Consider the following 288,358-nt stretch of genomic DNA (forward strand, 5'->3'; position numbering starts at 1 on the left):
TTTTTTAGTGTTTACTCTTTTTGGGCGCGGAAAAAGTATTGAATTCGCGACCGTCATCGCTTCGCCGAAATAAATTCTGTATGTATATGTTACACTCAAACTCCGAATTCGGGCAATGTCCGAAATTTTTACTCACTTCGCGATGTGGACAACGTGAATTATCCACGTCGCGGAGTGAGCATTTTATTCGGACATTGGCCGAAGCGAAATACCCAGAACGCGTTGTGGGTAAACAAAAGTACTCAATCACCGAAATAAACACGTTCACCGGAGATTGAGCAAAACCATAATAAAATAAGAAAATCTACGGTTTCGTTTTGATTTAAATCTGTCTCCCTCCATCCTCCGATAGTACTATTTTTAGGTCTACCTGTTGTCAAAGAGGCCCTGAGGAAGACAAATTTACATCAACATGACCGTAGTTTCTCGATATAAATTAAAACTATTTATATCGCAGTATGGTTAGAACGCTCTCTAACGGGGAATAAGTGAAATGAATTTCGACTCTATTCAAGTTCTCTGTTTAACCCAGGTATGACAATACCAAAAGGCACCGTTAAGAAAATATTCCAATTTACGGTTCAGAGAACCCGTATGAAACGAGTCTGTGTACTCTAATACAGAGTATGGCATTAGTAAAATAAGAAAATCTACGGTTTCGTTTTGATTTAAATCTAACGGTACCTTTTGGCAACTAGCGGTGCCTTTTGGTATTGTCATACCTGGGTTAAACAGAGAACTTGAATCGAGTCGAAATTCATTTGACTATATAAAAGAAGACAATTAAGTATAATGGATGTGAGAAGCTACGGAGGTGCATGCGGAGATTCAGACCATTTCCTGGTGGTAGCAAAGCTGAGACAAAAGATGAAAGTAATGAGAAGGAAGAAAGAGAGGAATAAGAGGTGGAATATCGAAAAATTGAAGGAAGCAAAAGAGATACAAAAGTATGGAGATGAAATAGGTAAAAGAATTGCCATACTGAATAAGGAAAGAGATGATATCGAAGAAATATGGGGGATTTTAAAAAAGAAATTAACCACACGGCGGAGACTACACTAGGGACGAAGCAAATCACAAAAAGAAGGACTGGTTCAATACAGAATGTAAAGAATCAGTTGAAGAAAAAGTAAAAGCCCTAAATCAGTGGATACGGACATAAAATTGAACATAGAGACATATACGAACAAAAACGAAAGGAAAGCAACAAAATAATAAGACAACATAAGAGAAAATTCATGGAACGTCAATTAGAGGAAATTGAGGCGGAAAGTATGACTCAGAACACCAAGAAATTCTACACAAAAATCAGAGAACAGAATAGAGGTTTCAAACCAAAAGTAAGTGGAGTTAAAAATAAACAAAGGCAAATAGTAACACAAGATCAACCATTTATGGAAGCCTGGATGGAACACTTCAAGGAGTTATTGACAGAAAATCAAACAGAAGAGATTACAGAAATGGAGGAAGAGTGGGAAAATAATGGAACGAATGAGCCAACACTCGAAGAAGTAATCGAAATAATTAAAAATAACAAAAACGGAAGAGCACCCGGGAAAGAACATAAACAGCGAACTCATAAAATTAGTAGGAGAACCGTTGCATAGGGAAATACACAAACTGATAGTAAACATCTGGAAAGAAGAAAAAATGCCAAAAGAATGGCAAACAGGGCAAATAATAACGATACATAAAAAGGGAAACCAACAAGAATGTCAAAATTACAGGGGAATAACATTACTGAGTACAGTACCCATATAGCACACAACGTCCGATGGACGTCCATATTACGTACATTTAGGGCCGGTTGTTCGAACGCTAATCAACAATGATCATTATCAAATAATTAATTACTGTCAGTGTCAATTGTTAAAACATAATTAATTACAATTCTGAGACTATAATCAATTAATATAACAATAATTATTAACATAATTAATAATAAATCTCATAATTGTAATTAATTATGTTTTCAGCAACCCAAACAAAGTTGACATTGACAGTTTTGGTGACAGTAATTAAATATTTAATAATGATCATTGTTGATTAGCGTTCGAACAACCGGCCCTTAATGTCCAAACGTCCATGGACCAAAACTGGACGTACTATGTACGTCCATTACGCGACGTCCATCGGACGTTTGATTTCAACGTACATTGGACATCCATTTGTGGTCCATGGAGATTTTACACAAAACGCGACTATTATTATGAGTAATTATACATAGCTTCTTGTTTTAATCAAAGCAATATTATTAGTAGAATACAAGAAGCTTCTAATAAATGTAGTCACATATTTTTTCATCATCGAATTAAAACACTGAACCACTAAAATTATTTTAATTAAACCTATATAATATTAGATGATGATAAAACGATGGTAAACTTTTTCAGAATAACGGAGCTAGATCGCGCATCGGTAATTATAGAACTTACAATAATTAGACACTACCAATTTAAATCTTAAATGTGCATTTTGTAACTGTTAAATTTCGCGCCAAACTAAATGAGAATCTTCTTGACAACGTTGTCGCTCTTCAGGCTATCGGTCGTAAAAGGTGTATTAGGCAGGTACTTTTAAGGGGATTATCGCTGTTAATTGTTGTGCAATACTGAAGGAGGATTTATTTATGATAATTCACAGAATGGCAAACTCGCTTGCAATATACAACCGTACCAATACTGACTGACTCTAAGTTCTAAGAAATAATAATGTTTGGAATTTGGAAAGAACAGAACAGAAATAAACCTCTTGAATGTGCATGCTTGATGGAGCGCCATTATCTGAATTTTGTCTTTATTAAGTTATTACATACAATATAATAATCCTGTGATATCTTTGTGTTTGCTGTTTATCGTAGGTATTTTTTGTAAAAAGGTATTTTGTGTAATATTTTAAAGTATACCTAAGTTTAGTATTATAGGAACTATTTCCTATACCTAAAGGAGTTTTATGTATGTATAGTGTTTATGTATGTAAGGAGTACTATGTATGTATTCAAAAAATTATGGACACTAGATTGCTTTCTGAAAAGTGCCCTACAAAAATGACTATAAGACGTACATTGAATGTACATCAGATGTACATTGAATGTACATAAGATGTACACTGAAAACTTCAACAACGTACGCTGTACGTTTGTAGCGGACGTTCTATGGACGTCCAATTTTGTGAACTTGGACGTTCGTTGGACGTCCATCGGATGTCCATTGTACCTTAGCGGGACGTCCATTGGACGTTCCAATGTACACAGATGTACGTCCATTGGATGTCCATAAAACGTACTTGTGCTATCTGGGTATATAAGGTGTTGTCAACCATAATACAAAGAAGATTACAGGAAGCAACAGACAATAAGATAGGGCAATATCAATGTGGATTCAGGAAAGGAAAATCCACAATAGATGCGATATACATACTAAAACAAATAATGGAGAAGGCGAACGAATCTAACATAAACTTAGAAATACTTTTCGTAGATTTTAGACAAGCTTTTGATTCCATCAAACGAAAGCAACTATTGGAAATACTAAAAACGCTACAGGTAGCTCTTAAATTAAGAAAACTTATAAAAATGACGATGAGTCATACCAGAGTGAGTGTGAAAACGCAAATAGGGGAAACAGAAGAGTTCGAAACAAACAAAGGAGTGAGGCAGGGTGATAGTTTGTCCACAACATTATTCAACATGGCAATAGAATATATTACCAGAAAAATGAACAAAGGAACACTCAGAAATAGAGGAGGTCAAATTGTAGCATATGCCGATGACGTCGTGATAATGGCAAAGAGAAGAGATATATTAACGCAAATGGTAGAGGAACTCATTCAAGAAGGAAAAACAGTGGGTTTGAGTATTAACGAAAACAAAACAAAAATGTTAAGATTAGGAAAAAAACCTACCAATAGTGAGGTCAAAGTGGGAAGATACAAATTTGAAGAATTAAGTAAATATAAGTATCTAGTAGTCATGCTGTCAAATGATGGAACAAAAGAAAACGAAATAAAAGAGAAATCATTGGCAATAAATAGAGCATTCCGAGCCAACAAAAAAATGATAAAAAGCAAGATATTAACAAAAACAACTAAATTAAGGCTCTATGAAACATTAATTAGACCGACATTAATGTATGCAGCAGAAGTGATGACAATGACCAAGACAGACGAAGAAAATTGGAGAAGAACTGAGAGAAAAATAATTCGGGCAATATAAGGACCAATAAAAACAGCAGAAGGTGAATACAGGAGTCGAAGAAATAACCAAATAAATTAGGAATTGAAGGGGCAAGATATAGTCAGGAGAATAAAGAGACAAAGATTGAGATGGCTTGGGCATGTATGGAGAGCAGGAGAAGAAGCGATAATAAACATAGTAACAAAGTGGTCTCCGGCCGGTAGGAGACGAAGAGGAAGATCGAGGTCCAAATGGCTGGAAGAGGTGAAGCGAGATCTAGAGGACATGGGAATTAGAAATGCAGAAGAAAGAGCAAGAGACAGAAGGAGCTGGAACCGGATATGTAATGCAGTCTAAGAAAAGAAGAATGGAGGACTGATCCACCTCGAAAACATGGATCTAGAGAGCCTGTAAAGGCGGCGCTACCCCCACGGGGGTGTTTCAGCCACTATATATTCCCCGTTAGAGGGCGTTCTAACCATACTGCGATATAAATAGTTTTAATTTATATCGAGAAACTACGGTCGTGTTGGTGTAAATTTGTCGTCCTCATAGCCTCCTTGACAACAGATAGATCTAGAAATAGTACTATCGGAGGCTGGAGGGAGCAGATTTAAATCAAAACGAAACCGTAGATATTCTTACTTTACTAATGCCATACTCTGTATTAGAGTACACAGACTCGTTTCATACGGGTTCTCTGAACCGTAAATTGGAATATTTTCCTAACGGTGCTTTTTGGTATTGTCATACCTGGGTTAAACAGAGAACTTGAGTCGAGTCGAAATTCATTTCACAAAACCATAATACCCATAACCCGACGTAGGTAATCTATTTTACCCACGTCGGTTGTGCGTAGGGGAACATGGGTAACAATGAGACACTTTTTTTTTTGGAGCTTAGTATTTTAAAAACTAAGCTAAATAATATTAATTTTTTGAGTGTTACACGATGGTATAAGTATTTCCAAATAATTTTGAATAGAATATTATGCAAAAAATGATAAATAATGTAAATACAGAAAATATGCTATCAAAATGTCATTTGTCTCATTGTTACCCATAGCGGAGGTACAATGAGACACTATTTGAAAAGTGTAATTTTTTATGCAAAACATTAGAAAATAATGAAACAATATATCAAATGTTTAATTATTTATTATAAAACACCAGCATGAGCTAAAACTAATAATAATATAAAAAAACGTACCTAGATAAACATTCATTTTACTGAATATTAGAACTGAACAAAACATGATCCAATAATAATAAAATAAGAAAAACAAAAACATTAATTTTTCTGCCTTTCAGAAATAAACAAACTAAACCTTATTGTAATATAAGAAAAACATAAGCATTAATCTTACTGAATATTTAAATTGAACTTAATTTCAAATGAATAAAAAGCGTTTTGTCGTTTTGTTATGCCATAGTTAATAGTGGCAAAATCATTTTTATGTATTTTTGGCAGCGTTGTAAGCCAAACTAAATGGCTTAAAGACTCCTAAATCCAGAGGTTGCAACTTGTTCGTTGAATGCGGAGGAAAAGTTATAATAGTAACTCAATTCTCTTGCCAATGTCTAAAACTTCCAATTTATTTTCCTTAGCTACTCTTCTGATGCTGGATCCGGCATCTACAGCTGTACACAATTGTTCCTCTGAAAAGGATTGTCCGATTTCCTAGGAGGATTTCGCGGCATTTTTTTCAAAAAAAAAAGACTAAAAAAATTAATTTAAAATTAAGACATAAAATAATCTACATTATGGGGTACAATGAGACATGTCTCATTGCTACTTAACAAGCAATGTCTCATTGTTACCCAAACGACCTTTACAACAAAAAAAATTAATTTCAACCTAACCTTTAATCGATTCAATGAAAAATATCTCGAATCATCAAATAATAAGGCCCTAAATATTATCCATTCGCCAAAAAATGAAAGAAAACAGATTTTTCGTCAAAAATTCAAAAATACGTACCTTTAACAAAAAAGAATTGGTCAAATATTAACACCCACTGCCGGTCGAAACGAAACTAAACACGTAGGATGCCTACAAACAGAAACCTCGTGGGCCTTACATAAAAGCTAAAGCGCGCATGCCAAAATTTTGACGAAAAAGTCGCATAGGTAGCCAGAAATACAGGTGTCTCATTGTTCCCCGTATCTCATTTTTACCCATGTTCCCCTACTTGTAATTTGCGCAAACGCCGAAAAGCCTCCAAACTCAACAATACCCTACACTAATTTCATAATGACAAGTAAAATAACAAATTTTCCTTGAAATTCCATTTATTTTAATTTAAAAAATAACTAAACAGTAAAATACAACAATTACCTATCTTATTATTGAAAATAGAAAAAATATTAAACGTTTTCATATAATATATGATTTTGTATTGTTTTTGATGAGCTATAAGACTATGTAAATTGAATTCCGTAAGATCCCTTAGTTTTGAATTGGGGTAGGTTTAAAGGGATCGAATAAGCTGGTGTTTGCTCGTAAATAGAGGATTTGAACAGCTATTTCTCATAACTGTTAACTGTGATGAAAATCTATGCATAAGAAAATTTTAGTTATTAAGGCTACAATTTAGTAACCTATCACTTTTTTCGTATCTCCAGTATTTTCGGAGATATTTTAAAGAAAAAGGTGAAAAATACAAAATTGCAAAAATCAATTTATCTTTAAACTCCAATTTTTTTAAATTAGGCCTTCTAAATAGGTTAGACTCCTTGGCTATATTGATAATACCGGGTGTCCACTTATATTTTCCCCCATTTTAACTGCCTATAACTTCTAAACGGCTCAAGATAGAAATATGCGGTTTTCGCTGAAATGTTTTATTTTAGTAAAAGTTTTGTCTGAATGGATTGAATTTTTTATATCGCTTTCAAATACGAAAAAAAATGGCGGATTTTTGAAAAAAACGTTGTTGACTTTTTTTAATGGAACACCCAGTATATTTTTTTGTAAATTGAAAGAAAGGTCATTCACCTATCCAGCGATATAAAGTTGTTCAAAATCGGTTGTCAAATCACTGAGTAATTAATTTTTAAAATGAGGGATGCAACGTGGATATCACATATCTAAATATAACATAACTGAGCAAAATGATATTATGTTATGTGATTTCCACATTACATCTCTCATTTTAAAAATTAATTGCTCAGTCATTTGGCAACCGATTTAAAAAAAAATATATCGCTGGATAGGTAAATGACCGTTTTTTCAAGATACAAAAAAATATACTGGGTGTTTTAATAAAAAAAGTCAACGTTTTTTTTTTCAAAAATCCGCCATTTTTTATTTAAAAGCGATATAAAAAATGGTCACTTACCCAAAAACTTGAAAAACCGGTCATTTATCTATCCAGTGATATAAATTTTTTTTAAATCGGTTGTCAAATGACTGAGCAATTAATTTTTAAAATGAGAGATGCAATGTGGAAATCACATAACTTAGTTATGTTATTTAGGTATGTGATGCACGTTGCACCTCTCATTTTAAAAATTAATTACTCAGCGATTTGACAACCGATTTTGAAAAACTTTATATCGTTAGATAGGTGAATGACCTTTCTTTCAATTTACAAAAGAATATACTGAGTGTTCCATTTAAAAAAACTCAACGTTTTTTTCAAAAATCCGCCATATTTTATTTCGTATTTGAAAGCGATATAAAAAATTCAATCCATTCAGACAAAACTTTTACTAAAATAAAACATTTCAGTGAAAACCGCATATTTTATCTTAAGCCGTTTAGAAGTTATAGGCAGTTAAAATGGGAGAAAATATAAGTGGACACCCGGTACATACAGGGTGCGCCAAACCTCTGGTTTTCTTTGATTACGGCTAAACTATGAGATATACAAAAAAATGTTTATAACAAAACTAAATGTATCAAAGACATCTACAATTTAAAATTATTTCCGATTATACAGGGTGAGTCAGAACGACGGTATGAACCAAAGTTGTGTTTATTTAAACGGAACACCCTATATATTAAATCATTTTTGAATATATTTTTTTAAAAATATGAAGATTTTGTATGAGGTCTTATAGGTCTGAAGTTAATAATTTCCGAAATATTTACACTTTTATTGAGAAAAATGGTAATATTTATAGAGCTGTGGATTATGTTCCCAAGGTAATGAAAATTTAAGTGACATGTCAAAGTTTTTGTAGTATAGTGTTATTTTTAAATAATTTAATATCTTTTGCAAGTGATCACTATTTGCAAGTACAAAATTTTCTCATTCTTTTTAAATGGAACACCCTGTATATTAGTATTTCATTTTGTAGTTACAACCTTAATAATTTTCGAAAAAAAGTACCAATGGTTTTACGATTGCTTTATTTAGTTTCTTAAAAAAAATCATTCAAAAAGTTATTTTGAGGCTATTTCTTGATCGTTTACGTTCGGGACCCAAGGCTGTGGATTAATGTACGTGATTGAAGTGGAAGAACACAAACCTGAAAAATAATATTACATTAGCAATATTCTTAATAACAACTTATTCTACAAATAACATTATTTTTAAAATGTTCATCATCATCATTATTCTCTTTTCCTTTATACCTACGCGGGAATGCGGGGTTGGTTTCCCTAATTACATTTCCTCTTAAGAAAACCTGCCTCTAAGCGACTCCCCAGACCTTCCTCTCCTACTCCTTCCAGGAATCCGTAGATCAGTAATTCTTCGTATTGGGTAATTAACGTCGACATTGAACATGATCAAACGATCTTAACCTATGCTCTCTCATTTTGGTATCAATTGGTGCCACCCACTTCCCCTAATATACTCCTTGTTAACTATATCATTTTTATCACTACACTCATCCATCTAAGCATTCTCATTTCCGCCACATTCGTTCGTTGATCCCATTTCTATTTAACTGCCCAACATTAAAAAAAAATTAGGCTAGTAGCAACCTAGCCTTATCGAACCGCAAGACTTATTAAATAACCTAGTAAGTTGAGTTTCTCTCTTTTGAAAGAACATCTTAACAATCGCCATATCTAATGCTGTTGCTAATTCAGGCATATCATCTTCAGCTTCCTTTCTAGTCCCAAAGCCTAGTTATCCATGTCTTCTTCTCCTTCTTCTTCAGCCTATGTTCGTCCACTGCTGGACATAGGCCTCTCCATTTGCTTCCATCGATTTCTACTCTTGGCAATTCTCATCCACTGTTTGCCCGCGACTTGTTTGATATCATCTGCCCACCTCTTCTGCGGTCTGCCTACTCCTCGCCTGTTCTCTCTTTGTCTCCAGTTTATCATTCAGTTTATCATCTCCAGTCTCTCATTGTGAGTCTCTGTGTCCATTTTTCGGGATTATCTCGGCAACATGTCCGACCCATTGCCACTTAAGCCTTGCTATACGTTCTGCGGCATCAGTCACCTTTGTTCTTTCACGAATGTATTGTTTCATAATCCTCTCTAGGAATGGCCCACATGTGCATTAAAATCACCTCCTATTATCAATTTTCTCATCTGATGAAATATCACTCAGTATGTCTCCTAATTGATCATCGAAAGCATTTCTCTCAAGTTAAACCAGTCCCGTTTGAGGATCATAAACGCAGAACATTTAACACTTCTTTATTAAGTACAAATTTTACTGACATTATTCTATCACTCGTTCTTATAACTTCTACAACGTTCTTTCACTTCACTCTCAGCCTATTCCTAGTGTTACTTTTCCCTACATACCCCAACTTGTATCCTTCAACTACACTCTGGATCAAAATTAACCGGCCACCTTAAAAATAGGTTATTTTTGATGTCTTATATCTCCTAATAGAGGCACTCGACTCAATAGAACCCTGGGCAGTGAAACAATCACTACACAATAGCAGAGTACATTACAGGTATACAGAACTATCTCTAATATATACAGTAAGGCCAAAACTACGATCCCCAACTTGAACAGAATACACACCCCATACCTATCAAAAGGGGCGTTAGACAGGGAGATACGATTTCGCCGAAGCTCTTCAACCAAGCTCTAGAAGACATTTTCAAGAGATTACAATGGGAAGAATATGGAATCATCATTAACGGCCAATACTTAAATCACCTAAGTTACGCTGACGATATCGTCATATTCGCTACAGACAAGGAACAACTACAAATAATGATACAACAACTAGACCACGAAGCCAGTAAAGTTAGATTAAATATGAATTACAGCAAAACAAAAGTGATAACAAATCAAGAGGATGAGTTAAGAATCGTAGTTAAACAAAACCAAATAGGGAAAATGAATGAATACATATACTTGGGACAAATAATAAAATTGAATAGAGACAACCAAACAGCAGAAATAAAGAGACGAACGAAGTTAGCGTGGGCCTCGTTTGGTAAGCTCAGCTTCATATTGAAGAATAAAAAATACCCTCAATATCTAAAAACGAAAATCTACGACCAATGTATTCTTCCGGTCCTTACATATGGATGTCAAACATGGACGTTCACAAAAGCGAATATGGACAGAATTGCGAAAACACAAAGAGCAATGGAAAGACAAATGATCAACGTAAGACTGTCAGATAGAAAAAGGAATTCCTGGATAAGAAATATCACAAAAGTTAAAGATGCTACTCGTCAAACAGCTAAACTAAAATGGAAACTCGCCGGTCATACGATTAGACAAAAAGACGAAAGATGGAATAAAATTATTACAGAGTGGAGACCATGGACATATAAACGAAAGAGAGGAAGACCACAGATGAGATGGGTAGATGACCTAAAACACCAAGCAGGCTCAAAATGGATGCACATGGCTCAGGATAGAGAAATATGGAGGAGCGAAGGGGAGGCCTATGTCCAATATTGGATGTCGCAAGGCTAATAGATAGATATCTCCTAAACCTGTTGTCCGATTTAAGTGATTTTTTTAATATGTTATAGCCTTATTCCTTGACAATATCGTTATATTAATATTGTTGCTAAACACGTGAATTTTCATTGTATACCGGGTGTACGAATCAAACTGTATTTTTTCTTAAAGTTTGCATCACCCTGTGGAATATTCTAGCATTTGTAGAATACTGAAATTAAAACCTAACTATAGCCTCATGCTTTCTCAACATTTTGTTGTTTGACTGATTCGCTTATGTTGGATAATAGAAAAGTTATGTGCTTTAACAATTAGACATGTTGTTTCTCAATACAGGGTGTTTTTAAAAAAATTTGGCAAAGTTTAAGGGGTAATTCTGCATGAAAAAATAATAACAGTTTGCTTTATAAACTTAGGTCCGCAAATGTTTAGTTTCCAAAATAGGGGGTGTTGAAATTTTTCTAACAAACTGACGATTTATTTATTAACTACGTATGAACTACGTATTAAAACTCACTAAATTTCATGTGCATGTCTCAACCGGTTTTAAAGTAATAAATAAATCATCAGTTTGTCAGAAAAATTTAAACACCCCCTATCTCGGAAACGAAGTAACTACGGACATAACTTTGTAAAGCAAACTGTCATTTTTTTTTCATGCAGAATTACCCCTTAAACTTTGCCAACATTTTTTCAACAAGCGAATCAATCGAACAACAAAATGTTGAGAAAGCATGAGGCTATAGTTAGTTTTTAATTTCAGTATTCTACAAATGCTAGAATATTCCACAGGGTGATGCAAACTTTAAGAAAAAAACACAGTTTGATTCGTACACCCGGTATACAATGAAAATTTACGTGCTTAGCAACAATATTAATATAACGATATTGTCAAGGAATAAGGCTATAACATATAAGGCTCTTGCTGGTAATGCGGAAATTCGAAAGGAGGTTTGCTTCCAAAACATATTACTTCAGGAGGTGCCATCATTTCAGTACCTATAATTTTTATTACATTGGAGAAGGTCTTTTCATTATTATGGTCTGAAAAGACTTTCTTGGATCGTTCTTATATTAATAGATTGTCCATCTTGAGTCTCTTTGGTGTCAATCCGTTTTAATAATCTGTTTTAGATAATATCAGAAGAGTTTTGTAATTTGAGAAAGAATACCTACACGAAAAAAAAATCAACCTAACTTTGACTAATTGCAAAATTTTTGTTTGAAGAACAATAATTTTCAGACTATTTTATCAACATGAAAGATCTTATGACTCTTACTTTGCAATCCTTTGTTTAGAGGAACCGGTTTTTGTCGATATTTCGAAATTTTCAACCAATCGTTGAACGCTCTATCATTTTCCTCCATACGCTTTTGTTTCTCTTCATATATTCTTAACTGGCACATCTTTTGTTGTATTTTTCTTTCTAGAATTAGTCAGAAATTTATGTACGATAAAAGTTTGGCATGAATAGTGTATGATTCTATTAAAATTCGGATTCTCAAGGAAAAATATAAGCTCTAATTTGATAATTTGAAATATTTAATGGCTATTAAAGACTTAAAAACTCACCCAACTCTTGTTGCTTCTTTTCCTTCAGCCACAACTGAAACTTCTTCTCATTCTCAGCTTGTTTTCTTTGCTTCTCCTCAGCCAACCGCACCCTTTCCTCCGCTATCCTTTCTCTTTCCTTTTTAATCCGCTCTTCCTCAAGTTTCTTTGCTCTTCTCCACCTTTTATAACTTTCTTGCTTTTGCTCGGCCTGTAACCGTTTCTGATGTTCCTCTTCTTGCCTCTTTTTTTCTTCCTCCTCCTTTCGACGTTTAAGTTCATATTCTTTCTTCTTCAGCCAGTTCTTGATCCTTTCTTCCTTCTCTTTGGCGTTTAGGTTGATAGTGCGGTCGGTGTTGATCGATCCTAAAGATAACCTCATTTCGTTGTCTATATCTAGCAATGAACTCTTGGAATTCTTGGATTTCACTGTAATTTGGCTATCCGTACTGGACGAAGATCGCGTAGAGTAAATCTCCCAACTTTCTGATTTGGACGACTGACATTGACAGTTAGCAGGATCGCTGATACACGTACATCTTTTAACAGATCTGTCTGTTAGTACCTGAGTCCTCGCAGTCCTGCTAGAAGATATGTATCCTTCGTCGCTGTCACTAATATTCACAGATAAAGGGCTGGTCTTCCTCAAGGGAGCCATTATGGGTTTTTCCACGTATATAGCCGGGTTTAAGAACTTTCTCACTAGAATTTTTTCAGGACTGGTCAGACTTTCCGACGACCAGGACTGAGTTGAAGGTATTTCTCTCTGAGAGTCTGGCATTTAATGGTTCCGGAGGTGCTTCTTCGGTTATACAATGCTTCGAGAAAAATATGTCAAACTTACGCGCGGTCAGTAAGGTGTCTTGATCTGTCAACAAAGTAAATACGATGTAGTACATATAGTTTTACTAGTTTCTATAACCTTATAACGATATTGAAGTTTTTGGGAATGTCATTTTTAAGCCTGCTTTTAATGCTTTTAATCCTATATGCGCGACGCATACAATTTGTAATAACTAAATAGTATAAACCATTACTATACCCCAACTAAAATCCAACATTTTGAAGTCGTAGGTGGAAAAAGCAATAAAAGCTCTAAAAAATCGAAAATTTTCTGACTTGCAGCAGATAACAGCAGAGGTTTTAAAAGCAATAGAAAAGGTTGGAATCAATGTTATGCACCAATGTAAAAAGATTTGGGAAACAGGAGAGTAGCCTGACGACTGGACATCGTTTGCTTTCATTGCTATCTTCAAAAGAGGAACTCTACTAGACTGCAGAAAGTATAGAATGGTATCCTCAATATCGCACGCAAGTAAGATTCTACTTCAAATAATACATAAAAGACTAGAAGCTTTTCTGTTGTCACAGATCTCAAAGGAACAAGCGGGATTTGTTTCAGGAAAAGGTACAAGAGAACATATTCTTAATGTCATCCAGTTAATTGAAAAAACTCGCGAATTTAATATGTACCTCTATATGTATGTGCTTTGTTGATTACATAAAGGCCTTCGATAAAGTAAATGTAAAATGGCAGTATCTGTGGTCAATACTAGTGGAGATGGGGATACTCCACCACTTAATTGGATTGTATCCTCGCTCCGACCCTTGCTCCCTGGTATTTATATTCGTGAATTCTTGCATTTAAAATAATGTTCTTATTTTAAATGCGAGAATTCACGAATATAAATACCAGTGAGCATGGGTCGGAGCGATTATACAATCCATTGCTCTCCGTAGTGAGCACAACTGTTACTGTACAGGAGGCTTACTATCGCAAGAAGAGCTATTATGAATATCGTCGCCTAGTATAATCGAGTGTAATTGTCGTGTTATTGTCTTTCCTTTCTTTATTTTATTTATTATTAGCTGACCCGGCAGACTTCGTACTGCCTCAATAGATAAAAACAAACTTTTGTATACCTACAATAAACTTAAAATAAACAAAAGGAATTAATAAACAAAAAATGCTCGATGTGAATGAGGTTTTATTATTATTTTTAATTAATTATACATGATGTTTGAAGTAATAAAGTTTAGTTAGAAGTAACAAAAAAAGTTTAGTGCAACAGTTACAATCTTAAATTTGTTTATCTTATAATGAATATAACAGCTTTATTTTATCTACATTCAAAACAACCCTGTATTTATGATTGGGTTCGGGGTGGTTCCAACTCTATAGGTGTTGATTAAATAAAATAAAATTAAATAACATTAAATAAAATTAAATAGAATTAAATAAAATTTCATAAAAGTAAATAAAAAAAAATATAAAAAAAAAATTTTAGGAAACGCTTTTCTTTAGTTACGAGTGACTAAAATTAAAAATATAAAAAAATCAACTAAAAAGCAAAAAATAAAAAAAATTCAAACACATTCGTTAAAGAAAAGCGTGGGGCGCATCTTCATCGAATAAACGGTTTTTGCCCCACGCTTTTCTTTAACGAATGTGTTTGAATTTTTTTTATTTTTTGCTTTTTAGTTGATTTTTTTATATTTTTAATTTTAGTCACTCGTAACTAAAGAAAAGCATTTCCTAAAATTTTTTTTTATATTTTTTTATTTTTTACTTTTTAGTCTTACAGTTTTCAAACATTAAAATATATCATGTTTATTAAAATATATGTATAAAACATAACATGATTAACAAACATGAAAATTAGTCGGAATCGACAAAAAAATTTAATCTCTATTGTTTATTTATGAAGCATAATGTAAACAATTAACGTAAAAAGTGAAATTATGTATAGTTCATATAACTAGCTACAATCTCTAAAACTTTCAAGTTTTTTCATTGTAAAAAACAAGGGAATTTAAGTATTTTCCATTAAAATCGTGTTTTTTTATTTAAACAATTAATAAACATAAAATTTTTTTTATTGACTATTCGTGTATTGTTCCTGCGAATGCATATGTCTGCAAATTTTCATCCATTTTGATTGAAGAGGAGGCAGTCAAATTAACGTCTAAATATTTGACACAAACGATTGAACTAAAGAGAAGTGTTTAATAATAAATTACATACATTTCTTTTTTGTCAAATAATTTAATTAAAAAATTATTTTTGGACACCCTGTACAAATAATTATATAAATTTTTATATTACTGAATAAAGAATTGAATGACCTTTCAAATGAGCTATAGCATGTCCCCTATTCTCTTTTAAAAAAATCATCGATTACGTCATCGCGCCCAGATGAATGACGTCACTAGTATGACATATATGCCAAAATATCGTAATTTAAAAATAAAAATCGACATCTTTCGGGATTTTTCCTTAAAGTCGCTTTTTTACGAAATAACGAATTTATTCCCTTCATTTGCATCGTACCTACTGTATAAACAAATATGTGAGTGTTCAAAATTTAAAACTTTATTGTTAATTTATGACACATAACGTAAACAATTAACGTAAAAAGTGAAATTATGTATAGGTAATATCCGTAAAAGTTTCAAGTTTCTACATTATAAAAAACAAGTGAATTTAGGCCTTTTTCCATTAAAATCGTTTTTTTTTATTTAAACAATTAATAAACATAAACAAAAATTTTTTGTTGTCTATTCGTGTATTGTTCCCGCGAATGCATATGTCTGCAAATTTTCATTCATTTGCATGGAAGAAAAGGTAGTCAAATTAACATCCAAAGATTTGACGCAATCTATTGAACTACATAAAAGCGTTTAATAAATAAAACTGACTAAAATTAAATAAAATTAATGAAATTAGATAAAAATAAATAAAATAAATACAAATAAATAAAATCATATCAATTTAAATACAATTAAATAAAGCTAAAAAAAATTAAATAAAAATAATAAATTAATTTAAAAAAAATAATAAAATTAAATAAAAGTAAATAGAATCTAATAAAAATAAATAAAATTTAATAAAACGAAATTAAATAAAAAAAAAATAAATGGAATTAAGAAATGAAATAAAATTAAATAAACGAAAATAAATAAAATACTTAAATTGAATAAAATTAAACAAAATTAATTAAAATTTAATAAAATTTTATAATTTGCTGCTTGTTCTTTTTGTGTACTCAGAATTTTTCTCCTGCTTATGGTTCGTCAGAAAAGTTCCGTTTAGAGATATTTTTTGAAAATTTCGCAAAATTAAAAAAATCATATTTTGTCCAATTTGAGTCCCAAAGTTAAACTGTTCCACTTCTCTTCTATGAAATTTGTCGTTCGTTCTTCTTCTGTCCTCAGAATATTTCTACGGCTTGAGATATTGTATTTCGGACACCGATTGCGCTAGAGAAAAAATTTTAGAACGGTTCTGCTCGGAATTCAGACAGGAGTCTACCTACTTAATTTTTGTATTTTTCACGTCATTATTATGAGAGTTATGGCGTCATCGTCAACCCCCCTTGTGACCAGTGGCGGCTTGTCCTATGAGGCAGTGCCTCACCAGTATATCAATCGACTATTTACGTTATTTCGTTATTTCATAATCAGTTTTTTAAATATAATTTAGCTTTTTGAAATTTCCTAAATAACTTTATTTTTATGAAAAAATTAAAATCGGTATGGCCCTGACTCTTTATCTTTGTATCCGTCTTCCACGTGCCAGTATTATATGCATCATGCATCTCATTCCAACTTTCTCAAATCATTACAGACGAGGCATGCTTCATAAACCTTGTCTAGCATACTACCATTTCTTAAAATGGGACAGTAAAAGCGGCAAAATTTGAAAAATGTGCCACCAATTCTGGGAACGAAATTCATCCATCCTTGAGGCATGCTTCAAACATGTGTTTTTTTAGTTATGAAGTTAGGTACTTGATCTTGCTTCCCTTATTTGCTATGGACGCTTGTATTGCAGTTTTGTAAAGTAGTTTTAGATATAGTTTTATATTAGTTTAGAAGTTTAGATTATGTTTATAAGATTTTATCAATGTCATAGGCATGGTACTATAAATAATGTGTGAACCTGTTGCGAGGCTTAGAGCTTTCGTTGCTATTCTTTTGCGAAAAAAATTGTTATTTAATATTTTAATATCGTTTGCAAGCATTAAATAAAATAAATACGGCGCCGTTCTGTAGACACCCTAGCGAGGGTTCGGCAAATAATCCCGGACAAAAAATACCCACAAAAATCCCCGGACAAAAAATCCCGGACAAATAATCTCCACAAATTTTTTTGGACAATGGCAATGTTTTGAACGTAGTTATTCAAATCAGAGTGTGCAAAAGATTTAGGCAAATAATATTGGAACATGATTCTCACAGCATTACCTCATTCCCCATATCTTCCACGATTTTTGAAAAAACTCTCTTTTGTTACGTAAAATTTGAAGTTTTTGATATGGAATTGGAATTCAAAATAACTATACACTGAGGCTGAAAGCATCTGATTCGATCGCATTAACGGGAAAACTTTTAAACAAATATTTCCTAAGGATTTTCTGTCCGGAATTTTTTGTGCGGATATTTTGTGTAAATAATTAGTGGAGATTATTTGCCCGGGATTTTTTTGTGGGGATTTTTTGTCCGGGGATTATTTGTCTGGGGATTTTTTGTCCAGGGATAATTTGTGGGGATTTTTTGTCCGGGATTATTTGTCCTAGCGTTATGACGTCACAAAATCGACCTTCCGGTCATTAAAGAAAAGCTAATCCTCATAATAAAATTCCTCAGGTATAGTGTGCCTCACCACCTTCTACTATCACTAGCCGCCCCTGCTTGTGACATACGGGTATGAAAAATAGATAACAACCTAGAATATAGGCGTAAAATTTCATAAAAATCGGTCAAACCGTTTCGTGTCAACAAACACTGTGAAAAGAGCATTTTACACATATAGGTAGATGTAAAAATTTTGGTGGCTACTAAAATGACTATATAAAACCGTATAAACCTTCCCTGAATTTCTACAAATAATTCAACATCAAAATTAGCCAAATCGGTCCAGCCATTCTCGAGTTTTAGCGAGACACACGAACAGCAATTGATTTTTATATATAAGATATTCTTTTCATCTCGTCCGTGAATATTGTCATTGGAGCTAAGTGAGTGGCCCTATGTTCAGCAGTGGAGGTTACAGACTGTGCGATGACGAGGTTAAATCAAAAACAATATTAACACACATAAAAATGATTTTATTTTTCATACAACTACCTTATTGCTTAATTATATAAACAATCATAATAAATAATAAATATCTTAATAATAATAAACTCTAATATACTTGGAAATACTTTATTGGAAAATGCTAAAGCACATAATGCTTAATAGAAGAAACCTACAGTATGTCCCAATGTTTTTCAAATCACTACGACCGTTTTTTGTTATAGAGTTTTTTTGGAAATTAAACACAAAATCAAATATTATTTGATGTTTTGACTTGAAATCTTAATTCAAAATACAAATTATTGAAAATGTATATAAATTATTTGTTTTTTTTTTCTAAGAAATAAAATCTATGCTAATCTGTCTTATTTTTCATCCTGTCTTGCTTTTTTTGTCTTCTTTTCACCTTCCATTATAATATTTTCTTTGTTGATTTTGTATCTTCTTCTTTCTGGACATGTGTCGTCATATTTTTTCACATGCCGTATACTTTTCTCAATATCTTTGTCTCGAATGTCTTGAGTTGCGCTTCTTTTTTGTCATTACCCAGGTTTCACCACCATACTATGAGTCTAATGTTCTGTAGATAGTCATTTTAATTCTTTTGTATAATAATTTCAATTTCAAATAAAAGGAACAAGAAAAATATGTTTATCGTTCAAGTAGACCGTTTGGAAAAACATTGGTGACTCTATCAGTACTTTTCCAAGAGTTCGATAAAATTTTAGTCGAAATGGTCGTAAATTAAATAAATAGAATTAGACCAGTAAGAATCTGTGAAAAAACGTCTATTTTTGGATGTGACAGGTGGCATTCGGATTTTTGCAGATAAAGTTAGGTGACACCTTCAGTAATAATAATTGACTTATGCTCCTTCTTAAATATGCCCGGAACATTAAAAAAAAATTAAAATATTTAAAAATTTCAAAAAACGTCGATTTGTTTCTGCTTTCTTTGCTTATAACTTTAAAACGATTCGTTTTGGAACAAAGTCGTATAGAAATAAAATAAATATAATTGAATTTTGTATGATGTACGACTGGTCAAAAATGTCTTAACGTATTACCTTTTCTGCAATATAGCAATAAATACAAAATAAGGGGGCAAAATACGCCTGTTTTTATTCAATGTTTTTAACCACTTTGGTGGCACTTAGAACCTTAGTAATTCGCTTAGGAAATTCTTTGTAACATACTTAAACCGTGTACCAAATTTCATTAAAATCGACCTAATAGATTTTGCATAATAAATTTGCAATCTAAATGTTTTTAAAAAAGCTCAAATTTTTTAAAATCTTTCTGAACAAAAAGTAGACCATTTAGAAGTTGGCTAAATTTTTAAATATAAAGAGATGCTCTACCTATCTAATACACTTTACAGAATTAAAATCGGATTATTAAAGGGGCCTCAGCAATCTTTTAAACTTATAAACAATTTTTTGGCTTATAAACAAATAGCTTTGTTTAATAATAAAAAAATAAATTTTTAGCAATGCAAATAATTAAAACCGGTATAATTTGACTTAAAACTTTCAAATGATGTCAGCAGAATTTTTCGCGTTCAAAAATTGCAATTTTTCGAATTTTTGAAAGTTCCACTGCGTTTATCTCGAAAACTATGCATCCTACGAAAAAACTTGTAATAACATTTTTTGCTTAGAATTACCCAAGAAATACAAAAAAATGTTTTATTTTGCGAAAAATTGATGTTATGTAATTTCTCAAGTTCTTTGTTTATAACAATCTTATCGACATCCGGATCAACTGTTACCCAAAGAAATCGTTTGCCACGGGTCAAAAAATACATAAAAATCTTGGGTAAGTCCATCTAAATAAAGGAGCCCGTAGCACCCCCCTCCTGGCCACAGGACTAATTTGTTTATAAGCCAAAAAATTGTTTATAACTTTAAAACATTGCTGAGGCTGCTTAGACAATCCGATTTCAATTCTGTAAAGTGCATTAGATAGGTGGAGTGCTTCTTTATATGTAAAAAATTGACAAATCTTTGTATGTTCTAGTTTTTGTTGTGCAAGATTTTAAAAAATTTTAATTTTTTAAAAAAAGTTTAGATTGCAAAATTATTATTCAAAATCTAGTTTAAGTCAATTTTAATGAAATTTGTTGTACGGTTTTAGCACATTACAAAAATTTTCTAAGCGAATTAGGAAGGTTCCAAGTGTAACCTAAGTGATGGAAAATCATTGAATAAGGACAGGCTTGCTTTGCCCTCTTATTTTATATTTATTGCTATTTTGCAGCAAGGGTGATAAATTAAGACATTTTTAACCAATCGCATCTGATAGAATATTTAATTATCTTTGTTTTATTCCTATACGACTTTGTTCCAAAATGAATCGTTTTAAAGTTATAAGCAAAAAAAGTAGAAAAAAAAACGAAATTTTTTGAAATTTTTAAATATTTTATTTTTTTTATTAAAGTTCCGGGCATATTTGAGAAGGAGCATAAATCAATTATTATTAACGAAGTTATCACCTAACTTTATCCGCAAAAATCTGAATGCCACCTCTCACATCCACAGATAAAAACAGATCCTTACTGGTCTAAATAGAAAATGAATTACTTAATTATTACCCGAAATAACCCGAAATTATTTTTAAAATTTCGGGTTAATTTTTTATCTTGCCTTTTTTATATGTCCCATGTTATGTCTCATGTATGTTATGTATAAGGGCTCCTGTGGTGATAAAGTGGGGACAATGATAGTCAAAAAGAGATTGGGACAGGTCCAAGAAAAGACGGGTTAATGATATTCGAATCAAAAATGCTTGAAATGCGGTAAACGTTACAATATTATTAGCAGTACATTAATATTATAGAAACCATTATAAGAGAAGAGAAGCTAGGTTTTACTGAGACCAATGTCTTCATTATAAAAGAAATGATCAAAAAATGAAGAGAAACCAGAAACATAGAAAAGCATATTTCAATTATAGATTTTTAAAAAGCCTTCGACAAGTGTAGAAGTATCGTAAAATATTACATATCAATCAATCAATTGGTTTACATATACTCAGATTGGAGTACGAAGGGAACCATTCTCGTTGGAACTTTACCGCGCTTAGCAGATGGGACGTGTATTGTAAATTGTAGAATTCCCTCATCTTCCTTAGTCTCAGCATCCGTATGGCTTGCAAATTGTAGAAGCCTCAGAGGTGTAACCAGAGAAGGTTCCCATTGTTTTCATTCTGGTGGGGTGTAGAATAGCATTATGTTGTTTTATATGCCATTAGAGTGAAAACTTAGTCTTTTTATTATTACATGTATTTAGCTTTTAGCTCTCTAAGTATTGTTCTATGAGATTTGTTTTGTGTTCTATGTACAACTTGTAATATGCCATATATTTATGTTGAAGCTTTGTGTCATGACTGTATCTATCATGTTAAAGATTTAATAAAAATATAAAACCTACGTTTATTTAAATGGCGCAGCCAGTGGGATTTGGTAGTCGCACCTTGGTCTTGTATTTTTAATTTTTATAGGTCTCTTTAAGGATATTCGATTTTAACTTTGCAACTTTTGTAACAAAACTAATCTGATTTTATCTTCCGTTTTGCTTAAAAGAACAAACTAAGATTAAATTGGGAATGTAAGACTTTGGAAAAGTGCTGAAATATAGCAAACAATTAAACTATGGTACAGTAAAACCTGTGTTAACGGCCACCTGTACTAGCCGGCCAGTTTCAAAGTTCCCAAAACCAAAATTTGTGGACTACAAAGCCTGGTATTAGCGGCCACCTTTTTATATCGGCCAATAGTTCTGTCATTTTTAGTGACCGTTATTGACAGGTTTCACTGTATTTAACTATTGTATATACAAATATAAAAGTTATTTTTGAAGTGATAACGTAGATATGAAAAACAAATTAACCGTTAAAAATTCATAAAGAACGCTATAATTTTTTATTTTCATTATTTATATATTATATTCTTATTTTTATTTTAAGTGGCTTTTTTCCAATTTAGTATTTTATTTCGTTCTTACTCTTTTATTATTTCATCCATGACCAGGCCCTCCGTACTTTAGTTGTTCGTTCAGTATTCTGTCCTTTCCTGATGACTTTTTATTTTTTCATTTTATTAATTATTGCTCTACCTCTCCGTCCTCAATGTTTATTCCTTCGTTTGTCGTCACTTCTGGTGTTGGTGGTACATTATCCTCACCTTTAACAAATAGAGATCGGAAGTAGTCTGCCCATGTTTCCTTCTAAACAAGTCTGGTTTTTATTAGTTCGTTCATTTTTTTTGTCCGGTTATCATTCTCAATATTTCTCTTTGTTATGTCTTTGTTAAGGCTTTCTTCTTTTCTTCACATTGTGTCTTCTCTTCCCGTTCACAGCCCTAACGTGAAATTCACACTGGGATTGCAATACGGTTAAGATATGAATGCGCATTCAGTGTTGCCACAGTTCCTGTTCGACGCTCTTGAGAGAGCAATCAACAACTGGTGAAGACCGACAACCCTGTGCGTTTATTCCCCATTAGAAATGCCCCATTGCCCTATCTTAGCCGTACTGCATTCTCGGTGTGAATTTCTCTAGAAGAAGGAATCACCTTCCATAGAGGCATCAATCCATCAAAGATAATTGCTTATATATGTAGAGGAAGAACAACACTTATTTTGTTTTAAAGTAGCAACTTGCAAAACAGCGTCATGCTATATGACTTTATGAAATAATTTGCTGGATGTGTAATAAGCTCAAACATTTTTGCAATACAAAAAATCAAAATATGGTTACTGTCTTAACAATATTGCTGTAGTGATTATCACTTTCAACCTTTATATTTCAAATACATTTAATAGAGGACAAATATACAACATTTAAAAAGTACTGCAAATTGTCGTATTAGAGATTTTTTTTTATCATTGATGTTGCTTAACTTTTTGTACTTTTTTTGGTTTTAATTTAGAATCTTTTACAGTCTATGAAACAGGAGAAACACCGGATGATTTACTGACTTCTTCTTTTATTACAATCACAAAGAAAAACAACGCTAAAGAATGTAAAGATCATAGAACAGCACAGATCATAGATCCTATAACAAGTTTAATGAGGCATACAGTAAAGTAATTATTTTTTAAAATTATACACAACCTTATTTACAAAAAATTAGATTCTAGCATATAGTCCAAGTAATGAAGCTTAAAATAGGACAAAACCTCGCAATTTTTACAGAATGGATCGATTTGCTTGAAAATTTGAGAATAAGTAGTGGATAGTCCAAGGATCAAAATCTATATGATGCTGAAAGGCGCTTTTACCATGGGGGTGGTTGCCACCCCATCTCGGGGGTGGAAAGTTTTTATTACATTTTGACAGCAAAAGTTGGTAAAACATTCATTCAAAGCAAAAAACGTTCTATACATTTTTTTGATAAAATTAATAGTTTTAGATTTATTCGCTATCGAAAGTGTTAGTTTTATATAAAAAAAATCAATGTTTTTAATCAGTTTTCTGCTAATAACTTAGAAAGTTTTACTTTTTGTCAAAACAAGTTTGCTTAACAAAAATGTATCTACCTTTTTAAAAAATAAACAAAACCGTTTTTTTAAATATTCTTTAAGATGAATAGTAATCGAGCTGAGTCGAGATGAATAGTAATCTTTATTATATGTTAGCTCGTCTTCGTCATATGCTAAATATTGTAGTTTCAAAGTCAAAAGATGGGAAAACTATGCATTTTACTATGATAACTTATTCAAACTAATTTAAAGTATGTAAAAATATCTATCTCCGGGAATAAAAAAAGTCTCTAGCTCAAAAAGTAAGTGACATAATAAAAATAATGTCAGCCCCTATTTTTTTCAGCGAAAAAGTGATCGGAAGCAACCTGCTAATCACCACCCTATTTAAAATTAGTCATTCATTGACTTTATCCGGTCTTCTTTATTTATGTATTATTAATAGATTCTATAAGTTTGACTGGTATAGAATGATTAGTTCTAAAAAATGGAGTTAAAAGCGAATAACGAATTTTTGTAGTTTGGAAAAAACTTGCCTTTTCTTCAGAATAGAAAGATTAGCATCAGAGATACTAAAAAATGTTTGAAATGTACGAAAAAATATGAAATTGTAGGCTATTTAATTCCCAAGAACCTGGTTTTCAAAAATGTTTTCGACGGCAAAAATTGAGTGAGCTATTGACAAATCTTGTAATAACATACGAAAACCACCTTTACCAACCTTTTCAAAGTCACCTCTTTTTGCGACTGAGGATTTTAAAAAGATTTAATATTAATAGGCTTATAGATCTTGTAAAAACCTACAAAATTATTTTTTAACAAACTTTTTAAGATAAAAAATAAAAAAGTTACGGTTAAAAAATCAATATATTTTTTTGAAGAAAAAAAAAAGGAGAAATCCAATTGGAAGCATTATAATGTAAGTTAGTGGTGTTTTTAGTCATTGGTCTTATTTATTCTTCTTTATTTATGTATTAATAAGAGATTCTAGAAGTTTGACTGGCTTAGAATGATTAGTTTTTAAAAAACTGGAGTTAAAAGCGATTAACGAATTTTTGTAGTTTGGTAAAAAATTCCATTTTCTTCAGAATAGAAAGATTAGCATCAGAGATACGAAAAAAATTCAATATGAAATTGTAGGATATTTAATTCCCAAGAAGTTGGTTTGAAAAAATTTTTTCTACGGCAAAAATTGAGTGAATCGTAAATGAGTATTATCGAAAAACATTGATTTTTTCGATATAAAACTAACACTTTCGATAGCGAATAAATCGAAAACTATAAATTTTATCAGAAAAATGTATAGAACATTTTTAGCTTAGCATGAATGTTTTTATCAACTTTTTCGGTCAAAATATAATAAAAAGTTTCCACCTCCGACATGGGGTGGCAACCACCCCCATGGTAAAAGCGCCTTTCGGCCTCATGTAGATTTTGATCCTTGGACTATCCACTACTTATTCTCAAATTTTCAAGCAAATCGATCCATTCTGTAAAAATTGCGAGGTGAAAAGCTTCAGTTCCTGGACTAAGTAATAACTAACATACAGTTCGGAATTCGCAATGATGTGGAAACTAGGGAGGCTTTATTCTGTTTAAAAGTATCAACGAAACACTGTTTGAACGTAAATAAAGATGTGATTGATGCTTTCTAGATTATGAAAAAGCGTTTAACAGTAACGCTCAACCAACTCATGACAATTTTGAAAATTAAAGGAAATAGACAAGAGAGATATAATAACAATAATACAAAACTTATCTTATAACCATACAGTGTGTACAGGACTTATATTATCATTCCAAAATAAAAGCAACTCATATTCATTTAATTTTTAAATATCTTAAAACAAACATTGCCTGTTGTTGTAAATAACTAGGTGACACAAATTTCCCAATATAATGCACTTGTTTCAAGATCACCTTAGTCAGCTATTTTGATATAATTATTTCATTAGGTCGAATCGTGTCAACAATCATAATAAACAATTGGGATTGATTATAGATACGTAACAAGTAAAGAAAGAGATCATTCATTATTCAGCATTCATTATTCAACCATCAAGGTAGTTATAATATAGACTTTCGTCCACCAACTTGTTACTAATAATAATCAGTAGTGTTCAATAAATAAAGTATGGACAAATAGTGTATTCCTAACAACCAACCCTCTTCTCAGAGTAACTACCCTATTACGACACGTATTCTATTATAAGTGCACATAAAAATGGATAACACACAATCGGAGAATATAAAAATTAAAAGAGGGGTACGGTACCTAAGGTTGAATTCTCTCTTCTTTTATTATTTAACTTGTAATGTAACCGAAGTTATCATGCAAGAGGCACTGGACAACGAAACACTGGCATTGTAGTAAAAGGAATAAATAGTTTCAAAAGTGTCTTGAGCCGGTTTTTAAATGGTTGCTAGTCGATTTCAAACTCATTGCTGGACGCATTCAACAGACATTGTTCCTCTGGATCAAGATTTTAATGTTTTGCACATTCTACATTTTATTATAATAACAAATTTTATAGCTCAAGCAGTTCTCTTTAAATGTTTATAATATACTTATACTACGAGTTTTAAATTACCTAAATACAAACTTTATATTAGACTACATCTTAAGAAACTACATACTATAAGTATTAAAATTTATCTTCCACCCTTAGTCCAACATATACTTTTATAAAATACTGAAAAATTAACAGAATATTTATTTTTTTATATCTATATAAAAATTGTTCTAGTCTTGTTTATTGACAAATATCACAAACCATTGCAACCTACTAACAGGAACATGCTTTTGATTACTCTAAGGACGACCAATTTTGAACAGAAAAGTCCAATGTCTTTTGGAGAGAACCTATTAAAAACTTCTTTATATATACGGCTCAACAGGCCTTAAACGACCATGGCTTGGAAGTCTCCCACTGTTTTCTTCCGTTTGCCTCTGTCCATGGCCGCAGTTCTCCGATTTGTTATCCCGATTGTCTTCCTTAAACGCTTCTAGCCACTTTTTCCGTGCTTGTCCTCTTCTCTTCTGTTATTCCCCTCTCACCTTTTCGGAAATAGGAAATATAAAATTTAAACTGTACTGCGCAGAGAACAACCGTTTATTAGCGTACGCCTTCAAACAAATTATGCGAAATGCGACACATTATGCGACACAAATTAGATTATACTACTCCTATCGATTTACTGCGTTCTCTGATGTGCGACGCCTTCCGACTCCAAACCACCATATTCGCTGTTTAACCATAGACGTGGAGGGATTTCTCTTTCCTCTAGTTCTTTTTTAATTCCCTCCCTTCAGCTTCTTCTAAGCCTTTTTCTTTCTCTAGTCGCGACTCCCATTATTTCCCGTATTCTCTCATTTGGTATCCGACATCTTATTGATTTGCCTGCTGCTCTTCTCCAGAAGTCCCACAGAATGCCGTTCATCATAGATATGGCTCTTCTACCCGGTATATTTCTTTCTTTTACAGCAGCATCAAGTGTTCCATCTTGAGCTATCTTCACGAACAGGTACTTGGATTCATCACAGTGTTTAATTTCTACCCCATCGTCTAATGTAATGTACTGCTTTGTCCCTCCAACACACATGGCTTCAGTTTTCTTAATGTTGATTTCGAGATTCCATTGGTTATATTCTTCTATTAGCTTCCGCATCATGTAACTCAAGTCGTCATGATCCTGAGCTATCAGAATTTGGTCATCAGTGAAACATTCCAATACCATTACATTTTCTTTTCCACAGCTTGAGTGCTTGGTCCAGATAAATTTTGAAAAGGGTAGGCGAAATACAGCAACCCTGCTTCAATACTTTCGTGGCCCTCAATCCCTCAGACAACCTTAATCCAGTTTTAATTTTTGAAGTCGTTCCATTATACAGACTTTGGACTGCTTTGATAAGATCATGTTTAATGTTGGTGTGCTGTAGGGTTGACCATACTTTGCTGAGGAGCGCACTGTCATATGCTTTTTGTAAGTCTACGTACACCAGGTGAACTTCTTTATTGACGCCTGTTTTTTTCCTCTACAGTCATTTTCTATTTTATTTTTAATAAGTCTCCCGTACATTCTACTTATTGTACTGTTTACCGCAATTCCTTTGTAATTTTCACACTGATCTTTGCTACCCTTTTTGCGGGTAGTTGATATGATAGATAATTTTCATTCTTTTCGTAATTCGGCACCATTTAAGCAGTCTTGAAAGAGTTTTCTTAGCTGTTCCTGGAGTTTGTCTGTACCGGCTTTCACTAATTCTGCAGAGATGTCACGAGAATCAGAATATTTTCCATTTTTCAAGGATTTTGTTATTTCTTCCATCTCTGATTTATTTATTTGTAATGGTGATGAATTTATATGTATACCTATCGTGTTGTCTTCCATGTTAGTAAATTTTGGTCTTTGTTCTGTTAGTAATTTTTTGAAATATTCTACCCATTTTTTCCGCTGTTATTAGTGATAACGTCTTTTTTCATAGTATTGTTTAGTTTAATGTATAAATCTAAATTTAATTATCTACTCTGTAATGTAAGATTTAAGCCATACGCTAAATAAAAAAATTAATTTTTGAATTACCAAAAGACATATTTTACATTTGAAATTGGTCGTCCTATATCTTTTAATAAACCCTTTTTCAACTTGTAAGTTCCAGAAATTCTAGAGATAAACTTATATAAAATATTTTCCCTCTACGACGTTCTTAAGTTTTGGTCCCCAAAGCTTAAGTGACTAAAAATTTCGTGACGAACATCTCGTAACGCGACAATTGGTAACCCCCAATAGGTAACGAACAATTCGTAACGCTTTCAGTTCGTAACGGCGACACTTCGTAACGACGACAGTTATACTTAACTATACCAATTCGTAACGGCATAATTCGTAGTCAAAATTGAAATATTCTGTTTATTTTTGTTAATGTTGAAACCAACTTTTATTGCAGTTGCAATTGAAATTACGTTTATCATTTTGGCGAACCAACATCTGGGTAAATTTTTTTAAAACATTTCATATTTCCAGTAGAAATATATTTAAAAAAAACACAGGACTCTTCCCACGTGGTTGCAGTGTAAGGAGGATTGAAACCTCACATATTGGAGTTGAAAGGCAACTTATACCTTTTACAAAGGATTTAGTATTTTTGTATTATCCGTACTTATTCTGATTTCATGACCGAAGGTACTTTTCTGACAATTCAACCACTTCATTTTGGATGGTTAGATGTTCGCTGTGAACTAAATTTGTCATTAATTTGATCTTACTGAGGTTCATTGTTAGTTTTACTACTTATATTTATAAATAATTAAAACAATTGAACAGCACAACTTAGTTATTTTAATAAAAATCTATAAAGAGCAAAAAAAAACTTATACGCTTTTTCTGCACAGCAGCTCAGAAAACCTCCGAGTATACTCTGTGTGTACCAACCCGTTTGCGTCAATGTAGTACCGAAAACTCTCGAAACTCCAGAAGATGACGTGCCTTAGTCGATAGGTATTCCGGTGTCCGTTCTAATGGCGTATTCGTGTTCAGCAACTCGCAAAAACCATGAGTAATCCATTCGTATCAATTTAATGCCGAAAACTCTCGAAACTCGAGAAGATGAATAACCTTAGGCACCAGGTGCTCCGTGGGTTAGATCTGATGGCGTATTAGCGTTCAACGACGCCAAAAGACCATGAGTAATCCGTTTTTATCAATTGAATGTCGAAAACCCTCAAAATTCCAGAAGTTTACGTGCCGTAGGCACAATGTGGTTCGTGGGTCGGATCTGATAATGTATGCATGTCCAGCAACCCCAAAAACCTAAGAGTAATCCATTTCACTCCTCCAGAAGATAACCTGTCTTAGGCACCAGGTGCTCTTGTGTCTGTGCTGAGCACGTATTCCTGTTCAGCAACCCCAAAAACTTATAACTAATCCGATTGCAATAATGTAGTACAGAAGAACCTTGAAACTCCAGGAGTCCTATCATTGATCTTGGAAACCAGGTACTCCGGGAGTCGGTTCTGGTGGCATATTCGTGTTTAGCGACCTCAAAAAACCCTCTAGTAATTCATTTGCATCAATTAAATGCCGAAAACCATCGACACTCTAGAAGATGACGTCGCTTGCAGTGACCCTAGTCACCACGTGCTCCGGAGGTCAATTCTGATGGCATACTCGTGTTTAGTGATCCCAAAAACCCATGAGTAATCTGTTTATATCAATTTAATGCTGAAACCCCTCGAAACTCTAGAAGATGACGTCCGTTGAAGGTCAAGGTCAAAGTAAAGGTCGTCATTGGATAGCCAGGAAAGAATCCTAGACTACTAGTACTTTTCCTTGATCTAAACTTCTACATGTTGCCATATAACCAGTAACTCAGGGAATTGGAATACCCAGTAAATCTTATAATTTTCCGAATTTGTGCCTCTATATCTTGAAAATCCTCCATACGATCGAGTTGTGCCCATGAGAACTTTTCATCACAATGATTTAAAGAGTATTTTCCCAAAGTATGAACTAAATAAACTGTGACCTAATTTTCATAAGGTTTGTTCGGGTAATTTGCTAAAAAAAAACCTAAATGTTGGCGTTACGAATTATGGCGTTACGAATTATACCGTTACGAATAGCTATTGTTATGTATTAACTTTCGATGTTACGATGTGTCGCCGTTACGAATTCATGATGTTACGGATAGTCCGTTATCATTTGTGAGGTTACGAACTGTCACGTTAGAGATGTCATGGATGCTAAAAATTTTGCACAATAATTTATTTTTTGCCGGGTTCGAAACTTTTCAAATATTGTCGATATTTATTTAACTTCTTCCTTGTTTTTTGATTCGATACAATTTGAAAAACAACGTCGACGAATCGGTTAGTGTTCATCAGACTTTCTTTCGCCATTCAAAACGTCTCTTCTTCTTCTTGTAGTCTCAGAATGTCTGATTTGTTGAGGAAATAGTAAGTCGGTTGTCTGCCCTTGAGATCCTTCACCACTCTGGTGGCTCCTGCTTTGATCAGGACTCTACTGATGGTTTCCATTTTTTCCACGCCCATGGCGTAATGTAGAGCTGTTCTTTCGAGCTAGAAACAAACAAAACATTTGGTTAGTTAAGAGTAACTAAGACAAAGAATGATTTAGTGCCAGTTGCGGCTCGTGGCCTTGGAGACAGGGTCGGCAAGGTTTTTTTGTCTCATATAGGCATACCATCAAACTAAAAGGCTTAAATCATCATAGGATATTTTGTTGTTTTTTGTTTTTTTTATTTGATGTACATTCTCTCTTGTTTCATGGTGTTTCGACCATACGTGTTGATTCTTTTGAGACAAGATAAATCCCGTTTATTTGAGGCAGAAATTGGTGGTAGTGGTGATAAGATAATTGATGAAAAGTTTGTTATAATGAATTGCAGTACATAGAATTATATATACATATTTTGTAACTTATCCCACTGTCTAAAAATATTTGGATCGGCATAATTTTTAAGTACCTAACTTGTTATAATAAATATCTTGGAAATTCTTTGGCGAAGGTAACTTTAAAATTTTGAATCGTCAAAGAGGTCAAAAATTTGCAAATCTTCAAAATTCGAAAAACGAGTATCTATTTGCATATATTAGTAGGTATCCAAAATTTCAAGATATACCTATTCGTTTTTCGAGATATGTATCATGTTGTTGTCTTTTTTGGAATGGTTCGGAAATATCAAGCGAGTCCAAAGTGTCACTGCGTATATATCGGAAACTACTATCATTACGAAGATCTCTGAGATTTTGCACCAGCTTTCGTATTCTATTTTCTGAATAAATAAAGTCAGTTGACTGATTTTGAACAATAATGAATATCTTGGGCAAACTCTGTCTTAAAAATATTTAAAAGAATTTAAATTTAAAAGAAAGTTCTCAAATCGACTGCTTCACGGATCGAGGTATCGCCAATTTCAAAATCGTCGCCTTCGATAATAAAATCAAAAACTTCCAAAAGCTGTTCACGAAAATCTGCTACAGATACTAAAACTACCAGAGATAATCTGCTTAGATAAAACTAACCGAGATTTAAAATTTCATTGCGTCTGACAAACTGTTCGCTTTTTTTCGAAACAAATTTGTTCTAAAGCAGTAATCCGTTTAGGTGAGCTAAACTGGCAAGAAAAGACGATATTCTTTATTTTTTTACACGTATCATGCAAAACTAAATTCATTATATGCGCATAATAGTGAGTAAATAAAGCTTGTGATGCAATATGTAGTTTTAACTTTTGCCTGGAGACCATGCAATTCACCACACATCACAGCAACGCCGTCATAAGATTGCCCCAGTTTGCCCTACCAATTTATTTTTGATTTCAAAAAATTTTAAAAAATTCTTTAAAACATCAAAAATATATTCTGCCTTATTGCTTTTACTCACGTTTCTAAAACCTAAAAACCTTTCATAAATATTACCACGTAACGACGTAACGCGTATCGAACAACAATAATTAATAATTGTGAATGACATGGTAATCAGAAGTTTCATCTACTTCCAGCGAAAAGCAAATGGTTTTCTAAATCTCAGATTCAATAACGTTTTTCAAAATGTAACTATTTGATTATATGTATTAGTTTATTCTGTATTACGAATACACTTCGAATCAGAAAGCAAATATTTCTAAAACAATTTTATTATTTTCTCTATAATTACTTTGATTTTTAACAAATGGTTCGATCCATCATGTCCACTAAATGATAATTCCCGATTACAATATCAATTACACGACGTAATTCGTGTTCAATTTACAATATCAATTAAACGACGTAAAACGGCGTGATTATTTTTGACAATTTCTGCCGATGCGATCTGGCGATGCATTGCCGACCGGCAGATTTAAATATGCCGTACCTGCCTACGGAGAGAATGTATGTTCGCTTGCTCATCGACTTGTTATTTCGTTGAGTTTTACGTGTAAATCGTCAGCTACAGATGCGTTGGATACGGCTAGCCGAAAAGTCAGATGAATGGCTCGGATCATTCATTTTTTGAGAAGACTGTTACGCGCAGGGATCACTTAACGCTCGGATTGATCAAATCCTTTTAAAAACCATGAATAAAATTTAGTCTGTATTATCTGACAGATTTTTTTTACTTCACAGATACAACTATTAAAAAAATCTATCTATATAAATGTGTGGGTCGGCACTGCCGACCCTGCCGACCCTGACCGGCCGCCACTGTTAAGTGCCATGTTTGGTCTGTACTTTTGTATGGTGCAGAAGTGTGGACACTAAAAGTATCGATCATTAACAGAATTGAAGCAATGGAAATGTGGATTCATAGACGGATGCTGAAGATACTTTGGACAGCAAGAAAAACTAATGAATAAGTACTAAGGAGGGTCAACAAAGATAGAGAACTGCTAAAACTGTTAACCACCGCAAAATGTCTTATCTGTGGCATGTAGTGAGGGGAAATCGACATAAAATATTACAACTGATCCTTAAATGCAAAATAAATGGCCGTAGAAGTGTAGGAAAAAAACAAGTTTCTTGGTTAAAAAACATCCATGAATGGACTCAGATATCAAATGCAGAACAATTATTCCATATGGCAGAAGATCGAGAAGCCTTCGCTTGATGATCGCCAACGTCGGATAATTATGATATGGCACGTAAAGAAGAAGAAGTTAAGAGTTGGAAAACTCCTACAGGAAACATATAAGACAGGACATATAAACATATAACATATAGGACATATAAACATATAATACAATGATAAAACCTTATAAGACAATGGACGCACCAACTCTGTTGTATGGATGAGAAAACCGGACAAAGGGATACCTCTAGATGAGATGAGAAATTAAAAAATTACAGAACAAAATGGAGACGATAAATGACCGTACCCAATTACAAAATGACCGTAAACAGATTAAGAGACAATTTAGTATTTGAACACTTTATCAGAATAGGCTACATAATATGCTCCAAATGAACAATAATGGACTACAACAGAAATGTTTCAACACCAAAAGGAACAAATAAACAAAGCGGCCAATGAAGTACTGGGTACTGAACAACGCAAGAATAAACATTTGGAGAAATAAATAGATGATTAAAAGGAAAAACAATACGAAAACCTGTACAAGAAAATATAATTATAAATATAATTAATACATTAACTACTTTTCGCAGATGACCAAGTCATTTTTTAACAAGACAGGGAAGACATGGAATATAGGATAAGGAAATTAAAGAAAGAATATGAGCTATGGGGACTCAAAATAAATATGAGTAAGACCGAATACTTATGTATTGAATCCGAGGATGGAGATTTGAACTTAAGTTTAGAAGAAGAGACTATTAAGAGTAATTTTGTAATTTATGGAAGACTATGTACTGGGCCTGATGATGAGGCAAATAATGTAAGCCTCGAAACCGGTTGCCCCACATTCTTTAACACCAATAAATGCAAACTCAAAGATTGCGACTATTGACTTAATTTATATCCAATAGAATATTAAGAGTTGAAAGACTTTTAAGTATTTAGGCTCAATGATAAGCCGAGATGGTACTTGTATGAAAAATATAGAAATGAAAATTGCACGGGGAGAACAGGTTATGAAAGCCCTTCATGGAGTGATATGAAAGAACATTCTAACCAAAAAAAAAACAAAAAAAGAATCTCTCTAAGCATAGCGATGAATATTGCCTTATATGGAGAGGAAGTGTGGTCCATGACAACATCAATAAGGTCTACAAATCAGCAGAGAAGATAGAATAAGAACAGAAGAAATATGGAACAGAATGGAAGTAGAATTCTCAATTACAAAAAAGTAGGAAACAGAGCCCTGCTACTGACACGTACAAAGAATGGAAATGTAAAGACTGAAATAGTTTTGTACGCACTTATGACAACAGGTAAAAGGGGGAGAAGTGTAATTTTGAAGTGTGTAAAATAAATAATTCCTAGCTGAGCGCTTTCGGCTTACAAAGCCATCTTCGGAGCTATGCTACAATAAAAAGGTCTCTAATGAATAATTGATCTTAGAATTCAAAGTTTAACTTACGTCAAAAAGGTCAAAATACCACTATGAGGAGAGATGGGTTCCACGTATGATATAAAATACTTCTGTTTCTTATGTAGTTTTTTATTGGTTCGAAAAAACCTTGTCTGTCTGTTTAAAAAATTGCTCAATTTGCTGTTGGTTATTTTTGTATCCAGAAAAGTTAAACACCAAGAACGAGCACAAAGGACTTTGACACGAAAAATTACATTACATATAAAACGAATATTTGATCAAGGTAAGGTACTATTCAAATGGTAGGGTTTTTTGACCTTACCATGATCAAATATTCGTTTTATATGTAATGTAATTTTTCGTGTGAAAGTCCTTTGTGCTCGTTCTTGATGTTTAACTTTTCTGGATAAAAAAATAACCAACAGCAAATTGAGCAATTTTTTAAACAGACAGACAAGGTTTTTTCCAACCAATAAAAAACTACATAAGAAACAGAAGTATTTTATATCATACATGGAACCCATCTCTCTTCATAGTGGTATTTTGACCTTTTTGACGTAAGTTAAACTTTGAATTCTAAGATCAATTATTCATTAGAGATCTTTTATTGTAGCATAGCTCCGAAGATGGCTTTATAAGCCGAAAGCGCTCAGCTAAGAATTATTTATTATTTACACACTTCAACACACTATTTACACACTATCATATATTTACACACTTCAAAATAATGGAAAAGCATAGATGGCGAAAAATAATATTGGACTGGTACCTGCTGGGTCTTCCTTCTTCACTGCTGGGAAGAAGACGGAGAGGTAGAACTGCTACAAGGTGGAAAACGTACATAGGAAATGCTATGATAGATAGAGATCTCAGAGAAGGTAACTGGTAGAATAGAGTCTTGTGGATGACAAGAAGGGCAAACTCATAATGGGAAAGAAGATATTGTATACAGATAAAAGACGAAGGTACTATTCCTAATTTTTTTCTTGACTTACATTATCTCCTAGTTTGAGTGTGTCCGGGAAAGTATTAGCCAGATAGTCAACGATTTCTTCCTGTTGACACAATACCGCAATATGCAGAGTACATCGTCCATAGCTGTTTTTGCCTATCGCCAGCAGTTTCCCACTTCCTGTATCGTTTTCATCAGCCAGAAGCACGGTCACGTCATTGATGGAACCTTGACGAATAGCATGATGAACCCTTTCCCTTTTTTCCTAAAAATAATTCATTAAAATATGAAAATGAAAGACAGTTAATATTTCTTTCTGTTTCAGAGGCTCTTACGTACGTTTCACCCTAGTGGGATCTTCAGAGAGGCCTGTGGTCTGCTCTAAATCAAAACGAAAACCAAATGGCTTAGTAAGCAAAATTATACAAAATAATTGAGTTTAGACGCTGTAGCGACATCTATTTAACACAATGAGAAGTACCGAAAGTACCCAAGTTCCGAAAATCTAAAACTTCTATGGTTAGAACCAACATTCTGGTGACAACCTAAATCCGTGCCTTCTAAAATTTGCGAGGCAAACGAAAGATTAATAAAGCAGACTAGGGGAATCCACGTCAAGAAGCGCTCCTAGAGCAAAACATTGGTATGAACATTAACGGAGAATTGCGGATGGCACGCTAATAGTAATAGATAACCTAGCAAATTTACAGTACAAAACCACTCATACCAAAAAGTATGGTCTAAAACTGAACATCAAAAAGACTAAATTTATAATTGTTTGTAACAAAGAAACTATACACCAATGTGAGTTACATCCTACAAATATTTAGGTGTTTGGTTCACTGATACTAATGACCAGACAAGAGAAATTAAGAGGCGAATAGAAATAGTGAGACAATCATTTATCAAAATGAAAAAGTTCCTATGCTGCCGAGACATAAAAACGAAATTGAGAACGAGAATGTTAAGGTGCTGTGTTTTCTCGGTTCTGATGTACAGCATGGAAGCTTGGACACTAAAAAAGATAAACATTAAAAACATTCGAGATGTGGTGCTACAGGAGAATGTGGAAAATTCCATGGACAGAGAGAGTAACAAATCAAGATGTTTTCCTGAAGATGGGGAAGGAATGCGAAGTCATAAAAACAATACAAACAAGAAAACTGGAATATCTAGGCCACATAATGAGACGCGAAAAGTACTCCCTGCTAAGGCTCATAATTCAAGGAAAAATCTCGGGAAAGAGAAATGTGGATGAAAAATGATGGAAAAAAGAAATGGAATGGAAGTTCAATACAATTGTTCAGAGATGCAGCCAACAACGTTAAAATTGCTGTGATGGTAACCAACCTCCGATAGGAGACGGTACTGCAAGAAAAAGAAGGGGAATCCAACATTGCATTCCACAACCCGACAATTTATCTAGGTAAAATTCCATTAAATGTTGGTTCCGGGAACTCATTCCTAGTCTACTTCATTTATCGTTAGTTTGCCTTTCAAATTTTAGGTTGTCACCAGATAGTTGGTTCCAACGGTACCTAGATGTTTTAGATTTTATATCGCGTCAGTAAAATATCTTAAAAATAAGGAAATAAGTGGATAAGTTTACCTCGAAGGCTAGTATTGATTGTAGAAATGAAACTGTATCAGGTTGGTTCGCGTTGGATACTGCTTCGACAATTGGTACGTCCTCGTTATCAACTATATCTGTTATGTGATCATAGCCATCTAGTAGTAGTTCCACTAGTTTATCTGTATCACCTGAAACAGAGGTGTTCTGAAAATGAGGAATGAAAACTATTAAAACTGAAATATCATTATTTTGTCTCAGTATTAAATACGTCGAAATCACCATAAATCCATTATTTTCCAAGTAAAGCTCACTTAGCACCAAAACAAACGTTGTGTTTGACTTGATTTTTAGAACTCCCCTTAACCAGAATTAGCAAAACGTGGGTAGCTTCCACGATAATTTGCCAATATTGTTCTCGATCTTGCGTAGCATGTAACAATTCATCTATTGATAAGGTCAGTCCATTGACGAAAATTTTGGAGCAATCAATATTTCTTCCTACCAATTTCTCTTTTGCCCTCGATCTTTCCGTTGCGTATTAACTACAGTATCCAGTATTCATCTTATTACATGCGCCCAGTATTCAAGTTTTTTCTTTTTTTATTATCTTCGTTAAGTCATCTTCGTCTTGATATATTCTGTTTAAGACTTCTATTTTTGCAATGCGTTAAAGCAATGATATTTTGAGCTTTCTCGAATATGGCCATATCTCGAAAGCTTCTAATTTGTTTATCATATTAACCTTCATGATCCAGGATTCACATACGTGCAGTAATACAGGATACACATAACATTTTAGGAACTTATTCTTCGTTGCAAGTTCAACTGAGAATTGCACGGTATATATCTAAATTTAATAAATGCTCCTCTTGCAATTCCTATACGAGTTTTAATTTCTTCATCAGGATTTAGTATCTCGTTTGTCTAAAATTCTAGGTATTTAAAATGGTTAACTGTTGTAATCGGCTCATTGTTGACAATTAATTTGCATAGGGCCAACGTCTTGTTTACCAATCACAAGTTGGTGGAGAGACCCTGAACTAACTCTTCAAATTACAAACTACAAATAAATATTTTACGAAATTTAATAAGAAACATCCTCCTTACCTTTGGTAGCAATATGTAACACATATCTATCTATTTCTTCGGTATTGTCAGGCAGATTTGCTTGGATGCTGATATCTCTAGCAGTTCTGTACAGCTCGTCGCGATATGCTACGTTGATTTCTGTTTCTTTTAAAAGTTGAAACAACGCATTACGACCATGAGATCTTGCAGCAGCAAAGTGGAGCATGCTTTGACCGTGCTCGTCCTACAACAGTTATATAGATTATTGTTTAATTAGTTTCTCTCTAGTATCGAAAAAATGTGAATGTGATGAATATTACTTACTCTACTAGTGGGACTAAAAGCTGATTCGTCTTCTTGGTCATTGTTGGGATCTACAGTGACAACATCTATGGTAGCAGGTATTGCATTATTGTTGTCCCCATCAGTAGGAGAGCCTGTTATAATATGTTGGGGTTCCTCCTATAATATAAAAATGTTGATTGATTTATTCAATGCCATAACAAGGTGTGACGATAATATACTCTTATCGTCTAGATTGTTCCTAGTTATCAACAGAACATGTTCTTATAGCGTCATTGGCAGTATAAACGACCGAGCATAAATTCATTAGTGGTCATTTTTGGTGTGTTGAACGGAGAATAACTACCTACCTATCGGAACAGGTGAACTGAACGTGTTCCGAAGTCTATTGATTTGGTGAATTGAACGAAATCTATAAACCTCTATTCTACGTGATGACTACATGTTTTGAATGTAGTTATTATTATGGTTCCAACAGAATTTTCAAATTTATTGTATAGATCTGTGACTTCTCATTTCTCTGTAATAGATGTCGCTACAGCGTCAGATACGGAGAATTAATTTTTATAATTCTGCTTAAATAGGCAGCTTGGTTTCGTTTCGATTCAGAGGTGATCGGGTAGCCCTACTGACGAGGTTTCTAGAGACCGAAACGTACGTATGGGGATGATACATCTATGAACCCGAAATGAAACATAAGCTGGTTTTCTTCTCTTCAGCCTGTTTGCATCCACTTCTGGACAAAAGCCTTCCCATGAGATTTTCACTCTTTTCTGTTTTGTGTTATTTGGTGACAGTTTCTTAACATTTTTGCTTTGATGTCGTCTAGCCATCGTTTTTGTGGTCTTCCTCTGACGACGGTGCTCGCGTAGTCTCCAATGTACAATGTTTTATGTTTCTCGTCCACCTTTCGATGTTTTGTCGTGCCACGTGTCCTACCCAGTTCCATTTCATTTGCGCAATTCTTCCAATTACATCTTCTACCTTCGTCCTTATTTGCACTTCCTCATTTTGTATGTTCCCTCAGAGATACTCCTAACATAGCTCGTTAGATAGCCCTCTGTGTCGTTCTCAATCTATTGGCTGATACCTCTGTGAGTGTCATGGCCTCCATTCCATAGGTCATAACTGGTAGAATAAAACTGTTTAATACCCTTTTCTTTTAGATTTATTGGCAGCTTTTTGTTTTTCAACACATCACTGAGTCTTCCTGCTTCAGCCAAAGGCATTCGAATTCTTTTAGTTATCTCTGTCATTTCATTCTGTTTGCCTAGTTTGATCGTGTGACCTAGGTATATATACTCTTCGACACTTTCGATCTCACTTCCATCTAAATCGATTGTGATATCTTGATTTATCATCACTTTTGTTTTATTTAAATTCATTTTTAAACCAACTTTCTCAGATTCTTGTTTAAGCTCCTTTAGCAAGTATAGTCCAGGGTAATAAGGTTTTTGCCATGACACTTGAACAGAAGCGTTTTTTTGACAGGTAATACCTATAATAGCAAATTGTAACTATTTCCTGCGTAGGATCTGGCGGCCATTTTTATTTATAAACAATTAAGTGTCAAAAAATTGCATTTTTCACTTTTTTTTCAAATCAATGGAAAACAGGGAAACTTATGGTTTTTTTACTACAAATATCTTCGAGATTATGGAAAAAGCTTTAAAATGACGTATTACAAAGTTTGATATACTCATTTATTGCTAATATAATTGTTGTAAAAACAGCTTTGAAATTTTTGTCAAGTAAGGGTTCTTTGGTGCTTAATATGTGAAAAAAATTTCAAAGCGATTCATTGAATTGTTTAAATTTTATTCAAATTGTTTATCCCAGAGAGCATTTTTTTTTGCAATAACATAAGTCAGAAGAAAATGACGTTAGAACCATTCCACAGATGCCAAATGAAAGAACATGAGCTATATTTTCAACTTGGTTTAAAAAAAGTGAATAAAAAATGCATTTATTAGTAATAAATAATTATGCAAAAGTATCGTAAATCTTTCCTTATAAACTTTTTATTTTGTTATATAAGAAATTATACATATTTATCACAATTTTTTATGAATTATGATATAGATAACATTACTTGGTAGTTGTGCACTTAAAACAGGGTAAAAAAGTTAATTTTTTTTGGAAAAAAGATATTCAAAAAGTTTATAAATAAAAATTGACGATACTTTTGCATAATTATTTGTTACTAATAAATGCATTTTTTATTCACTTTTTAAACCATGTTGAAAATGTAGCTCATGCTCTTTCATTTGACACCTGTGGAATGGTTCTGAGGTCATTTTTTTTTCTGACTTATGTTATTGCAAAAAAATGCTCTCTGGGATAAACAAGTTGAATAAAGTTTAAACAATTGAATGAATCGCTTTGAAATTTTTATCACATATTAACCCTCATTTGACAAAAATTTCAAAGCTGTACACTAATTTTTACAACAGTTATTGAGAATTTTTTTTTGCAATTCCGAGCTTTTTTCGCAATTATATTAACAATAAATGAGTATATCAAACTTTATAATACGTCATTTTAAAGCTTTTTACATAATCTCGAAAATATTTGTACTAAAAAAAAAACATAAGTTTCACTGTTTTCCGTTGATTTGAAAAAAAAGGGAAAATACCATTTTGACAGTTAATTGTTTATAAATAAAAATGGCCGCCAGATCCTACGCAGGAAATAGTTATAATTTGTTCCTATAGGTATTACCTGTCGAAAAAACGCTTCAGTACCCTGGCTGCTGAAGTGAAACGAACGGGCTATATTTCTGTCTTATTACACTGGCCTAGTAGATTAGATATTCTGTATTGTTGCTTATGAGTACTATGTCATCGGCAAATCTTAGATGACTTAAAAATCTGGAATCAATTTTAATTCCACGCGGTAGCGGGTAGGTACCCCTCTATGACCCCGGTAGAGGGTAGACTTACTTCAGGGAGGTAGCGTCCCTGCCCACGCGAGCTCCTGGTATTTCCTGCACTCTCTTCTCAGAGGAAACCAGGCCCAAACCCCAGTATTATCCTACTCAAACCCCAAATTTCTTCCCTATATCCCCCTCACTCTCGACAACCCGTCTCGACAGCGTGGCGAGTTATGGCAAACTCACCCCAAATGAGTTTTAAAAGCTGTTTTAATTGTTGATTTTACTCGTATTTTGAGTACATGGGATCAACTTTCTTTTGAATTTTTCCTAGACAAATAGACGGCATGTGACTGCATATTGTAGAGTTCCTTTCGTCTCATTTATTTGTCGTCTCCTTGTCTTACAAATAAAATTGTAAAAGGCAGAGATTAAGGATGTTACCAGAAAGTGGTTCCACGAGAAGTTTCAGATTTATTGTTTAGATCTGGGACTTCTCATTTCTCTGTAGTTCTTATTCTATTACGTGTGCATTTATTTCGCGTTGAGAAATATATTCACCAAATTGACGGGCTTCCCCAGGCAACCAAGTGACGTCAATAACGTCCAGGAAACGTCAGTTTTTGGTTGAATATATACACGTGTTTGAACATTACGTCAAATAGACGTATTTTTTTGGTGATCTTAAATACGTAAGATTAATGACGTTAAAATATATTTAAAAACACGTTTTCATTTCAGACAGCCCAAGTCTGACATCACAAAATTGGGAGGAGCTGAAAGACTTAATGCTTATTGCTTATTGCTTATATTGACTCCAAACTCCAAACAATTTCGTTTATTTTTTATAAGGTTAAATATTAAATGGTCATAAGAAATTTTTCATTTATTATTTACTTGCTCCGTGTGGTAAAATAAGACTTTTCATTTAGATATTTAGTTGAAGAAACGTGTTAATTAAGAGATTTTATTCATTTTTCTCAAAAGGGTTAGTTCAATGCAATAATTCTTCTTGAAAACTGTTTAAGGTTATGTTTGGTGTTTATTTTGTGTTATGAACCAATTATATGTGTTGTTCACGATTCTTTTTGATTTAATGGATAGCGTTAAATTAAGATATTACATATGTTGGATAATTTGTTAATAAATTTATTTATGAGTTAATATCTTGTTTCAGTTTTGACACAGTAAGTAGGCCTATATACAAAAGTGAAAATTCTATAATTTGTTGCATTGAGGGTATTGTAATTCTATACATTTTAGAAAGTCTTCCATTTGGTTTTACTTTTATACTACGGGTTAAATTTAAAACAGTTTAATGAAAAATTGCAATACCAACAATGTTTAAACGACGTTTATGTTGCAATACCAAACGACGTAAAAACTACGTTTTTGATATCACGTATTTAAAACGTGATAAAAATGACGTCAATTATGCTGGGACAAATTCACGTGAATTTAGACGTCGAAAAAACCTAATAAACTGACGTGGTTTGGTGATAATTATGACGTCTTTTCAACGTTTTGTAAACGTTATTGGGTTGCCTGGGTCGGAACGTTTTTAGTTCACCTGTTCTGACGGGTAGGTAGTTATTCTCCGTTCAACACACAGATAATGCCCGTAATGGATTTCTGCTTGGTCTTTTATGGTGTCAGTAATGGTATACGAACATGTTCTGTAGAACACATAGGCGTACTCTAGATGATCATAGTATATTATCTTCACAAAGGTTATTATATTTTGCAGTTACTCATTCATTGGCTGAGTTAAAACAGCTGACATGTATAAGTTAATATAAATGAAAAGAAAAAAATACCAATTACCTGTGTCTTACCCCTGGACTTAATACTGTTTCTGTTGTTCGCAAAGTTATACAAATACTGTGCAAGGTACGCAATAGGATCATCTGGACGTTTGTTGGCAACTTCAGTCAACCCCTTGATTAGCGGATCTCCCAAAGCTAAAAACAACGAGTTAGTGAAAGTTTTAAGGTCGATTAGCACACATCCGTGACCCTACCGTTAAGGTAAAAAACGGCCTATTTCGCACACGTCCGACACAGTGGTTCCACAGTGCTGTCCGTGTTGTCAACGTAACCGTACCCTATAGACAGATTTCTTGCCGACGATATTTATATTTTCACTGACGGATCAAGGCTGTATTCCTCAAAATGAACGACGAGATGTTAATTGAATTGGTGCGTAAAAATCCGGTTCTTTTTGATTTGTCAAATCCTAAGTATATCTTCTTCTTCTTGTGCCACTCCTGTCGGAGATTGAAAATCATCAAGGCTATCCTGACCTTGTTTACAGCCGCCCTAAAGAGTTCATTAGTGGTGCAGCCAAACCACTCTCTCAAATTCCGCAACCATGATATTCTTCTACGGCCTGGATTGCGTTTTCCTTCTATTTTTCCTTGCATTAAATTTTGAAGTAATGCGTATCTACGTTCTCTCATCAGATGACCCAAATATTCGAGTTTTCTTCGTTTTATCTTTAACAAAATTTCTGGGTCTTTCCCTATCCTTCGTAATACTTCAAGGTTTGTGACTCTTTCAACCCAACTTATCTTCAGCATTCGACGGTAGCACCACATCTCGAAACTTTCAATATTGTTTATGTTGTTCTGTTTGAGAGTCCAGGTCTCTACACTGTATAAGAGCGTGTAGCCTCTTAGCATTCTTAATCGTAGAGAGATGCTTATATCTCTGTTGCAGAAGAAGTAATGGACACGGAATAAAAACGAATATTACTTTATATATAGTAAGAAATTCCCCTTCAATTGCACTCTTCTTCCAAGCATGATGGACCCACAAGCGCTTATTTGTAGTGTTTGTTTCTTTTTCCTGTTGTTCTTCTTCAACTAAGATCACAGCAATCATCAACAGTTTGCTGTTAGAAAGTACAGGTAAACAGAGTTAGCAAAAACCCTCAAGGTCACTTGAACCGCATAAACGAACCTCTGTCATATGTTCTCCTCACGGTTGCAGACAACCATAATATATCAATGATATATGGACAACAATATCGTCATTCTTCACGTCACGGCATAGTGCTGTGTGAACACGAAGTGAAACAGTCGAAATCACGGTCCGGCGGAGCACTGATACGAAACTGTCCCGTTACGATCACGTCACGGATATGTGCGAATCGACCTTAAAATATAAACAACGCTCGAGATAATGAAGCAAACCCTTATTTCAACCCTTTGGTATAAGTTATGAGACTCACATGAGGCTAAGTATCGACCTTCCTCAGTAGCGAAAAAAGGCATATCGACCTGTCCGTTTTCGGCAGTCAGTTTATCTGAAACCAAAGAGACGCCAGTGTATAATTAATATTGGAGATCATGGAGTGAGGAACAAAGTGATCATAGATGGCTGTGTAACGCTTGGAAATTTTCACATAAGCTGGTATTTTGACATACTTGACGTTTATATTATTTTGATAGTTTCACAAGCTTTCTTATTTGTTATTCTCTGTTCGAAATTCTCACTAAATATTTATTATTCAAAGGTTAGTCCTTTCCGTATATATATTTTCACCTGGAAAATACCCAGTCGGCTAATTCAGGGAAGTACGCTGACCATTATATTGATATATTATAGTGTTACTCTATTATGAAAAGCTTACGTAGGGATAATATCTTAAATAGGCACGGACAGTATGATACAGCAATTCCAAGTCACGTAAAGTTATAACATAAAGACAGTCGCAAAAGATCTCTCGTGTTAAACAGAAAAATAATACTCGTAGGAGGCACAGGACTCGTGTGCCCCATCTCTCTCATAGAACTGTCATGGAAGAATAGTCGTGGCAAAAGACACAATATTCGAAGTGTATCACAAATACTTAATTGTATCGCGACGTAGAAAGTTAAGTTATTTCGTTCCCTTAGTACCAATAACTCGTTAAACTTAAGTTGTAAGTGGTTCATCGCAAATCAGTGAAAACTGTAATTGGAGTCATATTATTTTGCCGCATATCTAGGCAAAAAATACCCAAATAACCAGCAGATAAGGTAAGGGCATACGTCTTATGAGTTCATAACATATCTACCGGTAAAGGCCCAAGAGACTGTATTAGTGCGCGGAACATAATACAGATACGCTATCGTAGTTTTAGTTTTCAGTCATTTTCGTTAGTTTTAGTTTTAATAATATCATTTTGTTAGGGTTTAGTAGAGTTTCACGATATTCGATAAAAATGTCGATATTGTATTGATATCGTATCGAAAACCAATACGATACCGATACAATACATACCTTAGCAATATTAATGTCGATACGATACTCATTATCTGAAATCAATACAATACTCTTGTATTGTCGATAAGCTGGCCTCGATATTATTGAAAATATCGATATCGAGAAAAAAAAATAAAACGCCACAGTTGTTTGATTATATTTTGTGGAATAGGTATTTAGATCATAATTATTTATTACATAAAAGTATAAGTGATCTGCAACCCAAGCATCAGCTGTTATAATATTTTACACTTGAGTGCATGAACTTGAAATTCTTGAGAGTGAGTAAATGTCTGTTATGATTACACTGTTTATATCATGTGACATTTGTGGCAATATTATGGAATTAAGTGATGATTACTCAAAAATAATTTTTAACAAATACTGAATTGCGATTTATTCCGAATCTCCGGGGATTTCCCTATATTTTCAAAAGTAGTTTTTAAACAATACAGAATTAGTAAGTATTTGTCGACTTTCAAAGAAGCATTCAGCCATATTCAATCTTTATAAGAATATACGTATAAGTTATAAGCAATATTCGTAATATTTTTAGAGTAATGTCCATTTGCCAAGCATGCAAAAGTGGGCATAAAGGGCCTACACAGCTCAGACGTATAATCCTTTTTATGTCGATATTTTATCGAGTATTGTATCGATATCGTATCGAAATCAATATCAATAACGATATTTTTATAAGAAAGTATTGCCGATATCGATACTCGATACGATACTTCATTGGCATAACCAATACAATACTCAATACTTAAAAAGTATCGATATTGTATCGTATCGTGAAGCTCTGGGGTTTAGTTATAATAAATGTGTTAAAATGACGTATCTCTGTATATTTATTGGAATATTTAACCCCTTTAGGAAGCAGTCTCGCTGTTACCTTAAGTACATAGATAATTACCTTTCTCGGCAAACCAACACCTACAGAACCTAAGATTGTTTAATCATTTCATACATGTGGGGTCTATTTACCAGCCTCACAACATTCTCGAAAATTCTCCTATGTAGAATACTATAGTCCCCCATCGGGCGCCTACCCAGGTGGCGGCTAGGAGAATGTCTCCCAGATGTGGATGATACCGGACAAGTGAAGTACCCATGGTGGACCAAAACTAGAATACATGCAGCGACTGATCCACAGTGGATACCTGCAAAAGCGTCTGATCCAGAATCTTCTTCTTCTTCTTTTGTCATCATAATCCTGGATTGGTATTTGCCTGTGTGGCTATGTCCTATTCAGATCTCTCTTGTGCCCTTCTTCTCCTTTGTCTTATGTTCATGGTTTTCAGGTCGTCTTCCATGCCATCCAACCATCTCGTTCTGGACCTTCCTTTTTTCGCCTTCCTATCGGCTTCTTCTTCTTCTTCTTCTTCTTCCTTCTTGTATGTAGGCTTTAAAGCCTGTTTTTTCTTCAATATTAGCCTCCTAAATTGTTTCAAGTTATCGCACCATCCTTTTTTGGTCTGCCAATACTTCTTCGTCCATTTGGTGACTTATCTCGTGCTATTCGTACTATCCTATCCTCTGCCATTCTACTAATGTGTTCGTTCCACTCCTGTTTCCGTTTTGTCACCCATCCATTTATGTCTTCTACATTGCATGATCTTCTTATGTTTTCGCTTCTCTCCCTATCCAACAGACTTTTCCCTGATATTCGTCGGAGTATTTTCATCTCTGTTGTTTCTAGTAGTCGTCTCGTTTTAGATATGTCAGGTCTTGTCTCCGCCGTGTATGTCAATATAGGTCTAATTGCTGCTTTATAAATTCTTGCTTTTGTGTCTTGTGTTAGGTGTTTGTTCTTCTAGATTGTGTCATTAAGAGATCCCGCCGCTTTACTTGCTTTTAAGCTTTGTTGTCGTACTTTCTCTTCAACATCTCCTTACTGATTATATCTATTCCCAGATATCTAAACCTTGCTTCCTGCTTTATTATTTTCCCATCAATTTCGATTTCACATCGTAGTGGGTATTTAGATGTTGTCATACATTTGGTTTTTTCTGCTGATATTATCATATTGTATTTCTTGGCTGTTGTATTGAAGATGTGTGTTAATCTTTGGAGATCGTCTTCTGTCTCGGCGATTATAATCAGCTTCCATTTAATATTTTCTTTGTTGTTTTTGCATCTGATCCAGAGTGGGAGGCTGAAAACAAACTCATTAACAAGCAAGGCAGTCGTGGTGTTTTACTACCAGTGAATTTTAAAACATATCGATGCGTACCAGGTGGGTAGATCAGTATTTGATAAATCCCAAACCCCAAAAGAGGTCAACCTCAAGGTTTCTTGAGTGTTAAAGAGGCGTTAAAAAACTACACGATATAGACTACCTTTTTCCGGTTAAAAACAAAGTCTTTTGTGAAACTGCCAAAATAAACTACGTCAAGTATTTACAACAGACATAAAACAACATTTATAAAAAACACATGATAGTTGTGCTGTTCGAGTGCTCAAATACACACTGTACACACAGGTCTAATATTGCTCGAGAGGAAAAATGATCGTGATTTGAGTTCTTGTTACATATTACTGACCTATTTTTTAAATCCATCCTTAACAGTGTTGTACATCATAGAGAAAAAATCATGTGAAACTTTTTGGCACTATATACAAAATGGATATATACAAAAATCATTAACCCTACTTACAAAAGAACGATTTAGGCACTTTCGGCAAGTTTCTTTTTCTTGAAAATGTTTAAAAAGGTGGCTGCTATATGCATGGAGTTTGTCATAGCAAGGTCTTTTTCTAGCTGTAATATATTCGCTACAGCCATTGTGAAATCTTCAAAACCTTGCGTTTCTGTTACACCTAGGCATTGCTGGTTTCCAATGCGAACCACGTCAGTGGTACTCGTGTTTCTGTGGTACGTTAAACTTCTCACCGTACACAAATGTCTCAAGTTGTCAGGTTCTTTTATTAGATGAGGAAACCTCAGCGTTAAGTTGAACTGTAAGGTGTTTCCAATAGCAGAGGGTCTAGCAGACAAGAACCCCAGTTTCTCATCAAATACAAAGTTCAAATGTTGATGCAGTACTCCTACAAGTCTTGAAACTCTAGAAAATACCTGTCCTACATTTGCAGGATGCGAGTGGTCAGTACAAGTGATGATTCTAATGTGATCTAAAACATTAACCCATACTGCTAAATTGGCACCGTTGCTTACGAACACTCCTCTACCATAAGGCCAGTGCTTTCCGTGCAATCTGTCAGAATCTGGTATATTCCATAACGGTATGAGAAGACCGTTACTGGCAAGTACAACTTTAGCTTCTGAAGTATCTTCTAGTACCTCGTTCATGGTGTAGTAAGTCCCACAACCCTTCTCCTCAATTTCTCTTTCTGGTGTTAGAGGATACAAAGCTTTCGCTACTTCTTTGCTCATCAAAACTGTTGTTATGATCCGTTCCACTAGCTCTAGTTGGCCAGTATTTAACGATTTAGGTAATTCAAAGCCGTCTATGTTCCTAGAAGCCTCAAGTGTTCCTGATAAGATATACTTGGCTTGTGGATCCAAGTCCCTATCAAAGTCAGTGTTAGCGTTTTCATCTTTTTCGCAGAAGGTACTCTGTGGTTGATCTGGTAGGTCGTTGTAGATGTTTAAGTGATTATAGTCTTTTATAATCGGATCTAAGAATTCCTTAAATACGTGGTAGCAGTAGAAGTCTGGAGCGGAGATACCCATAGGGAAATCTTGCTCCAAAGCTACTCGAAAACTTGGTTCTATAGGAAGTTTTTTAACGCTAGGCCAAATTATGTCGTACAGATTGTTATCTTGTTTTGTAAGTCTCAGTTTAACTGTATCAAAAACGTGTCTTCTGACGTGTTTGCTCAGAAAGAATCCAGACTGGCTTGTCGAACTAATGGTGCTAGCTGATGCATTGGAAACAGTGGAACCTCTTCGACTTTGCAAGACGTTGTAACATCGTTCCAGAACTGCCAACATATCTTCATCGTCGAGGTTTTTTCTTGCTGAGTATACGTCATTGGGCACTACAGTGAAATAGATATTGTATTCGATGGTATTGGTAAATCATAAATGATATTAAATATTAGAAAATTACACACTAGAACATGCAGCAGCCTAACACAAAATTCGGGCGTTGGTTTCATTATTATTGCAGGGGATGGATGATTATTATTATTTGTTTTTCCCGTTGGTCCCTTGCATTAATAGCGAGTTAAAAGTTTTGGATTTAAGTAATTTTGTACTAAAAAAAATGTGCGTCAATGGCACGTTGATTAATATATCGCTTAAACTATTTTGGCGACCTGAAGCCAGGATAAAGGGGGAGGGATTCTTGTTAACGGCAGTAACATGCAAGGCAAGACGTATTGTTCATGGAACCAACAAACGTCTCACATAATAAGCTGATGAAACAAGAGAGAACAAGGAAAAGATTAGGAATAACAAAGAACAAAACGTAAAGAGGGACTTTGAACATCATTAAACAACAGAGACCAAAAGATAGTATTGCTAGAAATAAATGGAATGTGCAAAAGCTGAGAGATGCAACAGTTGCATAATGGTACCCGCAAAGCATCACAAATAGGCTTAGGAATCAAAATGTAAAAGAAGAAGACCAGAAAGGTATAGACTCCTACCTGACCAGAATAATGGAAGATTTATTTGTTTAGCGTATGGCTTAAGTACATCACAGAATACATTTAGATTTATGCATTATACAATGCATCACAAACAGATGTCCAATTTTTTTATATATTCGATTGACCCTTCGGTTGCCATTACAAAGTCTATAGGGTCGCCTGTGTATGCTCTGCGTGGGCAGTCCTGAACAATGTGACTGATCGTCTGTCTTGCAGCGCCGCAGTCACAAGAAGGCGAGAAGAGTTTACCCCATCTGTAGAGGGAGTCGGCGCATCTTCCACAGTTTGTTCGAATTCGATTAAGGGCTGCCCAAATCTTACGGTGATGTTCAAATTCGCCAGGTTTCCCTATGATGTCCGGTAGACTATGGTAATGCGGATCTGTCCTACTTTCCCAATCTTCTCTCCATCGGGTATTTAAGTCAAAGTTGGATTGCTGCAGCGCTTGAGCAGATTGTAGAGGGGGTAACCTGGATCGGAGACGGTTTCCAAGAATATCGGGGATGTCATTGTGGACTAGAAGCTGGCGACTGTCCATTATTTTGTTATATTCTTTAAACTATTAGAAAAGCTTCTCCTCAACAGAATTAGTCACAGGATACTAGAAAATGTCCCCATTGAACAAGCTGGCTTCCGCCCTCATCGAAGCTGTACGGACCAAGTGCTGTCATTAACAACTTTTATAGAAGCTAGTTTTCAAAAGAAACAAAAGACAGCAATAGTATTTATAGATCTAACAGCAGCATATGATACTGTTTGGGGACAGGGATTAATAATGGAAGATATCGAAGCAGCAGCAAGAGATTGAATAGGAACAGAAACTTGTACCCGTAAAAATCATTGCTTTGACAATGAATGTAAGAATTTAACAAGAGAAAAAAACGAAGCCAACAGTAAATTCTTACTCGACGAATTAGAACAACTGTAGAGAATTACCAGGCACAGAGAAGTGAAGAAAAAGGATACACAAAAGAAAGAAACAGAACTACTTAAATAAGGAACTTAAATATGTTTATAGAAAATATTAACAGAGAGAAAGAATAACAGATCATTGTGTATAAGGGGTCTAGGACGTTTCATCGCCGCCAGTTCATCGCCGGCCGATTCATTGCCAGTCAGTTAATCGCTATCTAATATATTTCCGAATTTTCGACAGTTACATTTATTATTTATTTTTAGTATTAATTAGGAATTCTAGGAAATGACCATTCCCGTTGCCATACTTAATCTTTTAATAGATTTTTAAACTTTTATAATATAAAATATATAGGGTGAGGCAGATATCTGGCCTATTAGAAATATCTCGAGAACTAAAGGCAACAGAATCATGTAAATTGGAATAAAATGGTTTTGAGGGATGATCTATTAAATGAAAATATTTTCATCTCTTTGTAACTTCCGTTTATACCGGAAGTTGCTTATAACTTGGTTTTTTTTAAATGGGACACCCTGTATATTTTTACATTTTTGGATTCTCCTTAATATTTTCTTTCTTAAAATATGAGATATTGTAATATTATACAGGGTATTTTAAAAGATATTTACGTTTTTTTATTAATTTCGTAGTAACATTCACACCCTGTAGAATTGTAATAGTTTGACATTAAAAACTCTGCTTACGTTTAAGTGATTTTTAATATAGTCTATTATTGTTAAGAATCATTAGTATAGCTAATTTTGAGATTTTAGTTTGGTCGAAACTCGGAATGAATATTTTCTGAGTTTTCTTAAATAGAACACCCTGTATTTTAGTATTGCAATGAAATGATATTTCATAGTAGTTTTTTATTTTATAAGTATTCCCTATACCTAACTGCTTTAATTTGTGAGTTATTGGTGATTAAAGCTAAACATTAATTTCAACAAAAAATACGTAAAATTTTATTAGGTTGGCCGTGAAAATATTCAATCACAAATAATTTTTCAGAAATAAATACATATTAATCCAGACTGATCCTTAAAATTACCAATAATGGTTTAGCTATAAAAATACAGTGGAACCTCGATAACTCGGATTAATCGGGACCGCGGCCGATCCGGGTTATCGAAAATCCGGGTTAGCCGGAGAATATAGTAAAAATTAATAAATAACCTCCATTATAATTACAAAAACATGAAATACATATGCACAGTACACATCTAAATTACGTATAGTTGTATAGAGTGTAGAGTTTTGTTCATTTCTTGGTAAAAAACTCAGTCATACTGTAGAGATGTACCGACACCATAATATGGTAGGTCTGGATCCAGCGTACGAAAAAAAAGTTGATAAATAGCAAGCTGAAAATTTGTTATTAGCTTAAGGGTGTCTAGTCGGACAAACATTAATATATGGGACACATAGGGGACACTGGAACAGGGGAAGTTTTAACTGTGGAACAGGTTAAAACTTTGGAACGGTCAGACCACGAAAACGGCACATGTATTTTGTCCGACAGAACAGACTTAAACTCTCCGAACAGAGATTAAACTGTCATGCAAAAATCAGACTGCTATTTATCACCAAATTGGCGTTTTAATGAGTGGAACATGTAGAATATGTCAAATGACAGGAATTATGACAGGTGATAAATAGCAGTCTGATTTTTGCATGAGAGTTTAATCTCTGTTCGGAGAGTTTATGTCTGTTCTGTCGGACAAAACAAATGTGCCATTTTCGTGTTCTGACCGTTCCAAATTTTTGACCTGTTCCACAATTAATACTGCCCCTGTTACAGTGTTCCCATATATCAAAGTTTATCCTACTAGACACCCTTAAGCTATTAACAAATTTTTAGCTTGCTATTAATCAACTTTTTTTTCATACGCGGGATCCAGACCTATGGTATCATAATATCATATTATGATGCTGCAATAAATTTATTTTAAAGATTCGCCTTTATCAATCCTACCTAATGTTTCTAGTTTCTTTTCCATTGTCACTACAACATTTTTACGTTTTGTTACCATTACGTAGAAAAAATCACACAAAAACAATCTGAAGCACGATTACAGAACGGAAGTGATTAATACGACTACTACACACAATACGGTTACAAGGAACAATGTTGTTATTTAAGAACAGACTAAGCCCATTGTTTTAAAAAGGAATTTTTAAATAGTCACGTCTATTTTAAACAATGCTAAGACAGTGTGGCATAAATAAAGGAAAAGGAATACAGACAGGTTATCTCTCAAATAATATTTGGCCTACATACATTTTTATTTGATAAAATTGTTAAATTGTTTATTTGTTAAATTTTTGTCTGATGAAAATCGGTCCGGGTTAGCCGGACTTCCGGGTTATCGGGGGCCGACTTATCGGGGTTCCACTGTACCTACGTAGTTAAGATTGTTGGTGCGACTACCAATTAAGCACAAATTAAAGCAGTTAGGTATAGGGAATGCTTAAGAAATAAAAAAGTACCATAAAATATCATTTCATTACAATACTAAAATACAGGGTGTTCCATTTAAGAAAACTCAGAAAATACTCATTCCGAGTTTCGACCAACCCTGTATACTAAAATTAATAATTTAGCTATATTAATTATTCTTAACAATAGTAGACTATATTAAAAATCATTTGAACGTAAGTAAAGTTTTAGTTGTCAAACTACATACTACAATTCTACAGGGTGTGAATATTGCTACGAAATTAATAAAAAAAACGTAATTATCTTTTAAAATACCCTGTATAACATTACAAATCCTCATATTTTAAGAAAGAAGACATCAAAGAGAATCCAAAAATGTAAAAATATACAGGGTGTCCCATTAAAAAAAAACGAAGTTATAAGCAACTTCCGGTATAACCGGAAGTTGCAAAGAGACGAAAATATTTTCATTTAATAGATCATCCTTCAAAACCCCTGTATTCCAATTTTCATGATTCTGTCGCCTTTAGTTCTCGAGATATTTCTAATAGGCCAGTTATCTGCCTCACCCTGTAGTATAATGATAATCTTTTAAATTTCACGGTCAACATTTCCAACCAAGAGAAACTGTTTCTTAAATTCGAAAAGAACCCGAAATTTCTGTACAAAAATTTAGGAGAAGTAGAACAGTAAATAATAATATTTTTTATCTTTTTAATTGTCAAAAGATTTGAACTGAATTTAACGTCGTGCCATGTCATCTCTCATAATACAAAATCAACTGACTAACTGGCGATGAAACGGACGGCATCGAAACGGCGGCAATGAACGTCCGATGAAACGTCCCATTCTGGTGTATAAGAAATTTAATATCAACTAAAAAGGATTCAAGGTAACTACAAACCACGACAGAACTTTGAATAGTGACCTATTAACAACGAGGATATAGTAAAATTGGCGAATGGATTTAGTGTCCGCAGTCATATAAACCCAAACAAACAAGAACAAGGATAGATATATAGAATCATTGGGTGGCAATGGTGCATGGACCGGGTACTTAATATAGAGGAGGAAGGAGAAAACATGAAAGATGAAAGATATGACTACCAACAATTCTTGAAGTTAAAATGGCAGTTAAAAAACTGTCCAAAAACAAACCCCTCGGAATAGTTAATCTCTTAGCTAAACTATATAAAGAAAGTGGTCATGATACCCATACTGAGGATACAGCAGCTCATAAAAGACATATGGATACATAAATCCCTCTCCAGTGATTGGAATATTGGAATACTTTGCACCATACTCAAAAAAGGAGATGTATTGGAATGATCTAACCATAGGGGAATTACGCTTCTAAATGCAGCGTATAAAATATTCTCCACTATACTCATTGAAATCACTGAATAAGAACAAGAAACAAGATATTTGTTACTTGAATGCTACATGTTTATTTAATATTTAAGAGAGGTGGCTCTTGAGATATGATGCTACAGATGAATATCATGGGTTGATAAGTAAAGAATTCTATTATTATTTTGTTTCTTGTGATGAATGATATTAAAGTACTTTTTATCAGCTGTATAACAGTTTATAAATTTTTCTGGAACTTCATCTTAAGAATTAAGCAAAACAGAAAAAAAATACCAAACATTACCTCTTTCAGGTATTGGTAGCTTTTCTAATGTTCAAAATTAACAACTTAATGTACAAAAATCCAAAATGTTTAACATTGTTTGTTTTATTAACATCCTGAAGCAACTAAATATTTATGGTAATAACACCTACCTTTATCAGCAAGTATTTCTTCCGCTTCATCTTCCTCAGCGCCAAAATCACGAAGTAAACTCCTGTGGTTAAAATCCTGCTGGTTTTTCCTGTAGTACTCGGGACTAAAGCCCAGCTGGAATAAACATGAAGTAAATTTTAGTTATTGGGAATTTAAAACTCAGGAATGAATTAACTGTATACTTGGCGCGGCACAATAAAACCTCTAGCAATAAAGACGTCATGTCACAAGAAGAAGAATTAAATATTAAATGAGAAACTGGTTGAAAGCTGGTGTCTACAATATCAACACTACCATAAATAATTCAAAAGTATGAAAATCACAATGTGCTAAATCTGGTCTATAGAGTGGATGATGCTAACAGGATGCCTTTTATTTTAAACATATTTGGCCTATGGTGTAGTACACTCTACAATACAAAATATCACATAATATTAATGTCTAATTGAAATACATTAAAAAATAGCCACAAGAAGATAATATTTGGAATATATTATGGAAATAGCATAAAAAAATATTAATAATTGATATACGATATAATAAACAGATACTACTCGCTTATCAATATTTTTAAATATATTTTGATTATTGGGAAGCCAAATATTGTGACGGAAACAAAGAGTTCTAAATTGGGTTACTGCATTGCCTGGATCTTAGACCAAAATCAAGGGCAACAAAAAAGTTCGACATAAACTTGAAGTAAAGTGACTCAAAAAAAGACCACGAAAAAGATGGTTAGATAATGTTGGGAAAAACTGTCCAGCAGTTTAGTGCTAATTGGTCTTCGGACTGAAGACTATCAAAATTGGAAGAAGATAATTCGTTAGTAGTAAAATAGTTGTAGCGCCAAAGAGATGGTAGCGCAAGGTTTTGATAGTTATTAATTATGCTCACGTTAAATATAAAATTTGAACATTTTGCACACCAATAATTTATAGTTTACTTACGTTATCATCTACCCTCATATCAGCTCCTAAATGAACCAGCAAATTGTAGTAGTGTCCATTATCATTTAATACTGCAGCATAATGTAAAGGAGTTCTACCATCATCATCTACCATTTGGAGAGTTTCAGGAAACCTCCCTGCTAGATATCTTACAATGCTAGTATTACCAAATACTACTGCTACGTGGAGTGGTGAAGCACCTACAAGTAAAATAAGTGTAATATCCATACTCTACATAAGAGTAGTTATGGCTGCGATACTAAACAGAATAGCAGCCTCAGAATAACAACCAGGCACAGATTTGTCAAATAATCCATTCTTTCACGGTTTTTGCTCTAAATTTTAAAGAACCGCTTGGATTGACATGAAATTTGGCATGCGTATAGCTTACATGTCAAAGAAAAAAAGTGATATTGTGCTGATGTGAGCTTTTTCCCTGGGGGTGACTTTCACCCAGTAGCGGCTCGTCAGAGGAGGCAACGGAGGCTTAGCCTCCCCATAATTTTTTTACACATTTTATGTCATATCTGGGACATAATATTTCTAGAATTATTGATAAAATGTCACTGTTTTGTTTATTTTGAATCACGAGAAACAGCAAGCGCTCGTACTAATAGAAAGTGTAAATTATTGCACACTTTTGTAACTAAACGCATCTGGAATGCATCAATATGCCCACCTGTATGCTGTGAGCAGCTCCTCATATCCCTACCAAGGGAGGTAGAAGCCAGACTTGACTCCGTTGTGTTCTAAGTTACGACAAACGTCTCGAAACCAGCGATATAGTTTCCTATGCGTACAATAATACTCGATAGAGAAAGGTAATATTATATCGCTTCACGTCAAACTACCCAGAAATATATGCCAAGGGAGGCAAAACCAGAATTAGGCTCACTTGTGGTTTTACTTATATTCTATAAGGAAGTTAATAGTCAGGGTATTTCTTGGTGTGATTTTATCATTTTATAGTTAGAGCCAAATCATAATTTACAATGTATTTACATTATTAATCCCAAATTATGATTTACAAAGTTTATATATTGTAAATTATGATTCGGGAGTGCTCCTTGTAACATTTAACGTGTCCTGGTTTGTTTATTTCTATTGCATGTTAATTGTGAATTTAGAGTAAAGTACACAATATTTGAAAACTTTATTATTTATATCGTACCTTTAGGTGATATGCTGTCTTTAGCGATAGCAAATTTACGCCTGTCTAAAGCTGCTTGTAGGTCCCGTAAACTTCCTGATCTGGATGCTTCGTGTATTCTATGTATCTTTGACTAAAATCATTAAATATATTTATTAAGGTGATACAGTAGCGATCAACAGGTAGCCAAAACACGTTCCAAGATTGCGGCTGTAATTTTGAATATTTTTTCGAGATATTTGGCACACGTATTCGTAATATAATAAAGAATAGCGGTACAGAGCCCAATTTGAAAAATATATTAATATGTGGAAATTACTCTGTAATTAAATACAATATTAAAAAAACGAGCCTGTACCGCCATTAAGAAGAACAAAAAAATACACTTTCTTCAAATAAACTTTTTTATCCGATGCCTAGATTTTGTGTCATTTTGGAACTACTAATGAAACAAAAAATTTTAGTAGTTCCAAAATGGCACAAAATCTAGGCATCGGATAAAAAAGTTTATTTGAAGAAAGTGTATTTTTTTGTTCTTCTTAATGGCGGTACAGTCTCGTTTTTTTAATATTGTATTTAATTACAGAGTAATTTCCACATATTAATATATTTTTCAAATTGGGCTCTGTACCGCCATTCTTTATTATATTACGAATACGTGTGCCAAATATCTCGAAAAAATATTCAAAATTACAGCCGCAATCTTGGAACGCGTTTTCGCTACCTGTTGATCGCTACTGTTTCCTCTTAAGCAGTTATTTAAACGTTCAATATAATTTTATTGTTTCCAACAACTAAATATTTATAATGTAAAATGCCTAGAGACAAAAGAAATAGTAAGAGAAAAAGAGTAAAAGAAAAAGAGTAAAAGAAGTATGAAGTGACAAAAGCGCAAAGATCGATGGAAAGAGAGATGCTGCATTATAGATTGCGAAAGAAACGTCTGGATCAGAGGAGTAACCAAAGTGAAAGATGTTAAGGAACAGGTGGCAAAACTCAAATGGAAATTTGCAGGTCACGCCATCCGAAAAGCAGATGAAATATGGAACAACCAAATAATCTACTGGTGACCATAGGAACTTAAGAGATTAAGAGGAGAGCCTCAGATGAGATGGAGCGACGACCTCAAAAAGCATGCCGGATCCAGATGGATGACTACAGCGCTGGAGATAGAAACCAGTGGAAAAGAGAAGGAGAGGCCTATGTTCAAAGATAGATAGATTAAGGCTCGAAGATAGAGAAAATGTCTGGAGGAATCTGAAATATGTTTGTATCGCAGGAAATTAAGAATAGGTATAGTGTAAGTAAGAAATATAATAGAAATCCTTTAAGACCGGAACATGAATACCTACCGGTTTGAATTCGGTCTGCAAAGTTCGAAACGTTTAGTTGGGGAGCATTTCTTTACTAGAGTGTAATTAAGTATGTCAGTATTTCAATTGTTGTGTTGTGCAATTAATATTTCAACCAATTACAAGTGTAATAATGTAACGGTCTCGAAGACACTGACCCTGTATGTATAAATTTATCGTTCCCGGTATTAAGCAAATGTGATGGCTTTTCGCTAAAAGCATGTTTGTGTCTCCAACAGAGAACTTTTTAATATTAAATATGATTTCAAGAACTCAACCCTCTTTAATCTCTGAGACTGTAGCTTACCGGGGCATTCCGTAAAGTTATGTAGCATAAAGGATGTCCTATATATAGGGTGAGGCAGATAACTGGCCTATTAGAAATATCTCGAGAACTAAAGGCAACAGAATCATGAAAATTGGAATAAAGGGGTTTTGAAGGATGATCTATTAAATGAAAATATTTTCATCTCTTTGCAACTTCCGGTTATACCGGAAGTTGCTTATAACTTCGTTTTTTTAAATGGGACACCCTGTATATTTTTAAATTTTTGGATTCTCTTCGATGTCTTCTTTCTTAAAATATGAGGTTTTGTAATATTATACAGGGTATTTTAAAAGATAATTACGTTTTTTTATTAATTTCGTAGCATTATTCACACCCTGTAGAATTGTAGTAGTTTGACATCTAAAACTCTACTTACGTTCAAATGATTTTTAATATACTCTACTATTGTAAGAATCATTAGTATAGCTAAATTTTTTTTAGTATACAGGGTTGGTCGAAACTCGGAATGAGTATTTTCTGAGTTTTCTTAAATAGAACACCCTGTATTTTTGTGTTGTAGTGAAATGATATTTTATAGTACTTTTTTATTTCTTAAGCATTCCCTATACCTAACTGCTTTAATTTGTGAGTTATTGGTGATTCAAGCTAAACATTAATTGCAACAAAAAATACGTGAAATTTTATTAGGTTGGCCGTGAAAATACTCAATCCCAAATAATTTTTCAGAAATAAATACATATTAATCCAGACTGGTCCTTAAAATTACCAATAATGGTTTAGCTATCAAAATCCCTACGTAGTTGTTGGTGCGATTAAAAATTAAGCACAAATTAAAACAGTTAGGTACATATAGGGAATGCTTAGGAAATAAAAAAGTACCATAAAATATAATTTCATTACAATACTAAAATACAGGGTGTTCCATGTAAGAAAACTCAGAAAATACTCATTCCGAGTTTCGACCAACCCTGTATACTAAAATTAATAATTTAGCTATACTAATGATTCTTAACAATAGTAGAGTATATTAAAAATCATTTAAACGTAAGTAGAGTTTTAGATGTGAAACTACTACAATTCTACAGGGTGTTAATTTTGCTACGAAATTAATAAAAAAACGTAATTTTCTTTTAAAATACCCTGTATAATATTACAAAACCTGATATTTTAAGAAAGAAGACATCAAAGAGAATCCAAAAATGTAAAAATATACAGGGTGTCCCATTTAAAAAAACGAAGTTATAAGCAACTTCCGGTATAACCGGAAGTTGCAAAGAGATGAAAATATTTTCATTTAATAGATCATCCTTCAAAACCCCTTTATTCTAATTTTCATGATTCTGTTGCCTTTAGTTCTCGAGATATATTTCTAATAGGCCCTTTATTTGCCTCACCCTGTATAGTGTATCACGCCTATGACCTAATAACATTGTTTAAGTAGATTGTTATGATTGTTTAATTTGTTGTGCTATAATAATAAAAAAGACTCTCGTTTAAAAAAAAGTTTTCGGTTTTGTATTTATAAAATAAATAAATAAAGAACGGGAATATGCATGCATTTCTTGCTGAATTTTAAAAGCTGTGAACTGTATACTAAGTTAATTTTAGATTTAACTATGTTTTTATAAAGTTTATTTAGTATCAATAATTCTAACAATAACAAGAGTAATTACGAAAGCTATTCTTCATCAGTTATCAATGCAAGCATGTGGTAAGAGGGAGGGTCCCTGTAAGGTTAATTGTAAGTATTCTTCTTTACGTGCCATCTCCGCGACCAAGGTTGGCAATCATCATTGCTATTCTTACTTTTGACACTACAGCCCGAAAGAGTTCAGTTGAGCTGCATCCAAACCATTCTCTGAGATTTCTCAGCCAGGACATTTTTCTCCTACCTATGCTGCGCCTTCCTTGAATCTTTCCTTGTATAATTAATTTTAGGAGTTCATATCTGTCACCACGTGTTATATGACCCAAGTATTGAAGTTTTCTTATTTTGATGGAATCCAGTATTTCCCTGCTGTTCTGTAGTCTTCTTACTACTTCCTCATTGGTTATTCTGTCTGTTCAGGAGATTCTCAGCATTCTTCGATACGTCCACATCTCAAATGCTTCCAATCTATTGAGGCATTGTTTATTGAGTGTCCATGTCTCCACACCATACAAAAGAACCGAAAATGCATAACATTTTAGTACTCGCTTTCTAAAATTTGGACTGAGGTCTCTACTACATAATATTTGTTTCATATTAGTGAATGCACTTCTAGCCTTTTCTATTCTAATTCGGATTTCTTTGGTATAATCGTTTGTTTCACCAATGTTTGTCCCTAAATAGTTATAATTCTGAACTCGTTATATCGTCTTATTATTTACGTGTAGATTGATGTTTCTAATATTTTTATTTGACATAACCATGAATTTCGTTTTCGTTATGTTTAGTGACAGACCAAATTCTTCACTCGTTGCAACAACCTTATCTAAAATTCTTTGTAGATCTGTAATAGCTTCTGCTATTAGTATTGTGTCATCATAATTGTAAATAAAAATGGTCAAAATCAATTCTAGCACATACAATATATCCCGCTTTAACGGTAAATACCTACGTAAAAAATAAATATTTTAAATTGCATACTTAATTACCAGAAAAACAAGCCGCCGGACTATACCTTAAAGCAGAACTAACAAAACCTACAAATCTGACCGTTCTACTATATTTATTACTTATACTATAAATATATTAGATTCAAGTAATCCCCACAGAAGAGCTATTAGAGGGATGGAAGAACAATGATTGATGGCACTAAAATAACTGAAATATATATTTAAACCATAACGAAAGGTGTAACACGCATGATCACATTGATCACTAAATAAAAGAGCTTGTTTATATGATGTATAACTGAAGAAGATTAAAATAATTTACTATCTTAATTGGGAATAAACCACAATTTAAGTTTGGAATTAAATTTATTTGATGTTTCATTTCTACTTCGGTTATCAAAATACAAAAATCAAAAGACTAAAATATTGGAGAGGGTCAAGGTAAATATTAAGAAGATATTTGAAGAAAAATTTAATTGTAGAAAATACGTAACAGAACAAATAGAAAAGACCAAATGAGAACAGGTGCATGACGAAAGAAAATCACAACATATACAGAAAATTTAAAATCTGCGAAAGAAAATTTTTACCGATAACCTAAGGAGGAATTCGGGAACGGGAATTTTGGCTAAAAGATTCTATTCTAAGATAGTCAAAACATTGAGAAAAGAATTATAGGAAACCTGGAGAAAATAGGAAACAAAAGAATTCTGAAACAGATGATGAAAACAAAGATGGAATCAACAATAAAATATAGATCAAGGAGGAAAAGAGTAAGAAGATCAGAATAAAAGAGTAGTAGCAATAAACCTAAATAAAAATTAAGAATTTAGATATGTCTCAACAATTCTACATCTACAACTCTTTTTACAACATTATTTTGCAATTAAGTATGACTGATTAATGAAGACTTTCGTAAAGTAAAAAGATTGACTTACCATGTATGTCGGAACATTCTCTAAAAAAGTCTGCAACTCTGGGTTATCACTGCTCATGCCAACTAATCTTTCCCCTTCGCCGTTAAGTACCAATGCAGCCAACTGCTCCATGTTACCGGTTTCCACTAAAACTTTAACGTCTTCATTATTGTCTGACGTTCTAGGTTCATTCATACCTTCGTTGTCCATTGGGTCGATTTCGTCTTCACCGTGCACCACTCCCTCTATGATCCCTTCTCCATCTTCCACAGGCGGTAGCTTTTCTGATGTTTTGCTGCTGGGTCTGGACTTATCTTCAATGCGACTGGAAGGTCGGGATTTAACGCTGTTTGGCCGAGTTGTTCCTTCTTTCGAGCTATTTGGACGGGTTGTATTACTTGCAGGTCTAGACTGAGACTGTTCTTCCTCTTTACCCTCTTCTTGTTCTGCTTCCTTTTCATCTCCAGCTTCAGCACCATTATTGTTTCTATCAGTAACTTCTTCTGCTTCTTTACCTTCTTCCCCTTCCACCTCTGGTTCATTCTTATCTTCAGTCTCTTCAGAATTGTTGTTGTCCGCTACAGGTTCCTCTTCTTTCGAATCTTCTGGTTCTGGTTCTTGTTCTGGTTCTGGTTCGTGTTCTGGTTCTGCAGGTGCTGGTGATGAAGGTGCCGGTTCTTCCTTAGCGTCTTCAGCCTCTGGTTCTTCTTTAGATTCTTCTGGTTCGGGTTCGTCTTCAGTTTTTTCAGGTGCTGGTTCTTCTTTGGGTTCTTCTGGATCAGTGGAAGCTTCAGGGGTTTCTTCTTTTTGTTCTTCGTGGGTTTCTTCAGGTTCGTGGTTGCCATTTTCAACTTGAAAAAAAAAATAGAAGTTATAGATAATAGAAGATCATTTAATATTTCGAAATTAAAATTAAAAAATGTACTATGAAGTTTTACTCCTACCAGGTTCATCTGCTGTTCCATTCTCCGTACCATCATGTCCATTGGTTGCGTGTTCAGATTCTTCATCGTTGCTTTTATGTAACAAAGTCTCAGCCTTCTTAACGCCGTTTTGGATCCAGTTCATAGATGGCGAAGATGTTAGCATGTTCCAGTCAAAGTTGGCAGCCAATGATTCTTTAGCTGATCTTGGACAATCAGGAATAACGTTGAGTAGTTTTGAATCGATTTCAGAATGGCGGGTTTTGTAGTATGCAGCGGTTTTTTGTTTCTGTGAAAAGTTAATATACACTAAGCATCAAAATTAACGCACCACCTTAAAAATGGGACATTTTTGATGGCTCGTATTTCCTAAACCTGTTATCCGATTTTAGTGATTTTAGTATATTATAGCTTTATTCTTCAAGAAAATCTATGTAATAATATTATTGCTAAAGAAATAAGTGTCATTGTATACCGGGTGTAAGAATGATAGTGTGTTTTTTCCTCAAAGTTTGGAACACCCTGTGGAATATTCTAGCGTATATAAAATATTGAAATTAAAACTCAACTATAGCCTTAGGCTTTCTTAACATTTTGCTTTTTGATTCATTTGCTTATGTGAGATAATAAAAAAGCTAAGTACTTTAACAACTAGCCATGTTATTCATCAATACAGGGTGTTTTTAAATAAGTGCGACAAACTTTATGGGGTAATTCTGCATGAAAAAATAATGACCGTTTGCTTTATAAACATATGTCCGCAAATGCTTTGTTTCCGAGATACGGGATGTTGAGCTTTTTCTTACAAACTGACGATTTATTTATTGCTCTAAAACTGGTTGAGATATGCACATGAAATTTGGTAGGTTTTAAGGGGTAGTTATTGAGCCTTTTTTGACATACAATTAAGAATTTTATATTCACCACTGGCGTGCATACGGGTATAAACATTTTAGATACATCCCATATGCACGCCAATGGTGAATATAAAACTCTTGATTGTATGTCAAAAAATGCGCAATAACTACCCCTTAAAACCTACCAAATGTTATTTGCTTATCTCAACCAGTTTTACAGCAACAAATAAATCGTCAGTTTGTAAGAAAAACTTCAACATCCCGTATCTCGGAAACACAGCATTTACGGACATATGATTATAAAGCAAACGGTCATTATTTGTTCATGGAGAATTACCCCTTAAAGTTTGTCGCATTTTTTTAGAAACATCCTGTATTGATGAATAACATGGCTAGTTGTTAAAGTACTTAACTTTTTTATTATCCACATAAGCAAATGAATAAAAAAGCAAAATGTTAAGAAAGCCTAAGGCTACAATTGATTTTTAATTTCAATATACAGGGTGAGTCATGAGGAACTGTACATACTCCTACCTCGTATAGAGGCCCCTATGGGGAATAACAAATGACCATTAAAAAGTGTCTGCTCCCATTGTTTAATAATATACAGGGCGAGCTTCGCATTTTTACAGAAATTTATATTCGTCATAATTTTTGAACGGTCAGATCGATGTGTCTCTTATTTTGGTTAATCGTTACACTATTACCACCTAATCAACTGATGTATTCAAACTAAAAAAAAAATCTGGTCCGGCTTTAAAAAATTAATTCGTTTGGGTCTTAGAAAAAATTTCACCCTGTATACGCTTTTTGAAAACTCTAATATTATTTTTACAAATTAGATAAATAGGCAATTAAAATGACATATTAATTTTTTTCCCCACACGATTACTTATTTTTTTATAAAAAAAATAAAATTTGACTATGAATTATAAATTTGGTAAAGTGAACCATAGATTTTAAAAAAATTAACTTTTATTACAAAAATTTATTTTTTTAAACAAATTATTGATTTATGTTACCAGCCAATCAACTGATTTATTCAAAATAGAAAAAAATCAGGTCCGGCTTTAAAAAATTAGTTCGTTTGGGTCTTAGAAATAATTTCACCCTGTATACGCTTTTTGAAAACTCTAATATGAATTTTACAAGTTAGATAAATAGTCAATTAAAATGGCATATTTATTTTTTCCCCACACGATTACTTAATTTTTTATTAAAAAATCAAATTTGTCAAAATCGCAATTTTATCATAAAAATAAAAAAAATTAAACACGTTTTTCTTAAAATTATAAGTTTTACCATTTTTTTTTCTATAACACGTCTAGATCTAAAACTCCCCATAATACTTCTCTTTGGACTCTATAGTTTAACATAGACGTGATCAAATAGATACATTTTAAATTTTTGCGATTTAACTTTGGAATTCACGAAGCTGCACCTTTTATTTTTTTTAAATTCATAACTTTACGAGAAGAAGACTGAAAGTCTACAACAATTGTCATAGTCTTCACAATGGTAAGAGATATGTGCTGTAAAAATTTCAGAAAAAAAAATTTTAAATGGAACGTTGTAGCGAGTTAAACCGTGATTTCATCTTTTTTTTTCATTTTTAGGTTAAAATTCCGATTTTGACAAATTTGATTTTTTAATAAAAAATTAAGAAATCGTGTGGGGAAAAAATAAATATGCCATTTTAATTGCCTATTTGTCTTATTTGTAAAATTCATATTAGAGTTATAAAAAAGGGTATACAGGGTGAAATTTTTTCTAAGACCAAAACGAAATAATTTTTTAAATCCGGGCCTGATTTTTTTCTAGTTTGAATAAATCAGTTGATTGGGTGGTAATAGTGTAACGATTGACAAAAATTAGAGACACATCGATCTGACCGTTCAAAAATTATGATGAATATAAATTTCTGTCAAAATGCGAAACTCGCCCTGTATATTATTAAACAAGGGGAGCAGACACTTTTTAATGGTCATTTGGTATTCCCCATAGGAGCCTCTATACGAGGTAGGAGTATGTACAGTTCCTCATGACTCACCCTGTATTATATACGTTAGAATATTCCACAGGATGTTCCAAACTTTGAGGAAAAAACACACTATCATTTTTACACCCGGTATACAATGACACTTACCTGGTTAGCAATAATATTATTACATCGATATTCTTGAAGAATAAAGCTATAATATACTAAAAAATTACTAAAATCAGATAACAGGTTTAGGAAATACGAGCCATCAAAAATGTCCCATTTTTAAGGGGGTGCGTTAATTTTGATGCTTAGTGTATTTGTAGATAATGTTTTTTTGTTTACTCTCTCGTTTCCTGAGAGAACTATAAAACTCTTAATTTAAAGACCCATATAAGTTTTATAGGTAATGGTACTTACATTATCCAAGGCAGATTCATCAGCTCCATGTTCTATGAGAAAGTGCATCATGTTGCCGTCATCTTTTAACAATGCTGCATAATGTAGAGGTGTTCTTCCTTCGTTATCAACAGAATTAACACTTTCAGGGTACTCCTGTACGATGAATTCAGCGATATCTTGTTTGTCTAAACCAGCAGCCTGATAATCAGTAAAAGAAATTCAGATAAAACATATATTCAAAACTATTTAATATACCGGGTGTCCACTTATATTTTCCCCCATTTTAACTGCCTATAACTTCTAAACGGCTCAAGATAGAAATATCCGGTTTTCGCTGAAATGTTTTATTTTAGTAAAAGTTTTGTCTGAATGGATTGAATTTTTTATATCGCTTTCAAATACGAAAACAAAAATGGCGGATTTTTGAAAAAAACGTCGTTGACTTTTTTTAAATAGTTATAAACACCCAGTATATTTTTTTGTAAATTGAAAGAAAGGTCATTCACCTATCCAGCGATATAAAGTTTTTCAAAATCGGTTGTCAAATCACTGAGTTATTAATTTTTAAAATGAGAGGTGCAACGTGGATATCACATATACAGGGTGTTTCATTAATAATTGTCCATATAGTAACTGGAGAAACCTCAGCACAAAATACGAAGATTTAACCTAAAACACTTAAATAAAATGTGGTTCCTTACTGAGTTACAGGGTGTTTTATCTAAAAATTTAAAAACTATTTTTGCTCAGCATTTTAAAACTATTTGACGCATCCTTTTCATACTTGGCAGAAAGTACAACTCCTAGACACCCTACTAAACTATGATAAACAAACGTTTCTAGCTACTGCCAGAGGCGTACGACAGGGGATGGTGAATGGTTGATCCTTCTCAAATTCTACGCCACTGGAGGAATTACTATTTTAGTGCCATTTTTAGATTTTCCAATACTTTCTACGTAAATAACATACTCTTCATTGGTAACGATAAAGTCATTAGTTTTTGAGATATTTGAAGTTAAATATGAAACGGCACAGTTATTTTGATTAATTTATGATATGATTCATATGATTAAAATTTAAAAATTATTTGTACCCAGTACTTTAAAACTATTTGGCGTATTGTTATGATACTTGACAGAAAGTGTAGGTACTGTACACCCTACTAAATTAAGATAAATAAACGTTTCTAGCTTCTACCAGAGGCGTACGACAGGGGATAGTGACTGGTTGACCCTTCCCAAATTCTACGCCACTGACGAAATTGGTATTTTAGTGTAATTTTTTGATTTTGCAATACTTTTTATGTAAATAATATACTCTTCATTCGTAACGATAAAATGATTAGTTTTCGAGATATTTGAAATTAAAAATGAAGCGACACAATACATTAATCAAAATAACCGTGTCGTTTCATTTTTAACTTCAAAGATCTCGAAAACTAATGACTTTATCGTTACGAATGAAGAGTATATTATTTTCACAGAAAGTATTGGAGAATCCAAAAATTGAACTAAAATAGCAATTTCGCCAGTGGCGTAGAATTTGGAAAGGGTCAACCATTCACTTTCCCCCGTCGTACGCCTCTGATAACAGCCAGAAACGTTTGTTTAACATAATTTAGTAGTTTGTACAGTACCTATACTTCCTGCCAAGTATGAAAAGGATACGTCGAATCGATTTAAAATGCTGAGCAAAAATAGTTTTTAAATTTTTAGATAAAACACCCTGTAACTCAGTAAGGAACAACATTTTGTTTAAGTGTTTTAGGTTAAACCTTCGTATTTTGTGCTAAGGTTTCTCCAGTTACTATATGGACAATTATTAATGAAACACCCTGTATACCTAAATAACATACTAAGCAAATTGATATTATGTTATGTGATTTCCACATTGCATCTCTCATTTTAAAAATTAATTGCTCACTTATTTGAAAACCGATTTTAAAAAATTTTATATCTCTGGATAGGTAAATGACCATTTTTTTCAAAAAAATATACTGGGTGTTTTAATAAAAAAAGTCAACAACGATTTTTTTTCAAAAATCCGGCATTTTTTATTTAAAAGCGATATAAAAAATGGTCATTTACCTAAAAACTTGAAAAAACGGTTATTTACCTATCCAGCGATATAAAATTTTTTTTCTACAATCGTGTTAAAAATGCAATTTTTAGCACTCCAAACGAGCGTTAAAAATGCTACTTTAAGGCACTAGTACTTTAAAATATTTTTAAGGCACTGCTTGCAGTTCTTATTGACCGCATAGACAATTTTGATGGAATGTCAAAAAAATATAAAAATGGAATGTCAGTCAAGTTCAAGTAAAAGCTTTTGTAGATTTTGTCCTGTAATTACGTTTGTAGAAAAAATATTGTATGATATGCGTGTTAAAAAGTACATCTTTAAGGCACTCATGTGAATTGCAGAACTCGCTATCGCTCATTCTGCAAACTTTCACATGCGTGCCTTAAACGTGTACTTTTAACACTTATATCATAAAATAACTATTAAAATCGGTTGTCAAATGACTGAGCAATTAATTTTTAAAATGAGAGATGCAATGTGGAAATCACATAACATAATATCAATTTGCTTAGTTATGAGTTATGATATTTAGGTATGTGATAATATCCATGTTGCACCTCTCATTTTAAAAATTAATTACTCAGTTATTTCACAACCGATTTTAAAAAACTTTATATCGCTGGATAGGTAAATGACCTTTCTTTCAATTTACAAAAAAATATACTGGGTGTTCCATTAAAAAAAAGTCAACAACGTTTTTTTTCAAAAATCCGCCATTTTTGTTTTTGTACTTGAAAGCGATATAAAAATGCAATCCATTCAGACAAAACTTTTACTAAAATAATACATTTAAGCGAAAACCGCATATTTCTATCTTGAGCCGTTTAGAAGTTAAAGGTAGTTAAAATGGGGGAAAATATAAGTGGACACCCGGTATTGTGGTTAAATGGTTGGGGTTTGGTTCTTAGGGATAAAGTTGCTGGGATCTTTGCTATACAACGGCCGGTTGTTCGAACGCTAATCAAAAATGATCATTATCAAATATTTAATTACTGTCACCAACTGTCAATGTCAACTTTGTTTGGGTTGCTGAAAACATAATTATGGATTACAATTATGAAATTAGTTAAGGCTATGGGTACATAATTCGCAAATATTTTACGTGTATCCCTACTTTTTCTGTCTTTACACGGCAAATTACGTGTAGTAAAATTCACACTGGTATGGATATGTAAACATTACTAGAATGTCATTCTACTTGAAAATGTCATCATTAATTTAAAGAGATGGCTTTTGAATGTTCTTGGATAACTGTTATTTTTATAATTGCAAATTATTAATTCAGTTAATAAATGTGATTTTTTCATTAACTATGTATTCAGTGATTGTAATAATTTATTTGTACAACAAAAACTAATACTCAATCGACAAAAGAGGAAAAGTGTTAAAGTGATTTTCTAATAATATATTGTTATTATGGAACGCTTACAATTTTGAACAACTTTAACGACAAAATACTTGGATCACAGAATATATTATCCTGATGTATTCTCTGCTTGGATATTACACAAATAATACACAATAAATAACTTTTTATTAAGTTCACGTCTTAAATCAATTATTTATCAAATACACTATATATCAATAATATTTAATCAATAACTCAAAATATTCCCGATGCAATGTCAAATATTTAAAATTGTCACTGATTGTCAGTGTCTGACTGACAATATATGCTGACAATATTATATTCGGCTGAGTACGTTGTAAGACAAAGACATATTTGGAAAATATTACCACGGTATTATGTTCATTTTTTTCGAATCCTGAAAAAACCAATAAATATTTTTGAAAAATTTAAACGCTGAATGAAAGACTAAATTATTACCGAGGGCCGAAAGTCCCTTAGAATAAATAAAAAGTTTATTTTGAATGAGATATTTGATATTAAAAATCACACTAAATTTTCTCTTAGTTTTTGACCCCTGTAACTTATTGAAATAAACATTATAGAAGTTCTCAGGGACTTTCGGCCCTCGCTAATAACGCAATCTTTCATTCTGCGTTTAAATTTTTCAAAAATACTTATTAGTTTTCTCAGGATTCGAAAAAAATGAATCCCCATTTGAATAGCATTGCAGCCGAAAATACGTACCGATCCTCTTAATCAATTATGTTAATAATTGTTATGTTAATTGATTAACTAATCTCATAATTATAATCAATTATGTTTTCAGCAACCCAATCAAAGTTAACATTGACAGTTGGTGACAGTAATTAAATATTTGATAGTGATCATTGTTGATTAGCGTTCGAACAACCGTTCACGGTCTTGACCTCTGGACAATGCGTGGCTAGTTTACGGAGCCACGGAGCCATAAAACTGGAATAAATCATTGAAGGTATAGTAACTCTAACAGAAGAATCCCTGGCCCACCAAGTTAAGGATTGGGACGTAGGACCAGCGCCCCTGTACACATAAAAAAGTTATACGCTAAAATTTCTCGTAAAGAGAAGATACCGGATGGACTTGGACATAAGACGACTTGCCAAACCAAAAAGGATTTTGAATTTTGGCACCTTTTCACTATGTACGTACTAAACAGAAGGAGATAATAGATGAGTTAACACTCTTTGAAATGATTGACATAACAATTCTTTTTGGACCGAAAAAGAAAGACGGACTTCCCGACTACATGTAGATGTCAGAGTTTACAGGGAGGTAGAATGTTGAACGTACCATTATCTTGTAAATGCACAAACTTTTTTCCCATTAGCGGTACATTCTGAGAATCTAGTAGACAGTAGACCCACATTATCAAGAAATCTGTGAGAAAAAGTACAATATAAATAGTTTAAAAGATGAGTCAACAGTTTTCTCTACAGAATGAGATTAAACCTAAAGCTAAATAATGAGGCGTATTTGTACGCTTTACATAAATACGTATCGAAATATAATAGAATCTATAAATGAAGCAGCTATAGAAGACTTGGGAGAATTAATACTAGATCAAAGGAATACAAAAGAATGGTGGAGTGAAGATATTAGAGTAAAAGTAGCAGAGAAAAAACGGGCCCTTAACATGTGGTTAATGACAAAAGACACAGAAGATCGGAAATACTAGACATGATGCTGTAAAGATGTCAAAAAGGAGTGCTGAAGGCAAAAAATAAAACATGGGACAATAAATTTAGATAAATAGACCAGAGCATAGGCTTTAGCAGAGCAAGCGAAGCATGAAGAAAAATAAAATCTGTAATAACAGATAGAAAGAAAAAAGTTCATATCTAACTAAATACTACTAAAAGATTGAAAACAGTAGTATCAAAATCTATTTTGGAACCAGTCTTTCCAGTAAGAGTCATCTTTTATAGAAGAAAACTCAATGAAGTACAACACCAACTGAAGTAAAGAAAGTCTTAATGGCAATAAAAAAAAACGACGATAAAAACGCATGTGTTATAACATGGGTATATGGTATATCTATAAATGACGATAAATTTTTCACTTTGCACTCTGCTGATGACCAGGTCATATTATTAGCTGAGGATCAAGAAGATGTAAGACATATGATCAGAAAATTGAATGAAGAATATAAGGCTTGGGGTTTGACGATAAATATGATGGAAAAGACCGAAATATCTAGTTCTTAGAAAAGCAGATCGAAATAATCTACTGCTAGATCACTGAGAAATCGTGGGCGTTCTGGGAAAATCCACTAACTCACAAAAGTAAAGTTTTGAGAAAAACGCATTTAAAGATTTCTATACCTCTTAAAAATCAGGAACAATGGTTGGCCAAGTTCTGGTACCTGGATATGATTTGAAAATATGTTATCCACACGTGGTGTGCACATTCATGTAAAAATGTTTTGAAAAACATTATTTTATTGATGAAAACTGTGAAAAAGATGGAGTTAGTTGATTTTCTTTGTCATTGAATGTACCTATTTAATATAACCGTTGAAACATTTAATTTTAAATGTATAAATTAATATTTATGGGGTAAAACCTTTTATAATAAAAGACAAAAAAGTCTTGAATATTTATATTATCAAAAAACAGATATACATAGAGATTAGTGCAGACACTAAGAATTGTGATCGCTCATGTCATCTTCGGTACCACTATCCTCAACACCGGGTTCAATTATGACATCTGTTACCAGTTTTGACGTGGGAAGAGACCTGTACCAACCCTGAAATTCATCTGGTATAATGTTGTTTTTGCACAATTTCATTAAATCCTTCTTTTTTTGCATACTGATAGGTAGCTGTTTTTTGTAAAGCTTGGGTAAATCTTTTGGTTGATTTGGTGGCTATCGTCGGTAGTTCTATATAGTCGGTATGTCTATACTTGTATTGAATTATGCCTGGTTCTTGCTTGGAATATTTTAAGCTTTTAATTAATAACCAGTTAACAACCTTCCCAGTTTCGTCTTTAGATCTATTTTTAATAAGACATTTTGAAAGGTGCTTCAAATCATAAAAATCTGTGTACTTTAGTTCTGTAATTTTGTACGGTTTGGAATTTTTTGATTTTCGCGTAGATCGGGCTATCCGGAAGATATTTAACCAATCGTTCATTGAATACACAGATACATGCTTTTTCGCTTTTTCTATCGCACTATGCATCGAATCAGCTTCCATGTAACTGTGCCCGCTTTCCATAAATTTATGTTCTATAACGTTAATACGTGAATTGTTCACTGCGTATAACAAAAGGGCTGCCACATGTTGATTTCTGTTTTGTCCTCCACATGTATCAGACCAAAATGCTACTTCAGTTACATGTGGAGGCAACTGGTTAATGTATTTAAAGAGGCACGTTCCTATCTCTGAACTCCCTCGTTTGCCATTTATTTCAGTCCAGCAATAACAACTTGCTTCTTCGGATGATTGGTATATAGTAAGGTTGTATACACATAATTTGCGAGAGTAGTACATTGGGCTAACATCTGAACTTGGTATCTGTAACACAGATTGTAGATCAAATGTTGCATATACAAAAGTATTATCTTGCAGAAATCTTTCTTTATCTGCTTGTTTTGCAGAGTAGCAGTCATCTCTCCTTTGTAAATGACACTGCAGTGTCTCATTTTCTAGGTTTTCCGCTGTAAATGGCTTATGCGTTTCACATATTAAGCACTGATCCTTTTTCGGCTTAAAAAAAGAATAATTATAATTTCGGCCAAATATTCGTTTGTACGTAACCAGTGACACTGTTGGTTTTCCTTTCTCCTCCAGTTCCCCCGTTTCGCATTTTTCTGTATACAACTGATACATTTTGGATATAGACAAATTGCTATCCAAATACTGCCTTTTAGTGTCTTGTCGGGAGTAATGAGATTCCATTGTGGGAAAACTTTCTATATGGCGTTTTATCTCAGCGATAACTTCAGGCTTAGTTTTATTGACAGGAGATGATATCCCCCTTTTGTCTTTACCAACAAAATTTCCAGATGGACCTCTATGTTTAAAAGCATTTAGAACAACGCAGTTACCAATGTTAAGTGTTTTTAAGAAGAAAAGCTGGCATATACGACGTTTGATTTTATTCTTCTGAAAATGGTATTGCTTAGAATTTTGACGAACAACTGAGTCATCATTTTTGCGTCGTCTTCTTTCTGGACTGTTTACGGTAACATTACTTAAAATAAAATCTTTCTGTCTGACAAAATCAAGATTCCAGTATGCTAAACACATCACTTTTCTGTCTTCTTCTGTGAAATCCTCGTGACATTTAAAGCGACAATTTTGACAATCAACTGGTTGGGGTGTCTTAGCTGGTCGTTTTTTTTTTTCTTAATTTGATAATCTAAACCCTGACTTCGCCTTTTCCTGGCAACATTACATTTCCAAGTTTTAGGATTGGTTTCTTTCCACCTATTTAATTTTTTGATTGGACTGTTTTCAGAGCTGCTCGGCTTAGACAGAGATAAATCACTATTATACGTTGGATCGTTGACGGAATCATCATTAAATGGATCTACAACAAACACTAAAATTAACGAATTGTACTTGAAAGCTATGTAAGTTTTATACCGGACAGTGGAGTTGTAGTTCTACATATTTGCATAGATTGTGGTTCCTCCTGAACAGCATAGATTGCGATTTCTTTAGAACAGGTACCAATTTGTTCCAGTTCTAAACAAAAACAACAGTACTGTTAATAATCCAATAATTTTAATAATAAAATAATTACACAAACAATAAATAAAGTGAATACTAACCTCGATCTGGATTTTGTGCCTACTCAGCATGCTCTACCATTTTACACAATAATTTTCTGCTAGCATTGCTTTCTTTCCGCCTATTTAATTTTTTAATTGGCTTCTTAGTGTTTTCCGAGCTGCTCGGTTCAGACAGAGATGAATCACTATTATAAGTTGGATCGTTGACGGAATCATCACTAAATGGATCTACAACAAACACTAAAATTAACGAATTGTACTTGAAAGCTATATCAGTTTTATACCGGACAGTGGAGTTGTAGTTCTACAGATTGACACAGATTGTGGTTCTTCCTGAACAGCATTGATTGCGATTTCTTTAGAGCAAGTACCAATTTGTTCCAGTTCTAAACAAAAACAACAGGATTGTTAATAATCGTAATATTTTAATAATAAAATAATTACACAAACAACAAATAAAGTGAATACTAACCTCGATCTGGATTTTGTGCCTTCTCAGCATCCTCTACCATTTTACACAATAACTTTCCTCTGCTATACATTCTAAAGAATTTTATAAACTAACCACGAATACACGTTGCATCCACGTCCAAACACAATTAAAATTAATAAAGTGTTTAGCAAACCTAACCGCACTATTTGGAGTTAGTTGATTCTCCTTGTCCCAGGTTCTACTATTGCAGCTTGTATAGGCAACTAAAATTACACTGTGTGCAGTTAGTTGATTTTTCCTGTCAAGCTTTGTAATTGTTTGTAAATAAGAATCAACTAAGTGCACTTAATTTATTTCTGCTGTATAAAAAATTCCGCTAAAGGAGTTAGACTAAATCATGGTTCAGATTTAAACCTGAAGGATGACGAATTTGAAGATACAGGGTTTTTCCTGTTAAAATATTGATGTTTCTGGATTTAATGGTAATAAAATGTCAAAATTGAAAAAAATGGAGTTAGTGGATTTTCCCAGAACGCCCACGAAATTAGAAAAAATACAAACGGCTTCTATAAACATAAAGACATACACAAATACACATGGACACAAAAAACAAGAAAATTGAGGTCTGTTATTGATTATGTTCTAGTAAACCAAGAAAGCTCGATAAAAATAAAGGATGTGAGAGTAAAACGTGGCGTAGAATGTGGCACAGTACAACTAGTAATCGATCGGAGATCGATTCAACAAAAACCGATCTTGGGAGATACTGACGAATCTACGGCTCCGGCAATACCTGTCAATGTGTGCTCAATAAAAGAAAAGAAATTCAAAATAGATCTATTAGAAGAAGACTCCATAAAAGACTTATATAAACGAAGATTGGACCAAAAGCTAGACGAGCTTAGGTGTGAATCATTAGAACAGACTTACGAACACTAAAAACCTGCATAAAGACAGCAGCCCTAAAAGCTCTTGGGGAAGAAGACCAAAAATGCACCCACCAAAATACAAAATTAAACGAAGACACACTGAAATGCATAAAAGAGAAGAAGGAACTCCATATAAAATAGCTGAACACAAAAAACTATGAGGAATTGGAACTCTACAGGGAAAAAATAATAGTAAAAAGAAAAGCAGCAAATGAAAAAAATGAAAGATTGGAATAAACATGCACAGAGATAGAACAACACATAGGAGGAACGAGAAATTCAGAGTCATGGTGTATCTTAAAGTCACTTCAAAGAAATAAGACAGAGAAAATCAAGATCGGTCAAATCAAAGAAAACGAGTGGCAAGAATATTATAAAAAATTGCTAACCGAAAATCTCCCCCAATTCAAAGAATCAGAAAGAGACGGAATAGAAATCTATACACATGACGACATCGAATTAAGCCTAGCTGAGGTAAAAAGAACGATCAGAACTCTAAAGAATAAAAAAGCAGAAGGCTCCGGCTGAATACCAAATGAATTGATAAAGAACGGATCGGAAAAGCCATTCCGCATGATACACAAAATATTTGAGAGAGCACTGAATGGAGAAGACTTACTGGCAGAATGGACTCAAGCATATATGACATCAATATAATATAAGAAAGGAAATAGAAAAAACTGCGAAAACTATCGAGGAATCAGCATAATATCATCTATAGGCAGACTGTATGGAAAGCCCATAAAGGAACAGGAATATACAAAGAATGGGATGGAAATAAACCTAAAGATAACTGAATACCTAACAACGGAGAATACAGAAATAAAACAACTGGAAATAGACAAAGGTAAACAAATCAGAGGAACAGATAAGTACAAGTATTTAGGTTTTATAATATCAAACAAAGGAACAACTGATGAAGATATAAAAATAGACTAGGACAAACAAGAAACTACATACGAAAATTGAACCCGATACTGTGGGATAAGAACATCAGCACAAAAACAAAAAGAAGAATATATAATACCATGACAAGAAGTATCCTCACTTATGGGTGTGAAAATTGGACAATAAATAAGAAAACCAAAAAAATAAGAGCAACGGAGATGGAATTCCTAAGGAGAAGCTGCAGAGTAACAAGGAGAGATAGAATAAATAACATAGAGATTGAGAGAAGAATGGGAGTAAACTCAGACATAATAGACTACATCGAATAGAAGAGATTAACCTGGTACGGACATGTCAGAAGAGCAGACCAAAATCGTTGGATGAACCGAATAACAGAGTGGAGCCCGATAGGAAAAAGGAAGAGAGACAGACCCCGAAGATCCTTCAGAGATGAAGTGGACGAAGTAATGGAGAGAAGAAATCTCAGGAAGGGGACTGGCAAGACAGAAAGAGCTGGAGAGAACGGTCGAGTGAAGGAATATAGTGAAAACTGTTGAAATCCTTAGTATGTATGGGTCATACAAGTACCTTGGAGATACAATTAATAAAGAGAACTCTAGTGAAACCGAAATTAAGAAGCGATTTTTTTCTACAGGACTTGAATATGTACTAAATTACAAACCGAAGAAAAGAAATTTAGGATGCGCTTTACAAAGATGGAAAAATGTTTGCCGCCAAAACGGGCAACAAATGCTCAAACCCTGTAACGGCGAAGAATGTTTGTGTATAGGTGATTGCTCGAGTTTTGTCAAAAAGATAGCGCAAACTTTAAATAGGATATACGTACAACTTAACAATTTATTATTACTCGTCAAGACTAGGAATTACTTTCGAAATTTTGCTCTTCTGCGCAGAGAGCGACGGAGAAAGAATTCGGAGAGAAAGAGATGGTTTAACACCGGGACTCGACTAAGTGATCATTAACTCGACTAAGTGATCACTCGACTAAGTGATTTTTAAAAGTAGTTTACAAGTCGGGTTTACTTCTTCTACTAAGATAATTTCCGGCAAATCTGCTGCGAATAAAGAGGGCGCGTCGATTTTCAAGATAATTTCTAATTTTGACAAATTGTAACATCTCAAAGTAATTTATATATTATCAGATTATGGTATTGTAAACAAATTGTTGTGGAAGTTTACATAAAAAAGTTATTACACGTAATAAAAAATATGGCATCACACTTCACCTTTGACATATTATGCCACTGCTCATGGTAATAACGCATACAGTTTGCATAAAATTGTTTTTTATAGTAATCAAGAGGTGAACTTGAAAAATAATTAAAATGTTAAAAATTGTTATGATTCGGGATCACGAAAGATGGCGATTTGCATCCCTCTATTACGTACTTTAATTATTCTGACTTAAAAGTTGATATGACGTGACCTAATTAGAGATCTCTAAACTGTTATCGATTTGTAAATTAAAGTATAATGATAACGGAACGCGCAAAGAGCTAATAATACGAACAGACTATTGTGTATTATTTTTTTATGAGCCATAAATATAAGGGTCAGATGAGAAGTTTCCAGAAGGTATTTTCTTTAGAGCTATAAGATGGTCTATGGATTTTACATGACAATCAAGTCTCATGGTGGTCTTGGAGGTGTAATCTTAATAACATTTCTTCTGAACAGCATTTTGATGTTAAAGTTATTTCTAGCAAAAATTCTAGCGGAGATCTATCCCCAGAAATACGTGAAGATACTAAAATTTAGTGGTTTAATAATACAAAAAATATCTGAAATTGAAGAGGGGATTATAAAGATATATCTAGGAGGTTCCAAGGATCATCTGATCAGGCAACTCAGACCCTTAGAAGGCATACGCTTTGCTAAAAGCCTTACTAAAAGTATCTATCAAATCTATCAAATAAAAAAATGACAATATATATATGCTATAATAAGAAACGCATTATAAAACAGTTTATTAACTACAAGAAAGGAGAAAAGGAACATGTGATCTTGATTCTGCTTTGTATCAAGAGAGAGCTTGACGTATACAATATTCCGTAAAACATTTAATAACCATCCACTCGAATAGGTGAGTGATTTTCATGATTTGGAGTGTTCATAAGTTTCGAGAAAGACACACATTAATCATAAAATTTACACGTTTCATATATAAAGAAGAATTCATAAAATATTGAAGTAAAGGACAAGAAAAAACTAGGTCTAGTTTCTTTGTTGTTTCTTAGAGGCCCTCAGCTGAAGCCACATTCTGCTGGGACATACCAATGATCAATTTGAACTTCAAATGAGATAAATTTCTTCTTAGCATCGCTCAAAAGCAGATAAAATTTAATAAACTAAGGATTTATTAAAATCTAAATTTGTTAACAAATTACTGGTTTAATAAATAAATTAACGTAAGCTTTTGCGTCTTTTCTGTCGGTACCTGTCCACTGTATAAACTACCAAATTTATTAGGTCTTTTTCATACCGTTTCAATATTGTCCAATTTGTACAAAATACAATTATTAAGCAACTTACCTTGTGTAAGGGTGATAGTCCATTGATATCCTTTCCAGAAAGGACGATGGGGGGAATAGGGGGAGTGACTCGTTCCTTCAATTTTTCAAGGTCGTCGTTCTGTACGTCGCAGTGAATTTCTTTAATCAATCCCTACAAATAAAAATAAAATTAGATGTAAACTTTCAGATTTTTAGATTAAGCGACATGTATTGCAATATTTTAAAAATCTTTTAAACCAAAAACACCTAACAACTGGTTCGATAATAAAACTAGTTGGACCTAATGTCACATGTGAAAAAAGAACCGAAATCAGTGCCGCTTCAGACATTCGTAGAACAGCATGTGTTTATCCGATACAATTAGCTTCTTCTTCTTCTTCTTCTTTCTAGCATGATTGGTCATGCTAGTAGGTTACTGCCTGTTCATTGCCATCAAGTCTTCCCCGGACGATAAGGTCCAGCATTCTCGCCATTGTTTTGGTGGTCTACCCTGTGCTCTTTTACCTACTGGGTTATTCGTTTTTGGGCTTTTAACGAGTCTGCTGTCCTCCAGAAAGTATTCTCTTAATATGTTTGTTCCAATATCTTCGTCTTTGTATGACCCAGCTTCCTATGTCCTGATATTCCTCAGTTTTGTCTGATGTCTTCACTTCTTATTCTGCAACGTAGAGTTTTGCCTTGTATACTTCTTAGTGTTCTCATTTCAACAGAACTGTTTTCATCATTTGTACAATCCGACAAACCAGAGGTGGCGCGTGACCTTGAGCGAAAATACACAGCGACAAATGCAGAATACGGGAAGGTCAGCCGCCAGTTCTCGCTTGTCGCATTGTAACATTCTATTTTACTCCAGGATAATAAGCTAGAAATAGACCATGTTCGGGACACTCAAAGATCCAGGTAGCGGACTACTTTTTTAGTTATTGTAGACCTATAGGAAGAAAACATACCTGTTTCCTGCCTACATTTCGCGTCCGTTTTTAATTATTAACAATTTAGTGCAAAAATCGCGATTTTTTCGATTTTTGGCACTCCATTCAAACGCTAAATAGTTGACATAAAATTACAAATATTAATTTTTTAGAACATTAATCAACCTTCAAAATGCCGATTTTTGAAAGTTAAAAGTTAATTTGTTGCTACGCAAACTGCAAAATAAGTAAAAATCGTTATTTGTTAATAACTTTTACTAAAACTACCATATAACTTTAGTGTTTCACCCAAAGTTGGGTATTGGGGTACGTAACAAACCCTCAAAATTTGAGACCGATCCATTAATTAGTTTAAGAGTTATTTTAATTGTTTATCTCAGAGACCTTTATTTTACAATACCATAAGACAGAAAATAATGAAGATAGGGCAATTCTGCGTATGCCAAAGGAAATTATAAAACTGATGCTACCAAAATATATTAAAAAAAGATAAAAAAAGAATGTGTGTGTACTTTGTACGCACGTAAGAATTTATACTTCTATTATATGATTTCTTAAAAATAAATATACTTTAAACAGTTTGTTTTATTTTTTTTAAACACCAAACTAATTTTGTGCTTACCGCTTTCAAAAAAAATAAAAAAAAAGTATAGGATTGCACTGGATTCAAACTCAAGACCTTTCGATCTCTTGTCGAATTAGTCGAGGCATTGAAGCACAAAAATGTCGATTTTTGGCGCAGTAAGACGGATTTTAATGCAGTTTGGTGCGTTGGATTCGTGAGAATGTCAGGAAATTTTGTGAACTAATGTAATGAATAAGAAATCTGAAATTGCATTTGTGCATAAGAAAAATGCATTTTAAAAGTGCATTTTGAAATAGGCAATTATTATAAATTTGCAACTCGGTAAATAGTCGGGCAACATCCCGATTAATTATTTTAATTATTTTTAATCATTTTTAAGTCCATATAATAGTCTAAGATGTCAATAACCATTAATAATAAACAAAAAATTTTTCCTTATGGGGAATCGAACCAAGTACTAACACGTCCGTAACTAGATACACATACCGCTAGCCTACGCAGACACGTGCTAGACACGGGCGATATTAGGTATAAACAAAAACAAATAGGTAAGTAAAAATTGTAAAGAAAATTACTACATACTTAAATGTATTATAAAATTAATATATTGCTAAATTTTAGAAGAAACATTTTGTAAATAGGTAGGTACATTTATACAAAACATTCGAAAAATCGACACTTCAATCCTTCAATGCCTCGACTAAATGCTATACCAAATACGCTACGAGGAGTGTGTCTGTATCGGTTCGGACGTACCTAATGACAATTCACGGTAAAAAACAGACAAGGTGAAGTATAATAAATATACAATAAAATGTTTTAATAATACTCATCTTACTCCTGAGGAAGGCAAATCCAAAGACACAAGAATTATAATAAATATATTTACTAAAAACACTAATAATATTAGAATATATTATATTCTTTTCACACCTTTTCTTGCACTGACATATTTATACATAACTTGAAAGATTCAGCAACTAAACGACATACTGTCTGTGTGCGCATGCGCGCAGAATTATGAAATTTTACTCTCAATCGCGCCTAAAGAAGTATAACTTCAAACATTATGTAATATAGTCAAAAATCCTAATGCCAAATTTGTGAAATTTTGTATTTTATAAACATAGAGTAACTTTAAAAGTATTGTCCGTAGAAAAAATCGTTTTTCATATTAGAAAAGCTGGTATTTACACGAATTTTTAAAAATGTAGTTCAATTGGTGACTTGTCGCGGTAAGTGAAGGGGGAGCTGGGAGCCGACGAATGCACGAGTTCAAAAACTAAAAAAGGCAACTTAAAACTACTATCATTTTCTATATCTCGGGATCTACTGAATATATTTTGATCGTTCTTTTTTTAATTCGTATGTAATTTTTCTGTACATTACAAATATACAATTTGTCTAGACATTTATTAATTAATAAACAGTCTAATTTGTTTAAACAATTTTTGAAAAAATATTTTTTTCCCAAAAATCCATGTGTACTTTAAAAAATGTGTAAACAGTGTACTTTAACTTTTTCTATGATCATTAATGATACTATGATTAAAAAATAGATTTTTGTAAAAGAAATATTTTTTTCAAGAATTGTTTAAACAAATTAGACTGTTTATTAATTAATAAATTTATAAACAAATTGCATATTTGTAATGTACATAGAAATTACATACAAATTAAAGAAAGAAAGATCAAAATCCATTGAGTTGATCCGGAGATATAGAAAATTATATTAGTTTGAAATTGCTTTTTCGGTATTTTAACTCGGTGGATTTAGAGGTTCCCCTATTAATCGTTTGAACTACATTTTTGAAAAATCGTAGAGGGTGCTGTGAAGATACAATGTTTGTGCATATTTTTTAAGAAAAAAAAACAAATCTCATTATTTAAAATGGCATTAATGAGATTCCTTAATTATTATAAACAAATTAGCTGTGAATTAAAAAAAACATATGGCTAACTTTGTCCCAAATGAACCCAGGCTAACTTTTTTTATTTGAAAATTCGTGTTGAAATACTGTCTTTTCGAATATATCAAAAGATTATTTCTACGGATAACATTTTTAAAGTTATTCTGAATGTTTATAAACTACAAAATTTAAAAAATTTGGCATTAGGATTTTTGACTATATTAATTATTTTTTTATCTTTTTTCAATACATTTTGATACTATCACTCTTCTACTTTCATTTGGCATCTCAGAATTGCCCTATCTTCATTATTTTCTGTCTTATCTTATTGCAAAATAAAGGTCTCTGGGATAAACAATTAAAATAACTCTTAAACTAATAATTAATGGATCCGTCTCAAATTTGGAAAGTTTGTTAAGTATGCCAATACCCAACTTTGGGTGAAACAGTAAAGTTATAAGGTAGTTTTAGTGAAAGTTATTAACAAATAACGATTTTCACTTATTTTGCAGTTTGCATAGCAACAAATTAACTTTTTAACTTTCAAAAATTCCCATTTTGAAGGTTTTTCAATGTTCTAAAAAACTGAATTTTGTAATTTTATGTCAACTATTTAGTTTTTGGAGTCCAAAAAATCGCGATTTTTGTCCTAAATTGTTAATAATTAAAAACGGACGTGAACTCTAGGCAGGAAACAGGTAGGTTTTCCTCCTATAGTTCTAAAATAACCAAAAAGTAGTCAGCTACCTTGATCTTTGAGTGTCCCGAGAAAATCCTTATTACTCTGGACTATTTGTGTCTGGTCTTGTTTCTGTCTCATATGTTATAGGTAGTAAATAGGTCTTATTGTAACAAAAACGAGGTTGTGTTGTGGCAGAATAGATATAGCTTTAAAGGGTAGTTACTTATTTATGGAAGTTTCCTCAAACTAGGCTAGCTGGAAATTGAAGATACTAAACAGTAGGGCTCAGGGGAGGATCAGGCCGTATTTGCACGCCCTAGTAAGACGGTACCTACTGAAATACTTGAATGACAAAGAAAATAAATTAATATAGGGAGTAATGAAAAGAAAAGAACTATTGACCAAGAAGATATTCAGAAGTAGTGTTGAGCGCCAGGGAAGAATAGAATATATTCCTCTCCACGTGACCTATATTGCTGTACCTAACTAATACTATTAAAAAGGTAGGATAATAAAACATATAAGTATGTACAACCAACAAATTTAATGAAAAAAAAATACCTATAACCCGTATATACAATTTTATACAAACTAGCTAACCACCTGACGTACTAGGCTAGTACGCTCCTGTCTATTACACAGATATTACTGTAGAGAAAAGCAAATATATTGAATTTATTATACCAAGACAGTTAATGGATCTAAATATGTGTGTACAAAAACTTATTATTAAGGAGGATTACAATATTGGTTGACAATCCCACATCTGATCGGAATGACACACCGGATAATACTGATATATTGTGATAATAACCGAGATAGTGTGCACAGTATCTTACCAGATAGGTTATGGTCTCCGGACTATTTTAAATAAAATAAAATACAAATACAATAATGAAAATTACATATAAAAGTTGTGGAAAAGAAAAATATTGATTATGATTACGTTAATTGATTTTAGAAAATGATTATTAAGATTATATATGTTATTAAAAATGTTAAAGTTGAAATATGTTATGAAAAAGAATTGAAAATGTAAATTTTAATAATAAAACCTGTCGTTTCTACAAACAGTAGGCCTGTGGCTTCTCCAAACTCCGGTTAAGTTGATGCGGGAGAACCAAGTAAGGTATATTCCAGGTTTCCTCTACCTTAGGGGGAGTACTTCTCACCAACCAGAAGGTACGACGATGTGGTGCGACAAGGAGGTACTTCCTAGCACCGGGAAAACTGTCTATCTCCAAAAAACAAAACAATAAAATCCATCCAATGCCAAAAGAACTCAAAATGATCCTCTATTTATTCCATATCCAAAAAAAGGATTGACTTAATCTTGATCTCCACCAGTGGCCATTACTCTTCAAAAGGTGTTGGAAAACAAAAAAAACCTCTTCTTTTCAAAACACTTAACCACCAAGAACAAAACAACTTCTTCCCACGTAAACTTATATTCTATTCAAACATTTCAACTAAAATTTTATATTCTTCGTAATGGCCACTGGTGTGATGGCTGATGGGTCTGCTTTCAACAACAGCCGAGATTGAAGTGGCGAATAGCCTCTTCTTCAATGACAATCACGTCAGCCGGAAGCCGTATCGACCCACAAACCAACTTCTAGGTTCCGAATTCCCCAAAAGTTACCAATTTTGTCGTCGATCAACAGCAACTTTCAATACAATTGTCTGTAAAGTTGGTTGCATGCCTAGTTCCTATTGGAATAAATATTTTAGTAACGATGGTAATAACTAATCGTTACATTATGTTGTTTTATATATTTTGACTTCCTTTCAGTATTTAGATATTTGTTCTTCCATACGATTTTTTTCAGGCATCCCGAGATTGTAGCTGCTTTCATTGTTTGTTATCTGACCTCTTTTGAGAGATTTCCATAGCTTATTATTTCCGCTCCAAAATATTTGAAGTAATTCACCTGTTCCACAGTTTTGGAGTCAGTTTCCAATTTGCATCTTATCGGTTCTTTGGAAATTACTAGGCGTCTTCTCCGTGTTGATGAGCATATCTAGTTCTCTAGCTTTAGTATTAAATGCATGAAGTAGCCTTTGGAGATTGTCTTCAACATCGGCGATAAGGACAGCATCGTCAGCGTAGCAAACGACTCTAACGAATGTGTTACTTATCTTAAATCCACCTGTTCTGGGAAGGTTTTCTATTATTTTGTCCATTATTAAATTAAATAATAATATGAAAGGGCTCAGTGAATCGGATTGACGGATTCCTGTGTTTATAACTATGTCTTCTGTTGTCAAATGTCCTACTCTTATTTTTATTAGCCTGTGGTTTAGAATTACCTTCAAAAAATAAAATACAATATCGTAAGTGATAGTATTGTAAATGTTTTGTATCTAATTGTTATTTAATATTGTAGTATGTTCTTGATAAAGTTTAAAAATAAACAGTCAACGAAATATCAAACTTCCGAAATAACTGTAGTTTCAGACCGCATTCCTGACATTTTAACACTATTATTATATTGTCTGGCTTCCAATTTTATTAATATATTTGATTAAATTGATCTGAATCATTAATTCCTAGACAATTTACATATTACATGTTTTCGGGAGAAACTATCATTCATATTCAGTTATCGATTACCACGTGGCTTTTATGTCCAAGACATTTTATTTTATAATTTTGTTTCGTCTAGTTTGGCCCAATTTTCAAGGTAATTCATGGCTCCGTTTAGGAATGCATGAATTAATTATTACATAGAACATGTCGACAGTATGTTGAGTTGTGGTAAAGGTAATTATTGTAAGGAATAGTAAATTTCGTGGAAAATGATCTCTTCCTAGACGAATAAAGAATTCGTCTACGATTGTAATTTGTATAATTTTGTGATCCTTCTTTAGTCGAGGAAATGAAGCATTTTGGGTCGCAATTTTTTCGTCCAGCATGGATTTACTTGAAATTTTCACAGAAGGTAGGAAATAGTCCAAGCATCATTTTCTATATCATGCCGCTGTACGCTTAAACCTTGGGGGTGGTTGCCACTTGGGGAATTTTTTATTACATTTTAACCGTGTAAATCGATGTAAAAAGTAATTCTAAGAAAAAAATGGTTTTTTACATTTGCTTCGTAAAACTAATATTTTTCAAGTTATTCGCGCTTGAAAGTAACAGTTTTTCAACGAAAAAATCGACTTTTTTAGAGGGTTTTTTGAGAATACCTCGAAAAATATGCATTTAATCAAAAAACCTGCGGATACCAATATTGTATCTTTTAGTAACACAAATCAAATTCTTTTTCTATAATATCTTTAAGACCAACACAAACCGAGATACGGTTAAAGGTTAGCTTTTTTCGTCAAATGCATAATATGAAATATTCAAAGCCAAATAACGGGAAAACTTTGCATTTTTCAAGGAACGCTTAACTAATCTATTTTTAAGTATATAATTAGACATTTCAAAAAATAATAATAAAAAGTTTCTAGCATGAAAATTGAGCGACTTATGATCAGAAAAAGGTCGGTAGCTGCTTTTCTTTACAAAAAAATCAGTGAAAACAACCCCCTAACTACCCTCTTAATTAAAAATTGGTCTTCACCTTTCTGTAATTCCTTTTATATTTGTATTTTTAAGTTTGACATATTTAAAAGGCCTAATTTTAGAAAAATTGGAATTTAAGGAGAAATTTATTTTTTGCAATTTCGTATTTTTCACCTTTTACTTCAAAATATCTCCGAAAATACTGCAGATACAAAAAAATAATAGACCACTGAATTGTAGATTTTTTAATGCTAAAATTCCCTGGTGCATAGATTTTCATTTCAGTAAGTTGTTAGCGAGCTATAGCTGTTTAAAACCTCTATTTACGAGCAACCACCCCTTTATTCGAACCCTTTAAACCCACCCCTTATTCGAACCCTTTAAACTCACCCTAATTAAAAATTAAGGCATCTTACGGAATTTATTACGGAATTTAATTTACACAGTCTTATAGCTCTTAAAAAATCCTGCAAAATCATTTTTGAAAAAACTTTTTATCGCAAAAAATAAAGGAGCTATGTTTATAAAACGATTTTTTTTTTCAAAAAATTTGAATAGTCTCCGCTTATGGAGCATTTTCAATGTATGTATAACACCACAGAACCAGTTCGTATACTGGAAGATAACTAAAAAACTATTTGTATTTTTATTTGTACATACTTGTACTCGTAAATTCGTATTTTTGGGTAAATAAATGTTTTTGTAATTCTTTAATTCTACTTTTTTTTCTGTATACATCCATTAAATATTCTACTTGTAAAAATTGTAATGTTATTAAGGGTGGTTTTTAAGGGTTGATATATTATGATATTATATCCTAAAGCATAAAACAATCATTATTTAACCAATCAAAACCAAATTTTACCCATATTAAAGTTTACAATGTTTTTATATAATTTTTGACAATAAGGGGTAGTGTACGTCCCTAAAAATAATCAACGCCCTTGATTATGATATAGAATATGAAGTACAGGGTGAGATGATCCTAATCCCAAATTTTTATGTAAATCGATGGAAGCCGAAATTATTCTTTTAGGATAAATAAATTTTTTATATATAGCTCCAACAAGGGTGGTTTTAAGGGTTGAAATATTATGATAGTATATCTTAAAGCATAAAACAATCATTATGTAGCTAATAAGAACCAAATGTTGACAATATTAAAGTTTAAAATGTTATTTTATATTTCTTTACAATTAGGGGTAGTTTTCACCCTTAAAAACCAAAAGCGTACAGCGGCTTAATATAGAAAATGAACTAGAGGGTGAAATCAGCCTAATCCCAAATTTTAGTACAAATCGATGCTGGACGTAAAAATTGCGAGGTTTTGCCATTTTTTCACTTTTATTTTCTCGACTGCTTAGTTTCAGCTCAGTTTCAACATGTACGTACTTTATTCATCTGATGTGCTATATTGCAGCACCCTAACTATAACGATTGGAGTTTCTTAAGCATAGCATGTGTATAGAGGATGAAGCCAGGAAAAAATTGTACAATAGGAAAATGGACGTAAATGCATACTAGCATTTACAGTGCATAAAATGCACCAAACAGTGCATAAACATGTCAAAATCAATATATTAAGGGACAGATTTTGTTACTCGGGGGTTTTTGGGACCGCTAAACACAAATACGCCATCAAAACGGATCCACGGAGCACCGGGTGTTCAGGATCACTGCTAAGGCACGTCATCTTCTGGAGTTTCGAGGATTTTCGGCACTAAATTGATATAAGCATAGTACTGGGGTTTTTTTTGCTATTTTTTATAGCTCCGAGTACTCTGCATCAATTTAGTGTCGAATAGCCTCGAAATTCCAGAAGATGACGTGCATAGCAGTAACTCTGGATACTATTTGCTCCGAAGGTCGGTTCTGATGTCATATTCGTGTTCAGCAACCTCAAAAACCTGGGAATAATCTGTTTGCATCAATTTAGTGCCGGAAACTCTCTAATCTCAAAAAAATGACGTACCTAAGCAGTGATCCTGGGCACCAGGTACTCCGGGGGGTTGGTCCTGATGACGTATTTGTTTTTAGCGATCCCACAAAACCCCGAATAACCTGTTTGTATGAATTTAGTGACGAAAAACCTTGAAACATCAGATGACGTGCTTTAGCAGTAAGCCTGGGCACCAGGTACTACGGGGATCGGTTCTGATGGCATATTCATATTAAGTAACCCCAAAAACCCCCGAGTAACAAAATCTGCCCTTAATACAATAATTTTGACATGTTTATGCACTTATGCACTATTTTTTTGTTGGCTTGGAATGCTCTATTTATTGCCAATGTTTTTTCTTTTATTTCGTTTTCTCTTGTTCCGTCACTTGACGGCATGACTCTTAGGTATTTATATTTACCTACTTACTTTTTCGAATTTGTATCTTCTCACCTTGACCTCTCTATTAATAGGTTTTTTTCCTAATCTTAACATTTTGGTTTTATTTTCATTAATACTCAAACCCATTGTTTTTCCTTCTTGTATGAGTTCCTCTACCATTTGCGTTAATATATCTCTTCTCTTTGCCATTATCACAACATCATCGGCATATGCTACAATTTGACCTCCTCTATTTCTGAGTGTTCCTTTGTTCATTTTTCTGGTAATATATTCTATTGCCATGTTGAATAATGTTGTGGATAAACTATCACCCTGCCTTACCCCTTTGTTTGTTTCGAACTCTTCTGTTTCCCCTATTTGCGTTTTCACTCTCACTCTGGTATGCTTCATCGTCATTTTTATAAGTTTTATTAATTTAAGCGGTACCTGTAGCGTTTTTAATATTTCCAATAGTTGGTTTCCATTGATGGAATCAAAAGCTTGTCTAAAATCTACGAAAAGTATTTCTAAGTTTATTTTAAATTCGTTCTCCTTCTCCATTATTTGCTTTAGTACGTATATCGCATCTATTGTGGATTTTCCTTTCCTGAATCCACATTGATGTTGGCCGATCTTATTGTCCGTTGCTTCCTGCAATCTTCTTTTTATTATGGTTGACAACACCTATATACTGTACTCAGTAATGTTACGCCCCTGTAATTTTGACATTCTTGTTGGTTTCCTTTTTTATGTATTGCTATGATTTGCCCTGCTTGCCATTCTTTGGCATTTTTTCTTCTGTCCAGATGCTTACTATCAGTTCTTTATGCAACGGTTTCCCTCCTAGTATTTTGAGTTCGCTGTTTATGTTATCTTTCCCGCGTACTCTTCCATTTTTGTTATTTTTAATTATTTCAATTACTTCTTCGAGTGTTGGCTCATTCGTTCCATTATTTTCCTTATCTCTTCTGTTTGATTTTCTGCCAGTAACTCCTTGACGTGTTCCATCCAGACTTTCATATATGGTTGATCTTGTGTAACTATTTGCCCTTGTTTATTTTTAACTCTGCTTACTTTTGGTTTGAGCCCTCTATTCTGTTCTCTAATTTTTGTGTAGAATTTCTTGGTTTTCTGAGTCTTACTTTCCGCCTCAACTTCGTCCAACTGACTTTCCATGAATTTTCTCTTATGTTGTATTATTATTTTGTTACTTTCCTTTCTTTTTTGCTCGTACATGTCTCTATGTTTTTCTTTAACTGCTTCTTTACGTTGTGTATTGGTATTCTACAGAGTGGGCCAAAGAAAAGAGTCCACCTCGATATTTGGCAGTATTTATTAGATTTTAAGGAAATGACGAAAGAGGTCGATTTTTTATCTAGGGTGGACACATTTTTACGGAACATACATCTGTCATTTGTCAACCCTCTCCCTTCCATTTCCCCCACTCCTACTTCTAAATAGGGAATAGGGGTCATACGCTACCTCATTTGAAAGGTTATTCAATTCTCAATTCTCCATTCAGTAATATTAACGTTGACATAATTATTTATACAGGGTGTCCAAGAAAAATTATTTTAATATAAATTAATTGACACAAAAAGAAGAATGTATGCAATTTATTTAAGTAAAATACATTGTACTACTGACAGAAAACAGAGAAAAATGTTTCTTTGATAAATAAATAATATTGTTTTTCGCTTAAATTCAATATTCAACCTACCAAGAGGCAGATGAGTGGCAGCTTAAACATTAAAATTAAGTGAAAAGCAATGTTTATTTATCAAAAAATATTTTTTTCTGTTTTGTGATAGCAGTAGAAGGTTTGAATTAAATAAATTACATACATTATTCTTTTTGTGTCAATTAATTTAAATTGTTATTGTATATTGGTCAAAATTCTGGTAACAACCTACAAACTCTAGCTTTCTACAATTTGCAAGCAAATGGACCGATAAATGAATAGACATGGGGGAATGCACATTGTAGATTTCTCCATGTCTATTCATTTATCGCTCTGTTTGCCTTGCAAATTGTAGAAGGCTCGGATTAAGGTTGTGACCATAATTTTGGTTTGTGGCGTAAGAGATCTATAGAGCTCCTTGTCTTTAGATTTCTCGTTGTCTAAATAGATTAATATTGACTAGATAACGTATTGATAAAATCCTAATGATGAGAAAAGATAGAAAATCTTCTGTGTATATAAAGATAAGAAACTTACCATAATATGGGGTACAGTCTCCAAAAACTTCTTTATCTTGGTGTTGTTGCTGTGTTCGACCAGCAACATACCTCCGTGTCCCTCCCAGACGACTTGTTGAAGGTTTGCCATGTTCCGTTGATGGATCCATATCCGTATGTTTGATTTCTTGAAATTAAGACCTGTAACAAATTTTCCTTTAGCATTAAGCTGTTATGCTTTCCCATTAGCTTTAAGATAGATATTTACTAAAGACTGTTAAACACCGGAAAAATCTGGGATAGATATTGAAGGAAATTAATATGGAATGTTACAGGGAGGTGTAGAAAACAGGTTTCTTGGCTATAACATTCGTGAATGAACTCAAATACCAAACGCGTTTCATTTGACAGAAGAGGAGCCAAGATCAAGAAGCCTTTGATAAATGTGCACTTTGAAGAGTACTTCTGCAGGAGACGGTTTATTGCGTTATATGAAACCTTGTAGCTATCACCTCTAAGCTTGAGGTGGGAAGATGAGCTGGCCAAACAAAGGTGTTGTAGGGAGAGTCATACCAAACAGATAGATGCGTCAACGTTTTATCTTTATAACATCATATTATCTATTGTCAATTTTATAAGGAACAATGGGCTCACACACCGTCTGTTCCAAAAGTTCCTGGAATCTGACTATGGCGAAGTGGTTTAATACCGTGAAGTGAGATGGTTCAGTCAAGACGATTGTCAAAAATGATTTTTTGAACTGAGAAAAGAGATTTGAGATTAAATAAAATCCTGTTGAAGATATAAACAACAACCAGTGGATTTTAGAACATGGTTTTCTGAATTATTTAACGGGCGAACTAAATCAAACAAAAACTGTGTATATTCAGTCATTGTAGAAAAACTGAAACTATATACACTATATACTGAAACTATATACACAAGCTTATTGATAAAAGAAAAATACCTTCCTACTGCAAGAAGTATAGTAGGAAGATCGAAAACATCAACATAAACTTCATGCATCTGGCTTTGGTGAACCCATTGTTAATTGGATTAAAAACTTTTTGATGGGTCGTACACAACAAGATCGAAAACATCAACATAAACTTCGTGCATCTGGCTTTGGTGAACCCATTGTTAATTGGATTAAAAACTTTTTGATGGGTCGTACACAACAAGTTCGTATCAACAATTATGTTTCTAAAGAATTCCATTGTTGTTCTGGTGTCCCACAAGGGTCTCATTGTGGTCCCTTGCTCTTTAACTTGTTCGTTAACGATATTGGTAAGGCTATCAAAAACTCACACTTTCTACTATTTGCTGATGATCTTAAGTTATTTCGTTACATACAGGATATATCAGATAAAGATCTCCTGCAAGATGATGTTAATAATATATGTTTATGGTCGAAACAAAATGGTTTAAGCCTAAACCCGACTAAATGTTCTTGTATTTCATTTGGTCGTATAAATAATCTAACAGCTAATAGATATGTTCTTAATGATGTACTCTTGAATTCAGTTACTGAGATTAAAGATTTGGGTGTATTATTGGATTGTGCATTGACATTTAGAAGCCATTATCTTAAAATTAAGGAAACAGGATTTCGCAATCTTGGGTTTATTTATCGCAACAGTCATGATCTCTCACCTACTGTATTCAAATTACTGTACTGCTCTCTAGTGCGCTCAGGACTTGAATACTGCTCTGTTGTTTGGTCTCCATTTCATCAAGTCTACATTGATGGATTGGAGAGCGTTCAGCGGAAGTTTCTAAGATCTTTGGCTTATAAAGCACATACTAATATAAGAAATACTGAAAATTTTGTCATAGATTATTCTGGAATAATGTCTCAATTTAACATTGCTACACTGAAGAACCGCAGGTTGAGAGCTGATATGTTGTTTTTATTTAAACTTCTAAACAATGATATTAATTGTCCCTCGTTGTTGGATAATGTGTACTTCAATACAATTCATAGAACTCGTCACACTGCACTCTTTCATATTCCTTTTCATAGAACTGAGTATTCTCGTCATTTTCCCTTGTCGAGAATGCTCAGTTTTTGCAATGACATGAAACTTGATCCATTCTGTCTAGGCATTAATGACTTCAAGAGACAACTAGAGAATTTAATGAGTTAAATATGTGATATTTTTCATTTTCTAACTGTGATTTGATATATGTACTGTGTTATTTTACAAATTTTATTGGTTAATTGTCTTATATTCATTGTTTTTTATACATGATCTTACTTATTCTATTTTTTTTGTTTTTGTATTTTGTAAATGGTTCTACCGTAGAAATAAATAAATAAATAAAAAAAACATATTGTGGAAAATATATTGTAATATTGTGTATAAATTTTAATAAGCTTTTTTAGTTGAGTAAAACAATTTTAAACAAAATAAAATTTTGAAATTAAAAAAAAAAACAATTTCATGAGCATTTCCACATTAAAAATAATATTACTGATATTTATGTACAAGTAAAATTTTTAAATTTCAAAAATAAAATAAATTGGGCGTTAATGGGTTAAGTTATGTGGCCAACTATAGTATAGAACTAGGAAAGAAAATACATACTAATTATTTGACTTTTAATTATTATTATGGAATTAAAATAGTAATATGTGTGTACCTACTCATTTTGAAAAAACAAATTTTGATGAGTTTAAGTTGCAATAGAATTGTACTTTTAGTTGTTAATTATTATATTAAATACACTACCATTAACAGGTAGTAATAAATATTTGTTGTTTTCTGAATGGATTGAAAAACATGCAATTTTTTATAAATACGACAAAAATTTATACAGAACAATTTCTAAAATATCTAAAATTATTTAACATTAATATTATGTTGTTATTAAAGCATTATTTAAATTAAAAATTATATTTTAAAAACGGAAAATTAAATTCAAAAATTAAATAATCGAAAGACATCTAAGTAGGGACAGATAAGAGGGGACAAAAGGGACCTGTGCGAATTATTTGAATGCACAAATGTTTCCACTTAGGCACTTAGGCTGAATCCAATTCTAACATAACAATTGGATAAATTAAAAAAAAAATTGAGCTCTTATACAGTGTGTCTGCGTAACTTGGAACCATATGTGAATTTTTTATTGTCATTAAGTATTTTCTATGGGAAATAAGCCACAATTTCACTAAAAAATGAATTTATTAACGTTTCTACCACAAGGAAATAGCTTCAGAACAACATTTTTATTGTCAATTTTACGAAAAAAAGTTATTCTTTATAAAAAGCTCTGCATGGTATAAAATCTAAGATGCAATAATAAAATATAGACTTTTATCAATTTTATATGAGGTACATAGGTATGTTGAAAAATATGAATTTCGCTCAAGAGTAAAGTAGGTACTTTTATAGTTCTCAATATTTCAAATAGAATGATATACCTAATTGAATATTAAAACATAGTTTTTAATTTAGAACAACATTTTATAACATTATAACAATTTTCGATATTATGAAATATAAAAATACTTTACTCTTGAGCAAAATTCATATTTTTTGATTTACCTCGTATAAAATTGATAAAATTTAAAATCTGATGTTGCATTGAGTTGCATGAGTACCGATCCCAAATATGTATTTTCATCCATTAATTTATAATAAACGAAAAATTCTCTACCCTGGTGAGATTCGAACTCACGACCATTCGGACCATTCGATCCAAAGGTAGGCGCTCTTACCACTGAGCCACAGAGGGGGTTAAAAAATATGTATATAACGTTTTTATGTAAATTTTTCTGAATTTTTCAGTGGTCAAGTCAGTTTTATATAAAAATTCATATTTTCATAGGTATTTAAAAAGACAACTAATTTCGCAGTTAATTTGTTTAATAAAAAATTAAGCACCCACTTTTGGAGTAGAACTTTTTGATATGTTTTTGAACAATTACCATTAATGTTAATTGTTTCGTTTTTCGAAAAAATAAAGTGTGACACATTTTTAAGGTAAAATTATGTAGATACTTATGTAGATTCAGATTTTTCCATTATTGACTGGGTTCGGGGTAGTTTTAACCATATAAGTGTTGATTCAATTTAATTAAAATTAAATAAATCTGAATAAAATTAACGAAAATTTACTAAAATTAAATAAAATAAAATAAAATTAAATAAAATAAAATTAAACAAAATGAAATAGAATCAAATAAAAATTAATTACTTAAATCAAATAAAAATGAATAAAATTAAATATCAAACAATAATAGTAGGTAAATACATGAATTAATCAGCTAGGCTACGAAATTTCAATCTATAAACGAAAATTTTTAAAAGTAAACGGTAAAACAGAAAATCCAGTATATTAAAAATTATTCTGTAATAAGTAGTCAGATAAAGGAATAACATTGGCAACATTGATTTTAATTACAGAATAATTTTAAATACAAAAAATAATTGAAAACCCACTTATCCTAGGGGTGGTAAGAATACCTTGCATTAGAGAAAAGTAATTAAATCACATGTTGAATGGGTTGCATATGTGAGTTCATTTTAAATGAAGTAAAGAAACACAGACTTACTCACAATCATTTAATTTACTTCGACAGTAAATTACGTCGAAGTAAATTAAATGATTGTGAGTAAGTCTGTGTTTCTTTACTTCATTTAATTAAATCACCCTGGAGATCCATGCCCTTCCCCCCAAAAATTCCTGGATCGGCCACTGGCGGATCTTTTTGTGACAAATCGGATCTTTTTCGAGCTTCTTTATCATCGGATAATCTAGAGAAATTCGGTTGGCAATACTGAGTCGAGACATATATTTCGAAATAAAAAAAAACCAAAAATCAAATTCAAAAATCAAAAAGCTAAATAATCAAAATTTTTCGTCATAACTTAATTGATTCCCAAAAAATATTTGAAAAGCCAGTTATCCCAAAGAAGCTATAAGATTTACAACAATACCTGTTACCGTATCAAAAAATAAAATTTTAAATAAAAAACAATTTCAAACACTGCGCAATTTTCCGAAAATCTGTCAAGATTTGTTCACTGTACTTTTTTTTCAAAAATATTTAAAAAAAACTAATGAATAACGTATGATTCAAACCTGCGATGGGAATATTCATGATGAAGCACACTTCAATTGTCTACTAATAACAAAACACTGTCTGCGGCATCTGGTAAAAATACCTTTCCATTCCATACAAACATTCAAATCATCACGTGACCAACCAAGTGTCTTTAATAATTTAGATTCGACTATCGATCATACGGTGGGGATTTTTTTCTAGCTTTTAATGTGACATACTTATCGACTTTTGTCGAAACATTTATCGGTCATTTTCACCAAACTGTCACACGTGTTTTTCCGGAAAATTCACTTACAGCGAAATAAACAGTTATATCCACGTATTGTTCTGAAACTACTTTCTTCTGGCATTTTAATACAATTTACTATTTTTATTGGGAATCTTCTTCTTCTTCTTTTTGTGTAGATATGACTCATTCTGTTTTTTTTTTCAATTTGCCTTCAGTAAGTTGTCCCATCGTTTTCGTAGTCTTCCCACTGATCATCTTCGTATTGGGGAACCGTCTCTGGCCAACCTTACTTGTCCCATTTGTTGTCATTCGGCTTATGTGGTTATTCCATTCTACTCTTCTGTTTCTTACCCAGTTAGTAATGTTCTCCACCTAGCATCTCCGTCGGATATCTGTAGGTACTTCTAGCTCTGTCATATACTGTCTTACTATCGATTTTTCGAAGGGTTTTCATCTCCACGGTTTCTAGCATTATTTTTGTGTCTCTGTGGGTCAGATCTGCTGACTGTTGTTTAAATTATGCCTTTCATTTCTTTTCCGATATTTTTATTTCATAATTTCCCCATATTATTTCATTCAGGCAACCTGCGTCTCTGTTTGCTGTATTCACTTTATCTTCCACTTCTGATTCGAGCTTTCCGCAGCTAGATCGTGTGTTGCCTTGATATTTAAACTCCATCACTTGTTCTATTATCTGATTCTTCAGCTCTAATTTACATATTAGTAGATTTGTATTGGGAATAAACCACAATTTTTCTTTAAAATGAGTTAATTTTGAGATTTCGCTCTCTATTTCGGAAATCGTTTTTAAACTACAAATTAAGCAAGGTATTTGCCTCATTAATATTGACAATTCAGAGATATATTATACATTTTAAAGTAGATAAAATAAGTAATAAAAATAAGTAGATAGACAAAAAAATAATATCAAAGAAGATTGCTGGGAATGAAATATTATAAAACGAAAACATCGAGGAAAGCTGGGAAAATACAAAAATGGCTTAATTAACGCAGCAACAGAAACACTTGGAGAGAGAAAACTAAAGAACACTAACGAATATCAAAACCCCATAATTTAGAGAGGAAGAGAAGATAAAATGTGAAGTTGAGAAGAAAGCCATTTTACAATACAGAACACAACAAACACAACAAATATACAACCACTTTAAACGAATCAGAAATGAAACACTGGTAAAACTTCAAAATAGATGGGACACTACTTCTATAAAACACAAAGAGATATATTGAGAATTATCAGAAGACACAGAAAAGCGATGGAACTATAAAAAGCAGACTACTTTCGATCGCTATATGATGGTTACGATAATTAACCACTAACAGCAGAAGAGTAACGAAAAATGAAGTAGTAAAGATTAAGAAGAGGCAATTGAAGCATTAAGGAGATTAAAAAAATAGAAGAAAAACGAAATCACAAGAGCCGACGATCTAAAGATTTCTTACATTGGAAAAAAAATTCTGGTCAAAACCTAAATCCGGGTTTTCTTCAATTTACAAAGCAAACGGACGATAAACGGATAGACGTGGGGAATCTATAATATGCATTCCACGACAGGCCAATTTATCTAGGTAAAAATCCAACGAATTTGATTCCTAGTACGCATTTTGTGAGTAAAAGAAGGTAAAGAAAAAACAAGTAAAAAAATAACAAAAAAATAGAAGAAAAAAAAGTAATTACCACAAATTAAAATATATAATAAAAAAATATAATATAATATGTTGTATCAAAAAAATAATATTGTAGTACTTACGTTATGAAATAAGAAATTTATGACTATGAATCTGCAATCAATCACAAACAAGTCTGGCCAATTGGCTCTGCCAAAGACATTTTTCAAGCAAAAAAAAGAAGGTAAAGAAAGGCAGTTTAAGATTAAATTATGTTTCAGAGATTTCTTTTTTGATTTTGTTTCGTTTATTTAGATCTCCTGCTCGTTGGATTTCGTTTTGCTTTTAATAGATGTCACTGTTGCGTCTTTTGCAAATTATTTTTAATAATTTGTTAACATGGCAGGGAGATCTGGTTTCGATTCAAAGTAGGATACATCAGGAGAGTACATAATCCGGAGAATCAGATCTGCCCAAACAATTAGTAAAACTAATCCACAAAATAAAACATACCAGTGGCGGCTCGTCAGAGGAGGCAAGGGAGGCTCAGCCTCCCCATAAATTTTTTACACACTCTATACTGTTTTGTTTATCATGAATCGCGAAAACAACAATTACTCTCACTATTATACAACGTGTAAATTCCATATTATCACTAATTATCCATACGTACGGAGCATTAGCATTAGAACGCATGATCGCGTCTCAGTTTTATTACATATTATTGTAGGCAGGACCCTGGGTTATCCCGAGTTGCTAATGCTCCGTGCAGCGCAGCAGGCGTTTAAGGAGACCCGGTCTCCTAACAGTGGCATCTACGGCGCCATCACACGTTGCCCGGAGATATACCAAGGGAGGCAGTGTAGCTTCTCAGCTCCGTTGGGTGGTTGGGTGCGTCTCAGGACAACGAATTTTAGGGTCCTGACTAAATATAATGAAAAATCTAAAAGTGCGAATTTTGTTATGAAATTTGGTATGTGGGGTTATAATAATATTTGGAACAACTTGCTCAAATAACTTTTTCCGATATCTCTAACTCAAAGCAAAATATCGGTAATTTATCGTGTTTTTGAATTCGCAGTAGGCCGCGTTTAGAATTAAAAAAATTCAGTTGAGTATCTTAAAAATTTGAAGCTTCATTATGTATGGACTGCAAGACTTCAAATCTGTATTTATTTTGATATGCATAGGTATCTATTTACAAATAGATGGAATTGTTAACAAATAAACGACACAAACTTTGGTATTAAACTTTTACTATTAGACTAACTATTTTTAAAATGATGATATCATGAAATTATGAATTAGGATGATATTATGAAATGTAAATAAAAAATGGTCAAAAGATGGGGCCTTAAATTACATTTTTTGGCGCATTTTTTTGCTAGTGCAAATTTGTCTAGATATTTTACAGTTAGGTATAGCCTCCCCTATTGTAAAAATCACGAGCCGCCACTGAAACATACAACATTCCTTATTAAAAGTTTTTGAGAGACGAAACTTATTAAAGATTATTGAGGATATGTTTTCTTAGGCTTTAGGTGTCTTAAATGTCAAAAAGTTTATATAGGTATTGTTTTCTTTGTTTTCATTTGTTTTAATGCCCATAAAATCTTGTTTTTAAAATGTGTATAATATTTGGTAACACAGATATCGAGATGATTTTTTTATGATAATACTGAGAAAAAGGTAAAACTATCTCGCAATATCTACATACATACTATTGTGTATCATTTTGTCAATCAAAGATAGAATAAAATTTTTATTTTTTTTAATATAACGCGGGCACATAAATTTGATACACCCTGTATATTGATTTGTAACTATTTATTATAAGTTGGTTTTGAAGCAGTGAGTTTATCCTTAATGAGTTTATCCCTGAAGAATTAAAGACATTAGTAAATAAAGTAATGTGAATAGACAATTTATTTCGGGATTATAATTTTAAAACGGTTGCTTTGTTACGGGAGAGGCCAAAAGCCACAGGTAATTATTATATTTAGAAAATTAATGTAGAGAAAGTTGGAATTTTAAGGCTCTTTGTTTAAGCCCCAAGTAAATTTGTAGAATTCCCGAAAAGTAATCATCCTGAGTAGAAGTATTTGTTTGGAAGGATGCATGGGTTTTTCGAAGGAAAAAAGAGGAATGGGGAGAGAAAAATGTTTCTGATTGGTTTAGCAATTTGGAATGGGGATTACAGAAAGTTGAATGTTCAGATAGTTTGAAAAAGGAGATTATTATGTGACCGGCATCGGAGAAGAGCAGTCAAAGTTTTCGTGAATAGTTCAGAAGCAAGTACCAGTGGTTGTTAGATAGTGAAGAGTGTAGCTGAAAAGTGGAACGAGAGACAGATTAAATTGAGAAGAAATACCTCTTTGAGTCTGTAAAGTCCAAGGGAGAGAATATTAGTGTGAGAAAGAGAGGAGAGAATTTTGGAGTTTTTGTCACGAGTACTGGTTAAAAGAGGCCTGGCTCGTGTTTTGGAGAATTAGTTGCTGATATGCTGCTGGATTGATGCTGAGAACGGAGAGGGCTTTGATGGGTAGCCTAACATAATCAACAATAAAGAGCTGTTTGGGTCAAGAGGAGACATCATTGTGTGTGAATCAAAAGGTCAGCCAATAATTTATGTGATAGATTTTCTTTATGTTCAGAAGTTAATTTTTTTGAGTAAAAGCATATGAACTAAGATTCCAATATTTCAAAAATTTAATAGGAAGCATAAGTAGTTTTGCGAATACCTAAATTTGTTTGTTTAGCTTGTTTTATCAATGTTATCAAGAACAAACCGATAAAACTTTGTTGAATTAAAATTAATTTATGTAGTAAAAGTTTCATTGGGACAGTTATGCCCACAGGATTTAATTGATAAATTTTCAGAGTATTGCTTTTGATAATAAAAGATATTTGTATATGCTTATTTATGGTATTTCTATTTATTTCCTTTTCCTATTTTATCCCGATAAGGATCAACTAAGAGATACTGAAACCAAGAAAAAGGATAAGTATAACCTAAGATAATTTAGTTATTTTTTTGTATGATAAAAAGGCACCCTGAGATTTTTCTGACAATGACAATTGAATAATTAATTAAATAAATACTAATTAATATAAAAGTAAGAGAAAGCAGATCATAACAATACATATAAGACATAGTATGAAAATTTAAGAATGGAAGCGTCTTCCTGTGTTTGATAATGCTACATCTGATAAATTGATAAATATCGGATAAGTCTGATCAATATATAAAATAATTATTAATAATGTATAATAATAACTTATTTCAATTATTTAAGATGTTACACATGTTTCGAAAAAATTGAGAAATTAAAAAAAAATTAATTATCTATTTAACGTTCATTTTTTTACAGTTATTTATGAGTGTATGTATAATAAATGTGCAGTCATTAACACCTTTTTGTTATAACAACTTTAGTCAGTATTTAAATATTTTTATCAGCATGTTTAAAAATTAGAAACTATTATTTAAAACGATAAACAAATTTGGATACAAACTGTTAGTCTATAATCAAACTAACGGTTCTTTTCAAATGGTGCTGGTATAGAAAAAATGTGCATATATGTAATATTTATGTATTTTATCTTTTCTTTCGGGCTTTTTCTTAGTCGTTGACCTGGTATCAGGATTTGATCTTTTCGATGGAGTTTCATCTTTTTTAGCATACTCTTAATAAGTTCTATGTTACAAGAACCATCCCAAGCAGTTATTCCGTGTTGTATATTGTTGTGAAACAATGAAAATAGTACATTTTTAGTATGTATTTATTAATAGATTCGCAGTAATTTACAGAATATATTTTTTAGGCCGACAAGCGGTGGCCTAAATTTTTTTATTATATTTTGACCACAAAAGTTGATAAAAACATTCATTCTAAGGAAAAAATGTTCTATACATTTTTTTGATAAAATTAATAGTTTTCTATTTATTTGCTATGGAAGTGTTAGTTTTATATCGAGAAAATCAATGTTTTTCGATATAATCATTTACGATTCACTCAATTTTTGCCGTAAAAAATTTTTTTTCAAACCAAGTTCTTGAGAATTAAATAACCTATAATTTCATATTTAAACATTTTTTCGTATCTCTGATGCTAATCTTTCTATTCTGAAGAAAATGGCACTTTTTACCAAACTACAAAAGTTCGTTATTAGCTTTTAACTCCAGTTTTTTTTTAAAACTAATCATTCTAAGCCAGTCAAACTTCTAGAATCTATTAATAATGCATAAATAAAGAAGAATGAATAATTCCAATGACTAAAAACACCGCTAACTTACATTATTATGCTTCCAATTAGATTTCTCCTTTTTTTTTCAAAAAAATATATTGATTTTTTAACCGCAACTTTTTTATTTTTTACCTTAGAAACTTGGTAAAAAAAGAGTTTTGTAGGTTTTTACAAAGTCTATAAGCCTATTAATATTAAATCTTTTTGAAATCCTCAGTCGCAAAAAATGACTTTGAAAGGTTTGGTAAAGGCGGTTTTTGCATGTTATTACAAGTTTTAATTGTCAATAGCTCATTCAGTTTTTGCCGTAGGAAAAATTTTTGCAAACCAGGTTCTTGGGAATGAAATAACCTACAATTTCGTATTCCGTAGACTTCCCCTAATATACTCATTTTTAATTTTATCCTTTTTTGTCACTCCACTTATCCATCTACCCTGCATAAAGCCAAATTGATTCTCGGATATTTCGGTCTCTTCACGTATCCGTCTATCAATTACTCTTTCCCATATTTTCATGGTGTGGCTAAGCAGTTTTATAGCCCTGTAGTTTGTACATTGTTGTATATCTCCCTTGTTTTTGTAGACAGCTTTGTATACTGCTTCTCCATTCGTCTGGCATTTGTCCAACTTACATAATTCTGTTAAGTAAACCTGCTAGCCACCTTGTTCCTGTCTCTCCCAATGCTCTCCATACTCCCCAGGAATATCGTCTGGTCCTACCGCTTTTCCTTTCTTTATTTTTTTGAAGCGCTTGAGCCACTTCCTCGTTTGTTATTTTGGTGACCATTGCTGCTACTGTCTCCGTTGACTCTAGAGGCTGTCTGTCAAATTCTTCATTTAATTAAATTCTTCATTTAATAAGCTGTCAAAGTATTTTCTATATCTCTTTTTGACATCCTTTTTGTGAACTAGTATTTTATTATTTTCATCTCGGATACATCCGACCACGCAAAACATGGAGTACATAACCTTCCTTAGATGTATTATTCTGCTAATGAATATCTTTTTTTAAAGAGAAAGAAGAGTATTGATATATTCGTAAGAAATTTATTTTAAGTTAATAGTATAGCTATAGTCTGTTTTCGTAGACATCAAAGTCACCACGTCCATTAAACCCCCAACAAATAAAACGAGAAAGGGGTCTTATCGCTGTAGTATCAATAAAAAAACATTTAAGAACATTTTTGAGAGTGACCCTTGTCCTCGATTCAAGTCAGTGTCGACGTGTTTAAATTATTAATGATCAGATATTTTGTCTCATCGTTAGTTGCCGTGTTGGTAGGAGGACGTCCTGCTCTTGATAAATATTAAAGTATCTTTGGGAAACTACACGGTTTGGTGTAGCGATTAATTTTTGTGAAAAGTCAAAGTGCTTTTTGTATTATTCAGAATTGTGTGTGAGGTTCGGCTGTGTATCAGCAACTCAGCGAAACAAAAAAGCTTTTCCTGCGCTGAATATCCTATTACAAGAATAATTGATGGATTCGACCGTTACTTGATGGAAGTTCATTTTATCTAACAATAAAACACTGAAAACGTTTGTTTTCTATACTTCCACAAAATTTATTACAACTAAGTGACTACAGCTGTTTCGGCAGAGTGCCTTTCTCAAGTGATATAGTTTACAATGTGTTTGCCAGGCGCGGATCCAAGGGGGGTCAATGGGGTCAATTGCCCCCTCCTTGAGACTTCGCCTGGTGCCTTTTTTAAGAAAGAGATCATTACGATTGAAAATAAATAGTGAGTTTGGTTCCTGTTCACAACTGAATAACGGAATGAAACGTAAAACAGAATTCCTTCTCCAAAGTACGTGTTCTCGGTCTTACTGTATGGTGTCGAGTCTTGGACTGTGAATAAAATCGATCTACTTACCTAAATCGCCTTGAGGCTTTCGAAATGTGGTTCTATAGAAGAATTTTAAAAGTATCTTGGGTAAAGAAGATTCGAAACTCCACAATACTAGAACGTCTCAGCAAGACTACTGAGATTATAGAAGGCATCAAGAAGAGAAAAGTGGAGTATTTTGGACATGTAATGAGAAGCTTCAATTATAGGTTGCTACAAAATATTATGTAAGTGAAAATAGAAGGCAAACACAGTCCAGGACGAAAAAGCACTTCGTGGTTGATTTAGGGTGGCAGTGAATAAAATTAAGATAGCTATGATAGTAACTAACGTTCTGAAAAGACATGGTACTGAAGAAAAATAAAGTAACAGCCCATACCGAAAAAGAATCCTGAGTACGCGAGTGATGAGAGAATTTTTATTTCATTGCCCCCTCCTTGTAAGGTTGCTGGATCCGCCGTTGGTGTTTGCCTTTTTAAGTCTTTATCTGAAGAGGTTGAGGAGTGGGGAGCTGTTTGTCTCGAGTTGGTCATTCAGAATTATATCTGTATTTTTCAATTTATTAATTTCCATAGATTCTAAAAAGCTATCTTTTTTAGAGTTAAAGACTTAAAAAGGCAAACACATTGTAAACTATATCACTTGAGAAAGGCACTCTGCCGAAACAGCTGTAGTCACTTAGTTGTAATAAATTTTGTGGAAGTATAGAAAACAAACGTTTTCAGTGTTTTATTGTTCGATATTACAAGAATGCCGTTTACAAAAAATAGTCCAGGGCGGATCTGTTTTGAGATGGACGTTGAGAGGTGACTCTAATTTTTTTGCAGAAATTACTTGAAAATTACTCATAACGAGCGATCCACAATTATTGGGATCTAAGCAATCCGTGCAAAAAATTACGTATGTCTTGTTTTATTCTGAAAGAGTGTGACGTCAGGGCCAACTGCGGCTATATTCAGTGTTGTTATGATCACTTTCATTTTCCAAATAAAGAATAAAGATTGAAAACACGTTGAAAAGATACCCATCTCAAGACCTTTTAATTCTTATAAAGTTAAAATTTTGCTTCCTCTGCTACTTTTTATATTCAACTATGGTGTTTTTTAAGTTGACGTACGTACACTGACAAGTATCTGTCAAAGTTGACGTAAACTGGAAAGTATATCTGAATTAATAATAGACATGCACTGTATAGCTATCTCTGTTGTTCAGAGTCACCTATGATGACAATAATTTTGGATCACACGTTATAATAATAATTGAGTTATCCTCCCAGTCAAAAAGGTCCGGAACATTGTTTAAATAATCAAAATGTCAAAAAATTAAGGAAAAATTCGATTTTTTTCTTCGTTTTTTGATTATAACTTTAAAAGTATTCACTTCCGAGAAAAGTAGCACTAAAATAAAAGTTGTGTAATTAAATTTCCTACAATATAAAATTGGTTAAAAATTTTTAAAATTGTTACCCTTGTTGCAAAATAGCAATAATTTCTGAAAAACAAAAAAAACAAGTATTTGCATTTTACGTTTTTCAACCATTTCTGCTAAACTTAGGACCTTCATATTTCACCCAGAAAAACTTTATGATATGATAAAACAATAATATAAATTTAGTTAAGATCGGTTCAATAGATTTTGCAAAATAAATTTTTCAATCCAGCTTAGGCAAAAAAAATCATTGTTTCAAAATGTTGCAGAACTGAAGATAAAGCAGATAGCAAGTTAAATTTTTTTTCACAAATAGAAGAGTAGGTACCTTGCATTTGCAATTTGCAAAATTAAAATCGGTTAACTACCACGGCGCGTCAGGAATTTTTTTAAATAAACATTATTTTTTGGTGCTACGCGCAGGACAGCAGTGTTCGATTCACACAAGTTGATTTCCACCAAAATTTCTTCCAATCTTTATCTCATATATTATTTTCTTACTCTATATTTTGTTGTATGTTCATATTTTAATTCCACAAAAATCAAACTAATTTGATTATTGTTATTTCAAAGTGTTATTTCAAAGGATAGAGTATGTGTTTTTATTTTGCAATAAACAAATTTATTTATTTCGAAATGTACTAAAAATTAAAATTTATCAATCATTATCAAAGGTCATTGGAATGCCCAATCAGAGCGAACGTATCCGCTGTCCTGCGCGTAGCACCAAAAATTAATGTTTATTTAAAAAAATCCTGACGCCGTGGTAGTTAACCGATTTTAATTTTGCGAACTGAAAATGAAAGGAACAGTATTCTTTTATATGCAAAAAAAATTCAACTTGCTGTCTGCTTTATTTTCAGTGCTGCAACATTTTGAAAAAATGATTTTTTTTTGCGAAAGCTGGATTGCAAAATTTATTTTGCAAAATCTATTAAACCGATCTTAATGAAATATACAGTATTGTTTTATCATATCATAATATTTTTCTTGGTGAAATATGAAGGTCCTATGTGTAGCATAAATGGTTGAAAAACGTAAAATGCGAATACTTGTATTTTATGTTTTTTTTTTTCGAAAATATTGCTATTTGGCAACAAGGGTGACAATTCTTAAAATTTTCAGTTAATCATATATTGTAGGAAATTTAATTACGCAACTTTTATGTCAATGCAACTTTTCTCGAAAATGAATACTTTTAAAGTTATAATCAAAAAACCAAGAAAAAATCGACTTTTTCCTTCATTTTTTGACATTTTGATTATTTAAACCAGCGGTTCTCAATCTGTGGTACATGTACCACTGGTGGTACATTTCATTATTTGAGGTGGTACACAAAACGCAAAACAGCTAAAATAAGCACCACTATTATAGTTAATTAGATCACCTAGCTAGATAGGTATTTCAGTTAGGTGGTACCAAAAATAATAAAAAGTATTTGGTGGTACATGACTCAAAAAGATTGAGAACCGCTGATTTAAACAATGTTCCGGACCTTTTTGAGAGGGAGGATAACTCAAATATTATTGTTTGTGTTATTTTCAAGCAATATCTGCAAAAAATATGAGTCACCTCTCAACATCCAAATGTACTAATATTTTTACAGATGCGCCCTGGTCTAAAAGGAAATATGTATTTTTATGCTTCGTGGATTTCTAAAAAGCATTCGATACAGTCCAAAATGTAAAATTAATGCAAATGCTAAAAAATATAGGAATAAATGACAAAGATCTTCGTGCTATTAAATTTCTGTACTGGGATCCAATTGCTATCGTAAAAATTGGAGATAACTACACCCAAAAAAATCTCCCTAAAACGAGGAGTCAGACAAGGTTTTGCATTTTTTCTCCAACATTATTTAATGATTACTCGGACCAGCTATTTACAAAGGCACTTGAGAAAAAGGCATATAGAATAAAGATCAATGGGAACTACTTAATGTAATTATATACGCGGACGATACAGGAACTCTATCACAAAATATTGAAGTTTTCCAAATTCTGCTTAATCGTATTCACGAAGTAGGAGAGGAAATGGGTATTACAATAAACTTAAACAAAACCAAATTTGTATTCTTTGAGTCCGAGTCGAAAAAGTTCACAAAATGACATATTTGGGAACTACTATAATAGACCAACTAGTTTCAGATATAGAAATAAAAGATTCAGACATTTCCTTGCAATAATCATCTCACTTTAGAAGTAAGACAAAGAATCGTTAAGTGCTATGTTTGGTCTGTACTTTTGTATGTTACAGAAGTGTAGACACTAAAAGTATCAAGCCTGCACAGAATTAAAGCATTGGAAATATGGATTCATAGACGGATGCTGAAGATAAATTGTACAGCAAAACAAAACTAATGAACAAGTACTAAGGAGGTCAACGAAGATAGAGAGCTGCCAAGGGCCAAGGACTGTTAAACACTGGAAAATTGTCTTATCTGATAGGTATGTTGTTGATCAAGAAGCCTTCACAACCAGGGCCTATTTTACCACTAGGCCCATGAGGCCCCTGCCTCGGGCCCGCATTTTAATGGGGCCCGAAAAGATCACTAAAAAAATATTTTTATTGAAAAAACAAAATATGTTTTTAAAATTACATATTTCATTTTACGAACAGGAAATGATAAATGATGAATCAGTATAAAAAAAATTAATAAATGGTGGTCATTGATATTATGAGGAACAGTGAAAGATATGGACTGCTGCAACTGGTCTTACAGGGAAAAGTAGAGGGAAAGCGCGGACCAGGAAGGCGAAGGATTTCGTGGCTGAAAAATCTACGTACGTGGTTCAACACAACCACTACAAATCTTTTCATAGCAGCAGTGTGCAAAGTACAGATTGCCATGATGGTCGCCAACATCCGAAACGGATAGCCACTACAAGAAGAAGAAGATATTATGTACAATATTTCAGTGTACTTAAGCATTTTAAACCTACTTGCAGAGTACTATCCTTTTTAACCTTTATGTTACTGACAATTTTTAAATAGGATTGTCGATTACCTAAAAGGTACACCAGTACTTATAGCTTTAAATGGTTTTGTTGTTATTTTTAAGATTACTTTATAGTGCACTGCATTGCAACCCCAACATCTGGCAATAAGCAAATAACCTTACCAACAGTGAAACCCGTTATATCTAAATTAAGACACCCACCCGAAAATGGCTGGGGTGTGAATCGGTCATATTTCAATATCTTCAGTTGTATTGAACTACTTTTTATAATTATTACTGTGGTGTTTAAAAAATTTTGTGTTTATTATGAGATATTGTTATTTAAATATTAAAATGCAAAAAAAAACATAAAATAAAAACATGTCATTAAAATGAAAAATCGACTTGTTTTAGACTTTCTTCAGAAGGCTTTTAGTTTAGGAGATATTCAATTTATTCCATACTTTACAGACACACTGTAGATTGAAAATACATATTTGTAGTCGGAGTTACTTATTCTCTCAAACAAAAGTATCAGTCGTAGCAGAAATAAATGAATTAGAAAAAGTATTAGAGTATTAGCTAAAATATTGACAGGCTCGTTAAGGAAAGCTCGGCTCGTTAAGAATTCAGCGCGGCTCGGCCCACAAAAAATTTGGCTCGGCTTGAACCTCGGGTCGTAAGAAACGAACCGGCTTGAGCTCGATCCGAGTTAAGCTCGAGCTTGTGACCATCCCTATTACAAACATTTAAGTGGCAGTGGAAAACGAAAAAAGCAAAAAAGAGAACAGGAACGGCAGGCCCAAAAAGATGCAATATTATCATATTTTACACCCCACAGCAGTGCGCAAAAAGGAAGTTTGTCCTCCCATCCTGTTCTTTTTCTTCTTCTACGGCACTACAGCCTAAATTGAGCTTTGACCTCCTTTATTTTTTGCCTCCACCCTTGTTTATCTGTCGCTGCTCTTCTTCATATATACGCACTCCTAAAAATACTTGTGCACCGCTGCTTACTGCGTGTCTTCCCAGCGCTTTCTTGGTTTTCCAACCGGTCTCTTTCCCTGCATCTTAGTGCTCATTGCTCTTTTTGGTAGCCTATCTTCTCCCATTCTTATCACGTGTCTAGCCCATTGCAATATTTTTATTATAATGAAATCTGACAGGGGCGTTTCCTTATAAAGTTGATAAAGCTCGTTGTATCGAATTCTGAAGATTCCGTTTTCCCTCAAAGTTCACAGGTCCTAGTATTCTCCTCAGTACTTTCCTTTCGAATGTGTCGAGTTTGTTTTTGGATGTTTCTTTCAGGACCCATCCTTCACATGATTCTCATCTTTGTATTTCGGTGGACACTTTTAGACCGAAATATTATATATATTATTATAACATATTATGGGAGAGTGCAAAATAAGTTCCGTGTTTCTCCATCTTCTGATCCGTCTACTTGTATTTCTACTCCCAGGTATGTAAACTTTTTAACAGTTTGTATAATGTTTTGTGGGACTATATTATTTATTCCCGTCTGTATCAAGATTTTACTTTTTTCTGTGTCCAGACCTAGCCTTTTCGTTGTCGTTTTTAACTCTGCGTATGTTTCCTGTGCTCCTGTTAATGTCTGAGTTTCATCTTCATCCATTGTGGCTTTAATGAGTCTAATTAGCTTGGGTGGTATTGCAAATTCAGCCAATATATAGTATAGTCATAGTCTCTTCCTTTTGACTGAGTTGTATGCCTGTTTGAATTCTACAAACACGTTGTGAATATCTATGTCGTGTTCCCATGATTTGCTCAAGACTTGCTTGACTGTAAATATTTGATCCATTGTCGATCTTCCCCGTCTGAAGTCTTCAATAATATATTTTGCTAGTGGTTGGAGCCGCTGATTTACAATATACTTTTACGTGAGGACTTTATATGCTGTACATAGTAGAGAAATTCCACGCTAGTTTTTGAAATTTAAAAAATTAAACAGTGTTTAATTATTTAAATATAATTTTTATTTATTGTTAGTAAAAGTTTAAATCTTTGGTGCAACTATATTTATATTAAATAATTAATACATTTAAAAAAGTTATTAGTATTATTATTATTACTATTAAATTTTTGTTAGGGGCCCGAAAATTATGTAGTGCCTTGGGCCTGATTTGAAGTAAAATAGGCTCTGTTCACAACGGTGATCGTCGGATAATTCTGATATGGCATATGAAGAAGAACAACAGCAAACTAAAAATATTGCCACAAACTTTAGTCTCAAACTGCAATTTGCCAATAGTAGAAGTATCTTAAAAGACATTTTGTAAGCCACTAATTGATCTCTAATGAGCATCTGGTCGATGCAATTGCTTAAATAAAAAAATGTTTATTAACTTTATTGTATTTGTATTTTTTACGTTTTCGACAAAAATGATAATTTACCGTCACAATCTAGAAATTAGAAACTATTATTCAAGAGTAATAATGGTCTTATGTGCAATCCATTAAAAGCATACATATGTCACAAATAGCTGTAACGGTAGCGATTATATGCATACACACTTATCTAAATATCAATAATAGTTCCAACTGCTGGTACATGAAAAACGGAGATAGGCATATCGATTTATGCCCACATCGCGAGGTTTTCTGTTTATCAACCATATTAAAAATGAAAATCGAGTCTATGTAGTCTCGCCGCTCTATCATTGAAAAATTGTGATAAATTGTTGTAATTGCTTAAATACCATCCGAGAACATGTTATAGGCTTTATTATCGGAAGTTTTGCTTGTAGATACATCGTGTATATACAAAATAATAATTAACGTAATTATTGTTATATAAATTAATATGTATAAGTTACTTATCCTCGAAAAATCAAGGGAATTCAATGTAAGCACATAAAGTATCATATATGTGTTTTATTGATTACGGTAATAGGTCAGGGCGCATCTGTAAAAATATCAGTACCTACATTTGGATGTTGAGAGGTGACTCATACATTTTGTAGAAATTGCTTGAAAATAACTCAGATAATAATATTTGAGTTATCCTCCCACTTAAATAGGTCCGGAACATTGTTTAAATAATCAAAATGTCAAAAAATGAAGGAAAAATTCGATCTTTTTCTTGGTTGTTTGATTATAACTTTAAAATTATTCATTTCCCAGAAAAGTTGTACTGACATAAAAGTTGCGTAATTAAATTTCCTACAATATAGGATTAGTTAAGAATTTTAAAATTGTCACTCTTGTTGCAAAATAGCAATAATTTCGAAAAAACCATAGAAAAACAAGTATTCGCATTTTAGGTTTTTCAACCATTTAGTCATTTCAACCACTTAGGACCTTAATATTTCACCCAGAAAAACTTTATGAAACAATAAAACAATACTGTAAATTTCATTAAGATCGGTTTAATAGATTTTGCAAAATAAATTTTGCAATCCAGCTTTCGCAAAAAAAATTCATTTTTTCAAAATGTAGCAAGACTGAAAATAAAGCAGACAGTAAGTTGAATTTTCTTTTAATATAAGAATGATGTACCTTTCATTTGCAATTTGCAAAATTAAAATCTTAAGAGTAAACAGTAGCGATCAACAGGTAGCAACAAAATATAACTTCGGGATATAGTATACAGTCGGTAAAATGAAAGAATACCCATGAACGAACATATAAAACACGCTGTATTTTTCTGTCACCGTGTCACAAAGAAAATTGTCCAGTGCAAGTACATGTCACAATAATTATTACATGTACTTGCGCTGGCCAATTTTTTGTGTGACACGGTGACAGGAAAATACAGCGTGTTTTATATGTTTGTTCATGGGTATTCTTTCATTTTTCCTACTGTAATAAACTTTGGCAACAGTGGTAATCTTTGACATTATCTAAGATTAATATTTTGACAATATCATAGTCGCGCTAAATGGAAGTAATAGAAAACGATTTTATTATTAATAAATAGATATTTATAAAAATAAACCAAAATGGGTGAAAATTTTATGTTAAGATAGGTATTTAGAAAGGTATTTGCATGAAATATCTAATAATAAAACAATAATAAATAATCATTTTTTTGTTGTGAAGAGAAGCAAATTTCGATTTTCGCATAATTTTGGCACTGTTTTTAATGGACTTTTTCTTGGAAGGTTTCACTTTATTTTTCGTTTGATTTACTTTTTCCATTTTGTTAAACTATTGATAATATTTTTAGAATAAAAAATCCTCCTAAAGCTTTATATACTCGCATTAGAATTCGAAATATTTTTACGTAAAATATACTTACATACCTACATATAACTAAAACTCACAATTGACAACAATCTATTCTTTCAAAGAGGCCAACAACTTATAACAAACAAACACAACAACAATAAATATATAATAAATTAACTATCAATAAACCCTACTTTCCTATGAAACAACAATAACGAATTCTTAAATTAACACACTACTGCACTGAACACATATCGATAAAGATGACAGAACCGATTAGAGAAAATCTGACGCAGGTTTGTCAAAATGACAGTGATAATTTCTCTATGTTGCCTAATTAGTTATTTAGTTATAATATGTTCGATTTCTTGTTAGAAATAAAAAATTTTAGTAGTTCCAAGATTACACAAAATCTAGGCATGGGATAAAAAAGTTTATTTGAAGAAAGTTTATTTTTTTTCTTCTTAATGGCGGTACAGGCTCCTTTTTTCAATATTTTATTTAGTTATAGAGTAATTTCCACGTACTAACATATTTCTGAAATTGGGCTCCGTACCGCCATTCTTTATTATATGACGAATATGTGTGCCAAATATCTCGACAAAATATTCAAAATTAGAGTCGCAATCTTGGAACGCGTTTGTTGCTACCTGTTGATTGCTACTGTAGCCCCTTAACTACCCCGACGCCAGGATTTTTTTTAAATAAACATTAATTTTAAATTAATTTTTTTTAAATAAACATTAATTAATTTTTATTGCTACGCGCAGGACAGAGGATACGTTTGCTCTGATTGGGCATTTCAATGACCTTTGACACTGATTGATAAATTTTAATTTTTTTTTAATTTGTTTATTGCAAAATAAAAACACACACTCTGTCCTTTGAAATAACACTTTTTTTAGCAAAACTTTGTTCATATATTTTAACTTAGAGAATTAAAGTTTATTATTTTTAAACTAATGCAATTGTTTAAACAATATTTCACAAACAATAATCAATTTAGTTTGATATTTGTGGAATTAAAATATTAGAATACAACAAAATATAGAGTAAGAAAATAATATATTAAATAAAGATTGGAAGAAATTTTGGTGGAAATCAACTTGTGTGAATCTAATACCTCTCCTGCGCGTAGCACCAAAAATTAATGTTTATTTAAAAAAATTCCTGCGCCGTGGTAGTTAACCGATTTTAATTTTGCAAACTGCAAATGAAAGGTACGGTATTCTTCTATATGTAAAAAAAAATTCAACTTGCTATCTGCTTTACTTTCAGTCCTGCAACATTTTGAAAAAAAATTGGCCTAGGCCATACTAGTTTATCCTAACGCGCTTAGGACAAACTAGTTTGTCCTGAAATCGGATTTGGCCGGTAACAGATATATGAACTAGGACAAAGGAGAATATTGGCTCTATATAGCTGACCGATATATATATATATATATATATATATATATATATATATATATATATATATATATATATATATATATATATATATATATATATATATAAAAATAAATAAGCAAAATCATTGGCTAATACTCGTAAAGTGAATGTGAATTTAGTTGGAAATATATAAAATGATGAAGTAATTATAATATAAATATAATATAATATAATATAATACTATTTTTATATTTGTACTCGATTATCCAACATCATTATATATATATATATATATATATATATATATATATATATATATATATATATATATATATATATATATATATATATATATATATATATATATAAAAAACATGAGATGTAGATCCTTGAAACACACTCAGTGATCAAAGGATCCAAGGTTAATGGTTTGACGACCACTCGTACTAATATATAATGTTTTTTGATTGGAATGTGTCTAAAGATATTCAGCCTCTCATCTTTATTGATAAGCCCAGAGAGGTTGAAGAGGGCGAAACACATTTCTAAGAACTGGTGTTTGGATCTTTGATTCTATTCGAAAAATTTTTCCCAACCCGAAATGGTGGATGTGTGAATTGTTCGTAAGGGGATTTTTCCACATCCTCTATTTCATCTGTTTGATTTTATATATATATATATATATATATATATATCAAGCAGTGATTCTTGAGGATGCAGTCTATTTTGGCCCACAAGACAAAGAAAACTCTTTGACTTACTGTCAAGCTTTCGAATTTATTTTAATTCTTTTTCAAGACATCTGTTGACAAAAATATACAAATATAAATTATGTAGGTACTTACAATTTTCTTAATTACTTACTAGTCATGAGATTACATTGAAAAAATTTGAAACTTTACCAAAAGGACAATTATGCACATAGGTATGAAAAATTATTTTTAAAAACTTCAGTTATGTTGTCATGTTTGAAATATGTCATGAAATATGTAAAGTGTATACACTTTATATAGGAGGAAAGTAAAACTAGTAACAACATATTTTTTATTTTTTATTAGATTTTATTAGATTGATCTATGAAAAAAAAAATTAATAACATCAAACCCAATTAGTCCAGTCATTTTTTAAAGCATGTATATAAATTTTAATGTTGGATTATATGATAGAAAATCAGATTATGATGTACTAATTTTTTTGTTGATATGCTAATATGTAACAATAAATGTTACTTAATTTGTCTATATCTGATTTTCTATTTATACATTTTTTATTTTTCTGTATATGTGTCATTTCTATAAATAACCTTTTCTGTTCATTTTTTACCCTCTGTAGGATTGACGCTTGTGAAAAATTAAATGTATGATTTAAATTAATCGAGTGGTCGGATTAATTTAAATCATACATTTAATTTTTCACAAGCGTCAATCCTACAGAGGGTAAAAAATGAACAGAAAAGGTTATTTATAGAAATGACACATATACAGAAAAATAAAAAATGTATAAATAGAAAATCAGATATAGACAAATTAAGTAACATTTATTGTTACATATTAGCATATCAACAAAAAAATTAGTACATCATAATCTGATTTTCTATCATATAATCCAACATTAAAATTTATATACATGCTTTAAAAAATGACTGGACTAATTGGGTTTGATGTTATTAATTTTTTTTTCATAGATCAATCTAATAAAATCTAATAAAAAATAAAAAATATGTTGTTACTAGTTTTACTTTCCTCCTATATAAAGTGTATACACTTTACATATTTCATGACATATTTCAAACATGACAACATAACTGAAGTTTTTAAAAATAATTTTTCATACCTATGTGCATAATTGTCCTTTTGGTAAAGTTTCAAATTTTTTCAATGTAATCTCATGACTAGTAAGTAATTAAGAAAATTGTAAGTACCTACATAATTTTTATATTTGTATATTTTTGTCAACAGATGTCTTGAAAAAGAATTAAAATAAATTCGAAAGCTTGACAGTAAGTCAAAGAGTTTTCTTTGTCTTGTGGGCCAAAATAGACTGCATCCTCAAGAATCACTGCTTGATATTTGAATATACAGTCAAGAATACCATAATCTTATATATATATATATATATATATATATATATATATATATATATATATATATATATATATATATATATATATATATATATATATATATATATATATATATTTAACATCTACTGCAAACATATAATGATAAATATAAACTGACATCGCATTCCCAAAATAATTATTCCTAGACACAAGTAGCTCACGAATAAGTCGTTCGGAAGGACAATTGTTCTAATTAAGTCTCTTTGGAACGTGCGTAGGACAGTTAAGAGATAACGATATTATAGAACGCCACATAATTAATGCTCCAGTTTACTGGCATACTTTTCAATACACTAGAGGGTAGTTTATTAGGGTTAATAGTAGTATCTCAGTACAGTACGTCATTCTCTGATATTTTTGTTGTTGAAAATGGATTAATTTTGTTACTATATTATTGTACCAAAAGCTCACTTGGAAAGCACACATCTTGGCAAAAAAATCCAAATCAACATGAAAATACGTCAAATGAATTGTACTCTGGGCTAATTAGCAAAATTCGTGGAAAAGTTATTTACCAGCAATTTTATTGCTGGAATCGAATTATAAGATCCTATATATTAATAATATAGGTATGCAAAGTCCGCAGATAGTGTGCTACTTTTTTTATAAACAAAATGGCGCCGACAAATCGTATTTTTTTCAATTATTGCTCCATAACTCCGAAGATTTTAACTTTACAACAAAAACACCCAAATAAAAATTCACCGCAATTAAATTCTGCATAGAGATATGTTTTTCACGATTTGCTCCGACGAAAATTTTCCTCGGAAAATGCGGGTTTTCCTAACAAAAACTATAATTTTCAAATAAAGTTTTAGGTAAGTAATTATTAATCAATAATTAAATAACTTAGTGACATCAAAGATTTCTTGGTATAAAATTGTAATTTCAGAAGCCGGTGAAAATTAAACGAATATTTTAGCAACAATTCAATTGTTAATTAACAATTTACGATCGCAATAATAACCAAAATAATCATGATACATTGATAAAATTTATAAAGATTATAAAGATGAGATGTTTGTTTAATATTTTATCGACAAAATATAAATTTTTCTTTTTTTTGCATAATCTTTAAATTTTGAAAAAAAATAGTTATAATACGTTGGTCTAATTAGTAAAGTACAAAGAAAGGTTATTTACCAGCAATTTTATTGCTTTAATCGAATTATAAGATCTTATATATTATTAATATAGGTATGCAAAGTCCACAGATAGTGTGCTACTTTTTTTATAAACAAAATGGCGCCGACAAATCGTATTTTTTTCAATTATTGCTCTATAACTCCGAAGATTTTAACTTTACACCAAAAATACTCAAATAAAAATTCACCCCAATTTAATTCTACATAGAGGCATGTTTTTCCCGATTTTTTCCGACGAAAATTTTCCTCGGAAAATGTGGGTTTTCCCAGCAAAATCTCGAATTTTCAAATAAATTTTTTGGGCCAGTAATTATTTATCAATAATTATATAGCTTGGTGAAATAAAAGCTTCCTTGGTATAGATTATAAATTCAGAAGCCGGTTAAAATGAAACGAATATTTTAGCAACAATTCGATTGTTAATTAACAATTTACAGTCGCAATAACAACCAAAATAATCATGAGACATTGATCAAACTTAGAAAGATTATAAAGGTGTGATACCTATTTAATATTTTGTCGACAAAATATAAATTTTTCATTTTTTTGCATAATCTTTAAATGTTTAAAAAAAATTGTTATAAACAAATTAACATTTCTTAGAAATTGTTTATTATATTCTAATTTTAGAAAATACTAAAAATGCGTATTTCATAGGTATTGAAAACGAATGCTTTAAAAAAATTTTCCAACCATTTGCAAAAAAGTTAGGAAACAGCAAAATAAATATACGATATCTCCATTGTTTATAATTTGTTTTAATTGTTTCAAAGCTTAAAAGTGAGTCTATGGTACAATCTAATTACTCACAAAGAATGTCAAAAATTAGTGCAATGGTTATATTTTAATCAAAGATTAAAAATACTTTTTTTTGTAATTTTTAGCGCGAAAGTAGGCTTGATACAGAGCCGGAGATAAATGTTCACTCGAAGCGACTGACACGCTTAAACTCGCGAGAGTTGTGTATGTGGGCGGGTAGCTACGGTACTGTATTATTCTACTTTCGCGCGTGTAAATTACAAAAAAATATATTTATAATCTTTAATTAAAATATAACCATTATGATGATAATCGATATTGTTTTAAAAATAATTAGCTTGTACTTTAAACTCACTTCTACGCTTTGAAAGAATTAAAAAAAATTATTAACACCGTAGTAATAGTATGTTTACTTTGCTATTTCATAACTTTTTTGCAAATGGTTGCAAAAAAGTTTTAAAGCATTCATTTTCAAGATATTTGAAATGCGCATTTTAGCTATTTTTTAAAATTATAATATAATAAAAACTTTCTGAGAAACGTTAATTTGTTTATAACTATTTTTTTTAAACATTTAAAGATTATGCAAAAAAATAAAAAATTTATATTTTGTCGACAAAATGTTAAATAGGCATCTCATCTTTATAAGATTTCAAACTTTGATCAGTGCATCATAATTATTTTGGTTATTATTGCGACCGTAAATTATTAATTAACAATTGAATTGTTGCTAAAATATTCGTTTAATTTTCACCAGCTTCTGGAACTATAATCTAAACCAAGAAGGCTTTTAAGTCACCAAATTATTTAATTATTGGTAAATAATTAATTATCTAAAACTTTATTTGAAAATTAAAGATTTTGTTGGGAAAACCCGCATTTTCCGAAGAAAATTTTCGTCGGAGCAGATCGGGAAAAACACGTCTCTATGCAGAATTTAATCACGGTGAATTTTTATTTGAGTATTTTTGTTGTAAAGTTAAACTCTTCGGAGTTCTAGAGCAATAATTTAAAAAAAAACACGATTTTCGGGCGCCATTTTGTTTATAAAAAAAGTAGCACACTATCTGAGGACTTTGCATTCCTATATTATTAATATATAGGATCTTATAATTCGATTCCAGCAATAAAATTGCTGTAAATAACTTTTCCCAAAAATGGCCTATTCCCCGATAATCAGCCCAGACTATTGGCTAATAGGCCGAAAATCGCAGTTATCTACAGATAATAAACTTCTCTTGTATAAGTGCATAAAAAAATCGATATGGACATATGGAGTGCAATTATGGGGCTGTGCCAAGCCTTCTAATACCAAAATCATTCAGAGAATCCAATCCAAAATACTCAGAATGATTTTCAACGCCCGTGGTACGTTAGTAACGAAACACTGCATGACGACTCTGGTATACCGTTCGTTGAAGACGAAATCAGCAGACTAACAAGAAATTATTTAGAACATCTGTCAGCCATAGAGAAATAAAAACAACCTTGTTGTTTATTTCTCTATGCTGCCAGCCCACCCCAACGCGGAAGCAAGACAACTACATCTCCAACCAGAAGTCAAACGAAGATTGAAAAGACATTGGCCAACAGATTTTATTCTTTAATGTTAATTTTCATGTCAATTTTACTTTCAAATTATAATCAAACTTGTTAGTGTTAGTATTGGGAGTGTTATCAGTGGATAACTTCTCCTCTCATGTATTTGCAATACTCACATTTACTAATAGCTTTTAATAGCAGATTGTAAATTTGCAAAATTTAATAATAAAAAAAAGGAATGTCAGTGTTGTATATTGTAAACAGTTTGATGGTTCTAGTACCTATTTATAATTTCTCCAACTACCAATCAGTAGCCAGGTAGATGAGGGGTTGCCTCCCAGAGTTTTCCAACCCAGCTAGTTTCTTGTAGGGATTTCCATCTCTTAGTCAATATGTTACAATTTCTAACGTGAATTAACGCAACAATAGTAAACTTGTTTTTGAATGACATTTTGATGCCCTTTTCTTGATAATTCCAGTTTTGTAGAAACTTGTTTTTTACATGCATTATCTAGTGACGTTTGTTTGTTAAATTTTTCCTGTAAAATTGATGATCATATTATTCATGTTTGTCAAATGTTTTAGTAAAACTTAAATCAATCAACTGGTATGCATTTTCAGGACATCAAACATGGAATTTTCGATAAAAATAATTGATTTGCTAGTAATAAAAGTTTAATGTCCCATTTATACGTATTAAATGATATATTAGGCTTCAAATCAATATTTTAACGAAGAAGTGTAACTAAAATGCTAGTTTCCGGTCAAACAACTTTAAGACAGGGGCGCATTGCAAAGAAAATTACGAAAGAGAGGAAGGAAAGGAAGGAAATTACGAAATAGAAAAACGGAAATTACTCTGGTATGGATATATGTGAAGGATGTAAGAGACAAGAATACCGCTAAGAACTTAAAAATTGAAACCAAACAGAAGGAGGAAAACAGAACGTCCTAGATTAGGTACAGTGGAAGGGATAAAGAAAAACAGCAATGGAGAACAGAGTCCTCACTGAAGGAGATATATCCAAAAAGAAGAAATGGTGATTGTGATGTGTTAAAGACAAAAAGAATATGCTTGTAATGCAACATATAAGTAAGTACAGAGAACTATAAGTTTCCTTTTAGAGTCCAAAGTTCTCCATTATAACAGAGTGATTTATAATGTAATGAAATCCTTAACACCTGTCCAAAAAAATACTTGGCATCCAACTCTTGTTAGCCAAAAAAACAGGAATAACCATATATAAAACCCTTATACAACCAGTGTTGATTGATATATGGATCGGAGGCATGGACCATCTCCAAGGCAGATGAAAAGCTTCTGCTTAAGGCGCATTTTAATCAAAGCGAACACGAACGAACGAACGAAGGAACGAATTCGTAGGTGTTCGCTTGGCTATTCGTTCGCTACAAAGTAGGGCCATTTACATTGAAGCGAACGTTCGCATTCGTTGATGATCGGGAGTGCATATTGCCCGCAGATGTTTTTAAGATGGGCCAGTGCCAGTCACACATTGTGTTTAAGTTTATTGTCGTGTTCTTGTTGGGTAAATTTTAATACAATAATAGCTTATTGTAAGCTTATAAAATGCAATGTGTGTTCTGTAAGGAAAAAAATATGTCATATTCATAAATATAAGTATAAATTTTGATACGATTTTGTCCTGTCTCTCTATTCTATAATTATTTAATTTAAAAAATTTGATTTTAATTATTAAAATGAAATAAAAATTATTTCCATACTCAAAAATAATTTATCCAGGTATTTTTTATTATTTTATTGAAAATTGTGATGAAATGTTTTATTTATTAATATTTTATTTAAATCTGGCATTATCAACTAAAGTTTGAGATAAATAAAACGTCAAAAAATGTCTAGTAATTATAAATTCATATTTCTGCTTCTTCTTAAGATGCCGTGCATTTCTGCGTAGGCGTCCACCATACATTGTCTTGTTTATAAAATATTATTGTCTTTAGCAGCATTGCAAAGCATTTTATAGCCGTGGATTCTTGTCCACTAGCGTTCCCCTCGTAATATGTGCCATAAGTATGCAGTCTTCTTACTTTTAACATAACTAAAAAGTTCCCTGTCCTGCAAACCCGCTCTTCTTAATACTTAATAATTTCTGACTCTGTCCGTCCATGATATTCTAAGCATTTGACGTAGGCACCACATTTCAAACACTTCTTTGTTAATGGAACTGGCCTTTAACGTCCATGCTTCCATTCTGCACAAGAGCACAGGTCAAACCTAACACTTTTTAGCATATAAATTACTGACAAAATATTTGTATTCATATTTCTAATAATGACAAAAGTAATGACAAAAAAATTATCTTCTTAAAATAATTTTGAATTCAATATATTTAGGTAGGCACCTGTAATGTACTTCAAACTAATGAAAGCAATCTGTATCAGCAGCCAGGTAGCAGGTATTATACGCTGTTTGAGAGAGCATAGAGAATAATATATTAAAGAACAAGCTTTCTTAAAATTCTTCCTCGAAAAAGTTGCTTGCTCTTGGTATTATGACTACATTATGTTCAAATAATAACTTGTAAAATTGGTGTATCAAAATAAATTTGCTTTTAATTAATTTTAGCAATTAATTTGATTTGCTTACCTCATTAGCCTTTCTGGGTTAAAATTTATCCAATAAAAACATTAGGCTTTTAAAAGCAAATCACTTCGAACCCTCTTTTTGTATTTCTCGTCTAAATGATACCAGATGCTAATTCTTTTTTTTTTTTTAGTTGGGAGACATCACAACCCATTCCTATAGAAATGTTAAAACAAGCATCAGTTTTTCTGTTTATTATTTTATATAGCTTCGATTTCGGGTTTCATAGGCATTCTTCATTTCTATATAACTCAATTAATTGAAGTATCTTTTCATTGGTCCATTCCATATTGCAAAATTATGTTTTCACGACTACACAATAAACAACCCTCTCAAACTAATGTTTGTAAATAAATTAAATCAGTACTTCTAAACGAATTCGTTCGCTACCGTCTATCCACTGTCCACATTGAACAACGATTTCCTTTGATGATTCGCTAACTTACCGACATCGGTTGGAACATGTGCGAATGCGAACGAATTCGTTCGGTCGTGCTCGATTCGCTGTACAAATACAAGAAAGTTAACGAACGAATTCGTTCGTTCATTCGTGTTCGCTTTGATTTAAATGCGCCTTTATATTTCAACGAAGTATCTTGAGAGGAATATTCGGTGGCATCTGTGAAAATGGTGTTTGGAGGAGGAAGTACAACTACGAGGTATACCACAGATATTATAAACTATATATTTGGTGGTAAAGACGTAGTATATCTTATAAAAATAGGAAGACTAAGATGGGCAGGACATCTAGCAAGATCACAGCAGAACAACCCTCCTAGATGAATCCCTATGTCATAAATTGTGGGAAGTAGAAATATGGGTAGGCCAAAACTCAGATGAAAGAATGGTGTAGATGAGGATAGTGGAAAAATAGGTGCAGCAAACTGGCAACAGTTGGCAAAGGATAGAACTGACTGGCGTAATAGACTTAGGAAGGGCGAGGCTCTTTTATAGGGCTGTAGCACCATTGATGATGATGATCTAAAAATGAAGTAAAAAAACTTCTTCTATCACCTCTACGCTAGTGGGTTTAAAAAAAATTAAACGTTATTGTGTGAAACGTAGCAAGTAATAAAAACAAACCAAAAAAACTAACAAAAACAAACCAAAGATTAAGAGAAGGTTGTAGCATATCACCAACGCTTTTTTAATATACTGCAAGCACTTCTTAACCCCTTAAGGATGTGGTGGATGGTTTGTTCTTGGGCTCCGCAGCTGCAGCTAGGGTTGGTTCTCATATTTCATACAAACAGGGAGGATTCGCAACGGCCGTACTCTGTTTTTGTTTATGCTGCCCATGTTTTCATTGGAAGGTGGAAACCAGCTGGATGGTGGAGGGGATTAAATAGGTTGTGCCATCTGAGATTGGCTTCTAGTTTTGGATTATAAGTTGTTGCGTGTTCTCCGCTGGGAGGTTTACGGAAAAGAGTCTTCTGAAATAAGTTAGGTCTTGGTGGATGGGTAATTCTGGGCTGTTGACGATATTTTTGAACTGTTTTATTATAAATATGGTACATCTTCGTACTTTCGGTAGCTCGAGGTTGCTCAGGACCCACAACCAGAAGTGAGAGGTCGTTTTGATAGTCACAGAGATTACCCTTATCGTTTGATTTAATACTCTGTCGACTTTGTCTATATGGGACTTGCTCATCAACATTGATGACTGATGAGCAGTACTCGACCGTTGAGTAAATCAGACTAAGTAAAGTAGTACGGAGAGTTTCTGCATCAGCTCCCTAGGTAGTTTCCGCTAGTTTGTAGAGGATGTTGTTTTACTTTTACAGACAATGTTGTCAGATGTTTCTAAAAGGAGAGAGTGCGATCCAGTGTCATCAATCAAGATAAATAAATAAAAATAATACCTTTTTGTGATGATGAAAAGGGAAAAGAGAAATGACTAGATACCATGCTACAATAAATATAGTAAGCTCCGCGAGCAAACAGAAAAATACCGATTTCTAGGGACTACGGGAGATATTAGAAAAAAAGAGCAAAACAAGAAAAATCTATATCTCCAGATCTCCAGTCCTTCTTCTTCTCGCAGCACTACAACCAAGGCTGGGTCTTGTCTTACTGCACAACACTCTTCCATCTCGAACGGTCGTCCATGATAGTTGGGTCAGTAGATAGTCCCATTATTCTTAAATCTGACCTTATTTTCTGTATCATATTCGTAGGAGTCCTAAGGGCCTTCTTCTTCTTGGTAGTTCCTCCCAGATTAACTTGGCAACGCGATTATTAGGGAGTCTATGGACATGACCAGCCCATTTTAGACGTTGGAATTTAATCTGTTGGACTACGTCGCTAGCTTTATATATCTGTTTGACCTCGGCATTTGTTTCCCAATTTTTTTTTGTGAAAAACAATTTTCATCGTATACCAAATATTCAAGTAGTCATAGGTGTATGTACCAGATCTGGCAATAATATTTACAACACAAAATAAGAAAAACTAACATAAAAAGGGGAATCCCTCTAATTGGCTATATACCATAGTAAAAATTACTTAAGAGGATGGGTACGTATTTTCGGCTGCAATGCTATTCAAATGGAGAATCCTTTTTTTTCGAATCCTGAGAAAACTAATAAGTATTTTTGAAAAATTTAAACGCAGAATGAAAGATTACGTTATTGGCGAGGGCCGAAAGTCCCTAGGAACTTATATAATGTTTATTTTAATAAGTTACAGGGGCGAAAAACTAAGAGAAAATTTAGTGTGATATTTAATTTAAAATATCTCATTCAAAATAAACTTTTTATTTATTCTAAGGGACTTTCGGCCCTTGGTAATAATTTGGTCTTTCATTCTGCGTTTAAATTTTTCAAAAATATTTATTGGTTTTTCAGGATTCGAAAAAAATTAACACAATGTCCGTGGTAATATTTCCAAATCTATCTTTGTCATACAACGCACTCAGTCGAACAGAATATTGTCAGCATACTGTCAGTCAGACAGTGACAATCAGTGATAATTTTAAATATTTGACATGGCATCGGGAATATTTTGAGTTGTTGATTTATTGATATATTGATAGTGTATTTGATAAATAATTGATTTAAGACGTGAACTTAATAAAAAGTTATTTAAAAATAAAAATGTATACCATTTTTATTCAGTTGAAATGCGAAGCCAAAACCGTATTAATTTTTACTTAGATTAGAGAGTGCAGCCAGCACTCTTATCGACGATTTCACCTCTTGTTAGAGGCTCTTCAGAGAATGCATAGGCTGCTTTTTCTAATCCTGGTAAAAATTTTTCGACATATTAGTCCCCCATTGCAACTGACGTGAAGGTAGTAGGTGCGTAGCGGCATCTGCTAAATGAAAGACTAAGTTTTTCAACCTAATAAAAATATTTGTAAAATAAAATATTTTTAAAAGATTTTTAATTGAAAAACTTATTAGTCCATTTCCCTGGTGACACCTCCAAGGCTTCTACAATATGCAAGCCAAATGGATGCTGCAATGAAGACAAAAGGGAAGGAATTCTTAAAATTCTCTTTTTAAAAAGTTATTTATTGTATTTGTGGAAGATCCAAGCAGAGAATACATCAGGATAATATATTCTGTTATCTAAGTATTTTGTTATTAAAGATGTTCAAAATTGTAAGTGTTCCATAGTAAGAGTATATTATTAAAAAATCACTTAAACACTTTTCCTCTTTTCTCCATTGAGTATTAGTTTTTGTTGTACATATAAATTATTACAATCACTGAATACATAGTTAGTGAAAAAATTATCACATTTATTAACTGAATTAATAATTTGCAATTATAAAAGTAACAGTTATCCAAGATCATTCAAAAGCCATCTCTTTAAATTAATGATGACATTTTCAAGTGGAATGACATTCTAGTAATGTTTACATATCCATAAAGACAGAAAAAGTAGGGATACCCGTAAAATATTTGCGAATTATGTACCGATGGCCTTAAGGAGAATAAAAACTTCTTTGTAGATGGTGTAATATAAATTTTTATTAAAATTTTTCTTAAAAAAAGGTCCACGTTGGACTGAATGTACATCTCAAACGTTTTCGGTCTTATCAGACCATCCTCAGGTCAAACTTCAGATCTTAGTGGTTGAAACTAGCCACAAAAATTGGTCACATGACGTTTGTATTACAAAATTTGAGCCATTTGGGCTTCATCAAAAGCGATACTAATTCGCTTCACACAACAAGCACGTGGACTATGAAGATTCGAGCAAAAATGAAGACATCATTGTAAATTTTTAATCGATAAACATCGACTTAGTGTCGCTGATGTACTTTTAGTCCAACTTGGATCTTTTTTAAGAAAAATTTTTTAAAAAATTTATATTATGCCATCTGCAAAGGAAGTCTTTTTTACTTCTTAAGTAATAAGAAAAATTACTTAAAACGGTCCTGTAGTGAATATCTAATCGGATCCTCATGAAGGATTCATCGGACGCGAACGAGCGGTAGAGAGCGACGACGCCGACGCAGGGCGTCCGTTGGATTTACGCGCGTCGAGGTGCTACCGGCTAAGTTTGTTTAAATGTCCAGGAAGTCGTTAATCGGAAATAGCATGCCATTCATTGCTTGTGTCAACATGTGCCTTTTTATCATTATTGTAATTTTCTATTGATTGTTGGTGTTTCTAACTGCTCGATAAATCTTTAAGGGCCACTTACCGTGACTTGTTAATGTGTATCTATACAAATAAAGAAGTATGTTAATAATGTTAATTCGTAAAAGTATTATGTATCAGAGGGATGACAACTGAATCGCCGTGAATAAGAAATATTCTAAATAAATGTTATAACAAATTTCATATTATTGGTCCTCAAAATAGTTTACTGAGCAGCTCATTCAATATTTATTTAGATTAAAATAAATAATTCCGAGTATTTTTTCTTTATTTCTCTCCATTCTTTTCTGTTCTTGTTCCACTCTTTTATTAGTCTATCGTTCGGTTCTGTATTTCTGTTACACCCTCTTCTCTGTCCATTTCTATCTATCTAACTCCCCCTTGTATCTGGTTTTCGTCATTTCTTCCCTTAATTGATGTATTTTAATTATTTCCTTGTGTATCATATTTTTGCCCTCTAGGCTTTTTATTTGTATTCTTTTGCTGTTAAATGTAGTTTCCCGTAGGAAGTAATCACTACCTATTTTATAGATTTATTGAGTATTTTATTCAGCTTTTGTCCCCTTACGTCTCTTATCCTGCTCATCTCTGTTTTTTTGCACTATAGTATAGTTAATAAATAATTGTTCGTTTCTTGATATGACTTCTCTTGTGATCTTATGTAGCTTTTTTGTTGAGAATGTGTATTCATGATCATCATGTTATTGTCTAAACTTCTAAACAGAATTCAATAAGGTACAGTACACTTTAGAAGACCAAAAATAATCATTTTTTTCAAAAAAAATTTTCTCAGAACCTTTATTAAAAATGGACATAAAACTTTTTACATATTAATATATAACTCTTAGAGAGCACAAAAAATATATATTTTTTCATTTATGCACGTACACTAATATTGTAGAGGGCGCAAAATTCGAGACCTCGAAAAATGATGGCGTACAGTTAATCTCAGGATTGGGATATCTGAAACAAAAAAATCGTACTGCATACTGCATTTGAAAAAGGAAGTTTTCTTACGTGACAATTTACCACAATTTGACCAAAAAATAAAAAATAAATATTTTTTAACCATGAAAAACTGAAAAAAAACGGGCGATTTTTTCACAAATTTTTTTAAAATTTCCGTAAAATCTTTTTTTGCGAAATTTTTACTAACGGTGGTAAATTGTCACGTAAGAAACCTTTCTTTTTCAAATACCGTACGATTTTATATTGTTTCAGAGATCCCAATCCTGAGATTAACGGTCTGCCATCGGAACTACTTTTTTCGAGGCCTCGAATTTGGCTCCCTCTACAATATTAGTGTACGTGCATAAATGAGAAAAGATATATTTTTTATATTCTCTAAGAGTAAAATATTAATATGTAAAAAGTTTTATGTTCATTTTTAATAAATGTTCTGAGAAAGAAAATCTTGAAAAAATGCTTATTTTTGGTCTTCTAAAGTGTACTAGCTCCTTTAGTTTTTCATTATTCATATAGCAATCATATCTGTGATTATTATTTTCGCTCTGCAATCATTTATTTTTCCTGCAGTTTGTCTCAGAACTCATTCTTTTCGTTTTTGTTTTGTCGCATCTTCATCAGGCTGATAACATATAATTCGGTTTGTAATCGGCTCCTCTGTGCTCCTCTCTATTTTTACTCGAAGTATAATATGCTCATTGAATTATAACTAATTCTCTTTTTTTTTTTCTCTACTCTACTAAAATATTAAAAAAGAATGTGTGTGTACTTTGTACGCACGTAAGAAGTTATACTTCTATTATATGATTATATGATTATAAACGAAATTAATATACTTTTTATTTATATTTTATTTAAATATTAAATTAATTTATACTTACTACTTCTCAAACATTTTTGTTAAAACAGTGCCAAAAAACACATTAAAAATGCCACAAATGATTTCTGAACATTAATTGTCGGAAAAATTTTTAACTAAATACGTATTTTCTGAAAATAAAATTATATAATAAATATACTTACAATCATAAAATGTATAAAAAAAATAAAAAAATAAAAGTTCCTATTGGGATTCGAACCAACTTACCACGCGGCTGGTATTTGCGTTGTATTGGGATTCACCCGCATTAAAACTTCGCCACAGAGACAGCTTGTCATTATGTGCGAAGATCGTCTAACTAAACAGATTAACCTTTTGACATTTTTAACTTATGTAAATCAAATTATTTTGATTTTGAATTGAAATGATTTAGAATTGAAAAAATACAACAAAACATAGAGTAAGAAGACAATATATTAGGTGAATATTGATAGAAATTTTGATGGTAATCAAATTATGTAAATAAAAGTATTACATACTACTTATGTATTTTGGTAGGTTCAAGGTAGGTATCGGAGCCCGTATAACGACTAATAAATTTCGCAATCACTTGCGTCGTGCAAAGTGGCTATGTTCAAATATCATAACAAAATTTGATCAACTATTTATAAAACACTTACCAGTGAAAGATTCTTTAGCTTTGAATAAGCGAGATCTGCGGCACTCATACTAGGCACAGTTTGATGAGCTTTCACATTGGCATGCAACAATCATCTCTTCTATGTAAATAAGTCCAAAAATATAATATGAAAACTATTTAAAAAGGCAGTATAACCATTAACTAACTTTTTGTTTGTTGTTTCTCTTCCTACAAATTTTAAAACGCAACAAGCATACATTATAACCAAACCATGCACAGTCCCACAGCTGTGCCACAGCTGCCATATTGGATAATTTTTGTCATGTCATTTGAACATCCAATCAGAACAAAGTTATAATGCGCATGCGCCCGGTCGCTAGGTTTTCCCATATAAAATTTCACCGTCATTACGCCCGTAAAGAAGTATAACTTCAATAAGTTTTCGTTTTCCAATATCGTGGTTCCTCTTCATTTTCTATTTATTTCTGTTATAGCTGCTACTTGAATTATTTTATTTTTGAAGTTATACTTCTTTAGGCGCGATTGGGGGTGATTATTTATTACTAATCTGCGCGCATGCGCACACCGACAGTATGGTATTAGTCGTTATACGGGCTCTGATTGGGTGTTGAAATGATCTGTCAATAATAATTGTTCAATATGGAGGTAAACAAATGTTGTATAATATATTAGTTTTATTGTTGTGAGGACAGAAACAAAAAAGTTTATAATTGTAGTGACTTTTTAAATAGTTTTTAAAAGCAACAGGTACGTAATAATACTTGTAAATGTTTCAGTATCGCAATAAAAAATTACATAACCTATTTGGAAAATGTAAAATAAACCTTCCTAGTATGTATGTAAAATAAACCTACCTAACCAACAAAATTTATACAAATATTCATCTAATAATCTAATATTGTTTTCTTGCTCTGTTTTGTTGTGTTGTAATATATTTGAATTCCGTAGACATCAAACTACTAATGTGGTTAAATTCGGAACTGTCAAGTTGTTCAGTTGCTCTATCTTCCAGTAAGATGCATATGTCCACCGTAGCCGATATCTAAGCCAAGCCGCACACCAAAGAAACATGAAATGAAAAACATGAAACATGAAACGAAAAACATGTTTCATGAAAAGAAAACACTGCTAAAAAAATCTCAAAGTCCGCCTACTAATGAAACGAGTGTGATTCATGCTCATGACACATTTTTATTTTCGGAGAGTCTCATAAATGGCCGAATATATATTTGTTTAGCAGTGGTTTATTTCCATGAAACGTAATTTACGTTTCATGTTTCTTTGATGTGCGGCCGGGCTAAAGGTGCTGGAATTTGAACACAATGTACGTGGGTTCAATCCCCAATACAAACTTTTATTTTTTTATTTTTTTTTTATACATTTTATGATTGTAAGTATATTATTATATAATTTTTTTAAAGAAAATACGTATTTAATTAAAATGTTTTCAACAATTATTTTTCAGAAATCATTTGTGGCATTTTTCAATGTGTTTGTTTTATTCTGTTATAAGTGTAACTTCTTACGTGCGTACAAAGTACACACACATTCTTTTTTTATTTCTTTTACTGTTTATGTATCTTACATTCCATGTTGACATTTTTAAAATGTCCTTCTACTTTTTGCCAACATGTTTCCTAAATGTGGATTTTTTCTGTCTGTATTATCATCTTGATATTCACTCATGTCCTTTTTCCGTGCTTTTTCCATTTATCGTTCCGTCCAAGTATTTTTTCACTAATTTTTTTAACTATCTGTCACTTAATTGTTTGTAACTTTTTCTACCATGTTTAATTTTTGATTGATCCATTACTTTCTTTCAAGAGAAAATGTCTTCCAAAGAAAACGAAAGTGTTTATAATTAATACAATTTCTATTATTAACTAAACTGCAGTTTTTTATCGACTCTAGTTTTAATTCATCTGTTATAACATTGTTTCTTATTCAATCTGTTCTAATCACTCCCTGTACATCTCGTCTCTACAAATCTCATCTCTGCCATCTGTATTTTACTTTGCTCTTGCTTACTCATGACTCAACCATAAGTAAGTATAGCTCTATATAATTGCCTTAAAAACATTTGTTTTAGTTTGTTTCAATATTTTTTCTTGTTGATTGATTGCTCTTCCTATTGCCTGGTATAATGTATTCACTTTATACAGGGTGATTGATTAGTAGGGTAAAGCTCAATAGCTCCTCTATAGTAATAGATAGCAATAAAAGTTAATAACAAAAGTTTTAGCCACCTTTGAGCTTCACATTAAAAAATTAGTTAGAATGTTACAGGGTGTTCGATAACACAGTGGCAGACCTAACTTATGTTTTTTTAAATGAAACACCCTATATTTTATTTTAAATTCTAAATCCTGTTAACTTCTCCATCACAAAAATATAAAGGTTTGTTATGTTATACAGGGTATTTACAAAGTTATAACCAATTTTATATGAAAATCGTAACAAGTTCAACTCCCTGTATAAATAAAAATAAGCAAAACAACAATGGTTTATTAATGCCATATTTTTTAACGTATTGTCAAAATTTTCAAGAATGGTCGATATTGCTAATTTTCTTTATATCAAATACAGGGTGAGTCAAAACGCAAGTACATTATTTCCTCAGTAATTTTAAATGTTGTATTTTATATCACTATTGAAAAGTACCATTACCGTACTTTAATTTTTAGATAACATTCCCTATGTCTAAATTTATTAGTTTTCGAGATATTTTCATTTTTCAATGAACCAGTAGCGTGGCCACCCAAATCGCCAGAATTTAATAAACTGGACTGATTTTTTTGGGGTTACGTTAATAATGAATTTTATAAAATACCTCCAACAACAAGGGATGAGATTAAAAATAGAATACAAAGTGTATTTCGATGTGTTAATTTACAAATGCTCAGTAGAGTAAGTAGCTCATTCAATGATCGTTTTTAGGCGTACATAAATGTATTAGGAGATAATTTCGAACACCTTATGTAATTAAATATTAAAAATATTTTATTAAAAGTAGCTTCTAATTTTTTCAAACATGTTTTTTGCAAAATGTATTACTGATAAATTATGTTTCGTTCTTTATTTGTTACATTGTTACATTTACATACAAAAGTAGTGTTTAATTGTCTTCACAAAATATTGTATTTTGTGTTTGTGTGTGTTTTTTTTTGTAAAATCTATTACTAATTTTCTTTGTTTATTTGTTGAATTTACATAAAAAGATAGTTTTTAATTGTTTCAAAAAGGTTGCATGTAGTGTTTGTGTTTTTGTTTGTAAAATGTATTACTAATAAATTATTTTTATTTCTTTATTTGCTACAGTGTTACATTGATTACCGGATTGATAATCGGTAATCTTCAATTGTCAATTCAGTCATGGCTTACTTAAAATTTAGATAAATTTAAACACCTAAAATAATTTGCTCTGAAAAATGAAAAAATCTCGAAAACTAATAAATTTGGGCATAGGGAATGTTATATAAAAATTAAAGTACGTTAATGTTACTTTTCAATAATGATATAAAATACAGGGTGTTCCATTTAACATTACTGGGAAAATAATATACTTGCGTTTTGACTCACCCTGTATTTGATATACAGAAAATTAGCAATATCAATAATTCTTAAAAATTTTGATAATAAATAAAAAAATATGGCATTAATAAACCATTGCTGTTGTGCTTATTTTTATTTATACAGGGAGTTGAACTTGTTACGATTTTCATAAAAAATTGGTTATAGCTTTGTAAATACCCTGTATAACATTATAAACCTTTATATTTTTGTGATGGAGAAGTTAACAGGATTTCGAATTTAAAATAAAATATAGAGTGTTCCATTTAAAAAAACATAAGTTAGGTCTGCCACTGTGTTATCGAACACCCTGTAACATTCTAACTAATTTTGTAATGTGAAGCTCAAAGGTGGCTAAAATTTTTGTTATTAACTTTTATTGCTATCTATTACTATAGCGGAGCCATTGAGCTTTACCCTACTAATCAATCACCCTGTATATCCTTGTACCGTGAAATGGGGTGAGATTGATCAATTTTAACTTTATTTGATTTATATTTTAAACGTTTTTGTGTATGTTCTATATTTAAACACCTCACGTGTTATATTAATATCTAAGGAGTAGTGATTCAACACTAGATTTGTTTTAATTATTAAGAAAATCTACCTATCTCATAAAAAAAGGGTGATCAATCTTAGACCCGTGACTGGGGTGAGATTGATCATGATGATTTTATAGTATGAAACAGTAGTGCTTTTAAATAGAATATGATCAATCTTAACCCTGACTAATTCGGTCAGATAGTTTTTAGAATTTTTACAAAGGGGTGAGATTGATCATGCGGGGTGAGAATGATCACACTATTTTTATTGTACTATTCTTTATTTATACAAAAAGAAACATATTTTAATAACTAAAAATGTAATTCAGAACAATTTATAGAAAAAGAAAATTTGATTTAACATTCTTTTACATTAATTTCTCCGCGAAAATAATATTTTTGTATCCTATCAGAAATCGTCTCAAGTGTCGGATCTGGTAGTAAAGCAACTACTTCCTTGAAGGGAACACTGGATATGTCATTTTCAATTTGAAAATCTTCCTCGATCCTGCTGATTTAAGGCCTTGAACTTTAGATTTCTTCTCCTTTTAAAACTCCTTTTACCTGACAGACATAGCGAAATTCCGTCTTTTTCCGAGAACCAGACAAAAATCTTGCTAACAGGAATTTTCCTTATGTGATGTTTTCTAATGAAGGACAGAAGTATTTAACCTCCTCTTCATCTTTGCTAATATCAACGTCACTGTTGCTGTCATCTAATTCCAGGTTTTTATTTGAATCATCGTCACTGGACTCCTCTGATGGTTTAGGTGCTGTAACACTTTGACCAGGTTCAGCTGCTAACAGTTTTCTTTTACGTCTAGTTTTTTCAGAGCCGGAATTGTACCTCAAGTCTTTCAAAAAGTTAGTAAGAGAGCATCTAAGATCGACTTGATTAATAGCGCCTTGTGGTAGCTTTTCCAAAACTCGATTGGGGTTGAATGGTGCAGTGGCACATGCTTCAAAACCAGAAAATAAGTTTCTTTTTATAGCACTTTTCTCTCCGTCTGGATTTTTAGGTGGTACTTAGTTCATGATTTCAAGTGTTTGCTTTAACAGCTCAGGAAATTCATTTTTCGGAATGCCAGAAGTTTTGAAATTTTGCATTTTCCTGATGTTAAAGTTTTCCTCCAGCTTTCTTTTAAGGGCCTGAAGAATGCGGCATCCAACGGCTGGCAAATATTAGTAGAGTTGGCTGGTAAGCATGCAAATATTATATTATTTTCTTCACATTGTCTCAGAACATCAGGATTAAAATGCGATGCTAGATTGTCCCCTATTAACACATTTTTTCCATCGAGTCGCCTAGCATGTGGTAAAAAGCAAGTCAGTGACAAACCAATCATTGAATATTGACATATCAATCCAACCATGGGAGGTTCGATTATATCGTGTCCCCAGTGAGCAACATGGCTGTTCGCAGCATGGACTGTCCTTGGGACCATTGTCCCATTAGGACAATCCCTTACATTGACGTAAGGTGGCAGAAGTATACCTGAGGCGGATCCACAAATTATTATCAATGTAGCAGATTTTGAATGGTTGCATATTTTTTCGGGATATTTAGTACCTCTTCGGTAGATGCACAATTTTCTTCGGGGTCATCTGAGACGTTGGACTCGTCGTAATTAAAAATATTTTCAACTGGAACATTTTCAATGGTTTGTTGTAAATTGTCAAAGTATTTTTTAATCAGGTCCGGAGATACTTCTGCTCGGCTTTTTTAATATTAGTTGCGAATCTTTTACCAGCAATACCTACATGTCTCTTCAACAAGCTATTTACCCAGTCAATTCCAGGAATATTCTCCTTAAATCTAGATACACTTCTACCAGTTTTGTCCAAAAAACTTTTGACGAACATTCTCAAATCCATTTTGCTTAGAGGATATCCCCAATCGGCACGTGTTAAAACGCTATTAATAATGGCTACTTCTTCTTCATATGTGAATACAGATTGTCCACCTGTTTTCTTAATCTTACATCCATGGTACTTGTTACGTAAAGTTCCGTAGGAGAGTTTGTATTTTTTGCGGCTTTTCTTAGCGATAATCCATTTTCCAATACATCGTGCAACGCCTGATTAACTTGTTCTTCATTAAAATTGCCATACATTCTACTGCCTAATTGTCTTTTGTACGTTCTTCCCATTTTGATTGATGTTCTTAAATTTGTAACAAAAATTAAAAATTAAGTTCTGCAACGTACGTACCGTGGGGTTAAATTGATCATTTGATCAATGTCACCCCATTCAATATAATCCGCCATCTTGAAAAAGCTGGCGTCAGTTAAAATGCTAGATACTTAAAATTATTATTACAGAACCATAAAAAATAATTTTATAACACTAGAAATAGTGAACTTACCTCCGTTCTTTCTCTACCATCAAAAGTACACAAACTATAAAAATAGGCCAAAAACTATGGTTAATTTCAAAGCCACAGAACTTCTTCCCAATGCCAATCGCAAACTAACAACGGCGTGAACTGATCATAGTCAAGATCCAAGAAATGAATACTGCCATGCCCCGAAACAATTTTACATTGTTGCCGGTTGTATCTACATATTATGTGATATAATGACAAATGATCAATGTCACCCCGGGAGATCAATCTCACCCCATTCTACGGTATTTCAATTTTCAGTTTCTCCAATTGTTACTCCTAATCCTTATTACTTCCTTTAATATTGACCTGTACATCGACTCTGTCTTTTGCTAAGACCATCAATTTTGATTTATATGCCCAATTTGGTTAAATTTGTTCCATATCTAAATATCTGGGACACGTAATGAGGGGACAATGGCATGAAATGCTAAGATTGATAATATAGGGAAAGATAATAGGAAAAGGGAGCATAGGAGGAAGAATAGTTTTATGCTTGAACAATTTAAGGCACTGGTTTTTAATGCAATTAAGTAGAACTCTTTAGAGAAGCGGCAGATAGAGTAAAGATAGTGATGATGATATCTAATAGCTGATTGAAAGACGGAAGCAGAAAAGGATGGCATGTTCTCATTTTTGAGGAAACTTTCGATAAACAAATGATTGTATACCACCCGCATTTACAGTTCTACAGTTTTAATAGTAGCCACATGTCCAGTTTTCGACTCAAAAAACGTCGTTTTGTAGGAAACAGGAGCATTTTTCCCAAAAATATTTTGCTTTTCATCACACATCCAAATTGTGTAACCTATAACTTAAACTATCCCACTTACTATCTTTATGAGCAGTATTCTTCCTGGAAATCGTAGTGGATTTCTGAGAACTGGGCAGTTCTAGTTCTTGTTTGTGGTCCATGTAATATTTGGCAGTTCGTTGACTGTTGTCTCCGATTGAAGGATCCGCTCCAGCAGCTATGAGAAACTTTTGAACTGAGTTGGGATCTTTGCACATAGGCGTGTAGTGGTAGGGGGTTCTGCCCTCCTAGAAAAATATGAAAAATGTTAAAGTTATTGAATTTTGATACATTTAGTTTTAATATAATTGTGTACAATTATTGCACAACGCCTCAAAAACTTGTATTGGGGACAGAAGGCGTCCGCCAAACAGAAGGCGTCTGCCAATATACCCCCTCCCTTACCTTCCCTGTCAGTAGATTGATAATAAGATTAAACAGTTAGGGACTTAGTGAAAAGTCTTGCTGCCAACCAACTGTCACTGGAAAATTTTCGGTCAATCTGACACAAGTCCTTATATGCCTGGATCCCGCGTAGCAAGAAAAGTTTATTAATATAGCATATATTATAGCAAGCTGAAAATTTGTTAATAGCTTAACGGTGTCGCGTCCACCCACTGGCAGCGACCACCGCATACTACGAGCCAAAATAGAAATAACCAAACTAGAGACGCAGAAACCTAGAAGAACACCAACAGCTATTGACCATAGCAGAATAAGACAAAACGCAGAAGAATATAGACAGACTTTAAGGGAAAACTATAAACAACAAGTAGCAAGGGAAGAGTCAGAAATTAATAAGATTAATGAAGAAATGAAAGAAAAACTCTTGAAAGCGGGAATGAAAACTGCCAAAAACCTAACAACAAAAGAAAATAGATTAAGTAGCGGGACAGTTAAATTAATGGAAAGTAGACGAAAACTAATAAGCGAAAACAAAAGAAACACAGTAGAATACGTAGAACTGAACAAACTTATTAGGGGAAAAACTAGAGAGGATCTAAGAAAACACACTGAAAATGAAATCGAGAAAGTAATTGAGAGAAATAAGGGCCTAAAATGCTTACGACCAAATTTAGGGAAACCACTACTCATTTCAATAAAGGATGAAACAGGACGGGAAGAGAGGAGAAAAGATAAGATATCAGAAGAAGTAGAAAGGTTTTATAAAGAACTATACACCTCAAAGAAAGACGCAAACTTCAACACTCAGGAATATATCAAGAAAACAATCACGAATGTAAACTCAGAAACATTACCAAAAATAGAAAATTATGAAATAGAAGCAGCACTATCACAATTAAAGAACAACAAAGCACCAGGACCAGATGGAATCCTTGCTGAAATGTTGAAAGAAGGGAAAGAAGAAATCTTGCAAACATTAAGAAATCTGTTTAATCAGTGTCTACATAAAGGAGAAATACCCGACGAATGGAACGAAAGTCTTACAATCCTGCTATTTAAGAAAGGCGACGGAAAGGGCATAAAAAATTACAGACCCATCTCACTGCTGTCGCAAACGTCATCTCACTGCTGTCGCAAACGTATAAACTATTCATGAGGATTATCAACAACGGGCTATCACACAAATTGAACTCGTATCAACCAGTAGAGCAGGCAGGATTCCGAAAGGGATATAGCACCACTGACCATCTTCTAACAATTAGGACACTAATAGAAAATGCTAACGAATACCATATAGATCTGCACTTAGCGTTCGTTGACTACGAAAAAGCATTTGACAGCGTGGAAATGTGGGCAATAGAAAAAGCTATAAACAACTGTCGAATAGATTCCAGATACAGAATGCTAATACATTATATATATAAGAAAGCAACAATGACAGTACAATTGGAAGAAACCACAAAACCCATACCAATTAACAGAGGAGTGCGACAGGGAGATGTTATTTCTCCTAAACTATTTACATTAGCACTGGAAGATGTTTTCAAAACAATGGAATGGACAAACATGGGAATAAACATAAATGGAAAGAAACTAAACCACCTAAGATATGCAGACGATGTAGTAGTCATAGCATCAAGTTTTGAAGAACTACAAACCATGCTAACCGAACTAGCAAATGAATCCGAACCAATAGGTCTAAAAATGAATTTTGCCAAAACAAAAACAATGACAAACACACAAGACAATAGAAACGTAATACTAAACGACACCACAATAGAAGCGGTTAATGATTATATATATTTGGGACAGATGATAAAAATAAATAAGGAAAACCAAATAGCGGAGGTAAAAAGAAGGGTCAGATTGGCCTGGGCAGGATTTGGAAAATTAAAATGGGTCCTAAAGAATAAAAAAATACAACAATACTTAGGAACAAGAGTGTTTGACCAGTGCATACTTCCAATTCTTACATACGCATGCCAAACATGGACCTTGACCAAGGCAAACATGGATAAAATAATGAAGACACAAAGAGGCATGGAGAGAGCAATGTTAGGAGTAAAATTGACAGACAAAAAGCAAAACAACTGGGTCAGAAATAGAACAAAAGTCAAAGACGCAGGCCAACATATAGCCAGGCTAAAATGGAGCTTCGCAGGTCATAACGCTAGACAAACGGACAATAGGTGGAATAGCACGATACAACAATAGAGACCATGGACAGGAAAGAGAGCAAGAGGACGACCCCAGATGAGATGGGGAGACGACATTAAAAAGATAGGAGGAACGCACTGGAAACAGAAAGCACTAAACAGAAGCGAATGGAGGAAACTGGGGGAAGCCTATGTTCAAAATTGGACGAATTAAAGGGCAAAAGAAGAAGAAGAAGTCGAGTCGGACAATCTTCGATGTACGGGAACACTGTAACAGGTAAAGTTTTAATTGTGGAACAGGCTAAAAATTTGGAACGTCAGATTACGAAAATATCACATGTATTTTGCCTGACAGAACTTCCAATTGATTTATAACCCTTTCAATAAACTCTCATGCAAAGATCAAACTGTATTTATCACCAACCTAATTCCTGTCATTTGACATGTTCTACGTGTTAGACTTATTAAAATGCCCAACATATTTTCATTTTTTCATATAATATTATACAGTGGGCTGGAATAAGTGTTACCCCCCTTATTAAATTATTTATTTTTAATACATAAGCAAAACGCTTGGACAGGTCGATTTTTAAAATAATCATAGTATATCCTAGCATCAACGTTTCGAACTTTACGCGATTCCTCTTCAGGTGTCAGTCATAACTTTGATTTTTTGAAATAGGAAAGCACGTCATGTGATACCTTATTTAAAAGCTTCTGTAATACTGATTACAAAAATGTATAATAATTTAATCCGTTCTGAGGGCGTAGGCGAAAAATTTCGGTTGATTTCTTCTTAAATGCATTCATTTTTTTCGAATCCTGACAAAACTAATAAGTGTTTTTGAAAAATTTAAACGCAGAAAGAATTACTACAGTATTCTCGAGGGTTGAATGTCCCTGAGCAGTTCTATAATGTTCTAGTCTGATTTTTAACTTCAAATATATATCATTCAAAAGGCACTTTTTGTTTATTCTAAGGGACTTCCAGCCCTCCGTAATCATGTAATCTTTCATTCCGCATTTAAATTTTGTAAAAATACTTACATATTAGTTTTGTCAGTATTCGAAAAAATTGAATGCGTTTAAAAAGAATTCGATTGAAATTTTACGCCTATGTTCTTAAAAAGGATTAAAGTGTTATACATTTTGTAATCAGTATTTCAAAATCTTTTAAATGAGGTGTCACATGATGTACTTTCCCATTTAAAAAATCAAAGTTATGCCTGTCACCTGAAGAGGAATTGCGTAAAGTTCGAAACATTGATGCTATAATATACTATGATTATTTTAAAAATCGACCTGTCCGAGCGTTTTGCTTATGTACTAAAAATAAATAAGTTAATAAGGGGGGGGGGGGTAACACTTATTCCAGCGCACTGTACAAAGTTTGCTATTGAATAGACTTAAAAACAACCTACTAGTTGTCACAATTATAAACATGACAGGATTACAAGTTTCACAATTAAAATCACATTCCACAATTAAAACTTTCCTTGATCCAGTGTTCCCATATATCAAAGTTTGTCCGACTAGACACCGTTAAGCCAGAGCAGGATTTAAGCCTGTGGGGGCCCCTGGGCAGAATTGGTGTGGGGGACCTACCTCCTACCATTAAAAAAATATTGATCTACTTTTATAAATATAATTTTAAATAATAAAAAGTACAAGAGCTGTAACTTGTTACAGTAAAATACTAAAAATAATAGTAAGATGTATGGTTAAAGTCCGGGAACTTTTCGAGATATTTTAATTAAAAATTTCTTGATTATGTGGGACATAAGTTGCATTTAGACATCGTGGCCAATGCTCATTGTAGAGAGATGCGTCTAATACTCTTGGTCCATCATAAACCGAAGTCGATTTTTAATTAACTTAAATTTTAAGAATGATCTCTAACCACTGCAGTTAGTTAGCATCAGACCTAAATATTAACAAAGTGTCAACATTTGGAAAAGCATCATTCATATTCTTTTTTTTTTAGCAGTTGGTACATTTGAAATTCTTTGCTTATATTTGATGAGCTGATTTCCTCTTTAAATGAATTAAAGAATCTTACAAACTGTACCAGATGGACACATAAGTTTTCATCTAAATCATTGCTATAAATGTTGGTAAGCTTTAGTGAGTGAGCTTCAATTTCATTCAGAGTTAAATTTTCCAATTTTCCAAAATGATGTAAAAATCCAAAATTGGAATGGATGGAATCCTATGCAGAAAGCCTCTGACTTAGACGTAATCTATAATACCGATAAAATTTTGAGTTCTAAACTTCCCCGATGTTCTCATATCTTTCGAAATTGTCACGTCTTGACTGTAAAATTTGTATAAGTGATCTAAGTGCTGCCACTCCTGAATTAAGGTCAATATTTGGATCTTGAAGAATACGACTTGTGCTGTTTGTCCTCCCTGATATCCTCTCTGTTTCCAGTAAACACATTCGATTATAGGTACAACAATCCATTTGCAATGAGTTTTAGATTGTTGCTCATAGTCTTCCGAAATTTTGGATATTGCTCCTTTAATCTGAATATAACCTTTAACTAGTTCTTTTGCGGCATTACCTCGATGACCATCTAGTAGTATTTGCTCTTTTAGGAACAATAATATTTTTGGCACGGTCTGTATTGTGGTCGCTTTAAGACGCAGCTTTAAAACATTCTGTTAAGTTGTATCTATATGTAGAGGAAGTGAAAAATATATATAAGCTAGTTCTTCTAAGAAATTAAAGAATGCGGTGCTATGCTAATGCATGATAACACTCAGTTGCAGCTTTTGAAACTAAATTTAGAGAGTGGGCGACACAAGGAATCCACAACTCCAAGATGTTAAGGTACGTATCCATACGTGGGTGCTCCGTGGTCGGTGTAGCAGCTCCACATAGTAGATACATTGGTGATCGCCAACCAGTGATTTAACCGGTTTGCTGTTTATATGAAGGGGAGCGCATGACGTATCCATTTAAGCAGCTACACCGAGCACGGAGCACCCACGTATGGATATGTACCTTTTTGTTCTATAATTTCAGCCTGAACACCATTGTATTTTCCATTGATATCTGACGCATTAACGTAGAACGGTCTCCTGCAGTTTTTCAGATCGATATCATGTTCTTGCAAAAATGTCATTAGATAATTAAATATATCTTCTGCTTTATGACGGCGATTTGGCAAAAATATGGTAAACCTTTCAACAGGAGTGAAACCTTCTGTCACGAAATGTCACAGTTAATTGATTTGTATGAACTGAATAATATTTTGACTTCTTAATCCTTGAAACTACTTCATTTAATACGTTTTGACCCATCAGATGTACAATTTCCTCACATATGGTTGATAAAAGATAGTTGACATGTCCGCTTCCAGGATTTGAATATTTATTAAAATATGGTGCTTCAAAAATTGATCATATTCAGCTAATAACTGGAGTATTTTCAAATAATTTTCATTTTGTGATGAACTCGACAACTCCTTTTCGCTGCGAAATGCTAAATCTCGTTCACAAATAAACTTTATTACTCTAAAATTAGTCTTTGAGTTACCATTTTCCAATAATTCTTTATTTCTTCGGTCTGTTTTGCTACTTCAGTATCAATACGCCCAATTCTTTCGTGTGCTTTAGATATTTCGTGATCCATAAGCCTACTATCTGCATCTACATGTTTCCTCTCACAAAATTCTCTTCTCATCGCTTCATAAGAATTTACAAACGAAGCAATACACCCACCCGGTGGAAGGTCAAAAACATAACCATGAACAATGCAATATTATCACTCCTTCGCTCCTTCATTTTATACTTGTCATACATTGTTCCTGTATCTCCTGCCAATATCTGTTTAAATGAATCTCTTATGTTTGGGACTTTGTGGGGGCCCCCGAAATGTGGGGGCCCCGGGCAGCTGCCCAGCCTGCCCTCCCTTAAATCCGGCCCTGCGTTAAGCTATTAACCGTTAAGACTTAACAAATTTTCAGCTTGCTATTAATAAACTTTTTTGGAACGCAGGATCCAGGCCTATTACTTTATGAGAGTAAAAAAAGTGATTAGATATCCTTAATAACGACCGTTAGAAGATGTAAAGAGTGATGATAAATACACAATAACAAGAGAAATATTAAAACAAGTACTGTAAGAGTGTAAGTGCTTAAAGCGGCTTTTTTCTTGGGGAAAAATTTGTAAAAATCAAGCCTCGTGACTAAAGAATATTAGAGATTTGACTGAGATACGGAGATTAGAACATTTGTTCAGGATAGCTCAAGACAAAATTGAGTATTGTCATATAAGGGTTGTTTTATGTTACGACGGGACGTGGACTCTCTTACGGCGCACGTTGAAGAATCACATGATATGAAAAGCATTGGCTAGTTTATCATACAACGGAACGGGGCGACACACATCCGGAGCGAAAAACATCCGAATACCACCGGAGGGAGAAAAAAAGCGTCGTCACTTCTTGCACAATATATTTCACGATTAACGCGGAATCAAATCTGGAAAACCACAGATAGTATAAATATATGTATACCTATATTTCTATTTTCTATATGCCTTGAATGATTTTTATATTAACTTGATTATTATAGATAAGAGGAAAGTCCCAGATACAAAAATCTCCACGCAGCTCCACTGAAGACGTCGCAAGACAGAAACAGCTGTCTCTAGATTATGTATCGCCTCTGAATGGAAAGGAAACATAAGCTGTCTTTCATTTTCACTTTTATCTTTACTCAGATTTTGAGTATTAGGAACTTTCTTTCGGATCTTTTTTCCTAGACGAATGAAAGCGGAATGTGACTGCATATTGTAGAGTCCTTTTTGCTTTCTTTATTCGTCGTCTCTTGTCTTATAAATTGTAAAAGCCAGAGATTAAGGATGTTACCAGAAAGAGGTTCAAATAAGAAAAGTTTCAGATTTAAATAATTACATATTTACTATTATTTTAGTGAATTTTGTATCTGGGACTTTTCTCTTTTCTTCCACTTAAATAGACAATTTGGTTTAATTTTGATTTAGAGGGGTGCACGCAGTTGCACTGAGGACGTCGTAAGCTAGAAACAGCTATTTGAAGATTGTGTATCGCCTCTGAATCGAAAGAAAACATAAACTGTCTTTCATTTTCACTTTATTATTATACTTTTTTTACTTAAAGCATTTCCATACATCTCTTCTTATTATGAATTTACTCATTTAATTGTATCACTTGTTCCACTAACAATTTTCCCATTCGAAATTCGGTAATTAATTTTTACATATCCATTGAAGAGCTCCATTGTCATGAGTGAACGAATGTATAGCTCCTAAAATTAGCATAACATAAGCATGATCGTAAGCGTAAGGGGAATTTGCAATATGGTGCATATTAACACCTTGACCCCGGAACACATTGACTTTCTGATACAAAGCCAAGAAGAGGCGTTTATTGCTAATTTGAATTTCACCACTTGATAAAATAGTTATATACAGTTGTTGGTCCTTGAGTTTATGTAATTTGATAACTAGGGAAGTTTATGGTGTTGTAAAAGTCTACAAAAAAAATTTAAGAACGATAATTTGAAAAATATAAGACTTATAAAAGAAATAAAAGAAGAAACCATTAGTAAAGGAACGAAACCACAAAGAGCTCCTTAGTCAAAAATCCTAACATCTTCGGATGCTATCGTGTTAGTAGAGGCGAGCAAAGAAATGTTGGAGGAAAAGTTGGAGGGTTGGAGATGGGCTATTGAAGAAGAAGGACTTAAGGATAAATGGAGTACCTATGTGTGGTTGGGAGAAACAGGAATTGTTGCTTGGGGAAAACTAGGACAAGTCATCATCATCATTTTCTTTGCCTTATCCCTATGCGGGGTCGGCTTCCCTAATTGCATTTCTCCATACAATTCTATCTTGGGTCATATCAATATTAATCCCCTTTACCAACATGTCCTGCCTAATCGTCTCCCCCACGTCCTCTTTGGTCTTGCTCTCCTACTCCTTCCAAGAATCTGCACTTCAGCAATTCTTCGTATTGGGTAATTAGCATCTCGACGTTAAACATGACTAAACCATCTCAACCTATGCTCTCTCATTTTGGCATCAATTGCTGCCACATCTAGACTTCCCCTAATATACTCATTTCTAATTTTATCCTTCTTTGTCACTCCACTCATCCATCTAAGCATTCTCATCTCCGCCACATGCATTCGTTGTTCCTCTTTCTTTTTCACTGCCCAACATTCAGTTCCGTACATCATAGCCGGTCTTATGGCTGTTTTGTAGAGTTTTTTCCCTAGTTTTTTGGGGGGGGGGGCAGTGCCGGTTTAACCAAACTTCGGGCCCTGGGCGCTGAATATTTAGGGGCCCCTTAATTGCTATTCGTTGTCAGATTTTTTTACAAGAAAACACATTTATGTATTTATACCCGTAAAATCCATGCACAGTTTTTAGCAAACAAGAAGAATAGCAAACGTAAAAATATTCCAAAAAATACATTTAAAAATGTATAAAAAAAACAGAAAGTTACACAAAACAACACATGACAAACAAAAAAATATATTCTAAAAAATACATATGACAAAAAAATAAGATCACTTCTTTGCTTGACTAGGCATTAGCAATCTGTCAGATAATACTATTACAGTTCAGTTCCTCCAGGTCTTCGTTTTCTATAATACAATAATGATATGCGTCTAGATTTTCTTGACCCAAATTTGGCGTTAAATTTATTTTTATTCTTTTTAAAGCCGAAAAAGACTGCTCGCCTGATTCATTAGAAATTGGTATCTTGAAATAAACTTGCAGTAAAGGTAAACTATTGGGAAATGTTACCTTTAGGTACAATCTTCACATCCGGGATGATACCAAATTTTATAAATGTTTATTTAACTTTTGGCATAATATTATAGAATGGGTAATTTCATTATGCAAGCTCTCTTTGGTTTCATCAACATATTTTTTATATTTCACATATAAAGTATTAATTGACGTCTTGACTGCTTCTCTATCTAGCGTAGAAAATCATCTAACAGCTGATGTAACATCTTTGTAGCATATATCCTCGTCTTCGCAAAAAAATATTTTTGGCTTCTAAGTAGTTCAATTTCGCTTGATATTTCTTACGTCTCCAACAAATCTCAAAATAGATGTCATTATTTCTACTCCAATTGACACGTTTAAGTCCACAGTTTCTTCACGTTCACACTATTGCTTTTGCATTAACTCGTTCCAAAGTTTTTGTCCAAATCAGTGTCAATAGAGTTGTCTCAAAGATTTTATTCTGCAGTGTCTTGGCTTCATTTTTAATTGCTAATATTTCGTCTCTGTTATTTCTTAACTGGAAAAAATAGGTTTGATGGTTCCCTAGTTTTTAACTAAAGCATTTACAGCGTCAAAAGTTTCTACAAGCTTTGATTTCAATACTTCCAAAAATTCATTGCAGGTGAGACAGATAGCTAACTGAACCTTTTCATTTATTCGCATTCCGTTGTAAATGCTCAGCTAAGAAGTAGTCAAATTTAGCCAAGTATACAAGACAACTGTAATTTCCTTTATGACGACTCGGTAAATCCTCATTGCATCAACGGAAAGCTAGTCCTTGAGAAGCAAGTCATTTAGTAGTGACAACAACTCTTCTTAGGACGTTTATCCAATAGTTAGCTTCGCATTTTATTTGCTCTTTCAAGACAGCGTCTATAACTAAAATCAATGATGATCTTGTTATTAATGTAACCATAGAGTTCAGATGAAATTTACTTTCTTCGTGAGATTTGAGCAAAATATTCAAATGTTTCCAGTGGGTCCATCCAAACTTAGTTAAACTATTTTTTCAATTGAAAATAACTTGCACGGGTAACAATAAACAGCTTTAACACTTGCGCCGTATATTAGCCAATCTCTCATTTCTTTGCCTCTATTGGGTTTTCCTCTATAAAAATTGCTTTTATTTAATCTTCTATAATAAGCTTTTTCTCCATCTTCAAACATTTTTTATAACGTTCTAAGAAATCACTTTTTGGTTTAAAAGTTCGCAGTTTTTATAAAGCCATCAGTCTTAAAATCAGATCATTTCGAAATCGTAGGTATTTCGTCATTTTTTTTCTATTGTGGAAAATACGTAGATTATTTAGCGGACTTTACTTTTTTGTTAGTAAAAGAAACGGGCAAATACGGGCCCCTGGGCGCCCGCCCCAAGCGCCCAGTGCATAAACCGGCACTGGGGGGGAACTAGGACAAGTATGAGAATTTAAATACCTTGGTCCCTACATAATGAAAAATGTGACACACTTTCCACGGGATACAGCCTGGTTGATTTAACTGGAAGCGAATCAGCTAAGTACTAGCTTATCGAAAAATGAGGGAGTATATTATAGTCTAGGCGCCAGAGGGGTCACCGTGTCATATTCAATTCTGATGGACAAACTCAACGGTTTCTTATGGATTTTTGGCTGCTGATTACGAATTTCGAGGGAGGATTTCGATCCGAGTGGTCAAAAAATTGTTATAAACAATTTAATTGTTTATAAATTGTTTATAAGGCTCTCGCTCATAAACTAAAAGAGATAAAAAAAATGTTTCAAATAAAATTTGTTCCTTAATAAAAAACGAAGAAAAAACCGTTTACCAAACTTAAATCTAACGATTAGAACTCAAGATATTGTAAAATTAGTGCACAGTGCAAATTGCAAATTGCAAAATAAGTAATTTTCGAAGCTTTATCGATCGCAACTCGGCTTCTACGCATGCAAATAAGTCTTAGAAGGTGTCGTTTTAAAGCTTAATTAACAGGCTTCCAAACAAAGTTTGTTAAATTACTTGATCTTTATTTGTTTTAAAGTTATACCCGTTTAAAGTTACAATTTTCTTAAAAATATTGTACATTCATTTGTTTATAAGGGTTTCAAGCAAATTTGAGCTATAAACATTTGTACTTTAATAAACAATAATGATAGAAAAACTCAAAAGGAACAATTTGAGTTTATGAAAATGTTCATAAGTTTATTTTTGGCCAAGATGTCGATATTTTAATGGCGCGCGCTATGAGGCGCAAGATCGGCTCACCGCGTAAAGGTTCACGCGCTAACTTCTCGATGCAAATTATAATTTCTATGTATACATACGTTATCTTCATTTTTCATTTTTGAAGATCCTAATAAAATTTTATCATACAATTTTTATAATTAAATCATCATACTGTACCTCGTATCACCTTTCATTCTATTTACATTGTCTTCTATTTTTTGCACTAAATGAGAAAAAAACATTAAAAACTGATATTTCAGAAGTATAACTAAAAAGTAAGTTGATATTATTTATTAATACTATTTTTACAAACATTTTTTCATGCATCTGCAAATCTGCATAGAGATATACAGGGAATATCAGCTTTTTTACATCTGCATAAGTTCTTAGCGAAATTTTAACAGTTACATGGTGGTACAAGTCTGTTCTTGTAGGCAGTAAAACTAAAACTTTTTGAGGCTTCAGAGTCTAATTATCTACATATATGATATCCATATAAAGTGGATGTAGTTCTTTTGCAGCATCATCAAGTCCCGTCAATTGTGTGTATGCCGCCACACCATAAATGCTCGTTTTATATGCAATGATGATGCTGCAAAAGAACTCGATCCATTTTTATATGGATATCACATATTGGCTCATTTTCATGCGTAGAAGCCGAGTTACGATCGATAAAGCGTCGAAGATGCTTGACTGTGAGCCAATCTTGCGCGTCATAGCGCGTCATTAAAATATCGACATCTTAGCCAAAAATAAACTTACGAACATCTTCGTAAGCTCAAATTGTTTCTTTTGAGTTGTTTTATCATTATTGTTAATTAAAGTATAAATGTTTATAGCTCAAGTTTGCTTGAAACCTTTATAAACAAATTAATGTACAATTTTTTAAAGAAAATTATAACTTCAAACGGGTATAACTTTAAAACAAATGAAGATCGAATAACTTAACAAACTTTGTTTGGAAGCCTCTTAATTAAGCTTTAAAAGAACACCTTATAAAGCGCATTTGCATGCGTAGAAGCCGAGTTACGATCGGTAAAGCTTCGAAAAATACTTATTTTGCAATTTGCAATTTGCACTGTGCACTAATTTTACAATATCTTGAGTTCTAATTGTCGGATTTAAGTTTAGTAAACGGTTGTTTCCTCGTTTTTTATTAGGGAACAAATTTTATTTGAAACATTTTTTTTTATCTCTTTTAGTTTATGAGCCAGAGCCTTATAAACAATTTATAAACAATTAAATTGTTGATAACAATTTTTTGACCACTCGGATCGAAATCCCCCCTCGAAATTCGTAATCAGCAGCCAAAAATCCATAAGAAACCGTTGAGTTTGTCCATCAGAATTGAAAATGACACGGTGACCTCTATTTGGCGCATAGACTATTAAGCCTTCGTTAGTGTACGCCGGTGAAGTGTGGCCTATCAAGAGGGTTTAGGAAAAGAATATGGATGTAACTGAAATAAAAATGTTACGGTGTATGTTGGGTAAGCCTAGCAGGGACAAGATCAGGTAAGACTTCTTCTTCTTCTTCTTCTCTTATATAGGCAGTACTGCCTGTTTTTCTTCAACGGTGCCTTTCATTCTGCCCCTAAGTTGTCATTCCATCTTTTCCTTGGGCGTCCTATACTTCTCCTGCCTAACAGTGACTTGTCCCTGGCTATTCTTACTATCCTTGATTCAAACATCCTGCTTATGTGCTCATTCCACTCTTCATTACTGTTCTTTACCCAGGTATTTATATTGTCTACCCCACATATGCGTCTGATCTCCTCACTTATTACACTATTCTGTATTCCTTTTCCAGCAATCCTTCTTAAGATCTTCATTTCGTTGGTTTCCAGATGTCTTCGTGTTTTGCTTGTATCTGGTCTTGTTTCGGCCGTGTAAGTCATAACTGGCCTAATAACTGACTTATATATTGGGGCCTTTGTTTCCAATCTTAGGTGTTTGTTTTTCCAAATTGTGTCGTTTAGGCATCCGGCCGTTCTACTGGCTTTAATTATTTGGTCTTTTACCTCTTCTTCAATATTGTTGTCGGCTGATAGATTAATTCCCAGATATTTACAAATACAAATACAAATACAAATACAAAAAGTTTATTTTGCCAAAAAAAAAACAGAATATTACAGTATTCAACAGAGAATATACAAAACGTTTTTAGACAAAAAAGGATCTTCTCACGATTATAAAACCGATTACAAAAAGTCCACCACAAAGGTAGACCTTTGCGAAAAGACCCAAATGAGAAGTAATATTTAATATAAGACAAAAGAAAAAATTAATAAACTAAACCAAAACTGAACTGTGTTGAAGGAGAAGGGCATTAACAAATCAAATACGATAATATTTATATAACTTCTAGACCCAACGAAAAAGTGCCAAGGACGAGAAGCCGGACAGTGTACAGATTCTCGACAGCTGGATAGATGGTAGAAAAATAGTTGTTAATAATTTAATTTAGTTAAGTTGTTCTTGTAATAACATGTTTCTTATGTACTTTCTAAATTTAACCAGAGACAAGTTTTTTGTTCTTTTTGACAGCCCGTTCCACATTTTGACAGCTAGATAAGAAAATGATTTTTGGAAAGCCGCAGTTCTGTGACGCGGAAGAAGAAATGTTCCAGTGTTCCGTGTAGTATGTATTCTAGACAAATCTGAAAATTTTTCATTTAAATATGGAGGTTTCCCAGTCTTAACAATTTTGTATATAAAATTATACATATGTTGCCTCCTTCGGTAAACCATTTTGAGGATGTTATGTTGATTAAGGTAAGGTGTTATATGGCGATTATACGGAATTCTATATGAAAATCTTAGACAACTATTTTGGATTTTTTGGATTGACTTTTTAAGTAACCAAGATATAGAGTTGCCATAAACTACGTCACCATAATCAAACAGGGACAAGACAAGAGTATTGCAAAGATAATATTTTTGTTTAGATGTTAAGTATTTTTTTATTTTATATAAATTTTTTAATCTGAGATATCCTGCAGTTAACTTTTTCTTTACATGTTTTTGGAAAGAGAGTTCATTATCAAAGATAATACCCAAATTTTTTGCATGTTTTACAATGGGGATTGGATTGTTATTAATGTTAATTTGTAATGTATTTTCGATAAGCTCTCTGGCATTTTTATTTTTATTTATAATTATTATTTGCGATTTGGATGCATTTAATTGTAAATTTCCACTAGGAAGAATTTCCTGTAGCTGGCTGTATACCATTAATTACAAGTAAAATTTAATAAAAAATTTTGGTCTTGGTAAAAGGTATATTATTTTAAAAAGCCCTATAGGGCTACAAACATCGAACAGAACGTTTTCGCTCTAAAAAGAGCATCATCAGTGTTGCAAGAACATGGTGAGCCAACCAAAAAATACGAAGGTCAAAGCCTTTCAAAAATGGACTAAAAGTCACATCAAAATGCTAACATAGCAAATTCCAAAGGATGGATATAATCCCTAAGGATATGGCCCTAGGATAACATATGACTCCCACACGTTGTAAGTGGGTCAAAGGTAACAAATTAGGTCATTATGTTACAAGAGCTGACAGGCAACTAAGATATGAGATATCAAAAGCGAATCTGTCTGATGTCAAGACAACAATTGTCAATGGAACTTGAAGTATCATGAAAAATTGGTTACACAGCTACTAAATAAACAACTATAAATTTAGTAGCTGTGTAACCAATTTTTCATGATACTTCAAGTTCCATTGACAATTGTTGTCTTGACATCAGACAGATTCGCTTTTGATATCTCATATCTTAGTTGCCTGTCAGCTCTTGTAACATAATGACCTAATTTGTTACCTTTGACCCACTTACAACGTGTGGGAGTCATATGTTATCCTAGGGCCATATCCTTAGGGATTATATCCATCCTTTGGAATTTGCTATGTTAGCATTTTGATGTGACTTTTAGTCCATTTTTGAAAGGCTTTGACCTTCGTATTTTTTGGTTGGCTCACCATGTTCTTGCAACACTGATGATGCTCTTTTTAGAGCGAAAACGTTCTGTTCGATGTTTGTAGCCCTATAGGGCTTTTTAAAATAATATACCTTTTACCAAGACCAAAATTTTTTATTAAATTTTACTTTTAATTGTAAATTGTGATTTTCTGCATAGGAAGATATACATTTGAGGTCCGCATTTAATTTATTTTGAGTGTCTATTATAGTGTGTCTATTTATAGGTATTTTTAACTGGGAGACATCAGCAAACTGCTTAAATTTGCAGAATTTAATGCAGTTTTTCATGTCAGCAACATAAATGGAAAATAACAGAGGTGAAATTACCGAACCTTGTGGGACGCCATTTTTAACTAATATAAATTCTGACTTATCAACACTCGAGTCTTTTTTAACAAGAACACAGAATATTTGAAAGTCATTACTTGTTGTATAATTATTTGATTGTCTAACTCCAATTTGCATCGTATTGGTTCTTTGGCAATTACTAAGCTTTTTGTTTTTTGGGCTGATATTTTCATATTCATTTCTTTTGCGTTAATGTTGAACTCGTGCAATAATCTTTGTAGGTCGTCTTCGCACTCTGTTACTAACACGGTGTCATCAGCGTAACAGAGTATTTTTATCTCTCTATTGCCCATTTTGTACCCTCTTTTTTTCTTCACTTGTTTTATTATTGCATCCAAGATTATGTTAAACAGTAGAGGGCTTAGTGAACCTCCTTGCCTGATTCCTGTGTTAGTTTCTATGGGTTCTGTTATTATTCCATTGACTTTCATTTTTATTTTATTTCTTACATATATGTTTTCTATCAGTTTTATAATATCCAGTGGTAAATTTTTGTCATATAGTAGGTGTATCACATCTTTTAATTGGATTCTATCAAACGCTTTCTCTAGGTCTATGAAACAGAAAAAGAGGTTAATAGGCGAGGTTAGCAACCTACCTATCGTAAAATGAAGCAATGCTCAAAGAACCAACGGGATGCCTCGGTAAGACTTGATTAGGAAAAGTGCCATGGTGACTACAGACTTAAAAATGATTCAAGAACAAACTCAGACTGCTGTTCAACATGGTTTGTTCATGTTAGACGACGTAGAACTATATAGGACGAAGGATAGATCTGTTAGATGTTAAAGTGAAAGAGAGGTAGAGGAACCCTGAGAAGATGGAAGAACTTTGTAGTAGCGGAGAAAGAAAGATTTAAATGAAGAAGGCACGAAGAAAACAACGACCCCTGAAAAGGGGAAAGCTAAGGAAGAAGTAAAAGATGAATTGTTTGCCAATACGAGTTTATTTTTAAAAGGGTATCAAGCAAAATAAAAAAAGGCTTACAATTGCTTTTATTGTAACTGAGACGACAGGTTTCGACCACTACACATACAACCATCATCAGGTCCAAACATTAACAAGATACTTAACCAGTGAAAATAGAAAAGAGAGAATACTACGATTGTTGTTGGTTGGTAAAGTATACATTATGCAAAAATTAAGTCTTAAGTGCCTTTTGCATTAAAATTTATCTCCCTGTTTTATAATCTGTTTGGAAATCAATCCTATTTGGGAATTCTTTCTATTTTAGTTTATCCTAGACTTGTTTTTTGTTTTACATCGTAAGTTTCTACATTTTGAGTAATTACGATATTATTTGGACTTTTCGTTATTTCTTCTCTATCGTCTACGTCTACGTAGTATAAGTTGGTTAAGTAATTAATCCAGTCATTCTTGATTAGTTGATTTGTTTCAGTTAATCCGTTAACATTTTTCCGGTGTAATTGGCCCTTCCAATGTATATAGACTGATATTACATTTGTTTTTTGTTTTCTTACCTTCATTTTAACGACTGATTAGCAAAGATCACGATTCAAAATTTTGAATACGGTTACGGTACATTGTGTAAATTTTTATTGCAACTCGTGTCTTTGTTTTTCTACTTCACTCTAAAGTACTGTGTATTATGAGTATAGCATTTGCCTTTTTCCCTTCTTTTTCATTTTTTTTCCTATTGCAAGATGATGCTGCTTAGTTCTTTTGGTGTTTTTCCTCCATTTTTATTAATAACTATTTTATGTTCCACATAACGATGCATAAAATGTCTTAAATATTTCATCTCTTGTGTCAGGCAAAAACATGTTATAATAAAAAACAGAAAAAGAAGGAATGATAATGATTAAATTTTAGAAATATTGAAAATATCTTTAGAAGAGTATAAACCTAAAGGTTAGAAAAAGGTAAACAATAGGAAAAAGGTAACACATACACAGATATTGATATTGCATATTGAATATACATAACAGTACATATTATGCATAACTGTTAAAAAGAGATAAATAAATTACAATAGTTATTATACTAGTACATATTTCATATAATTTCATAATCTTGAAGCAAAAAACCATTTTTTTATTAACCTACCGAATCTCTCATATGTACTGTCTGAGGATATTTGTCAACCATCCATTTGTATATATCTTTCAAATCGTAATAGATAGCTTTATGTAATAGACCAACTCCACTTTCGTCCTTCGCCATTACCATCTTCCTTTTCTTCTCGGGTTCTTCATCCAAAAGTGACTGCAGCTCGTCCAGTCTGTCGCTGTTGACTGCATCGTGAAGCAGTGAGATTTTTGACTAAAAACAAAAGAAAAGCTGTGTAAATATAAAATGCAATTTAAGTTGATAACAAAAATAGTTTATATTCGAAACTGGTTTCTTAACTAGTAAACAGTGTTTCCGATTAGCTCTTAGTTTTTATCAAAATTAAGGTGGTTTTACTTGTTAGAAAATTATCAAAGTTGGTATAATAGTGTATTATATAGTGCTTAATCCGATTTTGGGATCAAACTGTAAGTTAGATCATCTTTATTACTATTTTTTAATCAACAAACAGTAAACAACGGTTATAAATACCAGTAACGAGGTAATTAAGTAGCTTAATTACTAATGAACCTGTCCAAGCACAAGGGCCGTAATCAGGCAACATAGGCCCAATATGCAGGAAATTTCAGAGGAGAGATCTTCTGAACTTCAAAATTCTCAAGATGTCATTAATCCATCCAATCAATCAAAATTATATTCAACCGCTCTGACTCAACCTAACAAAAAATTCGCAAGCAAAAACCAAGCCATTTTATTCAATTCACTTCCAAATACAAAAATTGAAGATTATTTAAATGCCATAGCAACTAAAGTCGATCCCAATAAAATTCTCGCCATTTCCAGGATTGTAAATGATCGTATTTGCGTATATTTTACTACTGAAGAAACAGTCACCGAATTTTTAAGAACAGATAATGGAACAATAGTAATCAATCAGGAACGTATCCAAGCCAGGAAGTTAGTCACACCAAGCGAAAAACTGATAATTTCTAATGTCCCCCCATCAATACCTCACAGTATTATAGAGACTCAACTACAAAATTTTGCAATTCATCAAATAACTCCATTGGATTTTCTAAGAATAGGTACAACTAACTCTTTATTTAAGCATATCTTGAGTTTCCGACGCTATACTTACATTTCTCCTAAAAATCTGGAAAATATTCCTGAGTCTATATTAATTAACTATGAACAAATCAATTATCGAATTTATTTTTCACTTGAAAAACAGTCTTGTTACATTTGTAAAGAACAAGGTCATCTAGCCTCTCAGTGCAAAAAAAATACAAACACTCAAACATCTATCGAAAATTCATCACCTACTGCTCAACCAAATTATATCCAAAATTGCCACCCTATCATAACAGATGCTCAGCCAACTATCCATCCTTCACAATCTTCGCAACAATCCACCAGTCCACAATCAAAAGAAACAACCAATACTTCTCTATTTGATTCAAATCCCATTCAAACACCTATCCAGCCAGATAATGTTGAAATGAATAATCACAGCCAAAATCAACCTCCTACACCCTCTGACACTCAATCGTCTAAACGAGCGGTGTCAGAAATAACGTCTCCTTCAACATCAGTAGACCAGAACCCATTTAAAGAACCTCTGCGTAAATCTAAGAAAGCAAAAACTATTCCTGAAGATAATAAGACTTTAGCAGAAGATCTTATTAAATGCACTAGTTCTTTTTTCCAAGATAATTCTGACAACGGATATTTAACCCAGGAAGAACTAATTGATTTCTTTGAAAATGCATACGGCTCTGCAGATCCTCTCAGCATTGCAAAAACGTATACAGAAGATATCGAAGGACTACTCAATTTTTTGACTAAAATCCATCCAGCATTAACTCCCAAGTATCTGAAAAGTCGCTGTACAAGATTAAAAACTAAGATTAATAAACAGCTATTATTATCCGCTTTCTCTACTGATCACAGTGAATACAGCAGCGACGCCTCTGCTGAAATTTAATACAACATTCAACTGTATACTGCAATGGAACCTAAATGGGTATTACACCCATTTAGAAGAACTTAAATTAATTATAGCTAAGTTTAAACCATCTGTAATATGCCTACAAGAAACCCACTTCAAAGAAGATAACTGTCATAATTTAAGAAACTATACTCCGTACTATAAGAACAGAATAACTGCTAGCCATGCTAGTGGGGGAGTAGTAATATATGTCCATAACTCATTTAATACCGAAGTAATACGTTTAAGAACTGAGTTGGAGGCAACAGCAGTATCTATAAAAGGCCCCCACAAAGTCAATATATGTAATATTTATTTTCCTCCGAACTTAGACCCGTCCATAAAAGAAATAACTGAACTCTTCAATCAAATTCCAGAACCGCGTATTATATTAGGCGATTTTAATGCCCACAATATACTTTGGGGAGGTAAAAAAACAGATTCCTTGGGACGTAAAATCGAACAAATTGTTACAGATTCTAATATGAATATCCTTAACGATGGAAGAATCACAAGGTTCAATATTTCCACCGGCAATGGATCCCCAATAGATTTATCCCTCTGTGACCCTGTCTTACAACCAACTCTGTCGTGGGATGTGACATCCCATTTGCATGGAAGCGATCATTTTCCTATCCTAATTACGAACAATAACCATATCTCCTCATCAATTCCATCCAATAAATGGTGTCTGAAAAATGCAGATTGGTCTCTATATTCCTCTTTAATTTCACAAAAAATTTCTCAGTTGGTTCAGCCCTTTGATACAGACATTGATATTAACTCCAAAGTACTCCATCTCGTACAGTTTTTAACGTCAATAGCTCACGAGTCCATAGGTTATTCAAAATTTCCAAAAAAACGTGCTCCAGTCCCGTGGTGGAATTCCCACTGCGAAGCAGCAATTAAAGAGTCAAAAAAGGCGTTTTATAAATTAAGAAGGCACCCAACTTTAAATAACCAGCTAGAATTCAAAAGATTAAGGGCGTATTGTAGATACACCTTAAAGAAGAGTAAGAGAGAAGCCTGGAAAAATTATGTATCATCTTTAAATTCATCTACCCCGACTTCTGAGGTTTGGCAAATGATAAGCAGAATGTACGGGAAAAAATCATTTAACACCATCCATTACCTAGAACATCATAACCATATTTATTCAACTAAGCAAGAAATAGCCTCCGTACTAGCAAACGTATACCAACAACATAGCAGTGACGAAAATCTATCTACAAGTTTCCTAGCCCATAAAAATAAATTTAATAATGCATGTATAAATCTTAATGACCACAATAATTTACCTCTAAATGCCATATTTACGATGGATGAACTGTTAGAAACTTTAGACAGAGTTAAAGACACTAGCCCAGGGCCTGACAACATCCCTACGACATTTTTAAAAGCTATGCCAACGGAAGGAAAACAATATCTTTTGGATCTTTATAATTTCATTTGGACAAATAATGTTTTCCCCATTGATTGGTACGATTCCATTATTGTACCAGTTCTTAAACAGGGCAAGAATAAATCGGACCCAGAGTCTTACCGACCAATCTCCCTAACATCTAATATGTGCAAAGTACTTGAAAAAATGGCAAGCAACCGACTAATGTGGTACCTAGAAGATCGACAGCTACTTAGCCCTATACAAAGTGGATTTAGAAAGTCCAGATCTACATTAGACAACATAGTGGATATTGAATCTGTAATTCATGAGTCATTTGGATGTGGTCAAGAATGTCTGGCTGTATTTTTTGATATAACGCGTGCATATGATACAATCTGGAGATCAGATATCATAAGAATCCTGTCAAGTTGGTCGATTAAAGGAAATATTATCAAGTTTATTACTAATTTTTTATATAGGCGAAACTTCAAAGTTCGAATAGACAACTTTCTTTCAGACTCTAAAATCCAATTAAACGGTATTCCTCAAGGGTCTACTCTTAGTGTTGCACTTTTCCTTATTGCCATCAATGACATCGCTAAGTCACTTAGCCCATTAGTCAAAGCCCGTCTATTTGCTGATGATCTTGTTATATTCTGTCGTGGTAAAAATATATCAACAATGACGACCCATATACAGCAAGCCATTTACAAACTAGAGAATTGGTCGAATACTACTGGCCTAGAATTTTCACCCACTAAAACGAAAGCAATGATCTTCAGTAAAACTCCAAAGAAACAAGTAAATCCACCGAAACTCTTCCTAAAAAATTTACCAATAAAGTATTCAGAATCGATCAACTTCTTGGGAGTAAAACTGGATAGCCGACTATCTTGGCAAGACCACATCCACTCTCTCCGTCTGTCAGTTCAAAACGGCCTTAACTTAATGAAAAGTATCTCTCATAAACAATGGGGTGCCGATTTCCAAACTCTTATGACTGTATACAAAACCCTAATTCGTTCAAAACTAGATTATGCTGCTGTTGCCTACAACTCAGCCAAAGGTTCACTATTGAAAGTGCTAGACACAGTTCATAATTCAGCAATTAGAATTGCACTGGGAGCACACTACACAAGCTCAGTTGAGTGTATGTATGTTGAATCAGGCGAACCATCCCTTCAACTCAGGAGAGAATACCTTAGCCTCATGTATGCCTTAAGAGTATCAACTAACCCACATGTACCTGTTTATAAAAACACATTTACAGATAGATTTCCATCGACATTTAATTGTGGGAAAAGATTGGATCCTCCGTTTTATCATCGAGTGAGAGCAACGTTACAGAGCTTAGACACAATAATTCCACACACTTACAATACTTTTAAAGTCAGCCAACACATATTACCATGGACAATTGCTCTCCCTGCTTGTAATACAAACCTATCTGCATTCAAGAAAGGTGACACACCAGCAAAAATCTTCAATCAGAGATTATTAGAGATATTAAATGGTTTTAATGATCACATCCATATTTATACCGATGCATCCAGATCTGCAAATGGAGTAGGAGCGGCTTTCACAACAGATAACTATAACAGTTCCTACCAGCTCCCTCCCCAAACCTCCATATTCTCAGCTGAACTCTTTGCTATCCTCCAGTCATTAAAGTTTGTTAACACACATGACATCAAATTCTCAATAATCATTAGCGATTCCCTAAGTGCATTAACGGCCTTGAGGCGGGTATACCCCAAACATCCTATCCTCCTCTTAATTAAGGCGGAACTCTTGATATGCCAACAAAATCAAAGATTAGTTCAGTTCCTCTGGGTACCATCACATTGCGAGATAAGTGGAAATGATAAAGCTGACACATTAGCAAAAAATGCGAGTGAGAATCCCTTAACAGACATCATAACTACTTGCGTTCATACTGATCTAAAGCAATATTTTAAAAACAAGATCATGACAAAATGGCAAACAAATTGGAACGAATCAAACTCTACATTAAGAACAATCAAACAAAGTATATCACCGTCGAAACATCCTACAAAGAGAAGAGACCAAGTGCTCATGTCCAGATTGCGACTTGGTCATACGAAGATCACCCACGACTTTTTATTAAAGAAGGAAGCCCCTCCGATGTGTTATGTGTGTGATAGTGAACTAACAGTGCAACATATAATAATAGACTGTCCCCTCTACGTTATAGAACGGCAACATCAACAGTTACCAACTACAATTAAAGATTGTTTAAGTGAAAGTAATTCATGTAAGACTCTTAATTTTTTACGTACTATAGGACTCATTAACCAAATTTAATATACCTAAATTTTGTAATTTGATGTAAATACAGTTCATTGCTAATAACCCTTGTGGTTGAAGCAAATTGTAAATAAAAAAAAAAAAAAAATAGTTTATACAGGATGTTCATACTCTCATAAAAGTTAACGAAATTAAGCGTTCTTTCATTCTGCTTGTTAGATTTGGTTTTAGATAAAAATTTTTAAGTTTTTCTGATTACAATTTCCGAGATAGAAATCAAAACGTCAAATATGAATTATTTTGAACTAAAATTAGTTTATTCCAATTGGTGATCGGGAATAGATACTTGCAATGAGGACAGAAAACTTATCTGGAGGATGAGAATGAAGAATGACTAAACATAAGAAATTAGAGAGATAGAGAAGTTAACTTGTGTTTAAATTTAAACAGTCTAAACGTACTACATTTTCAACAACTATTGTAGTTTTATTTCAAGCTTTATAATTAACAATTTATTTGTTTCTTGTCAGTTGCAGTTTCGTGTTCAGTTTTGATTATGGTGGTACCCATAATCTGTAAACATTTGGTATCATTCCCGAGAGCCCCCCAGAGAATATCAAACACGTTAAACAGATTGATCCAGGAGAAACTGTCAAAGAGGCGAATGAGGTGAAATACCTAGTAGTAATACTGGTGGCTGGCAACGAATGGCTAGTCACGAATGGATGCAAAAAACAGCAAACAGATATGATTGCACACACCTAAGGGAGGCTTACATCCGACCATGGACGGAGTAGCTGTTGATAATGATGATGGATACTAGATAAGTGACTTACATGGAATGCCCATTTGGTAAGAATAACCAACAAAGCAAAGCTTTCACTTTGGACATATCGATAGATATATGGGAAAACACAAACAGATATACTGGCTATACAGGGTGTTTTATTAATAATTGTCCATATAGTAACTGGAGAAACCTTAATAAGAGTATATTATTTTCATAGAAAGTATTGTAGAATCCAAAAAATGAACTAAAATAGCAATTCCGCCAGTAGCGTAGAATTTGGAAAGGGCCAATCATTCACCTTTCCCCGTCGTACGCCTCTGGTAATATCAAGAAACGTTTGTTTAACATAATTTAGTAGTTTGTACAGTACCTATACTTCCTGCCAAGTATGAAAAGGATACGTCGAATAGTTTTAAAATGCTGAGCAAAAATAGTTTTTAAATTTTTAGATAAAACACCCTGTAACTCAGTAAGGAACCACATTTTATTTAAGTGTTTTAGGTTAAATCTTCGTATTTTGAGCTAAGGTTTCTCCAGTTACTATATGGACAATTATTAATGAAACACCCTGTATATGACTGTAGTTAGACCTATGATTACATACGCTAATATGGTGGTCTAACTGCCAACAAAATACCACCAAAGAGAAGTTGAATAAGCTTCAACGACAAGCATGCTTAATCATAACAAGAGCGCTGTCGAGTACCACAACCGATGGAGGTCCTACTTAACCTCCTTATATCAACAAAGAAAACGAAAGAATGGGATGGGCTGCTTTCAGAACACTTTCATATTGAAAGAGGTCATCTCTAGTGAAAGATAAAAATGAAGTAAGAAATTTAGAATACAACAAAAGTAAAAATTTGTTAAACACGTAGCCAAATCAAATAGTCCTATCGCCAGGGAGGGTACAATGGCCTCTTTAATTCAGATGGACTTACCCAAGTTTTTTATGTATTTTGACCTGTAGAACACGAATTTTTTGGGTAACAGTTGATCCGGATGTCGATAAGATTTTTATAAACAAAGAACTTGAGGAATTGCATAAGAGCAATTTTTCGCAAAACAAAACATTTTGTTTGTATTTTCTGGGTAATTCTAAACAAAAAATGTTCTTACGAGTTTTTTCGTAGGATGCATAGTTTTCGAGATAAACGCGGTTGAACTTTCATAAAATCGAAAAATTGCAATTTTTGAACCCGAATAACTTTTGATTAAAAATAAAATAGCAATTCTGTCTACTGCATTTGAAACTTCAAGTCAAATTCCATCCGTTTTGATTATTTGTATTGCTAAAAATTAATTTTTTTATTGTTAAACAAAGCTATAAACACATAGTGATTCCCGTGCCCAATTCATGCGTTTTAATGTACGTAATTTACGTAGAAATTGTCTGTATGCGCGCCTACTCGTTCGATTTTAAATGAGAAATACATTGAAAACATTATTCAAGCACTAAGTGTGTATATCTTTGTTTAACAATAAAAAAATTAATTTTTAGGAATGAAAATAATCAAAACCGATAGAATTTGATTTGAACTTTCAAATGCGGTAAGCAGAATTGCTATTTTATTTTTTAATCAAAAGTTATTCGCGTTCAAAAATTGCAATTTTTCGATTTTTTGAAAGTTTAACCGTGTTTATGTCGAAAACTATGCATCCTACGAAAAAACTTGTAAAAACATTTTTTGCTTAAAATGACGCAAAGCATACAAAAACATGTTTTGTTTTGCGAAAAATTGCTGTTATGTGATTCCTCAATTTCTTTGTTTATAACAATCTTACCGATATCCGGATTAACTGTTACCCAAAAAATTCGTGTTCTACGGGTCAAAATACATCAAAAAACTTGGGTAAGTAAACGGCAACCCTAGGAATCGAAAAGGCTATGAGGAGGAAGACGTCAACTGCGCTGGAGTGACATTAAAAGATTGGGAAAACCAATATGTAGACGACTGACACACACAAAGTTCAAAACATCAACATATCAACTATTTCAGTGCTGAAAGCCAAATTTTGAATTTGATTTTATCTATATTTCATTGGAAGGTCTTCAGTTATAAAGATGTCACATTAAAATAACACAGCTTATAGGTTACTTTAAATCGAAACTAATTATACATCCATTACAATACATTGATAGTTTTGAATTAGTTCAGCAGATAACGTGCGCTGAAGTAGCAAACAACGTTGTCATCGTTATGACCAATATTCAATACGACGAACTAAAAAAGTTAAAAACAAACAATGAATTATAGATGACTGCGGATGCGGATCAATAAAAATATGTCGTCTTGTTCGAGATATGAACTATACCCGTTTTGATATAAAAAATACAACACACAAAAACGTAAAATAGGAGGTTTCATGTTCAATTCAGCACATGATATATGGGCCGTTCAATTATTCAAACAAAGTAGAACCTACGCAGAGTTAACTATCACGATATTTGCGTTTTAACTCTTTAATAGCCCACTAAACATCTGTAGATAAGGGGAATAGAAGTGCAGTTTGTTGGGAAATTAAACATTTTTAATAGATAATATGTAGTTTATTGGAGAGATTGTTTATAACGTGTGTATACCAAGAACACTGCAATCTTGAGGCTCAAAACATTTGGTTCCTAAACAATTATATTTCGTAGTTTTGTTTAGTTTTCTAGACGATATTGAAACAGTAGAGAGTTTCACATATCTGTGAGTTGCATTAAGCACGGATAGAACAGAAGAACCAGGAATTCAAAGAAGAATAGTAAAGGGAAATAAAGCTTATTTTTCAGTCGCCCACATGTTTCGCTCCAAAAACACACACTGGTGATCGTAAATCAGTGTCTAAAAAACTGTTATCAGACCAATAGTATGTTATGGATGCGAGATATGGGTGTTGGCAGAACATGTAAAAAGAAAGCTAGAAGTCTCTGAAAGAAAAGTCCTAATAGCCCAGTAATTGAACGGGAAATTCGGCGATACCGTGTAATTTTCAGGGGCAACTCCGAATTGCATGAAAATTTGGATTTAGGTTCTACTTACCCTCCACTTCAAAGTTGAAATTGTGCCGTTGGTTGCTTTTACTTGGGGGGTGACAGTCACCCCTTCTCGGGGGTGAAAAAAAATACGTTCAAGATAAGACCGGAAATATATAAATTGACTGATTTTAAGCAACTTTTGTTCTATAGAGTTTTTTACGTAAGTCAACACTTTTCGAGTTATTTGACATTGAAAATGTTGATTTTTCGACAAAAAAACTACGTTTTCAGACGGTTTTTCGCAAATAACTCAAAAAGTAAATATTTTATCGAAAAAAATATCCTTAGCAGAAGTGTAGCTTATAAAAAACCCAAAAAAATGGTGTATCAGTAAAGTCTATCAATCAAATAAAAACAAAGTTGTAGCTCATGAAAAATACGTTCTTATTCGTTTAATTCCAAATCGAATATTTCAAGGTGAAATCACCAAAAAATTAAGCACTTTGCGGGAAAAACCCATTTAAACTTTTTAAAGTGTTTATAAGAAGCTTTGTTTTAATTGTTAACAAAAGCTTTAGCATTAAAAATAAGCGAGTTACGCTCAAAATAAAGTTGGTCCCCTTTTTTTTTGGAAAAAATCATGAAAATCTCGCCGTGTTTAGCTCCCCAAATGAAATTATTCGCTACCGCTTTACAAACAATTTACTTACCTATCTATTTTTTATATGATCTGTCAGTCTCACCGGTTTAAAGTGTTTATTTTTGAAAGGGTTATAATTGAGAAAGCTTGAATGGGTCACTAATCACGAGTGTATGCAAATTTTGAACAGCCATATTTTAACCAATTTTTGTCTTACGGAGAAACAAAATGAAACTAGCATATTTATAATAGCAAAACCTACATTTTTTTACTCTTTAAGATTTTTCTTATCACTAATACTTTTTAAGTTATTTAGAAAAAATGAAATTTTTCAAAAATTTTTAGAAAATTTTTTTTTACTATAAAACCAAATGTTTTCAAAAATAAGCACTTCAAACCAATTAAACTTACAGATCATATAAACAATACACATACAGTTAAAATAGATGGTAAAGCCAACCGATTAATTTCATTTAGGGTGCTAAATAGAAGGAGGTTTTCACGATTTTTTTTTACCAAAAAAAGGGGTCAACTTTGTTTTCAGTGTAACTCGTTTATTTTTGATGCTGTCAACTTTTGCAAAAAACAAATAATAAGCTTTTTTTCGATTCTTTAAAAATGTTAATAAGGTTTTCCCGAAAAACGCTTCTTTCTTCGGTGATTTCGTGTTGAATTATTCGATTTGGATATAGACGAATAAGAACGTATATTTCATGAGCTACAACTTTGCTTCTACTCAATTTGTAGACTTTACTGGTACACCCTTTTTTCGTTTTTTTATAGGCTACACTTTTGCTAAAAATATTTTTTTCGATAAAATATTTACTTTTTGAGTTATTTGGGAAAAACGGTCTGAAAACGTAGTTTTTTTGTCAAAAAATCAACATTTTAAATCGCGAATAGCTCGAAAAGTATTGACTTACGTAAAAAACTTTATATAACAAAAGTTGCTTAAAATAAGTCAATATATCCATTTCCGGCCTTATTTTAAACACGCGTTTTTCACCCCCCGAAAAGGGGTGACTGTCACCCCCCAAGTAAAAGCAACCAAAGGCACAAATTCAACTTTGAAGTGGAGGGTAAGTAGAACCTAAATCCAAATTTTCATGCAATTCGGAGTTGACCCGAGTACAACCGAGTTCGGAGAGTACAACCATGATCTCCACCAACTATTTAAAATGACATCGATCTTAGAACTCAGTAAACTGCAGATACTTCGATGGGCTGATCGTGTAATGAGAATAGAGATCGAAATAATGCCGAAAAGAGCCCTAGAGAGTAGAACATAGAGCGCAAGTATAAAATAAAGAATGAATAACCATTCTCAATTTCGTTGCAAAACGAAAACACAGCCGAACCATATTCTAGTCCAATCAGAGAGTGCTGCAAGCACCCCTACCGGTTTCGAAACTTATTAGTCTCTCATCAGGAGGCACATATGCTGCCCTCCCTGATCCAACCAAAACAAACCCCAGCATGCAGTCCCGGATTGCAACGAACGAAATGGCATAGATGCCCTAGCGGCAACTGCTTGCAAAAAGACTAAGTTTTCACTCTAATGGCATATAAAACAACATAATGCTATTCTACATCCCACCAGAATGAAAACAATAGGAACCTTCTCTGGTTACACCTCCGAGGCTTCTACAATTTGCAAGCCATACGGATGCTGAGACTAAGGAAGATGAGGGAATTCTACAATTTACAATTCACGTCCCATCTGCTCAGCGCGGTAAAGTTCCAACGAGAATGGTTCCCTTCATACTCCACACAGAGTAAATGTAAATCAAAAATGAATAACCATTCTCAATTTCGTTGCAAAACGAAAACACAGCCGAACCATATTCTAGTCCAATCAGAGAGTGCTGCAAGCACCCCTACCGGTTTCGAAACTTATTAGTCTCTCATCAGGAGGCACATATGCTGCCCTCCCTGATCCAACCAAAACAAACCCCAGCATGCAGTCCCGGATTGCAACGAACGAAATGGCATAGATGCCCTAGCGGCAACTGCTTGCAAAAAGACTAAGTTTTCACTCTAATGGCATATAAAACAACATAATGCTATTCTACATCCCACCAGAATGAAAACAATAGGAACCTTCTCTGGTTACACCTCCGAGGCTTCTACAATTTGCAAGCCATACGGATGCTGAGACTAAGGAAGATGAGGGAATTCTACAATTTACAATTCAGCATCCGTATGGCTTGCAAATTGTAGAAGCCTCGGAGGTGTAACCAGAGAAGGTTCCTATTGTTTTCATTCTGGTGGGATGTAGAATAGCATTATGTTGTTTTATATGCCATTAGAGTGAAAACTTAGTCTTTTTGCAAGCAGTTGCCGCTAGGGCATCTATGCCATTTCGTTCGTTGCAATCCGGGACTGCATGCTGGGGTTTGTTTTGGTTGGATCAGGGAGGGCAGCATATGTGCCTCCTGATGAGAGACTAATAAGTTTCGAAACCGGTAGGGGTGCTTGCAGCACTCTCTGATTGGACTAGAATATGGTTCGGCTGTGTTTTCGTTTTGCAACGAAATTGAGAATGGTTATTCATTTTTGATTTACATTTACTCTGTGTGGAGTATGAAGGGAACCATTCTCGTTGGAACTTTACCGCGCTGAGCAGATGGGACGTGAATTGTAAATTGTAGAATTCCCTCATCTTCCTTAGTCTCAGCATCCGTATGGCTTGCAAATTGTAGAAGCCTCGGAGGTGTAACCAGAGAAGGTTCCTATTGTTTTCATTCTGGTGGGATGTAGAATAGCATTATGTTGTTTTATATGCCATTAGAGTGAAAACTTAGTCTTTTTATAAAATAAAGGTTACAAAAGGATGGAAGGATCAAATGGCAGCGGACGCTCAAAATTCCCTACAAGGATGGCGGCATATTTTTGAGGAGGACAATACTCGATTTGGGCTGTAGTGCCATTGGAAAGAGTTGTTTCTGTTGTGGAAATATTTTGATCAGATGAAAAGCTTTTACGTGCTTTGTGGATTTGATACTGGAATCAAACCACCAAGGAAAAAATTGGAAATAGTATAACGGATGAAATATCTATACAATGATATAGCAAGTATATCTACTAAATAGCCTCTAAAATGCAGACTATACAATGGGAAAAACAGAGAAGACTGTAATAGAACCATTCTTATACAAAACAGTTAATTTTCTTCATCCTCCAGCAAAGAAAATTTAAGTACATATTCAGTTTTGTTGTAATTCCAAAAATTCAATTGTATTTCGTGAAATCTAGCATTAAATATATCCAAAGAAATGTCTCGCTAGATTTGCTTTATAACAGTCATTTCATTCACAATTACGCATATTTTCAATGCGAAGGTTGAAGCAATTAGTCGCCATTACACTTATGTTTGTGAACTTTATAAAAAGTGAAATGTTCGTAAGGAAATGTAATTTTGTACCTGCTCATTTGTCGCATGCAATATTTAAGATTTGGATCTTGCTAAGCTGAATGTGTGAATAAAATACATATGCATCGGAATTTGTCATGAAACTTGTAAAGATTGTATGTAATCAAAAAAGGTTTTTTTATAGACACTAAAATAAACTTTAATAAAAGATAATATACCATAATTATTCAGTTTAAATAAGATTATATACCTATGACATGTTATAGTTTTTGGCCAATTGTCATAAAATGTTGTCTCATTTAGAAGTTAACGAAAATGCTTTGACTAGTTTCTTCATGGTAGTCTTTCCTATAGTTTCGAACAAATGCATTGATATCTCATGTCGAAGATATGGATTATATGATTCGAAAGTTAACTGAAGAATATGTAAATAGGGACTCACAATCAACAAAAACAAAACGGAATATCTTAAAATAAAGGACGAAGAAAGAGACCCACAACTCTCTATTAAAAACGTTAATAAAATCATTTTTTGGTAAAATTGAGGCTTATTTTCCATTGAAAATAGTTGATTATAAAAAATGTCACAAGGAAATAGCTTCAGAACAACATCTCGATTAGAGATATAAAAAACGCGAAGAATTTAGCAGAAAATACAACAGGTAACTTATTCTAACGTTTAATGGTCTTAATGTTTCACCTAAATAAAATTGTTCGCATTCACAAGGTATTTTATAAATACAATTCTTTGTTCGTTCTTGTTCATTGTTAGGTTTAGTTTTAGATAGAATACATCTATAATTATATAGTAGAACGGGATCCTATAACATCCACAAGAAATAATACGAGGAAAATATCAATACCATTATATAAAATGACCATCCGAGAAACTTAAAACCATAGGAAATGAATTCAACATTTCAACAACATTCAAAACAACAAACACGTTGAGATCTATTCTATCTAAAACTAAACCTAACAATGAACAAGAACGAACAAAGAATTGTATTTATAAAATACCCTGTAAATACCAACAATTTTATTTAAGTGAAACATCAAGACCATTAAACGTTAGAATAAGTGAACATCAGTCTTATATTAAAAATAGAGTATTTGATAGATCTCAAATATCGATACTTTTTTGGCAAAGTAACGTAAGTGATATTTTTGGCGAATCATCCTTTTCCATTAAACAAACTCTATTATTGTTTAGAAGGTACTGCCAAAGTGTTGTAAGCCTAGATGTTTGAAGTAATTCTAGACTTACTACACTTTGGCAGTACCTTCTAAACAATAATAGCTTTAGTTTAATGGAAAAACATAAAATGTCACTTACGTTACTTTGCCAAAAATGTATCGATATGTCAACATACATGGGATAATGAACATAGAGTTAAGTGGAGAGATTCAAGTATAGTCCTGAAAGAAACAGATAGTAAAAAGAGAAAAATCAAAGAAGCGGCTCTAATTATGCTAAATGACACCAATTGTGTCGCAAATTTTTCGTTTTTGATGTCAAACTACTACAATTCTACAGGGTGAATGTTGCTACGAAATTAAGAAAAAAACGTAATTATCTTTCAAACTATCCTGTATAATATTACAAATCTCATATTTTAAGAAAGTAGACATGAGGAGAATCCAAAAATGTAAAAATATACAGGGTGTCCCATTTAAAAAAACGAAGTTATAAAAAACTTCCGGTATAACCGGAAGTAGTAAATAGGTGAAAATATTTTCATTAAATAGATCACTCTTCAAAACCCCTTCATTCCAATTTTCATAATTCTGTTGTCTTTAGTTCTCGATATATTTCTAATAGGCCAGTTATCTGCCTCACCCTATATATTCTTCTACTGTTCTAAACAAAAGCCAAAAAATTAAACAAAAAACATTCTTAATGTTGTTCTGAAGCTATTTCCTTGTGGCATTTTTATAATCAACTATTTTCAATGGTAAATAAGCCACAACTTTACCAAAAAAAAAAATGATTTTATTAACGTTTCGACCCCCCAAGTCGGGTGTCGTTGTCAAGATACAAAATAATACTAAATTGTGTAAACAAAAATGTTGTTGCTTAGTAAAAAATTCTTCTAATAATTTATTTAATCTCACTCATTTTTATCGGCAATTCAGACATGTATTATACATTTTAAAGTAGAAGACTTTAAAATGATAATTTTAAAGTAGAAGACTTTAAAATGATTTTACCCATATTGATGAGTTGCGTTCCTGGGACGACTTTACTAAAAGATAGTTCATTTGATTAGATGAAATCAACCCAACTCAAGAATATCCGCCACAAAAAATTATAGCATGTGATCTGTCTTTTAAAAAGAAAAGACAACCCAATACAACGCCAACGGTGGCAGTAAAATTCTCGCGCTAGAGACTCCATAGTAAATCACGAGGGAAAACCAGGAAAAACCTCGTGATACTATCCCGACATCGTAAGTATTTGGGCTTACATTTAGTTTACTCTCAAATCTAATACCAAATTCCGACTTTAATGTATATATGCTATTTTAAATTATAAATAATATTAATAATACATAGATATTATATACATAATACTAAAATATAAAATATGTACTAACTCGATATGTTACTGAATACTAATCGTGGTATTTTCTTTCTATTGACTTCCTCTTTTAGTATGGGTAACCACATCCTACTGCATTCTACCGAGGAATTTGCGACACAATTGGTGTCATTTAGCATAATTAGAGCCGCTTCTTTGATTTTTCTCTTTTTACTATCTGTTTCTTTCAGGACTATACTTGAATCTCTCCACTTAACTCTATGTTCATTATCCCATGTATGTTGACATATCGATACATTTTTGGCAAAGTAACGTAAGTGACATTTTATGTTTTTCCATTAAACTAAAGCTATTATTGTTTAGAAGGTACTGCCAAAGTGTAGTAAGTCTAGAATTACTTCAAACATCTAGGCTTACAACACTTTGGCAGTACCTTCTAAACAATAATAGCTTTAGTTTAATGGAAAAACATAAAATGTCACTTACGTTACTTTGCCAAAAATGTATCGATATGTCAACATACATGGGATAATGAACATAGAGTTAAGTGGAGAGATTCAAGTATAGTCCTGAAAGAAACAGATAGTAAAAAGAGAAAAATCAAAGAAGCGGCTCTAATTATGCTAAATGACACCAATTGTGTCGCAAATTCCTCGGTAGAATGCAGTAGGATGTGGTTACCCATACTAAAAGAGGAAGTCAATAGAAAGAAAATACCACGATTAGTATTCAGTAACATATCGAGTTAGTACATATTTTATATTTTAGTATTATGTATATAATATCTATGTATTATTAATATTATTTATAATTTAAAATAGCATATATACATTAAAGTCGGAATTTGGTATTAGATTTGAGAGTAAACTAAATGTAAGCCCAAATACTTACGATGTCGGGATAGTATCACGAGGTTTTTCCTGGTTTTCCCTCGTGATTTACTATGGAGTCTCTAGCGCGAGAATTTTACTGCCACCGTTGGCGTTGTATTGGGTTGTCTTTTCTTTTTAAAAGACAGATCACATGCTATAATTTTTTGTGGCGGATATTCTTGAGTTGGGTTGATTTCATCTAATCAAATGAACTATCTTTTAGTAAAGTCGTCCCAGGAACGCAACTCATCAATATGGGTAAAATCATTTTAAAGTCTTCTACTTTAAAATTATCATTTTAAAGTCTTCTACTTTAAAATGTATAATACATGTCTGAATTGCCGATAAAAATGAGTGAGATTAAATAAATTATTAGAAGAATTTTTTACTAAGCAACAACATTTTTGTTTACACAATTTAGTATTATTTTGTATCTTGACAACGACACCCGACTTGGGGGGTCGAAACGTTAATAAAATCATTTTTTTTTTTTTTTGGTAAAGTTGTGGCTTATTTACCATTGAAAATAGTTGATTATAAAAATGCCACAAGGAAATAGCTTCAGAACAACATTAAGAATGTTTTTTGTTTAATTTTTTGGCTTTTGTTTAGAACAGTAGAAGAATATATAGGGTGAGGCAGATAACTGGCCTATTAGAAATATATCGAGAACTAAAGACAACAGAATTATGAAAATTGGAATGAAGGGGTTTTGAAGAGTGATCTATTTAATGAAAATATTTTCACCTATTTACTACTTCCGGTTATACCGGAAGTTTTTTATAACTTCGTTTTTTTAAATGGGACACCCTGTATATTTTTACATTTTTGGATTCTCCTCATGTCTACTTTCTTAAAATATGAGATTTGTAATATTATACAGGATAGTTTGAAAGATAATTACGTTTTTTTCTTAATTTCGTAGCAACATTCACCCTGTAGAATTGTAGTAGTTTGACATCAAAAACTCTGTTTATGTTTAAATGGTTTTTAATATAGTCTACTATTGTTAAAAATTGTTAGTATAGCTAATTTTTTAATTGTAGTATACAGGGTTGGTCGAAACTCGGAATGAGTATTTTCTGAGTTTTCTTAAATGGAACACTCTATATTTTAGTATTGTAATGAAATGATATTTTATGGTACTTTTTGATTTCTTAAGCATTCCCTATACCTAGCTTCTTCTATTTGTGCTTAATTGTTAATTGAACCAACGATCTTAACTACGTAGTTATTTTAATAGCTCAACCATTATTGCTAATTTTAAGAATCAGTCTAGATTAATATGTATTTATTTCCGAAAAATTATTTGTGATTGACTATTTTCACGGCCAACCTAATAAAATTTCACGTATTTTTTGTTGAAATTAATGTTTGGCTTGAATCACCAATAACTCACAAATTAAAGCAGTTAGGTATAGGGAATGCCTAAGAAATAAAAAAGAAGCATAATACATAATTTCATTACAGTACTAAAATACAGGGTGTTCCATTTAAGAAAACTCAAAAAATACTCTTTCCGAGTTACGACCAACCCTGTATAGTAAAATTCAATATTTAGCTATACTAACAATTTTTAACAATAGTAGAGTATATTAAAAATCATTTGAACATAAATAGAGTTTTTGATGTCAAACTACTACAATTCTACAGGGTGTGAATATTGCTACGAAATTAAGAAAAAAAACGTAATTATCTTTTAAACTACCCTGTATAACATTACAAAACCTCATATTTTAAGAAAGAAGACATCGAGGAGAATCCAACAAGTTAAAAATATACAGGGTGTGCCATTAAAAAAAACGATGTTATAAGACACTTCCGGTATAACCGGAAGTAGCAAATCGATGAAAATATTTTCATTAAATAGATCACTCTTCAAAACCCCTTCATTCCAATTTTCATGATTCTGTAGGCTTTAGTTCTTGAGATATTTCTAATAGGACTTTTATCTGCCTCACCCTGTATAAGCCAGTCATAAATAATATAAAATCAAAGTTTCGCAAATTTAGATCAAAAGTAACTTATTTCACTAGTCTCGACCCAACATTTTTTAATTGTAATATTTACTCTACATATTTTATAAATACTCTTGAGAAATGTGAGAAACAACAGCCCCAAATTCGATTTTACCAGCTGTGTTCGGACACAATGAAAAACTCTATATAGGTATATTGATGGAAGACCTACATTATTAAATACCAATACAAATAATAATATCTTACCATTAGAGCTGGTATCGATTTGAGGAAGGTTCTGGTCTTGTAGTCAGCTGAATATTCTCCGATAAGTTTTTTACCTTGGCCTTCGAGGACGGCCTGCTCCAATTTGTCAACATCGCCGTGTCTGATCAGCTGGCGCACGTAGGCTGAATTCAGTTGGAGAACTAAAAAAAAGAGATAAATATCAGATAGACCGGTCTAGTTAGAGTCAAAAATAGGAGTGAGGTTACAATAATTACCACCAAGCTGAAAATTGTCAGGATTGTTCAAAATACCATCATAAATGAAATTTAAAAAGTCCTCATAAATCCGACCCGAGCTAAAAAATTTACGCGGAGTCAAAGGTCATAAAATATGGTTTTTAACGTTTTTGAGCGAAACGGTAAGTTTTATCATAAAATTAGTTCTAACAAAAAATGTAGATTAGATAATTATCTATAAAATATATCTTAATACTTTTTTTCCTAAGAGCCACCGTTTTTGAGATACAACGATTCAAAGAGTTGAAAGAGTTCTAATCGTCATAATATTATGTATAGTATACATCACTGAAGCTGTAATACAAGTAAACATAATATTCTATCGGTCAACTTAACTTATATTACACATAATAACATAAGATTATAAATATGCTAATCTTTCTACTATACAGCTTGCGGTCTAACGAGGGATGCAATGTATAAACTGTATTATATAGGTCTGGATCCGGCGTATGAAAAAAAAGTTGATTAATAGCAAGCTGAAAATTTGTTAATAGCTTAAGGGTGTCTAGTCGGATAAACTTTGATATATGGGAACACTGGAACAGGGGCACTTTTAATTGTGGAACAGGTTAAAGATTTGGAACGGTCAGACCACGAAAACGACACATTTATTTTGTCCGACAGAACAGATTTAAACTCTCCGAACAGAGATTAAACTCTCATGCAAAAATCAGACTGCTGTTTATCACCTGTCATAATTCCTGTCATTTGACATATTCTACATGTTCCACTCATTAAAACGCCCATTTGGTGATAAATAGCAGTCTGATTTTTGCATGAGAGTTTAATCTCTGTTCGGAGAGTTTAAGTCTGTTGTGTCGGACAAAATACATGTGCCGTTTTCGTGGTCTGACCGTTCCAAATTTTTAACCTGTTCCACAATTAAAACTTCCCCTGTTCCAGTGTTCCCATATATCAAAGTTTGTCCGACTAGACACCCTTAGGCTATTAACAAATTTTAAGCTTGCTATTAATCAACTTTTTTTTCATACGCGGGATCCAGACCTAATATTACAGTGCCAACAAAAAATCTTTACAAAATGAACGTAACGCGAAAATAATAAGGATTACAGTGGAACCCCGATAAGTCGGCCCCCGATAACCCGGAAGTCCGGCTAACCCGGACCGATTTTCATCAGATAAACATTTTGATTTTCAATATTTTGTATTTTTCAATTTAATTGTGGCTTATTTCCAATCAAAATAGTTAATTATCAGACAAACCTTTCAACAAAAAATGTATGTAATATAATATTTGAGAGATAATGTGTATGTGTGTAATTTGAACTATACGATATTAAAAATGACTCATAGCACACGCCGTAGAAACAACAGCGACCTGTCTGTAGTATCTATTCCTTTTTATTTCAAACTGTCAGCATTGTTTAGGAAAGACTATTTAAAAAATTCTTTTATAAACAATGGTCTTTAGTATTGTGTGTCTTGTATTGTTCGCTTCCATTTGCTTACGTTTGGGTTTGGTGTTTTTTTAGTAATTTTAATGAGCAGGTACTGTGCATATTTATAAATATATTTCATGTTATTTCAATTCTAACGGAGTTTATCTGTAAGTATACCGTATTTTATTAATTTTTACCATATTCTCCGGATATCTCGGATTTTCGATAACCCGGATCGGTCGCGGTCCCGATTAATCCGAGTTATCGAGGTTCCACTGTATTTGAATTTTACGGCTTATTCCCAACAAAAATAGTAAATTGATATGACAAAGTTATAATTCTTTTTATTTATGCGCCTTAATTCAATTTGTAAAGATGGGTTTTTTTTGGAATAAACACGTTTGTCGGCTAATTTAATCATCCTACCTATTCTGTTCTCAGAAGGGTTTGAATATAATAATGAAAGACAACTTTCTAGGAAAAATGATTATTGCTAAATACTAATAAATATTTCATTATACAATAAACTTTATGCAAGTTTAGTTTGTTTACTATTATGTAAATTACACCGTTATCTTTACACTCAGAAATTTCTTGCAAATACTCACAACAAATCTCGGTTCATTTCAATGCTGAAATAAAAGTTTATTGCTGAAAATATATCGGTAAAACAAGCAAATAATGATGCTGACGTAAAGATAATTGAAACAGCCATAGAGCAATTCAATTTAACAAATACAACTATTGTTGTAGGTGAAGATGTAGACTTGCTCGTAATACTCACTGGTAGAACTCCAATCGAAAATACTATCTTTTTTTAAAACCTGGAAAAGCTCAACACCAATCGTAAATATATTTATCGAAAAGTTTATCTACTTTTGCAATGTGTCAAAATCATATACTATTTTTACACGCAATAACTGGCTGTGATACGACATCTGAATTTTTCAGGAGGGATAAAACGACTTTTTTTAAAATGTTTGAAAAACAAGATTTACTTGAATGTGCTGAAGTTTTTAAAAAAGCTAATTCAACTCCACAAGGAGTTATTTCCAACGGAATTAGCTTTCTCCTCTCTATGTACGAAGCGCCTAAGGAAACTATGTGTTTAGATAAGTTTCGATATGCATGTTTCTTTAAAAGTACTCGAAACAAAAAACAAGTGCAGTTATCTTGTCTTCCTCCAACCTCAGCGGCTGCTCATCAACATCTTTTTCGGGTGTATGTATTACCAAGTTGAAGTGTGGCTTGGTTATTAGCTAGATCCAAAAGACTGGAGATGGAAATTAGTCGACAGTTCATTAGAACCAATTCAAACTTTATAGACCTGGATCCCGCGTAAGAAAAAAAAGTTGATTAATAGCAAGCTGAAAATTTGTTAATAGCTTAACGGTGTCTAGTCGGACAAACATTGATGCACGGGAACACTGAAACAGGGGAAGTTTTAACGGTGGAGCATGATAAACGTGTCGTCCTGACAAGTTTATGATGGTGAAAAATAGCAAGTTGTTTTTAAGTTTATTCAATAGCCAACGTTATATAATATATGAAAAAATGTTTGTCCGACAAAAAGGTTGGGCATTTTAACGAGTCCGACACGTAGAACATGTCACATCACAGGAACTATGTTGGTGATGAATAGCAGTCTGTTTTTTGCATGAGAGTTTAATGAAAGGTTAAAAAAGCAATTGGAAGTTCTGTCGGACAAAATTAATGGGAAATTTTCCTAGTCGGACATTCTAAACATGTAAGATATAGACAAAAATGTTGATGATAAATAGCAAGCTAATTTTGATCTGTTTATGTACAAATTATATTTTGTAACGCAAAAAGTTATATGTCGGACAAAAAGTTTGGGCAAATCGAAGGAAATGAATAAAAAACATTTTTTCAGAATGACTTAGTCACATATTGATAAAGCTATTTTAGTTGTATATTATTATTTATATTCACATATTTGCATGTGCATATATATACATGCACACTCCAAAAACAGTGAGGTAAGTATCAATGCATGTATATATTGCAAAACAATTATTTTTTTGGGTGGAGTTTGTTCTAGATATTCTCAAAATGACAATAAAAAATGTCAAAGAACATGTGAAAGCAATCTCTTAGGGTTTTCTAATTAGGCGCATCAGAAAGTACGGAAAATTTACTACAAAAAACGTTGTATACATTTTTTTCCATTCTCAAATCTTAACCCTGTAAACGACAATTGAAAAATGTGAAGAGTCTAAAACTTCGGTGCTTATAAGAATAGACGTAAATATGACACATTATGCTTAGAAGTATGTATTAAGCTGGCTACAGACTATGCACGATTCGCGATTCGTGATGCGCGATTCGCAATTCGTGGGCAGTGCACGCATAGTGTGTAGCGGCTAGTTCGTTGAGTGATTCGCGATTCGTGATGCGCGATGCGCGATTCGCGGTCGGTGCACGTTAGTGCACGAATAGTGTGTAGGGTCTTGTGCGTTGAAAATCGATTCGTAAACAGCATGATTCGTGAGTGCATAGTAATTCGCTCTTGGGAGCGGTAAATTAACAAATATCAAAGGCTGCGCATCAACAAGAACCGTTGATTCATGGAATTATTTTTATTTTTTATTAAATTATTATTTTTTACAAATATTTTTATAGTTAGCAATAAATAACATACGTTTTTGTACAAGAATATATGAATGTATACAATAAAATATAGATAACTAAACTGTAATTGTTATTTCATCTCATATGTCCCCGCTTTGTCGCAATAGACCAGGGCATTTAGCAAAAAATAAATAAATTTTTAAATACAGCACATAGAGACTTGCAGTTTTTTGCATTATGTTCAGGATGACGTCAGGAAAAAAGTCTACTATTCAAAAATGGGTGCAAATGCATAATTGCACTGTAAAGTACATAAAATGCATGCAAAATTGCATAAGTATAAAAATAAAGTCAAAATCAGTATACTAAGGAACACAGTTTATTATTTGGGGGGTTTTTTCGGTCTCTGAATATGATTACGCCATCAGAACTGATCCCCGGATTACCTGGTGCCCAAGGTCACGGCAAGAGACGTCATCTTCTGGAGTTTCGATGGTTTTCGACATTATATCGATCCAAACGGATTACTTACGGGTTTTAGGGGTCAATAAGTACTAATATGGCATTAGAATTGACCTACGGAGTACCTGGTGCCCAGGGTCGCTACTAAGGCACGTCATCTTTTGGAGTTTCGAGGGATACCGGCACTAAATTGATGAAACTGGACTATTCGGGGGGGTTTTGAGGTGGCTAAACACGAATATCCCATCAGAACAGATCTCTGGATCACCTGGTGCCCAAGGTCACTGCAAGGGGCGTCATCTTCTGGACTTTCGAGGGCTTTCGGTATTAAATTGATGCAAACGGATTAGTTACGGGTTTATGGGGTCGCTAAACACGACAATGCCATCAGAACCGACTCCCTGTGCACCTGGAGCCCTGGGGAATTTTGTGGTGTTAGACATGAATGTGCCATCAGAACAGACCACCGGATCACCTGGTGCCCAAGGTCACTGCAAGGGACGTCATCTTCTGGAGCTTCGAGGGATTTCGGTATTAAATTGATGCAAACAGATTACTTACGGGTTTTTGGGGTCGCTAAACACAAATATGCCATCATAATTGAACTTCGGAATACCTGGTGCCCAGGTAAATTTTTGTAAACGAATTGCTCATGGGTTTTTGGGTTTACGGAATACGAACTCTACTATGTTGATCTATTTAATTTTTTTACATGAGTTTTATTATTCCAAAAGATAACGTGCTTTAGGCGCCAGGTGCTTCGGTGTCTGTTCTGATAGCGTTTTAGTGTTCAGGTACCTGAGAGACACATGAGTAATCCGTTTTCATCAATTTAGTACCGAAAACACTCACAACTCCAGAAGATGACCTGCCTTAAGCACCAGATGCTGAGTGGGTTGGGTCTGATGGCATCTTAATATTCAGCAATCCCAAAAACTCAACAGTAATCCGTTTGCACTAATTTAGTACCGAAAACTATCGAAACTACAGTAGATGACGTGTCCTATGTATCAGGTGTCTGTTCTGATGACGCAATCGTGTTCAACAACGCCAAAATCCGATTAGTAAATAATCCATTGAATGCCGAAAACTCTCGGAACTACAGAAGATGACCTACAATAGGCACCAGGTGGATCTGATGGCGTATTCGCGTTCAGCAACCCCAAAAACCTATGAGTAATCCGTTTGCATTAATTTAGTACCGAATACTCTCGAAGCTCCCGAAGATGACGTCCCTAGCAATAACCTTGGGCACCAGGTTCTCCGGGATTCAGTTCTGATGGCATATTCGTATTTAGCGACCTTAATAAGCCCTCAGTAATCCATTTGCATCAATTTAATGCCGAAATTTCTCGAAACTCCAGAAGATGACGTCCCTTGCAGTGACCCTGGGCACCAGGTGTTTCGTAGGTTTGTTCTAATGGCATATTCGTATTTAGCGACCTCAAAAACTCCCCGAGTAATCCATTTGCATCCATTTTATCCCGAAAACCCTCGAAACTCCAGAAGATGACGTGCCCTAGTAGCGATCCTCGTCACCAGATACTCCGGAGTTCGATTCTGATATCATATTCGTGTTTAGCAACCCAAAAACACGTAAGTAAACCGTTTGCATCAATTTAATACCGAGAGCCCTCGAAACTCCAGAAGATGACGTCCCTTGCAATGACCTTGGCCACCAGGTGGTCGAGAGGTTTGTTCTGATGGCATATTCGTGTTTAACGACTCAAAAACCCCCGGAGTAATCCATTTTTATCAATTTAATGCCGAAATCTCTCAAACTCCAGAAGAGGACGCCCCTTGCAGTGAGCTTGAGCTCCCGGTGCACGGGGAGTCGGTGTTGATGGCATATTTGTGTTTAGAGACCTCAAAAACCCGTAAGTAATCCGCTTGCATCAATTTGATACCGAAAGCTCTCGAAACTCCAGAAGATGACGTCCCTTACAGTAGCCTTGGGCACCAGGTGATCCTAAGGTCTAGCCTGATGGCATCTTTGTGTTTAACCACCTCAAAAACTCCCCGAGTAGTCCAGTTACATCAATTTAGTGCCGAAATCCCTCGAAACTCCAGAAGATGACGTGCCTTAGTAGCGACCCTAGGCACCAGGTACTCCGTAGGTCAATTCAGATATCATATTCGTATTTAGCGACTCCTAAAACTCCCGAGTAATCCGTTTGCATCGATTTAGTGCCGAAAACCATCGAAACTCCAGAAGATGACGTCTCTTGCCGTGACCTTGGGCACCAGGTGATCCTGGGATCAGTTCTGATGGCGTAATCGTATTCAGTGGATCTCAAAACCTCCCCAAATAATAAATTTTGTTCCTTAGTATACTGATTTTGACATTATTTTTATATTTATGCAAATTTGGATGCAGTTTATGCACTTTACAGTGAAATTATGCATTTCACCCATTTTTGAATAGTAGACTTTTTTCCTGACGTCATCCTGAACATAATGCATAAAACTGCAAGTCTCTAGGTGCTGTATTTAAAAATTTATTTATTCGGGTGTTTTTAGTGCTAAATGCCCTGGGGCCTGTTTCATAAAATTGACATGTTTACAAGTTACACGTTTACAAGTGACAAGTGTTGGCTGACAAGTATTTAAAAAATTTGTTTCATAAAATGATTGTTGACACTAGTCAAAAAATATTTTTGACATTTGTTTTCGACAAGTGTAATAATTATTTAACTTCAAACTCACGTCAAAACGTCAAAAGTATATCAAAACGTCATGTTTCGCGAATTGGGAAAGGTAGAATTCTTGCGTGCGATTAGAGAGAAGAAAGACATTTTATTTGGAAAATTTAGTCCCACTTTAACAAAGACGTTGAAAAGTGAACATTGGGGTGAAGTAAGAAAAATAGCGCTTGCAATGGGTCTCATCAATGAAACCAAGCAATATACCTAGTGCCGTGATGTACTTTGGCAAAATTTACGAAATCGTGCAGTGGAGAAGCTGGACAATGCCAGAAAACCAGGCACAGGAGGAGGCGCGATTGCCAAAAAGACGGAGATAGATCTGTTAGTGTACGAGATTTTGGGAAAAGATTCACCAATTTTGAATGGAATTGAAGAAACATCGGCAGAAATGGAACCAATTCCAAACTTTTTTGATAATGTGTCCACCAATAGCCCGGAGCGAAACGTAAATCTTTTTAATAATGGATCTTTAACCGCCAATAGTCCGAAACCAACTGTAATAAATAATGTAGCTTCATCCTCATCCACGGAAATCATGACCAACAAAGGAAAAAGAAAGCGTTCTAGTAAAGAAGATGACAACAAGAGTACTTTAGAAGATTTAAGGAAAAAAAATAAAGCTACAAGTATAAAAATTAAAGGTATTATAAGACATTTTTCTAATTTAAAAAATGATTTTCAGGTTACGTATTTAGAAATCCAAAATCATAAAACTGCACTGGAAATTTTTGCTCTGGAAAAAGAACACGGACTTCAAAAATCTAGATTTACACAAAAGTTTTATAACACAAATGTGCCTCTTGTAGAATATCCAAGCGAAGAAGAATTTTAGTTATGTTTTTATACGTTTGATAGTTTAAATAAAGTTTAGTATTTCTATAGTCTTAACTTTTTATTGAAACAATTGGATTAATTTCATAACATTTCTTTGAAAATTTTACCGAAAATGATTTATAATTTGGATTAATCGTCCTTCATTAAATATTGGTCCATTGTATGGTTGGACATTATGGTTATCATTTCTAACTTCGAAATTTTGGAGCCAGTTTTCATCGTCAAAACTTCTAGAAATATTGTAGAGAGTAACACAGCATTTAATAATTCTTGACGCAAGTAATGGGTTTACACGTAAATAATTTAGGCAAGGACATTTTTCTTTCAGAATTCCGAAGCTTTGTTCAATAAATCGGCGAGTTTGCTTATGTCGTTGAACAAAGACTACATTTGCAGGATCGGCAGGATTTCTTAAAATTGGAGGAATTAACCAGTCTCTAAGCGGGTAAGCACTATCACCCAAAATAATAGCCCCAGGAATTGGTCTCCATCGTAAAAATAGTTAATGGGAATTTATTTTATATGCACAGATTTTTTTCGATATTAATAAGTAAGTACCTTGTTCAAATTGTTGAAATATTTGAGAATTTCGAAGTATTCTTGAATCATGGACACTTCCGGGCCAGTTAGAGTTAACATAATAAAACATGTAGTCAGGGCCACAAATTCCCGTAACGTTAATGGAGTGATTTCCATTCCTATCAACAAAGGCTTCTTCATGATGTGTGTGTGCATCTATCTTTACTAAGGTTCCATCTACGCAGCCTACAACCATTGACATTCCGGCAACTTCGTTGAAACGATGAACAATGTTTATAATATTTTGAGGAAAACGTACTACCCTTGGAAATAATATATCATGTACGACATTCACTACAGCTTTTACACATCTGCAAACAGTGGCTTTGGATATGCCATGCATATCTCCTATTCCATGGTATTGTCCACCATTTCCAAACCAATGCAGGGCAATTTGTAATTGTTGCGAAGGAGACAAGGCATAATTTCTGTTCGTTGGATGTATTAAGTGGGGACCAATTTCTGTTATTATTTCCTCCATTTTTATAGAATTCCTTCGAAATCTTTCGTTGAACTCCATCAATGTATTAGAATTAAAATTTACTCTTTGACAAAATACACGTCTTCGTCGTCGATGCCGTACTAACACGTTGACTTCGTCCTCACTGTCGCTGGACCACATTTTTTATGAGAAAATACGACTGTGACAGGATAATAAGTTCCTGTCACTTTACACTAATAAATTCTAGGAAAAAATGATAACTTTTCATTGATTTATTTTTTATGAAACAAAAACCTACCAACAATTGTAAAACAAACTTGTAAAAATAATACTTATTACTTATCACTGATAATCTACTCTTGTCATTTTATGAAACACAAACTTGTCAAAAGTCTTGTTCGGCACTTGTCCGACAGGAATTGTCACTTTTATGAAACAGGCTCCAGGTCTACAATGAAAATGTGGTGTTAAGTCCGCGTTCTTGTTGCTTTTTTAGTGGAATTAAAAACAATTGTAATTCAATTGTGCAGTATTTAGTATTTTAATAATTATTAAACAAATTAAATATAAACAATTGAACTTAGAAAATCATCCACGAAAAACGATCAATATTAATTTTTAAGGAACAAAGAATAATAATTTTTATAATTAATGTCAATTTGGGTTCCCATTATTTTAGGATCTTGAAATAGAGATTCGCTGTACTGAATCGAACGATTATTATCTGTTTTTTTTTATATACAAACAACATCCTTGCACGTACATAAAATTCAGCACCATTTATTAATTATTATCATATACATATTATGTAAAATTTGCCTTAAGTATATAGGCCTGGATCCCGTGTACCAAAAAAAAGTTGATTAACAGCAAGCTGAAAATTTGTTAATAGCTTAACGGTGTCTAGTCGTACAAACTTTGATCTACGGGAACACTGGAACAGGGGAAGTTTTAATTGTGGAACAGATTAAAAATTTGGAAAGTCAGACTACGAAAACGTCCCATGTATTTTGTCGGACAGAACTTCCAATTGATTTGCTACCCTTTCACTAAACTCTCATGCAAAAAATCAAACTGCTATTTATCACCTGTCATAATTCCTATCATTTGACAGTGTTCTACGTGTCGGACTTATTAAAATGCCCCGTTGGTGATAAATACCAGTCTGATTTTTGCATGAGAGTTTAATGAAAGGGTAACAAATCAATTGGAAGTTCTGTCCGACAAAATACATGGGACGTTTTTGTAGTCTGGCGTTCTAAATTTTTAACCCGTTCCACAATTAAAACTTCTCCTTTCCCAGTGTTCCCATATATCACAGTTTGTCCGACGAGACACCGTTAACCTATCAACAAATTTTTAGCTTGCCATTAATAAACTTTTTTCTTAGTGATACACTCCATCATCTGCGTTTTTTACGTTTGTTTGCAACCTTCTTCTTCTTCTTTTGCGTCATGATTACAAAAATAGCACTAGCTATTGCCACATCATCGTCACTCTCCATATTTTCAGTGCAGAACTATGTATAAATACATATAATTTAAAAACAATTATATTTATACTAATAATTATATTATACGATGCTTACACTCTGTGAACTAATTTGAAACTGCGATGAATCAGCAGGCATCGCGCATTACGAATCGCGAATCGTGCATAGTGTGTAGCGAGCTGATATCGAATTACACGCACTACGCATCGCGCACTACGAATCGCGAATCACGCATAGTCTGTAGCCAGCTTTAGAAGGCTGCATTTGTCAGTGTGACACTTTGTGCTATACAAAGTAGTATTTGAAAGTACATGGTCTCTGAGTTTCTGTTTGCCACGTGTGTTGGAAATTAAAATTTATATTAACTATGGAGTGTTATTGTGTCTATTTTTGAGTGTCAACAGTTTAAATTTTAAGTCGCCAAATCAAAAGTGAAACCATTCAACGGAACATTTTTGAGTAATTTTCGAACATTTTACAAAGTTAGTAAAATACTTGGTCATCAATTCAATGAGGTTCAATTGCCAGATAATTGTAAAAGTTCTATTGAATATCATTCTTCGTGCTATAAGGCTTTGCTTGATTGAAAAAGGGTACCTAAATAAATTATTACTAAAATTGTATAACATAATTTTTCTCAACTTTCTACAAATGAAATAATAATGTAATTAATATGTCACATGGCAAGAAATAATTTGCTGCCTAAATAAATCGATTAGTTTAAATTTGAAGTTACGATTGCAATTTATTATGAATTATTGTCAAAAGTGACAGTTTTTCTTCAATGGAAATGTATTCATAGACATAAGGGTAGACAGGGAATACAGTGCAAAAAGTCGATAGGTGGTCTATCTATCTCTTTTAACCAAGCGGTCCCGCGCATGTGGCAGACAAAGATAGCTAGACCACTCAATCCATAATATAATTTGCCTGATCTACTATAAATGTATTACAGTGAGGTATCTAAATGATGTTGACATAAATCGAAAGATATCGATTGTAATTGATTGCAGGTACATTTGACATAGAATAATCACCCCTTATTGAAATTTCAAAAATTATTTTTTTAAATTGTCCGACTACAAAATCTACCCCTTATTTTTTTCCGACAACAGTCATTCTTGGTAAGGAATAATTTACGTAATTAAATTTCGTCTTTGTCGGAAAGCTATTTATCACCAGCATTTTTGTCTATATCTTACCTGTTTAGAATGTCCGACTACGAAAACTTCCCATTAATTTTGTCGGACAGAACTTCCAATTGCTTTTTTAACCTTTCATTAAACTCTCATGCAAAAATCAGACTGCTATTCATCATCAACATAATTCCTGTGATGTGACATGTTCTACGTGTCGGACTCGTTAAAATGCCCAACATTTTTGTCGGACAAACATTTTCCCATATATTACATAACGTTGGCTATCGAATAAACTTAAAAACAACTTGCTATTTTTCACAACCATAAACTTGTCAGGACGACACGTTTATCGTGCTCCACAGTTAAAACTTCTCCTGTTCCAATGTTCCCGTGCATCGAAGTTTGTCCGACTAGACACCGTTAAGCTATTAACAAATTTTCAGCTTGCTATTAATCAACTTTTCTTTCTTACGCGGGATCCAGGTCTATTACTCCCACCTGCGCCGAAAAAACTCCTGAACACAATTTTTTGCAACTGTAAAAAGGGATGTAGTGCTAAACGTGGTTGCAAAAAAGTTGGACTGATTTGTTCGGTAGCATGCACTAATTGTCAAAACCAGTCGTGCTCCAATGTTGAATCACCAACAATTGAGGATTCACTTGATTCTATCGAGAAGCCATGCGATATGTCATTATTGGGGCAATTTACTCGCACTTAGGATGAACAAGAAGAAGAAGAAGAACTAGAAGGTGAAGAAGAGGAAGAAGAACAAGGAAAAGAAGAACAAAGGAAGCAGAAGTATTAGAAAATTATGAACTAGTTTGATAAATTTCCCTTTTTTTTAATTTATACCGCTTTTTATAGCTTTTATCTTGAAAAGCTTGAAAGCTTTGAGATGTGGTGCTACCGCCGTATACTACGAATAAGTTGGGTGGATAAAATTACAAATGAAGAAGTAATACGCAGAATAAATAACGAGCCAGAAGTTCTACGGAGTATAAAAAAGAGAAAACTTGAATACTTAGGCCACCTGATGAGAGGACAAAAGTACACATTCCTACAAAATATAATGCAAGGAAAAATCCAAGGACGAAGAAATCCAGGCCGTAGAAGAATGTCCTGGATGAGAAATTTGAGAGAGTGGTTTGGCTGTACCACTAACGAATTGTTCAAAACAGCAGTAAATAAAATTAGAATCGCCCTAATGATATCCAATCTCCGATAGGAGAGGCACTCAAAGAAGAAGAAGATAGCTTTTATCAGTTTTAACCCTTGCCAATATCAATTACTTAATAGCTTCAAATTAAACAGAATCATAACAGATCCGTGGAATAGGCCTACTGGGAAAACGAAGTTAAAAAACGCGCTAAGTACACTACCTTATAGGTGGTGTGGAAACGTGTGCGCATATTATGACGATTACAACTTTTTGAATCGTAAATCTCAAAAACGGTGGCTCTCATGAAAAAAAGTAATAAGGCATTTTTTATAGATAATTATCTAATCTACATTTTTTGTTAGAACTAACTTTATGATAAGACTTACCGTTTCGCTGAAAATCGCTAAAAACTATATTTTTGCACGACTGATCATTTTTTACTGTTTACCGTGACAGATTTTACGTCAGTAGGTGACATTTACTAGCAACTCGACGGTAAGTAATCCAACTCGACGGTAAGTACTCCAACTCGACGGTAAGTAATTCACTTACCGTCGAGTTAAAAAATCTCTTAATTTTAATTTATTTTTTGAAAGAATAAAGAAAACTAACGAATTATTTATTAATATTGAAACTTATGGTACAATTTGTTAAATTATTTAATGAAATCCCACTTGTTTGGGCTCTGGTTTCACTTCTAACAGAAACTCCTGCAGAATCGCATACATTAGTAGTATCCAACATTTTTTCTCTTCAAATACGCGATCAAAGTTGAAAACTTGGAAATATCAATGCCATCATAAAACAAAAACGGTGGATTTAATCATTGAATATTCTGTCCAGAGGCTTCCAGGAGCTTTCAACTGCATATGTCTTTGAACGAAATATGCCAATAGAGTCTTTTCTTCGATTCTTAAATTCTTGCCTTCGCACCATTTTTTAAAACTTTGGTAGGTATTTTGATAACGGATTTTGGATTTTTCGATAATTGCGGAACACCCTTCTTCCCAAGCCCGTTCAATTTCTTCAAATTCACTTTCGCTCATATTTTAATTTATAATAATCAAAATTGTACTTAAAATTATTGACAACTAAATAAAAACTCAATTCTCCATTGTTGTTATACACCCTAGTTACTACCTAACAACCAAAGTATCTATCTTGATAAAATGATGAAACTAGTCAATATGACGAAAATGTTTAATTTTATAATTTATAATGGTATCAATCGTGCAAAAAACGTTATAAGCATGTCGAACGTTAAGGGTAACCGATCTCAGACAATAATTGGAGTCGTCGCTCCGCTCCTCCTCCAAACAATTGTCTTCGATCGATATAAAACCCTTACCGTTCTCCATACTTAATATACTATTGGTGACCTTTGACCCCGCGTAAATTTTTTAGCTCGGGTCGGATTTATGAGGACTTTTTAGATTTCATTTATGATGGTATTTTGAACAATCCTGCCAATTTTCAGCTTGATGGTAATTTTTGTAGCCTCGGATGTTTAAGTTGACCGGAGTACAGATATAAGATTGATATAATTTTATTTATGGCAGAGGAGCAAAGTATGCTAAATGCGCAGTCACTCGAGCACTTTGGGGACCTATTGGGTTGTGATTATTAGGTCCTAAAACCAAAAAAAGTTAAGTAAAATTTTCCATTTTAGTGGGGACTTTCCATTTTTTAATTTAATTTTTCATTGCCAACAATCGTTTTTTCCGATTATATCCGAGTGAATGTACATACATTTGGGCCGACCGACCGGCTCTGTCCCATCATACAGCTGACCGACTATAATAACTTTTATTTATTTTCAATTTAGAATGTGTGTACTGATTTACAGCCTTAGTAAATGGATTTAATTACCTTCGTAGGAAAGCAACTTTGATACCCTCTCAGTAACCCCTGTTCTACGTTTCGCTTGAAAGACCGCAGTATGTTTCTCTACACAATCACCGTAATCAACTGTGAAAAAATTAGCTTTAGTAAATTCAGAGATATTTTTCAGCGCTGCCTCTTGGACTATTATATTAGGTGTTCTGTTATTATTCATTCTTATTCATTCATCAATATTATTCATTATTTATAAAGTGATCTTTTTATGCCCAGCGTAATCTTTTTATTTTTGCATAATTTTCTGTAGAGGATTCTTTGTAATATTGATACAACTCGTGGTTAACCTTATTCTCCCCATATCATTGTGGAAGTTGGGTCCCAATATTCTTCTCAATATCTTTCGTTTAAAAGAATTGCTAAGATTTATTGTCTTTTCTGGCATGGTCCATGTTCCTTCACCATATGTATTGCCGTATTTCCTGCTTCTTTTTCATGTTGGCTTGAACTAATTTTATCAATTTTCTTGTTAGTTTATCTCTGTTTGTTTTATCTGTGTTATTATAGCCTTGTCGAATATCTACAAAGGTTTGGTAAATATCGATATCGTACTCCCAGGCTTTAGCTAGATAATATTTTTGTTTTACGTTGAATAGCTGGTCAATAGTAGACCGTTCTGGTCTAAATCCAGCCTTGTATTCTCCTATGATTTACTCTGTGAAGTGAAGTGAATCTTTTGTTTATGATCCACGGAAATACTTTATAACTTACACAAAGTAACGATATGCCTCTATAGTTTTTGTAGCTAAGTTTGTCACCCTTATTGTGGATTAGGCATATAATTGCTTTTTTCCAGTCTCTTGGAATTTCTTCTGTGTTTCACACAAGTCTTTTATAATATCACAACTTTACTTAACTAAATTCAAAAATTTTTCACTCAGTTAATTTTGAAAAACAGTTTATGACGTCACATAGTATATGAGCAAACTTTTGCTTTTAATTTCAGTTGTACTAATGAATATATTAAACTCACTAACTTTTAGTTACAAATTAGAACTCACAATAAACATTTATAATACCTGCATATTTCAATATACCAATTAAAGTTAAATATCAATTCTCTTTGTTAAAATTTTTCGGATGATAGACGAAAAATCCACCACCTTCCTTTCACATCTTTTCATACATTTCTGGCACCAATCTGTCTAACAATTAGTTGGTCGTTAACCTCTCACTAGAACACAAGTACCTTCACTGGCGAAGCGTCCATGTAACCATTGTTACCATTGGTAACAGTTAAAATTTGTAAATAAATATTTTATGACTACTATGAAATAATTCCATTTATATTTTTTAAAAATAGAAATATTTGTTAATAGTATCTACCTAATTCAGTAAAATAGCCAACTAGACGCACGAAAATATCAGCGAGTTTATGTAAAATCGGTTGCACGTTATTATAATACGCCCTTACCACAGTATAAAGAGGTTCCATATTTATTATACTGTGCCCTTACCGTGCGCCGCGCCGTTTACCACTTCTGTGAGTGGCAACGATAGTAGGATCTTTGACTGGATCGTCTCTGAAAATTTTGCGGGGACGATGGCTCTGAAACCGCGTATTGGTGTTACCAAATTTTAATTTGGTGACGCTAGGTAGGGCCGGTGTCTATCGGAACAGAAAATACCGACCGTAAGAATATCAGACTTAATAAATGCAATTTTAATTATTATTATAATTATAGGTAATAATTATAATTCCATTTATGAAGTCTGTTATTCTTAGGGCCGGTATTTTCTTGATTACTTCTTGAAACTCCGGTTAGTTAACCGTACCGGCCCTTTGGATTCGATTATTGCATAATATGCATTATTAATTATTAGTTTATAACTTGTAACTGTACTTGCTTATTATACAGATAATATATCTATACCTTTTTATCCTATATAAATCATATTAATCGATTTTAATTACTTGTCGAAATATATTAATTAACAACAACATTATTATAATATGACATATAATAATATTGATTATACAGCACATTGTAGTGTATAATCAATAAAATAAAAATTATTTAATATTTTAGGCTAAAAATGACAATAGTCGGAGAGATAGAAGCGGATTTTGTGCGTGATAAGTAATATGGAAAAACTATACGGGGATATGTTGAATTAGTTGTGTACATGACTTTCACCAACGGCTGGAAACCAGAGTTGGGGCCGAGGGTAGTTATAAGGGGTCAAAGTCGCGGATTATATTATTTTTTTTATGACGCTCATGATTGAGATAGTGCACCAAAATTTGGGAATAAGTAGGTCATGACGCAACTAAGTAAAACCTCTAGGGGCGGAACGCTGCGTGGCCGACAAAGGGGTGGGGGTAGGGGTGAATATAAAAAATATAAAGGGTTTTTTGCGACGTTCGTGATTGAGATAGGGGACCAAAATTTGGGAATCAGCAGATTATGACATTACTAAGTAAAATCCCCAGAGCCGGAAACCAGAGTTGGGGATGAGGGTAGTTATAAGTGGTCAAAGTCGCCGTTTTTTTTAAATTTTTTTTGTGACGCTCATGATCGAGAGAGTGCACCAAAATTTGGGAATAAGTAGGTCATGACGTAACTAAGTAAAATCTCCAGGGGTGGCACGCTGCGTGGCCGACAAAGGGGTGGGGCAGGGGTGAATAGAAAAAATATAAGGGGTTTTTTGCGACGTTCGTGATTGAGGGAGTACACCAAAATTTGGGAATAAGTAGACCATGGCATAACTAAGTAAAATGCTCAGAGCCGGAAACCAGAGTTGGGGCCGAGGGTAGTTATAAGGGGTCAAAGTCGCGGATTTTATTATTTTTTTTATGACGCTCATGATCGAGATAGTGCACCAAAATTTGGGAATAAGTAGGTCATGACGTAACTAAGTAAAACCTCTAGGGGCAGAACGCTGCGTGGCCGAAAAAGGGGTGGGGGTAGGGGTGAATATAAAAAATATAAAGGGTTTTTTGCGACGTTCGTGATTGAGATAGTGGACCAAAATTTGGGAATAAGCAGATCATGACATTACTAAGTAAAATCCCCAGAGCCGGAAACCAGAGTTGTGGATGAGGGTAGTTATAAGGGGTGAAAGTCGCCGTTTTTATTATTTTTTTTTGTGACGCTCATGATCGAGATAGTGCACCAAAATTTGGGAATAAGTAGGTCCTGAGGTAACTAAGTACAATTTCCAGGGGTGGAACGCTGCGTGGCTGATAAAGGGGTGGGGGTAGGTGTGAATATAAAAAATATAAGGGGTTTTTTGCGACGTGCTAGATTGAGATAGTGCACCAAAATTTGGGAATAAGTAGACCATGACTTAGCTAAGTAAAATCCCCAGAGCCGGAAACCAGAGTTGGGGATGAGGGTAGTTTTAAGGGGTCAAAGTCGCAGTATGTATTATTTTTTTTGTGACCCGTCACAACATTTGTCTCCCACGCAGTGTTCCGCCCCTGGAGATTTTACTTAGTAATGCCATGATCTACTTATTCCCAAATTTTGGTGCACTATCTCGATCACGAACGGCAAAAAAAACCCCATATATTTTTATACTCACCCCTGCCTACCACCCCTTTGTACCCCAAGCAGCGTTCCGCCCCTGAAGATTTTACTTAGTTACGTCATGACCTACTTACTCCCAAATTTTGGTGCACTATCTCCATCAAGAGCGCCACAAAAAAAATAATAAAAAATGCGACTTTTACCCCTTATAACTAACCTCGTCCGCCACTCTGGTTTCCGCCTCTGGGGATATTACTTAGTTATGTCATGGTCTACTAATTCCCAAATTTTGGTGCACTATCTCAATCACGAACGTCGCAAAAAACCCCTTACATTTTTTTATATTCACCCCTGCCCCACCCCTTTGTCGGCCACACAGCGTTCCACTCCTGGAGATTTTACTTAGTTACGTCATGACCTACTTATTCCCAAATTTTGGCGCGCTATCTCGATCATGAGCGTCACAAAAAAAATAATAAAAGACGGAACTTTGACCCCTTATAACTACCTTCCTTTCCGACTCTGGTTTCCGGCTCTGGGGATTTTAATTATTTATGTCATGGTCTACTTATACCCAAATTTTGGTGCACTATCTCAATCACGAAAGTCGCAAAAAACCTCTTCTATTTTTTTTATTCACCCCTACCTCCACCCCTTTGTCGGCCACGCAGCGTGCCACCCCTGGAGATTTTACTTAGTTACGTCATGACCTACTTATTCCCAAATTTTGGTGCACCCTCTCGATCATGAGCGTCACAAAAAAAAATAATAAAAACGGCGACTTTCACCCCTTATAACTACCCTCATCCACAACTCTGGTTTCCGGCTCTGGGGATTTTACTTAGTAATGTCATGATCTGCTTATTCCCAAATTTTGGTCCACTATCTCAATCACGAACGTCGCAAAAATCCCTTTATATTTTTTATATTCACCCCTACCCCCACCCCTTTTTCGGCCACGCAGCGTTCCGCCCCTAGAGGTTTTACTTAGTTACGTCATGACCTACTTATTCCCAAATTTTGGTGCACTATCTCGATCATGAGCGTCATAAAAAAAATAATAAAATCCGCGACTTTGACCCCTTATAACTACCCTCGGCCCCAACTCTGGTGTCCGGCCGTTGGTGAAAGTCATGTACACAACTAATTCAACATATCCCCGTATAGTTTTTCCATATTACTTATCACGCACAAAATCCGCTCCCAGCTCTTAGACTACAAATGAATGTACTGATTAGTATACTAATTATACAATTTGGATTTTTTAATAAAGTATAAAGGTGATATAATACATATTTTACCTAAAAACAACAAATATGTTTTTAGTTTGTAGATACTTTATATAATTTCTTAAATTTTTAATTTTTTAATTTTATTTCATCTATTTTTATAGTAGACCTGGATCGCGCGTACCAAAAAAAAGTTGATTAATAGCAAGCTGAAAATTCACGGTGTCTAGTCGAACAAACTTTGATGTATGGGAACACTGTATATATAAAAATATTTATAAAATACATTATATATATATATATATATATTGTTATATTTCTATGTGATATGAAAATTAAAATTTGATAATTATAAACAGAATTCAATTTAATATAAAATATTTTCAATTTTCTCAACCACGGGCATATAAATTTAGAACAACCTGTATACAACAAATTGTTATATTTAATTTTAAGAAGTGATTAAATAAGACTCAAGTGAAATCGTTAAAAGGTCATTAAAATTTGTATATAGTAGAAAGTAATTTTAGAATGGGAATTAACTATTTTCTTTGAAATCCATTAAGCATATTTAGAAAGTTTAAAAATTGGTTTTGAGGAATACTGCGAATGAGAGTTGGTGGTGGAATTTTGGTTTGTGAATCTGGAAGGGATATTTAGAAAGTAGGGGAATGAATGACAAATAGAGATCAGAATGTTTTGAGCTGTCGAGAAGTGAAGTCGAGTAGTAGACGGTAGTGTACGGAGAGTGAGAAAGCCTGTGTAGTTCCGTGAGTGTGAAGTATCTATCGTAGAACGAGAGGTAGGCCAGGTTGAGAGTAAAAGAACCTCCTTGAGCCAAGAGTTCCCGGTAGCTGATTGCAGTTTCGAAAAAGGTAGAACACAGCATCACGACAGAAGCAGGAAACGAGAGCTATACGAGCTAGTTCAGAGGAGAACATTACTGGAAGCCAGGACGAGGTTTGGATTGCAGCCAAGGATAGCAGGAAACGGGTCTTGTGTGAAGACATTCTCAGTGCACCAGAAAAAGGTCAGTCTCATTTGTTTGGACATGAATGTATGGGTTTTTTCGTAGTAAATACCACATTTAAAATTGAAGAAACATAATCAATAATATCAGAAAAGCTTCATCAAACTTAAATAGAATTGTTGCTAATAAATCATAATAGTTAAATGTTAACAAAAACTTTCAATTGGAAATCAAAAGAAAATAAGATTCCCATGTGTAAATGTTATGTTTAAGAAAAATAAGATATAGCAAATATTAAGCAGTGATTGCCATTTAAATAAAATAAACAATATTTTGATTACAATTGTAACCCATATGTGTTATTATTTTACTCTTTTCTTTCCTATCCCGATTAGGAACCATTAAGAAATACTTAGAAGCCACGTATGTAAGTAATTAATTTTATAAAAAGCCCTGAGATTGAAAACATATTGATATGTGATCTGGTAAATTAATTAGATTATTATTAATGCATTGATTAAATTAAATGAAATATAAAAATATTATCTCATATCAATAATCAAGATCACAACAACTGTCGTCCAACGTGGAAAGCATTGTTAAGTATTTCTAGTGGCAAATTTGAAGGATAGAAAGAGTAAAGCCGGTATTTGAAAATTTATATGCCTGTGGTAAAAAGTGAGATACTTACATTTGATAACATAAAATTTTAGATCTCTTTTGGTACAAATTTTACATAACTGATTTAATATTTTATTTTTACGATATTTACATTTGATATATTTATTGACAATTTATAATATTTGGGTGAGAAAAAGTCGTCTTGGTAACATACTAGTAAAATTTCATATTTGGCGGGGACAGTACTTCTTGAAAACAAATGTCTGTGACAAGAAGCCAAAGCAAAGACAACAAAAAACAAAAAGAACATTCAAATCAAGAGAATAATTCAGACCAAGAAGATATTTTAGACACGACAATCATGGCATCAGAACAGCAAGAATTATCAGGAATAGATAAATTATTACAAATGATGCAACTCCAGTCACAAAGAATAGAACAAAAAATGGATAAAAATCAGGAAGAAACATCAAAGAAAATGGATAAAGTGGATCAAAAAATGGATGAATCACAACAAAAAATGGATCAAAAAATGGAGGAAACACAACGAAAAATGGATGAAACACAACAAAAATTGGATCAAAAAATGGATGAAACACAACAGAAAATGGATGAAACACAACAAAAAATGGATGAAACACAACAAAAATTGGATAAAAAAATGGATGAAACACAACAAAAAATGAAACAAGCAATAGAAGAGAACAACAAGAAAATGGAGGAACGCATAGAAAAGGAAGTAAAAGGATGTTTAACAACAATGAAAAACGAGATGAAAGAACAAGAAATGAAAATTCAAGATAAAATAAAGGAGTTAACGAATGGCCAGAAAAAGGAAATAGAAAATTTGGAAAACAAGTTTGAAAACGCTATTCAAGCAATCAGAGAAGAAATGGAAAGAAAGATTGCGGAAATCAATATTCAACAAAATGTAGGAGAAAGAAGAGAAATGGTTATACATAGCACAGATGACGTGAAGATAAGGTTTGGCGGGGATGTAAGAAGATTACACCCAGTGCCGTTCATAAATAGCCTGAAAAAGAAAATACAACACATCGGAAATTTCGAAACAGCAAAAGAAACTATCAGAAACCATCTAAAATATGAAGCAAGCCTATGGTTCGATTGCAAAGAAGAAGAATTTGACAGTTGGCAACAATTTGAACAAAAATTTTTGAATTATTTCTGGGGAAAAGTCCAACAATTGGAAATTAACAAGGAATTGCAAAATGGGAAATACAATGATAGGATGGGTATATCAGAAAGGACATATGCATTACAAATTTACTATAACGCAAAACATTTACAATATAATTACTCATCGGAACAATTAGTCGAACTGATTGCAAGACATTTCGAAGAAACGCTGGAAGACCATATCACATTGCAAAACTACAAAGACATAGATAGTTTATGCCAATTCCTACAAATAAGAGAATCACGTTTAAGGGAAAGAAAATCAAGAAGGTCGCGAGAAGATTACAGGCCCCGAGAAACACAGGATTACAGAGATAGAAATCAAAATAGGAGGGACTATACAAGACGAGATTTTAATCCCAGAAGGGAAAACGAAAATAGAGACAACGGAAGAGGAAATTATGAACAAAGAAATAGGCAATGGAATGAGAACAGAAATCGAGAATACCAGAATAGAAACACCACACGCTCAAATCAAGAAAACAGAAATAATGGTAGACAAAATGAACAGGGATATCGAGAAAACCGAAACAGATCCGACAGACCAAGAGAAAATAGAAGAGAAGTAAATAATACCCAGACAGATGAATATGACGGAGAGAGACATTATGACGAAAATATAAACTACGATGAGCAACCGGCGTTTTTTCACGACGGCGCTCACTAAAAACCAAAAATCAAACAGGAATCTTTTGTAACCCCAAGGAGTTTATTAAATTGGCAAGGAACAACGAAAAGAAAAATGGAGTTAATTTAAAATTTGTGGATGGATTTATCAACGAGAAACCAATTAAAATTATGATAGACACTGGATCTGAAATAACATTGGTCAACAGAAAACTAATAGAAGAAGTTAACTTAACAAATTTAATTTACAAAATACCTAGGGTAAATTTAGTGGGCGCAAACAAACGGACATTGGCAACTATAAATGAAGGCATACGAGTAATGGTACGACTGGGTAAGAAGATGTATGCACTACAATGTGTAATAATGCCAAACATGTCACATGACATGATAGTAGGAGTTGACGAATTGGCAGAAAAACATGTAGTGATAGATTTTAAAAATAATACGATGAATCTAACAGAAGAAAAAGAAGAAGAACAGGACAAGGAACAGGAGAAACAAAATACGGACGAATCAGGTAAAGACCAAACAGTGGAAATGAATTTGGCAACGAAGCAAGGACAAAGAAGAAAAGGGAGAAAAAGTCAGAAAAAGACAAAAGAAAATGAAACCTGTGGCTCCTCAAAAGAAGAGTTGAGCCCAGAAGAAGAAAAATTGAGAGTATCAAAAGCAAAAGAAAACTGGGATTCCTCAAAAGAAGAGATGAGCTCAGGAGAAGGAGAAATAAAGCTAACAAATGAAAGCGAAAAAGATATAATCGAAACAGTGGCATTTGAAGAGGAGGCATATGAAAACGAGGATGCAGAATGCACGGTAAAAGTATGTGAAAAATCTGAGGAAAAAGACAGAAGATTGATATGGGAAAAAGGGAAAGACAACATAATAGCCGACACTCTAACACAGGATGAGGACACTGAAAATAAGGAAACAATTACTCTACAGGTGGGACTAATTAGAGTAATACAAGAAGAAGGGGTATAAGAGGTAGATTAAAGTAAGGAAATATACAGGGAGTTGGTTTTGCCTCGAGAAAATTTATTTAAAAATGCAGATAAATTTTATCGAATACAAGGCGGGGATTTGTTATATTTCTATGTGATATGAAAATTAAAATTTGATAATTATAAACAGAATTCAATTTAATATAAAATATTTTCAATTTTCTCAACCACGGGCATATAAATTTAGAACAACCTGTATACAACAAATTGTTATATTTAATTTTAAGAAGTGATTAAATAAGACTCAAGTGAAATCGTTAAAAGGTCATTAAAATTTGTATATAGTAGAAAGTAATTTTAGAATGGGAATTAACTATTTTCTTTGAAATCCATTAAGCATATTTAGAAAGTTTAAAAATTGGTTTTGAGGAATACTGCGAATGAGAGTTGGTGGTGGAATTTTGGTTTGTGAATCTGGAAGGGATATTTAGAAAGTAGGGGAATGAATGACAAATAGAGATCAGAATGTTTTGAGCTGTCGAGAAGTGAAGTCGAGTAGTAGACGGTAGTGTACGGAGAGTGAGAAAGCCTGTGTAGTTCCGTGAGTGTGAAGTATCTATCGTAGAACGAGAGGTAGGCCAGGTTGAGAGTAAAAGAACCTCCTTGAGCCAAGAGTTCCCGGTAGCTGATTGCAGTTTCGAAAAAGGTAGAACACAGCATCACGACAGAAGCAGGAAACGAGAGCTATACGAGCTAGTTCAGAGGAGAACATTACTGGAAGCCAGGACGAGGTTTGGATTGCAGCCAAGGATAGCAGGAAACGGGTCTTGTGTGAAGACATTCTCAGTGCACCAGAAAAAGGTCAGTCTCATTTGTTTGGACATGAATGTATGGGTTTTTTCGTAGTAAATACCACATTTAAAATTGAAGAAACATAATCAATAATATCAGAAAAGCTTCATCAAACTTAAATAGAATTGTTGCTAATAAATCATAATAGTTAAATGTTAACAAAAACTTTCAATTGGAAATCAAAAGAAAATAAGATTCCCATGTGTAAATGTTATGTTTAAGAAAAATAAGATATAGCAAATATTAAGCAGTGATTGCCATTTAAATAAAATAAACAATATTTTGATTACAATTGTAACCCATATGTGTTATTATTTTACTCTTTTCTTTCCTATCCCGATTAGGAACCATTAAGAAATACTTAGAAGCCACGTATGTAAGTAATTAATTTTATAAAAAGCCCTGAGATTGAAAACATATTGATATGTGATCTGGTAAATTAATTAGATTATTATTAATGCATTGATTAAATTAAATGAAATATAAAAATATTATCTCATATCAATAATCAAGATCACAACAATATATATATTGTTAAGATATGTAAAATTTGAATTAATATGGTTTCGATCTTAATATTTTAGAAAAGTTAAAACATATAATAAAAATATACCAAAATTCATTTCGAAGAAATGAAAGTCAATTATCTTTGGATGGCCGTAGGTAAACAAAATTTAAATAGGGATTAAGTATTTTCTTTGTACAGTTAGTATGATAAGAAAGTGGTTATGTGTTTGGACAATGAGACCGGGTTTCCCAAATGGACTTTTGCGGCGAGGGAATAATTGTATTTAGAAATTTAAATGAATGTAATCTTTGTTTAGATATTAAGAAAGGAAAAAAAAACCGATTGGCATGTAATTAGTTTTAGGAAATTTCTAATGGTAGGGAAAATTGGTGTTTGTTATCTGAAAGGTAGATGGGGATAAAATTGAGGAACTCGGATTGGTGAAGAAGGAAAAAGGAGGGGCTAGGTATGAAGAATGGGAGTTTAGCGAAATGTTAGAGGGTGGAAGAAGAGTCAGTTGTTAAATGATCGTTAAGTCGACTAGTGGTGATCTCTAAGAGTCTCCTGAAGTAGTAAGGCAGATAAGTGAATAGTTGTGAGTTTGTTGAAATAAGTGTCCTGACGGAAGCTCATCACGTAAAGCATTGTAAGTTATATTGTTCTACTTATATTCCAAGAGTCACCGTTGCATGCCGGAACGAGAAATAGATTCAGTTTATCGAGAGGAGAAAAGGCTAGCATTGTTTTTTGAAAGATACGTGCATCTGTAGGGGGTCATTAATGACAATAGGCTTGCAATAATTTGTTGCGAGATTGCTGACTACATAGGGGGCTGCTAAGAGTAAATTGTAGGCGACCAGAGACAAGAATTTGGACAACTCATCATCCGAGAGACAGTTTTATTTTTTTTGTAGAATTATTCATAACGCAAATTTCAATAAGTACTTTAGATAGTGGTAGGGTTATTTCAATAATCAGAATAGGAGATATTATTTTTAGAGGATATTTTGAGGGTGAATTTATTTCAATAGATGCTTTTGTACCATATATGTGTTTTATTCCGTTAATCTTTGACCTTATTTATCATATGTAAAGCAAAGGAGATATTGAAGCACGAGAATATAAAACCCTGAGATTAGAGCATTAAATAGTGTGATTAAATCATAAGTGCATCATTAAAATTAAATTTAATTAATTAGTTAATTATCTAATCAATTGCTTTGAGCACACCGATCTTTGAATATCACATTAATATATATATAGATAATATATAATATATCTGGTATATATTTAATACAGTCGGAAAAATGAAAGAATACCCATGAACGAACATATAAAACACGCTGTATTTTCCTGTCACCGTGTCACAAAGAAAATTGTCCAGTGCAAGTACATGTAATAATTATTGTTACATGTACTTGCACTGGACAATTTTCTTTGTGACACGGTGACAGGAAAATACAGCATGTTTTTATATGTTCGTTCATGGGTATTCTTTCATTTTTCCGACTGTATCTGGTTTTGGTAACACTTTAGAAAAAGTCAAGCGTCGCCACTGAGTACCTTGTGCAATTTTCGAGCAAGGATGAAATACATCCACATGTAAATCTTAAAATCTTAAGACATCGACTTAATGTCGACTACTTTTAAATATATAATGTAATAATAATGTAATTTAGAGGTTTTTACACCTATTGAAGTGGCTAGTTACAATTACTTGTACACTGGACGTAAGTAACCACTATTTTTTCAACTGTCAAAATTTCACCCTTTGCTTTTTAATCTAAGTGGTTCACTTATTTCCAGGTTTACACTGATAATGGTCAGTTTGACCGAAAACGTTTTGTACTTCCACTCCCTTGTGGATAAATTTTAAGAATTTTAATAAATTCATATGCCTATATACAACAGAAGTGTTTACTTCATTCCACGTTGTTTTATCGAAGGTATACAGCCAACTACAGGGTTTATTTACCCTTTTTAAAGTCTTAAGTCTTTTATTAGTTTATGAAATTTCTATTAGCGTTCCATTACTCTAGTTCTAATCTTCTGCTATCTCAAAATCAACGAATGTGTGGGTTGTGTTTTTTTGTACATGCTCTGTTAGCAGATTGTAAAAATAGTTTCTCTAACCTGCTCCTATATTGGGGCATCGTCACTGATAATTTGTCCTTCCCTATTTTTAAAAAAATGTGCTTGGTTTATTTCCCTCTCTTACTTTTTTTTTTAGAAAATGTATATTCTCCTCTAGTGTCACTTTGATTGAGATCTTCCTCCATTTTTAATATTTGGCCATTTTCGTATCTTCTCTTCTTTCTTCTTTTTTCTATTCTTCGTTCTTCATCAAATTTTTCTTAACTTTCTTGTGTTCTTCTTTTAGTATAAATAATGCACGTATATTTTATTTCTTTTTTCTTTTGCTTGTGTATTAATACAACCTTCTGAGAAAAGTCCGATGGCAGAAGCCGAGTGTTTTTATATTATCTTATTTTCTTTAAAATTGAGTTCTTAAGAAGGCAGAAAATTGTATGCACAAATAAGGTTATGTTATACAGTCGAACCCGCTTATTAGAATCCCTGTTATAGGAATATCCCGGTTTATGGAATATAAATTCGAGTTCCCGAAACGTTTCCATTTACTCCTTAATAAATTTATCCTTTTATTGGAATAGGTTCTAATTAGATAATACCGCTTATTAGCATATTTTGCAGGTCAACGAATATTTTTTTTACAATTTACTAAAAATTTAAATTATGTTTGGTATTATGGTCAGTCGTCAAGGGCCTGTAGTGCTGGATTAGTTATTATTAGGGTAATAAATATTTATTACTTTGTTACGAGTACCTACCAATTCGATCTTTAGCCGAAAAATGCATGGGTCATAAAGTAATTTTTATTTGTCTACACAAAGGCACTGTTGCCTGCTATAAAATTGTTACAAGCAGTTTATTTAGAATTCACCCAGAGAGTATTTACCTACTTGTTTGCAAGATGTGAATTATGGCTTTTTTAAATTCATCCATTTCTTGCCGCCAATAAAAGTTCCATTCAACCAATGGATTAAGGATGACCACACGGATTAACAATAAAAAAAGCTATAATTACCGATAATTTCTCAAGAAAAAATAAGTAATTTTGTTATATGCATTTTAATAAGAAAATATTTACATATCTACATATTGCATACATTTTATATTAATTACCTACTGGTACTGTATTCATTCACATGCATAATATAATGTAATTTGGTATTTAACACATAGTCTAGGGCGCATCTGTTTTGAGATGGACGTTAAGAGGTGACTCAATTTTTTTTGCAGAAATTGCTTGAAAATAAATCAGATAATAATATTTGAGTTATCCTCCCTCTCAAAAAGGTCCGGAACATTGTTTAAATAATCAAAATGTCAAAAAATTAAGGAAAAATTCGATTTTTTTCTCCGTTTTTTGATTGTAACTTTAAAAGTATTCATTTCCGAAAAAAGTTGTACTGACATAAAAGTTGCGTAATTAAATTTACTACAATATAGGATTGGTTAAAAATTTAAAAAATAGTCACCCCAGTTGCAAAATAGCAATAATTGCGAAAAAACCATACAAAAACAAGTATTCGCATTTTACGTTTTTCAACCATTAATGCTACACTTAGGACCTTCATATTTCACTCAGAAAAACTTTATGATACAGTAAAATAATACTGTAAATTTAATTAAGATCGGTTCAATAGATTTTGCAAAATAAATTTTGCAATCCAGCTTTCGCAAAAAAAAATCATTTTTTCAAAATGTTGCAGGACTAAAAATAAAGCAGATAGCAAGTTGATTTTTTTGCTTATAGAAGTGTACTGTACCTTTCATTTGCAATTTGCAAAATTAAAATCGATTAATTATAACGGCGTCAGGAAATTTTTTAAATAAACAATAATTTTTGGTGCTACGCGCAGGACAGCGGTGTTCGATTCACACAAGTGGATTTTCACCAAAATTTCTTCCAATGTTTATCTAATATATTATTTTCTTATTCTATATTTTGTTGTATTTTCATATTTTAATTCCACAAAAATCAAACTAATTTTATTATTGTTTGTGAAATATTGTTTAAACAATTGCATATGTTTAAAAATAATAAACTTTTATTTTTTAAGTTAAAATATATGAACAAAGAAAGTTTTTGCTAATAATAGTGTTATTTCAAAGGATAGAGTATGTGTTTTTATTTTGCAATAAACAAATTTATTTATTTATATCGAAATTTAATAAAAATGAAAATGTATCAATCATTATCAAAGGTCATTGGAATGTCCAATCAGAGCAAACTATCCGCTATCCTGCGCGTAGCACCAATAATTAATGTTTATTTAAAAAAATTCCTGAAGCCGTGGTGTTAATCTATTTTAATTTTCCAAAATTGCAAATGAAAGGTACAGTAGACTTCTATAAGCAAAAAAATTTCAACTTGCTATCTGCTTTATTTTCAGTGATGTAACATTTTGAAAAAATGAATTTTTTTACGAAACCTGGATTGCAAAATTTATTTTGCAAAATATATTGAACCGATCTTAATGAAATTTACAGTATTGTTTTACTGTATCATAAAGTTTTTCTGGGTGAAATATGAGGGTCGTAAGTGTAGCATAAATGATTGAAAAACGTAAAATGCGAATACTTGTTTTTGTATGGTTTTTTCGCAATTATTGCTATTTTGCAACAAGGGTGACTATTTTTTAAATATTTAACCAATTCTATATTGTAGGAAATTTAATTACGCAACTTTTATGTTAGTACAACTTTTCTCGAAAATGAATACTTTTAAAGTTATAATCAAAAAACGAAGAAAAAAATCGAATTTTTCCTTAATTTTTTGACATTTTGATTATTTAAACAATGTTCCGGACCTTTTTGAGAGGGAGGATAACTCAAATATTATTACTTGATTTATTTTCAAGCAATTTCTGTAAAAAAATTTGAGTCACCTCTCAACGTCCAAATGTACTAATATTTTTACAGATGCGCCCTGGTCTAACATACATAGATAAGTACCTAGTAGTTACACTACTGTATTATTGAAGTAAAAAGACCTAAAGACATTTACATATACTGATTATGTAGGTATATACAGAGAGAGTCTGTAATTTGGAATAAATTCAATATCTCAAACACTAATTGTTTTTTTGAAAAATGCTCAGACCCGTCGATTAGTATTTCAAATTGTCCTTTTTGACATACAATAATAATGTATACAGGGTGTCCCAATTTAGAGATATGGCGCCATCGTTGATTTTCTTAAATGGCAAAACTGTCATTTTGATAGCTATTTTGATAGGGTGTGTAAAGTTATACACAACTGCAAAATATCAATTTTTTATTCTCTATAATTTTCAAGATAATAGAATTTAACCAAGTTATGTCTGTAATTTGGAATAAATTCAATAATAAAAATACTAATTGTTTTTTTGAAAAATACTCAGACCCGTCGATTAGTATTTCAAATTGTCATTTTTGTCATAAAATAATAATGTATACAGGGTGTCCCAATTTAGAGATATGACGGCATCGTTGATTTTCTTAAATGGCAACACTGTCATTGTGATAGCTATTTTGATAGGGTGTGTAAAGTTATACACAACTGCAAAATTTCAAATTTTTATTCCCTATACAATAATAATTGAATTTAATTATTTCAAATAAGCAAATGCTCATAACGTTGCCCATTGACAATTTGACAATAATTGAGGGCAACATTATGAGTATTTGCTTAATTGAAATAATTAAATTCAATTATTATTTGATTACTTGTTTTTCATAACTTTGTTATTTTTTATTATCTTGTAAATGGTAGGGAATAAAAATTTGAAATTTTGCAGTTGTGTATAACTTTACATACCCTATCAAAATAGCTATCAAAATGACAGTGTTGCCATTTAAAAAAATCAACGATGACGTCATATCTCTAAATTGGGACACCCTGTATACATTATTATTGTATGTCAAAAATGATAATTTGAAATACTAATCGATAGCTCTGAGTACTTTTCAGAAAAACAATTAGTATTTTAATTATGGAATTTAATCCAAATTACAGACATAACTTGGTTATTTTCTATTTTCTTGTAAATGGTGGAGAATAAAAATTTGATATTTTGCAGTTGTGTATAACTTTACATACCCTATCAAAATAGCTATCAAAATGACAGTGTTGCCATTTAAAAAAATCAACGATGACGTCATATCTCTAAATTGGGACACCCTGTATACATTATTATTATATGTCAAAAAGGACAATTTGAAATACTAATCGACGAGTCTGATCATTTTTCAAAAAAACAATTAGTATTTGAGATATTGAATTTATTCCAAATTACAGACTCTCTCTGTATATTATATACATATTGGCATAGTATGTAAAACTACACATTGGCATAGTATGTTAATAATATTATTACGTATATTCGGTACACTTATTTCGACTAGCCACCAATGATCGGTTATTAGAATATCCCGGTTATAAGAATATTTTTGCCTGGTACAAAGGCTATTCCAATAAGCGGGTTCGACTGTAATTGTTTTGAATTCGTTTTGTATGAGTGCTTGCATTTGACTTCATTTTAATCATGATGAATGGCTTAACTCAATAATATAAATAAATGCACTTTTCAGTTTCCTTTTATAAACAGCCTTTTTAAAGACTTTGTATAGTGTTGTAGGTAAAAAAGTTGCTCCATTTGTATAAATTACTTAGTACACAATAACACATTCATATTACAGCGAAATATACAGTTCATGGGTGTGTCTAGAGACTAAATAGTAAAAAACCATGTTTTCTGTCGTCGTTTTATCATTATCATATTCCATAGGAATCACGCTATTCCTGTTTAATGGAAAAACCCATAAAAACTTAATGTATCTGAAACACGGCTTGAATAATTCACGAAAAGTGCATTTGAAACTAGATTTTTTTACATGTTTTTAATTTCTAGTAATATGATGACCCGAAGCCGAACAAAATAAAGTAAAATAAAACCAAGTCTAATCACCCCAACAGTGGCCTTGCTGTGTTTTTCTTTAGACATGTAATAAACTAATAGAAACAGTAGATTATACACAATTTTGATGGTCTTTTATTCAAATACAGATTAATTATGATACGTATGTCTAGACTATCTACATCCTTTCCTCTTTCTAACGTCTTATTCTATCGAATGTTTTCTGAAAATCAATGAATTTTCTGATGACCAGATAGTAAGCATTGTTGAAGATTACTATACAGAATTGTATAAGTTCAGTGTAGCAAAACCCGAAACCCACGATATAAAACGAAGAATACTAAATGTAGGATCTGAAACACTACCACAAATTATTAACAAAGAAGTTATAACTGCCTTAAAATAAATAAAAAATGGAAAAACTCATAGAGACGACGGAATAGTAAAAGAGATTATTACAACTGGAGGTCAAACTATTTTGAACCTCTTGGCAAAACGCGCAGGTATTTTTACTAACACAAGAAAAGAGACAAACCACAAACTCGAAAATTACAGAACAATAAGCCTGTTATCACATCCGTACAAACTGCTTACCAAAATAATTACCAACAGACTATCAAATAAATTCGATAGTTACCAGCCTGTTGAACAAGCGGGATTCCGCAAAGGTTATAGTACCCTAGAACACTACAGACAATAAGGACACTTATCGAAAAGTGTAACGAATATAATGAATCTCTTTATTTGGCATTTGTGGATTATAATAAGGCATACGATTTCAAAGAACTCTGGGCCGTATTAGAAGGAATGAATAACGCAAGGATTGATTCCAGATATAGAATACTCCTAAAATACATATACGACAATGCAACTATGCAAATAAATGTAGCAGAATGCCTAACAACAAGCAAAATAAGAACGGAAAGAGGTGTTGGACAGGGAGACACCATATCTCCAAAAGTATTTACTCTTGCATTAGCATTAGAAGATGTGTTCAAGAAGTTAAATTGATGGCAGATTTTTTTGGCAGAAGCAACAATACAGAGGAACTAATCTACATGCTAAAAGAGCTTAAAAAAGAATCTGAGAAAATGGGTTTAAAAATGAATTTAAATAAAACAAAAGTGATGACAAATCAAAATATCACAATCGACTTAGATGAAAATGAGGTCGAAAGTGTCGAAGAGTATATTTGTATACCTAGGTCACACGATCAAACTAGACAAACAGAATCAAATGACAGAGATAACTAGAAGAATCCGAATGACTTGGGCAGCAGTAGGTAGGCTTAGTGATGTGTTGAAAAACAAATAGATACCAATAAATGTAAAGAGAAGGATATTTAACAGTTGCATTCTACCAGTTATGACTTATGGAACGGAGACCGGGACACTTACAGAGTTGTCAGCAGGGCCGAGCCGTCCACGTGTGCAATGTGTGCGGCGCACACAGGCGCCAGCAATTAAGGAGCGCCACTAGAGTTGTTACAAAAATTTTACGCCGATCAAAACAACACTTACCTATTTAGCGACCTTGCCACCCTATATAACCCAACTTCAAAGGTAAGCACATTACGTATTGATTTACTCAATCTGCATAAACAAAAAAATCATGTAGGTACAGACATGCAGCCATTAAGCCACCGGTCCAGCGGAATTTATGCTTTAAAGCCATTGTACAAAAATTTGGCAGACATTTATGATGCTTTATGTGATATAACACATTCGGATAAATTTGATCTTGATTCAAAATATCAAGCCAGATGTTAAGAAGATAAAATGTCAACATTTACATATGCTCAGTCCATATATATGGTATGAAGTTCTGATCAAAGTTAACTTCGTTACCAAAATTTTAAAAAGCAAAAACATTAAATATGCAGCTGGCCTTAAATGCTTTACAGGAGTTAAAACAATTCTTGCTCGGGTTTCGGACAGATAGCAAATTTAATGTTATTACCACAGCAAATGAAACTGTATAGAAACTGGAAATGGAGCTCAATTTTCAACCAGCCACAGCTACGGCATCGGAATAAAACCAGACAATTCGATTACGAACATAAAGACGAACTGATGTTGGATCCTAAAATTTCACACAAAGTTCATTTCTTTAATTGTGTTCTCGATCAAGCATTAATTTCACTAAATGAAATATTTTTCACATTGGAAAGTCATGTTGATTCTTTAAAATTGTTATATAATTTGAACAACATTTCAGAACACTCACAATAGGGCTTTTCAACAACAGTCATTTGTTTCGAGCTTCTGTCATATATCGTATAATCCGTGTTATTATACCTACACATATTATACAACATAATATGGCAAAAGCTCGAAACAAATGACAATCGATGAAAAGCCCCATTAAAACTTTTTAGAAATTTGTAAAAAAAAATGAGATTTAATGATCATCTAGATATAGTTGGAGACGATTTGTTTGAAGAAATTATACAACTTCGGGCTTTGTTACAAGAATTTGTTCGTAAAATTTTAAAATTAATAGTTTTAAACGAATTTACTGCAGTTTGCCGAAATTTAACAATAGCTCTTCGCATTTTGCTCAATCTGCCCATATCTGATGCTACTGCTGAACGATATTTTTCTAAATTGAGACTTATAAAAAATTATTTAAGATCGACCATTAGTAAAAAGCGATTGTCAAATTTATCTATCATCTCTATAGAGTCAGTATTTAAATGAAAATTGATACCACCTATTCACCATGTTATAAAAAGATATTCCGAACTGAAGGCGCGAAAAGTTAATTTTTTATAAAATAGTTTATTTCATGTTTATATAAATATTATATCTTTAGTTTTTTTTATGTTGTTACTCCAAAGATTTATTTTTAATTATTTTATCATACTTTATTTTCCTGTTGAATGTGTGAGAATATCTAGTTATTTTTGTTTGGTTATAATCAGTAGAGCACCTAGTATTTTCTTCTGGGGGTGTTGGCTTGGGCACCGAAATTTTTTTGTTTTGTTTGTGAAAGACAAGTTAGATTTTCCTACTATTATTTATATATTTTACATATGCCGTAGAGGGGGTTTAACCCCCAACAAAACCCCCTGGTGCGCCACTGGTTACAATAAATAATTAATAATTTTGGGCGCCATTAAATGTTTTGCACACAGGCGCTACCACGTGCTGGCGCGGCACTGGTTGTCAGCCAATATATTAAGAACAACATTGAGGGCCATCGAACGAGCTATATTGGGAGTATCTCTGAGAGAACATAATATACGAAATAAGGACGTGCGAAGCAGGATGAAGGTGGAAGAATTGCACAAATGAAATGAAACTGAGTAGGAGACGTGGCAACATTGTACATTGGAGACCATGCAAACACAGTCGTAATAGAGGAAGACCACAAAAACGATGGCTAGACGACATCAAAGTAAAAGTGGGGAGAAACTGGCACCAAATAGCACAAAACAGAGAAGAGTGGAAAACTCTTGAAGGAACCTTTGTCCAGGAGTGGATGCCAACCGGCTGAAGAAGATAGGCTAGGTTAGTATTTTTTTTTTGGTAATTCCAATAATACACATGGTAAATGTGCTGATTTTCTGTTCAAATGGGGTCGTTCGGAAACTCCACAGTGCGATTGCGGATCACCTAATAGACAGACCATAAGCCATTGTGTTTCAGACTGCCTAAATCGTGCCTACCGTGGAAACCTCCAGGACTTTGTCGAATGCTCTCCAGAAGCAATTGAATGGCTATGTAAATTGGACATTAATATTTAGATTCATTCATTATATTTTAGTGTTTGAATAATATATGTGTATATGTGTATTTATCGTGTTTTGAAAGTTTCTACGCTAAATAAAATAAAAATACAAAAAATGGTTTTTTTACAAGAACTGCTACTAAATTTTTGATCTCTCCGTACATTTTGTAATCCAATTAAAACGTGTCCATTGTCGAGCAGCAAATTGGATACGACAAAGGGCACAGGCCACTCTTTCCAAAGCATGAGCCTCACGGTAGAGCCTTATTAGCGTATTGCGTGACAGGATATGGCGGAATAATATTTCATAATAGAAAACAATTGAGGCAGACGAAGAGTTCGAATTGCGACGGACATGAACTGTCACCTTTTTTGTTTGCCGAGGGGGCGGGGGTGAGGGTGGGGGCGGTCGAAGTTGGATGTCTTGTGGTCGACAGGCGATGGGCTGGTAATTGATTCGGACGATAAAGGGTTCACTCAAAGAATAAATGTAGTCGCCAAAGAAAATAATTTGAATACTTTGAATATCAGCAAAGAATACATAATGGTGTTTTCGTTATTAAGCTATAATAACCTTCTGGCGCTTAGTTTCTGATCAATTCATTAAATTTTTTTGGAGTACAATCTATGCCTCCTGTTAACAGCATTTTATCGGTACCAATGATATAGTGATTGTTTGGTAAGTTTAGGTAATTCAGTTTTTTGTGTGAAAAGGTTTAGCATTGGATATAATTCATTTTTCAATAGATAAATTTTTCAATTAGTCCAGAGAAATAAGATTTTTCTCGTGACACATCCCCTCCAGGCCGAAACCAAATTTTTTTAGTAGTGTGGACATCTATAATAATGACCTATATGTTTTCTGCAGCCAATTTTGATGATATACATAGTTATAAACAAATGAAGATCAAATAACGGTAAATTTTCGCTTTTTCCGTCTATTACTAAAAAGTGAAGCATTCTAAACAAATTTGAGAACAAGAAACTCATAAATCATATAAAAAAGAATGCGTGTGTACTTTGTACGCACGCAAGAAGTTATACTTCTATTATATGATTTAAACGAAATTAATATACTTTTTATTTATATTTTGTTTAAATATTAAACTAATTTATACTTACTACTTCTCAAACATTTTTATTAGAACAGTGCCAAAAATTAAAATAATAAAAGAATAAAACACACACAAACACATTAAACAAGCCACAAATGATGTCTGAACATTAATTGTCGAAAATTTTTTTAACTAAATACGTATTTTCTGAAAATACAATTATATAATAAATATACTTACAATCATAAAATGTATTAAAAAAAAACAAAAAAGAAAGTTTCTATTGGGACTCGAACCACCGCTGATAAGAGCGGTTGGTATTGGAATTCATTCGCCTTCTCCGCTTAGCCACGGACAGTATGTGTCATTATTTACGAAGATCGACTAACTAAACGGATTAAACTTGTGATATTTTGATATTTTGAAAATTGATCAAATTATTTTAATTTTGAATTGAAATGATTTAGAATTGAAAAAATACAACAAAACATAGAGTAAATAAACAATATATTAGGTGAATATTGATAGAAATTTTGATGGCAATCAAATTATATAAATAAAAGTATTACATACTATGTATTTTGGCAGATCAAATAGGTAGGTTTATACCCATGATACATTAACAATTATTACGTACCTGTTGCTTTTAAAAACTATTTAAAAGTCACTACAATATTATAAACTTTTTTGTTTCTGTCCTCACAACATGATACATTAACAATTATTACGTACCTGTTGCTTTTAAAAACTATTTAAAAGTCACTACAATCTTATAAACTTTTTTGTTTCTGTCCTCACAACAATAAAACTAATATATTATACATTTGTTTACCTTTACCTTTACCTCCAAACCACAGCTGCCATATCGGATAATTTTTGACATGTCATTTGAACATCCAATCAGAACAAAGTTATAATGCGCATGCGCCGGGCTGATAGGTTTTAACATATAAAAAAATCACCCTCTATCGCCGGTAAAGAAGTATAACTTCAAAAAACTTCAATATGGCGTTCGCTGAATATGTCTATCCTTATTTGTTGCTTGGAACATTGCAAAATAAGTCATAAATTTTGAGATTTTATAAATGTTCATAACTTATGTAAAAATTAAGTTAGAACATTCCTATTACAGGAAATGCTGAGACTTCTTGTGCTTAAATTATATTTTAAATTTCTAAGCAATTTGTCAAATAATTTAAAAGGTATTTAATTTGTTTATTCCAAATTCATTTTTTTTGCAACACTATAAGTCAGAAAATTATGAGGTTACAGTAACACTTCGGACAGTTTATGAAAGAAGAACATTTATACTAATAACTTAATTAAAAAAATTACAAAAAGTAATTTGAAACAGTGTAAAATTATTTTGCAAAAACATGTCGATTTTTTGCTTACTTATAAACAATTAGAATAATAGGTCTGGATCCCGCGTATGAAAAAAAAGTTGATTAATAGCAAGCTGAAACTTTATTAATAGCTTAAGGGTGTCTAGTCGGACAAACTTTGATATATGGGAACACTGGAACAGGGGAAGTTTTAATTGTGGAACAGGTTAAAAATTTGGAACGGTTAGACCACGAAAACGGCACATGTATTTTGTCGGACAGAACAAACTTAAACTCTCCGAACAGAGATTAAACTCTCATGCAAAAATCAGACTGCTATTTATCACCAACTTGGCGTTTTAATGAGTGGAACATGTAGAATATGCCAAATGACAGGAATTATGACAGGTGATAAATAGCAGTCTGATTTTTGCATGAGAGTTTAATCTCTGTTCGGAGAGTTTAGGTCTGTTCTGTCGAACAAAATAAATGTGCCGTTTTCGTGGTCTGACCGTTCCAAATTTTTAACCTGTTCCACAATTAAAACTGCCTTTGTTCCAGTGTTCCCATATATCAAAGTTTGTCCGACTAGACACCCTTAAGCTATTAACAAAGTTTCAGCTTGCTATTAATCAACTTTTTTTTTGATACGCGGGATCCAGACCTATAACTTTTTAACCGTTACCCGTAGACAAATTACTTTTTCATATTTAGAAAGACTGAAATTTTATACACATTTAGAAAGAAAAGCAATTAACCTAGGACAATTAGGGACGAAGTTAGCACCCCCCCTTTTTTTTAATTCACATGTTCCTGCAAAATAATTTTGTAATATTTAGAATTATTTTTTTTTAATTAAATTAATAGTATAAATCTTTTTCTTTCATAAACTATCCAAAGTACTACTGTAACTTCATCATTTTCTGATTTATAGTGTTACAAAAAAACCTATTTGGGATAAGCAAATTAAATAACTTTTAAACCATTTGACCAATTGCTTTGAAATTTAAGACATGATTTAAGCACCAGAAGTCTCAGCATTCCGTGTAATAAGAAGGTTGTAAGTTAATTTTTACATGAGTTATGAGTATTTATAAAAACTCAAAATTTATGATTTATTTTGCAATTTTCTAAGCAACCAATATTTCATAGACATATTCATCGAACGGCATATTGAAGTTTTTTATACGATTTATAAGTTTCTTACTCTCAGTTTAAAATGCTTAACGTTTTGGTAATAGACGAAAAAAGCGAAAATTTACCCTTTTTTTGATCTTCATTTGTTTATAACTATGTATATCATCAAAATCGGCTGATTATATTTCCTGAGGGTCCGTTTCGAAAACCTATGACACTTCCGGGGTCCGGAGTTAACAGTACCTGTCTGGTTGTTACAATTCGGTAAACAAATCAGAAGGGTGAAGTGCGAAATTTTTAGGCAGAAATTGTTTTTAACAGTTTTTTAATACATCCAAAACATCACCTTTTTTGCTCCCGAAAATATGTTTTTAGCATTTTTGGGTCATCTTAAACAAAAAAGATTTTTTGTCATTTTTCTTAAAACTTGATAGATTTTAAGTTTTAAGCGATTTATAAACTGAAAAATGAAAAATAAGCATTTTCGAAGCTTGAAAATTCATGTGTACATTATTATTTTTGCGGTTGTCAAATGCATAAATTGAAGTTTAAACATTCATTTTCAAGATTCTGATGAGTCATCGGGGTTTATTTCAATTTCGACCGTTTGTTTTTATTGGCGTATTTAATTAGCACATTGGAAATAATTAACTGAATAAATAAATAAATCTAAACGGGAACTGGTGTATGTTTTCAAAAGACTGATAGTGTGTAAATTAATTTATTAAATCAGCTAAGTACTTTCAGCATATTAATGCCATCATCAGAGCTATCGTCTTATAGGTGTAAAAACCTCAAAAGAAGAGAAAACTTCGAACAAACACATTCTATATTTTAAAAATTAACCCAGGGATATAACCACTGGTTAGGGTAAAAAACCCTTAAATGTTAAAAATCACATTTAATGTGTTTTTTTACAAAATGGCCACCATTCGTACAAAGAACAGCTGTTACTCTTTGTACGAATGGTGGCCATTTTGTAAAAAAAACACATTAAATGTGATTTTTAACATTTAAGGGTTTTTTACCCTAACCAGTGGTTATATCCCTGGGTTAATTTTTAAAATATAGAATGTGTTTGTTCGAAGTTTTCTCTTCTTTTGAGGTTTTTACACCTATAAGACGATCGCTCTGATGATGGCATTAATATGCTGAAAGTACTTAGCTGATTTAATAAATTAATTTACACACTATCAGTCTTTTGAAAACATACACCAGTTCCCGTTTAGATTTATATAGAAGTGTGTACAAGTCAAACAGTCTTTTTCTATTTATTAAATAAATAAATGTTTAAGAAAAAATATGTTAATAATAAATTATAAAATTGTAAATAAATGTGAAGTATGTGTTGGGCATTTTTTGCATAAGTACGTGTAATATGTATAATGAGTGCGACAGAGACGCACCATAAATTGCGATGTGCGGCGACTTAAAAGTCGAGCGGACTCGCATAATTAACAATTAAAAAACAACGGTCTATATTGAAGTAAGTCCCGATTACTCGTTAGAATCTTGAAATTGAATTTATAAACTTCAATTTGGGCACTTCACAAACTGAAAACTAATAATTTACATATGAGTTTTTAAACCTCGAAAATGCGTAGGTATTTTCACATTTTTCAGATTTTAAATCGCTTACAACTTGAAAACCAACAACTCTTGAAAAAAATGAAACGAGACCTTTTTTTAAATACAATTTTCGGGGCTAAAAGGTAATGTTGAATTTGTATAAAAAGATTGTTTTGCCCGGCATCCCGGGCCCCTTCTGATTTGTTTAAGGGGACATTTTTGAACAGGAATCCACAAAAAAAACGAATCAGAAAATTTGTCATTCTTTACAAAATTATCAGTGAGAAAAATGACATTTTTGAAGTTATACTTCTTTACGCGCGATATGAGGGTGAATTTTTATATGTTAAAACCTACGATCCCGGCGCATGCGCATTATAACTTTGTTCTGATTGGATGTTCAAATGACATGTCAAAAATTATCCAATATGACAGCTGTAGCGCAGCTGTGGTTTGGACGGTTGACGGTTTGGTTATGTATGGTTGTTGCGTTTTAAAATTTGTGGGAAGAGAAACAAAAAAGGTTAGTTAATAGTTATACTGCCTTTTTAAATAGTTTTCATATTATATTTTTGAAGTTATACTTCAAAATATTTTAATTTATGTATGTATCAGTCTAGAAAAGGTGTGGAAAGAATATATTAGTGTTTTTAAATATATTTTTCTACAAACGTGTTAAAAATGCAATTTTTAGGACTCCATAGGAGCGTCAAGAATGCTACTTTAAGGCACTAGTGCTTTAAAAATTTTAAGGCACTGCAGTTAAAAGTGAATTGTCTAATTGTGAAACGTCAAAATATTTATATTTCATTTATTGACATTAATATTAATAATACAACTTGCGCAATTTGAAAAAGGTGGTTTAGAAGGTTTCTTATTATAATTTTGTGTCTTTGGATTTGTCTTCCTTGGGCGTAAAATAATAAAACATGTATTTTTATATTTCACTTGTCACCGTGATGTATAATTATGTATATCTGAAAGGTAAGTAGCATGCGGCTTGATGGTTTTGTTGGTAGAGCATTGGACCAGAGATCAAAAAATCGCGAGATTGCGGGTTCAAATCCCGGACGATTCATATTTTTTTCTTTTTTTTTTAATATTTGGCATTGTTAAGTTTTGGTTCATTTTTGGTAATTATTGTTAATTTTTTGTATTGTAACTGTTAAGTAGGTATATTTATTTCGTTGAAATTATATTATAATAGAAGTATAACTTCTTACGTGCGTACAAAGTACACACACATTCTTTTTATTATGTACAACCTGTCTGAAGTTTGGAGTGAGTTTGGTTCAACTGATTCTGATTGGGGAGTTGAGATATTATTCATCTGTTAGCTGAGATCTGTACCGATTTTTAATAAAGATCATTCTTGGTAAAGCGGCTTCGCACACATAAGTTGAGTCAAACATAATATACAATTTCATGGCAAACATTTTGAAAATTGCCAAACGCTATATTCTGAATTTAATGACGGTCCGCACAAAAGTAACTCACGGTCCGGATGCGGACCGCGGTCCGCTAATTGGTGACCCCTGATATAGGTTATTAATATAGATGTCCATACTACTCAAAAAATTTGGTTTTGGCCTGGAGGAGGTTGTGTCACCAACAGGATATTTTTTTCCTTATTTCTCTGAACTAAATAGGCTATCAGACAATCGACTATCGTAGATTTTATTGTATCGAAATGTTTTTCCACTTCCCAGCCACAATCTTTTGGGTCTAATTCATAACCAAGCCATTGCCAAACATGGTCCATTGGAAGCCTAGAAAGTACATTTTTTACGTACCTCTCTTCGTCAATAATTTTCAATCCATTCCTGAACTTAGGTCTCTCTCAATTGCTTCCATCTTTCTCTGTATTACGCCCATCTAATCCGCTTTTTGTCTGTCACTGGTTTATGTCATTTACCCATCTCTTTTGAGGTATTTCCATGCTTTCTGTCGGCCTCCTTGGTCTCCATTTTAGAATTTTCCTTGTCTACCGTTATACGGCCGTGTTCAAGTGGTCTATGTTACTAATATGTTTTCTGAATCCAACCTGCACGATAGGTTGGTAGAAGTCGAGCTTATTTGTTAGGCGGTTTGTTATGATTTTTAGTAGTGTAAGTCAGTGGCGCACCCAGGGGGGGTTTTGGGGGTTAAACCCCCCCCCCCAGGGCATTAAAAATTATAAAGACTAGTAGAAAATGTAACTTGTCTTTCAGAAACAATAAAAAAAAATTTCGGTGCCCAAGCGAAGCCTTTACAAATATTCCTGGACAAATAATCCCTGGACAAAAAATCCCGGACAAATAATCCCCACAAATTTTTTTGGACAAAATATCGCCACAAAAAATCCCGGACAAAAAATCCCCAAGAAATATTTGCTGCCAAATAGTTCTCTAAAAATTTTCCCGTGAATGCAATCGACTCAAATGTTTTTCAGCCTCAGTGCGTGAGAGCTATAGCAATCGCAATGAAACCGCTTTTTGACACGAAAATAATGATTAGCAATTAAGATTAAGCATTGTAATTTCGATTACCAAATTTTCAAAAATCGTGGAGGATATGGGAATGAGCTAAAGCTGTGGGAACCATGTTGTAATTATTCGCTTAAATCTTTTACTTACTCTGCTTTGAATAACTATGTTCAAAACATTGCCTATTCGTGATGAGAACTGCTGGTCCTGAAAACGATAATCTTGATTGTAATGCAAAAAACCCGTTACTTTTTGTAAATTTAACGTCAAAAATATTTAGTTATTATCATCATCAATGGCGTTATAACTCTTCGAGTGTCCTTGCGAGTGGTTTACTATTGGCTTACATGTGCCACTATTTCCCATTGTCTCACTCTCATTTTCTCCAGATCTTCTCTGACTGCACCTTTTTCTAGGCCGTCCTACAGACTTTCTCCCATCTGGCCTCTCCCCGAGCAGCTATATCTGGTTTGATTTTTGGATAAATTTTTAGCATGGCATATTCTAAGGCCAGGTTAAACAACAATGGGGACAACGGATCTCCCTGTCTCAGTCCAGATTTTCCGCAGAAATCATTTGATATTTCCCTACCTCTTCTAATACGTGTGCAAAGAAGTTACTTACACACATTTGCGTTATCGCAGTTAGTTTTTTGGGTACGCCCAGCTCGACCATTGTATTTTTATAGGGCTTTTCATCGATTGTCATTTGTTTCGAGCTTCTGTCATATGTTGTATAATCTGTGTATAATATTAATATACACGGATTATACGACACAAGACAGAAGCTCGAAACAAATGACTGTGAATGAAAAGCTCTATTCCATAACGTAGGATGATTAATTTAATCATAAGCCTGTTTGAAATCTATAAAGATCTGATGCACGTGTTGATTATACCCCCAATCCTTTCAAGCATTTGTCTAATAGTAAATATTTGATCAACAATCGATCTTCCGGGCCTAAAATCACACTGGTAGTCAGAAACTATTTCTTCGGCGTATGGTAGTAATTTTTTTAGTAATACATAACGAAAAATATTTAGTCATCAGTTTCAATTCACTGCAAACAACATTTCAGAATCCTGCTTAAAAAGCTTTCAAAAGCTTTGTCATAAGTGTTCTGTGTTTTCATTACAAAGCTAAACATTCTTAATAGCGCAAAAATTTTTTATGGATTCACACAGGTAATAGTCAATGTTTTAAACTTAGTTATTCAAGGCAGAGTGAGCAAAAGATTTAAGCGAATAATTACAAGATGATTCCCACAGCCTTAGCTCATTCCCCATATCTTCTACGATTTTTGAAAAAACTCACACTCGTTTGTCATGTAAAATTTGAAGTTTTCTGCATGCAATTGGAATTCAAAATTACAATAATTCATGCTTAATCTTAATTACTAATCATTATTGTCGTACCGAAAAGCGGTTTCATGGCCATTTCTATACCTCTTATGCACTGATGCTGAAAAACAGAGTCGATTGCGTCCACGGGAAAATTTTTAGAGAACTATTCAGTGGCAAATATTTCATGGAGATTTTTTGTGTGGATATTTTATCGAAAACAATGTGTGGGAATTATTTGTCCGGGATTTTTTGTGGGGATTATTTGTCCGGGGATTTTTTGTCTGTGGATTTTGGTCCAGGGATAATTTGTGGGGATTTTTTGTCAGGGATTATTTGCCATATTTGCCCGAACCCCGCCCAAGCCAACCCCCCCTAGAGGAAAATTCTGGGTGCGCCACTGGTGTAAGTACGTAAATAATTTATACAGATGTGAGGTTTAGATTCAAAGTGAACAACATTCCCGTCAAATTTGAATGACCAGGAGCCATTATGTCTGCTACCATTGCCCATAATGTAGCCTTCAGAATAATTATTTTAAACTGTATGTCCTTTTGTGTGGTGCCTGTTATTTGTATAATTGTGTGGGAATGGATACTTAAGAACCGCAAAATACTCCAATACTTAAGGAGCAAAGTGTTCAACCAGTGCATCCTTCCTATTATGACACATGGATGTCAAACCTGGACCTAACCAAGATAAATATGAATAAACTAGCTACAACAGAAAGAGCAATGGATAGAACAATGCTTGATATACGACTGTCAGATAAAAGGGGAACGACTGGGTAAGATCAAAAACAAAAGTCGAGGACATAAAAACAAAAATTGCAAAACTTGAAGGAGCCTCGCAGGTCACACTGCTAGACTAAAAGACCAACGTTGGAATGCAACAATACAAAATTGGAGACTTTAAGAAACTAAATGACCAAGAGGAAGACCACAGATGAAATGAGTTGATGATATAGAAAGAGTATGTTCCGTGGGTGGTTAACGGAAACAATTAACTTAAATTAAAATAAGTGTAAAACAACGAACAGTAATATATTTATTTATATTTGGTTAAAAAAGGCGTGCTTATATCTCGCAAGAGGGTTTGTTATTGTTTGGGCCCAGCGAGGGTTGTATGACTGACCGATGCCTGCTGGGGTTGTATATCGACAAATGTGGCTGAACGAAAAACACATGTCTGTGGTTTTACGTTTAAGACTAATTTATCGACATAAAGAGGCTGGCTCTTTATCTAGTGTTTTAAAAGCTGAAAACACTTTTGTAGTTTTACGAAGCGTCTTCGAATGCATTTAAAAAGTGATTTATTGACATAAGGTCTGATAAGGTAACTATTTAATGGGGAATTTGTTTCCCAGAAAAAAACATTAATTTTATACAACCTTGTTTTGTATTTTAGGAGCGAAACACATGTGAATTTTAAATGACCCATATTATTTTCGTTTAGAAAAGGAAGTTAACATTTAAAATTAGCAATCAAAAAAAATTAAGCGTGACGCTATAGGTATATGGGTTGATGATATTGGGTTGGACGATAGAAAGCTAAGAAGAAGATGGGAATGTTTGTGTCATTCTTGGATGTGGTGGATAGCCTACTATTTTTTTACGAAATGCCCCTGAAGATACTCTGAGAGCGAAAATATTTGGACAATATTTAATAAAGAACTGTGCTTGATATCTGTCTTTTATTTACAAAATCATAATAATAACATAATATGGTCTCCATGAGCAATTCATAGTGAGCCTACATAATGAGTTGGCGAAATTAGAGATGTGGGATTGAAGAGAAAAAGCAACGGACCACAAACTGGAAAATAAAATGAAATTAATGTAGAGAAAAAAAGGAAGAAAAAAGAGAGAAAGGAAAGAAAGATAGCAAAAGATTTGTGAAAGTAGTAAGAAAATTATCGCCTAATGAAAGGCAAATAAAAGAAAATAGAAGACAAACATGAAGATTAAAAACGTGTTTAATAATGTTTAAAGGTGGAATCTTAATTTGAAATACAGACATTTTTTCTAATATAAATGGGTCAATTTTTTTATAAATATCCTTGAAAGAAAAGGACGAAAAAACTATCGCTATTATTTATTTTAACAATTATGAGTAAAAAAACTGTGACGTTATATGCTTATATTTTTTTTAATCCTATTAACTTCGTATCAATTTTAAAACTTTTTTAATTGACTGTATACGAAAAAATACCCCCTTTTATACACTACAAGATTAATGAGGATGATTGAAAATAAGGTCTAATAAGGTTTCCCAGGTGATCGATACAGTCTGAAACCTGATAATAATATTATTAGAAAATTCTTCGTAAAGAGGGCTTTGAGGGAAATTTCAAGCGATTCTGATCCTTATGCTTTTTAGTATAGATGTTAGTGGATAACAATAAAAATGTTGAGTTCATTTAAGTTCAGGAAATAAATTCAGGTTAATAGGTGGCAAAATGTTAAAATTGTTGTGGTCGTGTTACATTTTACAGTTTTATTATTCATATAATAATTGTATATTCGTAAATTAATAATTATATTAGAAAAAAAAAGAATTTTAATTCTAAAATAAAAGAGATTAGGGTCGAAACCTTGAAAATGGTAAGAAGTAAAAAAAAATCGGTACAGGATAGAATTAATTGTCATCATCTAGCCGTTATCCTCCCCTGCTGAACATAAGCGTGTTCTAAGTTTCCCATGTCTCCTTGTCTTGATCATCCAGTTCCCGGCAGTTCTCTTTATATCGTCACTCCAGTGTGTTGGTGTTCGACCTCTGCTTGGTTTGTCCACCTGAGGTCATAATCATCATCATCATCATCAATGGCGCTACAACTCTTCGTGAGTCTTTGCCGCGTTTACTATTGCCTTCCATGTTTGTGGGTCCTGTGCCACTAATTCCCATTGTCTCACTCCCATTTTCTCTAGATCTTCTTTGACTGCATCTTTCCACCTTTTTCTAGGCCGCCCTACAGACCTTCTTCCATCTGGCCTTTCCCAGAACACATTGTTTATAAGACGATTATCGTTACTGCGTATCACATGTCCTGCCCATCTGAGTCTATTGGCCTTTATATATCTGACTAGATTTTCTTTTCCGAATAGAGACTCTAGTTCGTTATTGTATCTGCGCCTCCATTCGTCTGTCACACTGTCTCTGCAAGGGTCATATATCATTCGAAGGATTTTACTTTCCCACACCAGCAATTTATTTACTTCTCTTTTTGTTAGCGTCCATGTTTCGCTTCCATACTTGACTCCTGGTCGTATTATTTCAGTTTTAAGGACAAAAAACTGTTTATCATGATTTGTCACGTTTCAAGTGGCAAATATTTTCTGGGGAAGAAATCAATGTAAGTATATCAATGCCTCTTTATTTATTTTTATTCTTCTTCTTTATGTGCCGTCTTCTACCGAAGGTTGGCGACCATCAAACGATAGGTTTCTCTGTTTTGTGCCGCATGTATTATGTTCGCAGCTTCTGGTATTTGAAACCATTCTCTCAAGTTTCTCAGCCAGGATTTCTTCTTCCTGCCCAAACCTCTTCTACCTTCAATCTTGCCTTCGACGATAAGCTGTAGCAGACTGTACTTATCATTACGGAACACATGGCCCAGGTATGACGCTTTCCTCCTTTTAACAGTTGTTAACAATTCCAACTCTTTACCCATTCGTCTCAATACCTCTGTGTTGGTCACTCTGTCTGTCCAAGGAATTCTCAGTATGCGTCGATACAGCCACATTTCTGGAGCCGCTAACTTCTTTATAGTTGCTGCTGTTAACGTCCACCCTTCTACTCCGTAAAGTAGCGTAGAGAGTACATAGCATTTTGTGGCGCGCCATCGGAGGTTAACGCTTAGGTTGCGGTTGCTTAAGAGCTTTCTCATTTTTATGAATTTGGATCTTGCTATTTCAATTAGGATCCTAATCTCTACGTCTGGGCCCCACTTATCATTTACTGTATATCCCAGATATTTAAATCGGTGTACTCTTTCAATACGTTCGGCTTCAATATTCAGGTCGATATGTTGAATGTTCTTTTTACTGATCACCATAAATTTAGTTTTCTTTCTATTGATCTTCAGTCCAAATTGGTTGCCAGTTGTATTTACTCTATTTAGCATCATCTGTAAATCTTCGATGTTATCGGCTAGTATATTATTTTTATTAGTAAATCTTAAATATGCTCCTATCATATCAGTTGATGTCGAAAGAAGTTTTTGTATTTATAAATATCTATATTCCGATAGCAAATATAAATTTTTATTAGAAAATTTTGAGAAACACTACTTGTCTATTATTTTTACGAGAAATCTAAAGTATAAAAATGGTATTGTTAAAAGTTGTGATTTTATCCATTTACTATAATAAATATACTTTAAAATAATTCATAGTGTATTTTGTTGAATTTTTCTGCATATTATTGACAAAATTCGTGCATATTTATGCGCATATACTTTATGTTTGGATATGCATATTTGCCCAGGTCTAGTAATAACACAGTAATGGTTAAAAAAAATCAGTAAAAAATTGGATTTCAAAAGCATTTAATTATAGGTAACCTGTATTTTGAAAATTACAAATACTGTAAGTAGAAAGAATAAATAATATCATCAACTTCTAAAAATTACCATCATATATAGGTAAGTACACGGACGTCTCTAAGATCATAAATGGAGTAGGAGCATGTTTTTGATATCACATAAAGATTGTCTCTAGAAATTGTCTCCTGAGATAAGTATTTTTACAACAGAACTATTTGCCACAATTAGGCCCCTATTTAATTAAGGCCCCTATTTAATTAAGGCCCCTTTATTCTAGAGAAAACTTCCCAAATCTCTTATAATATCCGATTCACTTAGCTGTCTGACATCAATTTCTCAGGTTTATCCCTCTCATCCAGCATTACAGCAGATTAAGTTAAAATTGTATACTATGTATACCGTATATACCAACGTCAAATATTGGAATAAATGGTAATGAAAGGACAGATAGTCTAGCTAGGTTCGCAGTAACCAGTACAGCCTCTTCGGTGAAAAATTTGACGCTGCCTTTAGATTTAAAACCTTACTTCAAAGCAAAATTGCACGATGTTTGGCCAGATCAATGGAATAGAAGTAACATTAAATTGATAGAAATACAATCTTCCCGGGTTCGGCTATATGTTTATGTATGTTGTATTTTTTATAACCTTTTGTATCTTGTTATAAATGGTTGAAGCAAAATAAATAAAAATAATAATAAAATCATCAAGAAACATATACATTTATCTACGTATACAAGCAAGTCATAGGTCTATTATTTATTATTAGAGTTGATTTAAAGACTGTAATTAATTTCCTTAAATAAACATAATAAACCAGATAAATACCAACTACGTAATCAAAGCAATCCATCATTCCACACATAGGTACATGATAAGAAAATTGCCAAATCGATGCGATTACTCACCTCTGGGCGGGTTGGAATGGATAAACAGTCCATTGACGATCTTATTATCCCCTTGAGCCCTTTTTCTCAGCACGGGCATCTTGATAGCGAATGTCTAGGTTACGTGGTCATCAAAGCTGCTGTCAATCTTCATCCGCTGGCTGTCGGATTGACGGACCGATACCGGAATCGCCTGCAAAGTTTATTCTAATTGAGATTTGGGTTGGATAGGTTTGTGGGCGAGGTGTTAGAAGGTGGAATTAGCCTTGATTTGATGCACTGTGTTCATAATATTAAGTAGATTTTGTTTGATTGTAAAAAATGATATGAAAGAACATAATATTTGCTTTTTCTCAAAATAACTTTTTGGGAGTGTATTTAGTTAAAAAATACAATGACCGTTGTATCTACCACAAACTAGATACATACAAAAATATAGCAAAGTGTGTGTGTGTTTTGTGTTTTATTGGCACTGGTTTTCACAACCAACTGGCCAGTCAATTTCATAATGATTTTTTAGACTATAACTTATCACTAACTCAGGGGAGTAATGTGTAGTGTGTGTGTTGAGTAAGTGTCTTGTTACTTTGCAAAGTCGACGTCATTGTCTTTGCAAAGAGGCGCTAATTGTATCCGAACGTCTGCGGTCCCTCTGGTGAGTACTGATTCCACAAGGACAGAAACTATTTTCATTTATTAATTTATAATAAACGAAAAATTTCTGACCCTGGTGAGATTCCAACTCACGACCTTTCGGATTTTTCGATCCAAAGGTAGGCGCTTTTACCACTGAGCCACAGAGGGGGTAATAGCAAAGTGAAAATAGTAGTTTAGTCAATTTCAATAACCTTTCACAATGTGAACTGAACATGTACTAAATTAAAACCTAAATTTTGGCGAATGCGCTTGTTCATCCACCAAAATTGAAAAAAAATACAAAACGTCAAAAATACTTTCTACCAAAAAGTTGAGAAAAAGCAAAAATATGGCTACTATACAAAAAGTGCGGCAAAATGATGTGTTAAAATTATAAAAGAATAGTTTGTAGCCATAAACTAAATGTCTAAATGTCTTTTCAGTTTCATTGATCAACCAAGTACCTAATATCGGAGGCTGAAAAATCACAGAATATACTTATCTCTTACCTAAACCTTGTGATAAACACCGACTAATAATTAACCTTATGAGCCACACTATAAAAATACCACTCAAAGTTACTCAACAGCGTATATATAAAAAATTTGAAGAACAATAATTAGACAACACACAGTTTGGATCTAGAGGTGGAATGAGAACAATAGAGGCATTAGAGGGTACTATTGCAAAAATTCAGGGAATATAATAAAAACGTATTCATATTTATATTATATAGATTTCAAAAAGCTTTTGACAGAGTCCAACATGTTAAACTCATACATGCATTGAAACACATACATCTAGATCCCAAGAACATTAATTTAATCAAAAATCTATATTATAATCAAACAGCGGTCGAACGGGTGGAAGATAGTGAAACAAACCAAGTAAAAATTCAAAGAGTCAGACAGGGATGCGTGCTGTCGCCACAATTATTTAATATGTACTCCGTACTAACATTTTAGGAGGCATTATGGGAAAGAACTGAAGGTGTAAGGCTTTGAGGGAGCATCATTAATAACATAAGATTTGCAGACGATACCGCAATCTTGGCAGAGAATATAGAAAATTTACAAATTCTTCCATAAATCATTAATAGAGAAAGCAAAAAGATGGGACTAACAACGAATATAGATAAAACCAAATACATGGTGATCTCGAAAACCACTGTTGACACATATGTACACCTGACAAAAATTGGCGGCATTCGAAATGTGGCTATATGTATTCTGAAAATTCCTTGGACTGAAAGTCTCAAACGAAGAAGTGTTGAGACGCATTGAACATGGCAGAAAGCTTATGAACACAATTAAAATACGAAAAACATCGTCTCAAGGCCACATACTTTGAAGCACGATAAACACTCTCTGCTACACGTGATCATGCAAGAAAGAATAGAAGAAAGAAAAAGCTTGAGAAGAAAGAAGAAATCTTGGCTGAGGAATATCAGAGATTTAATTAACCTCAGTATTGAACAAATATTTCACGTTGCAAAAGATAGAGAGGCGTTTAAAGAAGTGATCGCCAATCTTCGCTAAAAGATGGCACAATAAGAAGCAGAAGACTCAGTAAGTTCTTTTTTCTTCAGAAAAGAGCTGTTTTTAATTGTCCGTTCTAAATATCGATTAAAAACTCATTTCCACATGAGGCGTCTAGAAGCCAAGGGGTATAAGTGTAATTTTGGTTACGTTGGAGATAAGTACAGAAATAGATAGTCATAGTCAATACCCATTTTAATGTTGTGGACAAAGGATACAAGTGAATTTAAAACCAGTAGTTGCATATATGGATATTTCACTTATATCCTGAAAATAGTTTGTTTATCATTTGGCAGCTAATGGATATAAGTACGCTTATATCTCTTGGCCTCCAAATAAGTGTTGGTCATACAGGGGGTTCAGAAAATATCCCGACAAACGAAGACCGTAGATTGCTCAGATAATTTTAAGACAATTGAACTCAATTCATCTAGTCCGAAAATGCTTCCTAAGGGAGCTAGAGCTCTTTAAAGATGGAGTCTTGTAATTAGTTTTTTTAAGATACCTATATAACGCTTCTATTCAGAAAAACGAAAACTGGTAAACTTATTTATCTTCCAGAGATAAATCAATTGCATCAGTTGCGAATTTCTATTACCGGTCATTGGCGTTCGTTTTGGGTAGGGCAAGCTACCGTTAACATTTAAGTATTTCTGATAATGTAATAGTAAATTGTGAGGTGTTCTAGTTCTAAAAGGTACTCTTAATGAAAGTCGCTAAGATGCACCGTTGTCTAGAAAAATCAATTTGAAAACTTTTCGTTTTTTGAATTTGAGAAAAATTTGAAAACTATTTTCAAAATAAAACGGTGTATTTTACCGATTTAAAGCAAGAATAACTTTTAGTACTAGAATACCTTATAGTTTAATAATCTAGTGTCAAAATTGCTTAAAAATTCAAACAAAAAAGTTGTGCGATACCATAACCGTTGACCTACACAAAACGGAAGCCTATGATGGGTACTATAAATTCGGAATTGATGAAATCGATTCGTATCTGGAAAATAAATAAACGTACCAGTTTTCGTTATTCTAAATAGTTTTTTTTGTGATTTTCAAAACGATTTTTATAGAATAGGTACAGTGTATTTTACCGACTTAAAGTAAGAGTAACTTTTAGTAATAGAATACCTCATAATTTAATAATCCAGTGTCAAAATTGCTTAAAAGGTAAACAAAAAAAGTTATGCGATAAAATAACCGTTGCCCTGCCCAAAACCGACGCCTATGACCACTACTATACATTCGCAATAGATGGAATCGATTTATCTCTGGAGAATAAATAGCCATACAAGTTTTAGTTTTTTAAATGGTAGCGTTCTGGAGGTATTTCAAAAAAACTAATCACAAGACGCCATCTTTAAAGAGCTCTAGATCCCTTAAAAATCCTCCCTTAATAGCCTCCCATCCATCACAACTTCTATAGAAATTTGCCTCATCAACAACGGGAAAGACAACAAATCCCAGATCAAGCCACTCAGGATAATATTCAGAAAGAACCCGACGAACCAGATAACTGCTTTGAAAGCGATGATGACTAGTTAAGTTTATTTTTACTGTGCTTCCTATTTTTTTCATATTATATACCAATTTTTAACTTTTAAAAATTATGTGTTTTGTTAATTCAATTGTATTTAAAAGAATAAAGATACAAGTACAGTCCAAGTAAACTGCTCGTCAAAAGTTAGGGATATAGAAAATTCTGCTGATTTTCATAGTTGATTTTTTCGCGAGCAGACGGATTCCGCTATTTCTTTTTATTTTAGCCTTCTATTTAGTATTTACACAGTTGTGCAAAGGTTTACTCAAACTCATTTTTTGTACTTATACCGGGTGGAAGAAAAAAATATGTTTTTCTTGTGTAAAGATTGAGACACCCTGTAGGGAGAACGAGGTGCAAATGTGAGTATACATCAGAATAATATTGTAGTCTTATGTTTTGTGAACATGCTGTTGTTTGAATGTCCCTGATATCTTTAGAAACAAAAAAAATAGACGTTTTTGTAATTTAACATGTGTTTTAACCGAAACAAAAGTTTGAGACACCTTGTAGGGAGAAAAAGGCACAAAGGTGAGTATACCCCGATATTATGTTGTAGTCTCGTATTTTTTGAATATTTAATTTTTTTAATTTCTCTGATACCTTTAATAACAAAGAAACTAGATGGTATTACTCTTTAATATGTTTTTCTATGTTTCACATGTGTGATGTGACACATGTCGTCAGTTAAAACACATATTAAAGAGTAATATCGTCTAGTTTCTTTGTTATTAAAGATATCAGAGAAATTAAAAAAATAAAATATTCACAAAATATGAGACTACAACAAAATATCGAGGTATACTCACCTTTGTGCCTTTTTCTCCCTACAAGGTGTCTCAAACTTTTGTTTCGGTTAAAACACATGTTAAATTACAAAACCGTCTATTTTTTTTATTTCTAATAATATCAGGGACCTTTAAAAAAAATGTTCACAAAACATAAGACTACAATACGATTTCAAAATATACTCCCATTTGTACCTCGTCCTCCCTACAGGGCGTCTCAAATTTAACATAAGAAAAACATTTCTTTTCTTCCACCCGGTATAAGTACAAACAAAAAGTTTGAGTAAACCTTTGCATAACTGTGTAAATACTAAATAAAAGTCTAAAATAATAAAAAAAAATTAGCGGAATCCGTTAATCTGTTCACGAAAAAATCTACTATAAAAATTCAGCAGAATTGTCTATATTCCTAACTTTTGACGAGCAGTTTATTACAATTGGAAGACAATGGGTATGTATAAGTGCTGTTTCTGATTTTAAATAGCTTTTAAAATGCCAAGTTTTTTAATCTGATATAATTGTAGCATTACAAAAAAGTTTGTAATGTAAAAAAGACCAGCCAATCACTAAAGTGGTAGAATTTAGGAAAAATGTTAAAACTCCAAACTTGATTTTCTCAAAAGTAACAAAAATGCACTTGTATCCCTTGGCTTCTAAACGCCTTTCATAATGTCTACCCACACAGGATAAACATTGACTGTTTTTACTATTTTACGCATAATAAAATATTGATGTCGAAGCAATCGATGCATTTTTTAAAGATTAATAAATAACAATAGCGGCTCGATGATTTATTAAATACAGTTACAAGGTTACTTAGTTGGAAACTCAAATATACAGGGTGTTAGTAAATAAGTATGAAAAATTTTAAGGGCTAATTCTACATGAAAAAATAATGCCGGTTTGCTCTATATACATATGTCCGCAAATGCTTCGTTTGCGAGATACGGGGTGTTGAAATTTTTATTTCAAACTGCCAATTTATTTATTGCTCTAAAACCAGTTGAGGTATGAAAATAAAATTTGGTGTGTTTTAGGAGGTAGCTATTGTGCATTTTTTGACATACAATTAAGAATTTTGTATTTATCATTGGCGCGCATACGGGTAATAGTCTGAATTTTTTAAAGAAAAAAATAGTACGCCACTGGGATATTTCAAATTAAAAATTATTTCTAAATTCCACGTTTAATTTTTCATAAAAAACTTTTCTTGCCTTTTTTTCATATAATGCACTGTTTCTATGCAGAAAAATAAAACATCTTGGCGCGTATTTTTCATTTCTTGTCATCAAGAACTATCCAATATAATAATACTAAACTACAACAATAACAGAAAATATTACTAATAAGATTTCAACTAGGTGCAAAGCTGCAAAAATGTTTAAAATGATCTCCTTTACAGGTAACAGAAGAATTTTATATTCATCATTGGCACGCGTACGGGTAATGGTCTGAATTTTTTGAAGAAAAAAATAGTACGCCACTGAGATATGTAAAACTAAAAATCTTTTTGAATTCCTCCTTCAATTGACGACAAAAAATCTTTCTTACCTTTTTTTCATACGAGGCGCCCTTTTTATACAAAAGAAATAAAACATCTTAACAGTTACAAAATATTTGAGGTAGTTTCCATATGCATAGAAACTTAGTTCAAATACTTTGTAAACGCTAAGATGTTTTATTTTTTACATAAAAACGGCGCCGCATATGAAAAAAAGACAAGAAAGATTTTTTGTCGTAAATTGGTTCAGAAATTCAAAAATGATTTTTAATTTGACATATATCAGTGACGTACTATTTTTCTCTTAAAAAATTCAGACCATTACCCGTATGCGCGCCAATGATGAATATAAAATTCTTCTATAACCTCTAAAGGAGGTCTTTTTTAACATTTGTTGTATCTCTGCACCTCGTTAAAATCTTATTAGTAATATTTTCTGTTATTGTTCCAGTTTAGTATTATTATTGGATATTTCTTGATAATATATTCAAAAAATGAAAAATACGCATCAAGATGTTTTACTTTTCTGCATAAAAACGGTGCACCATATGCAAAAAAGGCAAGAAAGGTTTTTAATCATAAATTAGAGGTGGAAATTAAAAATAATTTTTAATTCGAAATATCTCAGTGGCGTACTATTTTTTTCTTTCAAAAAATTCAGACCATTACCCGTAGGCGCGCCAATGATGAATACAAAATACTTAATTGTATGTCAAAAAATGCGTAATAACTACCTCCTAAAACTCACCAAATTTCATTTTCAGAGCTCAACTGGTCTTAGAGCAATAAATAAATTAGCAGTTTGAAATAAAAATTTCAACACCCCATATCTCGGTAACTAAGCATTTGCGGACATATGTTTATAAAGCAAATCGGCATTAATTTTGCATGTAGAATTAGCCCTTAAAATTTTTCATACTTATTTACCAACACCCTGTACATATAATTCATAACGGAGCAGCTATTTACTAGGAATAAAACAATTCTAAAGTATTGATATTTATATAATGAAATATTGGACGGTAATATAAAGTTGTATGATAGAAACAGATCAGTCGATTCTACTCAAAGTGTTGCTTTAGATTAAGTATCGACATGGGTAGCGGCTAGGAACTCCTTTAGATAGTCCTTCCAGGGAAAGTGAATCAATCCCTACCCTCCGCAGATTGCAGGAGTGTCCTGACCTGGGAAACTAGTACCTACTTAGGGTCCCTTGTCCAGGGTAACGGATGAAGACCACAACGGTATCCACGGTGGAGAAGAACATCTTCGGTACGGTGTGTATGGCGAAAGTGGTGGCCCCAGATTTTAGCGTTCGTATAAAATTTAATGTAGCGTCTGATCCAGAGTGGACGGCTACAAACAGCGTCTGACGCAGAATGGACGGCTGATAAGTAACTCACCAACCTGCCTGGCAAGCGCGGTGTTTTTAAATGCCAATAAGCCTCTAAAGACACAAAAATATCGAACTTTAAAACAAACGGAAAAATACCCCGGGTGGGTAGAACAAATTCATTCCAGGTGGGACTGAAAAATGGAGACAAGAAAGGGAGGCCTACGCCCTAAAATAGAAAACATTGGCTACATAGATAGATAGATAAAAGTATCGATAACCCACACTGGCTGAAATGAAAGCCATATGAAAGAGAAAATTAATGAAAGACAAGCCACACAGACCGATTAAAAAGGTGTCGTATTGTGAAAATTGTGAAATAGATCGTATTTAAACTAAAATGATGAAAGTTCTAGACGTTGATTGAAATAAAATTAATAAAAATATTTTGGAAATAGTCCAAGAAGCATGGAGAACAGAGATAATAGCAAAACAATAGGAAGAAGTAATGAGAAATCATTTCTGCAAGAAAATGTTCAGAGTAGAGGAGTGTTGACAGAAGACGAATATCTTGGTTGAAAAACCTAAGAAACTGGTTTGCAAATTGCACCAAAAGACTAATAAGGGCAAAGACGAATAAAATTTTCATTTCCAGAAATATTGCTAATATTGTACCTAACAAATATGCACTAGAGATTATTGAATTATGGATAGCATTCAATAAATATGACACCTAGTAAGAATAAGGCCAAAAATCAAGCCACTTTGGAATGAAAGCACAAAATAATGGATAAATTGAATAGCGAATATCTTAAAATTTCCTAAGGCACTGAGACTTTGATATAACACTTAAAAAAATATCCAGAAGAAAAATACAGTTAATTTGACAAGCTTAAATATTGGCGAATATGAGTTTGAAAAGGTATACAGTATATGAAAAGGTATATAGTAGAACACTTTAAATATCTTGGGGTCTCAGTTGACGGAATTAATGATAGAAACATAGTAAATCAATTAAAGAATTCTGACAGAAAACAGAACTTACTGGAAATACAACAACTTCCTCAAAGATAATAAGCTTACTCAAAATACTAAACTAAACATTTACAGAGCAAAAATTAGATCAGTAATCACAAATGGTGCTGAACTGATCTGCCTGGCACAGAAAGATCAAAAAGGATTGAAGATTGAAGAAAACAGAACCTACTGGAAGTATAACAACTTCTTCAAAGACAAGAAGCTTACTCAGAATACTTAACTGAAAGTTTATAGAGCAGAAATTATATCAGTAATAACATATGGTGCTGAACTAATCTGCCTGCCACAGAAAGATTAAAAAGAATTGAAAATCCTAGAGAAAAAAATAATACGGAGAATAGCAGGCCCACTAAACTTAGGTAATAATGAATTTAGAAAATTGATGAACTGCGAATTTAGAGAGCTAGAGGAGACATCGTCAGATTTACAAAGGTACAGAAACTCAGATGGATCGGATATATAGAAAGGAGAAGTCCGGGAGCAGTTATCAAAAAAATCACCAAACGGAGACCAGTATCAGAAAGACCCAAAACCAGATGGGACAAGCATATAATTGAGAATCGAAAATGTAAAACCAAAATGCGACAAATTATAGGAATAGCCCAAAGAGGGCGGAAATCACTCCGCTAAGGGATGTAGATGCCATGATGATGAAGTCTAAAGCAAATTTTCAAACATAATAAATACAAAAAGTTCTAAAAGAAAGTAGTGTGCCAAAACAAAAACAACCAAACACTTAGTTTTCGAATATATATAAAATTTTCAAAATAAAACTTTAAATAAACTTACAAAGAACAGTAGCTCAATTGTCCAGTAGTACACGATAAGCTTGCTGCCCCAACTAATACTAAACAGTTGATTGAATTTTCCGATCGATTGATGATAATATTTATTTTAAAAGACCGGCGACCGGCGTTGTGAACCAATTGTTTTTCTTATCGGATAAAATACTATCACATCGAAACATCGAAGTGGCCGTTGGCAGCGCGGGAAAGTACAGAGTGGCTGGCCCAGCGCTTTTCCCGCTGCTTCAAACTTGGAAAAGTGTGGAAGTTGAAGTTTTCAACGCACGCGAGGTGCGAGCATGTTAAAAATATGACCAATGGAATTTACAATGGAAAATACAGCGATGGGTAAAAATTATAATGATATAAAACAAAAACAGGACGGATACAAAAATGGAAAAAGATAGTGATTTTTGGTCTACAATTCTTACCAGACGGATGAAGCAGATTTAATTAGCAACTTGTATAATATGGGTGGTCCTGAACAACACACTATCCATTCTATTTTCACACTACATACAACAAAATTATTTCATTTCTCTTTCTTGTGTAATTTCCAAGTCATCATTTTCCTGAGCCACCATTATCTAGTGCATAAATGGACGATGTCGATGCACACTTCTGTCCACACGATTTCTGTACTTCCTAATGACACAGTCTCTCCAGGTGGATGACCTTTGACTTACTCCTTAGCGCCACCCTATATACAAAGTCGTTTATCTTCTTAGTGACCAGGTAGGGTCCCTCCCAGAGGCGCTGCAATTTAAGAACCTGTCCTTCTCTTTTGTTGGTAGACTCAGTTTTCATCATCTTCCTTAAAGCTAACAGAAGTGGATTTCTGATCGAACCTAACCTTCATCCGGTCACTGGTCAGTTGTAGCTTATTGCTGACGAAATCGTAGACCAACAAGTCGATCCTTTAGGCCACTGACATACTCAGGGAGTGTCTCTTGGTCCGCCTTCTTCTTCTTCTTAAAGTTCCCTCTCCTATCGGAGGTTGGATATCATATTAGCTATGATCACTTTGTTGGCTGCTGCTCTGAACAGTTGTAATGAACTACAGTTAAACCATCCTTTAAGGTTCCTCAGCCAGGAGATGCATCTTCTTCCTATGCTTCTTCTTCCTTGGATCCTTCCTTGCATGATAATTCTCAGCAACTCATATTTTTCTCCTCTGATAATGTGACCCAAATATTCCAGTTTTCTAGTTTTTATACTGTTCATAATTTCTAACTCCTTATTTAAACGTCGTAGCACTTTAACATTGGTAATCCTTTGAACCCACTGAATTTCCAATATTCTTCTGTAACACCACATTTCGAACGCTTCTATTTTTCTTATGTGTTGTCTCTTCAACGTCCAAGCTTCCATTCCGTATAGTAATATAAAAATATGTAGCATCTTAGAGCCCTCAATCTGAGAGGCAACTGAAGGTCTTTGTTTGTAAGCAGTGTCTTCATTTTTATAAATGCTTGTCTTGCAGTTTCAATTCGGACTTTAATTTCTTTGCTTTGGTCATTTTTGTCATCAACCCAGGTTCCAAGATATTTGTATGTCTTTACTTTTTCTATTTGGGTTTGCTCTATCATTAACCTTTCATTTCCATGTTGTGTTTTTGAGACAATCATAAATTTAGATCCGCCTCTCTGATAAATTGCCATATTCCAGTGTTTATCAGTAAATAGCGTTGCTGAAGTGTAACCAGTTGCTTCAGGTTAGGAGCTTGGGTAGGATAACAGAAACAGAGGCATCGGTTTGTCCAAGTCATTTTTCCCAGGTATGTCTTTCTACAATGCCGTCGAACTGAGGATGAAGCGGTGTCGTTCAGTTCTTCTTAATTCTCAGCAAAGCCATCATGGTCCTCCGAACTTCCGATTAGAAGTTGCGTTCTTTATCAGAATGAAGCGAAAGTGGTACTAAATGTAGAGAAATGACATTCTCAAGCAGAGCCTCACCAACTGTGATTTTTTCTTCGTTGGGTAGTAGAACTAGTTCTGACCATTTGGAAAAATAGTCCATAGCCACTCATGGACTATTCTTAGATCTGGATCTTTCTTCTGCTCATTTTAAAGGTTTTCTTTAGTTAGAGCTTCTTTATCACTTCCGCCATCTATGGTTTTCAACAGTAGAGTCAGGCCATCTTGTTTTTTTTGGCGCTTGGAGAATCGGCAGTTCCTCTCTTTGCATGGTCTTCACGAGAGGCCGTCGGCATTTCCATAATTTCTTTCTGCTCGATGGCAAATTTCAAAATCATAGGACTGTAGTTTGTTCAACCATCAAGCTGTCTGGCTTTCGTGTGTTCTTTAGGATATCCCAGGATTGCGTGGCATATCCTAAAAAACAGTCTTATACCTACTTGCTTGTACTCAATTTATAATAAAATATTTCTATTTCTATTCATTAATACCAATAAGTAGGTATGTACTTCTTTCTACATTTTTCCACGATAAATTATGGATTCTTCTTCTTCTTTTGGCATCAATTCCTATCATCACTTCCAAGTTCATACACACTGGTAGCCTGAGCAACTCCACTAGAGTTTGAGTAAACAACCCCCAGTGTAAGGTTGGGTCAAAACCAACGAAGAAGGGAACCTTGGTCCTCCAATGAGTGGGGAGATGAGCGAAGAGCTAACAACTCTTCCTTGTAAAACTCAACTGTTGCGAATACAATGCCGGCTAGTCAAACAAACGGACGGATCTCATAACGATGAACTCGGCAAAGAAAAATGGATATGATTATGAATTTAAAATTTGGAATCTTGAATTTGTGAACCCTCTTAAAAGCAGGATCTATGATAAGTATTGCGGAAGACCTGCAGTCGGAATCTGCTCGGAAAAACCAAAAGACAAAGAAATGCGGAATGCTATGATGATCAATGCAGAACTGCAGTAGATGAAAAAGCAAAAAAATACAAGAAATAACAAGAAAATTTACAACGAAAAGAGAATACAAGCGAGTAGATTATGCAGAAGAAAAAAAGAGTGGCTTTGAAAAAGCCAGTACAAGAAACCATAGAGCATAACAACAGACACGAAAACAGAAAATTCTATGAAAGGATAAAAGAAAGCACACAGGCACATAGAGAAGCAAAAAAATTAAAAAGAGATTAAAAAAATATTTCGAAGAAAACCTAAACGCAGGAAATAAAAATGAAAAAATCGAGACAATAAGTGTATTATACTGGGGAGTAGGCCGTTGAAAATCCGAGTCACGAAGAAGTGGTAAAGATAATAAAATATGGATTGTTGCTCAAAAAAATTATTTTAAAAAATTAAAAAATTATACTTATTTCAATGAACCATATTTGTATTTAAATTAAAGCTCAAGCTAATATAAAACAATCATTGGCAAACACTATTCTTTAACAGACACACGAACGGCATAGAGGTAAATACAAACATAATATTACAATATTAATGAACCTTATCCATTCAGTGACGTTCTTATGTAAGTGACATTCTTTCAGTTTTATTTTCATACCCTTTCGACCACGATAAATCAACGACAAAGGTCAGTGACTCGTTGTTAGCCTACCCCTAGACAAATGTGCACTCACCAGTGACATGACAATGTAATTGCGTGGACAAATCCATTCTCTTCGGAGCTGATTTTTTTTATACAAATGATGGTAGGAATAAAAAATAAAAACAAAGAAAATCTTGTGTTAAAAACAGTTAATTTATTGGGATGAGTTGTACTGTTTGAGATTGGTTTATTTACACGATATGTCAAACACGCCAACCTTGCTTTATAGTATTTTTCACGAATTTGCAACTATTTTGGATTAGGGATGAAACCTTTGATTTTAAACTGTCTGCTGAGAAAGTTAATAACACGATTTTAACTGATAATGTATTTTACATTCGAATACGTTTTACAGCTCGAAATAGATCAGTTGGATAGCGCTAATCGAAAGGTCGCCGCCAAAAGTTGATTTTGAGTCATTAAGGTTACAAAAATAAAAAATGTTTTTCCTTGTAATTTTCAAAATATTAGAGACTTTTAAGGTATGATACCTCATTCGAAAGCTAATATTAGCCCCTACTGAATTTTGTTTTCATAAGTTAACTTTTTTGTTTTTTGACAGTGTTTTGGTGGTTAGTTCTTTTTCAATTGTTTCAGAAAAACTATTTACTGGTGTAAATGGAACCATGAGACTTATATGGTTCTGTTTAGAGATTAAGAAAATCTAGATGGTTCTTTCTAGAAATTTTACTTTACTATAATAATATTAGAAAAAACAAAATACTTATTATTAAAAAAATGTAAATAATTTTTAATCAAGGAACCTTTAAACTATAGAAGAATAGAAATAAGAAATACGATATTTGTGGTAAAAATTTACATTTATTTACTTTTAAGGCAATAAAATAATCGAAAATTTCAACCAAAAATTAAACTTATAAAACTAAAACTTATAGTACATATAGGCAGTGCTGTTTTTGTGACGGTACGCGCCGTTACGCCGTACCGGCACCTCCTGGGACAAAAAATAAAAAAAAACAACGAAATTATAGACAAATTCCTGAATTTTTACTTTGCTCCCAAACAGCTTTAAAACGCCCTTATTGAGACTAAATTTAAAAAGTTTTCCCGGGGGGTGGACCCCTCTTATGAACACTCCCCAGAACCCCCGGAACATTGCGTACCGGAACCTATATTGTTACAAAAATAGCACTGCTTACAGGTATGGTTTTACCTATATTTAAAAAAATATATCTTTGGTTATTTTCTTATTCTTGATTTAAGTAATAATAGAAAATCCTAAAACTCACAAAATAAAAAAATTTAACAAACAAAAAACTGTCTAAAGCTAAACCCAAGTGTGGGAACGTAACTTTTCTTAATCTCTCTTTCACAAAAAAATATCTTGTTAATTTTCTTATTCTTAAGATGAGTAATAAAAAAACCTTAAAAACTCATAAAATCAAAAATTCTAAACAAGCAACAAATATTTTAAAACTAATATTCAAGTATAGGAACGTAAGTTTTGCTAAAATATGTCTTTCATTAAGTTTCTTCTGCATTCAAATCAAAGTCAGGCAAGGAGCCAAATCGTTCAATATCATCCTCAAAATCCTCTACGTTTTTAATTTTGTAGAATTGAAGGGCAGCTTTTGGAAGAAACTGGAATAAAGACTTAATGTCCACAATAATATAAAAGGAGTCAACCGCCTTGCATGTCGTTTGGTAACAAATACTGCAATAATATAAAAAGAACCAACCGCCTTGCATGTCGTTTGGTTACAATAATTGCAACATTATAAAAGGAATCAACTGACTTACAAGTCGTTTGGTTGCATTTATTGCAAAAATATAAAAGAAAACTGTCTGTTTTTCGATTGTCGTTTGGTCCTTCTTTCTACAGATGTCGCTAGAAGCTCCGTAGACGTACGGATTTTTTTACACATATAAAGTGAATATCTGGCTATAGTTTGGTGCTATTAAGTCATTGTTTGTCAAATGTCGCTTGGTTCCTTTTCGATTAGCGCTATCCAGTTGATGTTGGACCGGTACACTTCTTAAGATTTGTCAGCTAGGATATACGTCTACGTCCACGGCCTCTATTGCCCTCAATCTTAGGCCGATGCCACATTATGCGTTTTGACCGGATGCGTTTCCGACGCATCCGGTGAAAACGCATGGTGTGACAGATCGGTCCGGTTGCGTTGGAAGTGGATGCGTTTTGAGTCATCGGTACGCGCTTACTACCTGCACCAGACTAAACGCATAGTGTGACAGGTCGGTCCGGTTGCGTTGGAAACGGATGCGTTTTCACCGCATCCGTTCAAAACGCATAATGTGGCATCGGCCTTATCTTGTAGAATCAATTGTTACTTGTCAAAGACTGTTACTAATCAACTTGCCAAAGATAAGTCAGTATTTATCTACTATTAGATATGCATAATGTGGGCGCAGTAAGCCAATTTTCTCTTCTTTACGATGTTAATAATTTATTTGTTTTTTCTTAACCTCTGAAGAATAGTAATGTTAGTTGTGTAGTCTATATATGAGACCCTCAACATACGTCGGTACCACCCACATTTCAGATGCCTCTAATCGTTTTATGGTATCTTCTGTAAGACTCCAGTGTTCTACTGGTTCTACTGCGCAGTGGAGGACACCAGTGGCGCACCCAGGGAGGGGTTTTGGGGGTTAAAACCCCTCCCAGGGCATATAAAAAAGATATATAAAGAATAGTAGTAGGCGAGGAAAAAAGCAGTAAAATCGCCTAAACCTCTAACTTTTTTAAAGTAAGACGGATCTTTATGAAACCTTTTCCATTCGATTCGGGAGAGCTCCAGGGAAATTCTTTAATACTTGGCATGAGGAACAAATGAAAATTGCATTCTTGTAGGCATAAAATGCATTTTTCAAAGTGCATCTCAAAGTGTTCACAAAATATAAATTCACAACTCAGCAAATAATCATGGGAATGAGTTCAATTTTCATATTCGGAGGATTTTGAGGTTGCTAAACAGGAATTTAGGGTCGGCGAAGCTGTAAGAGGTGTCTGGTGCCAGGAATCTACGTCATCTCGTGGAATTTTATAGAAATTCGCTATGAAAATCGTTGAATTTTATTATCTCGGGGTTTTGAGATCGCTGAACACGAATATTCCAACGAAGATGCTAAACGAGATACCTGGTGCCCTGTATCAACGTCGTCTCCGGCAATATTATGAAAATTCGTAATACAATTTGTTGAAACTTGTTATTCCGGGGTTTTTAAAGCAACTATAAAAATTATTATTAATAGTGAAAAAAAATTCGATTTTTTTTTTCATAATTTGCGCTCTGAACTAAAACAACTTACTGTTATTGTTACTCACCGTTGAATTTTTTAACGAATTTCTATAAAACTCCAGACAGTGCCGGTTTAACCTAACTTCGGGCCCTAGGCACTAGAGATTTAGGGGCCCCCTTCATTGCTATTCGTTGTCAATTTTTTTAACAAAAAAACACATGCATTAACCTGCATTAACTATAAACGTTTATTACCCATACATTTTACGTAAAACCCATACATTTTTGGAAATTTAAAAAAGGTTTTTAAAACAAACGAGAAGAATATCAAACGTAAAAAATATTCCAAAAAATACATTTAAAAATATAAAAAAATCAGAAAGTTCTACAGAACAACACATGACAAACAAAAAAACTTATTCTAAAAAATATATAAGACAAATATTAGCTAACTTTTTTTCTTGACTAGGCATTAGCAAACTACCATATTAATACTATCAAAATTCAGTTGCTCCACTTCTTCATTTTTTATAATACAATAGTGATAATGCGTCTAGCTTTTCTTGGCCCTTTGACCTTCAATATATGTATCTTTATTCTTTTTAAAGCCCAAAAAGACCGCTCGCCTGACGCATTAGAAATTGGTATCGTCAAATAAACTTGAAGTAAAGGTAATTCTTCTTTATTTATCGTAAAGAAACATCTAACAGCTGATGTAACATCTTTGTAGCATTATAGTCTCTTTAAAAGATCTTGAGAAATATTGTGGCATATAACATTAAATAGGTACATCAATTCTGAATATCTCTTGTCCCTTTAAAATTGTTTCACTTTCAACTGCTTCATCGAAAAATGTTTTTTTCTTTGTTTTTTGAAGGCCAATTCTATAGAATGTGTTTGAGATTATTGCCTTCACAAAAAAATATTTTTGGCTTCTAGTTCAATTTCGCTTAGTTTATTTCTTACGTCTCCAACAAATCTCAAATGTCATTAATTCTACTCCAATTGACACGTTCAAGTCCACAGTTTTGCTTGTTGCATTCACTCGTTTTAAAATCCTTGCCCAAATCAGTGTCAATAGAGTATCTAAGTTAACCTGTCTCAAATATATCCATTTTATTATGGAGGGCCTTGGCTTCACTTCTAACTGCTGATTTTTTGTCTCTATTATTGCTTAACTGGAAAAATATGTTTGATGGATCCGTAGTTTTTAAGTAAAGCATTTACAGCGTCAAAAGTTTCTACATGTTTTGTTTTCATCGCTTTCAAGAATTCATTGCAAGTTTGGTCAGACAGATAGCTAACTGAACCTTTTTCTTTACTCGCATTCCGCTGTAAATGCTGAGCTAAGAAGTTGTCAAAAGCAAGGTATACAAGACAACTTAAGTAATTTCCCTTATGACGACTCGTTAAATTCTCATGGGATCAATGAAAAGCTAGTCCTTGAGAAGCAAGTAATTTAATTGTGACAACAACTCTTCTTAGGACCTTTACTCAATAGTCTGTAGCGTCTATAACTCTAATTTAACTGATGATCCATCTAACTCCAACTGATGATCTTGTTATTAATGTAACCATAGAGTTCAGATAAAATTTACTTTCTTCGTGAGATTTGAGTAAACTATTCAAATATTTCCAGTGGGTAAAATATATCTAAAATCAGTTAAACTATTTTTTTCAATTGAAAATAATTTGCACAGGTTACAATAAACAGCTTTAACACTTCTCTTTGCCTCCATTGGGTTTTACTCTATAAGAGTTGCTTTCATTTAATCTTCTATAATAAGCTTTGTCTCCAGTTTCATACATTTTTTTACAATTTTCTAAGGAATCGCTCTTTGGTTTAAAAGTTGTCACAGTTCTTATTTATTAGTCTTAAAATCAGACCATATCGAAATCGCAGGTATTTAGTAGTCTTTTTCTCTATTTAAAAATTGGTCCTCGATTATTTAGCGGACTTTAATTTGTTATTAATAAAAGGAAGGGTCGCTACGGGCCCCTCCGGGGCCCGGGCCCCTGGGCGCCCGCCCCAAGCGCCCAATGGATAAAACGGCACTGACTCCAGAAGACGAAGTCGAATCCGGGCACCAGGTAATTCATACTCATACAGCATCTTCCATACAATATTTATTGCAAAACTCCAGGAGATACCTACCAGGTACCTCATACAGCATCGCCGAAGCAATATTCGTGTTCAACGTTTCAATGATTTTTATAATACATTTCCATAAAACTCCAAGAGACCACGTGTCTACCGAGCACCAGGTACCTCTTACAGCTTCGCCTACCCCATATATCTGTTCAACGACCTCAAAACCCCCGAGTATAAAAATTGAACTCATTTCCATGATTATTTTCCGAGTTTTTAATTTTTATTTTTTGACACTTTAAGAAGCACTTTGGAAAATGCATTTTCCGTTTACAATAATGCAATTTTCATTTGTCCCTCATGCCAAGCATTCCAGAATTTTCCGAAAGCTCCCTCGAATAAAACGCAAAAGGTTACATAACGTAATGGTTTATATCCTCGTCTATAGGAAAATGTAACTTGTTTTTCACAAACAATACAAAAAAATTCGGTGTCCAAGCCAACCCCTCCCAGAGGAAAATTCTAGGTGCGCCACTGGAGGACACTAAAGATGTAACACCTAAAAATTCTTATGCGTATATTGATACTTAAGATGAGTTGCAGAAAATCTTCTTAAGCCCCTTAGGGTCGATTCTCACTATACCTCCCGTTTACTTTCAATGCGCATGGCATTCCGTTTCCATAAAATATTATTAAATACAAATCATATAGTATATGCCCACTTTCCGTTACGTTTACCTACCATTCCCGAATCTTTGCGTTCAATACCGGCCACGTATTTTTCGGCGACGTCTCGGATACCCTATGGATAGTGTGAATATTGCTATTACCTCGCGGTTCAGTCACGTATTTTTTTCTACGACAAGGTGTGACTTGTCAGGTAGAGTATGGATTGGGGGAATACATAGCGGTTATGGATAGGGGGAATACATAGTGAGAAAAATTTGGACAATAAAAAATTTATAGAACTTGTTTGACATGACTTTTTAATTTTGAAAATAAAAAATACAGTGATAATACATTTAAAGGCGGCAATATTTTGGGCGGCTGTTGCCAAGGAATTAAAATATTTTCTTCATCCAATATCTTCTTAAGCAATTCCGCTGGTTCATCGGCGGATTGATAACCTCTACGGAAAATTGTCACTCCATTTTTTGCTTGTTCGGCCGATACTTCTATCGATTGGTGATTTATTTCTTGCTATTTTGACCACACGTGTCTCTCTATTCTGCTATGTGGTTGTTCCATTATTTTTTCTTCTATTTAGTGTCCATTCGTTTATACATCCTGGGATATGTAGTCCTGAACATTTCAGGGACTACCTTCTTCGCTTTCCGGTGACACAATTATTATAATATGTCTGCTTGTTCCAACTGCGTCGCTTCACTAGAAACAAAGTTAGAGAACTATAGGTTCTTCCAAGTTGTGCGTTACCTTTTTCGCTTTCTGGTGACACAATAATTATAATATATCTGCTTGTTCCAACTCCATTGCTTCACCAGAAACGAAGTTAGAAAACTATAGGTTCTTCCAAGTTGTGCGTTAACTTTTTTGCTTCCCGGTGACACAATTATAATATATCTGCTTGTCGCAACTCCGTTGCTTCACCAGAAGCGAAGTTAGAAAACTATAGGCTCTTCCAAGTTGTGCGTTACCTTTCTTGCTTTCCGGTGACACAATTACAATATATCTGCTTGTTTAAACTGCGTTGCTTCACCAGAAACGAAGTTAGAAAACTATTACTTTTTCCAAGTTGTGCGTTACCTTTTTCGCTTTCCGGTGACCCAATTATAATATATTTGCTTGTTTCAACTCCGTTGCTTCACCACAAGTGAAGTTAGAAAACTATAGGCTCTTCCAAGTTGTGCGTTACCTTTTTCTCTTTCCGGTGACACAATTATAATATATCTGCTTGTTCAAACTCCGTTGCTTCACCACAAGCGAAGTTAGAAAACTATAAGCTCTTCCACGTTGTGCGTTACCTTTTTCGCTTTTTGGTGATCCAATTATAATATATCTGCTTGTTCCAACTCAGTTGCTTCACCACAAGCGAAGTTAGAAAACTATAGGCTCCTCCAAGTTGTGCATTACCTTTTTCGCTTTCTGGTGACCCAATTATAATATATCTGCTTGTTCCAACTCCGTTGCTTCACCACAAGTGAAGTTCGAAAACTATAGGCTCTTCCAAGTTGTGCGTTACCTTTTTCTCTTTCTGGTGACCCAATTATAATATATCTGCTTGTTCCAACTCCGTTGCTTCACCACAAGCGAAGTTAGAAAACTATGGGCTCCTCCAAGTTGTGCGTTACCTTTTTCGCTTTCTTGTGACCCAATTATAATATATCTGCTTGTTCCAACTCCGTTGCTTCACCACAAGCGAGGTTAGAAAACTATAGGCTCCTCCAAGTTGTGCGTTACTTTTTCGCTTTCTGGTGACTCAATTATAATATATCTGCTTGTTACAACTGCGTTGCTTCACCAGAAACGAAGATAGAAATCTATAGGTTCTTCCAAGTTGTGCGTTACCTTTTTCGCTTTCCGGTGACACAATTATATATTATCTGCTCGTTCCAACTGCGTTGCTTCACCAGAAACAAAGTTAAATTTTTAATTTATGAATGTTTTTTATATTGATAACGATTTCCGAAGTGAAAGTCGAAACGTCAAGTAAACTTGATTTCAAACTCGAATTGTGGCTTATGCCCAAATAAAATAGTAAATCTTATTTTGTATTTCTCACGCCGCGGCGCGCCGGTAAGGAAACAAATGTGAAATAACCTTTTTTTTACATTGGTCCGCATGTATATTTTACATTTCTATTATTAAATTTTCTTCAGACCACATATTTCATCAAGCCGGAAAAAACACGTGTATTCGAATCAAAAATTTAGGGTAAAATGTTACCAAACCGGTACAAAATGTGTGGAATATTACATGGGGAAAGTAAACGCGACGTCTAGTGAGAATGGTGGTTAAATTAATGGAAGGTGTATGGGAAGTAAACGGAACGTATAGTGAGAATAGAATTTTAATGGGAGGTGTATGGAATGGTTATGGAAAGTAAACGGGAGGTATAGTGGGAATCGACCCTTATTAAAGAGCTTCTGGCTTTTATTTCGTAGCTATGATCCAGGTATCCTTAATATTGCAGCGCAAATAGAATCTCCACTCTTTCTAACGATGTATCTCTTATTGTAATTTACTCGCTTACTCATGATCATTATTTTTGTCTTACAATTTAGTTTTAGACCGTATTTATTACATGTTTCTACAACATTATCCATTATCCTTTGGATCTCATGTGCACTATCTGCCAGCAATACTATATAGTCTGCAGATTTAATATTGTTTATAAGTTGGCCATTTACTGCAATATTATCTTATAATTCATTCAAGACACCTTTACAGATGTTTTCAGAGTGTATGTTAAATAATGCTGGTAACAGTATGCAACCCTAACTCCTATTCCGATCAGGGCTGCTTTATCCATTAGGCAATATTGGCAGTTGCCTAGGGCGGCACATAATGAGAGGGCGGCAAAAATACTGTACAAAATATATTTGTATATAAAAATTATGGATCTGGGTTCTATCATTAAAAAGCATAAAGCTCTTTCAAATTACTTTACCGCAAGGAAGCCAAAAAATTGTGCCCAAATAAAACATATAAAGAAATAAGGAAGAGAAAAAGAAAAATTCAATTTGACGAGGGGGCCGATGATGAACTAAAGTTTTCAGCTAGTGATGAGATGAAAATCCACACATCCTATATTATAATCGACACTCTGATAAGAGACCTAAATAGACGTCTGGAATCTTATCGACTTATTTATCAACGTTTCCATGTTATTAAGAGATTTGCCAAAATTAAGCAATGAAGAAATTCTTAAAGAAGCTGAAAATCTGATACAAAATAAAAACAAGCAAGATACATCATTCATACATGAATGCATTCACTTAATAAAATCACCAAATGACATACTTATCTTATTATTTAAAGAAGAGTAAGTGCAGTCACTGAAGGTGGATATAAGCTATTACCTCGGATTTCGTTGAACCTCCAGCGATTTGCATACCCGTGTTGAGCTGCCCCCCCCCCACTTGCAAAAATTAAAAAACAAATAGCCCTGATTTATGAGCTATTTATGAGCTCTCATATTCCGCAAACTAAAAATTTTGAGCTCGTTCCACTGAGCAGGAATTTAATACCCTAGTGGGGGGGGCTGAGTCAGCCCCCCCCCCACTACTTAAAAATAGGAATATTGAATCGGTTTGTGCGGCAGAATTACGAGCTATTTATGAGCTCTTGAAATTATATAGTTTCGATTTTTGAGCTCATCCCCTTCACCCCCAAACAACCCTTTAATTGATTTAACTTAAGAGAAAGATGCTGAGAAAACTTAATATATCGTATTGCGAATATAATTCCTATAGCTTATATACTCTAAGAATAAACTATTAAATCAAGAGCATTTCGATTATTGAGCTACAACCCCTTCGCCAGAAAACCACCCTATCTTCCCGGCTTAAGAGAAAGTTGTAAGTATTTAAAATGCGTTAAACTAATTATTTGGCGACTACATATCATTTAATAATTTATAAGCTTCCAAATTACGCGCATTTAGATCAGTAGATTGCAATTTATTTTGTATAGTGCAGTCACTGAAGGTAAAAATCAACGATTACCTTCAATTTCGGTGAACCTTCATCGATTTTCACGAAAATTGGTCAGTAGTTAGAGGATACGTCAAGAAACAAAGGTGACATGGTACCACCTTGCGCCTTTACCCTGAGGGTGGATACCGCCCCTTCTCGGGGGTGAAAATTATTTTATAAAAAATAAATGCACAAATCAATAAAAGAACAAATTAAAAGCAAAATTTATTATATAAAGTTAATAAAATAAGTCAATACTTTTTAAGTTATTAAAGATCAAAGATTTTAATTATTTGTGAAAAAAATGCATGTTTTGAAAAGGTTTTTTGTAAATCACTGAAAACTTTAAGTTTTTACAAAAAAGTTAATAGTAGTTTAATTCGTATAGCTTATATTCTAAGAATAAACTCTTAAATCACGCGTCTTTCGATTATAGTGCTACAACCCCTTCGCAAGAAAACGACCCCATATTCCCGGCTTAAGAGTTGTTCTTAAAATAATTTAAATTAATTATTTGGCGACTACATATCGTTTAATAATTTATGAGCTTGCAAAATATACGCATCTCAATTTTTCAATTGCCATTTTCTTTCTATAGTGCAGTCACTGAAGGTAAAAATCAACTAGTACCTTCGATTTCGGTAAATCTCCATTCATTTTCACGAAAATTGGTGAGCGGATTTTGATACTATCAACTTTGTCTGCATCTTATTTTTCATAGGTATTTCTAAGTACTTTGACAAGTATTTAGTACCTAAGTGTTATAAAATGCATCTCTTTCCCGTTATTTAAGCTTGAACCCTTAGATTTTAACAGTCGCGGAAAAAAATATATATTTAATTACCAATAACTTACTTTAAATTAACATTAAAGGGTTTTTCAAGTAAGCAATTTATTATATTTTTTATTAGCTTCAATTTTAGTGATGAAAACTTTTTTGTAAAAACTTACAGTTTTTGAGTCATTTATGAAAAATCGCTCTAAAGCATGCATTTTCTTTCCAAAAATTAAAATATTTGATCTTTAATAACTCAAAAAGTATTGATTTATTTTAATCACATTATATAACAAATTTTGCTTACAATTTGTCCCTCTCTCGATTTGTGGGGTTATTTTTAATAAAGTAATTTTCACTCCCGAGAAGGGGTGACATATACCCCAGGCTAAAACCCCAAGTTGTTATTGTCAATTCGTGAAAATAAATGGAGATTTACCGAAATCGAAGGTACTAGTTGATTTTTACCTTCAGTGACTGCACTATAGAAAGAAAATGGCAATTCAATAATTGAGATGCGTATATTTTGCAAGCTCATAAATTAGTAAACGATATGTAGTCGCCAAATAATTAATTTAAATTATTTTAAGAACAACTCTCTCTTAAGCCGGGAATATGGGGTCGTTTTCTTGCGAAGGGGTTGTAGCTCTATAATCGAAAGACGCGTGATTTAAGAGTTTATTCTTAGAATATAAGCTATACGAATTAAACTACTATTAACTTTTTTGTAAAAACTTAAAGTTTTTCAGTGATTTACAAAAAACCTTTTTAAAACATGCATTTTTTTCACAAATAATTAAAATCTTTGATCTTTAATAACTTAAAAAGTATTGACTTATTTTATTAACTTTATATAATAAATTTTGCTTTTAATTTGTTCTTTTATTGATTTGTGCATTTATTTTTTATAAAATAATTTTCACCCCCGAGAAGGGGCGGTATCCACCCTCAGGGTAAAGGCGCAAGGTGGTACCATGTCACCTTTGTTTCTTGACGTATCCTCTAACTACTGACCAATTTTCGTGAAAATCGATGAAGGTTCACCGAAATTGAAGGTAATCGTTGATTTTTACCTTCAGTGACTGCACTATACAAAATAAATTGCAATCTACTGATCTAAATGCGCGTAATTTGGAAGCTTATAAATTATTAAATGATATGTAGTCGCCAAATAATTAGTTTAATGCATTTTAAGAACAACTTTCTCTTAAGCCGGGAAGATAGGGTGGTTTTCTTGCGAAGGGGTTGTAGCTCAATAATCGAAATGCTCTTGATTTAATAGTTTATTCTTAGAGTATATAAGCTATATGAATTATATCCGCAATACGATATATTTTAAGTTTTCTCAGCATCTTTCTCTTAAGTTAAATCAATTAAAGGGTTGTTTGGGGGGTGAAGGGGATGAGCTCAAAAATCGAAACTATATAATTTCAAGAGCTCATAAATAGCTCGTAATTCTGCCGCAAAAACCGATTCAATATTCCTATTTTTAAGTAGTGGGGGGGGGCTGACTCAGCCCCCCCATTAGGGTATTAAATTCCTGCTAAGTGGAACGAGCTCAAAATTTTTAGTTTGCGGAATATGAGAGCTCATAAATAGCTCATAAATCAGGGCTATTTGTTTTTTAATTTTTGCAAGTGGGGGGGGCCAGCTCAACACGGGTGATTTGCATGAAAATTGGTGAGTGGTTAGAGGATATCTCAAGGAACAAAGGTGACATGGAGTCAACTTGAGCTTTTACCCTGGGGGTGGATGCCATCCTTTCTCGGGGGTGAAAATTATTTTATTAAAAATATCCCCAGAATTCGATAGAGGGACAAATTATAAGCAAAATTTGTTACATAAAGTTAATAAAATACATCAAAACTTTTTGTGTTATTAAAGATCAAAGATTTAAATTTTTCGTGAGAAAAATGCATGTTTTTAACCGATTTTTCATAAATAACTCAAAAACTATAAGATTTTACAAAAAAGTTATTATTACCAAAATTTAAGCTAATAAAAAATGAAATAAACTCCTTACTGGAAAAACCTTTTAATGTTAACTAAAAGTGAGTTAGAGGTAATTGAATGTATATTTTTTTCGGCGAGTACCCAAATATAAGTATTCAAGCTTGAATAACGGGAAAATGATGCATTTTATAAGACATAACCTTATTAAACATTTGTCAAAGTACTTAAAAATATCTATCAAATAAGCCCCCGAACAAGTTGATAGCATTAAAATTTATGCACCAAATCTTTTTCAAAATTATTTTTAAAAATTTTTCCAAAAAAGTTATTGTTTTTTTTAATAACCCTGTTGATTTTACAATATCAGGTTTGCCTGAAAACCATTTGAAAGTTAATTTTAATGACTATTATACCACTTTTAAACACCTTACTTTTTTAAAAAATAAAAGGTTAAATGGCCCCGGTTACATGGTTTTCGCAGCAAAATTTAAGCTTTAAAAGTTTCTATCTCGGTTATTTTTTACCCTACAGAAATAGTAAAAAGGTAAAATATTTGATACAGAAAAAACTAAAATTTGGTTACACCTACATACAGAGAGAGTCTGTAATTTGGAATAAATTCAATATCTCAAATACTAAATGTTTTTTTGAAAAATGCCCAGACCCGTCGATTAGTATTTCAAATTGTCCTTTTTGACATACAATAATAATGTATACAGGTTGTCCCAATTTAGAGATATGACGTCATCGTTGATTTTCTTAAATGGCAACACTGTCATTTTGATAGCTATTTTGATAGGGTGTGTAAAGTTATACACAACTGCAAAATATCAAATTTTTATTCTCTACCATTTACAAGATAATAGAAAATATTGAAAGTTATGTCTGTAATTTGGCATAATTCAATAATTAAAATACTAATTGTTTTTTTGAAAAATGCTCACACCCGTCGATTAGTATTTCAAATTGTCATTTTTGACATACAATAATAATGTATACAGGGTATCCCAATTTAGAGATATGACGTCATCGTTGATTTCCTTAAATGGCAACACTGTCATTTTGACAGCTATTTTGATAGGGTGTATACAGTTATACACAACTGCAAAATTTCAAATTTTTATTCCCTACCATTTACAAGATAATAAAAAATAACAAAGTTATGAAAAACAAGTAATCAAATAATAATTGAATTTAATTATTTCAATTAAGCAAATACTCATAATGTTGCCCTCAATTATTGTCAAATTGTCAATGGGCAACTTTATGAGCATTTGCTTATTTAAAATAATTAAATTCAATTATTATTTGATTAGGGGTACTTGTTTTTCATCACTTTGTTATTTTTTATTATCTTGTAAATGGTAGGGAATAAAAATTTGAAATTTTGCAGTTGTCTATAACTTTACACACTCTATCAAAATAGCTATCAAAATGATAGTGTTGCCATTTAAGAAAATCAACGATGACGTCATATCTCGAAATTGGAACACCCTGTATACATTATTATTGTATGTCAAAAATGACAATTTGAAATACTAATCGACGGGTCTGAGTATTTTTCAAAAAAACAATTAATATTTTAATTATTGAATTTATTCCAAATTACAAATATAACTTTGTTATTTTCTATTATCTTGTAAATGGTAGAAAATAAAAATTTGATATTTTGCAGTTGTGTATAACTTTACACACCCTATCGAAATTGCTATCAAAATGACAGTGTTGCCATTTAAGAAAATCAACGATGACGTCATATCTCGAAATTGGGACACCCTGTATACATTATTATTGTATGTCAAAAAGGACAATTTGAAATACTAATCGACGGGTCTGAGCATTTTTCAAAAAAACAATTAGTATTTGAGATATTGAATTTATTCCAAATTACAGACTCTCTCTGTATATCACTTTTTACGTATATTGAGTATTTTTGGAGTTATTATCAAAAGAAAATGAAAATTACGATAATTTTAGAAATGATGATTTTTTAAAATTATATTTCTTTTTTCAAAAATATGCATTATAAACCGGTCAAAATTGTTGAAATCATTACTTATGCTAATATAAAAAAATGCTTCTAAGGATTACTATAAATTTTAATTTTTGTGGAAATGGCGTATGTTTTTTTTTCACTTTCACTTGTTTTTTACTTTGAGAAGTGCTTAACAGGTATATTTTATAAAACGCATCGTTTTCCCGTTATTTAAGCTTGAATACTTAGTTTTGAGTACTCGTCGAAAAAAAATATACATTCAATTACCCATAACTTACTTTGAATTACCATTAGTTTAGTTCTTTAAGTGAGCAGTATATTCAGCTTTTTATTATCTTCAATTTTGGTAGTAATAACATTTTTGTAAAAGCGTAATTTGAGGTATACGTGAAAAACAGCTTTAAAACATGCATTTTATTCTTTGATCTTTAAAACTCAAAAAATATTGATTTATATTAATAACTTTATATAACAAATTTTGCTTAGAATTTGTCTCTCTATCGATTTATGGTATGTATTATTAAAAAAATAATAATTTTCACCCCCGAGAAGGGGTAGCATCAACCACCTCGGTAAAAGCGCAAGTTGGCATCATGTCACCTTTGTTCCTTGAAGTATCCTCTAACTACTTACCAATTTTCATGAAAATCGATGGAGGTTCAACGAAATCGGAGGTGAAAACCCTCAGTGACTGCACTAAGTGGACTGAAAGATATTTTCCATAATTTTAACATTGCTTTGCACATTAAATGCATTATAAATTTTATTTGTGCATCCCAGTTGCCAACGTGTCCGCTGAAAGGTCATTTTCGAAAATGTCAAGAATTAAAAATAATTTCCGATCAAATATGACGCAAGAACGTGTTAACAATTTGTCGATTTTGTGAAGAAAAAAAATTTTTTTGAAAAGAAGTCTCTGATGTAATTGAACTGGAATGACAGTTTTTTCTGTTATGGGTATAGGGTTTTTTATTCAGTCATTTGTTTCGAGCTTCTGTCATGTGTCACATAATATTAATATATCTACGACATACATTATTGGTATATACAATAATACAAACCAAAGACGTATGACGTAAATATATTAATATTATGTGGCACATGACAGAAGCTCGAAACAAATGACAATCGATGAAAAGTCCCATACAGACATCGTAGTTTAAATCCATTTTTAGTGTATTCTTATTTAAATAAAAATTTCTGCAATTTTTTTGGTAAAAATGGTATTTTGAAGGGCGGCTACTAGAGAATTGCCTAGAGCGTCAATTGACCTAAACGCAGCCCTGATTCCGATTGTGAAGATCTCGAATAGTTTATTTTCGAATCGCACTGTTGCTTTTTGTTGGAGAGATAAGTTTGAGATCAGTTTTATATCCTTACCATTGAGTCCGGATATTTTTAGGATATCGATTCGTTTCCCATGTGGTACTTTGTCGAATGCCTTCTCGAAATTAATGAATCATGCAAACACATCATAGTTGACATCCGCGGAGCTCTGTATTAGAACTTGCAAACTATAAAAAGTGTTTTCCGTGTTCCGTGTCCTGTTCTGAGCCAAATTGAACTTTACTTAGATCACTTATCAGATCCTGTTGATTTCCTATTTTTAATTCACTCAATGGCCATAGTTACTTCTTCGTTTGTTATTTCTGAGCCGTAGGGATTGTATATTTCATGCGGTCTTCTTGCTGTATCTTCAAATAATTCCTACATGTATTCTTTCCATCTTAATTTATCTTCAATTTTAGTCAAAATATTTCCTTTGGTGTCTACACCTATGCCTGTATTGCATTGTTTTCTGATGTTTTGTACATGTTTAATCTTTTTGTGCATATGGAAATCATCAAATTTACATTGTAGGTAGTGTTTCAATTTCCGTACATTTCTCCATCAGCCATTGTTCTTTTTTCTTTTGCTCTTGTTATTTCCCTTAGTAGATATATTCTTATGCAACTTTTTGTATTTATTGTCATTTCTACCTTTTAATTTCCTTTGTTCTTCCATCATCTGTGATATTTTATCTGTCATCCATTCTTGCTTCTTTTCTTTTTTTAATTTAAAATATTCATGCTAAAATGTGGATATGGATGTCTTCATTTCGTTCCACTATTCTTTTATGCCTCTAGTAGTGTCTTCAATTTTTTTGGATAATTCTTATTAATCTCTGTTTTTAATTTTTCGTGGATGCTATTTTCTTTCAGTAGTTTTATATCTGTTTTGAGCCTCATTTTCTTTTGAATTATTTTGAGTCGTGTGTTGATATTTGCAACTAATAGAACTATGATCTGAGAAGACATCTGTGCCTGGATTTGTTTTTGTTTCAAGGAATGAAGAGGAGATTTTGCATTTGACATAAATACTTATAATAAAATTAATTCGTAAAATATAACAAAAGTAATGATAATACAATTATATAAGTAATATGGAAATTAAATCCACATACAAGCCAATGCGGGCAAAACTCATTAATTAGTAGAAAAGGAAATTTTTAAAACTAGTTATCGTTATCTAGAATTATATTATTTATTTATACTGAAAGTACTTATTTATTATAACTATCTACTTTTTTAATATAATGTGACAAACTTAGTCCTGGCCGACAATTTTTGAGACCGAAAAGAATAGCAATGGGATGGAATTCATTTTAAAAGGAAGAAATTATAACAAAAATTAAAGAAAACATAATTAATGGGCGATCTGAGGTTGAGATGAAAGAATAAACAAGTGGATAAAAGATACCAACAGAAGATAAATGAGCTAATACCTATCTTAGATACGGAACACGAGCCCACAATAAATGTATGTAAGTAATTCATAAAATTTGCAGCAAATCAGATACTAGAAAGGGAAGAGTTTCAAAGAAAGAAGGGTTGGTTCAATGCTGAGTTCGAGGAACCTAGGTACCTACTAGAAGAAAAAATACATATAGGGTCATGCAAGAGAGAAAATCGACCAACGGTTGAATCTTATAACGATCTCAGAAGAGAAGTAAACATACACTAAGCGGCAAAATTAACTCACCACCTTAAAAATGTCTCTGGTGTCTTTGATGTCTCGAATTTCCTAAACGTCTTGTCCGATTTAAGTGTTATAGCTTTATTCTTTAACAATATCCCTGTAGCAATATTGTTGCTAGACAGATAAGTTGTCATTGTATACCGGGTGTACCAATCATACTGTGTTTTTTTTTTCTAAAAGTTCGGAACACTATGGAATATTCTAGCATTTATAAAATGTTGAAATTAAAACTCAATTGTACCCTTAGGCTTTTTTAACATTTTGTTTTTTGATTAATTCGCTTATGTTCTATAATAAAAGAGATATGTCCTTTTATATTACAAATTAGGTTTGCTATTTGGTCTTGAACAATATCATTCCAAATCTCGAGAGCTACTGTTTCTACCTCTTGTAAGGTTCTAGGAGGTGGCAAAAACCTGTCGTAGTCTTCTGCCAATTATGTCCCACAAATGTTCGATTGGGTTCAGATCTGGACTATGCGGTGGCCAATTCAAAAGTCCGTAAATTTACCTGTTGTAAATTTTCGGTTACAGTTTGTGTAATGTGAGGTCTTGCAGTATCGTACATTTGCAAAAAAGTGTTACCAATATAAGGATCCGATAGCCTGACAGCTAAGTCCTTCGCTTTGTAAGGTCACTGCTTGAACACACTCATCGCGGGCCAAATTCCTTGTAGCGCGTTCCATTTCCACCAAACAACAAAAAAAATTACGGACTTGAATAATAAATCTATACTAACTTTTACAAAAAAACCACACCATTTTTGACCGTTAACAATTTGACATTTATCAAATTGTTAATTTATCATAGTCTGTTTATTAAACTAAGCAGAAAATAAGGATTTATTGACAAAAAACAGGGGTAGTTGTGAAAGTACCTTACTTTTTTATTTTCCAATATAAGCGAATTAATCAAAAAACAAAATGTTAAGAAAACCTGACGTTATAGTTTGGTTTTAATTTCAGTATTTTATATATGCTAGAATATTCCACAGGGTGTTGCGAACTTTGAGAAAAAACACAGTCTGATTGGTACACGAGGTATACAATGAGGATTTACCTGCCTAGAAAAAATATTATTATAACGATATTGATAAAGGATAATGCTATGTAATATATTTAAAAAATCACTTAAATCGGACAACAGGTTTAGGAAATACGAAATACGAGAGGTTACGAAATACATACTTAAGGGATGGGCAGGACATTTCAATGGTACCTATTCTATAAACTAATGATCATAACGTTGACTCTACGTGCAATTAAACACTGATCAGTAATTTAAGCTATCCAAGAAATGAAGAACAACAAAGCACCAAGAACTTATGAAATCCCGGCAGAACTCTACAAGTATGGGGGTGAGTCACAAGATTATAACAAGAGTATTGGAAGAAAAGCAAATGCCTAAGGAATGGAACATCGATTCGCTGTGCCTACTACCAGCTTGGATGTGGCAATTGCAGAGGGATAACGCTTTTGAACAGTCTATAAAATGCTCGAACATTCTGTAAAATGCTCGAACAGTCTAGATGTCTATGTATATTTATTTTGTCTATAAGATACACTCTAATATATTTTACATATGTCAGCCCACACTATATGAGGAAATTCTTGGTGGATATCAACAGTAGACCAATTTTTCGTGGCAGATCCTTGAAAACCCAGAGAATTTGATATTGACATCTTTCACCTGTTTGTAAATTTCAAAGCTGCATGTGACAACATTGTATGAAGCAAGGTATATGCATCAATTCAGCATTAAGGAATCTCTGTCAAACTGATAAGATTGATAACGATGACATTGTCAAAAACACGTAAAGTGTATAGTAAAAATCCAAAATAGCTACTCTGAAGAATTCAGTAAAAATAGAAGACTGAGACAAAGGAGTGCACTGGCATGCCTCCTTTTTAATGTTACCTTTGAAATAGGGATGGGAAAAACCTACCGGTTTAAACCTAAAACCGGTTTTTTTACTTCGCAATAACCGGTTTTACCGGTTGTTTTTTTGTCCCGGTTATAACCGGTTTTTTCTTTTTAAAAGTAAAAACCGGTTATTAGGTTTTTACGGTGATTAGGATTAGGTTAGGTATTATTTTGGATCCCAATCATAATTATTATTCTCAAGTAATTATTCCAAACAAAACAATAATTCAAATTTTATTTTATTTTATAAAATATAGAAGCAAACTGAAAGTGCAATCTCACATCAGCCAGAAACAATTATTAAGTTTTATTATAATATTTCCTTGAAAAGATATTTGTAATCATAATATTTACATAGGAAGTGATCTGCGCAAACATCATCTATTTTTCACACTTAACTCTTGACATTGAAAGTGGGTGAATGACTTTTTCTGATTACCAAAAATAATGCTCTGACTATGAATATCGAATTACTGATTACGAATACGAATCTCCAAGAATTTCCCTACGTTTTCAAAACGATACACTCATACAGGAAGTATTAAATGAGTTAAAATGTACCTATTCTACAAATATACAAACGTGTTAAAAGTAATACATGTTCTTTCGATAGTACTAATTTTGATCATATTGATATCGAGTCGAATGGAGTATCGCAAACTAAAGTGTATTAAGTGTGTAAAGTCTATAAATGTAACTTTGTAACCTATTGGATTAAAAAAACCGAAAACCGGTTTTTCCAAAAACCGTTTTTTTTTTGGCCGGTTATAACCGGCAGGTTAAACCGTAAGCAAAAAAAACTGTATAACCGAAAACCGGTGTTTTGTCAAAAACCGCCATCCCTACTTTGAAAAAAAAAGTCCTGAAGAAAATACTAGGTCCAATAAATGCAAATGGGACCTGGTGTCATCGATACCAGAAGCCTTCGAGATGTGGTCATATCGTAGAATGCTCAAAATATCATAGATTCAGTATCATGTATCTCAAACATAGAAGTCAATACACAGAATAGGTCCAGGCGAAGGTGACTTGATGAAGATGATAAAAAAAGAGAAAACTTGAATATCTGGCGCATATAATGAGAGGCAGCAGATACTGGATACTGCAGTTAACACTCAACGGAAAGATCGATGGAAAAAGAGGAATTGGTACCTAGAAAGAAATAATTACGGCTCCGAAACCTTCGTCAATGGACTGGCTTATCAGCAGATGAATTGTTAGATACCGCGCAAGATCGAGGATATCGGCAAATTGTCATGGAAGCTAAGCACGCCTAAAATTTGGACACGGTGCTCAAAGAAGGAGTCATCGATACAACATGAAACTGTACAATTAGTACAAAGAATCTCCAATATTTTATTGATGAACCCCAAGGGAATTAAACCTAGAGGTAGGCCAAGGTTGAGATTGTGGGATGGTGTAGATGAGAATGTCAGAAAAGTCGGTGTTGTTAACTGGCATCAAGCCAGGGCCGGATTCAAGGGGTGGCAGGCTGGGCAGCTGCCCGGGGCTCCAACATTCCGAGGGCCTCCACAAAGCCCGGAACTTAAAATAAGCAGCACATTATCCGCATAGAATAATTTTTGGTAATCAATTAACTGTGATATTTCGTTACGTGGAAGGTTTCTCTCCTGTTGAAAATGTATTTTTGCCAAATCACGATCATCAAGCAGAAGATATACATATATAATTTTCTAATGACATTCTTTCAAGAAGATGATATCCATTTGAAAAACTGCATGGGACAGTCCTACGACAACGCGTCAGTTATGAGTGGAAAATACAATGTAGGTACATATATGGAAAATACAATGTAATAAATGGTGTTCAGGCTAAAATTAGATAATATAAGATCTTGGCGTTGTAGATTCCATGTGTCGCCCACTCTCTAAATTTAGTTGTAAAAGCTGCAGATGAGTGTTGTCCTGCTGCCATAGGCCATAGCAGTCTTTGATTTCTTGGAAGGACTATATTATGAACTATTCGTATTTTTCACTTCCTCTACAAACATATAGATACAATTTGTTAATCGAATGTTCAAAAGCGTCTTTAAGCGAGTCCAACCTAATAGACCAAGGTCGACCATTGCAGAAATATTATTGTTCCTAAAAGAGTAAATACTAGTAAATGGTCATCTGGAAGTGACGCCGCAAAAGAACTAGTTAAAGGTTATAATCAAATTAAGGGGCATTATCCAAAATTTCAGAAGACGATGAGCAACAATTTGAAACGATGCAAATAGTTTAGAATGTGTTTACTGGAAACAGGAATATTTGTAATATTTTGGAATGAAATCTTAAAGAGGACAAATAGCACAAATCGTATTCTCCAAGATCCAAATATTGACCTTAATTCAGGAGTGGAGGCAGTGAGGCACTTAGGTAGATCACTTAAAGAACTTATATTTTTTAGGGAATATTTCAGAGACTGAAATGATAACATCAGAGGCATTTGGACTCAAAATGTTATCGTTATTATAGGTCACTTCATTTCCACTTTAATTCAGAGGCTTTCTGTATATAAATCCATTCATTACAATTTTAGATTTTTACATTTTTTGGAAAATTTAACTCCCAATGAAATTAAAGCTCACTCACTGAAGCTTACCGACATTTATAGCAATGATTTAGTTGAAAATCTAGGTGTCGAACTGGTACAATTTGAAGAATTTTTGAATTCACTTAAAGAAGAAATCGGCTCATCAAATATAAGTAAAGAACTTCAAAGGTATTGACTGCTAAAAGAAAAGAATGTGAAAGAAAATAATGTGTGTTTCCAAATATTGTGGTGAGACTTGACACTTCGTTTATATTTAGTTCTGATGCTAACTAACAGCAGTGTAGAGAAATCATTCTCAAAATTGAAGTTAATTAAAAATCTACTTCGGTCTAAGATGGGCCAAAAGCGTTTGAAACATCTCTCTAATGAGCATTGAACACAATGTCTTAAAGCAACTAGATATGTCCGACATGATCAAGGAATTTTCAATTAAAAAATCTCGAAAAGTACTCGGACTTTAACCCTAAATTTTATTCTTAATTCTCTACAATACTCTTATATTTTTTATTATTGAAAAATATATTTATAAAAGTAGATCAACATTTTTTTAATTGATAAAAGGGAAAGGCCTGTAGTTAGCTTTGTACCATACTTTTTTTTAACAATTTTATACAACAATTTTTTAATGGCAGGAGGTAGGGCCCCATAACAATACTGCACAAGGCCCTAACTGCCTTAAATCCGGCTCTGCATAGAGTAATACCAAGTAAATGGAAGAATCAGCTTAGAAGGCTGTAGCACCAATGATGACAGGCGCGGATACAGGGGGATAGTCAACGTGTTCATGAATCCCCCTATTGTATTTAGTCTATAAGTATTTTTTTATTATTTATTATTATTTTTGTTAACTCTAAACTTTAAGCCATCAGTACAACACTAAATTACACAACCGCTTCCAAAGAATTGAAAAAAGCCATAAAATCTAATAAAACACCCTTCTCTGAAAAATAATCTGCAGGCGCATTTGTTTAGGTATCGGTGGAACCATAAACAACGGAAATATTTTTCTCAATTCAAAGAATAACAAAAATGATATTTTAAAATGCAAATACATTACACTGGGTATAAACCTTATCTCATGAAAAGTCACGTTTCAAATTTGCGATACAATAAAGATATAAAAATTTGTATTTTACTAGATAATTCATGCGTACCTACCCATTGATGGTAGAAAAGTTAATCTTTATGGTAAAGAACGACCAGTGAGATTAATAGTCGTGAATTGTCTATCAATCCTTTTGATACCGTAGGTATCTGGGATTATATAGTGTATTTTATCCTTAGAGTAAGTGTGAGTCGTACGGCTAACTCTGGAAAATATAATATTAATTTGAGGTATGTCTGCCCCCCCCCCTATTATGAATTTCTAGATCCGCGCCTGAATGATGATATTGAAAGTTGAAATAAACTATGGTTTTTGGTAAACATTGATGTATAAACAAAATAGCGATTTTTTTATATCTTTCGGTTTTCGTTATATTCTGATAATTTTTCTTGAAGGTGTATTTTTTAGTTTGAGAAATATTTTTACTAAAAGCAGCTTTACATCAAGGCTATGCAAGTCTCATGCTATGCAAGTCCGTCTTGCATGGCATATCTCTTGCCTAGCATGACCTTTTTACATCAGAGCTATTTCTGTGCAATTTTAGATACCATTTTCATTGTTGCCAATAGAAGAAATATATCAAAATATTAACTTTACATATTTCACTTGAAAATTTCAGTCCATAATTAAATATATTCAAATATAAATCACAAATTATTACATTCAATAAATACAATTTAAACTTACACAATAAGGTTAAGTTTTTTTCTAAACTATAAATTTTGTCATATTGGCAACATGAATTTTGACAGGACTTGCATCAAAATAGCATGAAAAATAGAACATGTTTTAATTTTTCGTCTAGCACAGGAATTGCATGGAAATAGCGCGTGGGCATGCGCAGTAGCGTGATCTGTCTTGCATGGCTCTTGCCTAGCATGAAAATAGCATAATGTAAAACTGTCTTAAAGAACTTTCCTTAAAGCTCCAGCTTTTTCTTTCTGGTTCTGTCATCATTTTTCCTGTACCTAAGTTTCTTGTTTATATATTTTTAGAATTGTCCAAATACTTTTACCCGTTAATCTACAATACACTTTTAAAAAACAAGCTCTTAGTATAAGGAAAATCGTTCGTGCTACTTCTATTGGCTTTTAATTCAAACAAACTCGATCAGGCACTTCAATTAATTACAATATTGTCTCAAATTCCATTACCAGCAGCAATTCTTTTTTTAGAAAAACCATCAAGTCAAGTGTATTGAAAACGTATCATCAATAATGTAGCCGATGACTAAACTTTGAGAACATTTTAAGTGTCGATACAACGATCTGAAAAGACCTAATTGACTGAATAGGGTCAAAGCTTTGTTGATGTTTAACAATGGACGTCAGTGGTTTACTTATTTATTTGAGCTTTTCGCGTTTTATAATTAAATTTATAATGTTTGATATTGAGCCGATTGTAAAATGTACAAGTTATCTCTCATAATAGACCAGTGCCGGTTTATCCACTGGGCGCTTGGGGTGGGCGCCCAGGGGCCAGGGCCCCGGAGGGGCCCGATGAGGCCCTCCTTTTTATTAATAACAAAATAAAGTCCGATAATAATCGAGGTACATATTATTTGAAGTAGAGGAAAACACTACGAAATACCTGATAACCTTGTAAGAACGTGATAACTTTTAAACCAGAGTGATTCCTTAAAAAATTGTATGAAATGTATGAAGCTGGAGACAAAGCTTGTTATAATAGACGATTAATGAAAGCACACCTTATAGAGTAAAACCCAATGGAGGCAAAGAGAAGAGAGATTGGCTAATCTAATACGATGAACGTGTTAAAGCTGTTTATTGTTGCCCGTGCAAATTATTTTCATTTGAAAAAAAATAGTTTAACTTATTTTAGATGTATTTTACCCACTGGAAACATTTGAATAGTTTGATCAAATCTCAAGAAGAAAGTAAATTTTATCTGAATGAGTTATCTATGGTTACATTAGTAACAAGATCATCAGTTAGATGGAGTTATAGACGCTGGCTTGAAAGAGCAAGTAAAACGCGAAGCTGACTATTGGGTAAAGGTCCTAAGAAGAGTTGTTGTTTGTTGTCAGTTGTCACCATTAAATTACTTGCTTCTTAAGGACTAACTTTCCGTTGATCTAATGAGGAATTAACGAGTTGTCATAAAAGTAATTAATTAAGTTGTCTTGTATACTTGGCTTTTGACAACATCTTAGATGAGCATGTACAGAGGAATACGAATAAATCAAAAGGTTTAGTTAGCTCTCTGTCTGACCAAATTTGTAATGAACTCCTGGAAGCGATGAAAACAAAACTTGTAGAAAATTTTTGACGCTGTAAATGCTTTACTTAAAAACTATGGATCCATCAAACATATTTTTTCCAATTAAGCAATAATGGAGACAAAAATTCAGCAATTAGAAGTGAAGCTAAGGCACTGCAGAATAAAATGGATACCTTTGAGATAGCTCTATTGACTATTGACACTAATTTGGGCAAAAATTTTAAAACGCGTGAATGCAACAAGCAAACGTTAGAACCTGTCTACTCGAATGTGTCAATTGGAGTAGAATTAACGACATTATGAGCTTTGTTGGAGACGTGAGAAATAAATTAGGCAAAATTGAACTAGAAGCCAAAAATATTTTCTTTGCCAAGGCGAGGATATTTCAAATATATTCTATAGAATTGACCTTTAAAGAACAAAGAAAATAAAAACAATTTTCGATGCAGAAATTGAAAGTGAAATCATTTTAAAGGGGCAAGAGAGATTCAGATTCAGAATTGAAGTAGGTACCTATTTAATGTTATATGCGACAATATTATTCAAGATCTTTTAAAGAGAATATAATGCTACAAAGATGTTAAATCAGCTGTTAGATGTTTCTTTATGCTAAATAAAGAAGAAGTCAAGACGTGAGTTAATATTTTATGCGAGAAATATATAAAATGTTGATGAAACCAAAGAGAACTTGCATAATGAAACTAGTCATTTTGTAACGTTAAGCCAAAATTTTAATAAACATTTGAAAAATTTGGTGTCATCCTATCCAGGATGTAAAGGCAACTTTTCCCAATTTTGAACTTTACTAAAGTTTATTTGATAATACCAATTTCTAATGCGTAAGGCGAGCGGTCTTTTCGGCTTTAAAAAGAATAAAGATACATAGGTATATTAAAGGTCACATTTGGATCAAGAAAACCAAAAACATTATCACTATAGTATTATAGAAAATGAAGGACAGGGGCAACTGAATTTTGATAGTAGGTATTAAGAGGAAACAGTAGCGATCAACAGGTAGCGAAAACGCGTTCCAAGATTGCGGCTGTAATTTTGAATATTTTTTCGAGATGTTTGGCACACGTATTCGTAATATAATAAAGAATGGCGGTACAGAGCCCAATTTGAAAAATATATTAATATGTGGAAATTACTCTGTAATTAAATACAATATTAAAAAAACGAGCCTGTACCGCCATTAAGAAGAGCAAAAAAATACACTTTCTTCAAATAAACTTTTTTATCCGATGCCTAGATTTTGTGTCATTTTGGAACTACTAATGAAATAAAAAATTTTAGTAGTTCCAAAATGACACAAAATCTAGGCATCGGATAAAAAAGTTTATTTGAAGAAAGTGTATTTTTTTGTTCTTCCTAATGGCGGTACAGGCTCGTTTTTTAATATTGTATTTAATTACAGAGTAATTTCCACATATTAATATATTTTTCAAATTGGGCTCTGTACCGCCATTCTTTATTATATTACGAATAGGTGTGCCAAATATCTCGAAAAAATACTTATTCAAAATTACAGCCGCAATCTTGGAACGCGTTTTCGCTACCTGTTGATCGCTACTGTATCACCTTAATATGGCAGTTTGCTAATGCCAAGTCAAGAAATAAAGTGAGCTAATTTTTGTTTTATGTATTTTTTGGAATATGTTTTTTTATTTGTCATGTGTTGTTTTGTAGAACTTTCTGGGTTTTTTTTTGTATTTTTAAATGTATTATTTGGAATATTTTTTACGTTTGCTATTTTTCTTGTTTGGTTTAAAAAATTTATCGTATGGATTTTACCATTACATTTATAGTTAATGCATGTATTCTTTTGTTAAAAAACTGACAACAAATAGCAATGAAGGGGGCTCCTAAATTTCCAGTGCCCAGGGCCCGAAGTTAGGTTAAACCGGAACTGTAATAGACTAATAGAATGAGAGCAAGAACTAGAACAGGGCTTTCTTTCTTTCTACCCTTCATTTTACCCTAGCAGGGTGTCGGATTTGGACTGACTATTTTAATTTCCATTCACCCATCTCTTCCATTATTTTCTATCTCCTGCCTTTTCATTCATCGAGTGATTTCTGTTTAACTTTTCCTGCCTCTATCTACTGTAATGTATGCTACCTGTAACAGTTATGTTACTTCCCACCTCTACAAATCTATCTATGACCAACTTCACAGATAACCTACAATATGTAATTCAGATATTAGCATATGTTCATTTAGTATAATGAATAAAGGTTTTCATGCCGTCTAAATTGTTTAATATTCTTAGATGTGGACACCACATAATATGGCGACGAGGATAAATAAGCAGTAGACAATTCTACAAGCAAGGCGCTTGAATAAACGTTTTATTTAGTATTTGCAAGGTGCAAAATGGAAGGTGCAGTATTTCCTTCAACTCAAGTGAGTGTTCTAAGGGGCGCAATAGGCAGCTTACAAGAGTACCGGATAGGTACTGATTGGAATATATACCAGGAGAGGTTAGAGCAATATTTTATTGCAAATTATGTAGAGAATGATAGAATGGTTCCAGTATTATTGACAATAATTGGTGATAAGGCCTATGAAATATTAAAAGGATTGTGTAACCCAGTTTTACCTAAGAATAAGACTTTCGATGAACTATGTATCCTTCTACAAAAGCAATTCACTAAAAAAGTTTCTGTTTTTAAGGAACGAATAGAATTTTATTCTTTGAGACAAACTGAAAAGGAGTCCGTGGCAGACTTTTACGTAAGAATTAAGAATAAAGCAATAGATTGCAAGTTTGGGACTACATTAAACAATGTTTTAAAAGACAAATTCGTTTGTGGTGTGAGAAAGGGACCAGTCCTGGATCGCTTATGTGAGGAGGATCATACAACAACCTTAGAACATCTATATGAGTTGGCGTTGAGAAAAGAAGCTGCAGCAGTAGAAGCCAACACTTCAGTTCCAGTAAATAAGATATCAAGCACCAGTGTTAACCAAGGCTGAAATAGAGAAGCACGAGAAGGAGGTTCAGGAGGTTTGTATGGAGAGTCAAAGTGTAATGAGTGTGGAGGAATAAAACATGACTTTAGAAATTGTAAGTACCGAAAATATAGTTGTAAGATCTGTCGGAAGGTTGGCCATATGGCTAAAATGTGTAATAAAAACAAAGGAAAAAGTACTCATTATGTAGAACCTGTAGAGAGTGAAAATTCTGATTCAGAAAATGTACAAGATTTTGATTTTGTAAACATGTACCATACCTCTTTTGATAATGTTAATAATGGTTTTATAAAACCACACAAGGCAAATATGTTAATTAATGATTGTACTATTTTAATGGAACTGGATTCAGGCGCAGGTATCTCTGTCCTTCCTGAAAATATTTATATCAGATATTTCAAAACCAGTGCATTACTTCCAACTAAAGTTAGATTCAGATCATTTGATGGAAGTATTATTACACCTTTAGGTGAGATTTTCGTAACTATTCAATATAATAATGTTAGGGTAGATAACTGTAGGTTAATTATAATAAAAAATGGAACAACAGCCTTAATTGGTAGAGATTTAATGAAGACATTTAATTTCGAGATTAAATTACCGGGAGTTCCTAACATTAATATAAATAAAATAGATCAGGATGCAGAGATAGCAAGGTTAGTAAAAAAATATAGTTCTCTCTTTAGTAATGAATTAGGGCATTATAGGTTTGAAAAAGTTACTTTTAAAAGTTGACTTAAAAATGGAACCAAATGCAAAACCTATATTTTGCAAACCAAGGCCATTACCTTTTGCTTTTAAAAGGGATGTTAATGCAGAATTAGATGAACTTTTAAGTTGGAGCACACACAGAGGTATTTATCAGGTAAACAGGCTACCATATGGTACAAGACCGGCCTGTAGCATTTTTCAAAAAATTGTAGAAAAAGTTCTGTTAGGTATTCCAAATGTTATTAATTTCTTAGATGATATTGTGGTAACAGGTCCTAATAGAGAGGAGCATCTAAAAAATTTGGAAAATGTCTTTAATAGACTTCAGAAGGCAGGCTTTAAATTAAATTTAGATAAGTGCATATAAGTGCATAAGGTATCTGGGGCATATTATTGATAAGGAAGGATTACATAAAGATCCAGGAAAAATTAAAGCCATTATTGAGTGCCCCAGACCCCAAAATATCTCTGAAGTTAGGGCATATGTCGGGATGATCAATTATTATGGTCGTTTTGTGGCAAACTTATCAACAGTACTGGAGCCATTGTATAGGTTATTAAGAAGAGATGAACGTTTTAAGTGGACTTCAGAGTGTGAGAATGCATTTTTAAAGGCAAAGAGGCAAATTTCTTCAGGTGCGGGCCTTGCACACTATGGTCCACAGATGGACTTAAAATTGGTTTGTGATGCTTCCAGCGTGGGCTTAGGTGCTGTTTTAATGCATGTTGTTAAAACTTAATACATAATTTGTTTAATCCTAAATAAGGTGGCAATGACATATTTGCTGATATTTTGTAAGTTGCCGATTGTCAGAATGACAAGATCCAATAATTCAATTTCATTACATACACCAACGAATGTATTTTAGACGAAGAATAAATTTAATAAATTGAAGATAAATTCCTTTTATTAGAACCACAAAAATAATACAGTCCACCCAAGATATTTATACATATTTTTTGGTCCAATTCGAGCCCCATATTTTGAAAGTCAATTGCAACGATCTATTGAAGAAGAAGCCACAAGCGAAGTCTATAGTAGCAGTCAGTGGCCCAGTCAAGTAGTGAACAATTTTAAAGAAATTATTACACAAAGAGGTGATATTCAATAAAATCAATTGCAACAATCTATTGAAGAAGAAGCCACAAGCGAAGTCTATAGTAGCAGTCAGTGGCCCAGTCAAGTAGTGAACAATTTTAAAAAAATTATTACACAAAGAGGTGATATTCAATAAAATCAATTGCAACAATCTATTGAAGAAGAAGCCACAAGCGAAGTCTATAGTAGCAGTCAGTGGCCCAGTCAAGTAGTGAACTATTTAGAGAAATTATTACACAAAGAGGTGACATTCAGTCTACAAACGAATTGGTCAACTATAAATTACAGTTCAAGAACGCTATTAAAATTATAACACGAAGATATCCTTTTAAACAATTTTCTGATCATATTACTGTAATTAAGGGTTTGCAGTTTTACATTATTTTGATTACCCCCTTTTTTCAACTTTAAAACGATTATTTTGAAGTCATTTAGAATATCTATTTTTGAATATTTGTCAAATTGACATTTCGATAACAGTTCCAGTTACTTAGAACTTGGAACTGATTTCATTTAACGTTGGTGTACATTTCTAGGTCAATATTGCATTTTTTCCTATTATTTCAAAATTGATACAATTTTCAAGTAAAATACAATTATTTTTGATGAAATAATGTGTCCATTTACCATTGCACAATAATTACACTTGGGATACTATTTCCATAAGTTCAAGTTCAAGTTTCAAGTTCAATATAAGTTCAATTTTAACAGGTCTACTTATACCTGTTACTTATACCTGTTTTCAATCAATTGCCAATTTACCATTTCTATATTACGAGGTACGATTATACGAGGATTACGAGGTAGATACGATATTACCTCTGTTACAATACAAATACAATTATTGTCAAAGGTCTATTTATACCTTTGTCAAACCATTGCTAGATTACAATTTCTATTTAGCCTATATTTCCATTTTGATTATTAATATGTCTATTAAACAATTAATAAGAAACAGAAATTCATTGACTCAAGAACTAGCAATGTTAAATGAATTTGCTACAAGTATAGATACCAATTTGCCTACTATTTCAGATGTAGAATACAGGTTAACTGGTTACAATGATTTATTACAAGAGTTTAATCAACTCCAGAGAACTATAGAGGAGAAATGTGATGAAACAGATCTAGAGACTCATTATGAAACACGAAAGCAATTTAAAACATCATTTTTTGATGCTATCGCAATATTAATGAACTATGTGAATAAAAATGCAATTAATGTTACTAATGGTACAACTTTCCCCAATTCAAATCAATCTTTTGACTATATAAAAAATAACTTTTTACCAAAAATAAAATCAAATATAAGCCATACCAAAGATCAGTGTAGACTAGATAATTGTAAAAAATGTTCAAAAAAGCATAGTACATTGCTGCACATTGATTCTCAAATTAAATCAACAACAATTTTAGAGCCATCTACTAGTCAAACAAATTTATTAGTTGAAAATAAGATTCCAGTTACACAAGTTTTGCTGCCTACTGTAACATTTCAAGGTAAGGATAAATACAACAATTTTCATAAAGCTAGAGCAATTTTAGACAGTGGTGCACAATCAAATTTATTCACTGAGCCTTTTTGTCAAAAAATTAATATTCCATTGATCAATAGACATATTCCAATTATCGGTATTAACCAATCTGAAAGCATTACTCATAAAAAAAGCAGCATCAATATAATTTCAAGCAATAAACAGTTTTCTACAATTTTGAACTGTCCAGTAGTACCAAGTATTAGCACTGCTACTCCATCATATGTCTTAAACAATTCTCTGTGGCGCATTCCTGAAAATATTAAATTGTCAGATCCGTCTCATTATGAGCCAGTATGCATAGACATACTAATTGGAGCTAGTGAATTTTGGTTTTTGCTATCAAAAGGCCAAATAAAATTAGGGAAAAACTTACCAATTTTACAAAATACAATGCTATGTTGGACAGTAGCAGGCTTAGCACCAATATCAAAACCCATTTCAAGTCAACACATTTTCAATTTTTCTGTTATTGAAAGTTTAGATGAGCAATTAAAAAGGTTTTGGGAATTAGAAAAAATTCCTGAAAGTAACTTTTTATCACAAGATTATATTGAAAGTAAACAATTATTCTTAAATACTACATCTAAAGCTCCCAATGGACAATTCATTGTTAAATTGCCATTTAAATATCCTCCAGAAATATTAGGCAATTTCTTTGATACTGCGGTAAAACGCTTCTATTTTCTCGAAAAAATACTCACAACCAATCCAAAGTTAAAATACTTATACAAGCAATTTATTGATGGATATCAAGAATTTGGTCAATTATTCAATGTTACAAGGACTATTGATACACAATTTCAAACCTATTACTTTCTTCATCATAGTGTATACAAAGAATCAAGTCTCACTACTAAACTAAAAGTAGTTTTCGATGGAAGCTGTAAAACTACTAGTGGTTTGTCTCTTAAGGATATACAATATGTGGGTCCTAAGATCCAAAGTAATATATTTCCTATTTTAATCAAATTCAAACAATACATTTACGCAGTTTCAGCAGATGTCAGCAAAATATATGGACAAATTCAAATGATCCCTGAACATGAATCACTACAAAGAATTATCTGGAGAGATGATCCAGAGAGAGAACTTCAGGTTTTGCAGTTAAGTACAGTCACATATGGCACTTCAGCTGCTCCATATCTAGCCATACGATGTTTAAATCAGTTAGGTATTGATCATTCAAATAAATACCCACTTTCTTCCAAAACTGTTTTAAAGGACTTCTATGTAAACGATCTATTAACTGGTGCCAAGGAGCTTCAAACACTTAAACTTCTGTGTCAACAAATTTGTTCTATTTTAAATTCGGGCCATTTTCAACTTCGAAAGTGGATTTCTAATTCACAGTCTTTGTTAAATGAACTTGCAGACAACAATGTTTTCAACTCAATTCTCATGTTAGGAGAAAATGAATCATCTAAAACTTTAGGCATTCAGTGGCTTAGTCAACCAGATTTGTTTATTACACCTTCAGACCATGTTACAAAAAGAACAATTATTCTATCTTATATTTCCAAAATTTATGATCGATTAGGATTGCTTAGCTCATGTATTATAATAGCAAGAATTATTATTCAAGAGTTATGGTCTAAAGAATTACTATGGGATGAACATATTTCTAAAAACTTGTGGAAAACTTGGCATGAATTTTATGTTCAATTAAAAAACCTTAACAAACTACAAAAGATTTCTATAAATAAAGGAACTCTTAATGCAAGTGAACTCAATAGTGCTACAATGAAACTTATTAAATCAGCCCAAATTGAGTCATTTCATGACGTTATTCACATTCTAAATACCAATAAACAATTACCAAAGCATTATAAAATACGTTCATTGCAACTTTTTATTGATGAGGTTGGTGTCTTGCGTGTAGGAGGCAGGTTACGTTTTACTTTGCTTAACTTTGACATAAAACATCCAAAATTATTATGTTCAAAGCATCCATTATCACACCTCATAATTAAACACAAACAAAATACACTCTTACATGCAGGAACTCAATCACTTTTGTCTTCTATTAGACAAAAATATTGGATAAGAGGAGCAAAAAATCTACTAGCTAAAAGGTTTATAAAAGAATGTATAATATGCTTTAAGGCAAATCCTACTCTCTGTACAGCACCCATGTCTAACCTACCTGACAAACGTGTTTTGCAATCATTTCCCTTTCAGCATAGTGGTATAGATTATGCTGGCCCATTTTCAATTGCAGATAGAAAGGGAAGAGGTAAACTAATTACCAAATGCTATATATGTGTTTTTGTATGTTTTTCAACCAAGTCAATACATCTTGAATTAGTTTCAAATTTAACGAGTGAAAATTTTGTGGCATGTTTACGTAGATTTATTTCAAGACGAGGTATGCCTTCAAATATATACTCAGATAATGGTACTACTTTTATAGGTGCCTACAATGAACTTAAGGAGTTGGGTCAATTTTTACAACAGCATCAAGGTGTTGTTTTAGATTTTGCAGCAAATCAGGGTTTCATCTGGCATTTTATACCTCCATACTCTCCCAATTTTGGTGGCCTATGGGAGGCTGCTGTCAAAAGTACAAAATTTCATTTTAAAAGAATTTTGAAAGATGCAATATTGACATATGAAGAGTTTAATACACTATTAATTCAAATTGAAGGAATATTAAATTGCAGACCTTTATTTGCATTATCCAATGATCCTCATGACCTAAATCCTCTAACTCCTTCACACTTTCTTATTGGACGGATCATCACAGACCCTCCTGATGCTGATTTTCAAGAAGTTCCATCTAACCGACTATCTAGACTTCAATTTGTACAACAACTGAAGCAACAATTCTGGAATCGGTTTTCTAAAGACTATGTTACTCAACTACACAAGCAGTATAAATGGAACGAACCTGCATTTCCAATATTGGTGGACAGTCTTATCCTCATCAAGAATAACCAGTTACCATCTTTCCGATGGAACATTGGACGAGTGTTAAAATTTTTTCCTGGAAAAGACAATATCTCTAGGGTAGCGGAAGTTCGGACGTCTAATGGTGTTTTAAAACGATCTATTAGAGACCTTTGTTTACTACCATTACAGGACTCGCATGTGTAATGTAGTTAATTTTGTTGTGTTTTATATTACATTAATATTATTATTATTTGAAGGTTCCCTTCAAGGTGGGGGCTATGTTAAAACTTAATACATAATTTGTTTAATCCTAAATAAGGTGGCAATGACATATTTGCTGATATTTTGTAAGTTGCCGATTGTCAGAATGACAAGATCCAATAATTCAATTTCATTACATACACCAACGAATGTATTTTAGACGAAGAATAAATTTAATAAATTGAAGATAAATTCCTTTTATTAGAACCACAAAAATAATACAGTCCACCCAAGATATTTATACACATGTGTATCCAGATGGGTCAGAGAAGCCAATCAGTTTTGCTTCAAGAGTGTTAAGCAAACATGAAGCTAAGTATTCCGTTATACACCAAGAGGCTTTGGCAATATATTGGGGTGTACAAAAATTTTATCAATATTTATTAGGGAAGCATTTCTTTTTATGTTCTGATCACAAACCACTGATGGCCATATTCGGAGAGACAATGGGCATTCCGCAAATGGCAGCAGGGAGACTGCAGAGGTGGGCACTATTTTTAAGTGGATTTCATTACACCTTTAAACATATTAAGGGAGTAGAGAATAAAACAGCTGATGGACTTTCACGCTTGCCTCTTTCCATACCTAAGGAGGTACAAAGTGATGTTGAGTTTGATTATTTTAATTTTCTGGTAGAGGATAAATTACCAGTTACCGCTGTAGAAATAATTAAAGGAATACGGTCAGACATCTGTTTGAGCAAAGTTTTTAAGTATGTAAGAGATGGCTGGCCAAAAACAGTTCCAGATGAATTGAAAGCATATGCTAACAGGGCTAATGAGCTTACCATTGATAATAATTTAATTATGTGGGGGTATAGGGTAGTGGTACCTTCCAAGTTTCATAAACAAATCTTACAGGAATTGCATAGTACTCATAGCGGAATAGTTCGAATGAAGACAGTAGCAAGGCAATATTTTTGGTGGCCTGGCTTAGATGGAGATATTGAATTGTTTGTAAAATCTTGTGAAGCATGTTTAAAGAATACTACAACTCCACGGAAGGCACCTTTAATTAAATTCCAAGAAGGAGCTCATGTGTTTGATAGAATTCACATTGATTTTTTAGGACCGTATCATGGGAAGGATTATCTTGTTATTACAGATGCATACTCGAAGTGGCCCGAGGTATATGAGATGTCAAAGACTGACTCAGAACATACCATCAGTAAACTTCGAGACTGTTTTGCCCGATTTGGGTTGCCAAATCAAATTATTTCAGATAATGGTCCACAGTTTAATTCAGAGGAGTTTCAGCGATTTTGTAAAAATAATGGCATTATTCATAAAGCTTCAGCTCCTTATCATCCAGCGACAAACGGAGCGGCCGAAAACTCAGTTAAAACCCTAAAATATGCAATAAACAAAATGTTAACAGGCTCCCAGAGCAAGAGTATATCTGAGTTGATTTCAAAATATTTATTTTCTTACAGAACTACCCCTCATTCAGTGACATTTCAAACTCCTGCCTATCTCATGTTTGGGCGTAAAATTAAAACCAGATTTGACTTTTTGACATTTAACGATAAGACATTGAGAGCTAGAGAACAACAGATAAAATACCATAAAGGTAATAGGGTGGTAGAATTTATAGAAGAAGATGTTTATGTTAGGGATTACAGGGTAAATGCACAAAAGCCTAAATGGGCAAAGAGTAAAATAGTTAGAAAATTAGGACATCAAACATTTCTATGTCAGCCTTTAGATAATCCAAGTCTTGAATGGAAAAGACATTTGGACCAAATTGTTAAATGTGGTCATTTTTACGATGAAGAAATATCTAAAATTTCTGATGACAAGGATAGAGATACGTGTGATCCACTAAGTTCAGTTCCAAGTACTTCTGTAAGTTTGCCATTACCTTTAAGTGAAACTGAAGCTTTGGTAACCTTAAAAAATACCAGTGAGACCCAAGGAGTGTCCGGTAGTGTTGAAACCGAAGTTTCGAGTGAAGATATCAGTGCGGTTCCTTCGTCAATTAAAGACAGTGCATCACAATCAACCGTTGGGTTGCAGTCACCTAATATTAAGGAAAGATTGAGAAGAACCATCAGACCGCCTGATCGTTTAGATTTATAATTAAGACTATGACAATGTGGTTTTTATATTCGGATCTTGGTGTGGAGGGATGTAATGTATGCTACCTGTAACAGTTATGTTACTTCCCACCTCTACAAATCTATCTATGACCAACTTCACAGATAACCTACAATATGTAATTCAGATATTAGCATATGTTCATTTAGTATAATGAATAAAGGTTTTCATGCCGTCTAAATTGTTTAATATTCTTAGATGTGGACACCACTTGCTGTATCCATTTTTTTCGTCTGTCTCTTTTTCTTTTTACGATGTTCTTTGCTTTGAGAACTTTTCTTGTAATTCTGTTGGGTTGCATCCTCATCAGATGCCATATTAGTTGATTCGTATCTTTGCTATTTTATTCATTATTGGTTCTTGGTTGGCCATTCTCCTAATACCTAAAATCTCGTTGCTTTATCTATCCCATTTTGTCTTTCTAACTATCCTTCTCAGGTATCTCATCCCCATTGTATTTATCCTGCTCTTATTTTTTTCCAGAAATGTCCCGTTTTTACTTGCATAGGGCACAGAAGGTATCACTATTGTGTTATGTATATATTTTCATCTTCATCCTTGTCTCTTTTGTAAGTTCTCTTTTTCCCAGTATTGGAGCTGACGCTTAGTGTCTATAACTTATTATCAATGCGCGTCAGAGAAAAGGGGCCACCCACAAAATGGGTCATTTTTGAAGTCTCGAATTTCCTAAACCTAGGTTGTCCGATTTAAGTGATTTTTTAGTATGTAATCCATGTAGTCCATTTATAAAATACTGTAATTAAAACCTAACTATAGCCTCAGGTTTTCTTAAGATTATGTTTTTTTATTCATTTTTGTTGGGTAATAAAAAGGTAGGTAGGTATTCTACTTTAACAACTAGCCATGTTATTCATCAATACAGGGTGTTTCTAAATAAGTGCGACAAACTTTAGGTAAGGGGTAATTCTGCATGAAAAAATAATGACAGTTTGCTGTTTGCTTTATAAAAATATGTCCGCAAATGCTTCGTTTCCAAGATACCTACGGGATGTTGAATTTTTTCTTACAAAGTTGACGATTTGTTTATTGCTCTAAACCCGGTTGAGATATGCAAATGAAATTTGGTAGGTTTTAATAGATAGTTATTGCGCATTTTTTTACATGCAATTAAGAATATTATATTCTCCATTGGCGAGTATACGGGTCATATTACTCGTATGCACGCCAATGGCGAATATAAAATTATTCTTAACTGTATGTCAAAAAATGCGCAATAACTATCTTTTAAAACCTACCAAATTTTATTTGCATAGCTCATAACCGGTTTTAGAGCATTAAATAAATCGTCAGTTGGTAAGAAAAAATTCAACATCCCGTATATCTCGGAAACGAAGCATTTGCTCTCTTACTATTTTGTCCTTTTTCTAAAATAAATAGGATATAAATAAATAGCATTTAATTGTTTATTTTAGGAGTACCCACCTAGGGTTACCCAGTGTGCGTCTTGGAAGAGTGTTGCCATCGTATACGCTAAAAGCTGATTGGCTCCGCCATCTTTTGCTCAGATTTCCGGATTAATTTGGAAGGGGTAAACAGATGATCAGTTATTTATTTTTCGTTTACTCTGGTTTAACCTCACTTAACTAGATAGATCGAGAAATATTAAATTACTATTACTATTATTACGGTTGAAAAATGCCTTCCTCTAAGGTAAAAGGTTGCGAAGTCGATTGGGGAAAAATAATGTGAAAATGAATTCTTTCCCAAAAGAATCTGAACGACGGAAAGTGTGGATTAGGGTTAAAACAAGATCCAAATAAATATGCTGTTGTTTGTGAAGTAAGTTCTTCAAGTAAAATTAATTGAATATTTGCATTTGATGCATTCTCTTTATAATATTTATATCATTAAAAAATATTGTATTCAATTTTTGAATGTTTAGGAACACTACTTGTGACATGTGGAAAAAAGTTAGACAAGATGGCAGCAGAAAATTAAAATGCAATGCTGTACCAACAATATTTAGAGAAGAAAGCGAAAGTATTTAATTATTTATATTGATTTTTTGTTTATTCACCAATTTAACACCTATAGATATTTGTATAACAAGAGAGCGAAGTGCACCTTTTCCTCCCAAGAATAAAGTTTACTAGTTTACTACAGTAATCATTCAAGGGAGGAAAAGGCACTTCTCCCATGTTATACATTTTTCCACCTCCCTCAAATAAGTCATTTTTTCATTTTTAAAATATTTATATAACTGTTGATTGAATACATGAATCATAATTGAATACAGGAATTTGTGTATTCAATAACAATAGAACTAACAAAATTTATTAGAGAACTAAAATTAACAAGTAGGTACAGTATAACTATCAAATTATTAATGAAAAATTTTTAAATCAAAATAACAATTTACTGTTTTTACCATTTTGCAACATCTATAAATAAAATTTAAAATGTATGGATACTTACCTAATAGAAAATAGAGTAATAGTATAGGGTGTCAATAAGTTATTTCATCTATGCTATGACATAGTATGACGTCAACATCACTTTTACTTTTACTCCCTAGGGATTAAAAGTACTTTGTTTCCCTAGGGAGAAAAAAATATGACTATGCTCCCTACAATGAGGCCAGGAAATGTATACTTTGGATAGAGGTAGGTGGGAAAATCTGTTTTATTCGGTTATTGTGATTTGTTTCTTACAGACAATCGGTTTGTTCTAGCACGAGTTTCAAACGGTCTGAAACCATTAGCGAATAGTGGACCAGCGCGAGTAGAGGGGATAGCACTTGTAACTGTATTATGTTCTCTCACTGACCAACTGTTTGCTGACTAGTTCGACTGTTTGCTAGAACAAACCTATTATTCAAACAAAATGGCCTCTACCCTCTACGTTAGACTGATCAGAATTTTAAAAATGTGTCATATCAATCAAATCAAAAAATTTCAAAAATTGTTCCTGTAACCATTTTTAGTGGAAATAATAGTACTTATATTGGATCAGAGAGCCACCCAATTCATTGTTAAAGTATGATCAACTAAAAGTTAAACAATTAGGCATGCACTTCATATTATATGTAATGAAATATAACCCACTGGTACTAGTACAAACTTGACGGCAAGCAAATTCAACAAATTTTTCCTCATTTATTCGTTTTTCACTACCGTTAAGTTTGGAAACAAGCGCTGTTGCCAAATAAAAACATATACAGTCAGAAAAATGAAAAAATACCCGTGAACGATCACATCAATCACATATTTTGTAGTTGCTGTTTTTTTTTTCATAAATAATAAATGAGAGAGATAGATTATTAATAATCTGAATAATATGTGATTGATGTGATCGTTCATGGGTATTCTTTCATTTTTTCGACGGTATGTATTTACCACAGCAACTACAGGTGACACTGTTTCTCTTTGTCTTGAGTGTGAAACAAAGATAACTACAGTGGGAAAAATAAAGAATACCCATGAACGATCACATCGATCACTTATTTTGTGTTTCCTATCTTTTTCTATAACAAACGTTTATTATTTATAGAAAAAGACAACAAACATAAATTAAGCAATTGATGTGATCGTTCATGGGTATTCTTTCATTTTTCCAACTGTATCTGTAATATACGCTGAGCTCGTAGGTAGAGGGGATAATTAAAAAATCGCGAGAGCCAGTAGTGACAAGTCTGTAAACCTTTACTGGAAATTTGACATAAATGTCAAAGTGAATAATTTAAAATTGAAATTAAAAACATTAATTAGAAAAAATATTAGTTGGTCAAAGCTGTGGTATATATTTTTATCTTAAGTATACTTACGGTTTAAATACTGAATTAAGTTTTTTTAATATTTTGTAATATCTAATTATAATTAGATATAAATCATCTAAGCTACATTTCATTAAGAGAACGTTAAAACAGTTAGCAAAATTTTTAAAAAATCGATTACAATTTAATTACTTTTTTGCGTTGTAAATATTAAGCGATAAAATTAAATAATAAATTTAAAAATTACTGGTAAAAGTTGAATTAGTAATCCGCTAGGAGCGACACCAGCGAAGCTCAGAGCGTATAAGTGGGTGCATTTGGACGACCATAGCGGCTGACTGTCAGCAGAAATTGGCTGAGTGGTTGTATCCAGCTGTGATAGGGAAAGCTTAGTAAATCTCTCAGCGGCTGACTTCCAGCGGTGACGTCTGACAGCTACTGCTGGCTCAGCTGTCCAGCCGCTGTGGTCATCCGAACGCACCCAGTGTCAGTCATGTTTTCCTATAGTATAGAAGGCTTAGATAGAAGGTTATGTAAGATTTTTGTTTGTTTATTTTTTCTTCTTCTTTTGTGGCCTTTGGAAGCTGTGCCCATTTAGCCAGCAACATTTCTTAAAATTAATGCCTAACTAAACCTACCATACAAGAAAACCATTACGAACCTAAACGACCAATCAAGGATACGGAAGGGAAAGTAAAGTTATTTAAAAAATAAACTGTTGTTAAAATATAAACTAAATAAATAAAATATAAATTGAAAACAATAATTTGACATTATAAATGTAACTTCCAATATTATGACAGACGTCAGTTACCATGACATCATATATTATACTCGTCACTAATTCTTGCCAATGAAATGCTTGCTGTAATAGGAATGGCATATCAAAAAAATCTGACTATTCTCTATATATTTTTTCAAATTTAGAATATGGCAACAAGGGGAAAGTTATGTGCATTCCTCATTGTTTGACTTTTCCTATATCTTTAGTATCAGGTCATCGTACAATACAAATACTTCCTGCAATGATTGGAAGTAATGCAGAACAAGAATTGAATTTGGAATCGCCGAGAAAAAGGATTGGTGTACAAAATAAGAAAGTATATAAAGGACAACAAACATCTTCCATAAGCGATCAAAATTGTATAACTGAAATTCAGGAAATAGATTCTGCTCCACCTTTATGTATAAAAAATATTTTGACATTTTTTTTTTATTTAATACACAATTTAATTTACCATCTGATCATGAAGCTATAAGTAAATGGTGTGAATGTTGAACACATGAGGGAGAAGCTGCCATGTGGCAACTCTCCTGTATAATATATTTTATATTAGTTCACATAACTAGTTAATTTATTAAGTCTGTTGGCCATGGTTTCTTCAGTCACCTTTCAAATCCAGGAGGGGTATTTAGCAGTCTTGATTCGTTACTTGGATGATCCGTTGTCCATCAAGGAAGTTTCTTGTGATTATTCTAATTTCTTCCTCTACCAAGGATGTGGCAGAGTCATCTTGTATAGGGTTTTGTTCAAGTGTAAACACTTTTTTGCGCCAGTCCAGAGCTGTCTGCCAGCGCTGTCTTGAATAGAAAGGTGGTCTATTTTTCATGCCACTGGCATTCCAGTGAGACTGGCACCAGTTTCTGGATACATGTAAACGTTACTTTATTTTATGTAAATATTATTTTCATTCTAGAATCAAAGGGAGACTCTTTTAACAGGTAAATGACGCTATCATTCTTTTTGTTCTAGAAAAACTGTAAATAGTATTTAAGGCAACGATTGTGAATGAGTGAGAAGTCTAATAAAGCGACGACAAGATACTGTATTAGAGCGTACGATTTGGAGGTATTTTTGATTAGATAAATTTTGTAAAGTACAATATAAATTAGATTTGATAATGTGTAGTATTTCCTAATAAGTTAAATACTATTAAGTGTTTATTGTTCTTGTAAGTTAGTGTTGTAAATAAATAATATGAAGTAAGTCTGTGTATTTAAATTAATATAAGTGTTCTTATTTTTTTTATGGCATAGACTTGGGTGTCATTTAGCCAGTCACAAGTTTTTTTGTTTTCTGTTCATACATAAGGAAGGCAATGAGGTCCTTAGAGTTCCATAGCAAACTCTTCTACGGCTCTCTACTCAGAAAAGCTCTTATTTTATAATAAGTGTTCTTATTTAAAAATAAATAAAGTCAATTAAAAATAAATATTAATGCCTAAAAATCAAATTAGTAAAGTCGCTCACATGTCACTAGCAAAGAAACTTGTCAGCTTTTTGTTTCCGGTTAATTTGGACAGGTTAAGAATTAATTTAAAGTGGTAACACTACATGTTAAATCAATCATTTTAAATTGTTTACAGTTTTACTTACAGTAGGAGATGTAACATACTTTTGTTTACCAGTATGCAAAAATTAAAAAATCTTTCATAGATATTGATTCACCACTCAAGAACTAACAAATTGTGAAGAGCACAAATATGCCTGTACTTCGTTATCTGTCCAGGGCCGATATCAATTGATTGTCACAATATTGTATAGGTATAGAATAATTCATTTTATTACAATTAACAGTTTTTAGGTTTCCATACTTCTAAAGGAAAATGGACCCTTATAGGCTCGCTATATACTTATACTATGGCCAAAAAGCGGTAGTGAGAATAGAAGACATAACATCAGAAGAAATAGAAATAAAAAAAAAAAGGTGTTCGACAAGGGTGTATACTTTCACCAATATTATTTAATATATAGGTACTCGGAAGACACATTAAGTAAGACAATGGATGAAATAAACATAGGCATTAGAATTAATGGCATGATCATAAATAACCTGAGATACGCTGATGATACAGTTCTTTTAGCCGAATCACATGAAAACCTACAGATACTGCTTACTTAATAAAGTGACCGCAGTAAGTGGAGAATATGGACTATTGCTTAACATAAGCTTTATTCCAGCAATGTTCCATTAATTTTATCTGTCTCTTCCACATTAACCAAGAAGAGGTGTTGAAATTTCTGATACATTTCCACTTGATACATTACCAGCTATTTGTGATGAATAATGAGTAATACAGACTTAAAAATTCATACAGACCTAGCAGTCATTACTTAGCTTTTGATTAAAATTGACAAATCTAAACGCACAAGTGGTCTATTACTTTTCTGTCCAAAAAACGTTTATATGTTTTTTGTCATTTTGAATTAAACACCTATAAGTTCGTTTATGCTTTATGTTTCTAGCTTGATTCTATTTTTGAAGTTATTAGGTGCGATTGGGAAAAATGTTGTGAGTTTTTTATAAAACTAACAGTATGCACTATTGTGCACACAGACAATATAAAGTTAGTTGCTAAATCTTTTAAGTTACGTGCCGGTGGAAATAAAGTGTGAACAAAATATATTGGTGTTTTTAGTAAATATATGTTTTATAATTTTTTAATTTGTGCTATTCTTTTAATGAAATTTTTTGGAAAGTAGTAAGTATTAAAATTTAATTTAATATTTAAATAAATTACAAATAAACTGTTTGTTTTGAATCTATTTATTTCCTTGAAATAGTTGAAATCATATATACAGTAGATGCTCTCTTAACCGACCATGACGGGAGCTGCCCATAGGTCGGATAATCAAAAAGTTGGTTAAACCGAAAATCTTTAAAACCACCCTCAGAAAGACATTACATATGTAACTCTATTAAAAATATATATATTTTATGATCTATAAACAAAAAAGTAGTATGTAGGTACATATAGTCCGTCCGCTATAACTTTTCCCATGGGTCACGATTCATTTTCAAACAAATTAAGTCAAAATATAAAGTGAAACGAATGTCGATGTGTATATACATATGTAATTAACAATATCACTCACAAGACAAATTATGAAACTTGTATGACCTCTAATCTAAAAATAGTATCATCCAAAAAGGTGTAGGGTCGGTCGGTTAAGAGGGCGTCTACTCTAAGTATAACTTACATACATAAAAGTACACACACTATTTTTTAATCCATGTTTAAACACTGGTTATGTCACTAGTATTAAAAGAGGCACCTAAACACATTTTGCAAATTATCACAAAAACTAATCTTGTAAGTAACAGACCAGTTTAGCCCCAGCATCCTCATCTGATCTTCCCCCATTTCTAGCAACAGTTTATGCCTGGGAGAATCCACCTGCAGAATAACTGATAAATGCTTATACTTTTCATTAACAATAACCATACTAACTCTTTCCACGCTATGTATTCTGCTTTACTATTTTGACCAGCTTCTTATCTTATTCCCAGTATCTTCCACACATCGGAACCTAAATGACTTAAACTCATACTCTCACCTTTTCTATAGAATTATCACAATACCGTTTTAGCTTTTTAAGAAGCAATTGATATTTTTACACAATCAGTGTGAAACCAATTATTGCAAGCTCCACTGCAGCCCATCCATAATGAGACCAGAATTTTGTTTACAATGATTTGGTTCAGATTCATTTAGTTTCTGTTATGAATTAACGTCTTTTTTCTCCGAATCAATATTGCACTATCTATAGGCACTTCAGACTTTCTCAAAACAAGCAGTTCTAATAAAAGAACATAACATTAATTTAATCAAAATATAATTTTGCATTTTCTATTTTTTGCAATGTTTCTATATAACCTCAATCTTCTTTTTACAAACTGACAGTTATGTAAAATTTATATTTTTGTGTGCGACTAGGGCAACCAGTGATCACTGAGGGCGGCCATATTTTGCTCTGGTTTCCGGGCTTGGCTACACTCTCCCTGGACGCACTCTGGGGTTACCTAGGTATTTTTGTTTCGTCAAGTTCATTTTTTTCACGCAGGTAATATGACCTTATATTTAGTATTTCTGATTTTGTTTTATTACATAAATTACAAAAAAAATTACAATATATTCAAAATATACCTGGTAAATAGAATGAATATTAAAAATGAATGAATATCGATATTTTTTTATATGGAATGCCACACATCTAATTTATCTAATAGGAATTTGCTTAGATGAAAACTGTCATTTGTTATAACTGCGTGAAGTTAGTCAACTTTGTGAGAACAAACCATAGAAGTATCAAATTATATTCCATAGGGTTTTAAACGATACACGTAAACTAATGTTTATTTTTGTAATCTTATTAAGGTTTTAAAAACGTTATTTAGCTTCTTCTCCATCACAAGAGTTGGACATTCGTTGTCTATTGCCTGCTCAGCACAGGGTACAATGGAAAGATGCATCAATAGTCAAGAAAAAAATACAGCAGAAAGAGAAAAAAAAGAAAAGAAGCAACTCTCATCTTACTTGAAGAAAAATGTACAGCAAAATACAGCAGGCTCTGGTTGCCCACTGGCGAAGCGTCCATGTAACCACTGTTACCATTGGTAACAGTTAAAAATCTTGCAAATAAATAGTTTATGGCTAAGTACTATGAAATAATTCCATTTATATTTTTTACCAACAGAAATATTTGTTAATAGTACCAGTACCTAATTCAGTAAATAGCCAACTAGACGCACGAAAATATTGCCGAGATTATGTGAATCCGTTGCACGTTATTATAACGTGTGATTGTCACCATAGGTGGCTCTGAACGACAGAGATAGTTAAACAGTACATGTCTATTCTTAATTCAGATATATTTACCAGTTTACGTCAACTTTGCAGTGTACGTCAACTTCAAGAAAAGTTAGGTTATGTAGAGATGTTGGTTGTTTGATTTTATTTATTATTGTTACTTATAATTTTGTTAATTCTTTTTATTTTTGATTAAAGTTCTGTGTTAAAGGTTTTGACTGATTTTTTGAGTTTTATAATGTTAATCAAAATTAATTGATAAACCAATGATATAAATTCAGATTAAAAGAGGACATACGTAATTTTTTGCACGGCTAGCTTTGATCCCAATAATTTTGGATCGCTCGTTACGTTGTTACCACATTTGGGAGAGGTAAAATGTTGAAGGAGCGACGGCTCTAGAGACGGCGCGTGGGCACGCTGTGTATTGTAACCATTTTTCGATTTGGTAACGCTGGTTTAGCACCTATTACAGATTACAGTGTGCGTGCATTTAAACATGGAAGAGTGTTGCTGCGTATTGCGTAATTGATCAACTACTTGAAAAGTCATCCTCCTTGTATATTTTTTATATATAATTTTGAAGACATTGAAGAATGAAAGAATTATTGAAAATGGAAGACTTAAAATATAAACAATAGTTTTCAAAATATGTTCTTTTTCCTACTTGTTATCTTTAGTTTGTTTATTATTTTATTGTTATACCTATTACATATACATAATTACATACATATAATATGGGAATAGTGATTTGTTTCATTTTATCCCACAGGATTGAATACAAAAACTTATATTTGGGAGGTCCAAAATAATGTTTTTTGAATAAGATTTTTTTACATCTGGTTTTGGTAACACTTTAGAAAAAGTCACGAGTCGCCACTGTGGTTGCCAATACTAAAAGAAGTCAGCAACAAGAATATACCAACATTAATGGATTAATAGAAGTTCAGAGACACATCATCTATCCCGGTGAATTTTTTATTTGTGTACATCCATAAATAAATAAATAGAGACGCATGCAGTAAAATTATGACAAAATGGTTGGAATTGACAAAGTGGTGTTAAAAAGGACTAGATTAACATGGACATCATTTGGTAAACTATCATAATATATTCTAAAAAATAAAAAGTACCCTCAATAGGGATTTTCATCGATTGTCATTTGTTTCGAGCTTCTGTGAAATATGTCGTCCCTAATAGCACACGACGTCCAATGGACGTCCAAAATAGGTCCATTTTTGGTCCTAACGTCCATGGACTATAAATGGACGTCCTTTGGACGTCCCATGTTGGACGTCCTTCGGAAGGAATAAATATGGACGTCCTTTGGACGTCCGACGTTGGACGTCCTTCGGACGGAATAAAAATGGACGTCCTTTGGACGTCCGACGTTGGACGTCCTTCGGAAGGAATAAATATGGACGTCCTTTGGACGTCCGACGTTGGACGTCCGTCGGACGGAATAAAAATGGACGTCCTTTGGACGTCCTTCGGAAGGAATAAATATGGACGTCCGACGTTGGACGTCCTTCGGAAGGAATAAATATGGACGTCCTTTGGACGTCCGACGTTGGACATTCTTCGGACGGAATAAAAATGGACGTCCGACGTTGGACGTCCTTCGGATGGAACAAATATGGACGTATATATACTGGACGAAATACGGACAATTCCCTAATAGCACACGACGTCATTTGGACGTCCAAAATAGGTCCATTTTTGGTCCTAACGTCCATGGACTATAAACGGACGTCCCATGTTGGACGTCCTTCGGAAGGAATAAATATGGACGTCCATACTGGACGAAATACGGACGTTTTATGAACGCTTATATTGGACACATTATACCAATTACGAGATCAAATAGCAAAATAATTCAATAAAATATTAACTTGCGTTAACTTTACGTTAATGAAATACAGTCAAACCTGTCACTAACGGCCACTAAAATGAAAGAACTATTGGCCGATATAGAAAAGTGGTCGTTATTGCCAGTTTTTGTAGCCTAGATATACAGTACAACCTGTGTTACTGGCCACCTGTACTAACGGCCAGTTTAAAAATTCCCCAAACCAATTATATCTAGACTACAAAAACTGGCAATACCGGTCACCTTTCTATATCGGCCAATAGCTTTTTCATTTTTAGCGGCCGTTACTGACAGGTTTTACTGTAATTAGTGTGGGGAATTTTTAAACTGGCCGTTAGTACAGGTGGCCGGTGTTGGCAGGGGGCCGGTAACACAAGTTTTACTGTAGTTTAAATCGATTAGATCGAAAGATTAAATCTTAATTCAAAATTGTATATTAAATTATTACAATTATAAAACTATATAGTTTAATATCCAAAACATGTTTTGATTTCATGTAATGTAATGAAAATCTTATTTGTAAATTATTGGTTACAATGTTTAACAACAGGAAATATTCAAGAATAAATAAAATTAAAGTTTCCCCTAACAACAAAACATTCCAGGAATTCTACTATCAAAGTTCTATTCCGTGAACATCTGATTAAATTATGGCTGGAAAGTTACCACAAGATATTCTATGAAAAGAGTACAATGTCCTCCTGGAGGGGTAAAATTTTCCATACTCTAAAGAGAGGCCATTTACTATTCAATTTGCGTTCATTTTCAAATTTGCCGCGCGAGTATCTATGTAGGGTCGCGTGGTCATTGGTCATCAAGTCATCAATTATTTCATTTTCATCATAAGATAACCTAAAAATTTAGTAAAAATTTTGATTGGAAAAAAATGCATCGATAAGGGGGTGAAAAATGGAAATTAGTGGCTTTTTTTGCTGTACTCAACTATGTACTGTTTAGTATGCTAGTTTTGGCTATGGCTGGATCTCTTAAACAATTATGTAAGTATTATAAAATCCGTTTTCAATTTTCTTTATGAAACGAATCATTTATGCATGTATTACCTGTAAATATTTTGATTTTTAATTGTAAAGAATAGAAAAATTACCGTTCATTTTAATTTTTTTTAGAATCAGCTGAAAGTGGTCTACAAAAAACCAGATATAACCAAAATAAAGATATAAAAAGTGTATTGGCTAATTGGAAGAAACAACATTGTCCATGCATAATAAGTTATTACTTTATAAACAAATATTAATACCTAGGAATGGAACCTGGATATAATCATCAAGAAGATAGCAGGAATCCCGACAAACAACTTAAATAAGTACAAGAATATTGAGGAAATCCTCCTCGATACTACTGGGCAAACTAGAAGATTGAAGAGGACAAAGCCTTTTGAACTAGTTTGAGTGATAGGTGATAGTGAAAAGCAGAGCATAGTGCGTGATGTGGCTGTGTATGTTAGAATAGTGCACGATCTTGTTAGATTAGATAAGAGACGCTATCGGGTAAGCTCTTCATTTTAAGAAACATTAGTAATTTAGGTTAAATTAAAATTGCTCATTGGTCAGTTATGACCAGATTGCTTTTTTTATGTTTGGCAAAAAGGGCGTAAGTCAGAATTGCACATTGCTAATGTTTTGATGATTTCTGGACCAGCAAAAAACTGTTGTAGACGTAAACTGTATGTACCAATAAAAAGAGCCGATTTTTCTGGTCCAGAAATCATCAAAACATTATCGATGTGCATTTCTGACTTAAGCCCTTTTTCCCAAACATCAGAGAATTGTAATGTACAAATTCTCCTATCTGATTTTTCATGAATTTTGTAGGAGACGAAAAACCATTTTTAGGATCATCTGCTTTCACATGTAAATTTTGACATGTCTTGTAGTAAATAGATAGTTGAATTTACTACAAAACATGTCAAAAAATATATGAAAACAGGAGGTAACCATAAAAAAGTTTTTAGTCTCTCTTACAAAACTCATGAAAAAACAAATCGGAGGTATGTCACATCAGTGACTATATCCAGGGAATGTCTAAAAAATATACTT

General features: G+C 33.0%; 3 protein-coding genes across 3 annotated transcripts; all 3 read right to left on the reverse strand.

The window, feature by feature from the left end:
* Positions 1-8,513: 8,513 nt before the first annotated feature.
* On the reverse strand, positions 8,514-13,433 carry LOC114344469 (uncharacterized). Its single transcript, XM_028295300.2, has 3 exons — positions 12,592-13,433; positions 12,299-12,445; positions 8,514-8,649 (listed from the first exon to the last, which is right to left on the reverse strand). Exons 1-3 carry the CDS (start codon positions 13,349-13,351, stop codon positions 8,564-8,566), a joined length of 993 nt encoding a protein of 330 aa, XP_028151101.1. The 5' UTR covers positions 13,352-13,433; the 3' UTR covers positions 8,514-8,563.
* A 17,599-nt stretch (positions 13,434-31,032) lies between these two features.
* Positions 31,033-45,168, reverse strand: LOC126883850 (uncharacterized). Its single transcript, XM_050649526.1, has 7 exons — positions 45,126-45,168; positions 43,719-43,855; positions 39,044-39,181; positions 38,759-38,963; positions 37,688-37,839; positions 36,122-36,343; positions 31,033-31,212 (listed from the first exon to the last, which is right to left on the reverse strand). The coding sequence occupies exons 1-7, from the start codon at positions 45,166-45,168 to the stop codon at positions 31,033-31,035; spliced, it is 1,077 nt and encodes a 358-aa protein (XP_050505483.1).
* A 3,575-nt stretch (positions 45,169-48,743) lies between these two features.
* Positions 48,744-234,647, reverse strand: LOC114344467 (uncharacterized). Its single transcript, XM_050649527.1, has 14 exons — positions 234,480-234,647; positions 225,339-225,510; positions 174,901-175,061; positions 155,891-156,106; positions 137,982-138,189; positions 92,479-92,639; positions 80,339-80,470; positions 67,338-67,517; positions 64,101-64,368; positions 63,178-64,007; positions 58,022-58,133; positions 56,851-57,050; positions 55,903-56,017; positions 48,744-50,146 (listed from the first exon to the last, which is right to left on the reverse strand). Exons 2-14 carry the CDS (start codon positions 225,415-225,417, stop codon positions 48,813-48,815), a joined length of 3,996 nt encoding a protein of 1,331 aa, XP_050505484.1. The 5' UTR covers positions 225,418-225,510; positions 234,480-234,647; the 3' UTR covers positions 48,744-48,812.
* Between the last annotated feature and the right edge of the window lie 53,711 nt (positions 234,648-288,358).

The sequence above is a fragment of the Diabrotica virgifera genome, chromosome 4, assembly GCF_917563875.1.
Source record: "Diabrotica virgifera virgifera chromosome 4, PGI_DIABVI_V3a".
NCBI classification, from domain to species: Eukaryota; Metazoa; Arthropoda; class Insecta; order Coleoptera; family Chrysomelidae; genus Diabrotica; species Diabrotica virgifera.

Coding starts and splice junctions, on each gene's coding strand:
- LOC114344469 (XM_028295300.2), bottom strand. CDS start 13,351: ATGCCAGACTCTCAGAGAGAAATACCTTCAACTCAGTCCTGGTCGTCG. Junction 12,446..12,591: donor AAAGAAGCAACAAGAGTTGG/GTGAGTTTTTAA, acceptor GACTAATTCTAG/AAAGAAAAATACAACAAAAG. Junction 8,650..12,298: donor TCTAAACAAAGGATTGCAAA/GTAAGAGTCATA, acceptor ATTATTTTTCAG/GTTTGTGTTCTTCCACTTCA.
- LOC126883850 (XM_050649526.1), bottom strand. CDS start 45,168: ATGCCTTTTTTCGCTACTGAGGAAGGTCGATACTTAGCCTCAT. Junction 43,856..45,125: donor AGGTCGATACTTAGCCTCAT/GTGAGTCTCATA, acceptor CGTTGTTTTTAG/CTTTGGGAGATCCGCTAATC. Junction 38,964..39,043: donor CTTTTAGTCCCACTAGTAGA/GTAAGTAATATT, acceptor TAACTGTTGTAG/GACGAGCACGGTCAAAGCAT.
- LOC114344467 (XM_050649527.1), bottom strand. CDS start 225,417: ATGCCCGTGCTGAGAAAAAGGGCTCAAGGGGATAATAAGATCGTCAAT. Junction 175,062..225,338: donor CCATTCCAACCCGCCCAGAG/GTGAGTAATCGC, acceptor TCTTTTTTTTAG/TTCTCCAACTGAATTCAGCC. Junction 92,640..137,981: donor GAATACTGCTCATAAAGATA/GTAAGTGGGATA, acceptor AATTTGTTACAG/GTCTTAATTTCAAGAAATCA.